This window comes from Typopeltis vanoorti, chromosome 25 (assembly GCF_054136105.1).
Source record: "Typopeltis vanoorti isolate ZY-2024b chromosome 25, IOZ_Tvanoo_1.0, whole genome shotgun sequence".
Classification (NCBI taxonomy): Eukaryota; Metazoa; Arthropoda; class Arachnida; order Uropygi; family Thelyphonidae; genus Typopeltis; species Typopeltis vanoorti.
Window position 1 is genome coordinate 76,922,932 of NC_143573.1, and position 288,358 is coordinate 77,211,289.

The following is a 288,358-nucleotide window of genomic DNA, read 5'->3' on the forward strand; positions in this document are numbered from 1 at the left end:
GTAGGTACTATTGTGTGAGGAATAGTGTATAATAAGTTATTAAGAGCATAACTCTCTAAGGTGGAATAAAGATTAATATGCCTTAAAATTACAAATTCTAGAGCTGAACTTCTAGCAGGTTTCTCTGTTGAAAGGAACTACATCCCACTAATCATGGTAGGAGCCTTGGTTTCCTGTTGGATACATTGAGAATGCAGACGATATTCTTACAAGACTTTCGAAATGGAAGAAATCAATATATGATAAGCTTTATTTCTAAGAGGGAGAGATCCATCCTGGTTCTCCAGTGACAGGACTTTCACAGTCGACCTGCATTCACCAGTGTCCACACTCTCATCACCATTTGAAGATTTAAGGTGCTAGTGAATTATCCCAGTATTTGCGCTCTAGCTTGACTGAACAGGAGCGCACTGATTACCCTGCAGCTAATTTTTTCAACTGCGTCCGTGTTCAGTACATTTCCAGCCAGTGGCCGAACTCTTGTGGAAAATGCAATAACACAGAGCCAAAAATCACCACGTCTTTGTGGCCACCAGTAGAACCGTTTAAGGTGAAGTTCTTCTTTGATCGTAAAGAGGCTTCCAGAGATTTCGCCTCAGCCAAAGTCTTTGGTAAATTGAAGCAGACATCCACATCCACCGTTTCATCTTCTACTTCAGGTGCATCACTGCCAGTTACAGATGAAACACCAATAGCTTTGGTATAACCACATCCGCCATTCCATCTGTTACTTAATAATAACACGAAAGTTCCAGGGAGAAACACCCATAATTCTAATTGCAATCGACTAATCCAAGACCTTCCATGCAGTAACCAAAGTAACCAAATGGAGAAGGTGGGAACTAAAAAAATTACCTCAACTGAAAGAACAATCGAAAGTGTCAGAATGGGTGGAACAGTCACTTCGAAGGCAGAAAGGAACCAGAAAACCAAGCCTCCCCCTTCAAAAAAAAAAAAAAAAAAAGGCGAAACAATATTTGAATCTGAAGACACTTCCTCCCACTGGGGAAGATACTACCATGAAAAAAAAAAAAAAAAAAAATCTAACTCACAATTTTCAAATTTTGAGTATAGAACGTCAGAGAATAAGATGACTAGTTTTCCTGATTAAAAATGGCAAGCACGAGCAAACCTGATTAAAAATAGCAAAGTTGTAACGAATTCGTGCTTTAAATTGGAAGTCAGACTTCATAGGACTAAATATTTCGCTTCTGCACTGAGTGGAGTCACTGATCTGCTACATAAAACAGCTGAGAATCAAAGATTTAAGGTGAACGTATCGCGTTAAACATCAGAAATGTCGCTCCCTTTAGCAGTATTACCTCTCACAAAGTGCTCCGTTCATTATTCAATCAAGAGAACATGTGAAAGTTAATTCTAACTTTATTAGGTTTCTGTTTCTGTAAGAAACATTTCTACCACTTTAGTGACTAAAAGAAACTAAGCCAAAAGCACACACATGTGATCATGCTAAAATTTTAGATACTGGGTCAGAGTTGGGGAATTGATGCTATCTCCCACAGAAATCTTCCATAACATCTAGAGCAGTGGTTTCCAATCTTTTTCCACTTGTGTACCCCTTTTAAACCCATTTCTATCAATTTTACCCCTTGTTTTTAAAATAGCTATTTTTGAATACTGACATTTATTGTTCCATAACTAACGTTTTGCATTTTGTTTACTTTACTTGTTTTTCTGCCATTACTGATTATTTTTTCGGTACGTGTCTGGCCATTCAGGGATACACGAAAAATAATCAGTAATGGCGGAAAAACAAGTAAAGTAAACAAAATGCAAAACGTTAGTTATGGAACAATAAATGCCAGTATTTTAAAAAACAAGGGCTACAATTTATAGAAATGGGTTTAAAAGGTGTACATAAGTGGAAAAAGGCTGGGAACTACTGCTCTAGAGGGATGCCGAGATGAGAATTTTAATCATAGAAATAATGTGTTATATCACTGGACTCATGAACATCTATGCCCATGGTATTTGCAATCAAAAGACCAACAATCTTCAAGATCTTCAGTTACCTCTCTGCATCCACAACCCTCATCTGATGGGAGAACCTTCTGCTTAGACAAAATAGGAGAAAACCCAACATTTGGAAACGTTTGTTGAAGACATCTGGAAACGCACATCAGGAATATGCAACTAACTGACATATGGGAAGCTCACTATCCTTATTGCCAGGGTTATATATAGTCATGCTATGAATTTGGCATAATGCTTGACAGATTCTCCTAACATCATCCCTTGGCCCTAGAGTTGAGAAAATAGTAGTTAGTGGTGGGGTTCTGCTGAAAAAAAAAATTATATATATATATACAGTATATATTATGCTAACATAACATAACATAACATCATTGGCCAGAAGGGTGAAGCAAGATGCTTTTATTCCCCGTTGTCTGATAAGGAGGATGAATTGAAGGAAAGATTTATGAGCTGAGAGCTCGCCCTGGGGGGCACGGAGATCAGTCATTGTTGCAAGTATTTAGGATGGCTTTTGGCCTCTTGTATTTGAAGAGGTCAGTCTCTTCATAGTCTGCTGCTTGTTTAACTAGATCGTTGGGGTGAGTAGAGATCTTTGAGAAAAATTTTTCTGCTGTAGTTAATAGGAAGGAGTAGATGTAAGGGATGTTCGTATCTCTATGCAGTTGCACGTTCCTTACGAACCACGGTGCGTCCAATATCATGCGTAAACACTTATTTTGCACTCTCTGCAGTCTGAGGATGTTGGAGTTGGATGTGTGGCTCCAGGCTGGAGAGGCATATGTCAACATTGGGCGGATCGTCAACAGGTAGAGGAGCACTTTGATTCTGGTATTCAGTCTACTTTTTCTATTTATTAGAGGGTAAAGTTGTGCAATAGTTTTAGATGCTTTCGTACATAAGGCTTTGGTGTGTGGGTTGAACGTTAATCTTTTGTCCAGAATTACTCCAAGATATTTTGTTTCTGTTTGCCAGGGGATTTTGGTGTTGAAAAGATAAAGGTCCCCCATGGGAGTTGCCATTCTTCTGGTGAAAAGTATTGCTACACTCTTCTGGGGATTCACTTGTAATCTCCATTTGGAGAACCAATGTTCTAGTTGTAGTAGGTTTTCTTGCAACTTTTTAGTGACAAGATGAGGTCGTAGAGATCTGGCAAGAACTGCTGTGTCGTCCGCATAAAGTGCTAAGATGGATGACATTGGGTTGTGCGGGATGTCTGCCATATATATTGAGAATAAGATCGGAGCCAATAGGGAACCTTGAGGAACTCCCGCAGAGATCCGTCGCTGACTTGAAACTGTACCATTTATTTTGACTTGTATGTGTCTGTCCTGGAGGTAAGATTTCATTAGGTGGACGATACTTGATGGTATACCTGCTGAAATGAGTTTGTGTAGCAGTCCCAAGTGCCATATCTTGTCAAAAGCTTTCGCTATGTCAAGGAAGACTGCTCCGGTGTGCTGGTGCCAATTGTATCCGGTGGTGATATACTCAATTATCCTATAAATTTGTTGAGTAGTACTGTGATGTTGTCTGAATCCAAATTGTTCCTTAGGAATGATATTTAACTCATTTACTGAGGCGTGGAGTTTAGAGAGAATGATTTTTTCAGCAATTTTGCCTAAGTTTGAGATTAGGCTGATGGGTCGATAGCTTTCAGGCAGGTGTGGATCTTTACCTGGTTTATGCACTGGGACTACATCTGCGACTTTCCAATAGCTGGGGAAATAGTTAAATCGGAACATGGCGTTGATTATGGTGGTGAGATGTACAACAGCTCTTCGGGGCAGCAGTTTTATTACTCTATTTGTTATGCCATCTGGGCCAGGGGCTTTTTTATTCTTTAGCTTCTTTAGAATTTCATAGATTTCCGCTGGTGAGGTGTTTGGAGGTATGTTGTTGCTGGTATCGGTGACTTTCAGTGCATGTCTGACATGGAGGTGGATTTTATAGACATGTTTGAAATCCAAGTTGTCATATGTAGGGCTACATTGTTTTTCTAGGTTCTTTGCTATCTCTTCAGCTTTTTCTGCGTCCGTGTGTACTAGTCCCGTGTCTGACTTGAGTGGGGGAAGAGATTTGCTTTTGTTTCTGAGACTTCTTAATATGTTCCAGATGGAGTGATCGCCAGGTGATACAGAGGCTAGTTTGGCTTCCCAAGTTTTGTTCCTATAAGCTTTAAGTGCTTCTCTAACTTCATTGTTCAGTTTGTTGAGAATCCCCTTATCCTGAGGTGCACAGGTGTTGTGGTACCTTTTCCTTGCTTTGTTTTTGTTCCTAATTAGATCCATGATGTCTTCTGGGAGTCTGTTTGGCTTAAAAGTGGTTTTGGTAGAGGTGACAACCTTTATGGCTGAGGTGATTTGCTGAGTCAGACGTTTGACAGCATTTTCAATTTCTTTTATGGAGCTGATGTGAGGGACAGGTCCAATATGTTCTGATAGTACTTCTGGAAGTTTTTTCCATAAGATAAAGGAGTGGGGAGGAGGCAGCAGTTGTTCTTGCTTACCCAGCTGGAGCAGGATTGGGTTATGATCAGATGTCAGCTCGTTTAAAGAGACTAGGCTATACTGTAGTTTAATATTTTGTAATATAGCAATATCAAGTATGTCAGCTGTACCATACGTACTGTGATGGGTTGGTTCTGCAGGGCCTGCCACCACTGCATAATTTGAACTGGAGTAGCTAAAGAGTGTGTAGCCATTTCTGTTTGTAGTTTTACTGTTCCATGATGGGTGTTTTGCGTTTAGATCACCGGCAATGATGATTTGATCATTATTGCCTAGGACGGCATCTAGATCTGAATATAATAGATTCTTTGATGGAGGATTGTAAGCTGCATAAAGTGTTAGTTTCCCAGTTGAAGTAGTGGGTACTACTATTCCTGTGAGCTCTAGATTTTTAGTTGAGGGGCTAGTTACAGAGTGGTGATCGATGTGGTTTTTTATGAAAATGGCGGTGCCTCCTCCTCTGTAGTTTATTCTATCATTTCTGTGGAGAAGGTATCCTCTAACTTTGGGGTTGTCTGCTGGTCTTAAGTGGGATTCGTTTATTAAGATGATGTCTGGGTTATATCTTTGTGCAAACTCTTGGAGTTCCAGAATCTTGTTTTTAAGTCCATTAGCATTCCAAGCAATGATCTGTAGGGAAACTGGAGTGCTTTTATTTTTATACATTTATGAGAGCTACTAGGATGGATTGGGTTTCTTGCAGAAATCTTTTTCTGGAGTCCGATGATATATTATGCTGCACGCTTAAGTAACGGTACACCCTGTGTGATAGCCGGAATAAGAATAGCTGCGCTGTAGCCCATGCATGTCGTACGAGGTAACTAAAATGGATACCCAGGGAGGGTAATGGATGGCAGTGCTGTAGCCAATGAAGTTTTAACTGAGGCTCGGCTATTGCTGTTACCCTTCTGCCATGACAGATCTTATAGCTTTATATTCCCCCCATCCATACATTTTCTTCTACAGATAACGGAGAATATGAAAAGCATTCTTACTTCACCCATCTAGCCAAAAAAAAAATAAATAAATAAATAAAATAATAATAATAAAATAAATAAAACAAGAAAATAAAAAATAAGTAAAAGTATGCTGGAAAAGTTCAGCCGTTTGTGGTATAAACCTAAAAATTAGTTTGAGTACCATTTTGATTTGTTATCTAATCTAATTCGTGGGAAGAATGAATCAGGCAATTTAAAAATATATTCCCTTTACCTCACACGTTAAAAAAAAAAAAAAGTGATTGATTATTTCAAGAACAAGTGAACTAAAACTACCTTCTTTATACCTTGTTTATATTCAAGAGCGTTGTAAGAGTTGCGCCTGCGTACCGATTTGTTGACAGTTACCGTAGTCACCTGCTTTTGTGTAACTAGTTTATAAAACGTAAGTTTTAGCATTTTATCTTTGTATTATCTAGTCGTGAGACATTTAAAAATTGCTTGATGTTTGTTTGAAATGTCCAAATTCACACCTCTACAGCTTGAAAATGCATAGCTTTGTTCATCAGGATGATTAACTAGTGTAAATCTAAATGGGGATAATAAAATATGTCACGAGGATTACATGTTGATTAAGTTGATCAGTTCTGCTGCGTGCTGAAACCTTTGGAATGAGGATTACAAATTTTCAGAGAGCGGCTTACTTGCAAGGCCGAAGTGTGTGTGTGTTGGGAGAGAGTTGGTGGTGTAGAGTTTTTAAATATCACGAATTTCAATATTCATAAATAGAAATATAGTGTGCGTTTATACGCACACATACATACATAGATCACATGCATGTGTATATATGCATTTTTTAGAAATGGATTTTAAAGATGACAGAAGATACTGCCGTATAATATAAATTACGCTTTTTTTTGTTGTTTCATCTCGGTATCCTTTATTGAAAAGAAAAATGATGCCACAATTATTAATCATTATTGATTCTTTTGATTTAAAAAATAATAATGAAAAAAAATGGAAATTTGTCGGGTAAAGTACCAAAAGAGTTACAGGGTGTTCGGGATAAATTTGACATATTTATAATTAATTATATTTTTCCGTAAGTTACATGTATTAACACACACTTCTCTTCATTTAAAAGTTTGGACCCTTCTTCATTCATATACAAGATGTCAGAAAGGATGGATAGCTGGAACCCACCTGAATCATGGAAGAGAATAACTTGTATCATGTTGATTCGTGCCCACCATCAAAATAAGGATATTACGACTGCTGCCCAATGCTCCCTGAATACAGTAAAAACAATCAGGCATGAACTAGAGACTCGCAATGGTGACTACGAGGATGTAGCAAGAAGAAAGATCCCTAGCAGACGATCTGATTGCGTTCGTACAGCAGAATTCCTTGCAAATCTGCAGGAACAGGTGTTGAAGAACCCTGGCATTGGAATTCGGGCTTTGTTCGTGGAGTTGCTAACTGTAGTCAAGCCCTGGATAACAAGGGTAGCCAATGGTAGGCCGTATGTATGGCAGCAGGATTCGGCCCCTTGCCACACCTCTGGGAAAAGTCAAAAATGGTTGTCTGAAAATTTCTACGACTTCACCAGTCCAAATGTTTGGCCTCCAAACTCCCCAGACCTTAACCCCATGGATTATTTTGTATGGGGCGCAGTTGAAAAAGACACCAATCGCACTTCCAGTAATACAAAAGCCCAGTTAATGGATAAAATTAAAACAGTTTTTGCGGCCCTTCCCAGGGAGACTGTAGCATCAGCTTGTTCGAGGTTCCGAAGCAGAATTGAAGCTGTGATCGATGCTAATGGTGGTTATTTTGAGTAAATCTTGTTGATAGTATTGTAATTAACTCTGCCTGTAATGTTTTTTTGTCAATTCATTAAATTTAATAGATACAAAGAAGATTTTCTTTTTCCTTACGAAACTGTCAAATTTATCCCGAACACCCTGTAAACTTTCCAGCTGGCCTAACTTGCAGTCTTAGCATAGGTATAGCAGGATTGTGTATGCAAAATCTGGCGATGACATTTGTTTGAATGGTATGCTGTTCATGTGATATAACTCAAAAACTACATAGTGTGTGTGGAAGATAAGTTTTTGAAAACTGTTGCCTTGAACACTTGATACTATATTCATCACATGCTAAATAAGTAAACAGAAAAGTTTTTTTGCTGGTCTAGTTGACCATGTGGATAGCATCTTCCCCATTCTTCAACCAAAAAGTTCTGAATTTGAATCCCATTGGATTCAAATTCAATGGGATTCATTGGAATTTCATTCAATGGGATTCAATGGAAGACAATTTTCATTACTCACCATGAGATTATCACCTTACTTATTTGAGGCCTAAATTATCTAGTATTAAAACTGGTAAGTTAAGTAAACAACTGAGAAAAATATATAGAGAAGTATTAAGTGAACAAGTTTCAAAATAGATATGTAAGGCAACATAAATGTAACTAAATTCGTATGGATAATGTATGTGCAAATAGACATTATTGGTAAAAAATTTTTGCTGGTTTCACAGACATCTTTAGTACAAAAAAATGAAACAGAATAACATATAATCATTAAAAAAAATGTTACTAAGTCTTTTCAAGGAAACGGTGATCATTTAATTCCTAGATTCAAAAGAATTGCCTCTTTTCATTATGAGGAATATAAAATATGCATTGTTTGATGACCTTGCCATCTCTTCTAAGCACAGGATCTTTTGGAAGGACATAGGAATAGATTTCTTATGGATTGACTTTATAAAGAAAGCTGAGAAGCATTATTAAATCCTTATGGATTTGCCAATAACCTACATCTCCCTTCCAGAAAATACTATTTCTCCAATCTTCTAATTTTTCCTAAATGTTTTTATTTTTATTTATTTATTCATTTATTATTATTATTTTTTTGATTGTAGGAATTAACTGACTGTTATCTTTTTACAGCTTTAGTGGCACATGGCTGAATTTTTTCTGTTATTTTTGAATGTGTCCACGTGATTAGCCTAGTGGCTGTGCGCTTCACAACCATATGCCTGGGGAAGGAGTGTCCTAGGTTCGATTCCCGTCGGTGACGTGAGTTGCTGAAGGATCTTCCTTAACCTTAGCCAGTATTGGGCAGGACAGTAGGGTTTTTTCCCCAGTTTATCCTGGAGTTTTTCATCCCGCAAAACAGGCAAACCAGCCTTGAGAACTCAACACTACGGACATAGGATACACGGGGGCATAGGGCTGACCACCTTATCCTGTGAATGGTTTGAGATCCGATGATTAATAAACCCTCGACACTGCAAGGTAAAAGAGGGAAAAGGAAAATGAGATGAGATGTTTGCACGTTATTCTGTTCTGTTTTTTTTTAATATTGAAGATGATTTGGAAAAATGGGTGAAAATTTTATATTAGTAAATGTTTACTTCATGAACGGTATCCATACTAATTTGGTTATAAGTAATCAAGAACATCAGACAGTTTTGTAAGCACAGCCAGCTGTCATTAAATGATCTTTCTGTATTTTTAATGTGAATCTCACTGATGAATGGGTGAAAACCTACCATACATGAGTGCATTGGCTAAGGGTTAAATAATGTTTTAATACTGCTCTAGAATACTAGACATGGAATTTTTCCAAGCTACTTCAGGTCTCCAGTAAGCTGAACGGTGGTCTCTCGCTGGCAGTGAAGTTTATCTACCACCTAAAGGCAATCTCAGGCATCTGTGCACAGAGTAGGATTTGCACTCACAGTCAGTCAGTTTTATAGTGGACATTCTATCCTCTTGACAACCAGGTTGGCACTGTGTGTAACGTAAGTGTAGTTGCCTGTGTGTGCATGTGACAACCACTAGATTGCCAGAAACAAGACCATTATATGTTTAGTTCTATTTGTTGTCTAGAGAAACTTTTCCTAAACTTTCTTCAACTGTTTTTAAAATCAGGCTATTGTTGGTGCAGTAGATTTTTTTTTTTTTCCCTTCAAAAAACCAGGGATTTTAATCTCCAAACACAGATGACTGTGGAACTCGTCCTCTTTCACCCTTTCAGACATCAACCCAGTCAGAAACATAAGATGGTGGCAGTTGTCTGCCATTCTCTCTTATACTCATAAATTGGTAGCCAATAAACTACACTACTGGTAATAAATATTAGTAGAGCGTGACTGCCAACTGATTTTCAGAAAGTTAGGGCTAAGGTGTTGCCTTTTCCCTTTGGAAATAAAAGACATTAGAGAATTTCTTTTATATATTGTTATTATTTTCCTTGGTGATCTCCATTGAGTCAGAGACTCATTGTGTGAAGCCCATACTAACTGTTATTCACACAATACTTATCATGCTTCACTTTGAACTCATGCACCAAAAGCTCACAACCACTTCTGCCAACTCATTCCACTTATTCACCACGCTCCAAGCAAAAAATCTAGTCACCTCCTTGCTAACCACACTCTTGCACAATTTCCAGAGTTAATCCTTTGTATTCTTACTTTCTGCCATGTATTGAAAACTGTCTTCTTCTTTATCAGTTCTGTAAAATCCCTTAAATAACTTATCCCTCTCTTCCACCTATCAACTAGCCTTTGTAATCCACATACTTTCAATCTGTCATAATAGAGAATGTTGAGAACAGATTCCACATGATGCATTCATATCACTTGTCTCAGGATCCTCTTCACCATCTCCTCATCCTCCAAGGAATCCAGATGACTAGATCTGTGCACAGTAATCCATATTATTATTATTATTATTATTATTAAACAAGACCTCATGGAGTCAAAGACTCATCTAGGAGGTCCTTTTATCTCACACACATCTCATCATACCGGGTCTTAAACACATTCAAACTCCTTGCAGACACCACACTCTCAGGCAAGGCATTCCAATCATTCACAACTCTGCACGAAAAAAACCTGCCTCTCACTCCCCTACTCACACCCTCTTTATACAGTTTCCAGGCATGACCTCTGGTTGTATATGTATGTGTATATACATAGATATACACATACATATGTATATGTATGTGTATATCTATGTATATAGGATGTTAGTTCAGTGTTTCAACTATAAAGCCATGCACTTGGGCCAGAATAGGTAGAACCAGGCATATGGTATTAGTGGAATTCATTATTGGAGGTATCAAGGCATCTTGATAGTGTTCATGAATAGAGAACTGAAGTTTGGGGGACACATCATAAAAGTTATAAAGATTACTCAAAAAAATTGTTGCCATAATTATAGGACACTGAAGAGTGATGTGAAGATGGTAGAAAAAAGACAGAGGATGACTAAGCAGGGTGGATTGATGAAGTAAGTTGTGTTTTAAGATATCATTAGTAATATTGGAAATGGAAAGTTTTTCACTTGGTTATACTATAAATTAACAATGTCAAGAAATTATATTCTTGGTTTAATCCTTCATCCAAGCGTAAGCAAACAATAAACAACAAACACCAAGAATATAATTTCTTGGTATCTTTAATTTATATAATTTATAGTATAACCAAGTGAAAAGCTTTCAGAGTCTATCTCTAATCCACAGTATTTTAATAAGGTGGGACACCTTTTGACTACTTGTATATGGGAAATATATAACTGCATTACTTCAACTTGGTATCTCTTTTGGGTCTTTCTATTTTGCTAATGGATCTACTTGTCTGTCCGTAGTAGGATAATTTACAGGAATATGGGACCTCGTACATGCCAGGTAGCATCAGAGGTCAGAGATGAAAGGGAAGGTAACCTAGACAAGAACAAGCCTGTAGGATTCCCATACCTTATGTCAAAGGCATCTCTGAATGTCTTTCAAAATTTATGAAGAAATATAAATTGGCTAGCTACAAACCAGTCAATCAGATCTACAATTGGTTACCTTCTCCTAAAGACAAACTCTCACCTCTGATGCTACCTGGCATGTACGAGGTCCCACGTTCCTTTAAATTGTCTTGCTATCGACAGACAGGTAGATCCATTAGCTAACACATTTTGGAACATCAAGACCATACCTGTCTTATCAAACTGCAGAAATCTGGCCTCGCACAACATGGAATTGAAAATCCAAAACTATAGGATCCATTAGAAAAAGACCAAACTTCTATATAGATCTCTATATAAACATGAACGTTTATATAAAGAAAGTGCTGGAGCTCTATGTCACAGACCCAGTTTGAACCGTAATGACATTCTTACTATCCCTAAAGTCTGGGAAATTGTCATCCTAAATTGTGTAAAATAATTTATATATGTTATCTCATTTTAATGTAATCTTTTTTTTTTCTCTCCAGATATATTTTAATTTAATTCTATAACACGCTCCTACTGCATGCATAGAGGGATTCCATTGTAAGCATGTGCCCTAACTATATGTGATTCCTAGTATTGTTTGGATTAACTGTACTGACGATGTCCTGTGATACTGAGGATGAAATATTTACCTATTAAAAAATCTTGTGTATGTTTAGTCATATTATTATTGAGGAGCTCATGTAATCAAGACTTACTTTGGGAGGCCCATTGTAAACATTACAAAGTCTGTCATACCATTCCTTAAACTCATTTGCTGTTTGTGTTCTCACTACACTATCAGGCAATGAAAAAGCTGCTGCTGCTCATCCTCTTACCATTTCCATTCATAACTTCCAGTGATTGCTCCTTGTCATTGCTCTTTCCTCATGTTCTACCTTATGAAAAAGCTACCAGTGTCAACCCTATAACTATCTTTCACCAATTTAAATGTCTCAGTCATATCACCTCTCCCTCTATCCACCAAACTCTGCAGTTTGCATACCCTCAGTCTATCCTCATAGCTAACATTGTACAGTCAGGATGTAATTTTTTGTTATCCTCCTTTGCACTCTCTTCAAGGTTAATTTATCCTTTTCATATCTCAGCCCCCAAATATGAGCACAGTACTGCAGATATAGTCTGATCAGGGCTTTATACAATGGAATCACCTCTGCTGTGTCTGGTATCCATCCTTCTCAGTATTGTAGCAGTCCTCTAGGTTATCTTCACCACCTTTGTGATATGTCCCCTAAACTTCATTTCTATCAGTCATCACCCCAAGGTGCCTAACTTCATCTAGAATAGTTTCTCTAACAGTGTATGCCCCTCTGTGTGGGGCACCTGTTCATGGTGGAGGGGACCTCCCAGTGATGGTACTGGCCCTTTTCATTCTTACTCTTTCTCTTTGCTTTTCTTCCCGTATTCTTTGCTCTACTTCTCCTGAATCTTTTCCACTATCCTTTTTCCAGACCACCATCACTGGGAACCAACGCCCTGCCACTGTGTTTGCTGTGCGGTGAGACCCGTGGACATCCAGAAAGGGGGATCCTGGTAGTCTTGCACTACTTTGGCCTCTGCTTCGCCAAGATGGGCGGTCTTGGATGGCCTAGCCAGGATCAACCGGCTAGTGCGCTTGCCTGCAAGGGTCAGCGGTGTTGCAGTAAGTCTTTCACCCCATGGTCTGGGGTCGGGATCCTAGACCCACTGCAGTGCCAGTATAGCGTCCAGGGTAGCCCTGCCGTTCCACTCCTGAGCACAGTCTTTCCTTGCCAGATAGTGGGCGTCCATGTGTAGCTCCGTGGTGGGTGGGGAGCTCTGGCTCCGAACTAAAAACTCCTTAAATATGAATCCTTCATCCTGAAACTTTTTGGGGATCCTAACAAAGTCCCAACCAAGTACTGATACTGTATCTATAGTTTGAAACAGAAGCAAGAAACAAAAGATATTGGATGCTTATTCAAATCCTCTTGCAGGGCTACCACATCTGCACTATTACTGATAATCCTTCCCAGCTTCGCATCATCTGCAAACAACTGAATATCCCCTTGCAATCCACTGGCAATGTCATTGATATAAAGGTTCAACAATATAGGTCCTAATACTGAGCCCTGTGGGACCCCACTTGTAACCTTCTGTCTCCTTGAAACTGCTCCACCATACACAACTCTCTGATACCTATCAGACAGCCAATCCTGAATCCAGTTGACCAATCTGACATCTAGACCCATGTGTTGCAACTTAAATATCAGCTTATCATGTGGCACCCTGTCAAATGCCTTTGCTAAGTCTAAGAAAATTGCAGTATATGAATCTAATGTTCTTGTAACTTTATTATAAAAGGCTAGCATATTGCTAAAACAAGAGCGCCCTTTCACAAATCCATGTTGACTCTCACAGATAACATTACCCTCATCTTCCCAGTGCTGTATATGGTCCCTCACTACTTTCTCCAAGATCTTAACAACTACTGATGACACACAGACTGGTCTATAATTAGACACTTCCAGTCTGTTACCACCCTTATGCAATGGCACTATCTTACCTCCCTTCCATTCCCTGGGCACCTTTGCCGAAGCCATACTTTCATTGAAAAGCCAGGTTAAAGGCACTGTCAGTTCCCTAGCACATTCTCTCAAAACTCGTGGTGAAATACCATCCAGTCCCAAAGCTTTATTGACATCCAGAGTTCTCAGTATCTGAAACACACTCTCCTCCTGTACCTCTAAACCTTGAACCTGACCTATCCCTCTAGCATTAAAACTGACTCCTCCAGGATGAAATACTCCAATAAAGTGGTCATTGAACAATTCCACTATATACCTCTGCATCAGTCACTCTATTCCCATTTTTATCCCACAATATCATTCTTCAACAGTCATTTCTCCTCCTACTGGCCACATAGCTAAAAAATTCCCTAGGATATTCTTTGGATCTTAGGGCCATTCTCCTCTCATATTCCAGTTTCGCTTTCCTTACCACACTAGTCACTCTTCTGGCCTGTGTCTTATATTCTTCACGCATCCTCTCTTCACCTGTCTCCTTATATCTCTTCCATAGCCTCTTTTTCACATGCAGTTCCTGTTTAATATTGTTTGTCATCCACTTTACTCCAAATTGTGTCCTCTTCTTCACTCGTGGTATACAACTTACCATTGCTACAAATTATATAACATTAAACCTGAAATTAAACACTGGCACTCTAGTCAACGTACAAAGAGAAGGGAGGAGTCTTGCCAGACTCTGCATAGGTTACAGTCACCTTACGCATTCACATTTACTGAGAGTTGATGACCCTCCCATATGTGAAAAATGCAACACACACATCTCACTATTCATCATATTCTGGTAGATTGTCAAAAATTTACACGAGAGAGAGAGGAATGAAATTTTCACCTATCTAACCAAGCCATATACACTCAGAGAAATGCTAACAGACTCAGGCAAATTGCATGATGTTTTTAATTTTTTAGAAAGAATTAATTTGTACAAACACATTTGACTATAAATTTGCTTATATGTAAATACTGTTTTGCTTAACTTAACTTTTTATACATGCACATTATTCATTAGATTAAATCTGACAATTATGTATTGCTGTAGGCTTTGATCTTGTATATTTGTACCACCCTGCTGTAATTTCGTTAATATGTAAATACCATAATGCTAATCTTAAATTTTATGCATATAAATGCTGCATAATAATTCCTTTCTGACTCTTTAAATATTAGTATAATAATGGTCGTTGTAATATGTAATATATATGTAGATACTGTAATATATGTAAATACTGCTTTCTTTGACTTGTTTTGTATATACATATGTTAACCTGTATTGATATCTATATGTTATATATATCTATATGTACTGTTATCTATATGTTATATATCTATATGTACTGTTATCTATATGTTATATATCTATATGTACTATTATATATAATTGTATCACCCTGCTGTAATTTCATTAATATGTAAATACCATAATGCTAAACTTAAATTTTATGCATATATGCTGTATAATAATTTCTTTCTGACTCTTTAAGTATTAGTACAATAATGTTTGTTGTAATCTTAGTATATGTAGATACTGCTTTCCTTGACTTGTTTTGTATATACATATGTTAACCTGTACTGTTATCTACTTATGTACTGCTGAAATCTCTGCAGAAATTTTGTTTATATGTAGATATGGCATTGCTTAACATACATTTTGTGTATGCATCTTATTTACAACTTTATTTTTCTAATAATCATATAGTGCTGCAGGACACTTGTCTATTTGTCTACCTTCTAGTAATTCTGTTTATATGTATTGCTAAATTCCGTTTATACTACATTGTTAAATTTAATTTTCATCCATGCATACTATGTAATAATCCCTTTTTGCCTATTTTTGTACTTCTATAAAAGCTTCTATTATAATTTTACATATATGTAGATACTGCACTCCTTGGCTTAGTGTTTTGTATTTTATGTATTAACTTATATTGTTAATTATTTTTGCACTACTGTAATAACCTCTGACCTTGTGTGTTGCTGTGCCCTCTGCAGCAGTTCTGTTTATCTATAGATAAACAGAACTGCTTTGTGGAACTTGATTCTTGAACAGACATATTGTTTTCAATTTTCTGTAAATGCTGATGTTGTAACCTTTGGTATGGACAGTATGACCATTGTAGTTTTTGTGCCAAATAAACTATAAAAACCAAACCAAACCAAATCCAACAGAGTATGCAGCCTCCCATTGATAGATCCTGCACTTCAAGACCGATATGCTCTCTAATTTTTGGCGGTCTGTGTATGTGCATGAAAATCATTTTGTGCACAAGTTTTTAGTTTCATACTCAGTGTGTGCTATTGCCTGTGCTCATAATAGTGAAAGTCGCAAGCCACAAACTTATAATTTGATGTGCTTAAAATTAGTGATGACATCTTTGTTGAAAGATCTTGTATGTTTCATGATAAAATATTTTTATAAGAGCAACGTAAATGCTTACTCCTTCAGCTCCTTAAATACTGCATATTATTATTATTATTATTCGTGACACCTCCAAGGAGTCTGAAGACTCATCGTGGGAGGACACCCACTCTACAACTGTCTCCACCACTACACTGAACCTCTGCTACCAATCAACGCCATCTACTGCCCACCACCACCACAACTAGTATTTTTGTCTGTAAATTGTGTGTGTTTTTAAAAAGTGTGTGTGAAGGGCTGACTTGTCTGTATGCGGGATGAAAAACCCGAGAAAAAACCCTGCTACCTCCATATGAGATCGGCTAACTCACCTTCGATTGAAAAAGTCCACATAAAGATTCCTCCCATCACGACGAGAATCAAACTTAGGCCTATTTCAGTCGTAGGGCTCAATGTACCATCGTTCTTCCAATTGTGCTATGGAGGTGCTATATGCATGCAGTTTATCCAAAATTACATAAAGTTCTAGAATAAGAATTCTGTTTTTAATTTGCTTAAATTCACATAACTACAAAAATCCATCTGTTTGCACAAGTTCGAGTGACTGTAGATATTAACCAAAAATATGCCTCTGCAACTTGCAGATGTCAGCATTAGGTTATCAACATGGTGCAGGTGAAAAGTAACTAATTAGAGTAATATTGGAGTGGAGACATTGAAAAAAATTACTAAATAATATAAGTGACAAGTATGATTTATCATATAATTCATTTCTATAGTATATTCAAAAATTGACTGTAAATGAGAAATTCTGAAAATTTTGTGCATTCAGTTTCTAAGCATGTGCACTCCCTTTTTGACCAGTTTGCATGTGTACAGCTTAGAGAGAATGTTGTTCAAGACATTACATTAATTCCAGATCCTGAATTAAATTGATATCCCCATTCATTGCTCATCTGTTCAACTTATTCAAATCCTGAAGGGCTACCACATCAGAATTATTTCTACTAATCCTTCCCAGCTTCATTTCATATGCAAACAACTGAATATCTCCCTCTCTCTCTCTACATTCCATTGACGGTGTCATGGATATAAAGGTTAAACAATACAGGTTCTAGTACTGAGTCTTGAAGAACTTTTAACCTTTTGCTTTCTTATCAGACATCCAATTCTCAGTCTAATTCACTAACCTGATATCTGTATCCATATGCTGTAACTTTGATATCAGCTTATTATGTGCTACCCTGTTAAATGGCATTTTAAAATAATAATAATAAAAAGCTGTATATTACATGATGGATAGTGGACAGATTCCTCTATTCAAATTTCACCTCCAGGGCTCTGTACTATTCCATACTCTTCCTTCAGTACATAAATGATTTTCTCTTGCAAACTTTATCTGTCTTTACTAATGACGGTATTTTATTATTGCTGATTTTCATACCATTTAGTATGAAAATCAGCAATAATGGCACTTGATTAAAAACTGGAGACTACAGATATGAGAGTTTGAGAAAGATTAGTGGAGTGAACATATGGCAACAATGGCAGAATTATGTGGAAAACGAAGATATTATGAAGGAATTTGGCATAGTTAACATTCAGCAGTATGTAAGCAGAGCTAATCTCAGGTGATATGGTCAAGAAAAATGGGAGAGGAAAGGATAGCAAAACAAATGCTTTTTTTTTTTTTTGCTAGTTTGGCAGGAAAAAGACTAGGATCTAGATGGATTGATAAATACAAGACAGTGTATTTGGAGATAATTGTCGATTGGAAGTTAGTGATGGTACAGATGTAAACTTTTCATGTAGTACTACCATAATATCCTGTTACATCCTCTGAGGACACATAACAAGAATTTGATGAGGATTATTATTATCTGACACCTCCAAGGAATTCAAGTACTCCTTATGACAGAGCACTTTACACATTCACTGTCCACACTTCTTAATCCTCTGTTTTCAACACTGCCACCATCTGCTGACCATTTTGTATCTCTAAACTTCATGTGTTCTCTTGGCTGATTTCCTTGTATTGAACTTTTGATGAAAAAGCTGGGAGGGGAGAGAGAATCCTGCTAACTCCTTGGCTAACTCACCTTCAATTGAAAAAGCCCATGTAAAGATTCCTCTTGCTATGATGAGAATCAAACTCAGGTCTTAATTGAAGGGAACAATGTCCTGCCATTTTTCCAGTTGTGCCACAGAGAAACTGTACATATATATAATTTCTCTTCTTCATTTGGTAAATCTTGTAATGCAATGATTTCAAACTTAGGATCCTTCATAGGAGACCAGGAGGTGGTGGTGAGTATTCAGAGATGAGTGACCAAGCTCATAACATGTCTGTGGAATGTTCCCTGTGAAGATAGATTTGAAGGTGTTTGGGTTGCATAGTTTAGCTGAGGAGGAGAGGGGATATAATAGAAATAACTTACTAAAGGGATTCTATAAGATTGACATAAAAGAAAATTTTCAGTACATGAGGAGTAGGGGGAAAACATGGGATCACACTTGGAAGTTGTCTGAGTGTGGTTAGTAAGGGTGTGGACTAGGTTCTATACTTGGACAAAGTGGAAAATGATTGGAATGGATTGTCAGAGGTAGTTGTGAGCACTCAAACAATGAATAAGTTTAAAAAGATGTATGATATGTATTGTGCTAATGAATAGTGTGGATCTCCCGAGATGAGTCTTTTGATTCCATGGAGTACCCGTATAAATAATAATCACCTAAGAATTATCTCCCATTTGAATGAGGGCAACCTTATGAACTTCATTGCAATGGCACAGTTGTTTCTCATTTCATTTAAAGGAAAGATTCTCTTTCGTTTAAACATAGCACAATTGGTAGAATGATGTGACATTCTGTCCTTTGATTGGACAAAGATCTAAGTTTTGTTCTCATTGTGAGGAGTAGAATCTTGAATTGGACTTTTTCAGTTGAAGGTGAGTTAACTGATCACATCTGGAGGTAACATGATTTTTTCTCCTAGAAACTTGAATTTTTCATCTTATATACAGGCAAATTGGCCAGAGAATGCATGATTACAGACAACATGACTGTTTAAACATAATAGATGGTGTAACATGTAGGTTGTAGTAATGATGTTGTGTGTGTAGATGGATGATTAAGTCATGTAAATGGTAAATTATATGGAGAAGAGTGTCCTCCTACGATAAGAGTTTCGACTCTTTCAAGGTGTCACATAATAATAATAATCTCACTTCTCCATAACTTTGATAATACGTATATCTTAACACATGATTTCTCTCTCACACACATTTCTCTTCATGGACTGACACCTCTTGGGTACAAACCTCCTCAAGCAACAGAAATTTTGATGTGTTTTTCTGTTCAAGATGCTACTCACCTCTACTGACACTGTAAATTCCAAACACTTAATTCTTTACAGAAGAGGGTAATCCAGTCAGTTGATGATCAATGTCTGTCTCTCTCTTTCTTGCTGAGATTCATTCCATTTACTTTCTCATGCATGTTGTTTCTTTATTATGCCTCTTCACAGATATTTTCATGGATACTGAAGTTGCCACCTTTCTTCTTCTTCCTAACATGAATTTTAGGCCAGGTGGCCTGTTCCAGTCTCATGCCATCTCGTTCTTGGTTTTCCAATTCTTCTTTTTCTACTTATTTTATATCTGTATAATATTTTTGGTAGTCTGCTGTTGTCCATTCGATTTAATTGTTTTATCCATTTTTGTTTATACTGTCTTATGTGGTAATTAGTTGGTTTTATATTCAGGTTTTGTAAAATTTCTTCATTTGTTTTATGGTCCCACTTGGTATATCCAGCTGTTTTTCTGAGAAATTTCAATATTTGAATTAATTTTTTATCTTTCCTTTTTTGTTCCATGTTTCACTTCCTTATAGTAAAGTTGGTTTTGAAAAGACATTGTGTAGTCTGATTCTAGTGTGTTTTTGTACTTAATAATAATGTAGAGTGGTGAGAGCAAGAAAAGCCAATGCATTTAAGGAGTGGTATGATAGACTTTGTGTTTCCTAGGAGGGACCTCCCTCGATGAGTCTTTTGACTCCATAGAGGCCTGACTAATAATAATAATACTAGGGATGGCTTGAATATATTATTTATTATGCCATTTACTTTGGACAAAGTTTGATATTTTAGTGTCTGTCTTTTCTTCTTCGTATGATAAATCACATCCCAAGTATTTGAAAGTATTTACTTGTTCTAATATTTTATTATATATCACTATTTTACTTCTTCATTGGATTTTCTCCTTTTGAATGGTTTGTTTTTTCTTTAGATATTGTCATATTATATTGTTTTAGGATATCATTTAGCCAGTGGATTGCAAGGGGATATTCAGTTGTTTGCGGATGATGCGAAGGTGGGAAGGATTATTAGTAATAGTGCAGATGTGGTAGCCCTGCAAGAGGATTTAAATAAGCTAGATAGATGGGCAAATGAATGGGGGTGTCAGTTTAATGCAGCAAAATGTAAGGTCTTGAGGTTTGGGAAACATCGATGGGATGCTGCATACTCTATGGGAGGAGTTATACTGGAGGAAGCAGGGGAGACAAGAAATCTGGGATTGATGATTGATAGAAACCTGAAGTTTAGGGGACATATTGCAAAGGTGGTGAAGGTAACACAGAGGATTGCTGCAATTATGAGAAGGACACTGACCTGCAGAGATAAAACAGTTATCATTCCGTTGTATAAGACCCTGATCCGACCATACTTGGACTATTGTTCTCAGATTTGGTCCCCAGGATTTGAAGGGGATAAATTAAATGTGGAAAGGATACAAAGACGGATGACAAAGATGGTTTCCAGACTGTACAAGGATAGTTATGAGGATCGGCTGAGGGAATGTGGACTGCAGAGTTTGGTGGATAGATGAAGGAGAGGTGATATGATTGAGACTTTTAAACTGTTGAGAGGTGGTTACAGGGTTGACACTGGGGAGTTCTTTTGCTTGGTTGAACAGCGGGAAGGAGTGATGACAAGAGGCCATCCCTAGAAGTTACGAAAGGAAACTGTGAGCAAGAGGGTAAGGAGTGGTTTCTTTGCATGGAGGATGGTTGAACCATGGAATGCATTGCCTGATGAAGTCGTGGGAGTGAGAACGGTCAATGAGTTTAAAGAGTGGTATGATAGACTTTGTGTTTCTTAGGGGGGACCTCCCCTCAACGAGTCTTGACAGACTTTATGTTCTTAGGAAGGACCTCCCACAATGATTCTTTTGACTCCATGGAGGCCTGAATAATAATAATAATAATATCATTTAATGATTTTAATGAACTTTAAATCATATTTTGATGTAGCTAATACTATTTGATCATCTACAAATAGCAGTGTATCTATCTTCATTTGTGGGGTTATTTGTGTACCAGATGGGCTATACTGTTTCCAGACTTTATAATTTTATTTATATATACACCAATTCTCCATTTACACAAGTAGATTGGTTCCAGTAAAAATCATGTAAGTGAAACCTGTGTAAAAAAAGAATACGGTGCATATGAAAAAATTGAAGAATGGTTCCAGATGTGAAAACCCGATACAAACAATAAGTTATTTTCAAACAAAATATACATATATTCATCTCTTAAAGAAAATACTGTGCCACTGATAAAACAGAAATTCGAAAAGGTCCAAATACACCTGTGCATATGGTTATTAGTTAAATTTTATTCGCCGTCATCTTCTAACAGTAGCCGCATTCTTTTGTGGGAGACTAGAATTAAATCACTTCCATCACTTGAAACAGTTTGGCCATCCTGTTCATACTGCAATGGCAAAACGTTTTCTTCAGTAAAAGGAACTAAATTAGCACCCAATTTCCAATAATTCTGAAAATTGATTTTTTTTTTTTTTTTTTTCAGAATTTTCAGAATTATTTCCAGTAATTCTGATAATTGAATAAAATTGAAATTTAATCAATTATGAAGAAAATTGTTAATTTTCTTCATCATCTGTTGAAAATAGTTCTTCAGATTCATTGTTTAAATGATCGTCATATGGATCCCAGTTCGAATCCAGTGAATTGATTTCGTTTTCATTGTCATCAGTGTCCCACAACAGATCATCTTCCGTACCATCCATAAGATTAGAGATACCACACTTTTTAAATGATTTTATTACAGTCTCTACTTTTACTTTATTCCATGCTTTGATCACAAAATTGCACAACATATCAAGTAATGCGGTGTGCATAGATCCATTGTTTGTAAATGATTTTTCACCAGTCAACATCCAATTATTCCACTCTTCTTGCATGTGATCTTTAAATGGTTTGTTCAGGCAGACGTCTAGTGTTGCAATATAGAAGCTAAACCACCTGGTATAACAGCAATTTTTGTGTTATTTTTTTCTAGAAGACTTTTAGTATTCTCAGTTAAATGACTAAGAAACATATCCCATAAACTGCGTTTCTTCATTATACCGCCTGGTCACATGTTCCACACATTATTTATCCATAATTTCGTCATCCATCCTTTTTTGTGAAAATGTACAAAAACACCTGAAGTAAATTTTATCTTAGGTTTAGTTTTACGTTTGAAGATGATCATTGGTTTTAACTTGGTTCCATCAGCCAAGCATGACAACACAACCTTGTGTTTTCATGACCTGTACTTCGAACTAGCACCCTCTTACTACCTTTAGATGTCACTGTTTTATTGCTTATCATATCAAAGCGCATAGGAGTTTCATTCATATTTCCAATATTTGACAATAGAAATTTATGTTCTTGTCTCAACTGAATAATAAATTTATGGAAACTGGTAAGTTTGTGGCCAAGATCTGCTGGTAGTTTTTGAGCAGTTTTCGTTTTTTGTTGTATTACCAGATTTTGTCTGTTCATAAAACGATTACACCATCCTGAAGTAGCTTGAAATTCTATACTTTCATCCGGATTCAATCTTGACCATTTTAGTGCATATGCTCTAATCATATTTCTTGTAACAAGATAACCATTTGCCTTTATTCGAATACCCATTCTGCAACATGATTTTCCAGTTGCGTCCATCGGGTGATCCTTGTTCTCATCGCATATTTTTTCTTTGGCAATTTTTTTTAAAATATCTTCTTTCTTCCTCCATTCTCTTACAGTCTTCTCGGTTATGTCAAACTTTCTTGCAGCAGCACAGTTATTAGTTTGCTTTGCCATTTCAATTATCTTTATTTTAAATAGAGCTTCATACTTTCTTCATTTTGTTGCTGGTTCCATGATTTTAAATGATAACAATTTTCATCATAATCATTATCAACAACCATGGGTCCAATGCCCGTAGGTGTCTGCTGCCATCTTGATATCATTCTTCCATTGCATTCTATTTCGTGCAAGATGACTCAGTTTGTGTATAGAGTTTCTGCACCATTTGATGATGTCATCGCCCATTCTCTGTTTGTCTTCCTCTTTTGTTCTTTCCTTCAATCATTCCAAACAGCAACATTTTTAATTTTCTCTCATCATTCATTCTACATATATAGCCAAATAGACGTAGTTTCCTTTTGATTATTTTCTGGATCAGGTTTTCTTTTGGTTGTATTCGTCTTTAGACATCGTTGTGTTTAGATTTCCTCATTGTTCACTTTCTGTATCCAGCTTATTCTCAAGATCTTTCTATAGCACTTCCTCTCAAATGCCAATATCCTCCTTTCAGATTCTCTCAGGAGTACCCAGGCCTTACATCCATAATGAGCATGCTGCTGAAGATACAGGTTTCCACAATGCGCAGTTTAGTGTCTATCTTTATAGCTCGGCTCTTCCATATTTTGTCCATGGCTTTTAAAATAGTTGTTGCTCTGGCTATTCTAATTTTTATCTCTTTTTTGGTGTCCAAGTTATGCGTCATGTGGCATCCAAGATATGTGAAGTGTTCCACATTTTCCAGTTGAAATCTGTCTATTGTAACTCTGTTCAGTAACTCCTGTTGTCCGAATATCATTGTTTTAGTTTTTTCAAAGTTGACATTTAGTCCATATCTGCCTTTCTTATGAAGAACAACCAAGACCGAACAACCTCCATATTTCATTACATAGCTTATGTATTTCTTTTACAACTGATTCTCCTCCATATTTTAGCATCTCGCCTATTATGTTGTCATTTCCAGGACTCTTGTTGTTCCTGAGATGTTTTATAGTCTTATTCACCTCCTCTTCCAAGGTGTCATTTTCAAAGATCTGGTGGAAGCTGGTGGAGAGAGAGTGCTTTTAGTTCTTTGATTACTTCTGTTACAGTATCATTTAGTTGATTTTTATATAATTCACTGCAATATCTTGTCCATCTGTGCATGATTTCTGTCTGTCCATCAGTACTTTACCATTTTCATCTTTGACTGCTACTGATCTTGTTTGCCACTTCCTGTTGACATTTCTTTGCCTTCATTTCTTTGCATTCAATGTCTTTGCACTGGTCCTCCAACCATTTGGCTTTATCAGATCTTGCTGCTTTCCGTACTTCATTGCATTTTTGACGGTATAACTCATCTGCTGCCTCTGAATTATCTCTTTTAAGTTTCAGTTCTATTTTCTCTTGTACCAATTTTAGGGTTTCCTGAGTTATCCATTTCTTGTTTATCTTTTTTCTTTCAGGAATTACTTCCTCTACTGCTTTTTTTAGCACTGTAGTCGGTCGTTCTGCTCTTGTATTTATATTTTGTTTTTCACTTGCGGGTCTTAAGCTTAGTTTCCAATATGTTCTGATATGCTGTTCTTAGCCTGTCTTTTAGTTTTGAGATGTCTCTAGCTTTTTGGAACTTTCCTTTGTACTTCTGTTTCAGTTTTAGTCTTATATTTGCAATCACTAAGTTGTGGTCCAAATTAATATCAGCTCATTGGAACTGATATTAATTCGGATATCTGCACTGTTGAACTGAGGTTCTTCATTTCTGGTCTATTAATATCAGGTCGTTCATATTCCTGTGTTTGTCATCGAAGGAGCGGTACATCCATTTACGACAATCTTTTTGTTGGAATTTGGTATTGCAAATCATCAGGTTGTTATCCGTGGCAAATTCCAGAAGCATCTCTCCACGTTCATTTCTTTCTTCATATCTAAATTTTCCCATAATCTTTTCTTATCCTGTGTTATTTTTGCCAATCTTTGCATTCCAGTCTCCTCCAATGATGAGTATATCCTGCTTCGGCACCTCATCAATTACTAATTGTAGATCCCTGTAAAATCTCTCAATGTTTTCGTCGGCACTCTCTGCAATGGGAGCATATATTTGAATGGTTATGATATTAAATGGTTGGGCACTGAATCTTGCAACGATTATTCTTTCACTAACTGGTTTGTATCCTATCATTGCCTGACAGGCCTTGTTATTTAGCAGGAAACCTACACCTGCTTCATGCTTACTTTCATTTCCTGACCAGAGAACTCTTGCCACCATTTGATTATCCTGACAATGTCCATCTCATTTCTGAAATACCCAATATATCACATCTGTATTTCTTCATTTCTTCTTGAAGCATTCGCATTTCCTGACCAGAGAATTCATCCACCATTTGATTCTCCTGACAATGTCCATCTCATTTCTGAAATACCCAATATATCACATCTGTATTTCTTCTTGAAGCAACTGCAATTTTCCAGTTGCCCAGAGTGTACGGACATTCCATGTGCCAATTGTTATTCTATCCTTTACAGACCTGAGTTTAATTTTTTTGTCTTTGTTTTCAGTAACTGATTTTTCGATCCACCCCTGATTACTCGATTAGGGACACAGACCTTGTTTGATTAGGCGATGTCCGAGCCGGCATGAGTCTTTTTTTTGTACTTTGGCATCAGATTTTAATCGTGTTTTCTTTTTACTGTCAGCACATCGACACTTATCTGACAAACCCTTAGTCTTCCTTGAAGAGTTTGGGAAAGAATTAGAAGGAGAAGGAATGCAGAGCAAGGATTATGAATGAAATGTGTGATGAGACAGGAGTACAGTTTGTTAATGTGTGGAATGAGTTTGAGGGACGAAGTGAGCTGTATGGGAGCAATGGACTGCATTTGAGTGGTTATGGTGTGAGTCGCTTGGAGAGACTGCTGCTGGAAGGTAGAAAATGAATCAGAGCAAGCAGGAAGTGATGTGGAAGAGCAGGAGAGATGGAAGAGGTGGTTATGAATGGGGAAATGAGTATAGAAAATGAGAGAATGGGTGTGCAAGAGGAGCAGGGAAACGGTGGACAGGGGTACACAGCGTGAGAAAGGTGGATGCTCCAAGAGGAGGCGAGAGCATGTGTAGAAAGGAATGGGATGATCTGGGATCAAGAGGAAACAGTTGGAATTGAAAAGGGTTCTAAAATGAAAGAGAAAGGGAAATGGCTCCAGCCGAGCATGGAGGGATCACATTGAGTGAGTGGTATCAGTGGAACTAACTGTAGATCCAGAAATGAGCTGTTGTGTTTGTATACAAATGCTAGAAGTATAAGAAACAAGGCAGATGAAATGGTGCACTAATTGCGCCTTTTCACCCAAAGATCGTCAGAATAAGTGAGACATGGTTGGAAGAGGATGACATCCTGACAGGAATAGAGATGGAAGGGTATGATGTGTTACATGAGGATAGAAGGGGTAAAAAGGGAGGGGGAGTACTATTGATGATAGAGAAAGAGTTACGTCCATACAAAGTAGAGATGCAAGAGGGAAATAGTGCCGGTGGTTTGAGGCAGTATGGTGTGAGATAGAGGTGAATGGAATCAATTACTTGGTGGGATGTTGTTATAGACCAGGTAATGTGGATGTTGGTGATAATGAAATGTATAATCAAATTAGCCAAGCAAATAAGAAAAGGGTGATCATTATGGGTGATTTTAATTATGGCAATATAGATTGTAATGATGAGATATCAACTGGAAGTAAAGAAAATGAGTTTCTTGAATTTTTGAGGGATAACTACCTCAGACAGTATGTAACAAAGGGAACACGAGGATTGAGGGTCTTGGATTTGGTCATCTCATCAGAGGATATAATCATAAATGAAGTGTCAAATCATCCACCAATTGGTGAGAGTGACCATGAGGTAATTACCTGGGTGGTTGCCAGCAGTGTGAGGACCTCTGTGAGAAGAGGGTATATGTGGAACTACAAGGGGGGGGGGTGATTATGAAGAGCTCAGGAGACAGCTTGTGGGTGTAGCATGGGATCAGCAGTTATCTGGAAAAGAGATCAGTGCAGCTTAGAGGATTTTCAAAAACTGTCTAGTAGATGCAATGTCTAATAATAATAATAGTAATAGATAATAATAGAATGATAATAATAATATATAATAAATATATAATATATATATATATATATATATATATATATAATATAATATATAATAATAGATAATATAATAGATAATTCCTTTTCTAATAATAGATGTAATGTATTCCAAGGGTGAGAAGGTTAAATAAGGTAGGTGTGAGATGGATGATAAAGAGATTACGCATGCGATACAGAAAAAAAGGGCATTGTGGAGGCAGCATAAGAGAAGTGGAAATAACCAATTCCATGAGGTCTACAAAGACCAAGCAAGGAGGGTGACTTGGTTGGTTAGGGTAGCTAAAGAGAGGTATGAATAGCAGTTGGCTAATGAAGCCAAAAAGAATCCTAAGGAGTTCTTTTGATATGTAGCCAGCAAAAGAAAGAATAATTATGGAAGGATGACATTGATTGGAGAAAATGGTATAAAGACAGCTGATGCAGAATGTGTGGTGGAAATATTTAATGAGCAGTTCCTAAAGGTCTTTTAATCTTGTGAATGTGACTTCATGGAGAGATTAAGAGCAGTTGATGATGGGGAAGAGAGACTGACTGTAGGTGAGCAAGAGGTGTATGTAGAGTTGAGTAAACTAGATGTTAATAAAGCTATGGGACTTGATAATATATCACCATGTATACTGAAGGAATGTGGCAGGGAGTTGACACCTGCCTTGACATATTTGTTTAATATGAGTCTTGCCGGTCAAGTTCTTAAGGAGTGGAAAGAGGGCAAGATTGTGCCACTTCATAAAGGAGGTGATAGAACTCAAGCATCAAACTATAGGCCTATCTGTGTGTCAGGTGTTGTAGTTAAGTTGTTGGAGAAGCTTGTTAGAACTAGGATACAGAGTTTTGTTGACTACAATGGTATTATCTTTGATGGGCAGCATGGATTTGCTAAAGGGAGATCATGTTTTAGTAATCTACTTATTATAATAAAGTGACTGCTTCCTTGGACAGAGGAGAAGGATACACAGTAATATACATGGATTTCGCAAAGGCTTTTGATAGAGTACCTCATGATAAGTTAACAGTCAAACTAGAGCAGATGGGGTTGGATATTAGATTAGTGCATTGGATTGGAGACTGGCTATCTGATAGGTATCAACAAGTTGTGTATGGGGGAGCAATATCAAGGAAAGGGAAAGTCACTAGTGGAGTGCCTCAGGGGTCTGTTTTAGGGCCATTACTGTTTAACTTATTGGTGAAGATTTGGATGGAGATATTCAGTTATTTGCAGATGATGCCAAGTTGGGACAAGCCATGAAGAGTAGTGAAGATGTAGTGGCCTTACAAGAAGACTTGAATAAATTGAGTGATTGGGCACAGAAATGGGGATGTGAAATGTTGCAAAATGTAAGGTTTTAAAAATTGGAAAGCAAAGATGGGATGCAGAATTTATGCTTGGTGAGGATATATTGTTGGAGGTGGAAGAAATAAGAGATCTGGGGGTGATAGTGAATAAGGATCTAAAATTTAGGGGACACATAGCCAAAATTGTGAAGACAACACAAAGGCTTCTGGGAATGATGCGGAGGACACTGACGTGTAGAAGTAGGGAGATTCTTGTTCCATTGTATAAGGCTTTGATTAGGCCACACATGGACTATTGTGCCCAGATTTGGTCACCTGGTTTTCAGAAGGATGAAGAGACATGTTGGAAAGGGTCCAAAGGAGACTGACTAAGGTAGTTTCTGACCTCTGGAATGTCAAGTATAAGGAAAGATTGAGAAGATGTAATTTGTAGAGTCTGGTGGACAGGAGGAAGAGGGGAGATATGATAGAGACCTACAAGTTGGTAAGGGGTTGTTATAGGATCAGTGTTGGAGTAGTTCTACAGAAAATAGTGGGAGAAAAGGGGAGAATCAGAGGTCATCCCTGGAAACTTTATAAAGAGGGTGTGAGTAGGGGAGTGAGAGGCAGGTTTTTTTTCGTGCAGAGTTGTAAATGATTGGAATGCTTTGCCTGAGAGTGTGGTGTCTGCAAGAAGTTTGAGTGTGTTTAAGAAACGGTATGATGAGCTGTGTGTGATAAAGGGACCTCCCAGATGAGTCTTTGACTCCATGAGATCTTGGGGTAATAATAATAATAATATAGATTTAGGTTTAAGGCTGCCTAAGCTCGCTTGACGCAGTACCATCATTGGACTTCTGTGGCATTTTATAGAATTACTGGAGTTGTCCACTAACCCACCACGTCCTGTTAGTATTGCTTCTTGTTGTCTGGGACTGCTTATTGGCTATTCGCAGTTAGCCACATCTCTGGTGGCCATTCCCCGCAACCTGGGGACTCGTCTGGTGGTATGTAGCTTTGCCTCTGGGAGAAAGACCCCAGACCCGATTAACAATTTTAATAATCTAAAAATTTTTAAAAAATTCAAAATGAATAATTAATTAAAATTGGGACTAATCACTTTTAATTAGGGTAATTCGCATAAATACTAAATCTATGCTATGCAAAAAAATAACGGCTAGACGCAGAATTAATACATTATTTGAGAATTTGTAACATTTGCAACAACAATACCTAATAAGAACGTTTCCCCAATTTCTTCTTTGTCATACAATAAAGAAGAAATTGGGGGTCTTATACAAGTCTCATACAACTGACATAAGCTAAGCTTAAAACCTAAAAATAGCCTAAAATTTAGTCCTCGTCTTATATGCCGGTTGTCCTATACGCCGACATATATGGTACATATGTACTGTACTAGGAAATGATAATTATAATGGAAATACCCTTTTTAACAGAACTGAATTCAAACAGAAATTTTAAAAATAAGTGCCATTTGAACCGTGTTAAATCAAAATATACAGTGTATAAAAAAAGTATTGCTTTTGTTTTCTAAACCATGTTATTTTGAAATCGTGTAAAAAAAAAAAGCCATGTAAAAAGTGAATTAGCTGTATATTGAAAAACAGAGGTGAGAGGGTGCATCATTGTCATACTCCTCTTGATATATCTTTCCATTTTGAGATGTCTTCTAATTTAACTGCTATTTTATTTCCTGGCCTGGCTGGCTGAGTGGTTAGCGTGCCCGCTCTCCAGCCAAAAGGCTGTGGGTTCGAATCTCGCTGTGGGCATGGATGTTTGTAATTGTGAAAATACTAGTGCTGGTAGTTGGCAGTAGATAGCATTGGTGTAGATGATGAAGGTTGTTGGTGGAGATGGAGAGTACCCTCCCTCGATGAGTCATTGAACTCCCTGGAGGTGTTATGTAATAATAATAATAATAATATATTTCTTGAATGGATTGTAAAAGTTGGTTTGGTGTATTTAAATTGGTTAATATTTGAAACAGTTTTCGTCTACTAATTTTGTCAAAGGCATTTTCATAATCAATAAAAGCCACATGTGTTTCATTTTGAAATTCTCTTCTCTTTTCTATTAATAATTTTAGAGTTAAAAATTGGATCTATGCAGGATCAGCCTTTTTGGAAACCATTTTGTTCTTCTAGTAGTTTGTCCTCTACAATACTGCTTAGAACCGAATTCAAACAGAATTCATATATATTCTAATTTTTATATTTATATTGTCTTCTCTTGGTGTTTTCTTATTTTTCATCTTTATTGTATTTTTTAGTTCTAATATTATGATATTTTCTGTTAGGTCATCTTTGTTTTATAAAATTTTATTTCATTGTTCTCATCTCTCCATAGATTTTGAAAATATGTCAACCATTTTTCTAAATCTATTGTTTGTTATTTTATTACTTTATAGGTTTTGGCTTGTGGCTTAAATATATCCTTTTCTAGTTCTGTTACAGAATTGTTCCATCTCTTTCAATGTTTTTTTCTTACTTCTCATTTTGCAGCTGCACTGTTTCTTTTATACTCTATTTCTGCTTCTATTGTTTTGGAATACTACTGAGTGTTCCTGGCAAGATCTATGCAAGTATACTTGAGAAACGGTTGAGAAGAATTGTGGAAGAAAAGCTTGGTGAAGAACAAGCTGGATTCAGGCCAAATAGAGGCTGTCAGGATCAGATCTTCACTTTATGACAAATAGTCGAGAAAGCATGGGAATATAACAAAGATCTGTATTTAAGTTTTGTCGATTTGGAAAAGGCATTTGACAAGGTGCCAAGAGAGAAGCTATTCAATACATTACAGTTATATGGTGTCAATGGGGCATTATATCAAGCAATACTTAGTCTTTATTTGAGATGTAAGTCAGCAGTTAGAATTGAAGGAAGTACAGGAAGATGGTTTAATGTTAAATCTGGTGTGAGACAAGGATGTACATTATCCCCTCTGTTATTCGTTATCTATATGGATCACATTATGAAGGAAAGTGGTATTAAACATGCTATCAAAATTGGAGATGTTAATGTCAGCTCTTTGCTTTATGCAGACGATGTTATACTTCTAAATAAATCTGCTACAAGTCTGCAAGATTCTCTGATTAAACTGAATAGCTGTTGTAATAGATATGGTATGAAGGTCAGCAATAAAAAGACAAAGACAATGAAAATAGGCAGAATCATTGAAAATGTCAACTGTGTTGTGAATGGAGAACCTGTGGAACAAGTAAAACATTTCAGCTATTTAGGCACGATTTTTACTGAAGATGGCAAATTAAATATAGAAATAGACAACAGAATCAGCAAAGCTGGTATGGTAGGAAGTCAATTGAATAAATTCATATGGAATAAGAGAGAAATTAGTCGGAACACTAAATTAGCTGTATTCAAGACGGTGTTCAAACCAGTTTTAACTTATGGATCTGAGAGCTGGGTCAGAAGTAAAACACTTGACCAAAGACTAGAGACCACAGATATGAGAGTCCTGAGAAATTATAGGCATGAACAGATGGCATCAATGACAATATCATATTAAAAACGAGGATATTAGGAAAGAACTTGACATTGTCAGCATTAAAACCTAAAATTAGCCTAAAATTTAATCCTCGTCTTATATGCCGGTTGTCCTATATGCCGACATAAATGGTACATATGTACTGTACTAGGAAATGATAATTATAATGGAAATACCCCTTTTAACAGAACTGAATTCAAACAGAAATTTTAAAAATAAATGCCATTTGAACTGTGTTAAATCAAAATATACAGTGTGTAAAAAAAGTATTGCTTTTGTTTTCTAAACCATGTTATTTTGAAATCGTGTAAAAAAAAAAAAGCCATGTAAAAAGTGAATTAGCTGTATATTAAGTGTCTAATTATAGGCCAGTTTGTGTGTCATCAGTAGTTAGTAAGATCTTAGAGAAAGTAGTGAGGGACCATATACGGCATTGGGCATTTGAGGGTAATGTTATCAGTGAGAGTCAGCATGGATTTGTGAAGGGGTGCCCTTGTTTTAGCAATATGCTAGCCTTTTATGATAAAGTTACAAGAGCATTAGATGAGGGAAAGGCATATGCTGCCATTTTCCTAGACTTATCTCAGCTACAGAGCCATACCACCTGAGATTACAGAGCTAATCTCAGGTGGTATGGTCACTTAAACAGAATGGCGAGGAAAGATTAGCAAAACAAGTGTTCTCTGCCAGGTTGGCAGCAAAACGACCCAGAGGAAGACCAAGATATAGGTGGATTGATACGGTACAAAGTGCTTTAGACGATAGAAATATAAGATCTGACAACGTTGGAGTCTTGACAAGTAACAGACTGATTTGGAGGAAAATGTAGATAGGAAATTAATAATGATGTAATTTTTTTCATGTAGTACTATCATATCCTGTACACCCCCTTGAGGGTACATGGCAGGAATTTGATGATGATGATGCTGATGATGATTGTTTTGGAATTTAGCCATTTCTGGTAACTTTCCTTTTTTGTTTTTATTATATTTTCTATTTCTTTGTTCCAGTCTCATAGCCATCCTTTTCTAATCCATTTGCATTTTATTTCTAAGCTTTCTGTTGCTGCTTTTGTGCAAATTTGTTTCAAAATTTTCCATTCCTCTTCTGTGTCACTTGATTCATGTGTAGTTTCCATTTTTGAGTTTCTGCATTTTTGATATTGTTGTCTAACATGGGGTTGCTGTAATGAAGAAATTTTGTAACTCGGTTGATAAGAATTTTAAGTTTATGTATTTTTAGTCACTTTAGGGGTATCATTTTAGGGACATATTGCAAAGGTAGTGAAGGTAACACAGAGGATTGCTGCAATAATGAGAAGGACGCTGACCTGCAGAGATAAAACAGTTATCATTCTGTTGTATAAGACCCTGATCAGACCACACTTGGACTATTGTTCTCAGATTTGGTCTCCAGGATTTGAAGTGGATAAATTAACTGTGGAAAGGATACAAAGGCGATAACAAAGATGGTTTCAGGACTGTACAATGATAGTTATGAGGATCGGCTGAGAGAACGTGGACATCAGAGTTTGGTGGATAGGAGGAGGAGAGGTGATATGATTGAGACTTTTAAACTGTTGAGAGGTGGTTACAGGGTTGACACTGGGGAGTTCTTTCTCTTGGTTGAACAGCGGGAAGGAGTGATGACAAGAAGCCATCCCTGGAAGTTACGAAAGGAAACTGTGAGCAAGAGGGTGAGGAGTGGTTTCTTTGTATGGAGTGTGGTCGAACCATGGAATGCATTTCCTGGTGGAGTGGTGAGAGTGAGAACGGTCAATGCATTTAAGGAGTGATATGATAGACTTTGTGTTTCCTAGGAGAGACCTCCCTCAATGATTATTGATAGGCTTATGTTTCTTAGAAAGGACCTCCCACGATGAGTCTTTTGACTCCATGGAGGCCTGAATAATAATAATTCTTCATTATGTGTTATTTTTTCCAATTTGGTTTACTTTCCTTTATGCCCACTTTCTTTTAAGCTTATATAAATAGAAGTATTTGCTAATCATCATCCCACATACAGCTGTATATGGAAGTTACTCAACTAAACTTTTTGTCTTCAACTTTCATTCTGTGGAACAGCCTTCCTCACACTATGTTTTCCCAATGACTATATCCTCCACATGTTCAGGAAATACTAAATAGATTCCTGTTTTCAGCTTAAACTTCTACTTGCCATACCAACCATTTCAATGGTGACCAACCATTTCAGATTTTCCAGTACTCTGCTGGATTCTAATACATTGTCCCACATTAGAAAATCTACCAGAAAGAATCTCAGATTTTGAAAATCAATCTATTTTTAAGATGCTAGTTACGTTTTTTTTTTTTTTAAATCACCCAAAATTGCAACACTGTTCATATGCCTGTTACTTACTTCACTGCAGGCACAGAAATCTGATATGGTGTTTTTCATACAAATATAATTCAACTTTTGAATTTAGTCATCATGCATTGGCTACAGCAGGGCTATCCAACCTTAGGCAATCTGATGGCCACATTAGAAAAAAAAAATTTATCCGAGGGCCACATCACAATGCATATCTAGTAATTTGGTGAGTAGCAGCAACACAACCTCGAAAGCTGAACAAACGAACAACACTAATTGCACACTCACGTTCCCTGTGAGTGCTCGGAGCATGCCCATTGGAACAAAACAGTGTAAGAACGCTTCTTTGACACATCTACTATTTGTAAAACATGTGGGTACATAGTGATGTAAAAACACCAAATAAAATTATCAACATCGAGATTATCGATTAGTGATAGAATTAAAATATCGAATACGCATTCGATTCAAATTGTTATTTTATTTTTTCACTCGTGAAAATCAAAACCCATAGGCGGGCTGCACAAAATCACACCATGGGCCGCATGCAGCCCTGGGCTACAGTATTATTTCAAAATGCTATTAGTGTTACCGACAGTCTTTCTTAACATGTTTCTTATGTTTGCATAGTTAATAGAACAGTTAATCAACCAGTCAGTAAGTAAATAACTGAATACATTTATAATGTCATTTGAAGTTGCACAGATGCGTCAAAAGAAATGCTATGCTATCCATGCCCTATAGTGTACAGAGATTTTTAAATTAAAATTGTTAATTTTCTTTAAAATAATATACGTAATATTATTAGTAATAATTACTATCTCCAGTAATTATTTTGTGACTTTCTGTGATAGAATTGTTATAAATATTATAGATTGATGCATTATCATCATCATCATCAAATTCCTGCCATGTACCCTCAAGGGGTGTACAGGATATGACAGTACTACATGAAAAAATTACATCATTACTAACTTCCTATCTACAATTTTCCTCCAAATCAGTCTGTTACTTGTCAAGACTCCAACATTATCAGACCTTATATTTCTATCGTCTAAGGCACTTTGTACCGTATCAATCCACCTATATCTTGGTCTTCCTCTGGGTCGTTTTCCTGCCAACCTGGCAGAGAACACTTGTTTTGCTAATCTTTCCTCTCCCATTCTATTTAAGTGACCATACCATCTGAGATTAGCTCTGCTAACGCATTCCTGGATGCTGACAATGTCAAGTTCTTTCCTAATATCCAAATTTTTAATATGATATTGCCATTGATGCCATCTGTTCACGCCTCGAATCTTTCTCAGGACTCTCATATCTGCGGTCTCTAGTCTTTGGTCAAGTGTTTTACTTCTGACCCAGCTCTCAGATCCATAAGTTAAAATTGGTTTGAACACAGTCTTGTATACAGCTAATTTAGTGTTCCGACTAATTTCTTTCTTATTCCATATGAATTTATTCAATTGACTTCCCACGATACCAGCTTTGCTGATTCTGTTGTCTATTTCTATATTTAGTTTACCATCTTCAGTAAAAATTGTGCCTAAGTAGCTGAAATGTTTTACTTGTTCCACAGGTTCTCCATTCACAACACAGTTGACATTTTCAATGATTCTGCCTATTTTCATTGTCTTTGTCTTTTTATTGCTGACCTTCATACCATATCTATTACAACAGCTATTCAATTTAGTCAGAGAATCTTGCAGACTTGTAGCGGATTTATTTAGAAGTATAACATCATCCGCATAAAGCAAAGAGCTGACATTAACATCTCCAATTTTGATATCAGGTTTAATACCACATTCCTTCATAATGTGATCCATATAGATAATGAATAACAGAGGGGATAATGTACATCCTTGTCTCACACCAGATTTAACATTAAACCATCTTCCTGTACTTCCTTCAATTCTAACTGCTGACTCACAACTCAAATAAAGACTAAGTATTGCTTGATATAATGCCCCATTGACACCATATAACTGCAGCGTATTGAATAGCTTCTCTCTTGGCACCTTGTCATATGCCTTTTCCAAATCGACAAAACTTAAATACAGATCTTTGTTATATTCCCATGCTTTCTCGACTATTTGTCGTAAAGTGAAGGTCTGATCCTGACAGCCTCTATTTGGCCTGAATCCAGCTTGTTCTTCACCAAGCTTTTCTTCCACAATTCTTCTCAACCGTTTCTCAAGTATACTTGCATAGATCTTGCCAGGAACACTCATTAGGGAAATACCTCTGTAATTCTCACATTCAGTTTTATTTCCCTTTTTATATATGGGTACTATGAGAGCTCTACTCCAATCATCGGGAATTCGTCCCTCTGTCCAGGCTTTCTGAACTATGCAGTGCAGCCACTGTAAGACTCTTATACCACCATACTTCAGCATTTCTGGTCGAATATCATCTACTCCTGCTGCCTTTCCACATTTCAAGCCTTTGATGGCTTTTTCTACTTCAAGTATGGATATGTATTCCTGACTGCATGCCTGGTCAGTGTTTTTTATCACTGTGCTGTCATCACTGCTTGTTTCATTTAGCAGTTTTTCAAAATAATTACTCCATACTTCAAGGATATCTTTTTCTCCTGTTTTCATTTCACCTTTATCATCTCTAATTCCTTTTACAGCACTCTTTCCTCCATTCCTAAGCTTCTTCAACAACCTCCAGAATATTTTGCCACCTTCTTGATATTTATTTTCTATATTCTTGCCAAAGTCCTCCCATGACTTTTGTTTAGCTAGTTTTACACACTGTTTAGCTTTCTTACATTTGTCTCTGTATTCTGTAAGAGTAAAAGCTGACTTATTTGCCAGGAACTTTTGATATGCTTTCTTCTTTTCCTTCACTGCCTCTTTAACTTCCTGTGTCCACCAGGGAGTTCTGATTTTTTTATCTTTGCACACAACCTCACCACATGCCTCTCTGGCAGAATCAATCCATGTTTCCTTCAGAGTTTGCCACTGAATCTCCAAGGTTTGATTCCTGTTCTCAAACTCTTTCATTTTCTTTTCAATAATATTTCTGTATTTTAGTCTACAGTTTACATCTGAGAGCTGCTCAACTTTTATTCGCTTTAAAACTTTCTTACATGTTATTCTTTTCAATATGAAATTCAATTTTATCCTGCTCAAGACTAAATAGTGATCACTTCCAATTTCAAATCCTCTGTACACTCTGGTGTCCTGCACCAGGGAGAAAACATCACTATCAACAATAACATAGTCAATGAGACTTTTCTTATTCCTAGCCTCTTCTCTCCATGTGAATTTGTGCACATTTTTATGTTGGAACATGGTGTTAGTAATAACCAGTCCATGTCCTGAGCAGAAATCCAACAGATATTTGCCATTATTATTAGCTTTGCTCTTTTCTCCAAATTTTCCCAAAATATTTTTGTATGTCTCACAATCATTTCCTACTCTACTATTTAGATCCCCAACAAGGACCAACTTTTCCTTTTTCATTGTGTCAGTTGCTTTTTCTAAAGCCTCAAAAAATTCCTCCACTTCTACCTTAGTAGAACCTTCTGTGGGACCATAGGCACAAATAAGTCTCATTGTCCAGTTCCCCATTCTCATATTTGCCCACATTACTCTACTTGAGACTGACTGCCATTCAAGAAGATTAGCCTCGTATTTTGTGTTGAATACTATGGCTACTCCTTCTTTTCCTTGATTGTTATTGCCTGAATATAACATTTTGTATTTATTGCTCAGAAAGATCTCACCAGTTTTGGTCTTTTTTGTTTCAGTCACCCCTATTATGTCGATCTGGTACTTATCTAATTCCTCAGCTAGCTCCATTTCTTTGCCATTCAGGCTTCTTACGTTAATAGTACCGATCTTTAACTCTGGTGATGTTGAGTTGGGGTTTGTTTTCAGATTTGTTCCAGTAGCTGACTTTTCGCTGTTCGCCCTGGTTCCCTGGCGAAAACAACGGGGGCCTTGTTTAACCGGGCGACGCCCCAGCCGGCATGAAATTTTGTCATGTTGTACCATCATTTTTTATTTTGGTTTAACCAATAAGAATACAATTTGGTCGGCTAAATCCCAAATTGCCAGCCCATCCTCGTTCGTTCAGTATCAAAGTAGATACCCAACAGGGTGCACCACGAGAAGGTGAGGATTGGACATTAGGTCAGAAGCCCTGGTCGGTTCTCCGCATTCCTTTAAAGGCTATGTGGAGGTCTCCTCTCAGTTATACAGCTTTGACCCTTAAGCACCCCATTTGCTGCATTGATGCATTAAGACATTAAATATACATAAATTTTTCATATTTTTATTGTCAGAAAAATTTTTATATCCCAGACTGGCATGCGTCAAAAATGATCACTGTACCCATACACAGCACTAATTTGCTGTTGGATTTGCAATCTCGTGTGTGATATATTAAATGATCTTATATATAAAATGTTAGTTTTAAATTTATAATTTTAAATTCTGAATGTAAGAAATTCTGAAATAACTTGGAACATGAAACACCAAGTATCTTACACATGAAAGGAGGGTGGAAAAGTGATGTGCAGAAGTGGGATGATGGAAATAAAATTTTGATAGGTTAAGAATGCCGAGAAATTATATTCTTGGTTTCATCCTGCAAGGCACCTTACAGACATGTATAATACTATGCATTATGGGAAGAGCCATTATCCAGACTGGTTTCAACCTTTATTGAGCTCTCTTCAGTGGGAGTCACACCTAGAAGAGAAACCAAGGTTTAAGTAATGCAGAAGCCATATATTTCCCATTTACAAGTAGTCAAAAGGAGTCGCATTGCCATCCTTGTTGGCCGAGTGGATAGCGTATCCGCTCTCCAGCCAAAAGGCTGTGGGTTCGAATCCTGCCATGGGCATGGATGTTTGTGATTGTCTGTGGAAATACCAGTGGTGGTTGGCGTTAGGTCAGTTGGTGATTGAATGGTGGAGACGGAGTTGTAGAGCAGGTGCCCTCCCTCATTGAGTCCTTGGACTCCCTGGAGGTGTCAAATAATAAAAAAATAAAATACAAAAGGAGTCACATCTAATTACTAAAATACTCAGAATTAGAGCTCATGTTGAAAGATTTTTTCACTTGGTTATGCTATAAGTTAAAGATGCCAAGAAATTATGTTCTTGATTTCATCCTTTATCCAAGTGCAAGCAAACAATGTTTGTGCATGAAGTAAATTCATGACTGGGATAATTGTATATAGAGGTTGATGACTTTGCATCAGTTAGCTTAGTATCTCATAATACAAGGTACATATCCTTACAGACGTGTATAATACTATGCATTATGGAAAGCGCCACTCTACATAGACCAATTTTGATGTTTATTGAGATCTCATCAGTTGGAGCCAGAGTTATACATGCTTTAAAGGTGTGGCTATAAGAAGCCTATGAACTGAATCTAAAGCAACAGAATGCAAAACTTTAATATTATCATTCCAGACCACCATGAAGTCATAACTCATTGAGGAGATCCATCTTGGACCACACAAAAGCCATTATATCACTTGTTACATTCACCACCCTACAGGGCAACGAATTCCATAGTCCAACCACCCTCCATGCAGAAAACCCACTTCTCATCCTCCTACTCACAACCTCCTTTTTCAACTACCACAGATGATTTTTTGTCATTGTTCCTTCCACTTGTTCTACTAGATGAAAAATCTCTTGTCAATCCCATAAATACCTCTCAACCATTTAAAAATCTCAGTCATGTTCCCTCTTCATCTTCTTTCTACCAAACTCTGCAGTGTGCATGCCCTCAGTGTTCTCCTAACCAATATTGTCAAATCCTGATATTATTTTGGCTATTTATTTAGTATAGTTAAATATAGTTTATACTTATAGTATCACACAAGTAAATTAGCTTACAGTAGAGCATATAACATAATATAGTAGAGCATTTAGTTGTAGTAGTTCCTCAACACTATTTGAATGATGGCAGCAGCCGCAGCTCCAATTACAAATGTCGTGTCACCAAGTCTTCCCCCATTTAAGGACTCTGTTTTGCATAACATACTACAGGATTTTGTGGCATGCGGTGCTTGTGGTGTGTATGCATCCTTGCAGTTGGATATGTGGCGGGTGAGAGAAGGGGAAATGCAAATATGTGCAAAATGTAGGCAGTGAGAGGAACTTAGTGAGTTAGATATTTCAATAACTGATCTCGTTGGGGCAGGAGAATCTCAACGTAGAGGGACAAGTAGTGCAATAGAGGGTAAGAATAATAAGTGGAATATGAATGAAAAAATAAGAGTTGGGAAAGTGGAAGGCTTGAATGATTGTGAAGTTTTCTGAGATTATCTTGATTGGGGGGATGAATGGTGAGCAAGAGTGGCTAACTTGCAGAGAGATGAGCTGAAAGAGGAAGTGGAATGTCTTGGGAATGAGATGAGAAGTATGAAAGATGAGATTAGGAGAATCAGAGTAGGAGTGAAAGAGAGAGAGTTAGGAATGATAGAACAGGAGAGAGTAGAAACAGTAGAAGAGAGGGAATGAGAGAGAGTTATGTGAATGATAGAAAAGGAGAGAATGGAAACAATTGGAGATAGAGGGAATGAGAAGAATGCGAGGGAGTGCTGGAACCAGGTGTAGAGTGATGCCAGGACAGCAGGTAAGTAGGGGAACACAGAGAGAAAGGGTTAGAGGGGAGAGAGAGTGAGGGATGCAGGTGAGCAATCAAGGAGCAGAGTGGTAAGAGGTATGATGTATGGCGCCTCGATGATCCATGGTGTGCAAGATAGGATGCCAGAGGAATGTTTGCATGGAGGAACGATAGAAAGTGTGGCTATGGCAATTAAGTGGGGTGAAAGGGTGGATGAGATGATTGTGATGGTGGGCACGAATGACTTGAGGCAGTGTAAATAGGTTGGTGAGAGATCTGAGATTCATTCTTGAGGTTGTATGAAAGAAAACACAGAAAGGAAAGATTGTGTGTGTGTTACCCAGGTATGATAATGACGAGCTGAGCAGAAGAGTAGTAATAATGAATATAGCCAGAAAGTGTCAGAAGAGAGGATTGGAATGTGTGGATGCTTGCAGGGCATTTGAGTACAGAAAGGAGCTGTATGCGAGAGACCGCTTGCATTTGAATGAGGAAGGAAATAGGATCTGGAGAGATTGCTGTTTTCTGAACAAGTCGGTGTGTCAATGCAGGGAAACTACAATTCGCAGGGGGTGGCCTCTTGTGGGAATGGGTGTTTGGGGGAAGGGGGACGACATCAGGTAACACTGAGTCCAGTGGAGTCTGGACAGGATAATGATAGGTATGAAAGCAGTGACACTTTTATGCTTTATACTAATGCCAGGAGCATCCGGACTAAAAGAGATGAATTGGTGGTGCTAATAGCATCAATCTGGCCAAAGATTATTGGGATCTCTGAGACCTGGTTGATGGAAGATGATATAATAACAGGAGTAGAAGTAGCAGGGTACAGTATTTTTCGGCAGGATAGGAAAGGAAAATGCGGTGGTGGTGTACTGCTTATGATAAGTGATGACTTGTGTCCTCTAAGAGTTGAGGCTTTGGAACGTAGTGACACTAATGGTTTTGAATGCATATGGTGTGAGATAGAGGTGGGAAAGACAGGATATTTAGTGGGATGTTTCTATAAGCCAAGGAGCACAGCGAGTGGGGAGCAAGAGATGTTTAGGTAGTTGAGCATGGCAAGTGCAAGAAGAATGATTGTTATGGGAAATAACTACAGCAGTATAATTTGGGAAGAGGAAAATGCATGTAGTAATAAGGGAATGGAATTTTTGAGGGACAGATGTCTTAGGCAACATGTAATAGAGGGAACAAGAGGTTCAAGAGTTTTGGATTTGGTCACAGCAATCAGAAGAGCTGATAATAACTGAGATGCCATCTCTCCCCCCTTTTGGAGAGAGTGATCATGTGGTTTTGACCTGGAAGATGAATAGACAATCAGGAGTATCAAACAAATGGGAACATATGTGGAATTATAAGGCAGGTGATTATAATAGTCTTAGATATCGACTTGGGGCAGTTCCATGGACGGGAGAATTGGAAGGCCAGGATATCATTAGTGCTTGGGAAATTGTGAAGGAATATTTATTAGCAGCAATAGTAAGCTGTGTTCCATGAGTGAAGAAGATGACACAATTTGGTGTAAAGTGGATTACAAACAATATCAAACAGGAACTGCAGTTGAAAAAGAGGTTATGGAAGAGATATAAGGAGAGGGGTGGAGAGCAGATGCATGAAGAATATAAGACTCAGGCCAGGAGAGTGACTAATATGGTAAGGAAGGCAAAACTGGAATATGAGAAGAGATTGGCCCTAAGATCCAAAGATAATCCTAGTAAATGTTTTCAGTATGTGGCCAGTAGGAGGATAAACGATTGTGGAAGAATGACATTGTGTGATAAAAATGGAAATAAAGTGACTGATGCAGAGGACATAGTGGAATTGTTCAATAAACACTTTATTGGAGTATTTCATCCTGGAGAAGTAAGTTTTAATACTAAAGGGATAGGGCAGGTTCAAGGTTTAGAGGTGCAAGAGGAGAGTGTGTTCCAAATATTGAGTACCCTGGATGCCAGTAAAACTGTGGGACTGATGGTATTTCACCACAGGTTTTGAGAGAATGTGATAAAGAACTGACAGCTCCATTGACCTGGCTTTTCAATGAAAGTTTGGATATGGGAAAGGTGTAAAAAGAATGGAATGCGGGTAAGATAATGCATTGCATAAGGGTGGTAGTAGACCGGATGTGTCTAACTATAGGCCAGTTTGTGTTTCATCAGTAGTTGTTAAGATCTTGGAGAAATTAGTGAGGTACCATATACAGCTTTGGGCAGATGAGGGTAATGTTATCTATGAGAGTCAATAAATGCTCTTGCCACTTTATTATAAAAGGCAATCATATTACTAAAGCAAGAGAATATGATTGCCTTTTATAATAAAGTGACAAGAGCAGTTGATGAGGTATATACTGCCTTTTTTTTTTTTTTTTTTTTTTGCAAAGGCATTTGACAGGGTGCCACATGATAAGCTGATATTTAAGTTGCAGCCATTGGTGCGCCAGGGAGGGGGCCAGGGGGGCCCTGGCTCCCCCCAAAAGAAAAAGGAAAAAACTAGAAAAATTTCAAAAAATCTTTTCCTAATTAAAATTCATTTTTTTTAAAAATTTATGTTGTGTCATGTCTTCTATTTCTATGCTACTTATGAATTAGCGGTCACATAAGGTGGGAATACTCTATAGCGCTCGGAAATCCTGGTCGCTGTGAACGCAAGGCAAACGAAGTAGTGCTCGGCTCAACTTTGTTTGCCCGAGCCAGGCCAGAGGAGGATCACGGGTATCATGTATTGGCAGATGCTCAATCATAGCTCGTATGCAATGTGTAGTGTGTATTCTCAAATCGTTTACTCAACTCCCCCCCCCCCCCCCCCCCCAAGATTAAATCTTGAGTGCTCGGCACCCTCCAAGATTAAATCCTGAGTGCACCACTGGTTGCAGCACATGGGTTTAGATGTCGGATTAGTCAACTGGATTCAGGATTGGCTGTCTGATAGGTATCAGAGAGTTGTGTATGGTGGGGCAGTATCAAGGAAACAGAAGGTTACAAGTGGGGTTCCACAGGGCTCAGCACTGAGACCTGTATTGTTTAACCTTTATATCAATGACATTGTCAATGGATTGCAGGAGGATATTCAGTTGTTTGCAGATGATGTGAAGCTGGGAAGGGTTATTAGTAATATTAGTAATAGTGCAGATATGGCAGTCCTGCAAGTGGATTTGAATAAACTAGACTAATGAATGGGGTGTCGGTTTAATGTAAAGTTTAATGCAGCAAAATGTAAAGTCTTGAAGTTTGGGATACTTCGATGGGAGGCTTCATACTCGATTGGAGGAGCTGTACTGGATGAAGTAGGGGAGACAAGAGATCTGGGGGTGATGATTGATAGAAAACTGAAATTCAGGGAACATATTGCAAAGGTGGCGAAAGTAACCCAGAGGATTGCTGCAATACCGAGAAGGACGCTGACCTACAGAGATAGGAGTTATCGTTCCATTGTATAAGACCCTTATCAGACCACACTTAGACTATTGTTCTCAAATTTGGTCCCCCAGGATTTGAAGGGGATAAATTAACTGTGGAAAGGGTACAGAGGCAGATAACAAAGATGGTTTCAGGACTGTAGAATGTAAGTTATGAGGATTGGATGAGGGAAGGTGGACCTCAGAATTTGGTAGATGGAAGAAGGAGAGGTGATATGATTGAGACTTAAACTGCTGAGAGGTAGTTACAAGATTGACACTGGGGAATTCTTTTGCTTGGTGGAACAGCAGGAAGGAGCGATGACAAGGGGGGGGGGTCATCCTTGGAGGTTGCAAAAGGAAGCTGTGAACAAGAGGGTGAGGAGTGGTTTCTTTGCATGGAAGGTGGTTGAACCGTGGAATGCATTGCCTGACAGTGGTGAGAGTAAGAACGGTCAATGAGTTCAAGGAGTGGTATGATAGACTTTGTGTTTCCTAGGAAGGACCTTCCACGATGAGTCTTTTGACTCCATGGAGGCCTGAATAATAATATATTTGTGTATTCTCTCCAAGATTAACTTATCCTCTTCAAATCCTGGTAACCAGATCTGACCACAGTAATCCAGATGTGGCCTTTCAGAGCTTTATACAATGGATGTAGAAAGTTTTTCTACTTGGTTATACTATAACCAAGATGCCAAGAAATTATATTCTTCATTTAATCCCTTATTCAAGTGTAAGCAAACGAAATTTGCATGTGAAGTAACTTCACGACTAGGCAACTTGTATATAGAGGCTAATGACTTCACATCACTTGCCTTAGTATCCCATAATGAAAAGCACATATCCTTGCAAACATGTATATTGCCATGCATTATGGTGATGAGACCTTTATTGAGGTTTCATCAGTGGGAGCTAGACTTCTTCTTCTGCAGCTTCTCCCACTTAAGTGGGGGTCACTGTTGATAATGCGTCTCCTCCACACCTTCCTGTCTTGGGCTGTCACCACATCCAAGTTCTTCATCCTCAAGTCCTCTTCTACCAGCTCCCTCCATCTCTTCTTTGGCCACCCACGCTTCCGCCGTCCTTGCACAGCCATCTGCATGACCCTTCTTCCCACATATTCGTCCTCCCTCTTCATCACACGACCAAACCATCTCAACCTTGTCTCCTGTATTTTCGCTCCTAAGTTCGTAACTTTCACTGTTCCCATGACATAGTCATTTCTCGGACGGTCCTTTCTGGTCACTCTGCACATCCACCTAAGCATTCTCATCTCTGCTACTTCCATCCTGCTGATGTTATTTTTCCTCAGGGCCACAGTTTCTATAGCATATGTCATAGCTGGCCTCACTACTGTCCTATAGATTTTGCCTATAGATGTTGAGTGGGAGCCAGACTCCGAAGTGGAAACTCCAAGGTTGAAGTCATATTTCTATATACAAGTAGCCAAAATGTGTCACACCTTATTACTAAAATACTCTGGATTAGAGATAGATGTTGAAAGTTTTTCCACTTGGTTATACTTTCAACAAAACTTTCAACATCTATCTCTAATCGAGTAATTTAGTAATAAAGTGTGACACGTTTTGGCTATTTGTATATGGAAATATGACTTTTGCATTACTTCAACCTTGGTATCACTTCTGGGTCTAGATCTCACTGATCTAGACCCAGAAGTGAGCCTCTATATACGAGTTGCCCAGTCGTGAAGTTAATACTTCACTCGCAAACTTTGTTTGCTTACACTTGGATAAAGGATTAAACCAAGAATATAATTTCTTGGTATCTTTAATTTATATTTGTACAGTGGAGTCATCACCCTTTTATCTGTAACTGGTCAATGTCTTAGTATTGCAGCAGTACTTTGTGTTACCTTCACTGCCTTCGAAATATGTGACTTAAACCTAAAGTTTTTATCTAGTATCACCCCTAGATTCATTGTTTCCTTCACTTCCTCTTATATAGATCCACCAATAGCTCATGTAGCTTCCCATCAGTGGATCTCAAATTTCAAGACATTACATTTAGTTGCATTAAGCTGATATGACATATTCATTCATTTTCTCATATATCAAGGTTATTTAAATAATCTTGAAGGGCTACCACACTGGCAATATTACAGATAGCTCTCAATTCTTCACATGATCTGCAAATAACTGAATATCCCCCCCCCCCCCGCTGCAAACTAGTGACAATATCATTGATATAAAGGATAAAAAGCGAAGGTCCCATTGCTGATTCATGGCAAAGTTTCGAACAGAAAACTGCATACACTGGAATGCAAATAAATAATTTACTGAATAAAATTAATTATTTACAGTCCAATTTTCCTAGTTCAGCCTAGCATTATCATAGTCACTTTAACAGTATATATTCAGTGAAGACACAAAACAAAATGACTTGGATGACAGTGACGGTCATGTGTATGGAGGGTAGCTTGCACTGTTTGTGGTGATTCCTATTATTGATGACTAGTAGATAGTGTGGTTCGCAAACTCTATTCAGGAATATTCTCTGGAATGTTCCCTCAAAACATAATGATATATCATCAAGTCCCAATTCCTTAATAACATCACGTGTACTCAATTCCCTCTTGTTCATGCACAGTTAGTCTCTCCTCCACCTTCCACTGCTCTCTCAAACTGCACATGGTGTCACCTTCATAAGGATGAAATGCTTTTATGAACTGCTCATTTATTATATATTATATCCTTCATAGTAGTTATCCTTTTACCATTTTTTTTCAATCACTGTCATCTTTCTATAATCGTTCTTTTTTTCTGCTGACTACTATCGAAAAAAATCTTGAAGTTTCTTTTAGATTCATTAGCTAACCATTGCTTATGCACCTTTACTACCCTTACCAACAAGACACCTATCTTGCCTCTTCTTTGTACTCCTCATGGAACTGATTACTACTATTTATCTTATGCTGCCACCATAATACCCTCTTCTGCTGCATTGCATTCATCCATTTCAAACTTATCTTATTTAACATTCTGACCCTTGGAATACATTTGGGCATTGCTTCTACTAGATAGTTCTTGAATAGCACCCAAACAGCAGTGATCTCCTTTCCACTCAACTCCTCATCCCATGCTATAGCTGCAAACTGTCTTCTGAACCTTCTGGCCCCCACGAGTTCCGAAGACGACACCTGTTGAAATGGCTCCTACCCCTGACTTTTCCCCATAAAACCCTCCTCTTCTCCCAAAAAATAATTTCTATCTTCAGATCCTTCTCTCACCCTCCCCTCCCAAATGCTCTCTACCCACCCTTAATAATAATAATAATATTATACATATAAAAAACCCAGGTTTTTTCAAATAATTTTCCCACATTACTTTACCTTCCCCTCCCCCATCAAAAAAAAAAAAACCCTTCCTTCAACAGCTTAACAGCAGATGAATGAATATTGCCAGGATAAGGAGACAGAAAACAACATCCAAAAAGGTATGTCCAAATTTTCCCCATATATTATTCTTCATATATTAGAATAATTATTATTATTTTAATGGCTATATTAGTCATTAAAATAATAATAATGTATTCCAAACTTTTCATAGTTTTTCAGCTTTATAGTTCCACATATATCCTTTCATCACAGAAGTCCTTACATTGCTGGCATCTACCCAGTTAATCACTTCATGGTCATTCTCTCTAACCAGAGCAAAATTTGACACCTCATTTATAACAATATCCTCTGATGGAATGTGACGACCTGATACAAGATCCTCGGTCCTTATAAGCACTCTGTCACATACTTCCTGAGGTATTTGGCCCTCAAAAACTCAAGAAATTAATTTTCTTTACTTCCAATGTAATCAAACAAAGTTTGTGCCTGACATAACTTCAAGACAGGGCAACTCATATATGGAAGCTAATGACTTCACATCACTTGCCTTAGCATTCCATAATGCAAAGCACATATCTTCACAGACATTTATAATGCTATGCATTATGGGAAGGGCCACTATCCAGACTGGTTTTGACCTTTATTGAGGTCTCATCAATGGGAGCCAGACCCAGAGGTGATACCAAGTGCAAACTTTGTTTGCTTATACTTGGATAGAGGATTAAACCAAGAATATAATTTCTTGGCATCTTTAATTTATAGTATAACTAAGTGGAAAAACTTCAAACATCTATCTCTAATGTTTTGTTTTGCTTGTAATTGTTTGTACTTTTCTTATTTATTTATACTCCTAATACTTATTTAGCTTTTATTTTTGACATTAATTAGCGACACTATTTTGAATAATTAACGATTACGCTAGTAGTCCCTCAGCAGTAACAAATGATGGCAGATTCAGCTGCAGTCACAAATGGCGTGTCGCCAAGTCCTCTGCCAGTTAAGCACTCCATTATAAGCAATATAATAAGGGAGTTTGTGGCATGCAGTACTTGCAGCATGTATGCGTCTCGGGAATTGGATATCTGGCTTCTGAGGTGGGGAGATGCGTGTGTGCGTAAAGTGCAGGCAGCGGGAGGAAATAAATGTAGCAGATATCTCAATAACCGACCTTGTTGCTCCAGGAACGGGAAATGAATACAGGAAGATGAGTAGTGTGATAGGAGAGAATGAAGAAAAAAATATGAATGAGAAAATAATAGTTGATAGTGTAGAAGGTGTGAAAGGAGAAGAAAGAAGAAAGTTTAGGAGATGGTTTTTTTTGGAGAGTGAATTTCATTTAAGAGTGACTGACCTGCAGAGGGAGATAGAGGAGCTGAAAGAGGAGGTGGAATGTCTTGGGAGAAGTATGGAAGATGAGGTGGAATGTCTTGGACGAAGTATGAAAGATGACATTAGGAGAATGGAAGAGATAAATGCAAAGCAAATCGGAGTAGGGGGGAGAGAGAGAGAGAGTTTTGGGAATGATAGGAGAGGAGAGAAATTTGGGAATGATAAAAGAGGAGAGAATGAAATTGGATGTGGAAATGGAGAGAATGGAAACAGTAGAAGAGAGGGAATGAGAGAGTGGTATGGGAGTACTAGAAGAGAAGAGAATGGAGACAGAAGGAGAGAGAGATATGGGAGTGCTAGAAGAGGAGAGGATGGAAACAGTAGAAGAGAGGGAATGAGAGAGGTATGGGAATGCTAGAAGAGGAGAGAATGGAAACAGTAGGAGAGATGGAATGAGAAAGAGGCATGGGAGTGCTAGAAGAGGAGAGATGGAATGAGAGGGAGGTATGGGAGTGCTAGAAGAGGAGAGAATGGAAACAGTAGGAGAGATGCAATGAGAGAGAGCTATGGGAGTGTTAGAAGAGGAGAAAATGGAAACAATAGGAGAGAGAGGGAATGGTAAGAGGTATAATGTATGGGCGACTCAATCATCCGTGGTGTTCAAGATAGGATGCGTGAGGAGTGTTTGCCAGGAGGAATGATAGAAAGTGTGCTCTGGCAGTTAAGAGAGGCGAAAGGGTGGATGTGATGATTGTGATGGTGGGAACAAATGACTTGAGTGGTGGTGTAAATAGGGCAGCGAGAGATATGAGATTCTTGCTTGAGGTGGTATGAAAGAAGACACAGAGAGGAAAGATGGTGTCTGTGTTGCCTAGGTGTGATAATGACAGCTGAGCAGAAGAGCAGTGATATTGAATGACATAATAGCTAGAATGTGTGACAAGAGAGGACTGGAATTATGTGGATGCTTGGAGTGCATTTGAGGACAGAAAGGAATTGTATGCGAGAGACCGCTTACATTTGAATGAGGAAGGATGCAGGCATCTGGAGAGATTGCTGTTCTGAACAAGTCAGTGTGTCCCAGGGAGGATGGTAGCAGGCAATAAGGGAATGGAATTTCTAGAATTCTTGAGGGACAGATGTCTTAGGCAACATGTAATAGAGGGAACAAGAGGTTCAAGAGTTTTGGATATGGTTATACCATCAGAAGAGTTGATAATAATAACTGAGACGACATCTCTCCCACCAGTTGGAGAGAGTGACCATATGGTTTTGACTTGGAAAATGAATAGACATGCAGGAGTATCGAAGAGACGGGAACGTATGTGGAATTATAAGACAGGTGATTATAATAGTCTAAGATGTCAACTTGGGGAAGTTTCATGGAGGGAGGAATTGGAAGGCTGGGATATCATTAGTGCATGGAAAATTATGAAAGAATATTTGTAGCAGCAATCGTATACCAAGAGTGAACAAGAGGACACAATTTGGAGTAAAGTGGATGACAAACAATATTAAACAGGAATTGCATGTGAAAAAGAGGCTATGGAAGAGATATAAGGAGACAGGTGAAGAGAAGAGAAGATGCATGAAGAGTATAAGATACAGGCCAGAACAGTGAATAGTATTGTAAGGAAGACGAAACTGGAATATGAGAGGAGATTAGCCCTAAGATCCAAAGAAAATCCTAGGGAATTTTTTAGATATGTGGCCAGTAGGAGGAGAAATGACTGTGGGATAAAAATGGGAATAGAGGACATAGTGGAATTGTTTAATGAACACTTTATTGGAGTATTTCATCCTGGAGGAGTCAATTTGAATACTAGAGGGATAGGGCAGGTTCAAGGTTTAGAGGTACAGGAGGAGAGTGTGTTTCAAATACTGAGTACTCTAGATGTCAGTAAAGCTGTGGGACTGAATGGTATTTCACCACGAGTTTTGAGAGAATGTGCTAGGGAACCGACAGTGCCTTTGACCTGGCTTTTCAATGAAAGTCTGGCTACTGGAAAGGTGCCCATGGAATGGAACGAAGGTAAGATAGTGCCATTGCATAAGGGCAGTAGCAGACTGGAAGTGTCTAATTATAGACCAGTTTGTGTGTCATCAGTAGTTAGTAAGATCTTGGAGAAAGTAGTGAAGGACCTTATACAGCATTGGGCAGATGAGGGTAATGTTATCTGTGAGAGTCAACATGGATTTGTGAAGGGATGCTCTTGTTTTAGCAATATGGTAGCCTTTTATGTTAAAGTTTCAAGAGCATTAGATGAGGGAAAGGCCTATACTGCCATTTTCTTGACTTAGTGAAGGCATTTGACAGGGTGCCACATGATAAGCTGATATTTAAGTTGCAGCACATGGGTCTGGATGTCAGATTGGTCATCTGGATTCAGGATTGGCTGTCTGATAGGTATCAGAGAGTTGTGTATGGTGGGGCAGTTTCAAGGAAGCAGAGAGTTACAAGTGAGATCTCACAGGGCTCAGTACTGGGACCTATATTGTTTAACCTTTATATCAATGACATTGTCAGTAGATTGCAAGGGGATATTCAGTTGTTTGCAGATGATGTGAAGCTGGGAAGGATTATTAGTAATAGTGCAGATGCGGCAGCCCTGCAAGAGGATTTGAATAAGCTAGATAGATGGGAAAATAAATGGGGGTGTCAGTTTAATGCAGCAAGATGTAAGGTCTTGAGGTTTGGGAAACATCGATGGGACACTGCATACTCTATGGGAGGAGTTATACTGGAGGAAGTAGAGGAGACCAGAGATCTGGGGTTGATGATTGATAGAAACCTGAAATTTAGGTGACATATTACAAGTGTGGTGAAGGTAACACAGAGGATTGCTGCAATAATGAGAAGGACTCTGACCTGCAGAGATAAAACAGTTATCATTCCGTTGTATAAGACCCTGATCAGACCACACTTGGACTATTGTTCTCAGATTTGGTCCCCCCGGATTTGAATGGGATAAATTAACTGTGGAAAGGATACAAAAGCAGATAACAAAGATGGTTTTCAGGACTGTACAATGATAGTTATGAGGATCGGCTGAGGGAATGTGGACTGCAGAGTTTGGTGGATAGGAGGAGGAGGGGTGATATGATTGAGACTTTTAAACTGTTGAGAGGTGGTTACAGGGTTGACACTGGGGAGTTCTTTTGCTTGGTTGAACAGTGGGAAGGAGTGATGACAAGAGGCCATCCCTGGAAGTTATGAAAGGAAACTGTGAGCATGAGGGTGCAGAGTGGTTTCTTTGCATGGAGGTTGGTTGAACCATGGAATGCATTGCCTGGTGGAGTGGTGAGAGTGAGAATGGTCAATGCATTTAAGGAGTGGTATGATAGACTTCGTGTTTCGTATTGGGGGGACCTCCCCTCGATGAGTCTTGATAGGCTTTTTGTTTCTTAGGAAGGACCTCCCACGATGAGTGTTTTGACTCCATGGAGGCCTGAATAATAATAATAACTATGTAAATAATATGTAAATATTATCTATGTAAATAATCTATGTAAATAATAGCTTCAACCGTGGTATCACCTGTGGGTCTGGCCTCCAATGATGAGACCTCAATAAAGGTCAAAAAAACTGGTCTGGGTAGTGGCCCCTTCCCATGATACATAGCATTATACATGTCCGTGAGGATATGTGCTTTGCATTATGGGATGCTAAGGCAAGTGATGTGAAGTCATTAGCTTCTGTATACGAATTGTCCTCTCCTGAAGTTACTTCAGGTGCAAACTTTACTTACAAAAGGATTTAACCAAGGATATAATTTCTTGGCATCTTTAAGTTATAGTATAACCAAGTGGGAAAACGTCCAACTTCCAGATGCTATCTCATCATCTGAATCTATATTGCCATAATTAAAATCACCCATAATAATCACATTTTTCCTATTTGCTGGGCTAATTTGCTTACATATTTCATGATCACTGTCCTCCACATTATCAGGTCTATAGCAACATCTGATGAACTATTTCATTCAGTTCATTTCTATCTCATCCCCATACTTCCTCAAACCCACCACCACTATTTTACTCCTTACATCTCTACCTTTCATGGGCATATCTCATTTTCTGTCATCAACTGCACATCTCCTCCTCCTTTATCTTTTCTATCTTCACAAACAATGTCATACCTTTCCATTGCTGTTCCTATCAGGATGTTATGCTCATTGAACTGTCTAACTTATTTCAACAATTTTTGCATGAATGAACTTAATTATTGCAACACTTTCATTCCCCTTGTTTCTGATATTTCTAGCATTTGTATAAAAATGTAACAATTCGTTTCTGGATCTATTACAAGTTTCACTGATAACTTATTAGATGTGACTTCTGCATTCCTTCCTTGAGCTATTTCTCTCACTTGTTACTCATTTCAGTACCCTCTTCAAACCCAACTGTTCCCCCCAGACCATTCCTTAGCTTTGTTGTTTACTCACACATTCACTTCCTCTTTGGGCATTGACCTTTCTCACACCATATTCTCCTGTCCACCCTGACTTCTACCACTTACCTATTTGTCTTGCACACTTGTTCTCTCATTCTCTATACTCATGCTAGTCACTTCTCTATTCATAACCACTACTTCAATTCCTCCTTCTTTACTCTTCTGCTCTTCTAAGGCACTGCTTACTTGCCCATATCCATTCTCTCACTTATGGTTCTTCCTTTTACCAGCAGTCTCTCCAAATGATACATGATGGAGTGATCTCCTTTGTGTATCATCTTTTCACATCCATCGCTTTTACAATCCATTTGTCCTGCAAACTCATTCCACCCATTCACAAACCAAACTAATTTCTCTTCACACATTTCTGCTAACATTCATAATCCTTGCTCACTTCCTGAGCTCATCACAGTCATTCCTGGGCAATACATTGGCTATCTTTCCTATCACACTGCTGTGTGATAGGAAAGATATTTTATTCTTCTCAGCAACCTTCTGATATCCAGTCTTACATTCTCTTTGTTTCCAATCAATTCATTAGTTCTTACCACCACTACCAACTCTTTTGCTTGCTTACTCCTCATATCCAATGGTTCAATCACTATCTTCTCATTCACCACACCTCTAATAATCAAATCCCCATACAACACTACTCTCGAGTCTTTCTTTACCTCTTTCATTCAGACATCATTCATTTTAGTCTTTGTCACTCTTCCATGCATACCTACAGTTCTCTTCTTTTCTTCATGGTTATATGGTGATCAGAATTCATCATAAAAAATATGAAAACACTACCGTTTTAGAGTAAAATTTCAATTTAATATAAACCAAAATAATTACTCAACGATGTAGTGTTAAGATCATGATCTGAGATGCCTGCTTCACCAAAATTGTTAAATTTAATGTGTCATTTGTGTTCTTTTTGACAGATAGGGATTGTATCCAGTGTCACCAATATAAGGTAAGTTACAGGTGCAATAGATATAATAAACTCTACGGTGAGCCAATGGGGGGGTGGGGGTGAGGATCCTTAGAGGAGTTGAATATGTTTTTTTTTAATTTTATAGGTTGTTTAAAAGTGGCATTAAGGTTATCATGGTGTAGAATTCTATTAATTTTTTCTGATAATCCTTTAATGTATGGGATAGCTATGGTTTTATTTCTTTGATGAAGTTTTATGTAGAACTTTATTAATAGTATTTTTGCTAGCCATTATTTATAAATCTATTGCAAATAATTTGTAATTCTTGTTTAAGAGCTTATTCATTAGAGTAAATTGTTATAGCTCTGTTTTTTGAAGGTTTTAATGACTCCAAGTTTTTGCGAAGGGTGATGATACAAGTTAGCATGTATATATTGGCCAGTATGTGTAGGCTTGCGGTAAACAAGGAAGGATAGACCCTGGGGGGAAGATGTGTGACCAGTGTATCCAGGAAAGGAAGTGAGTTCTGATTTTCAATTTCAGTAGCATTTTGTATGCACTTATGTTGTTTGTTCAGGTGGCTAAGGAAGGTGTTTAACGTTTGGTGGCCATGTAGCCACCTCTCTCTCTCTCTCTCTCGGATCTCCTCATGTCTGAGGACTCATGATCTTTCTGCTGATGCTTCAGCATTTCTTTCTCTCCTGTGCCTCTCTTATTGCTTGTTCTAGTTTAAGTTCATTGATTCTTGATATTTGGTCAATCCACCTGTTGGGGGGGTTTTCCTCTTTTTCTTTTCCCACACGGTTTACCTTGGATGATTACTTTTTCTAGGCAGTTGCCTTCCCTTCTACATATGTGTCCAAAATATTGCAGTATTCTCTTTTTGATTATGCTTATCAGTCTTGTGTGTATATTCAGTTCTTCTAGAATACTTTTGTTTGTTCTCTATTCTGAGAACAAACAAAAGTATTCTAGACATTCTTAACAATCTTCTCCATCACCAGAGCTCGAACACCCCAATTCTTCTTCTGTCATCTTTTGTCATGGTCCAAGACTCAGAAACATAGAGAAAGATTGAAAAAACTAAGGTTTCTACAAGCTTAATTTTTGTCTTTTTTGGAGATGTGCCTATCTTTCCAGATCTTGGTTAAATCAGTCATTGCTTTTTTAGCTAATGCTATTCTTCTTCTTATCTCTTTTTTATATCCATCTTTTTTTGTTATCATCACTCCAAGGTAGTTGAAATGGTGAGAGTGTGCATCCTTGTCTTGATCCTTTTTCAAATTGGAATGCAGGGGACAGTGAGTTTTCAATTCTTACTGTTGCTTGATTTCCTTGATATAAGTTCTTTATGAGGGTTATTAGATGGTTTGGTCTTACTGATTCTTGCATGATATTCCATAAGATATCCCACCTCATGTAGTCAAAGGCCTTGGAGTAATCTATAAAGCATAGATAAAGGCTTAAGTTGAATTCCCTTGCTTTTTCAATTATTTGTCTTATGTTAGATATATGATCTTTAGTCCCTCGACTTTTTCTGAATCCTGCTTGTTCTTCTGAGATCTGATGGTCTATAAAACTTTGTAATCTCTCCTTAATAATGTGTAGTAAAATCTTGCTGATATGTGAGATAAGGGCAATGGTGCAGTAGTTTTCACAGTTGTTGTGATTGCCTTTTTTGTAGATTGGGATAATGGTGGAATTGGTCCAGTCATTCGGCCATCTTCCAGATTTTGTTTCATAAATCTGTATCCAGTTGACTGCATTCTCTCCAAGGTTTTTCAACATTTCAACTGATATTGAATCAGGACATGGGGCTTTGTTTTTCCTTAATTTTTTGATTGCTTGTTCTACTTCACTTATGAGGATCTCTGGCTCTGTTTCCATGCCATCTAATGCAGCCAAACTGTAGTTGTTAAAGTAAAGGAATCTACACCACATTGCTCAAAAGCTTCCACATAAAAGTTAGTAATTGTGGTGTATGTGTGTGTGTGGGGGGGGGGATAGTGCTGAGCCCATGACCATACCTTCTTTTTTGTAGGTAAAAATTATTTGTCACACGAAGTAACCAGAACTTAGTATGTTGGCAAACAGTGCCATAATATTGGGCAGAATGTTCTGTAAGAGAAGAATTGTGTCACTGATTGGGACATTTGTGAAAAGGGCAGAAACATCAAAACTGACTAATAAATCATCTTTGCAGAGTGTTATGTTTTTAATTTTGTTTATGCAGTGTCATATGTTCTTTATATAGGAGGGAGAATGACCTACCAACACCTTGAGTGTTGATGCTAATTTCTTGATAGTTGATAATTTGGGCTGTCTATACAGTTTTCTCCATTTCACTCCACACCCACTTTATCTCCCAACTCATACTTCATCAACTCAGCTTTCTTGCACTGCCATTCTCCCTCTCTGCCTATCTTACTGTCAGTAACACATGCTTTTTAATTGTTAGCCCCACTTGTCATTTTACTGTTACTTGTACTCAATTTTTTACCATCATTCTTGCACAGTGGTTTCTTATAGTCAGGTGTACTCTTTTTTTTTTTTTTTTGCCATCAGTTTCGAACACTTTTTTAACATTCACACAATCTTCCACAACATCCATTTCACTTACAATGCTATATTTGCTACTATGATTCAAACAAGTTTCGTGGTTTGTCAGCATATCACACTTCTTACAATATTTAAGAAGTGAATCTGCATGGTGTGAATTATTTTTTATTTATTTATTTTTTGTAGTATTAGCTTTGCAATATTTCTTCGTTTCTTAATGCACTCATGTTCTCACTTATTCCATCTGATTTCCTCCTGCAAGCAGTAGGAAGATTTTTGCTGGCTGACTTGAAAGCCTCCTTTGAAATCATTACTGTTAATAGATTCATTTCATATGGAATAACTATTTTAACCATCAAATGCTCAGTAACTTTGACGACATCACTCATATGATAGTTGGAGAAAAAATCGGAACTGCTACATTGATTAGTTTGGACCATTGAGGTAAACCCTGTTGAAATTTACACCCACCTGATTATGTTTCTTTGAATTAGGTTTGATTCGATACAGATTTGATTTTTTTAAATTAATTTGCAACAGACTGCAAATAGATAAATTCTAATAGAGGTGAAAACTGTAGTTATGAATGCTTGTGTTTCAAAATTATATATGATAGTTTACTTAATGTTTGTTTGTTATTATCAGGATGCAACACTGTAGATATGGGACATTCATTTTCAGCAGATAATGTGGAAAATGGTCTTTCATCTCTTGCAAACTATGCTGTTTCACTCAAGGGTACATTAAGTCTTACATACCATGATTTCTTAAATATGCTTTATGATGCAAATCAAATGTAAGTATGTCTCGTATAAATATTTTGCTATTAATGTTTATCTGCATAATCACATGTGTAAAGTGGGCTTGAATACAAAAATATTCTGAGTTACAATTTTATTAGGTATTTCTCCCCCCCCCCCTTACCATCATTCATGAAATCTGTTTTGTTTAAGACAGTGTCACATGCCAGGTTAATCCCCATTGAATTAAGAATTAAACTATTGATTTAAAATACAGATCTTTATTTTAAATTGTTTTAACTCAGAGTCAGATGTTAGTAAAAAAAAAAGTTTCTCTTCGCTCCAGTATTGCTATAATTGCATTTAATTAAACATAAATGCCATTTAATAAAGTATGCTTATTATGAATAAACATACTTAATTATATTATATAATAAATGTTAAAGATACCAAGCTATTTTAAACCTGGTTTTACTCCATTTCCCAAGTAAGCAAACAAACAAACAAGTCAAGTTTGCACCTGCAAATGTTGCAAGTCTAGCTGACCCTGCACGTAGTGCAAGACCAAGGCAACTCATGGTAAAAGTAGATTAAGCTCTGATCACTAATCTTAATATTTACCATTAATGCAAAGCACATCTCCTGGAGGAGATGTATGATGCTTTGTATTAAAGGCAAGGGGGCCACTACTAAAATCTTGGTATTTCTAGCCTGGCTCCCACTGATGAGACCTCAATAAAGGTCGAAACCGGTCTGGATAGTGGCCCCTTGCCTTTAATACAAAGCACCATACATCTCCTCCAGGAGATGTGCTTTGCATTAATGGTAAATATTAAGATTAGTGATCAGAGCTTAATCTACTTTCACCATGAGTTGCCTTGGTCTTGCACTACGTGCAGGGTCAGCTAGACTTGCAACACTTGCAGGCGCAAACTTGATTTGTTTGTCTGTTTGCTTACTTGGGAAATGGAGTAAAACCAGGTTTAAAATATTGAAAGTTTATTTTTCACTTGGTCAGACTATAATAAATTTAGTTTAATCCTTTATCCAAATGTGTGCAAACAAAGTTTGCACCTGAACGTATCTTCAGGACTGAGGTAAGATGGTACAACACTGGGCGACTCCTTGCAAAGGTGGAGCAAGCTACCAACTCTTCTATCTCAGTATCTCCCATAATGCTTTTTTTTTTTTCAATCTTTATTTATTTCGACCTTTATTGAGGTCTCTTGAAGAGACCTCAATAAAGGTCGAAACTAGTCTGGGTAGTGGCCCTTCCCATTTAATGCATAACATTATACATATCTGCAAGGAGATGTGTTTTGCATTATGGGAGATACTGAGATAGAAGTGTTGGTAGCTTGCTCCACCTTTGCAAGGAGTTGCCTGGTATTGTACCACCTTACCTCAGTCCTGAAGATACTTTCAGGTGCAAACTTTGTTTGCAGTTTGCATACACTTGGATAAAGGATTAAACTAAATTTATTACAGGTTAAAAATAGCTTGGTATCTTTAACATTTATTATACCCAAGGTAAAATACTTTCTACATTTATATATATATTATATAATACAATATTTTATATAATGTATGTTTATCAGAAATTAATTTTTACTGGAGAATTAAGATCAATTTAAAATGAAGGCTGTATAGAGTGAATAAGCAGTGAAGTGTGTGTGTGCATGCATGTGTCTTCAAAGACTTCATTATTGTGCTGGAATGTTTCTGAATCTATCTAGAGCATATTGAGTGTGATCATTCTTCCAGAAAAAACTAAAATGTTTTCTGAAAGATGGCAGTTCTGTGACAGAGAGAGATAGTTTCTACATGTGAAAGGCCAACAAATGGTTGTCAAGAGTCACATTTTAACAGATAAACACAATCACTGAAATGGCATTGCAGTACAGCTGTATGTAAAGGAGTATATCACAATATTTTGTGTCAAATCTTGTAATGCATGCATTGTTATAAGCTATAGGTTCAAAATTGACTACTTGAGAAGTTCTGCACTTGTTTTGACTACTTGAGAACTGCAACTTCGAGTAGTCATTTTCGGATATGTCCCTAGTTCTAGTGGATGGTGTGGGACTGTTTTTGTTTGCTGTCATTATATAAGGAACATACCATTCCCATAATGCTGATAGAGTAACCTGCAGGAAACAGCCAACTTGAATATTTATGCTGATCTAGTACATTCTTTGATGTTTACAGTTTATCCTCCTCCTCACCATTAATCCTTCTAAGTATATTGTAGATGTTTATCCTCTGGTTACATTAGGTCATAGCCCTGTTGAGTTATTTTTTCACTTAGCAACAATCATACAGTCAGTTTCATCCTCTTGTCTAGTATTATAAGAGTGCCAAGCAGAATGGTCTTCATGATTCCTTTACCTAATTTCATTTTCTTCTGGTTGGATTGTAGTTTTAATTTCCCAATCCAAACAGTTGCACTGAACGAAACAATATCTTTCTCCAAGAAGAGTGCTAAAATTGTTCAAGAGCAAAATCAACTTCTATTGAGTTCCCCAGTTTCTTCTCTTCTTCTTTTTTTGCCTAAACTAAAGCTCAAAATAGTCATGTAGCAGGAACATTCAAAATTAGAAAATATTCACCAGGTTTAAATTACTTTCTGAATTATGCTTTCTGATTCCTTGCCATAGCTGGTAGTCATAACTTTTTGTCTGTCCCTGTTTTCTCTTTTGCATCAGATGATTCTGTTGTACCCTTGTTTACTGAAAAAGCCAACCACATGGCTTCTTATGATCATATAAGAACCTTCAGTTCTTTTGTTGATAAGAATATCAATTCTTATCAACAAAAGAACTGAAGGTTCTTTTGTAATTAAAATGAAAAGCCAAACGGCTAGTTTTCTGGCAACTTAATAGTTTTTAAAGGTATAAAAATCCTATGTTTTTATATAGCCAGTAAGTGAAAACTCAAGATTGAGAACTACGATCTATGAGTTTCAATGCCGAAAAACTATCGGCGAAGGCAATTCGAAGTAAAGGTGGAGCAGGCTCCCTCGCTATTCTTGATATTCTCTCATAATGTAAAACACAGCTCCTAGGAGATGTAATACTGTCATTACATTATGAGGAGAGGTCACTACCCAGACCGGTTTCAACCTTTTTTGAGGTTCTTTTGTTGATAAGCTTGTTAATATTCTCTTACCAAGATCATCATTTAAACATTCAATGCTTGCTTTGATTTTTCATCAGAAGAGAACCCAAAGAACTTATCCACTCTAGACACAAACTGTCTTCTGATGCTGATGTTATTTCATCAGTAGCCCAGAGTGGACTTCTGCTTTTTATTTCCATTTTACACATCCTATTCCACTGGTATTTTTTTTGCAACCTAGAAACTAGCCATATCTGGCCTCTTTCTGAGGACAGTTTCCTCCCTTCCAAGTAGGCTCTCCTATTGCTCTTATTTTATTTCTTTCTGAAGTAATGAAATGTGTTAACATTCAATTTTTATGCAAGATGAATTCTGCCACAATCATTCAAGAGGGAATTTTTTTCTTATATCATTGATTTTTATTTAAAAAAAAAAAAAAAAAAAAGCCATTGAGAAACTAACGTGGTTAGCCATGATATCCCTAAGATGTTTAATTAGGTTTTGAATAAAGGCCTGTTAAGTACACTCATGATTTATCTTCTGACTTTAGTAACCAGATTTCCAGTTTTCTGTCTGATCACATATTAAGTACGCATGAGACAGCATGTGGATTAATGGATCTTTTTTCCTTAAACTTTGTGACTAATTCTGATTTGCCACGGGTCTCTGTTCTTTGAACTGCTCACTTCTTTTCATATACTCTTCTTGAATTTTCTAAGGCATTTGATCAGGTATGACATAATGGCCTGCCCACTAAACTACTATTCTATGGTCTGTCTTCTGCTCTCTGCAATTGAGTACCTCTTTGTTACCATCTAATATGGTGAGTAACATGTTCATGTTATTCATCTGAGCATAACCTGAAGAGCTGAGTCTGTTCAAATGAAGAACATGAACACTTTATTACTCACCATTAGGTGGTAATAAAGTGGTACTCAAAAGAGCAGAAGATAGACCACAGAATAGTAGTTTAGTTGGTAGACCATTATGTCATACCTGATCAAATGCCTCAGAAAATGCAGGAAGAGTATATGAAAAGAAGTGAGCAGTTCAAAGAGAGAGCAGAGAAGAGTGTGTTTCTATAAGTCTGTATAGACTTGTTCAGTCCATTTCATGGTAGGATGGTTCCATGAATGATTTCACATTGCTTTTGTTAATACCCAAATTTCACCAAAATTGTGCTGCCCTATACCTACAGTCTTTCTGGTGCAAACATATCTCAGCTCATAATTTCTGGAACAGTTAAATAACTTAGTGTGTACTTTTCCTTTCAAGTCTCACTGCTTTTCCTGAACAATTGTTAACACTTATAAGTTCCAAATCTGTTCAACAATGGAATATGGAATACTGCTCACACATTTCAGATAGTGCACTCAAAGCCTTTCCAAGATTACTTTATGCTGTTTAGAAAAGGGATTCAATTATTAATTGATAATCCACTTCCTCCAGTGTCATTTCAACAAGTGAGTATGAAGCATCCCATGTGTAGATCATCCCAAATTTCGAAATGTTGCATTTAGTTACATTAAACTGATATCCCCCCCCCCCTTTAATTTGTTCACCTTTCTAGCTTATTCAAATCCTCTTGAAGAGCCAAATATCAGCACTATATTCTCTTAAAACAGCTAAATTCCAACCTAGTCCGATTGACTTATTGACAGCTGACATACTCAATATTTGGAATACATCCTCTTCATTCGCTTCAAATGCTTCACTCCTCCTCCTTATCCCTCTAGATAAAGGCTTTACCAGGATCAAACACTCTAATAAAGTGATAATTAAATAGTTCAACTATATCATTTGCCTTGGTCACCCAAGTCCTGTCTCCATCTGGCAAGGTAATCCATTCAAAATCATTTTTCCTCCTACTGGCCATGTAGTGAAAAAAACTTCTTGGTGTTCTTTTTTGTATTGCAGTGCTGGTATCCTCTCATATTCAAATTTTTCTCTCCTTACTATACTAATCACCTTCCTAACCTGATCCTTGTATTCCTCATGCAACTCTTCTCCACCTCTCTCTTTATATGCCTTGCATGATCTCTTTTTCATCCGCAATTCCTGTTTAATTTCTCTAGTTATCCATTTGGTGCCAAGTCATTTTATCTTCTTCACTATCAACAGTTTTTTCTTAATTATCTCTCATGCACTCTACCAGCCTCTCTTTCAAATTCTTTCATTCATTCATTGCACTGCTCCAAGATAGCCTCTAAAGTCTTTGATAGTTGCCTACGTTAGAATTCCACAAATTCCTTTTGTCTGGATCCTCTACATGCCTATTCATCTCCAAGTCTGAACCGCATGGTTATGCTTGCCAGCTGGGGGCTGTATGACATTTCAGTCACAATCCTTGTAAGCTATGACCAAAACTCTTAATCCTCATGTTCCCTATGCCACATGCTCCCTAACACAGTTGTCCCTTAAAGTCCAAAAATTCAGTTCCCTTAGTAGTAGTGTATGCTGCATCTTCTGCCTAATTTATATTACTATAGTTGCAGTTACCCATAATGATCATTTGCTTTGTACTGGCCAGATTAATTTACCCAACCATTTCCTGCTGATCACTATATTTCCTGGTCTGTATTATCAGCATCCCACTAAATATTTTAGTGGGATGTTGATAATACAGACATAATTTATCTGTTATTGTAACAGTCCACAACCACATTTACCTTCCCTATCCTGTAGAAATATGCTACACCCTTCGGTTTCTATCATTCTCAGAACATGTTTCTCAATTAACCAAGTTTCACTGATACGAACACTCTTTGGAGAGATTGAATCAATCACTGCCACAACTTATTCCATTATTACTAATGCTTCTGGCATTTGTATACAGAACACCAGTCATATAGCTACTATTATTCCCGTATACTCCATTTTCTCTGCAGTATAGTATACACCCTCTGATTTCCCATTCCACTGCCCTAACCCAAAAGACAATAGCCTCTCCAAATACCTTCATTCTCCTGTGTTTATTATTATTATTATTATGGATGACTCCAGGGAGTCCTCAGACTCATCGAGGGAGTCCTTAGACTATCTATCATACCTTGCCTTGAACTCACTCACCATCATAGCACCCACAACAGACTCTGGCAGCTTATTCCACTCATTTACCACTCTAAAAGTAAAGAACCCAGCTCTAACACCCTTGCTAACCACACTCTTGCCCAGCTTCCATAGGTGCCCCCTAGTTCTCCCACCACCAGTCCTGATTTCAAAAATATCCTCTGAATTAATCCTATAGAAACCCTTTAGCAATTTGAATGTCTCAATCATACTCCCCTTTTCCGCCTATCAACTAATTTCTGCAACCCACAAATCTTCAACCTGTTCTCATAAGGTTCATTCCATAGACCTGCTATCATCTTGGTCACTCGCCTCTGGATCATCTCCACCTCCTCCCCATCAAGAAGAAACTTAGGTGACTAAATCTGGGCACAGTAGTCGAGATGAGGTCTTATCAAGGCTCGGTACAGAGGTACAATCAGGGCCGGCGGAAGCGGGCATGCGAGCGCCGCTACGAAGGGGGTGCTGCCACCCGGGAACGGTTCATAAGTTCATTTTTAAGAAACAAAATTTTTATCATAAAAACAAAAAATTCTTAGAATCATCAATATTAAAATAAATAAGGCCGGATACACTGAATAAAAATTTAAAAAAATTGTATATTGCTGCCTCTTTGATCAGCCGGCTGTTTACAATTTTGCAGCAAGAGCAGGCTAAATGCTTGCCTGCAGATTGTTGTGTCTACTGCAGTCTATCTAAAGTGAAATGGCGAATGGTTTTTATGTGCAGAAACGAATTTTCGTATAAAACATTTTTTGCTAGTTAAATTTTAAAGTTAAATTTGCCAGTCATATGGTACGCATCTCAGTAGGCTACTGACAGTAGCGCAGTGTGGACTAACATTTCGTCTCTGTGTTGTGCTGTGTAATAAATTCTTGTGGGTATAAAATAGAAATGGAATCAAAAATTTAAAAAAAGTTATCTGGTGCACAAAATCGTAAGCGTCATGCTGCAAAAGAAGCAGATATTAAGAAACAAACTGGGGCTCTTAATAAATTTGTTAAAATATTAAAATATTTTGATGCAGATTATAATCAAATCGATACATCAGAAATCAGAGTTGAAGAACAGTGCATATCATCCAGTTTGCATGAAAATACTATTGCAACTATTGAACAAGATAACAAGATGCATGATTTAAGTGAAAAACAGTTAGGAGAAGATTTAGTTGTAGTTGACCATGAAACTAACACATTGTTAGTCTCTGTAAATTTAGAAGATCCAGGTGAATGGGGAATTGATGAAATTGGTGAAAAATTACGAGTTGCTTTAATTGAAATGGGACCTGTTCAAAAGAAAAATATAATATATCCCAGAGATACATATGGTCGTAAATTTGGCGACATATATTATAATAGGAAAATGGGGAGCTCGTGCCAAGAACATGACTTGTTTATTCCAAAACTTTAAATTCTGTTTTTTGCTTTTGTTGCAAACTTTTTGCACCTACTGAATAAGTAGTCTTGTAGAAGGTTATAACGATTGGAGAAATGTAAGTACAACTTTGCATAGACATGAGACTAGTTTAACTCACATGAAAAATTTCTTAAAATGGAAGGAACTTGATAAAAATTTAATATTCAAAACTACTATTGATTGCCAGACTCAAAGCATGTATGAAATGGAAAAGAAACATTGGACGAGTGTTTTAGAAAGCTTGATTGAAATTATAAAATTCCTTGGTAGCCAAAATTTAGCTTTTTGCGGATCATCTGATATTATTATACTGATATAATAATAATTATATGAAAGGAATAACGGCAATTTTTTAAAAATTAGTCGAACTGTTTGCGAAGTTTGATCCCATTATGGAAAACTCATGTTGAAAGGGCCCTTCATAGAAATAATAGAGTACACTATTTGAGTAAAGACAGACAAAATGAAATATTGCCAACTTTAAGTAATGCAATCAGGAATACAAGTTTATTATCAATTCGAAAATCTAAATATTATTCCATAATTTTAGACTGCACACCTGATGCAAGTAAAACAGAACAAATGACCATTGTTATTCGCTTTGTTTCCTGTGACAATGGAATTGTCAAGATCAGGGAAAAGGTTTTAGGTTTTGTAGATATATCAGATTCCACAGGATGTGGTTTATGTGCAATAATAATAGAACAACTGGAAAAATGGAACATTCCCATTGAAGACTTGCGAGGTCAAGGGTATGACAATGCGGCAAATATGAAAGGGAAAAAAATATGGGCTCCAACATTTCCTTTTGAACAAAAATCCTCGAGCTTTCGTGCCATGTGCTGCTCATTCTCTAAATTTAATCATTAATGATGCAGCCAAAGTGAATGCAGATACAATTAGTTTCTTTGCAATTATTCAAGAAATATACAATTTCTTTTCATTCTCTTGCAAACAGTGGACAATCCTTTTAAAGTTTGTAAAAATTTTAACATTGAAACAGCCATCAAAAACACTGTGGGAAAGTAAAATTAATGCAATCCACCCTCTACAATATCAGTTAGGAGAAATTTACGATGCACTGTTTGAAATTTTAAATAATGAAAATTTTCATAAAGAAACTCAGCATGAAGCACAAACATTATTGCTAAAATAAAGGACTACAAATTTAGTTTTCTCTCTTATAACTTGGCATGATTTACTTAACAGAATAAACCTGTGAGTAAAATGCTTCAAGACAAAAATATGAACATTACACTTGCTTTAGAATCTATCAAAAACTTAAAAATATTCTTACAAGAGTATCGATCAGATACAAATTTTAAAGAAGTTCTAAAAACGGCAAAAGAACCGAGTGAAGAGGTGAATGGAGAACAAGAATTTAAAACTGGTATGGAAGTTCGACTACGAAAGAAGATACGACAGTTTGACTACGAGCATCATGACGAAATGCCACAATCGCCAGAAGATAAATTTAGAGTGAATGTGTTTTATACACTTCTAGACGTTGCAATGTGTTCTTTAATAGAACGTTTTGAACAACTAAAAACATTATGATAATTTCAATTTCTGGTATAGATTACTACAAATTAATAATGAAGATTTATGAAAAGATTGTCTTGAAGGACGGCGACAATAAAGACGTAAATGCAATAGAACTATATGACGAGTTACGTGCTTTCCGGGATATTTTTCAGAAGGATAATTTAAATATTCAAAACCCTTTCGATATTCTTAATTTTATTGTGTCCAATAATTTATCTTTCCCTAACTTTTCAATTGCTTTAAGAATACTATTAACCTTACCTGTTAGTGTAGCGAGCGGTGAACGTTCCTTTTCTAAGTTGAAATTGATTAAAACCTACTTAAGAACAAGTATGTCACAAAAAAATACTTGTTAGTTTGGCGTTAATAGCTATTGAAAATGATATATGTGCGGAATTAGACGTTAAGACCATTATTTCTAATTTTGTGAATATTAAATCAAAAACCCTAAAATTTTAATTTAAAAAATTTCTACTTGAAATTTTTTAAATTAATTAAATTAATTATTTATGTAATTTAATTTATTTTCTGTTATTCTGTAAAGATGTTATTTTTTGAATACTTATATTAAATGTTCTAATTATTTCTGAATTCTTTTCTTATTTTCTCATCTATCTTGAGTTTCTTTTATTTTCCTAAAAGATAGTTCCACCTTATAAAAATTATTAAAAAATTTTTACAAGTTACTAAGAATTTACTAACTTGTAAAATGAAAGAATTTTTAAACTTTAGTTCAAATAAATTTTAACTTTAATTAAAATTCATTTTAATTTTGTTAGCGATTTGGGTCGGTGAGAAGGCTATAATCCCTGTATCATTATATTCAACAATAAAGTGAAGTGGCTTTGTCAAAATTTGCTTTAACTTTTAAGAATTTTTTTGAATATTTGGGTTTTTAACGATTATCCTGCATAGTCAACACCCCCGGTTCGTTACATTTAGCGAACCAACGTGTGGTTGTTCTGTCAAAATTTATTTAAGAAATTTCAAATAATTTAAATTTTTATTATCGTAAAAGAACCACACATGCCCAGATCGTTACAGGGGTGCATAGATAGAAATTGCATGCAGGCGCCAAAGACCCTAGCGCCGGTTCTGGGTACAATAACTTGCTTGTCTCTGCTCGTCAAAGTATTTTTCAACAACCAAGTGAGTTGATGAGCTGATTTAGCCACTTTTGCAACGTGCCCCCTAAACTTCATCTTCCTATCCACCAACATTCCCAAGTCCGTGGCCTCATCAATCTCCTGGAGTACAGTTTCACCAGTGTGGTATACTGCTGCTAACCTTTTCACCCCAAAATGCATAACCTTACATTTTGTCACATTAAATTGACATCCATTCTTCTTAGCCCAGAACTCCAATCTATCCAAGTTGTCCTGCAAGATTTTGACATCTTCTGCATTCACTATTGCCCTACTCAACTTTGCATCATCAGCAAACAATGAACTGTTCCTCTTAGATCCTTCCCTATATCGTTAATGAACAAATTAAACAGCAGTGGTCCAAGAACAGAACCCTGCGGCACACCACGAGTCACAGGCCGTTTTTTGGACTCTACACCTGAATAAACTACTCTCTGATATCTCTCCATCACCCACCCACCTATCCATTCCCATATGTTGTAGTTAACGGATTAGAATTCCATGTGGTATCCTGTCAAATGCCTTAGCCAGGTCCAGCAGTATCACTGTAAACCCATTACCCTGCCTCAGTAACTTGCTCAAGTTATAAAACTTGAGCAAGTTACTGAGGCATGATCTACCCTTCACAAAGCCATGCTGTCTACCATACAGTATCTCATTTTCATCAATCCATTCCTGTATTTTTCCCTTGTCTACTTTCTCCAAGACCTTGACAATGACTCCTGATATGCTGATCGGTCGGTAATTTGCAACAGTAGTCTTGAATCCTCCTTTATGCAGTGGAACTATTTTCCCCCTCTTTCCACACCTTCGGGACTAAACCAGTTTAAATGTAATTCATCTCTTGCATACAGCTTCCTTATATCCTCGAATGTACTTTACACATCTATGTATTCCAGACCTGTGTTCCTGCAAATTCTTTTTGTCATCTCATTCATTATCACTGTTTTTCTTCTCCATTCTGCATTATTATTCCCAGGCAACACTCACTGTCTTCCCTTTGATACATTTCTGCTGCACTAGCCCTCCCATCAATCTCAAATCTCTTGTTACATGATCCATGCTACTTCTCAGGGAATTTGTGCCAACCATCACTGTCATCGTTACATTTTCACCTTCTTTCATTGTCATGACCATACTCTCTGTCACTCCTTCCGACAAACACTCCTCTAATCTGCATATTCCGAATCATTGAATCTCCATACATAACACTCTTAATAGCTTTGTTAATTCTTCACTCGCTGGCATCCTTACTCTCTCTCTCTCTCTCTCTCTCTCTCCTTGCTTTTCTTTCTTATTCTCATATTCTCATCTCTCTAACCCTTGCTCCCACTCTTTCTCTTTCTCACCTCTCTCTCTCTCTCTTGTTCCCTGTCTCTAGCCGTTGTCTCACTTTGACTCTTACTTTCTTTGCACTCTCTAACCTCTCTAGTCACTTAATCTCTTTATTCACCATCCTCAACTCAGTTTTCATGCCTTCTATTTACTTTCTGATCAGCTCTATTCTTCTCTCTCTCTCTCTCTCGCTACACATCATGCTTTCACCTGACATTCAGTTGTGGACAGCAGAGAAAACATTTTCTTTTGCTAGCCACACTGTTTAAGGTGAAGTTCATAGACACATCTATCAAGTTTTCTTCACCTTCTAACATTCTCACTTCCCACTGCCTGCATGTAATCCATGCATACACATTCCCATTCTTGACTTGTCACATTTTTAACTCATGATATGAGTATATGCTACCATGTGCATTGCATGCTATGAAATTGTCATCTATGCTACGAATAATAGTCTTTAAATGGTGGCGAGTTGGTGATGGTTTATTAGATCTCATTGATGGATATGATGGATACGAGCTGAGTAAGATATAAAACAGAGACAATAAATTTGTACTAAAAAACTGCACTAATCATACCTAAAATAGTGAAATTCAATAGCACAAGAAAGATTCCACAGAAAGTCCTCTCTTAATACTAATGTCATATTTAATAACAATATTGTCTTAGGTTGTGTAGAGGTCAGTGTAGTTTTCCTTCTGTGTTTGCAGTTATGATTTGATCATCTACATATAGTAATATTTAGTCATTAATTCTTTCTACTTATATTCCTGTGTTATTTATATACTATTCTTTTAATATCTCATTTATATATATTACAAAAAAGGACTAAAGACATGCTTTATCCTTGCTTTATTCCTTCATTTACTTTTATCCATTCTGTAGATGAGTCACTGGTTTTTACTGCTGTGGTATTATTTTCATATATATTATCAGTTGCTTTTATTAATTGTGGAGATAATTTTAACTAAGATTTCAAAGAGTTTGTTTCTTTTTACTAGATCAAAGGTATTTTCATAATCTATGAATAGGATATTGATTATTTGGATTGAATTTTCTTTGTTTTTCAGTTAGTTGTTTTAAAGGTGAAGTCTGAATGAGTACATGAGCAATCCATTCGAAATCTGTTTTGTTCTTCTACTAAATGTTTTTGTATACGGTTGTTTATTTTCCTTTTTGTTATTGCTGTACAATAATACTCTGCCTTATGACTCTTCACTTTATTACGATTTGCTTGTATGGTCCCTTAAGAAGGCTCATACGATAGTATTAGCTATGACACTGCCTTGAATCAACTGCTGCACAGTATTCATGAACTCAGTTTATTTGCGACATCATTGCTTGCTTCATCTCTCTGAATTTTGCCATTTCATTGTGAATTATGAACTGTTTATAACTATTATTTTATTGTTGTTTAATAATGGCAGACAAAATTCAAAGTAAGAGTGCTGTTGCTCCAGTGAAAAGAAGACCCAAAAACCTTTCTTTTAGGCTTGCACGGTGATCCGAATGCATTTTTGGAAATTATGGAGACAACTACCGTGTTTGAATAAAAACTTTAGTTTAATATTACTAAAATTTTACAATTCGACGTTTTGACCTTTATGTCAAGGTCATCTTCTGGAGCGTACAAATATACACAGGACACAAGCTATACTACAATCATACTGGTTCGTTAAAGACACTGACTAACCGCTACCACAATTGTTGGCCTGACCTCTGGTGAAAATTTTTTCACCAGAGGTCAGGTGAAAAAATTTGTTGGCCTGACCTCTGGTGAAAATTTTTTCACCAGAGGTCAGGCCAACAATTGTGGTAGCGGTTAGTCAGTGTCTTTAACGAACCAGTATGATTGTAGTATAGCTTGTGTCCTGTGTATATTTGTATGCTCCAGAAGATGACCTTGACATAAAGGTCGAAACGTCGAATTGTAAAATTTTAGTAATATTAAACTAAAGTTTTTATTTAAACATGGTAGTTTTCTCCATAATTTCCAAAAATGCATTCGGATCACCATGCAAGCCTAAAAGAAAGGATTCAGATCATCCATGGAAATGATACCCACAAGCGCTGCAATCGCTATGGTAAGCTAAAGATTCGTATTTCTCTCCTGATCAATCGACTGGCCTTTTTAAAAAGATGCAGAGACAATAACCTCATTCCGATCTGCATCAGGCTAAAAAAGAAATTTACGTCCGCTAAGGCACTCTGTATCTATGACCGCACAGAAAAAGCAATGCTTCGAGAACAGATCCAAACAGCCTGCCGAAACCTAGCTACAACACAAAATCTAGTCTCTAAATTACAATCAGAACTATCAAACTACTATGTTAATCCAGACATTCTACAAACACTTGAAAGAATTACTGACAATTCGGCCAAGCATACCCTGGAAAAGAATAAAGAAAAACTCAAGAAAAAATTCCACAGGTTGAAACAACGGCAAAATATGGCACCCAATCAGAGGACTTCCTCCCTGAGAAACAACAAACAAGGGAGACAAGGAGCGACCAACCACCGACAAGCAAGAACCATGTGATCAACATATCAAGCCGCACTCTGAACAACGGCGAACTCACGCTGCTGAATAAAGGATTGAACTACGCAATAGCGCCAAAAAAGGTAAACAAACTGGATTTTATCTACCACATTGAAAGAGGCATCAGATCCCTACCTAACAACATAGCAGACAAAATACGACTAGAAACCAGTAATGTCCTAAATACCAAGAAAACCATATAGAACAACCTGACTAAAACAGAATTAGCAGCAATTAAATCATTAAAAGCCAAACAAAACATAATAATAACGAAAGCTGATAAAGGCAGTGCCACTGTTGTCCTTGACAGGTCAACATATATACTGCAAATGAACCAACTAGTAGCCGATAACAACACATATAAAATGGTAAATTATAACCCAACGAAAAGGATAAAGGACAAAACAGAAAAACTACTAAAGTCCGTCACTTCTTGGCCACCAGACACAGTTAAAAAACTCAAACCCCACTACGCCCCCCCCCCCCAGAATATATGGGGTTCCAAAAATACACAAACAAAATGTGCCCCTTCGACCAATAGTGGAAGGAATAGACAGTCCCAATTACCACCTAGCCAAGAAATTAGCGGCAACACTCAAGGAGTTGGTAGGTCATTCCCCCTCCTACATAAAAAACACACAACACTTTATAAACAAAATCAAAAACATAACACTCGACAAAGACGACCTATTAGTCAGTTTTGACGTTTCTGCCCTTTTCACTAATGTCCCCATCAGTGACACAATTCTCCTACTACAGAACAAATTTCCGCCCGACATTACGGCCCTCTTTGCCCACGTACTAAAGTCCGGTTACTTCGTGTGGCAAAACAAATTCTACCTACAAAAGGAAGGTACAGCCATGGGCTCACCATTATCCTCCCCAATCACGAACTTCTACATGGAAACCTTTGAGCAAAGGGCTCTTGATTCCTCCACGCTTCGACCGACAATCTGGCTCAGATACGTTGACGACGTGTTCGCGATCTGGCCGCACGGGCGACAAACGCTAAACACATTCCTCAGCCACCTAAACAAACAACACGAACGCATACAATTTACCATCGAAATCGAAAACCAAAATTCGCTCCCGTTCCTAGACACACTAGTTACACGTCTTCCTTCAGGCAGTCTATCCTTCATGGTCTACCGAAAACCAACACACACGGGCCAATACGTACATGCGAATTCATACCACCACCCAGCACAAAAATATGGAGTCATAAACACCCTTAAAAACAGAGCCACAACTATTTGCTCTAACGAGCAAGCCCTGAAACAAGAACTAAAAATCATTAGTGACACATTCATAAACAATGGCTATAACAAAAATACTGTCAATAAAATACTCTATAAAACCACAACAAAAACGAATCTAGATTACAGTAAAACCATAGCCATCCCATACATTAAAGGATTATCAGAAAAAATCAACAGAATCCTACAACATTATAACCTCAATGCCACATTTAAACCACCCACTAAACTTAAAACCATATTCAGCTCCTCTAAGGATCCTCTCCTCCCATTAGCACATCCTGGAGTCTATTGCATCCGCTGCACCTGTAACTTACCGTGCATTGGTGAAACAGGACGGACAATCCCTATACGCAAGAAAGAACACATTAGACACATTAAATATAACCATTATGGTGAAGCAGGCCTCTCAGACCATGCACTTAACACCTTACACCAAATCAACTGGAAAAGCACCTGCTCCTTACATCACACAAAAACATGGTACGAAAGAAAATTTAAAGAATCCTGCGAAATCCTGATAAACCACCCAAATATCAACAATAAAGATGGTATGAAAATTCCAAGGATCTGGATAGCACACATTCAGCCAACCTAATATGAAAGATTCAACATAAGTCAGGACCCTAGCCAATCCGCTAGTATTAGAAACCATTCCACTCCAACTGGATGGAATGATGTTAATATATGTATATAGTAGACAACACAAATAATAGGACTCTAGCGTTGATGTATAATTGTTTTTTTTTTTTTTTTTTTTTTTCACCAGAGGTCAGGCCAACAATTGTGGTAGCGGTTAGTCAGTGTCTTTAACGAACCAGTATGATTGTAGTATAGCTTGTGTCCTGTGTATATTTGTACACTCCAGAAGATGACCTTGACATAAAGGTCGAAACGTCGAATTGTAAAATTTTAGTAATATTAAACTCAAGTTTTTATTCAAACACGGTAGTTGTCTCCATAATTTCCAAAAAAAGGACCCAAAAACCCATTACATTACATGCTAAGATTCTTCTTGTTTCTTTCTTTCTTTATCAACAATTATTCCAACAGAAACTGTCAGGTCAGGCAGATCAAATCTCTCCATTTCTTTCTGTCCTCCCAAATTTTTCCTTCATGAACACTGCACCAGTTTAGTTTTTTGTTTTTTTTAAATAACTCTTCTGTTATCTGGGTCTCTCTGCCTTTCCCATGGTCTTACTCTTGGTTTCTTCCCCTCAAAGTTTGCTTCATTCTCATTAGATGTCCAAACTACTTAAAGTGAGAGTTCATAAGCATAACAATTCTATTATTTTCGACCATCAGTTGAATGCAAGAAATGAACATAAACTGGATTTTATATTGACTGAAGAATTTTAATAATAGAAATAAAGTAAAAAACACCGACAAGTTTCGCCAACTTGGCTGTTTGGCTTCGTCAGGGCGTATAAAAGTGATACAAAACAACTTAAACTGTTTGTGAAGCAATAAACTGAATACAAATGTATTTTTTTATAAATTCAGAAGAACGCATACATCAAATGCATGGAGTATGTATGATATCAACTGTTGTTATGCAGGAACGTTCTGTAATTAGCAGTGAAATTAAACTCTGGCATACTTAGTGTTCTTAGGAGGGTCTTCCAAGTATCAGCTAGAATTAATCCTTGATTTCTATTGAGGCTGTGTTTAGAACGGATGACTACTATAGCTTTTTTGATGTTTCGGGAGCAGAAGTCTTCCTCTAGATAGGGCATGGAGCTTTTGTCCCATTCGATGGTATGGTTCGTACTCGAGAAATGAAGGGTTAACCTAGAGCTGTCTTCTCTGTTGTTGTTTATATCTCTGACATGTTCTCTTTTCTTTATTTCCAAACTTCTTGAGGTCTGACCAATGTAGTTTAATTCACATGAACAGGGAATGTTATAGACACTGGCGTATTTGAAGAAGGTATTACTGTCTTTCGGAGATCTTAAAAAGTGGTGGAATGTGAACTGGAAAAATTGGAAAAAAACAAGCGCTGCACAGAAGCTTTTACAAGTGAGAGAGGTTGTTCCTGGAATCAACAAAAGCCTTGAAACATACTCCAAACCTCAACAAGTATGGCTGTATAAATCTACCAAAGATTTGGGAGACAGTCATCCTAAGACCAAATTAATACCTGCTTATTCTCTCGTTTTTTTTTTTTTTTTTTTTCAACTTAGATGGTGTCTAATTAGGACTTTAGTCTTTGTGTTGCATCCTACAATTGCTCATACTAGTCCCACTGTTGCACTAGATTGTGGTTGTTTTGCTACTGTAACAAACTTTGTTTGTGTGCTCTGAAGACGCTGGATAGAATACCAGCGAAATATTAGCAATTAAGTCAATAAATAATTATTTTCTTATCAATCTGTGTTTGCATCTGTACTGTTAAAATCCGATCAACATATTAAATAGAAGTTAATCTTTACCATTTTTTAGCAGAAAACATCAAATCAAAACTAGAGAAAGAAAAAGAGTGGCTGTTTTATCAATGAGACTGCTGCTGCATCACTGACTGATAATTTATATCAGATTTATATTTTGTAACCTTTAGAGATATGCATGCACTCTTAGTTTCATCTGTAAGGCTACTCCAATTACGAGACTTAACAAAGTTCATGACTGAGAACAATGATTCACAAGAAAATGTAGATGCAAAAATGGATAGTAATGCAGTTGCAAGGGTTTTTAAACATACAAACATTTCTAGAATAGTATTCCAAGTCTTTAGTACTTTGCTTTCTGCACTTCTGTCTGTTACTCACATCTCTAATCGCTCCTTTTCAATATTTTCCAAATCAACTTTGATTTTTCCAAATCAAGTCAACAAATATCTGCCTCCAAATTGAGCTACTTTGAAAATCAATCAACTGCGTTTCAACATCATCCATATTTATCTACGAAAACATCTGCAAGTTTAATTTCCAGTTTTACAGTGTCTGGAAACTTAATGAATTTTGACTTCAATCACACCTCTCATTCCCTGAATGATAACAAGAGCAAGCATGAATTTCAAGACCAGCATTCACCCCTGCTTATCAGAGCTCTGTCGTTTAAGTCTCAAGTCATTTAAATGTTTGTAAAAATCTGCAAAAACATCAGTTTACAAACCTACATGAAGTCATATATTTCTTTATAAGACATTTGTTGATTAGTCAAAAAGGGATTTATCTCATCCAGGCATTCAACAAATCGTTTCAGAACATGACATCGACTAAGTCAACGAATCTTGTTGTACATTATTAGTCCTTTGTACACCGAATCCAGCTCATTCAATAGATTCTGAAATTGTTGAAACATTTTCAGAATCTAAAATCTAACTGAAATTGATTCAGATGGTGCACCTAGCATGATTGCTAAGGAAGCAGGATTTGTAAATCTGTTTTGCAAATCTGTTTCCGCTCATAGGCTTTTATTGCATCACATATGATGCAAACAGTAACCAAGTTGTTATCTTGGTTACTGTTTGCATCACTTCTTGAAGTTCCTTTAGGACAGCTTTTGCACATAAAGTCTCATCATATGTGATGCAATAAAAGCCTATGAGTGGAAACAGATTTACAAATCCCGCTTCCTTACCAATCATGCTAGGTGCACCATCTGTTGTTATGGATACCACTTTTGAAATATCAGTTTGCCGAATAGATAATTCGTTGATAACTGCTTTACATATTTCAACCCCAGCTCAGGTAGTGTTACAAGGTTAATCTTCTCTTCGCATGCTTCGTCAACCCTACAAAATCGAGCAAAGATTGCTAGCCTAGCTGATGATGTAATGTCTTTGCTCTCATCAACACAAATAGAAAAGCACTTACATGAAGCCAAATCTTTTGTTAACTGTTCTGCTGTATTCCTTTCCAACTTAAATATCCTATCCTTAACTGTTTTTCTACTCACACACAAATTTTTAGTGCACTGAATAATTTTTACTTTTTCTGAAAGATTGTCAAAAAAGGAAAAGAAGCCATGCTTTTTTAATATAATCCCCATCACTGAATGGTTTTCCATGTTGGGCAATAACTTTTGAAACCTCAAAACTAGCAGCAACTAAATTGGAACTAGACCTATCTTGAAATAAATTTCATCAAAGTATCGGTTTTTTTTTTTTTTCCTCTCTTGCTCAATTCACGAGAAATTAATTCTCTTTGTTCTTGCTCACTTTTATTGCTTCAGTTCTTATGAACAGTTTCAAAATGTCTCTTTACAGAAGAAGTCCTACAAACAACTGATTTGGAACACAAAATGCATAATGCTTTATTATCTTATCTTTCTTAATCATACCAATTTTTTTAGTCCAGTATTCTTTAAATTCTAATTCTTTAATATCTTCTTCATTTGAATGTCTGTGTTTCTTTGCTGGTGGTTATGACATTCTTTACAATCTATAAAGGGTGGTAAGCAAATAAAAATATCTGATAATGGTAATTTTATATGTGAATAGAAAAAAGGAGGAAGAAAGAAAGGAAGTCAAGTCTGGGAATAAAGTGAAAGGTAAGAGGAAAAAGTAAATTACAGCTGAATGACCAAAGTTGTACAACTATAAGGTACATACTAAAAATAATTGCTTTCTTCATACAGCTTCCAACTTTAATGAAAATCAGATCATGGGGTGTAAAAATGTGGACAGACATATGGACACTGACAAAAATTATAATTTGGACTCAGAAAATCTCATCATAATCACTCTCTGTATACACCTACCAAGTTTAAGCAAACACAAAAAATTAGTACAATTATAACCAGGCCAGCCTGTTTGGCTGAGTGGTTAGTGTATCTGCTCTCAAGCTAAAAAAGGCTGTGGATTTGAATCCTGCCATAGGCTTGGATGTTTGTGATTGTCTGCAAAAATACTATTGGTGGTGGGAGGTGGATGGTGTTAGTGTATGGAGACAGAGAATTGTAGAGTAGGTGCCCTCCCTTGATGAGTCTTTAGACTCCCTGGAGGTGTCACGTAATAATAATCATAATAATAATAAGCCTACCTACACACATGCCATTAAAAGGAAAGGGTACACATGTCATCTAATCACGTGCAGATAACACTTCATAAAACTGAATATTAATAATACATTTCACATAGCTTTAACAGTAACTTATATTTATGGCAATGTAATATAGTTGGAAGGTTGTGGGTGCTTAAGTGCCTGTTAGGACCACTGATGAAGATGATGATGATATGGCAATGTAAAGAAAATTTGCATTTATATTTAATAAATTAAACATATTAATTGACAATAAGTCAATTAATATGTTTAATTGAGCACAGTTAGCCTAGTGGCTTTGCGCTTCGCAACCATATGCCTGGGGAAGGAGTGTCCTAGGTTCGATTCCCGTCGGTGACGTGAGGAGCTGAAGGATCTTCCTCTGCCATAGCCAAGTTAGCCAGTCTTGGGCATGGACAGCAGGGTTTTTTTCCCCAGTTTATTCTGGGGTTTTTCATCCCGCAAAGCAGGCAAACTGGCCTTGAGAACTTAACACTACAGGCCATAGGATATACCGGGGCATAGGGCTGACCGCCTTATCCTGTAAACGGATTGAGGTCCGATGATCAATGGACCCTCGACACCGCAAGGTAAAAGAGGGTATAAAGAGGATGAGATGAGATGAGATTGATAATAAATACTTCCAATCCATATTTTAATGACTTACAATTTACTTAAATCTAAATTCATATATATACACACTTTAGAAAACTGATAAATTCTTTATGAAACATGAAAAAATATATAAAATGATGGTAAAGGAGTCATGCCACGTCTGACTACCTGGCGAATGATGCAATAACCGAACGGAACAAAATCAGTATATCGCGGAGATAGGTGGCTTGGAAATAGGATGTTTGTTTCATTTTCTTATTACTTATTATTACTAAAACAGTTGATAGTGTCTGTTTCTTTATTACATTTTTATTTGGTATCACTCTACTTAATAAAATTGTATTGTATTAAGTTAAAATATACAACTCAGAGAAGATGTTGGGTATGTATTTATTTATTTAATTATTTTTAAGGTGAGCCCTGGGTTGCATGCCAGAAAAAAGTCATTGACGTGCCATGTGTTGGCATGCGTGCCAAGGCTTTCCCATCCCTGACCTAGGATATTTCATCTACTTGTTCTCTCTCTCTCTATAGACTGTTTATTGCTTAGAAAAAAAAAAGAAACAAAGAAAGAAGCACCCTGTATATAAAAGCATTATGGATTCTTACATACTCAATTTGTGATTAGTTTACAAGAGTTGCATTATTTCTGCACAGTGGCACTCGAAAGGTTTGGAGAACAAGCAATTCTTTTAACATTTCTTTTGCATTTGATTTAGCCTGTCACAGAAACTTTCTCAGCTAATGTTTGTTCTTTGCTCTTTTTATTGTAGTTTGTAACTAGCATTCACTTTCCTTGACTGCTTATTGATTAACATGGCAAGTGGCTTTCTTTCTTCAGACTTCCTTGCCATTGCAGGTCCAAAGGCAACTGACTAAGGTAGTTTCTGACCTCTGGAATGTTGAGTATGAGGAAAGATTGAGAAGATGTAATTTGCAGAGTTTAGTGGAGAGAAGGAAGAGGGTAGATATGATAGAGACCTACAAGTTGGTAAGTGGTTGTTATAAGATCAATGGTGGAGAAGTTCTACAGAGAATAGTGGGAGATCAGGGGAGAACCAGAGGTCATCCCTGGAAACTGTATAAAGAGGGTGTGAGTAGGGGAGTGAGAGGCAGGTTTTTTTCATCATGCGCTCTCTCTTTCTTTCACACATAAAACAGATATGTTTGAAACCTCTCAAAGATATATTTTTCATATCCCCCTCCCAAAATGCAGCCATCAGACATGCAGTGAAACATTTAAAAAACACAGTGCACAAGAAGAGTCATTGTTGTGGTTGTGTTATTTTACTTTATTATATATTTTTTAATAATCACTAATTCCCTAAGTGCAAAGTTTTGCCTGAATTTCTTGAAGATGTTGAAATGTTGGCAATGATTCAGAGACAAGTGACTAAAATGGTTACCAATCTGTGGAGTGCTCTCCTATGAGAATACTCTGTTTGAAGGTTTATTGATTACAAAGTTTACTTCATAGGCAGAAAAGAGAGAATATGATAAAAATATATAACTTCATTAAGAAGTTTAATAGAATAAATGCTTAAGAAATGTTCTAGTGCATGTCATTTACAAGAGAGAGAGAGAGAACAATGGATTATCCATGGATGTTTTGCAAGTGCACAGTTGGAGAGTCGTGAATGAGTGTATTTGTTTGCCAGAAGGTGGTCATGAGTGATTTGTCAGCAAATGGGTTTAAGAAGAGCTATTATAATTGTTAACCTTAGCCTCCTGTGATGTTTTCAAGGCAATGTGGACATTCCTGTATAATAATAATAAGTTGCTGTTGAAACCAAAAACCAGAAATGTGCTTTCATTCTCTGATGCACTTATCATTTATCGTCTAGTTATCTCTCCATCACTGTCTCCCCTTATAGGTCAGTACATATACAGATTGTTACTCTGTGTAACACAAAAAGTGCATGTCACTAGCACTGTTAAAAAAAACAAACAAACAGTAGTATGCTGTGATGAGCAAACTGCCTCTCCCCCCCCCCCCCCACACACACACTCCAATAAAATCTAAATTATAATAATAATAAAAACATTTAAGTAATTGTTGGAATTAAAAAAAAAAGTTGACAGATTTCTCATCTAGAATACAACTAAAAATTAAAACATAAATCAAAAGGTTATCTGAAGGAATGAACAGAATGCTTCACAAATATATTCTTAATACCTTTGAACATCCCCCCCCCCAATTATTGAGATCCAACTCTCTTCCAGGTTCTCAGGAGTGTGCCAAATCAAGTGCACCTATTGATATTTAACTGAAGCAGAATAATACCAATCATAGAAAGAATAACACAGCAGATTTAATATGGTAAATATGATATCAGGCATTTCTGATCATGTGCTTGAAACCTTCTGTAGTGCTTATTGGAAATGTATACAATCCATACATTGTATGGATTGTATACATAAATATGTATACAATCAATATACAATAAACTATTATATTATATTGTATACATATTTATTGTATAAATCAATATACAATAAATATGTATAAACCAATTCATGATATAAATTCAGCATTATGGAAGTTTGTGAGACCCTGATCAACATCCCTCTCCCCATCCATCCATCCATCAAAATTAATATTCTAAAAATCTCCAGATTGGGGATGACTTTGTTTGTCTCTGTAAACCTTATCCCTGAACTCTGATCATTAGTATAAAATATTCAACAGGTTTATCTCAGAGATGAAAAAAAATGGAGAAAAGGCTTCTCACTCCATTTAACTAATTGAAATTTTGGTCACAACCGCCAAATTATAAAAAGAAAAAGAAAAAAAAAAACAGTTAAGAAATTCTACTATCATCATTTGCTAGTTTAAAGTGCTCAAGTCTATGCATTTCAAAACCAGAACTGTTCATTCCTCTCATTCATGTATTGAAAAATTTCTTCTGTATCTATCCTACAAAACTTGTTTGTGTGTTTTAATATTTTAACATTTAACACTTTTTTAATCCTTTCTCAGTGCTGTTTCACTTCATTGAGCCTCTAAAACAAGTTATTTATCAATGTTTAGTATATTCTGTAACATCCAAATGATTCTATGAATGACTTTGCATACCATTTAACTGAAGCAGAATAATACCGAATAATACAAATCCCTAGCCTCATTATTTTTTCTGCAGTCCAGTTTCCTCTGTGTAAATCTGTTCATCCTAAAATACATAACTTTGTACTTTTTCCACACTAAACTTGTAACCATTATCCTGTGTTTGCACTTTCACTCTATTTAAATTATCACGTGAGAGCTCTGCATCACCTTTATTATTACTGCTACATGACAGCTCCATGGATTCTCAGGGATTCTCCATGGATACAATGTATCCACAGAGAATCCCTGAGAATTGGTTTAGTGAAGCCAACACATTGTACAATTTTATGTGATCCATCATTGTCTACACTAAACCATCCATTACACACCACACAGTATTTTTTCCCTGCTGTGTGTGCATGTGTAAAGAAGGTGCACGCACACATGTACACATTGACTAGCAGGACTGTTTGAACATCTGTGGTAACCTTTGCAGTTCAGCATCATCATCATCAACAAAGAACTGGATATTCCTTCTGAAATCATTTCCCTTATCATTAAGGTATAAAATCAATAGAAGTAGCCCAAGTATAGAGCTCTGGCATATTATTGCTTACCTGCCTTCTGCCTGATTCTTCACTATTATACACCTCCCTTTGATGTGTCTGTCCATTAGCTATCCTCTTATTCATCTTATCAACTTATATCCATCCCAGCTTGATGCAGTTTAAAGCAATAGTGTTCTGTGTGATATGCTATCAGATGCCTTTGCAAACTTTGTGAAGTCCAGTATTATGATTATGTAGCCATGTCCTTTATTCACTGAACTGCCATTTTATTGTAGGAAGTGAATAAATTACTAAGACAAGACCACAGTGTGCTGTACTGGCCTCCATAGAATATCATATTCTTATTCATCCATTCCTGAATTCTGCTCATAATCAACTTTTCCAGTACCTTAACCGGCACTCCTGAGATGCTGACTGGTCTATAATTTTCTACTTCTGTCTTGGCAGCCTGATAAGGACCATTGCTGGCTCGTACCTTCTCATAACATAACTGATATCCTGTTCAATCCTATGTCTGTACATTGAGAGGTTAAAATATTCTAGGCACTATCAGCTGCTTTTGTCACCTTCCTAGCACATGTTCATTAAAGTTATTTTTTCACAATCATCCCTCTTTTTTATTGTGTACAAATTATGGAGTTTAAAGCATATATTTAAAAGCATTAATATTACTTTACTTATAACTAAGAAAAATAACTTTTGGTGGTTTGATCTCTATATCATAGTCATTATCTAGAATATATATATATATATATGAACTAAGACATAAGCTACATCACAGTATACATAAATAAGCTATGGTATAACTGCTTAGTTAACTTTTTGCACCAGCCTGACCACTGGTGAGGGAAAGAGTAAAATGAAAAATAAATTAAAATAAAATTTAATTTTAACAAATTTAAAAGAAATTAAAGTATAATCAGAAAAAAGTATGTGACATATTATAACAGTGATAAAAAAATTAAAAGTTAAACTAGATCAACTGCTATTCTATAGTTCTGTTATCTTTTGGTTCTGTCCACTGATTAGGTTTTCTTGTTTTTATCATGTTCTGTACCTGAATGCTATATGAATTGCAAATGGATCTTCCAGACTCTTGAAATTGCTTATCCATCATTCTTGTTGAAATCAACATTTTACATGCTTCTTTGAATTTTCTTTCTAACCAAGTTTTGGTGTGATGTAGGAACTTGGTGCCTTTCCAATTAATTCTGTGATATGTTTTGGAGCACATGATTGGGAAGGCTTGTTTTACCATAATGAAGGAATTTGGTGGGTCATTTGCATACACGTTTTCTTATTGCAGTTATGCATCCTGTTTTTTTCTTCTGTAGGGTAAGTTGCAGGTGCACTGGATTTTGTAACACCCTGGGTTTGCAAGGTAAGGATAGAGATCTTTTGATGAGCTAAATATGCTTTCTAATTTTGTGGGAGGTTTGAATAGTACAGTGCAAGCATAGTGTGGAAGTAGTCTTTTAACTGTATCTGCAGACCAAGAAGACTGATTCAAGTAATTCTTCTGTTTTCTTTTTAATCTGATTATCTTAATCCTTAATCTTCCCCTCTTCTACCTTTTACAGTGTCGAGGTATGTATTCTTGCAACCGCAACTGTACTCGAGGATAAGGTCGTTAGCCCTATGCCTCCTAGTGTGTTCACAGGGCTGCTTTGCCTGTTCTGGGTGGACAAAAAATATGAGTTTCTGAGTGAAAAAAAAACCCTACCTCCGTATGAGATCAGATAAAGTAAAACCCTGGGTTTTACTTTATCTAGTTCCTCACCTCACTGACAGGAATCGAACCCAGGTTTTTCTGACCAAAGGGCTTTGTCTATACCCACTGAGCTATGTAGGCCCTATTTAATCCAGTTAGTTGGGATATATTTCAGAAGTTGATAGGTGCTGTTGTCTGAGACTAATTGATTCATTTTTCAAGGTAAATTGTTTGGTTTAAAATAACCATGACACTGCCTTTATTGGCTCTAGTAATTATGATGTCCTGACTTGCTTTTAAAAATTTCACAGCTGCTAATTCAGTTTTGGTGAAGTTGCTAGTTATTGCTTTAGTATTATTTAAAATGTTAAATTTTTTTCTAATTGTGTTTTATCAGCTATGGTAGTTGGTAGAAATCTTATGCTTCTTTCAATATGGTATATAAAATCCAATTTAACTGTCCTGGGGACCATAGCAAAGTTTAACCTTAGGTAGTGAGAGTTCATCACCATTCAGGGCATGGTTTCAAAAGTTAATCACAAGACTGTTTATTGAAGGCAGTTGGTTGCTCCTGATAACACTTATTTCTGGTTGATTGCTATTATCCTCTCTTGTTAGTAGTGGGTTGCTCTTATTGGCTTGTAGTTGGCTGTTTTCAAAGTCATTCAATGGTGAGAATTTGTCTATTGACTGTTTCAATCCAAGAAATCTAGATATAAGTTTGACTTTGTTTCCAATGTGTTTTTTTTTATATATCTGATCCACACACAATAGACCACAAGACCTATAGCGCACTAATGCCATGTATGAGCAAGAGGAATAGAAGAAAGGAGGAGTCTGTTCACATTTTGCTTGAACAGCTGAGGGTTGTAACCTTTGGGAAAGATAGAGTGGGGGGGGGGGGTTCCAAAGGAGAGAAGTAGATGGAATAAAAGAGAAGGCAGTGAAGTTGATTCGGTGAGTTTTAGTTGGATAGCAGTGGCTCTTGTTTTAATGATTTTGGAGGAGAGTGGAGGAATTTAGCAGGGTTTCCAGTAATCCTCTCAGTGACATCTCAGATATCTGGATTTAAATAACTAAAAAGTTCAAATTTTAAATATGGAACCTGATTTTGAGCAAATACAAAGTAGTTTGTATTTTTGTTTTTGCAAGTAGTTTAATGAAGCAGCACCCAGAGAGCAGATTCAAACTATCTGCTTAGCACTGTTTTCTCCATATGGTTATAAATTCTTAGTGCTTTTGACAAAGTGAACTTACTTTTTAGCTTCACTCAGTTAGAAATAAGATTGCTGTCACTACATTGGTTTAAAAATGCAGGTAAACTTTGCTTAATGCAATTAAAATAATCCATCAATTAATGTATGCTAAGCGAAATCACGTTAAGCGAATACAATAAACAATAGGAATAATTCTAATTCATCCACCAGTTAGCATAAATTTGGAAAAAAAATTACAGTCTAAGATATATTTAGAGGATAAAATCATCAAAGTTAATAAAAATCAATTGCTTAAATTTTTATTTAATGTCTAAACATTTGATTGAGCTACTTTTTTACAAAAAAATTAAGTAAAGATGTTTGAATTGTGCTCGACTTTTTCATCTTGTCATGCAATTTACGATAGCTGGTGATCGCTGTGTCAAGATTTCAGCAGATTTCGAAGCTTAATTCCATATCAGGCTCAGCATCAAACAAAATTTCCTTAGCATGCTCAATGTGATTGAAAACTAGCTCAAATTCTTTTGCAGTTAGCTTTTAGTCGTAACATTCTCTTCTTGTTTGCATTCCTTATCTTCTTCTTCATATGCACGCTGTTCTTCTGGTTGAAGGAGATCATTCTCGCTTCAATGTTCTGAATGGGAATCGAGCAAGTTTCTCACATTTTCATTATCCAGTTCATTATACCCAAGTTCTTTTCCAATTGTGCTGATTTCTTCAATAATGTTATATCTTGAATTTTGCACACAATAAACTAACATAGGCTTGAGTTTAAAGTCACTTTCTGCATTGCCTCCTAATAAAAGTGTAAGACGATCTTTAGGTACTTTGTATCCTGGTTGAGATGCTTCAGTTTTAGCTAGGAAAGCTTTTGTTGGCATATGCTTCTAAAAGAGACCAATTTCGTCCATGTTGAATATTTGCCAATCGTCATAATCACCCTTTGCAATTTTTCGGGAAACTTGGCTACAGAATCCACTAGCAGATTCCTCAGTTATTCTTACGTTATGCAGTCTGGCTTGATTTTTAAAAGGGTCAAACCATCTTAAACCTGCAGTAAAGCTTTCATATTCCTCTTGAAATTTGGTCTCTTTCAGTGAGGTAAAAATATTGAGAGTTTTTGCCTGAATATTCTCTTTACTAAGAGGTATTCTTTTTTGGTTATAATCCTCAATCCAGAATGATAGAAGACACTCCATCGTGATCATTAAATGGCTTCTATTTCTGGTGATCTGCATGCTTAAAGAAGTAGTAACTACTTTTCCTTGTTCTTTGTATTCTTTACTCTTATTTAATATAGTCTACACTGTAGGCTCGCTGTATCCCCGGTCTCACACAATCATTGTATTACTAGTGCCACATTCATGAATTTTAATGACTTCCAGCTTTTCTGCTCACTGCAGGTTGGTGACAAAACAAAATTTCACATAACTTAAAAAATTGCATTAACTGATTAATCACTCGCGTAAAGCGGAAATAGTATAATTTCACTCAATCTCGCAAACTGATCATCGCGTATGTCAAATTTGTGTTAAACAAGGTTTTCCTGTACAAGCTGATTAATCAAAAAAAGAAACGCGTATCTTTAGTTATAAGTCATAGTGATTGCCCCACTTGTACATTAAATCTCCATGGATTGTTAGAATCCTTTCCACAGTTGATCAGCATTCATTTTGAAAATTTTGGAGACTACAATCATGTTAAGAATAATTACTTTAATTATATTACTTATATAAGTGATATAATTTAAACTAGTCATGTGTGAAAGCAGTAGATTTGAGATCTGCTAAAAAACTGTTTTTAATGAATGTATAGTGTGGCTTTTTATCACAATTTGTACTGCATTCTTTTCAGTCTGGATACAAGTGTTCTTTGGTATTGTTGTTGTTTATATTGTGTTTTGCTGCTTGCTTGTTCTTACTGCTTCTGAAAATGGCATCCATAAAGAAAGCATGTCAGCAGCACAGAAAGCTTCGGTACGAAGATTGAGTTCTGCCTCAGATTTTTCGCAGTGGATGCACTGTGAAAATTGCTATATGTATGCACCGAAAAATGTGAACGATTTGTGGACTGTTTTGGTAAATGAAAGAAGGAATTGCTCTAATCTATCAAGCCACTTTTCACATATTAACATATGTGAAAAGTGGCTTGATAGATTAGAGCAATTAGAAATGGGAGCAAGAGTATAGACCATACTCTTGATATAGACCATAGTTAGGGGTTAGTGAAAATGAAAAGTGAAATGAAACATCTGGAAAAGGATATTAAACATATAAAGAAGAGATTGGCTGATGAGAAGGAGGAAGTCTGTATTACAAAGAAAAAGTTAAAGATTAGTTAGTATCATTATACAGGGACTCAATCAGAAGTGTGATGATTAATAAAGTGCACAAAACATGCTTTCCTGGTGGAACAATGAAACAAATAACTGATGCATTGAGAAAAGGAAAGAACAAGCATCAAAATTAGTGGTAGTCATGGGCCCAAATGACTTTTTATTTATTATTATTATTATTATTTGACACCTCCAGGGAGTCCAAAGACTCATCGAACGATTGGTCCCCTTCTGACTACTAACCGCACTCAAACTTACTTAACTGAGCCATTAGTAGCAGAGGCTCTACCAATCGACCAACCTAGTTGGAAAAAAAGAATGTCAATAGAGACTTGAAGTTGTTGCGGTAGGTAAAGAATAATAGTTGGAAAAGTTGTTAGCATGTTGCCCAGATATGACAATAGTGAATTGAGAGGGAGAGCAGAGGTAACGAATAATAAGACGGCTGAGTTGTGTGAGGCAAGTGGGGTGGGGGGGTTCAGTTTGTAAATCTATGGAGTGGATTTGACGGAAAGTTGGAATGGTTTAAACTTGATGGGTTGCATTTGAATGGGTTGTGTTTGGCATTTAGAAAGGCTATTGTTTTCTGAGGTGGCACAGAGTCAAGAAGTTAGTGTAGTAAATGATCAGAGTCTACTTGTGAAGCAGGATAACATAACTAAACAAATTGTACAACAGGAGGAATATGAATATAAGGTTAACGATGTGGTTGCAACAGCACAAGGTGATGGAATGCATAAAGGTGAGGATGAGATAGCTAGGAATGGAAATCGGTCAGGTTCAGAGAAATGGGAGTGATCAGACCAAAGAGAGGTGTCATATAGCAGCTAGAATAGAGAATGTTGATGCTGGTAGAATGTCTTCAAAGATACAGGGATTGCTATGTTTGTCCACAAATGTAAGGAGTATTCGGAACAAGAGAGCTTAGTTTATTGTTGATGGAGTCAGTATATCCAAAGATAACTGGAATAAGCGAAACTTGGTTGTCTAAGGAGGATGTGATGTTGGAAATAGAAATGGAAGGATATATATAATTTTCCAGATGGATAGGAATGTGAAAAGAGGAGGGGGGAATGAATGCTGTTAATGATTGCAGAGGAATTGTGTCCACAAAATATGGAAGTTGATAGTGCATGCACAGATTTTGAATCTGTATGGTATGAAGACCTGGTTATTGAAATTAACTGGCTAGTATATCTGATAGGATGCTGAAATAGGCCAGGGAATGTAGAGAATACTGATTGTGGAATGTTCAGGCAAATTGGTTGGGCATGTAAAAAGAAGGTGGTCCTGATCGGAGACTTTAATTACAGGAATATAGAATGGAAGGAGGAGATAGTGTATGGGATGAAGAAGAGTGAGTTGGTTGAATTTCTTAGAGATAAATATCTTAAGCAACATGCAACTGAAGCAACTAGAGGCTTTAATGTTGGTGATAACTTCTCAAGATGTAGTTGATAATGAGGTGTTGACACTGCTGCCAGTTGGTGAGAATGATCAGGAGATACTTGTTTGGGAAGCGGTGAAACAAGAAAAGGTTACGGCCAAAAATAGATATATGTGGAAGTATAAAGCAGATGATTATAGTCAGTTAGTATCAGTACATTGGGTAGATGAGCTGAGCAGAAAAGATATTGACAATGCATGGAAATTCACAAGGCAGTATCTGACACAACCAATGTATAATTGCATAACAAGGGTTAAGCGAGCAATAGAGTAAGGAGTGAAATGGATGAACAGTGAAGCTGTTGAAAGTGTTTCCACTTGGTTGTACTATAAATTAAAGATAAAAAGAAATTATATACTTGGTTTAAAGAAGCTAATGACTTCGCATCACTTGCCTTAGTATCCCATAATGAAAAGCACATCTCCTTGCAGACATGTATAATGCTATGTATTATGGAAAGGGTCACTACCCAGACCAGTTTCAACATTTATTAAGGTCTCATCAGTGGGAGCCAGACGGAGAGGTGATGCTAAGATTGAAGTAATGCAAAAGTCATATTTTCATATATGAGTACCCAAAAGGTGTCACACCTTATTAAAATACTCCGGATTAGAGAAAGTTGTTAGAAGTTTTTTCACCTCGTTGTACTGTAAATTAAAGATAACAAGAAATTATATACTTGATTCCATCCTTTATTCAAGTGTAAGCAAACAAGTTTGTACCTGAACTATTTTCAGGATTGGGGCAACTCGTATAAAGAAGCTAATGACTTCACATCACCTCAAGCCAGCTGTGTTGGAAAAGAAAATGCTATCGAGGAGGCACAAGACCAGGGGTGCACCAGTAGTGTCCGGCGCCTGTGTGCAAAACTTTAGTTGGCGCCCCTATACCCCTTCCCCCAATAAAAAAAATACTTTATAAAAATGTTATTTTTAATATTTGATGCCAATATAGTGAGTATTTCATTTTGAATTTTATGTCCTAAATAGGAGGGCATATTTTTAAAGTCAGGATCATTAGCTACACATGGCATGTGTTCCGATATAAAAAGATCAAACTTTTCTAACATTTCTCAATGCGTTTTAAAAAATTGCCATTGTTGCGATCGTAATGTTTATTACTCACAAAGAGCTAGATTTTGTTGCCTAAAAATTGTACTACAAAAATTATTCTTTTTATAACTTCATACCAATGTTTCCTTTCATTATCTAAAACTGTGTTGCAAATAATCAATACAAGTTTTATTTTTTAAGGATGTAATTAATTCTGTCCATTTTTTGTAATTGTTCAAATGATTTAAATTTTTCTCATGACGATTCAGGTACATTATAAGATGTTGCCTATATTCTGCTGATAACAGCAGAATATAGAATAAAGTTAAAAACTGCAGCACTTCTTATACATGTTTAGAGCAAATGCGAGTTTGAACGAGATTAAACAGATTCAAGTGCGCGTCATCCTATAAACAGTAAACTCATGCAAGTTTTTACTTGTTTACGCTAAACTACTTGTTAGCACTAGGATCAGTATAAAATAAGATCTTAAGGAATAATAACAAATAAGTGATTCTAAATAATTTGTTTAAGACATATCTATAAAATATAATTAAAATTTAAACAAAAATGTAATTTATTTTGATATAATTAAAGAATAATATTTTTTTTAAAGTATTTCCTCCTCGCCTGAAATCTTTGGTGCCTTTACTATCCTGGCACCTGTGTGCGTTGCACACATTGCACATATTGCCGGCATGCTCCTGCACAAGACAGTTGGTAGTGATCTGATCCATGAAGAACATAAAGTGCAGGCTAGGAATGTAACAAGCATAGTAAAGAAAGAAAAGGTTCAGTATTGGAGGAGATTGGCTTGTCAGGCCAAGGTTAACTCAAGGGAATTTTTCCGCTATATGACAAGTAAGAGAAGGAATAATTATGATAGGTACAGCAGAATAACAGTTGCCAAGGATATAATGGAATTATTGAATGAGCGCTTTATCAGTGTATATCATACTGGTGTAAATGATGCAGTGCAATATATAGAAGGGAGGTAAGTATTAAGAGAATTGGAAGTGAAAGAATCCAAGGTGTGTTTCAGCCGTTGATTGGGTTAGATGTTGATAAGGCTGTGGGCAGTACCACTCCACAAGTATGGTTCTAGGGCAGAAGTTTTCAATTATAGAACAGTCTGCATAACTGTGGTTGTGGTCAAGGTGTTAGAGAGATTGATTAGAAATAGAATATAGGATTAGGTTGATGGACATGGCATTCTTGATGATGGTCAGCATAGATTTGTAAAGGGTACATCCTGTTTTAGCAATGTACTTGTATTTTATGATAGGGTAATAAATTAACGATAAGGGAGAATCATATACGGTGGTATTCTTGGACTTTGCAAAAGCATTTGATAGATTACCACATAAGATGGTGTACAAGCTGTAGAGGATGGGGATAGATAGTATATTGTTTAGATGGATTGGAGATTGACTCTCTAAATGATACCATCAAGTTGTGTATGAGCAGTGTCTCAAGAAAGGAGGGTAACCAGTGGCGTGCCCAGTGTTCTGTTCTTGGGCTCCTGCTGTTTAACCTGTTTGTAAATGACATATCATGTGGACTGACTGGGGATCTTCAGTATTTGCTGATGATGCAAAGTTAGGAAGAATTATAAGTAGCACTGCTGATGTTAATTCCCTTCAGGAAGATTTGAATAGACTTTTGACTTGGGCAAAGGCATGCAGAAATATAAGGTGATGATGATGCTCTACTGCAGGAAGTGGATGAGATTCAATATTTGGGAATGATAACAGTAGACTGACATTTAGAGGACATATTGCAAATGTTGCAAAGACTACACATCATAAAGCTTCTATGATAAGAAGTACTCTAACATGTAGGGATATGGAAGTAGTTGTGCCACTGTATGAAGCACTGGTCAGACCACACTTGGACTGTTGTGCTCAATTTGGTCACCTGGTTTTCAGTGTGATGTGGAAACATTGGAGAGGGTTCAAAGACAAGTGACTAAGACAATATCAGGACTTTGGAATGCTGGCTATGGAGAGAGAGAGAGAGGGGGGGGTGAAGAAATGTGGATTGCAGAGTTTGGTGGATAGGAGCAAAAGAGGTGATATGATAGAGACATTTAAGTTAGTGAGAGGATTTTATCGGATTAATCCATATAGGATTATGAAAAGAGTAGAAGACAAAAGGGGAAAAAAACCAGAGGCCATCCTTGGAAGTTATGTAAGAGTGGGGTTGAAGAGGGGTGTGGAGTAGATTTTTTACATGGAGAATCAGTGAATGGAATGCATTACCAGAATGTGTTGTTAATACAGGGAGTGTTAAGATTTTAAGATTCGGTACGATATGTTGTCAGTCAAATGAACTTTCCATGAAAAGTCTGCTGACTCCATGGAGGGTACTTATAAAATTAAAGAACTTGTTCAACTCCTCCAAGGATCCACTTACTCCACTGACCCACCCTGGAGTATACAGTATTTAGTGCACCTGTTATTTGTCTTATATAGGTGAAATTGGATACACAGTTCCTATCCAAAAAAAAGGAACATAAGTGACATATTGAATTTAATAACTATGGTAAATCTGGCCTTTCGTTTCATTCTCTGAATACTCTGCAATGAACTGATTGAAACGGCACCTGTCCATTACATCACACAAAAATGTAGTATGAGCACAAATTTAAAGAGGCCTGTGAAATTCTAATGAACCACCCTAATCTTCAAAATAATGATGGTCTAAAAATCCTAAGAATATGGATGGCACTTATTCCACTAACATAACCTTCATCATTATTATTTAGAAAATGACCTCCAAGGAGTCAAAAGACTCATCGTGGGAGGTACTTCCTAGGAAACACAAAGTCTGTCATACCACTCCTTAAACTCATTGACCATTCTCGCTGTCACCACTCTATCAGGCAATGCATTCCACGGTTCAACCACCCTCCATGCAAAGAAACCACTCCTCACCCTTCTTGCTCACAGTTTCCTTTCGTAACTTCCAGGGATGGTCCCCCTTCTCATCACTCCTTCCCGCTCTTCAGCCAAGTGAAAGAACTCCCCAGTGTCAACTCTGTAACTGCCTCTCAACAGTTTAAAAGTCTCAATCATATCACCTCTCCTTCTTCTATCCGCCAAACTCTGCAGTCCACATTCCCTCAGCAAATCCGCATAACTAGCATTCTACAGTCCTGAAACCATCTTTGTTATCTCTGTCTTTGTACCCTTTCAACAGTTAATTTACCCCTTCCAATACTGGGTACCAAATCTGAGAACAATAGTCTAAGTGTAGTCTGATCAGAGTCTTATACAGCGGAATGATAACTCTTTTATCTCTGCAGGTCAGCGTCCTTCTCATTATAACACAATCCTCTGTGCTATCTTCACCACCTTTGCAATGTCCCCTGAATTTCAGGTTTCTATCAATCATCAACCCCAGATCTCTCATATTTCCTCCAATAGAGTATGCAGAATCACATTGATCTATCCCAAACCTCAATACTTTACACTTTACTGCATTAAACCGACATCCCCATTCATTTACCCATATGGCTAGTTTATTCAAATCTTCTTGCAGGACTACCACGTCTGTACTGTTACTAATAATCCTTCCCAGTTTCACATCATCTGCAAACAACTGAATATCCCCCTGCAATCCACTGGCTATGTCATTGATATAAAGGTTAAACAATATAGGTCCTAGTACTGAGCCCTGTGGGACCCCACTTGTAACCCTCTGCCTCCTGGAAACTGCTCCACCATACACAACTCTCTGATACCTATCAGACAGCCAATCCTGAATCCAGTTGACCAATCTGACATCCAAACCCATGTGCTGCAACTTAAATATCAGCTTATCATGTGGCACCCTGTCAAATGCCTTTGCCAAGTCTAAGAAAATTGCAGTATATGCCTTTCCCTCATCTAATGTTCTTGAAACTTTATTATAAAAGGCTAGCATATTGCTAAAACAAGAGCGTCCTTACACAAATCCATGTTGATTCTCACAGATAACATTACCCTCATCTGCCCAATACTGTATACGGTTCCCTCACTACTTTCTCCAAGATCTTAACAACTACTGATGACACACAGACTGGACTATAATTAGACACTTCCAGTCTGTTACCACCCTTATGCAATGGCACTATCTTACCTTCCTTCCATTCCCTGGGCACCTTTGCCACAGCCAGACTTTCATTGAAAAGCCAGGTCAAAGGAGCTGTCAGTTCTTTAGCACATTCTCTCAAAACTCGTGGTGAAATACCATCCAGTCCCACAGCTTTACTGATATCCAGAGTACTCAGTATTTGAAACACACTCTCCTGTACCTCTAAACCTTAAACCTGCCCTTTCCCTCTAGCATTAAAACTGACTCCTCCAGGATGAAATACTCCAATAAAGTGGTCATTGAACAATTCTACTATGTCATTTGCATCAGTCATTCTATTCCCATTTTTATCTCGCAATCATTTTTCCTCCTACCGGCCACTTAGCTAAAAAATTCCCTAGGGTTTTCTTTGGATCTTAGGGCCAATCTCTTCTCATATTCCTGTTTCACCTTCCTTACCATACTAGTCACTCTACTGGCCTGTGTCTTATATTCTTCATGCATCTGCTCTTCACCTGTCTCCTTATATCTCTTCCATAGCCTCTTTTCACATGCAGTTCCTGTTTAATATTGTTTGCCATCCACTTTACACCAAATTGTGTCCTCTTCTTCATGTGTGGAATAGCTTACTATTGCTGCTAACAAATATTGCTTCACAATTTCTCAAGCACTAATGATATCCTGGCCTTCCAATTCCTCCCTCGATGAAACTTTCCCAAGTTGATGTCTAAGACTATTATAATCCCCTGCCTTATAATTCCACATATGTTCCCGTCTCTTTGATACTCCAAGTCAAAACCACATGGTCACTCTCTCCAACTGGTGGGAGAGATGTCATCTCAGTTATTATCAACTCTTCTGATGCTGTGACTAAATCCAAAACTCTTGAACCTCTTGTTTCCTCTATTACATGTGTTGTCTAAGACATTGCTTCCCAAACTGTGGGCCACGGTCCCCTTGGTGGCCGTAGGTTTTGTTGAGGAGTGCCATGAAATAATGAAAACAAATTGAAAATGTTTTAAGACTAAGTAGATTTTTTTATCTTAAAAGAAACATATTTAATTTTTATTATTTATTATTTGTTTTTTGTTATTTTTTATATTTTAATGGAAAAAAATCACACATTGGTGCGGGTTCACAAATTTTGCTTCCTGCGTATTTCGGCGCTAATGAATATTTGGAAATATATGTTTATTCATATAAGTTTAATTTAAAAGCAGAAATCTAAGAATTGCAGTTTGAAATATTTCAGCTAATATTGGTGTAGCAGTATTGAAACACATCCATCACATTAAACTGTTATTAAACTTCTTTTATGTTTTTAATTCTTTCTTTATTACTAATCGTTTTACGTTTCATATGCTTGTACTGCACATGTACAATAACAATATAGCTATTTATATAAAAATATGAAATAATGTGCCATGTCAAATGCGTATGTAAGATGCTAAAAATATAATATTTGCATTTCATTTTTGCAATATTCGCTGTGTATGTTTTGTATTGAATATAAATACAATAAATATTATAATAATATATGTCTATATTACGATTTTTTTTTTTTTTTTTGAGGGGGGCCGTGAAATATTTTAATTTTTCCAAAGGGGGCTCTGACATCCAGATGTTTGGGAAGCACTGGTCTAAGACATTTGTTCCTCAAGAACTCTATAAATTCCATTCCCTTATTGCTACATGCATCTTCCTCTTCCCAATTTATACTGCTGTAGTTAAAATCTCCCATAACAATCATTCTTCTTGCACACTTGCCAAGCTCAACTGTCTAAACATCTCCTGGTCCCCACCCTCTGTGCTCCTTGGTTTGTATCAACACCACACTAAATATACCGTCTTTCCCACCTCTACCTCACACCATATGCTTTCAAATCCATTAGTGTCACTGCCTTCCAAAACTTCCACTCTTAGGGAACACAAGTCATCACTTATCATAAGCAGTACTCCACCACCATGCTTTCCCTTCCTATCCTGCCGAAAAATGCTATATCCTGCTACTTCTATTCCTGTTGTTATATCCTCTTCTGTCAACCACGATTCAGTGATCCTAATAATCTTTGGCCAGGCTGATGCTATCAGCACCACCAATTCCTCTCCTTTATTCCAGATACTCCTGGCATTAGTATAAAGCATAAAAATTCCACTATTTCTATACCCAGCATTATCCCCTCTAGAGTCCACTGTTCTCAGCGTTACCTGATGTCGCCCCCCCTTCTCCCAAGTACCCATTCCCACAAGAGGTCATCACTGCTACATCCACCGTGGGCATTCTAGTTGCCCTGCATTGACACGCTGACTCGTTCAGAACAGCAATCTCTCCAGATGCCTACGTCCTTCCTCATTCAAATGCAAGTGGTCCCTCGCATACAATTTCTCTCTGTACTCAAACGCCCTCCAAGCATATCCACATATTCCAGTCCTCTCTTCTGACACATTCTAGCTATTATGTTATTCAGTATTACTGCTCTTCTGCTTAGCTCTTCACTATCATACCTAGGCAACATGCACACTATCTTTCCTCTCTGTGTAATGTCTTCTTTATTATTATCTTTATATATTTATATATATTCTATATATTTATTATCTCTCACTGCCCAATTTACATTACCTCTCAAGTCATTTATTCCTACCATCATAATCATCTCATCCGCCCTTTCACCCCTCTTAATTGCCATAGCCACATTTTCTGTCGTTCCTCCAGGCAAACACTGCTCACGCATTCTATCTTGCACACCACAGATCATTGAGTCCCCATACATTACACCTCTTACCACCCTGTACCTCGATTGCTCCCATGCATCCCTCATTCTCTCTCCTCTAACCTTTTCTCTCTGTGTTCCCCTGCTTTCCTGACATCACTCTATCCCTGGTTCCAGTTTTCCCTCACATTCTTCTCATTCCCTCTCTCCTACCATTTCCATTCTCTCCTCTCCTCTTCTATCATTCCCATAACTCTCTCATTCCCTCTCTTCCACTGTTCCTTTTTTCTCCTCTTCTATCATTCCCATACCTCTCTCTCATTCCCTCTCTTCCACTTATCCTATTCTCTCCTCTTCTATTGTTCACATAACTCTCTCTCATTCCCTCTCTTCTACTGTTCCCATTCTATCATTCCCATACCACTCTCTCATTCCCTCTCTTCTGCTGTTTCTATACTCTCCTCTTCTATCATTCCCAAACCTCTCTCTCATTCCCTCTCTTCTACTGCTTCTATTCTCTCCTCTTCTTTCATTCCCAAAACTTTCTCTCACTCCTACTCTGATTCGTCTTGCATACATCTCTTCCATTCTCCTAATCTCATCTTTCATACTTCTCATCTCGTTCACAAGACATTCCACATTCCTCTTTCAGCTCATCTATCCCTCTCTGCAAGTTTGTCACTCTTACTCGCCATTCATTTACAAAATCAAAACCATCTCCGTAAACTTCACAGTCATTTAAGCCTACCACACTCCCGACTCTTCTTTTCTCATTCATACTTCGCTCGTCATTCTCTCCTATCACACTACTTGTCTCCCAACATTCATTTCTCATCCCTGAAGCAACTAGGTCAGTTATCAAAATATTTAATTCATTGATTTCCTCCCACCGCCTGCATTTTGCACTTATATGCACTCTCCCTTCTCTTACCTGCCACATATTCAACCCCCGGGAAGCATACATGCCGCAAACACTGCATGCCACAAAGTCCTTTATTATGTTATGTATAATAGAGTTCTTAAATGGCAGAAGACTTGGTGACTTGCCATTTGTGATTGCAGCTGCGTCCGCCATCATTCCTTACTGCCAAGTAACTACTAAACTAATCGCTAAAAATATATATGAACACTGTATCATAGATAGATAGATATATATAAATAAACACTGAATATAAAATATATATATATATATATATATATAAATATAATGCTATATTCAACTATACTAAATAGTGAAAACTTATCTTCTCTTCCACTGCAAATGCTGCCAACTGTGACCTTGCCTCCTCGGTAACCCAAAAATAACACAATATAAAACAGCGAAACTCCAAAAGCAGAACCACTAAAGAATACTCGTTCTAAGAATTCATTATAAATTATAATTAGAACTGTAGTAATCTATGTACATTTTTTTTTCCTTTTCCACTAGAGTCAGGTGAGTAAAATAACAGTCGATCAAATCATTGTCATCTTGGCATACTGTTGTAAATGTAGTATAGCTTGTCTTTGTATAAATGTATATACTCCAGATGATGACTTTAAAATGAAAATCCGAGCATTGGGAAATTAAAGTAATTATTCTTAACACAGTTGTAGTCTCCATAATTTATTGAAATGTATAGGTCTTAATTTAGTATGCATATTTCTTAATTTCTTGAAAGAAAGACTGGATTTCTAAAGTAATCTGTGACATAATCATTCATATATCGAGTTAGTTTTTAAATCTGATCCTAGTGCTTTTGCTATAATGATGTTTGAGAATTAAAATACTCTACTAGACTACTGAATTCAGAGTTGTTGGGTTTGGCATATTTTTATGTAAGTGAAATAATTTTAGCAAATATTGTTGCCCAGATTCATTTGTTTTGCAAATGAACATTTAAATTTCTAAGTCTTTTCAAGTAATTGGAACAACTTTTTTTTCAGAGGTCATACAACAATAGATGCGAGTGGGAAAAGAACCGTATTTGCAGTTGAGAAGGATACATGTTCAACCGTTTTATGGAAGAATAAAGTCCGCATTCGTTGTATTCGGGTTTGTATTATTCTTTCCTATAATTTTTATTTGATTTAAGATAAGCATAATTATCTGAAATCATTAGAATTATTATATTTCTTATTATATTACATTATGATTTTCATAATAATGTGCATTATGATTTCATCATAGTGCATCACAAATAAAAATGCATCACATCATAATGCATCACAAATTAAAACAAAAGATTCAGATAAGTGGATTTGTCTTTTATTGATATTGCTAATTATATAATAATAATAATACCGATACCAACTTTGCCATTTCTTTTTAATATAAGATAAATCAATAACAGAATTCCAGTTCAGCTTTTTTTTTTTAATATCATTCCCACACCAAATAGGTTGAAAAAATATATGCAGGAATTAAGAGAAAAGGTATCTGATGTTCTTTCGAAGAGCTGCAGGTTCTTGTCTTTGGGAATAATTCTTCAAGAGCAAAGCTGTTTCAGAGATCAGAAGTGAATGGAATGGAAAATGAATGGTAGAAGCAGATTCAGTCACTTAGCAGTTTTAATTATGAATGAATATTAGACAGCAGTTGCCGTGCTATCTTTCTCTATATACAAGTAACCTACTTGTGAAGATACTTCAGTTGCAAACTTTGTTTGCTTATGTTTCAATAAAGGATCAAAACAAAAATGTAATGTGTGATAATAATTGACATAATGTCTAGTATTATTGTAAGTTCAGCAAAAATTGGGAGAAAGAATAATGGATGCTAGTTCTGCTGAACAGCACTTGCTTAAGCATCTGTAGAAAACACCACCACCATCATCATCATCATCATCAAATTCCTGACATTTGCCCTCAAGGGTGTACAGGATATGAGAGTACTGTTTGAAAAATTTACATCATTACTAACTTCCTATCTACAATTTTCTTATAATCAGTCTGTTAAATGTCAAGACTCCAATATTATCAGGTCTTATATTTCTGCCTTCTAAGGCACTTTTTACTATATTAATCCATCTATATCTTGCTCTTCCTCTGGGTCTTTTTCCTGCCAATCTGGCAGAGAACACTTGTTTTGCTAATATTTCCTCTCCCATTCTGTTTAAGTGATCATACCACCTGACATTAGCTCTGCTAACACATTTCCCGATGCTAACAATGTGAAGTTCTTTCTTAATATCCTCATTTTTAATATGATATTGCCATTGATGCCATCTGTTCATGCCCCTAATCTTTCTCAGGATTCTCATATCTGCGGTCTCTAATCTTTGGTCAAGTGTTTTACTTCTAATCCAGTTCTCAGATCCATGAGTTAAAACTAGTTTGAACATTGTCTTGTATACATCTAATTTAGTGTTTTGACTAATTTCTCTCTTATTCCATATATATATATTTATTCAGTTGACTTCCTCCCATACCAGATTTCTTGATCCAGTTGTCTATTTCCATATTTAATTTATCATCTTCACTAAAAATTGTGCCCAAGTAGCTGAAATGTTTTATTTGTTTTATAGGTTCTCCATTCACAGTGCATTTGATATTTTCAATGCTTCTGCCTATGTTATTGCTGACCTTCATACCATATCTATTACGACAGTTATTCAATTTAGTCAGGGAATCTTGCAGACTCGTAGTGGATTAAATTAGAAGTATAACATTATCTGTATAAAGCAAAGAGCTGACATTAACATCTCCAATTCTGATATAAGATTTAATACCACTTTCTTCAATTATGTGATCCACATAGATAATGAATAACAGAGGAGATAATGTACATCCTTGTCTGACACCAGATTTAACATTAAACCATCGTCCTGTACTTCCTTCAATTCTAACTGCTGACTTACAACTCAAATAAAGACTAAGTATTGCGTGATATAATGCCCCACTGACACCATACAACTGTAGCATTTTGAATAGCTTTTCTCTTGGCACCTTGTTGTATGCTTTTTTCAGATTTGCAAAACTTTAATACAGACCTTTGTTTATTCCCATGATTTCTCAACTATTTGTCATAAAGTGAAAATCTGATAATGATAGCCTCTATTTGGCCTGAATCCAGCTTGTTCTTCCAAGCGTCTCTTCCACAATCCTTCTCAACCATTTCTCAAGTATATTGGCATAAATCTTACCAGGAACACTCAGTAGAGCAATACCTCTGTAATTCTCACATTCAGTTTTATTTCCCTTTTTATATATGGGTACTATAAGAGCTCTACTCTAATCATCTGGAATTCGGCCATCTGAATTATGCAGTGCAAGACTTTTATACCTGCATACTTGAGCATTTCTGGTCGAATATCATCTAGTCTAGCAGCCTTTACACATTTCAGACTTTTGATGGCTGTTTCTACTTCAAGTATGGATATGTATTCCTGATTGCGTGCCTTGTCAGTGTTTTTTATCACTGTGCTGTCATCACTGCTTGTTTCATATAGCAATTTTTCGAAGTAATTACTCCATACTTCAAGGATATCTTTTTTTCCAATTTTCATATCACCTTTATCATCTCTAATTCCTTTACAGCGCTCTTTCTTCCATTTCTAAGCTTCTTCAACAACCTCCAGAATATTTTGCCACCTTCTTGATATTTATTTTCTTTCCATCACTTCTTCATCTCCAAGAAACCTAGAAGATCATAATAATAATTTGTAGTATGACCTGTCAGGATTACCTTTCAAAAACCATCATTTTAGGGTAAGATGTTAGTCTTTGCCTAAATATGTTTTTGTGTGTAAATTGTGTGTGTGTTCTTTCCGGTTAGCTTGGTTGTGAGATGAAAAACCCAAGTTGCTATGAAGAAAATCCTGCCACCTTGGTATTGAAACTAGCTAACTCACCTCCAATTGAAAAATCCTGATATAGGTTTTTTACATCCTTGACATGATTTGAACCCAAGCATTTCCAAACATAGTGCTAATAATGCAAAAATGCAAACCATATCTGTACACATTAGTCCAGTTGTGGCCATATCAGGATAATAATCTCTTTACATGTCTGTTTGTCATTATGTTCTTGAACATCAAAGTTATCCTGAGCTATTTTACCCACTTTTGTAATTTGTTCTCTGAACTTTGACCCTATCCATATCACTTCCAAAATCCCTAGCCTGATCATTGTTCACATATATCAGAAACTAAGGTAGTTTCTGACCTTTGGATGTTGAGTATGAGGAAAGATTGAGAAGATGTAATTTGCAGAGTCTGGTTGAGAGAAGGAAGAGGGGAGAAATGATAGAGACCTACAAGTTGGTAAGGGGTTGTTATAAGATGGTGGAGAAGTTCTACAGAGAATAGTGGGAGATCAGGGGAGAACCAGAGGTCATCCCTGGAAACTGTATAAAGAGGGTGTGAGTTGGGGAGTGAGAGGCATGTTTTTTTCGTGCCGAGTTGTGAATGATTGGAATGCCTTGCCTGAGAGTGTGGTGTCTGCAAGGAGTTTGAGTGTGTTTAAGACACACTATGATGAGGTGTGTGTGATAAAAGGACCTCCCAGCTGAGTCTTTGACTCCATGAGGTCTTGGGAAATAATAATAATATATCCTTTTGGCAGTCTAGTTTTGTGGTAGTTTTATAGTATTTATTTTGTAATATTTTCATTTCAAAAGTGCAGAAATGTTTGCCACATTAAACTGGCAAACATTATCCACTGTACATAGCATCAGTCTTTTTAAATTATCCTGTATGATTTGTATCATCTTTATTAAATTATTGCCTTCCTCAGTTGTGTACCATCAGGAAACAACTGGATAATTTCCCTTAAAAATTTTTTGTATCATTAATATGCAAATTAAATAGCAGCAGCTATTTAATACAGACCCTACATCACACCTTTTGTCATCCACTTCTCTTTAATTCTCTTCTGCCACATATTGCCCTTTTCTATGCTATTTGTGTATGTTCACCTGCCACCTTTTTATCCATATCACTGGCTTTGTATTAATTCCTGTTTGTTTTAGTTTATAGTTTCACGTGGTATCCTGTCATTTTCCTTAGCAAAGTTTAGCAATATTATGACATAGCCATTTCCTTTATTTAACTCATCTCTTACTTTATTGTAAAAAAAAAAAAAAAAGGAATTAAATTATTAAGACATAACCTACTCTTCACAGAGCCATGCTGTCCCACATGAGTAGCACATTCCTGTCCGCCCATTCTTAAATTCTGCTTTTATCTAACTTCTCCAGTGCCTTAGCCACCATTTCTGAGGTGCTTATTAATCTTGGAATTGGCTTTGTGCAATAGAACTATTTTCCCCTCTTTTCACTCCTTTGGGGACGGAATACCACAGCCGAGACCAAGAATTAAACAGTCAGGGTCATAGATTCTTCAATATCCTAAGCACACACATTATTTCTTCTTGCCACATTTGGCCCTGCAGAATTTCTACCTGGATGATTCACTTGATCTCTCAGTAATTCAGTTATTCCTTTTGTTTCTGTTATCTCGTCAACACTCATTAAAGTTATCTATTCATAGTCATTCTTTCTTTTATATTCCATGATGTGAAGGAACCGTTTGGGAATTTCTTTGGTCTGCTCAGCTAATTTCCTCTCATTGTCTGATTTTTCCTTTTTAACCTCACTATCCTTACTACTCATCTTGCCTGTGCTTTCTAATGCTCATGCGCCTGCAAATTACCTTTCCCCTTATATGTACCATATATATTTTATTTTTTGGCAGCTCCTACTTAATGATGCTACTCGTCCATTTAATTTTTACTTAATTTAGCCTCCTGACCATTATATTTTCCCCTTAGATTCTTATGCTATGGCACTGCTTCCATCTTTCTCATAACCTTGTCATAATACTTGCATTGTAGTTTTACATATATAACTAAGAATTCCATGTTTGGCAGCCTCCCATGTCAAGGCTGCTTCATTGCTTCCCTGAATGTGTGGCTACTTTTGTTAAGAACCAGTCCTTGGATGTTATCACTAAATCCAGAACTCACAGACTTCAGTTTCCCTCTATTAAATGCTCTTACAGATAATTATCTCTTAGTAGCTGTATAAATTCCATTTCTATCCTGTGGTGTCTTTCTCATTTCTTTGTCCCCAAAATTGAAATCTTCCATAATAATTATTTAGTTTGCAATCATTATCTCTATCTGTCAATGTCATGTCATCTACATGTCTGCCTTTTTGCTGACTTCTACTCTTGTTGATTGCTCTTCTGCTATCCTCAACACTATTCCTGCCTCTTTATCTTGTACTCTCTGCCTTCTCTGAAAATATTATGCCTCTAACATTCTCTCTCTCTCTCTCTCTCTCTCTCTCTCTCTCTCTATATATATATATATATATATATATATATATATATATATACACACACACACATACAGAGAGAGAGAGAGAGAGAGAGAGAGAATAATTTAGAACTTTAGTAATGTATACCAAAGTTATCCTTTTTATGTATCTCTTTTTTCTTCTATGCACTACACACCTGATGAAGTCTTCTAGAAAGATGAAACTAGTTGTGCCTTTATAAAATATATAGTATTCTAATTTCACATTCAGCTGTAAGTCATATACTGTGGTTCCTCCACAGTATATGACTTTATCTGTGAACCTTCTCTGCAGGTTCACTCTCCTCAGTTTCAGTTATCTGTGGTCAACCCCGGTCCGAAGATATTAAATAGAAAATTCCAGAAATAAACAATTTATTAATTACATTGGCAAAGTGGATATTGCATCAACATTATTTCAAATCCGAATGTTTGTAGAAACTATGAAGGTTTCGTAAGTTGACCTGAGAGCTTACGAGAATACAATCCTCGGCATCCCAGAGTTGTCTTAACTATTTAAGTCAATTAAGTCAAGTAAGTAGTGCAACTCGGGGATGCCAATGATTGCATTCTTGTAAGGTCAACTTACGAGACTTTCATAGTTTCTACAAACATTCGGTTTTGAAATAATGTTGGATCTAATATCCACTTTGCCTATGTAATTTCAAATCATCAAAATGAAGCTGCATGGCTCTTTTTTTTTTTAGTAAGAAACAATTCAGCTGATCCCAGAAGTGGTTCAACACTAGGGCAACTCATTGCAAAGATGGAAAAAGCTACATGCAGCCTTTCAGAAATCAGGAATATCTGGAATTGCACACCATTCTGAGTAGTTCTCAGTTATCGGATTGACTATCACAGTATTGCAGTGCTAATGCTCAAGTAACTCTTATTTTACTTAATAATGGCTCCAAAAGTAGTGCAAGAGTAGTTATGCTGGCAATTCAGATATGTCAAAGAGAAGCGTTAATGATGACTAATAATAAAAATTTTTATTATTAATCATCATCATCATCAGCAAATTCCTAGCATGCACTCTCAAGGAGTGTACAGGATATGATAGTACTACATGAAAAATTTACATCATTACTAACTTCCTATCTACAATTTTTCTCCAAATCAATCTGTTACTTGTCAAGACTCCAACATTATCAGATCTTATATTTCTATCATCTAAGGCACTTTGTACCTCAATCCACTTATATCTTGGTTTTCCTCTGGGTCGTTTTTCTGCCAACCTGGCAGAGAACACTTGTTTTGCTCATCTTTCGTCGCCCATTCTGTTTAAGTGACTATATCACCTGAGATTAGCTCTGCTAACACATTCCTGGATGCTGACAGTGCCAAGTTCTTTCCTAATATCCTCGTTTTTAAAATGATATTGCCATTGATGCCATCTGTTCACACCTCTAATCTTTCTCAGGACTCTCATATCTACAGTCTCTAGTCTTTGGTCAAGTGTTTTACTTCTGACCCAGCTCTCAGATCCATAAAGATCCATAAGTTAAAACTGGTTTGAGCACTGTCTTGTATACAGCTAATTTAGTATGCCGACTAATTTCTCTCTTATTCCATATGAATTTATTCATTTAACTTCCATACCAGCTTTGTTGATTCTGTTGTCTATTTCCATATTTAATTTACCATCTTCACTAAAAATCATGCCTAAGTAGTTGAAATGTTTCACTTGTTCCACGGGTTCTCCGTTCACAACGCAGTTCACATTTTTAGCGATTCTGCCTATTTTCATTGTCTTTGTCTTTTTATTGCTGTCCTTCATACCATATCTATTACAACAGTTATTCAATTTAGTCAGGGAATCTTGCAGACTTGTAGCAGATTTATTTAGAAGTATAACATCATCTGCATAAAGCAAAGAGCTCACATTAACATCTCCAATTTTGATATCAGGTTTAATACCAGTTTCCTTCATAATATGATCCATATAGATAATGAATAAGAGAAGGGACAATGTACATCCTTGTCTGACACCAGATTTAGCATTAAACCATCGTCCTGTAGTACCAGATCGACATAATAGGGGTGACTGAAACAAAAAAGACCAAAACTGGTGAGATCTTTCTGAGCAATAAATACAAAATGTTATATTCAGGCAATAACAATCAAGGAAAAGAAGGAGTAGCCATAGTATTCAACACAAAATACAAGGCTAATCTTCTTGAATGGCAGTCAGTCTCAAGTAGAGTAATGTTGGCAAATATGAGAATGGGGAACTGGACAATGAGACTTATTTGTGCCTATGGTCCCACAGAAGGTTCTACTAAGGTAGAAGTGGAGGAATTTTTTGAGGCTTTAGAAAAAGCAACTGACACAATGAAAAAGGAAAAGTTGGTCCTTGTTGGGGATCTAAATAGTAGAGTAGGAAATGATTGTGAGACATACAAAAATATTTTGGGAAAATTTGGAGAAAAGAGCAAAGCTAATAATAATGGCAAATATCTGTTGGATTTCTGCTCAGGACATGGACTGGTTATTACTAACACCATGTTCCAACATAAAAATGTGCACAAATTCACATGGAGAGAAGAGGCTAGGAATAAGAAAAGTCTCATTGACTATGTTATTGTTGATAGTGATGTTTTCTCCCTGGTGCAGGACACCAGAGTGTACAGAGGATTTGAAATTGGAAGTGATCACTATTTAGTCTTGAGCAGGATAAAATTGAATTTCATATTGAAAAGAATAACATGTAAGAAAGTTTTAAAGCGAATAAAAGTTGAGCAGCTCTCAGATGTGAACTGTAGACTAAAATACAGAAATATTATTGAAAAGAAAATGAAAGAGTTTGAGAACAGGAATCAAACCTTGGAGATTCAGTGGCAAACTCTGAAAGAAACATTGATTGATTCTGCCAGAGAGGCATGTGGTGAGGTTGTGTGCAAAGATAAAAAAATCAGAACTCCCTGGTGGACACAGGAAGTTAAAGAGGCAGTGAAGGAAAAGAAGAAAGCATATCAAAAGTTCCTGGCAAATAAGTCAGCTTTTACTCTTACAGAATACAGAGACAAATGTAAGAAAGCTAAACAGTGTGTAAAACTAGCTAAACAAAAGTCATGGGAGGACTTTGGCAAGAATATAGAAAATAAATATCAAGAAGGTGGCAAAATATTCTGGAGGTTGTTGAAGAAACTTAGGAATGGAGGAAAGAGTGCTGTAAAAGGAATTAGAGATGATAAAGGTGAAATGAAAACAGGAGAAAAAGATATCCTTGAAGTATGGAGTAATTACTTTGAAAAACTGCTAAATGAAACAAGCAGTGATGACAGCACAGTGATAAAAAACACCGACCAGGCATGCAGTCAGGAATACATATCCATACTCGAAGTAGAAAAAGCCATCAAAGGCTTGAAATGTGGAAAGGCAGCAGGAGTAGATGATATTCGACCAGAAATGCTAAAGTATGGTGGTATAAGAGTCTTACAGTGGCTGCACTGCATAGTTCAGAAAGCCTGGACAGAGGGACGAATTCCCGATGATTGGAGTAGAGCTCTCATAGTACCCATATATAAAAAGGGAAATAAAACTGAATGTGAGAATTACAGAGGTATTTCCCTACTGAGTGTTCCTGGCAAGATCTATGCAAGTATACTTGAGAAACGGTTGAGAAGAATTGTGGAAGAAAAGCTTGGTGAAGAACAAGCTGGATTCAGGCCAAATAGAGGCTGTCAGGATCAGATCTTCACTTTACGACAAATAGTCGAGAAAGCATGGGAATATAACAAAGATCTGTATTTAAGTTTTGTCGATTTTGAAAAGGCATATGACAAGGTGCCAAGAGAGAAGCTATTCAATACGCTGCAGTTATATGGTGTCAATGGGGCATTATATCAAGCAATACTTAGTCTTTATTTGAGTTGTGAGTCAGCAGTTAGAATTGAAGGAAGTACAGGAAGATGGTTTAATGTTAAATCTGGTGTGAGACAAGGATGTACATTATCCCCTCAGTTATTCATTATCTATATGGATCACATTATGAAGGAATGTGCTATTAAACCTGATATCAAAATTGGAGATGTTAATGTCAGCTCTTTGCTTTATGCGGATGATGTTATACTTCTAAATAAATCCGCTACAAGTCTGCAAGATTCTCTCACTAAATTGAATAGCTGTTGTAATAGATATGGTATGAAGGTCAGCAATAAAAAGACAAAGACAATGAAAATAGGCAGAATCATTGAAAATGTCAACTGTGTTGTGAATGGAGAACCTGTGGAACAAGTAAAACATTTCAGCTACTTAGGCACAATTTTTACTGAAGATGGTAAACTAAATATAGAAATAGACAACAGAATCAGCAAAGCTGGTATCGTGGGAAGTCAATTGAATAAATTCATATGGAATAAGAAAGAAATTAGTCGGAACACTAAATTAGCTGTATACAAGACTGTGTTCAAACCAATTTTAACTTATGGATCTGAGAGCTGGGTCAGAAGTAAAACACTTGACCAAAGACTAGAGACCGCAGATATGAGAGTCCTGAGAAAGATTAGAGGGGTGAACAGATGGCATCAATGGCAATATCATATTAAAAATGAGGATATTAGGAAAGAACTTGACATTGTCAGCATCCAGGAATGCGTTAGCAGAGCTAATCTCAGATGGTATGGTCACTTAAATAGAATGGGAGAGGAAAGATTAGCAAAACAAGTGTTCTCTGCCAGGTTGGCAGGAAAACGACCCAGAGGAAGACCAAGATATAGGTGGATTGATACGGTTCAAAGTGCCTTAGACAATAGAAATATAAGATCTGATAATGTTGGAGTCTTGACAAGTAACAGACTGATTTGGAGGAAAATTGTAGATAGGAAGTTAGTAATGATGTAATTTTTTCATGTAGTACTGTCATATCCTGTACACCCCTTGAGGGTACATGGCAGGAATTTGATGATGATGATGATGATGATAAAACTTAAATACAAATCTTTGTTATATTCCCATGATTTCTGAACTATTTGTCATAAAGTAAAGATCTGATCCTGACCACCTCTATTTGGCCTGAATCTAGCTTGTTCGTCACCAAGATTTTCTTCCACAATTCTTCTCTACCGTTTCTCAAATATACTTGCATAAATCTTAACAGGGAAACTCAGTAGGGAAATACCTCTGTAATTCCTCACATTCAGTTTTATTTTCCTTTTTATATATGGGTAATATTAGAGCTCTACTCCAATCATCGGGAATTCGTCCCTCTGTCCAGGCCTTCTAAACTATGCAGTGCAGCCACTGTAAGACTTTTATACCTCCATACTTCAGTATTTCTCGTCAAACAGCTACGCCACTTGTAAAAAATATAAAATATGTGTATTCATATATCATAAAAACAGTTACGTATTCTACTTACTTTTACATTTCAAGCCTTTGATGGCTTCTTCTACTTCAAGTATGGATATGTATTCCTGGCTGTATACCTATTGAGTGTTTTTTTACCACTGTGCTATCACTGCTTGTTTCATTTAGCAATTTTTCGAAGTAATTACTCCATACTTCAAGGATTTCTTTTTCTCGTGTTTTCATGTCACCTTTATCATCTCTAACTCCTTTTACAGTACTTTTTCCTCCATTTCTAAGCTTCAACAATCTCCAGAATATTTTGCCACCCTCTTGATATTTATTTTCTGTGTTCTTGCCGAAGTCCTCACATGACTTTTGTTTAGCTAGTTTTACACAATGTTTAGCTTTCTTACATTTGTCTCTGTATTCTCTAGGATTAAGTCTTCTAGAAAGATGAAATTTTTCTATCCTTGCAGACAACCTCACTACATGCCTCTCTGACTGAATCAATCAGGGTTTTCTTCAAAGCTTGCCACTGAATCTCCAAGGTTTGGCTCCTGTTTTCAAACTCTTTCTTTTTTCTTCAATAATCTTTGTGTATTTTGGTCTACAGTTCACATCTGAGAGCTGCTCAACTTTTATTCTCATTAAAACTTTCTTACATATTCTTCTTTTCAATATGAAATTCAATTTTATCCTGCTCAAGACTAAATGGTGATCACTTCCAATTTCAAATGCTCTGTACACTCTGATGTCCTGCACAAGGGAGAAAACATCACTATCAACAATAACATAATCAATGAAACTTTTCTTATTCCTTGCTTCTTCCTCCATGTGAATTCGCACACATTTTTATGTTGGAACATGGTGTTAGTAATAACCAGTCCATGTCCTGAGCAGAAATCCAACAGGCATTTGCCATTATTAGCTTTGCTCTTTTCTCCAAATTTTCCCAAAATATTTTTGTATGTCTGACAATCATTTCCTACTCTGCTATTTAGGTCCCCAACAAGGACCAACTTTTCCTTTTCATTGTGTCAGCTGCTTTCTCTAAAGCCTCAAAAAATTCCTCCACTTCTACCTTAGTAGAACCTTTTGTGGTACCATAGGCACAAATAAGTTTCATTGTCCAGTTCCCCATTCTGATATTTGCCCACATCACTCTACTTGAGACTGCTTGTCATTCAAGAAGATTAGCCTCATATTTATTATTATTATTACTATTATTATTATTATTTGTGACTCCTCCAAGGAGTCCGAAGACTCATCGCTGGAGGACACCCGCTGTACAACTCTCCGTCTCCACTACTACACAGAATCTCTACTACCAATCAATGCCATCTACTGCCCAAAACCACCACCACCACCACCACCACAGCTAGTATTTTTTGAATGTAAATTGTGTGCGTGTTCTGAAGGGCCGATTTGTCTGTATGCGGGATGAAAAACCCGAGTTTCTGGGAGAAAAAACCCTGCTACCTCCATATGAGATCGGCTAACTCACCTTCGATTGAAAAAGTCCATATAAAGATTCCTCCCGTCAAGACTAGAATCGAACATGTCTTTTCTAATCGAAGGGCACAACGTACCGTCTTTCTTCCAATTGTGCTAAGGAGACGCTTACTATGGCTACTCCTTTTCCTTGATTGTCATTGCCTGAATATAACATTTTATTATTAGTTATTGCTGTTAATATCTTACTGTGTCTGATTTATAAATTATACTTTATCATAGGTATGTATTGAAAAAACGTAGTATGTATAGGATTCAGTATTATCCATGGGATGTCTTGGAATGTATCCCCTGTGGATAATGGGGAGATTACTGCAAATGATTTTTCTTAATACAGTGGTATCTCGCTAATCCGAACCTCTTTAGTCCGAACCCTCCAGTAATCCGAACTGCGGTTTGAAAGAAAAAAGTTTTATTTATTACGTATTATTATTTTGTGTACTATTATTTTTAATTAATAATTATTATGGTACAGTATTTTTTTCATACTGTCGATTGTACGGTTATACTGGAGGACTATTTTGATTTATTGTGTATTCACGTTTGCTTTTTTATACTGTACAGTACGTACTGTATTTTCGGCATGAATCACAAATATACACAAAAAGAGGAAATTCAAAACGTGCATAATTTGGTTAAAAATATAAATCCAGATGTTGAAATTTCACAAACAGATGTTGCAGAATGGATTACAGATAGAACCGAAAGTGAATTCGAAATCAAATCAGATGCTGAAATTATAAATATGATGCTACAGAATGAATTAGAAGACGATGATGATGATGAAAAACTCGAAGAAAAAAAAAGTAAAACATGAAGAGGCAGCTGACAGTTTTAATATGTGTATAGAATGGACTAAGCAGAATGATAAGCCATTGCACAAAATTTTGTTGCTAATGTAGCTCCGAGAAGAAGCATTCGAAAAACGTTTAGCTTCAAAGAAGCAAAAGAAAATCAGGGACTTTTTTTACAAAGAAATAAAAAAAACTTTTTTTGTGCTATTTTGTGAAACTTTTTTTGTGTTGTGTATGTACAAGAAAGTGATATTTTTTACTTAAATTAAGTTACGTACTGAACTATGCAATTTTATTAAATCAGAATCCTCAACAATACAGGTACATACAAATTAAATTTTTTACTAAAATAAACTTGTATACCGTATTATTATTATTATTATTATTTTATATTACAGTACAGTGGCTTTTTTCTATCAGTTAATTTATTTACAGAATTAAATTGATATACCATTAGAATTTGATTATTTTTGTCTTAAATGCTAGTTATTGTTGTCTCTTGGGGAGAAATTCGCTAATTCGAACTTTTCGCTAATCTGAACGAACACGGTTTTTATTAGTTCGGATTAGCAAGATACCACTGTATATATATATGTAAGTCCTCTCTCAAACGTGTACAACTTATAGCCAGATTGTGAACTTAGATTCATAAACTCCTCCCTGCTTGTTCTGGATAATTTGCCAATATTATACACAAATTGCACTATATATAAAGTGCTCTATACATACATTATTGGATTTTTTTATTTTTATTTATTTTTTTTTTTTTAATATCTGACACACAAATGTAAGGTCACAAGACAATGAGCACATCAGTGCTAAGTGTGGGTAAAGGATAAGAAAGAAGAAATTCAATAAATTTAGCTTTAATCCTTTATCCAAGTGTGTGCAAACAAAGTTTGCGCCTGAAAGTATCTTCAGGACTGGGGTAAAGTGGTACAACACCGGGCAACTCCTTGCAAAGGTGGAGCAAGCTACCAACACTCCTATCTCAGTATCTCCCATAATGCAAAACACATCTCCTTGCGGATATGTTTAATGTTATGCATTAAGGGAAGGGCCACAACCCAGACTAGTTTCGACCTTTATTGAGGTCTCTTCAGTGGTAGGCCAGAATGGGAGTTCATGTCTTTCATCATCGGCCTTTGGAGTATAAAAGATTGCTGAGGGTCAGCAGGTAGTAATAGGGGAAGTTTAAAAAAGGTAGAGTAGATAGTAGGAGGTAAAAAGAGGCCTCAGTCAACCTGTTTAGCTGTGTAACCTAGAGGTTGTGGCTAAAAGGTCTGTAAAACATAATCTCCTTACACCTGTTCTAAAAAAAAAACTTAAAATTTACACTTCACTTTATACGAAAAGGCTAACTTTAGATTACATTAATCCAGGTGTCTGGAGACGTCATCTCGTAACCCCTAAAAAAAAAGAAAAACGTTTGTTAAAATTTGGAACTTAGATTATTCTTAAACTAGCCCTTATAACTAAAAAAGGAAAAATAAAAAAAACTACGATAGCGGAATCCGTATTGAGGTGGACTTTATCAACCAGAGAACTAAGAGTTGGGGGAAGAACCCGGCCCGAGTGATGCAGCCCACAAGGAGCTGCACCGCCTCGACATAAGCCTTCGCAGCCCGGGTTCTCAGGTCTACCCCCTCCTTAGTGAACTAGAGAAACCAACAAGTTGTACAATAGAATTAAGGATTTATTTGGTCTTGAAAGGAGGACAAGTTTTTAGTTTGCCCTTAACTCTTTTTTTGTTGTATTTTTCTGTAAGATTTGAGAAGCTACTTTTTTTTCCCGGCCATTTATTATTTGGTGAAGAGCTTTATACAGACTCCTTTCCGTTTCTTCGTTTAGTTCAGGGATTCCTTTTAGCTGTGCTGGGTTTAGTTCACTTAATCTTTCTATATAGAGGTCTCCCCATTCGAAGCTTATGGTCTCAGGACCTGTGAGGAGGAGTATAGGTGCTCCTCTTTTGTCTATTGCCCTTTGGAGGATTACTGCGGAGTCTTCTGGGATTAAACGCATTAGAACCCTTTCGGCGTCCACGGCGGGGATGGATTCTTCTTCCGATTCCTCGGCTGAGGTAATATTGCCTTTTCTTGATTCCTCAGTCTCTTCTTGGTTTTCTATTCTGATCTCCCTTTCTTCCTCTTCCTCAGAGTCAGATACTTCTTCTGGGCATCTGTTATCTGGTTTTGTTCTCTTCGTTTCTCCTTCTTCAGGGCTGATTGGTCTTTTTTCTATGTTGTTGCTGGCTTCCATGTCTTCTACTTCTGTGGACTCTTCCGTCTCGATGCGAGTTTTCCTTGCATTACGTTTCTTTTTTTTCTTTATTTTCCATTTTGAGTTTTTCGTGGTGGCGGCTTGATTTCCTGTTGTTACTGTCACGATAGCTGAGGGTTGAATGACTGGAAAGTCTTCCGGCTCCGTTGTTTTAGGCTCCTCTGCTGTTTTGCCTATAATTAGAATGTCGTCCTTTTTTTCAGGTTCAGGTTTATTTACTGGAGTGGCTGCTGGGGTTGGCGATATAGCACCTCCTATTCGTTCTGCTTGTGTCCTGTTGGGACAAACGTCTACCTTGTGGGTTGTATTTCCACATTTCAAGCAAGGTGCCTCACACTGACCTAGGGCATGTCCTGCCGCCATGCAGTTCCTGCATTTGTTCTTCGGGCAGTCTGCACCTAGATGTTCGAGTGATCCGCACCGAAAACATTGTTTTCTTACACCAGGGTAGTTGACTACTACCCTGGCAGAGCCTAGAAATACAAAGTTGGGGACCTCAGCCTTCATCTCCATAAGGAAGGTCACCTCGCCAGTCTTCCAGTCGGGGTAGTCGGCATCGTTGGTGATTTTGACGTCCCGTACGTCTCCCCATTTTGAGAAAACCTTTTTGATTATCTCACTCCCTTCCTCGAGATATTCTACAGGGAACCTTTCTATTCGTAGTGTCTTCAGTAGACTTCCTACTACGAAGGGATAGATCATTTTCCCTTCACATTCTACACCTGCCATTAACTTATTCCTGGTTTCTATATCTTTCACAACTACCTGGTATCTACCTGCTCCATAAGGGGTAAAACCAAATATCTTTTGTGCCCCTACTATGTCGGCGAGAGCTCTCGCTAAAGTCCTCTTCGGTATGTTGACGCCTGCCTCTATACCGAGGGTCTTCACTCGCGGCAGGAATGAAGTCATTTGAAAGAGAGAAAAATATCTCACTATGAATTAAGTCCCGGAAAAATGGATAGACCTTTAAACCAGGGCCAAGCGTTCCCCGTTTGCAGAAATCTCCTGCTACACTACATATAGAGGCAGAAGACTACAGGCAGGCACAAGGCAAAAAGAGAGGAAAAATAACTAAAAAAAAAATAACTAAAAATAACTAAAAAAAAAAAAAAAAAAAAAAAAAAAAAAAAAAAAAATTTCTCACCAAGGCTGGAAGTTTCTGGCAGCAGGACTGGAACATGCAGCTTTCTTCTAGATTCGTTGGATCGGACACTCCTCACAAACTGGAACGCATACTGGAACAAACTGGAACTGGAATTCATCAGTGAGCAGCCAGACCTGACCTAGTTGAGTAGGCAGAGCTAGGCAGGCCAGGCCCAAGTGGAGACAAGTGGAGATACCAGGTAAAAGCATTAGCAAGGTCATCTCCTCCCATAGGAGCTACCAAACGGTGTGCCACCTTTTTTTTATTAAATTACTCTGGATTTAGAGAAAGATGTTGAAAGTTTATTTTTCACTTGGTCAGATTATAATAAATTAAGTTTTAATTTTTTATCCAAGTGTGTGCAAACAAAGTGTGTTCTGCCTGAAAGTATCTTCAGGACTGGGGTAAAGTGGTACAACACCGGGCAACTCTTTGCAAAGGTGGAGCAAGCTACCAACACTCCTATCTCAGTATCTTTCATAATGCAAAACACATCTCCTTGCGGATATGTATAATGTTATGCATAGTTTTTGAGAGAAGTGAGAACAGTTTGACGGTACTTTGCTGGCTGACTTTTGTGATCTTTCTTTGTAATGGATTGAATGTCAATTTGTTTCCATATGCCTTGTTTGTGTCCAAGTTATTCAGGATTCTTCCAGTTTCTTCCTGGCAGAAAACATGCAGTGGGGAAAAGTTGATTTAAATTTATTGATGTTTTTAGTAGTTGTTGCATGCTGCATTGTAGCTGAGTGTGCCGAAGATTTAGTCTGAAGCCATTTGTAATATGCTGAATTTTTTTCATGGATTGCCTTTGTTGGAAAAACAAAGCTTGGATACTGGTTTGGAATTTTGGGTAGAGTAAGTGATGAAGGCCTTCATTCTAGTTACAATTATTTCTGTTATTTGGTCTGATTAGGCATTTGGATAAAGAGAAATGAAGCAGTAATGAGACAATGGAAAGGATGAGTTAGAGTCATGAAACTAGTCCCATTTTGCACTTATATAATAATAGAGGACATAAGAACTAGAAAAGCTGAGAGTGAGTTGTTCTAAAGTGAAGTAAACTTGATTCAGGTTACATTCTGGAATGGAAGCTTGTTAGGAGGATGTGAAGAATGCTGGCAGGGTGGCAAGGGATGTCTAGTATTCTGCTGGCTGGGAAGATGGACTATCTCTGTTAGGTTGTCAGTAATAGCAAATATCTTGGTCCCCTTTCTGCTTGATCAGTGTTTTAGAAGGAAAGCCAATTTGAGTTGGAATTGACATCCCCAAGGAAGATGACCTCACTATTTTGACATTTTCACTGCTTTGGAATCAACTTTTGGAGATAATACTCAAAGAGGTTAGAGTAGTTATCAGAATTTTTGAAGTGATGAAGACAGCAGTTGAGTGCAACATGAGTTGTATATTGGACATTGGTTCTGATAAATGCACAAATAGCAGAAGGAATTATTCAAGGTCTAGTTTGAGCATCTGAGGTCGATAGTAGTTGTTGAGGTTACAATCTTAAGTCCATTAGAAATAATAATTCTTTGAAAGTTGATGACTGTAAGTGGTTGTGCACATCATTTATACTGCTGTTGAGGCTGTGAATTTTGATAAAATGGATATGCCTGTGAGATGGTTAATGTTTTTTTTTTTTTGTTGGATTTTTATTTTGTTTCTGTGGAAGATTTTTTGTAATCCACAATTAGTTACATTACAGTAAGTTTTCCCTTCATTGTATGTAGGAAAGAGAGAGAGAGTTAAATAATATGTAGGGGGGAAGCATGCAATGAGAGGTGACTCACTCACACAAACGGAACATGTTCTCCTTTTTACACTTGGCTTCACAAGTTCCCCCTACATATCATCATATTTGAATTTCCCTATGCCTGTGGAATGGTTAATGTTTTTTTTTTTTGGTTGGATTTTTATTTCGTTTTTGTGGAAGATTTTTTGTAACCACGATTAGTTACATTTCAGTAAGTTTTCCCTTCATTGTATGTAGGCAAGAGAGGTAAATAATATGTAGGATGAAGCATGCAATGGGAAGTGACTCGCTCACACAAACGGAACATGTTCTCCTTTTTACAACTCGGAGCAAAGGTGGAACCAAGCTATCATCACTCCTATCTCAGTATCTCCCATAATGCAAAACACAACTCCTTGCAGATATGTATAATGTTATGCATTAAGGGAATGGTCCACCTTTGCTCCGAGTTGCCTGGTGTTGCACTACCTTTCCTCAGTCCTGAAGATATTTTCAGGCGTAAACTTTGTTTGTTCACCCTTGGATTAAACTAAATTTATTAGAGTCTAACCAAGTGCAAAATAAACTTGAAACATCTTTCTCTAAATCCAGAGTAATTTAATAATAAGGTGGCACACCTTTTCGCAACTCCTATAGGTAAAGATAACCTCTCCATTGCTTCTGCCTTGGTATCTTCACCTCCGGGCCTGGCTCCCACTGACTAGACCTCAATAAAGGTCGAAACTGGTCTGGATAGTGGCCCTTCCCTTAATGCATAACATTATACATATCTGCAAGATGTGTTTTGCATTACGGGAGATAGTGAGATAGGAGTGATGATAACTGGTCCACCTTTGCTCTGAGTTGCCTGGTGTTGCACTACCTTTCCTCAGTCCTGAAGATATTTTCAGGTGCAAACTTTGTTTGCTCACCCTTGAATAAAGGATTAAACTAAATTTATTATAAGTATATATATTTTTTATGACTGTAGATCCATATGTGTTCATGAGGCCAGTTTGCCTGTCCCGAGGGATGAAAAACCTGAGTTTCTGGGTGAAAAAAACCCCCATCTCCAAATGAGACTAGCTAACTCACCTTTAGTAGAAAGAGACCAGATAAAGGTTCCTCACATCACTGATGAGAATCGAATCCAGGTCTTTCTAACCAAAGGGCTTTGTCTATATGGGGGTGCAATCCTAGCTCGTCTCCTCGTGGTGCACCCTGGATAACGCTGAAGAGCTAGTGCGACTTGGCAACCAGACTATCTTCTCGATGTCCTGGTTACAGCGCACATGAACTCAAACACACAAATTAGCTCTCTTAAGGGCAAGATGACTAGGCATATTGGAACTGTTGTCCAAATTTGCCAAATTAACATTGATGGTATATGTAGAGCAAAATGTGAATACCTCTCAAAGATTTTATATGACAACAATGTCGACGTTGTTCTTATTCAAGAGACTCACTGTAAGGATGAGGGTCAGCTCCACCGTAGTGGCCGAATTCCTGGTTACATTATTATTGGAGCCACTTACCATCATGCACATGGCCTTGCCACCTATGTACGTAGTACCCTAGAAGATTCCCACCTCATTACAACCAGCATTGTCGGCGGCGTGCATCTGATAACAACTTGAAGAACATCTCTTGAAGATATTAACACTGATCTAATGGATATGAAACCAGGCAAGGCTCCAGGTTTCGATGGAATTCATCCTGATTTCCTGTTGAAGACAGGCCAGAAAGCTTGACAGTGGTTGGCTTGCTTTTTCTCTGACATTCTCCAGACTGGTAGACTTCCAAAAGAGTTTACGAGGACAAAAATTATCCCCATCTTAACAACCAGGAAAAACCAATAACAAACCATTAAACTACCAACAAATTGTCCTGCTGAGCATCTGTTGTAAGCTCCTAGAAAGGCTCATCCTCAATAGAATTGCCCCTAAGATAATAGAACAGGTCCCAGTGTAACAGGCCGGATTCAGACATAAACGAAGCTACTGTGATCAGATTCTGTCACTCACCACACATATAGAGGCAGGCTACCAACAATGACTGAAAACAGCTGTAGCTTTTGTAGATCTTACCACAGCTTATGATGCAGTCTGGAGGCATGGCGCAGTCTGCATGTTGCTTCGGGCAGTCCCATGCAGAATAATAGCAAAACTAATCGATAACATGCTAAGCAATCACCTGTTCCAAGTGTGTATGAACGAGAACAAAAGTAAACAAAGAACACTGGATAATGGACTACCACAAGGGTCAGTTCTGACTCCCCTCCTTTTTAACTTATACATCACAGATATGCCTCATACAGCCTCCAAGAAGTTTTTCTATGCTCATGACATTGCTCTAGCCACCAGATACACCAATTCTACTTCAATGGGAGATACACTAACAAACGACCTTGCAGTCCTAGATGAATACTTCAGCAAATGGAGATTACACCCAAATCCTAGCAAAACAGAAGTTTCATGCTTCCGCCTGAACAATAACCAGGCTAACAAAGAACTCATGGTCTACTTCAACCACAAACTGCTACGCTACAACAGATTCCCGAAATATATGGGCATCACTCTGGATAGAACATTATCTTTTAATCACCTTACCGGCCATTAAAGATCAAATACACATCCTCAAAAGCTTCATATCCATCATAAATTTCAATGTAATATCAATGGTATTACAATTTTAATATGCACTTCGCATCCATGGAAATGTGGACGTATATATATGTCCTGGATGGTAGCATGGTTAAACCACATCTTATTAACACAGCATCCAAGCTGAAAACAAGAAACAATATACTGCAAAAATTATGTGGAAATACTTGGGGTACTTCAGCAACAACGCTTCGCTGCACTGCTCTTGGCCTCGTTTACTCTACAGCTGAATACTGCTTGCCCTATATGGCTGAACAGCAGCAATGTGTATTTGGTTGATGCTCAGCTTAACTCCACTATGCACCTTATTTCTGGAACTGTAAAATCAACCCCAACCTACTGGCCCCTAGCGCTAAGCAGCATTCCGCCTCCACACATTCGCAGATCCAACTTTCTTCTACATGAATACAGCAAAATCATGGAAACCCAAAATCTTCCAATCCACAAAGACATCCCACCCCTAGAAATAAACAGGCTAAAATCAACGCACCCTCCAATCTTAACAGCAAAAAATCTTGCAGAGACAAGCTTCAACATGAAGGAGAAGTGGAAAGAGTCCTGGTGTAACACTTCAGCAGGGATCTTCCATGAATTAATGGACCCAACACAGATACCTTCGGGTTTTGACCTACCTTGGAAAATTTGGTCTGCCCTTAACGGAATCCGCACCAACCATGGCAGATGTGCAGACCACCTCTACAAATGGGGAATGATTGCCTCACCCAGGTGCGATTGTGGATCACCCCACCAGACAATCATATTACAGTAGAATGTGTGCAATGTGCATACAGTGGAAACCTGTCAGACTTCATCCATGCTACACCAAGTGCAGTTGACTGGATAATCAACCTAGACATTCAGTTGTAGCCTATTCTTGAGTGTCTCTTTTATGACTATATTATGTCTTATTATTGTACATACATCTATTACAATGTCCATATATATTAAGGATTAATGTAATGTAACTTTTCATGTGTGAGCCATACGTTAAATAAATATACTGACTGAACTATGGAGGCTCTAAGGAGAGTAATGACTGCATTGAATAGAAGATTTAATGACATAAGAGACAATATGGAAGAGCAGAGAATCAAGGTGGATGAGCTTGTGAATAGAGAAGAAGTGAGTAGTCTGAATAACAGGAATGAGATGGAGGAACATATGACAGACAGAGAAATAGGGGAGTCAGGGTGGAGGGGAGGCACTGCACGAGAAATGTGTATGCTGGATTAAGAAGTGAACGTGTGAGTGGACAAGAAAAGTTTGAGAGGGTTTGGAATATGTAGAGAGTGTAGGAGCGGTGATGGTTGTAGGATTGCTAGTGATAGAGAGAAATAGCCAGAGCGAGGTATGAAGTAGTTATGTTCAAGAATTGGTGTCCGTAGGACTCACTTTAGAATCAGAAGTGTACTATTATGTTTATTAATGAATGCCAGGAGTATTCAAAATAAGAGAAATTAGGAGTAGTGATGGTTGTAGGATTGCTAGTGATAGAGAGAAATAGCCAGAGCGAGGTATGAGGGAGTTATGTTCAAGAATTGGTGTCCATAGGACTCTTTAGAACCAGAAGTGTGCTATTATGTTTATTAATGAATGCCAGGAGTATTCAAAATAAGAGAAATTAAATTATTTGAGGTGGTTTTTTTTTTATTTTAAATTCTAAACCAGTGTTTCCCAGAGCACTTGTGTTTCGCGAAATGGTTACAAGTGTTCCACTGGTGAAAGATATCACATGACACAGTTCTGAATGTAATTGGCTATTCTGAATAAAAATGTCGAGGGAATTATTTCCATTATAACAGAACAATTAACGATATTGGAAGAAAAGATTTCAAGTTACTTTCCTTTGTTAAATACACACAATTATGACTGGATACAAAATCCATTTGGCACAGTTACTACATCGAGTTATGAATTTTCGTTACAAGAAGAACAATTAGTTACCTTGTCAACGGATCGTACTCTAAAAATGAAATTCTCTGAAATAATTCTTGAGAAATTTTGGATTTTTGTCCAAGCTGAATACCCAGCTCTCTCCACAAGAGCACTGAAAATTTTGGTTTTTGATGAGCTCACAAAAATACATCATATTTGTGTGAGCTCGGTTTCTCAATATTAACTCATTAAAACTAAAAAGCATGAAAGACTTACTAATATAGACAAAGAGATGAGGGTAGCTATATCACATGTTAGACCTGATATTGTTGAAATCTGAAAAAAAAGCCGACAAACTCAAGTATCACATTAAAATAAGTTCCATTTTTACTCATATAAAAGGTAAGTCCATGCATATTTTTATTGTTAGTTTTATGACCCTAATGCTTTTGATGTTCCCCAAATTTTTCTTATAATCAAAAATGTTCCGTGACTCTGAAAAGGTTAAGAACCACTGTTCTAAACTGTTCTACTATAATGTTTAAATTATATCTTTTCTCCATTATTAATTTTAGGCAAAAAGCTGGGTCTATACATGATCGTCCTTTTCTAAACCCATTCTGTACTTCTAAAATAAAGTTTTTGGAATATTTCATTAGTTTGCTATTTAAAATTCTGCTATATATTTTGTAACAGGAATTTAGTATGCTTATACCTCTATTGTTTTTAAGGTCATCTCTATTATCTTTTTTAAAGATAGGAATCAGAATTGCTTTTTTCCATTTTATTGGGGGGGGGGGTTTACCAGTTGTATAAATTTTATTTAAAAATAATAGGAGTCTTTCTTTGAATCTTGTTCCTGCATATTTATACAGTTCTGATCCTAGCTTATCTTCTCCAGGTGATTTTCCCGTTTCTTGTTTCTTTAGTTATTTCTTTTTCATTTTCATTAAGTGTTTGCCAGTTGTCTTTTTTAAAATACTTATCTGTCCACAATTCTGTGTAGAAATTTAGAAATGCTTCTAATTTCAATTCGGTGTTTAATTTTATGTTTTCTTTAGTATCTGCATTTAGGCGTTTCAAAATCTTATATACATTGGGTCTTATTTTATATAAATCACGTTCTAAATTAGAAACGAATTTGTTCCATGATTCTCTATGTCTTTTTCTGACTTCTCTTTTAGCTATGGCTCTTATTCTTTTATATTCCAATTCATCTTCTAATCTTTTACTGCTTAACCATTTATGATAGGCTTCTTTTTTCATTTTGATTATTTCTTTGGTTGTATCATCCCATATTATCAGTTTTTTTCCTTTTATTGAATTTTTTGGTCTTTCCTAAACTTTCATTTGCTGCTGCATTTAGTATCATTTTTATATTAAGCCATTCTATTTCTATTTCTTCATTTTGTTTTATTTTATCTAGATATTGGTTAATTCTTTGTTCATATAGGCATTGTATATTTGTGTTATTTAATATCATCTAAAAAAAAAAAATCAGCTAACGCCTTTTTATTCCCATACATATAGGGAGTAGGCTAGTTTTATAAACAAATGTTTTAAATTTTCTTTCTGTTCTTGTTACTTGTAGCCATTTAGGTGGTAATCTTAATTTTATTTTAACGAAGAAGTTGTCACTGCTTATTTCATATCCTCTGTGAACTCTAACATCTAACGAAAACTTTGATGTCTTTTCGTTTAAGATAATAATCTAATATCGATTTCCATTCTCTTGCTACCAATGTATATTTATGTATGTCTTTATGTTTATAGAAAGAATTCATTATTTTTAGGTTATTATAAACTACAAAGTCAATCAATTTTTTACCATTCCTGTTTAGAGTATGTTCTCCATATATTCCAATATTATTATTAATTTTCGTGTTTCCAATTCTTTCATTTAAGTCTCCTGCTAAAATTACATAATCATTTTTATTTATTTTATTATATATATTTTATAGCTGATTATAAAATTCAATATTATCCTGTTCTCTTCCTTCTTCTGGGGCATATAAACCAATTATTGTTAAATAGCCTCTATCTATTTTTATTCTAGCTTCTATTATTCTTTCATTCCATAATTTATAATGTTTTAACTGTTTTGAAGGGAAGTTATGAATCCAAATCATGACTCTTGCTTGTGCTCTTTGGTCTCTGTCAACTCCACTGTATTATTATTATTATTATTATTATTATTATTATTATTATTTCGAGCAACCCCAAGGAGTCGACAGACTCATCGAGGGAGGCCCTACCATCATGTCAAGAACAATTATTCGATATTCACACAGTATCTATCATACCTCGCCTTGAATTCATTCAAGGTCATAGCACCCACAACAGACTCTGGCAACTTATTCCACTCATTCACCACTCTTCAAGTAAAAAAAATAGCTCTAACACACCTGCTAACCACATTCTTGCCCAGCTTCCATGTGTGGCCGCTAGTCCTCCCACCACCAGTCCTATTCTCAAAAATATCTTCTGGATTAATCCTATAGAAACCCTTCAGTAATTTGAATGTCTCAATCATATCACCCCTTTTCTGCCTATCAACCAATTTTTGCAACCCACAAATCTTCAACCTGTTCTCATAAGGTTCATTCCACAGACCTGCTATCATCTTGGTCACCGATCTCTGAATCCTCTCCACCTCCTCCCCATCAAGAAGAAATCTTGGCACCCATATCTGGGCACAGTAGTCTAGATGGGGTCTTATCAAGGCTCGATATAGTGGAACAATAACTTGTTTGTCTCTGCTTGTTAAAGTATTTTTCAGCAACCAAGTGATTTGATGAGCTGATTTAGCCACTTTTGCAATGTGCCCCCTAAACTTCAACTCCCTATCCACCAACACTCCCAAATCCCTGGCCTCATCAATCTCCTGGAGTACGGTTCCACCATTGTGATACATTGCTGCTAATCTTTTCACTCCAAAATGCATAATCTTACATTTTGCCACATTAAATTGACATCCATTTTCCCTAGCCCAGTCCTCCTCTCTATGTTCACTGAGCATCTACAGATGCCATATGGTCACTCCGATGCTCGGTGATGTTCCACACCACGCCTCGCGATGTAGTCCTGTTGTTTGCTTTTCTGGCAGCCTCAACTCTCTGAAGATCAGTCACTCCACACATGCTATCCATCCATCTCATTGATGGTCTACCCCTGCCTCTTTTTCCAGGAACTTTACCTTCTATTACTGTTCTGAGAAGTCCTCCTCCTTCCATCCTTTCTATGCATCCAAAATATTTTAACTTTCTTCTGTCAATATCCTTAAGGAGCCTTAAAGTTCTACTAATCTTTTCTAACACCCATTCATTTGTACGCCTTTCAGTATATGATATCCTCAACAGCTTTCTGTAACACCACATCTCAAAAGCAGATATCCGTTTCTTATCTGACATCTTTAGGTTCCAAGTCTCGCATCCATAAGTCGCTGTTGGAAAAACAACTGCATCTAAAATCCTCAACTTTGTTCCCATGGAGATAGATCCATCCTTCCAGATTTTAGACAGGTCTCTGACTGCTGTTTTAGCCATTCCTTACCTTTTTCTGACATCTTCTGAACAGCAATTCTTCACCTTAATAATGGATCCCAGGTACTCAAACTTGCTGACTTCCTCAATTCTTTCTCCATTAAGGTACACTTGTTTCTCAAGAGCTTCTCTGTTTGTTTTTCCTTTGAGAACCATGATCTTTGTCTTGCTAGAATTGAGTTGAAGTCCTCTGTTATTACTAATCTTGTTAACTTTGTTAAGAATTATTCCTAGTTCTTTGTCATTACAAAGGAGTACTGTATCATCAGCATACCTCAGATTACTGATCAATCTACCTCCTATCCTAATTCCTGTCCTGGGCTCATCCAATGCTTCGCACATGATGTCCTCTGCATATATACTAAACAAGTGAGAAGAAAGTAAACATCCTTGTCTAACTCCTTTTCCAACTTGAAGCCAGTCAGTCAATCCAACACCTGTTCTTACTGTGGCTTCTTGTTCATTATACAAGTTGGCTATCAACCTGATAGTGTGTTGAGGAAAACCCATTCTTTTCATTATTTCCCACAGTTTCACATGCTCAACACAGTCAAAAGCTTTAGAGTAGTCTAAGAAACACATTACCAGAGGGAGTCTGAATTCTTTATATTTTTCTATGATCTGTCTAAGGCAAAGGATCTGATCTCTGGTGCCCCTACCTTTCCTAAAACCTGCTTGTTCCTCGGGCATCTCTGCCTCAACTTTGGCCTCAATCCTATTTAGCATGATCTTTAATAAAATTTTGCTTGCATGAGATATCAAACTAATAGTTCTATAATTCTTGCATGCCTTCATATCACCTTTCTTGTGTAGTGGTATGAAAACTGACTTCTTCCAGTCTGTAGGCCATGATCCTGTCTCCCATATCCTTGTAATCAGTCCTCCAAACTATCCAAATCATCCTGCAAAATTTTGACATCCTGTGCACTCACAATTGCTCCACCCAACTTTGCATCATCAGCAAACAAGTGAACACTTCCTCTCAGATTCTTTCCTATATCGTTAATGAACATATTGAAAAGTAGTGGTCCAAGAATAGAACCCTGCGGCACACCACTAGTCACAAGCCGTCTTTTGGACTCCACTCCTGAATAAACCACTCTCTGGTATCTCTCCATCAACCACCCTCCTATCCATCTCACCAACCCTATATCCATCCCCATCTGCTCCAGTTTACTGATTAGAGTTCCATGTGGTATCCTGTCAAAGGCCTTGGCAAGGTCCAGTAGAATCACTGTAAACCCATTACCCTTATCCAGCTCAGCCGTCACTGTGTTATAAAACGTGTGTAAGTTACTGAGGCATGATCTACCCTTCACAAAACCATGTTGTCCCCCATATAGTATCCCATTTTCATCTATCCAATCCTGTATTCTTCTCTTGACTAATTTCTCCAAGACCTTAACAATGATTTCTGATATGCTAATCGGTCGGTAATTTACAACAGCAGTCTTGGAACCTCCTTTATGCAGTGGAACTATTTTCCCCTCTTTCCACCCCCTCGGGACTAACCCAGACCCAAGACTCAAATTAAACAAAATGGTCAAGGGTACTGACAATTCTTTAGCCGCTTTACGTATGACACGAGCTGGTATACCATCCAATCCCACAGATGTATTGACATTGAGGTTATGCAATAGACTACTCACCTCCACTTCATTCACCACGATTCCTGTATGAGCTATTGGTTCATATTGGACCCAAATTCGATTAATGCATTTGTAAAATTCAGTTAGTGCATCTATATACATCTTAAAAATGTTACAGATTTTAAAAATTTTTATGGCTAACTATTTTAAAAAAAATCACTCACTAGAATGAAATAATTTAGTTACCGATTTAAAACATTTTATAAAGTTATTCTTAATGGCATACTACACTACTTAGATGTACATTATGTATACTATGTTCCAAATTTTTACTCCCAAAATTTATATTGTCTGCTAGTCTGCTATAGTATGCCCACAGATTCGATACCCTTCGACACTTCTGCGCATGTCACAAAAAGGGGAATCCATTCCGATAATAGGGTAATCAATCCATCTTCTGGGATGAGTTATTTATTATTGCATGTCGGAAAATGAACTTCTCTTTTATGATCATTGTAGTTTTTAAAGTGGTAACTATTTTGCTTGTATTACAGTTGGGAAATTTTATCTATAAAGCATGTGATTTCACATGTTGGCAACCAATTTGTATGGCTTTCATTTCTTTCTCCCCTTCAATGATAATGTCTAAGAGTTAATTAAATCTCATTCTGAAGAATTAAGTGATTACGACCTTCTAAATTTAGATGCACAGCGGGAAGATCCCGAAGCATATGAAAAAAATTTAATCACTGTTAGTCAGCCAAAAGAGATTTCACAGAAACAATTTGAAAATATTTTTTGTACAATTGAAGTTTTTAAGCAGCAATGCTTAGAGGCTGACCCTGATGAAGAGAGAAGCAGTAAAATTTGCAGAAGAGTAGAAGAGACAATAGGGCCATACGTCAGTGCATGAAAAAAAGAAACAAAATGTCCACCAAACTGCGTTAGCTAAATTTTTTGTTAAGAAGTAGAATAATAAAATTTATATTCATAACAAACATGTATCTTCTTGATCACAGAACTAATGTAAATAGCTATTTGGGAACATTGATCAAGTGTAAACGGATAAGTATTATAATACCGACTAGTTTCACCAAACTTAAGCTGTTGGCATCGTCAAGGTACAAGCACTGAGGTTAAAACATATCACAAAATAGATCTTAACTATAAATTCTAAAAATTATAGTTACAAACTAAAATAGCATTGAACGTGAATAATACACGTATCGCATGTACATGATTTACTAATTGTTGCCTAAGGAACGTTCTATAGTTAGCATTAAAGTTCATTTCTTGTGTGTTCAGAGATCTAATTAGGGTTTTCCATATCTCTGGAAGTATTAAACCTTGGTTCCTGTTAAGGTTATCTGTAGTGCATGCGACTGTGGCTGCTTCTTTAAACATTCGAAAGTGGTAGTCTTCTTTTATGTAAGGGGTACAACTTTTGTCCCACTCATTGTGGTGGTTTGTTATGGAGAAATGTGATGACAAGCCTGATATGTCTTATTCTGTTGTTTTTAATATAACCAATGTGTTCCTTCTGTCTAATCTTGAAGCTTCTCGAAGTCTGGCCGATGTAACTTGAACCACACAAGCATGGGATATTGTAGACTCCAGTATACTTATAGAAAGGATGGGTATCTTTTGGAGATCATAGTAGTTTATGTAGGTTTGAATGTCACTCTTATTTTGTGTGGTTTGAGGAGATTAGCAAGCTTGTTAGAGATACTGCTCACATACGGAATGGCGATTGTTGTAATATATTGAGTGTCTTCTCGTTCTCTTTGTGGTGACTCAGAGTAAAAGGATTTTGTTGACGAGTCTTCGTGGGTTGCCATTCAAGGCGAGGTTATTAGATATTAATGTTAATTCATCTTGGAGGTCTTTTCATCTGTTGTAATATGGACAGCTCTTTTCTTTAGTATGTGTACTATGCTAAGTTTGTGAGAAATGTGGTGTGAGGAGCTGAAATGTAGATAACGTCCTGTATTCGTAGGTTTCCTGTAGACTGATAGGTTCATAAGGCCATTAACTTGCTTCTTAATTAAGATGTCTAAGAACGGTAGTTATTTGTCTTTTTCAAGTTCTAGAGTAAATTTAATAGAATAGTGAAAGGAGTTGATTTTATTGAGAAAATCAATTAGGTCATCTTTGTTGTGGTTTCATACAATGAAGATATCATCTACATATCTCCACCAAATTATTGGTTTAGGATTTATTTGAGATGGAATTTTATTTTCAATATCCTCCATAAATAGGTCAGCACAAGAAGGTGAAAAGGGGCTACCCATTGCCAGGCCAGTTAATTGTTGGTAAATAGTTTTCTTCCAAGAAAAATAAGTTTGAATTTAGGCAATGATTGTACAGTGAGGTTATATCTTGTGGGAATAAAGTGCCTAAGATGTTGATAATTTCCACCACTGGAATGTTTGTAAAAAGGGAAGTGACATCTAAGCTTGCAAGTAGATCATTTTCAGATATAGTAATGTTTTTTAATTTATCCACAAAATGTTGTGAATTTCGCACATAACTCTCTGAGTTATGGATATGTTGTTGTAAGAGTTTAGAGAGATGCTTAGACAATCAGTAGGTAGGTGAGTTAATGCCATCTACAATGGGGTGTAAAGGAATACCATCTTTGTGAACTTTTGGAACCCCATAAAGTCTTGGAGTTAGAGGGTGCATGGATTTTAATTTTTTAATTAGATCTGTTGGCCAGTCGATCATATTGTGTAGTAATTCTTTTGTGTCATTGTGGTTTTTTAATGTAGGATCTTTCGTTAAGATATGGTAAATAGACATGTCCGACAGTAGATTGTTGACTTTATCCTTGTAGTCCTTGGTGTTTAATATCACACTGTTACCCTTGTCTGCCTTAAGTATTATGATATCTTTCTTTCTCTTCAAATTATGAATGGTTCTTCTATCTAGAGAGGTGAAGTTTTGGTATGGGGTTCTAAAAGAGGACAGTATTATGCAACTTTTTAATCTGATGCCATTTCCTGTGTGTGGTGGTAATAACGAGATTGCTTTGTCCAAACTGCAGATGAAATCTACTTTTGGTATCTGTTCAGGTGTTATAGCATAGTTGAAACCTTTTTTGAGGATAGCGATTTCAGGTTTGGTTAAACCGTGATCCGATAAATTAAGAATAACTTGGTTATCTGGTAGAGAAGGTTTGGACTTAATATGGTTTGTATAAAGATGGTTAAATTTCTTTATTTGGATCTGTTTGCTTTTATTGAAAACTTTGGTGTAGCTAGTGTTGATCATTCTGTCTAAGAGTTGCCAAACTTCTTGGTCTAGAGAGCTCGAGATATCCATGAAGAAATTGTAACATTGTGAGTCTATTTGACTTAACAAAAATCTTGTGTGTTGTATCCTTTCATGAAGGAGCGAGAGAGATGTCTTGAAGTAAATATTTTTAGCCCATCTCGAATTGAAATGATGTTTAAAATACAGGAACTTAGGAATTATACAGTTATCTCGACATCTTTTTAAAAATGTCAGATGATTTAGTAACCTTGCTTTTTTTGCATTTTAAGAGTTCAAAACGGCGGACCTTTATTTTTGTATCACCATTGATTCTATTCATAATGAGCGTGTACAGAACTAATGTAAATAACTATTTGGGAGCATTGATCAAATGTAAACGGATAAGTATTATAATACCAACTAGTTTCACCAAACTTGAGCTGTTGGCATCGTCAGGGTACAAGCACTGAGGTTAAAACATATCACAAAATAGATCTTAACTGTAAATTCTAAAAATTATAGTTACAAACTAAAATAGCATTGAACGTGAATAATACACTTATCACGTGCACATAATTTACTAGTTGTTGCCTAAGGAATGTTCTATAGTTAGCATTAAAGTTCATTTCTTGTGTGTTCAAAGATCTAATTAGGGTTTTCCATATCTCTAGAAGTATTAAACCTTGGTTCCTGTTAAGGTTATCTGTAGTGCGACTGTGGCTGCTTCTTTAAACATTTGAGAGTGGTAGTCTTCTTCTATGTAAGGGGTACAACTTTTGTCCCACTCAATGATGTGGTTTGTTATGGAGAAATGTGATGACAGGCCTGATATGTCTCAACAGGAACCAAGGTTTAATACTTCCAGAGATATGGAAAACCCTAATTAGATCTCTGAACACACAAGAAATGAACAATGATAATCATTGCAGAGGATATATTTGAGATATCAAATAAGCAATTCATAAAGGTATAATAAATTTAGTTTAATCCTTTATCCAAGTGTAAGGAAACAAAGTTTGCATCTGAAGTATCTTCAGGACTGAGGCAACTCATGGTAAAGGTGGGCTAAGCTCTCATCACTTGTCTTACTGTCTCTCTTAATGCAAAACACATCTCCTTGTGGACATGTATAATGCTATGCATTAAGGGAGGGGCCACTACCCAGACTGGTTTCGACCTTTATTGAGGTCTCGTTAGTGGCAGCCAGACCCAGAGGTGGTGACACTAAGGTGGAAGTAATGGAGAAGTCATATTTACCTATACGAGTTGCTAAAAGGTGTCTCATCTTATTATTAAATTACTCTGGATTTAGAGAAAGATGTTTTTTCCCACTTGGTTAGACTATAATAAATTTAGTTTAATCCTTTATCCAAGTGTAAGCAAACAAAGTTTGTCCCTGAAGTATCTTCAGGACAGAGGCAACTCGTGGTAAAGGTGGACTAAGCTCTCATCACTTCTTAGTGTCTCCCATAATGCAAAGCACATCTCCTTTCAGACATGTATAATGCTATGCATTAAGGTAAGGGCCACTACCCAGACTGGTTTCAAGCTTTATTGAGGTCTCGTCAGTGGGAGCCAGAAAAAAAAAAAAAAAACTTTCAATTCATAAAGGTATTTCATTCTTGTGAATGTGACATCATGCAGAACTTGAGTGTATTAAGAAGGAGAGAGGTATGTGAGGAAATGAGTAATCTGGATGTGAATAAGGCTGTAGGACTTCATGATATATCACTGTATGTATTGAGGTAATGTTCCAGGGCTGTTGTTAACTCCCTGGAACATTACCTCAATAAACCTAAGCTTCAAAGGAGTGGAAAGAGGTCATAATTGTTCCACTTCATATGAAATGCTTAGGCTTTGAATTATAGGCCAATCTGCGTGTCTGGAGTTGTGATTTTGTGTTGATAACAGACATTCACTTTGATGGGCAGCATGATTTTCCTAAACGAAGATCATGCTTTAGCTATCTACTTACTTATTATAACTAGGTGACAAATGCAGTGGACAAGGGAGATCTACACAGTGATATATAGAGATTTTGTAAAGGCCTTTGATAAATTGCTGGTGATTAAATTGGAAAAGATGGGATTGAATAATGATAAGTGTACTGAATTGGAGATTGGTTGTCTGACAGGTATTAGCAGTTTTTGTAAGTGAACAATATCCCCTATATATGAGGAAATTGATAATGAACAATATCCCAGAAAAGAAACGTCACCAGTGGTGTATTCCAAGGATCTGTTTTGAGTCCATTGCTGTTTAATTTGTATGCTCATGATATTGGGAAGATTTGCAAATGATGCTAAGTTGGAAAAGCTATGAGGTGCAAAGTAGATGTATCTTTGCAAGAGGACTTGAATAAACTGGCTGAATGGACAAATGAATATGATTACGAGTTCAGCATTGCAAAGTGTAGGGTTTTAAAATTTAGGATACATAGATAGAATGTAGAGTATGCATTTAGTGGGAAGATCTTAGAGGATGTCAAGGTAATGAGGGATCTGCAGGTGATGGTGGACCAGGACCTGAAGTTTCATGGACAGGTTTCTAAAATTTGGAGGACAACACAGCAGATTATGGTGATAATGTGGAGGACATTGACATGTAGAAGTAAGGATGTTCTCATTCAGTTGTATAAGGCTTTGATTAGGCTACATATGGACTATTGTGTATAGTTTGGTCATATGCTTTTCAAAAGTCTAAAAGATATTGGAAAGGATCTCGAGACTATTGATTAAGGTGGTTACTTTTCTCTGGAATGTTTAGTATGAGGACAGACTGAGGGAATGCAATTTGCAGAGTTTGGTGGATAGGAAGAGAGAGAGAGGATATGATGATTGAGACATATAAGCTGGTAAGGAGTTATCACCAGATCAGTATGGATGAGGTTTTTCATAGAATGAGATAAGGAGAGGAGGAGATTCCATCTATGGAGCTATATAATGGGGGTATATGCTGGTTGGAGGGGGGGGTGAGTTTTTAAATGTAGAAAGAGTAGTGGGTGGTAATAATGCATTGTCTGAGAGTGTGAGTATTGAGACAGTAAATGCATTATTATTATTATTATCATCATCAGCAGACCTCCATGGAGTCAAGAGACTCATCGTGGGAGGTCCCATTCTCACATGCACAGCTCATCACACCTAGACTTAAATGCATTCACTGTCCCTACACTCACCACTCTCAGGCACTGCATTCTGATCTTACCACACCCCATGCAAAGAATCTGCTCCTCACCCACTTGCTTACAACCACCTTATACAGCTTCCAGGGATGGTCTCTTGTTCTTTCCCCCCTCTCTCTCCAGATATTCTAGGAAAAATAAAATCCAGGTTAATCTGGTAATTACCCCTTACCAAGTTATACATCTTGATCAAGTCTTCCCTCTTCCTTCTATCCACTAGGCACTGTTATTTGCATTTCCTCAATCTCTCCTCATATTCCACATTCCAGAAACCAACTTAGTCAGTCATCTCTGAATCCTTTCTAACATCGCATTTTTTTGAAAATGTGGTGACCAAATCACAGTAATCCATATGTGGCCTGATCCAAACTTTCTTACTTCTAAAAGTCAGTGTTCTCTGCATTATTGCCAGAATATGCTGTGTTGTCCTCACAATTTTAACAAAACGTCCACAAAATTTGAAGTCCCTATCTACCATAACTTTAATGGAATTTAATGGTTACAATCCTAATGAAATTCAGCAGAGAATTGACTCCTACTGTACACTACACTCACAGATGCAAGACCCTTCGACACTTGTGTGCATGTCAGAAGAAGGAGAATCCATTCCAATAATAGGGTAATCAATCAGTCTTGTGGGATGAGTTGTTTATTATTATACATCAGAAAATTAACTTTTTCTTTTATGAACATTGTAGTTTTTAAAATGGTAACTGTTTTGCTTGTATAACAGTTGGAAAATTTTATGTATAAAGCAGGTGATTTCACGTGTTGGTGACCAATTCATACATCCTTTATTTCTTTCTCTCCTTCACCATGAATTGACTCTTCTTAGCAATCTGCCAGACTGGGTTCTGTGAACTATGGGCATACAACATGTTCCAACACCTCAGGATTCTTTAACGGACTGCAGGGTTCCAATCCTTTATATTTCTGGTATCTCTGAATCTATTGTTAGAATGTTGAAGAAGTATCCTTATTCCCACATATATATTCCTATTAACAAAATTTCTTATCTGTTGCCATCCATAAAAGACAAACTGTGACCTCTATCTGGCATTTACCAGATACTTGGTGAATGTAATCTGGCATACTTTGGGAGACAGGCTGTTTTGTGGGGGAAAAAAAGAATTAATGAACATCAATATTATATTGAATATGAAATCTCAAAAGTCTGGTCTGACACAACATAGTATTGACACTAAACACAGTATCCAGTGGAATGAAGCTCGTCTTCTCCATAGAAGCAGTTTTTTATTATCACTATTATTATTACGTGACACCTCCAGGGAGTCCAAAGACTCATCAAGGGAGGGCACCTACTCTACAACTCTGTCTCCATCAACTATACCAACACCATCTACAACCCACCACCACTAGTATTTTTACAGACAATCACAAATATCCATGCCCACGGTGGGATTCAAATCTGCATCCTTTTGACCTTTTGAAGCCCTTTTATATCAGCTAAATCTGAATCAGAACAATTGTCTCTCTCTCTCCCACCCCCCAAAGTTTGGGAGATTCTCATTTTATGTTAACATCAAAAATAATTTTAAAAATAATATTAATTAATATATTAGTTTCTAGCACATAGCAACAGTTTTTAATTGGTAAGTTGTCATCGTCGTCCGGTAGCATCCTCTAGCAAGAGGGTTGCAGCAGATGAGCAGCTCTTCTCCATTTCTCTCTGTCTGTCACTTCCATCATTCTTAAACCATGATGTCATTAAACCACTCTCTAGTTGGTCTTCCACGTCTTCTCTTCCCCTCAACTTTCCCTTGTAATATAGTTCTTGTCAGGTGTCCCGAAGAACCTTTCAGAAGATGTCCTGCAAATCTAGTCTTTCTTTGCATAATATTCTTTAACAGTGTTCTTTCCATCCCAACTCGTCTTAAAACTTCTTGATTTGATATTCTTTCTGTATAGCTAATCTTTTCCATCTTTCTATAACACCACATTTCCAATGCATTAATTCTTTCCATCTCTCTCTCTTTCTTAGTGTCCATGACTCACTTCCATAACTTGCAATACTCCAAACTGTTGCTTTAACTATTCCAATTCTAACGCCTATTTTAGTGTTCTTGTTTATTAAAATTCTCTTCATTTCCATAAATGCCGATTTAGCTTTACCTATTCTATTTCTAATATCCAACTCTGAAGTTCCTTTCTCTGAGATCCAGCTACCTAAATATTGAAATCTTTCCACTTCTAAAATCTTTCCTCTACATCTTATTTTTACATTATCTCCTATTTTTCTACCCATTATCATTATCTTGGTCTTTTTTTGTGTTAATTCTTAGTCCATACTCTTTACAAGAGTTTTCAATTCTTTGAATAATTTGTTGTAACCCATTTTCACTTTCTGCCATCACTACTACATCATCTGCATATCTTAAGTTATTAATGATTCTTCCATTTATTTTTATTCCTTCTTCTACATCCTCAAGTGCCTCTCTAAACATTTGTTCACTATAAAATTTAAACAATAATGGTGATAACTTGCATCCTTGCCTGACTCCTCTCTCCACCGGGAATTCTCCTGTTTCCTCTCCATTTACACATACTGACGCTATTTGTGACCAATATAATCTTTTTAAAATTTCCAAGTCGTAAGAGTCAATATCAGTATTTTCTAGAATGTCAAAAAGCCTTTCATGTTTCACTGTATCAAATGCCTTTTCAAAATCTAGAAATCCCAAAAACAGCTTTCCACCATGGTTTAGTGTTTTCTCCCCAATAATTCTTAGACAAGTTATAGCCTCTCTAGTTCCTCTGTTGGTTCTGAATCCAAACTGTTCCTCATTCATTTCTTTTTCTATTTTATTCCTAATTCTCTCGAAAATTATTTGCACCAGAATTTTTTCTGTGTGAGTTATAAGACTTATCGTTCTAAAATTGTTACAGTCTAAAACTTCCGTCTTTTTTGGAATGGGGATAAAAATTGATTTTCTAAACTCCTCTGGTAATTCTTGTCCTTCATAAATTCCGTTAATAATTTGTCATAACACTTCCATACCTTTTTCACCTATATTCCTTATAAGTTCTATCTGTATACCATCTATTCCAGGGGATTTTCCTTCTTTCATCTTTTGAATTGCTAGATTCGATTCCTCCCTCATGGTGCACAGTCTCTGCCCACTAAGTTCTTTCCTTTGATTTTCTCCTCTTTCCCTGTCTTCATATAGTTTACTTACATATTCTTCCCATCTCTGTAATATCTTCTCTTTTTCTATCAGAATTTCACCTCTTTCATTCTTGATTGCTCCAGTCCTTATCATCTGGTAAGTTGTATGTACCTTATATTCCCATGATTATACATACTGATGATGTACTGTTATTTTCAGTACAATATATCTGTACTTTCATTTCATTAAATTAATTACTGTGATTATCATGTAATTTATTGTGTTAAGATCTCACTGTGACAGTAAGATCTTTAACAATGAGTCTCTGGACTCCATGAAGGTCTGATGATGATAATTAATGCTTAAAAAAAGACTGCTAAAAAGCATGAAAAAAAAATTGAAACAATACCTTCTAGCTTCTGACCTTTTACCATTAACCTCTAATTGTGTGCTAGTGTTTCTCTCCATGGATGTTAACAGATTTGTAATAATAGAACCTAATAAGATTTGTAAGGGTATCAACTTAATTTTTAAAAATCCAAACAGAAGTTGCAATTTTGGTTTGAGCATGTTTGAAAATCCCCCCCCCTCCTTCTTAGCCTAGTGCAGGTGTTTCCCAAACTTTCAGCACCCACATATCCACTCTCAGTCATGTAAGAGGTTACAATAATATTTCATTCAAACATGAATAATTCTAAAGTTATTTATTTTTTAACATTTGTGGTATAATAAATTAATGGCCCGTGCTCCTTACTTTCATTTGATTCAGATGCATCAATGTGTTTTTTCTCAGAGTTACTTCAATCCTTTTCATTTCCTTTATGATTTTTTTTTTTTGCTGTATATCTATCACAACTTCTAGCACAAACACGATTAAACATGTATAGATGTATGCATAGGTAGGAAAACAATCGCCTAGAACAGTGTTTCCCAACCTTTTTGATGTCGCCCCCCTGTAGTGAATGTTAATATATCGTGGACCCCCTGTAGCGAATGTTAATTCACTGCGGCCCCCATAAAATCCAAAATGGAAATTTTTTATATTTTACATACCATAAAGATGAAGTAATAAATTACAATTTTACAACACTAAATGTGTCATTTATGACAATGCAATACTGTTATAATTATAATTTTATTATAATTATAATAAAATCAGTTAGGCCAGGTGGGAACAACAGGTGTGAGCAACATGATAAGATAAAGTTTAATGTAAATAAACTATCCTGCTGACCCCCTTTGAATTACTCGCAGACCCCAGTTTGGGAAGCACTGGCCTAGAATTATTACAATTTATGATATGAATTGATTCCAAAATTAAGTGGAGAGTTATGACTGTATGGTTAGAAATTGAATTTAAACTTTTAATGCAAACTGTTCGAGCCACACATTTAGAATGCAATCATGTCATCAACCAGATGCAGCTCTAATGGAGGTCAGGTTATATGCCAAGAGATACATTTTGTTTTGACATCCTTCAGATTTATTAATTCTTCTTCTCTTCAAGAATTAGCATTTGCTGTTCTAACTTCACTGGTCTTCATCTTTCTCTCTCTCCTTCCCTCCCTCTTTGGTCTATATTTATCCACCTCTTTTGGTAGCCAATATCTTTCCTAAGCAGATGCTCTTTCCATTTCTCTCTATCATTTACATTGTAAATATCTAGCTCTCTTCTGATGTTTTCATTTTTTATATGGTCCAATTTTCTGCATCCTTAAGTTGCTCTTAAAAATCTAATTTCTTCAGCCCTTGTATTTTACTTTCATCTTTCTTTTTAATGGCCTATGTTTCTGAACCATGTAATAGAGTGGGAGTGGCCATTACTTAATAAAATTTTAGTTGAGTTTCTCATCTTGTTTTTTTATTCAGTGTCCTTTTAATTATTCCACAGATTTTCTGAAATTTCTTCATTTTTTTCATCTATATCTGAATCTTTTATATATGTTATTATGCAGCCTAAATAATTAAACTGTGTCACCTGTTATTTTATTTTCTATGACTATTTTTGATCTAACAGGATCTTGGCCTTTAAATGCTATCACTTTTGTTTTCATTTGTGAAATTTTTAAATTGTATTGCTTATTTGCTGATCATCTGCCAGCCTAGTTGGCCAAGTGGTTAGCATATCCGCTCTCCAGCCAAAAGGCTGTGGGTTCGAATCCTGCCATAGCATGGATGTTTGTGATTGTGTATGGAAGTGATGGTGGTTGGCGGTAGATGCTGTTAGTGGATTGAGTGGTGGAGACAGAGTTTTAAAGTAGATGCCCTCCCTTGATGAGTCTTTGGACTCCCTGGAGGTGCCACATAATAATAAATAATATTTTGTTTAATTCATAAACTGATTTTTGAAGGTCATCTTCATTGTCTTGTAATATAATCTGATCATCTGCAAACAGCATTGTATTGATAATACTTCTGGTTAACCAGCTACATTGTTTTGTTGCTGTTTTCCATATTTTAATAATCTGATCAACATATATATTGAATAAAGTTGGAGATAAGCTACATCCCTGTCTGACACCCTGATTTATTTCAATCTCTTCTGTTAATTTATTACCTAACCATAACCGTATTTTTGTATCTTTATATAAACTTTGTATGGCTTGTACTAAATGTAATGGATATCCTTGTTCATTGTCCCATTTCACCTTAGTCATAATACTGTGTCAGTAGTCTCACAGTCCTTAAGTTGCTTTACTCTCTACCTCTTTTTTGCTTTTACAGTTACTCCTCATGTATTATCTCATATCATACTTGTTGCATGCCAAATCATTTGTAACTGTCAAAAGAATTGTTTCTTTCACTTTATCTCTTTGCATCTGAAAAACATGATTTTTTTCATGCTCTCATCAAACTCCTTTTGGCATAGAATCATCGTGTAAAACTCCTTTTTGTCCTTTGCTGCATATTCTGCTTTTCCCTTCTCTTCATATTTACTTTTTTGTCTCTGCTGCATCACTTTCCAAATGTTTTTTACAGAGATCTAATACTAAATCTTATGTTATGTAAAAGATCATAACAGTCTTATTTATGCCCAAATCAGTCTTTAAATCAAACTAGACAGTTACTTACATCTTAAGACACCATGTCATATCAGAAACGTAATAAATCATATTATTGATAACATGTCAATAGCTCCTGGAATATCAGAAATGTAGGAGAATCTATGCTGAACAAATGCTTCCTTTTCTTTTTAATTTATGGGAGGGAGGGGAAGTATTTTTTGCTCACTAATTTTTTAAAAACTAGTTTTGCTTTGGTAATTAGTCTTGATATGATTTACTTTTGTATCACATCCATATTTTGACAAAGTGTGAATTGGTTAACTCATCCACAGAATGTTTAATAGATATTTTTTGGAATTAGCAAATGATTCTTGAAATCAAATGTTTAAGCTTTGTTGGCCTTTCAGGATACCAGGATACCAATTTCCAGGGTATTGGTATTCAAAATACCAGTATCCTAAATACATAAGAACCCTGTAGTGAGAAGCCCCTAGTTATCTCTGGTTTCTACTGATTAACTTATCATTAAGCTCTTGTCACTGGTCTTACAATACGTAGCTTTATGGACATCAACACTAATTCTTCTGGTGAATCAATAATATCAGATTTTTTTCTGCTTTTATACATTGTCATCGACTTGTTTTACAACAGCTAATATATTATTATTATTTGACCTCCATGGAGTCAGAGACTCATCACAGGAGGCACACACTATTGCACGCAATGCTCATCCAATTGTGCTTTAAACTGATTCAATGTGTCTATATCCACAATACACTCAGGCAATGCATTCCACTCACCACCCACTCTCCATGCAAAGAACCCTCATAACTCCTCTGTTCACACCCTCCTTATACAATGTCCAGCAATGGCTTCTTGTTCTACTCTCCTCTCCCGTTCTATGAAAAATCTCTTCCATGTTGACCCGATAACAACCCATAACTAGCTTATATGTCTCAATCATATCCCCCCCCTCTTCCTCCTATTCACGAGGCTCTGCAACTTTCTCTCTCAATCTGTCCTCGTACTCCACATTCCAAAGCCTACTGACTACCTTTGTGAATCTTCTCTAGACCCTTTCCAACATATTCTCGTCACCATGAAAACCTAGCGACCAAATCTGTGCACAATAATCCATGAGGCCTGATCAAGACCTTATGCAATGGAATCATAACCTCTCTATTTCTGCATCTTTGCATTATCCGATGTGATGTCTTCACAACTTGTACAATGTGGCCCCTGAATTTCAGGTCCTTGTCCACCATCACTCCTAGATCTCTCATCTCTTCTACTTCCATTCAAGTTTCCCTACTAAGTGTATACTTTGCATCCCATCATTGCTTACCAAATCTCAAAACCTTACACTCTGCAACATTGAACTGGTAGTTCCACTTACCTGCCCATTCATGCAATCTGTTCAAGTCCTCTTGTAAGGCAATAACATCCGCTTGACTTTGCATTGCTCTCTCCAGTTTTTCATCTGCAAACAGCTGGATATCACTAGGCCCCACAACTAACCCCTGCAGCACACCGCTAGTGACTCTTCTCTTTCGGGATACTGCACCCCCATATATAACTTTCTGATACCTGTCCGACAGCCAGTCACTGATCCAACTCAGAAGTCTGTTATCTGATCCCATCTGTTTCAATTTATTTAAGAGCTTGTCGTGTGGCAGTCTCTATCAAAAGCCTTGACAAAATCTAAGTGCACCACTGTATATGCATCTCCTCTGTCCAAGTATTTGTCACCTTGTTATAATTACATAAGTAAGTTAGTGAAACATGATCTTCCCTTAACAAACCCATGCTGATAACCACAGAGAATACCACTGTTATCAACCAATTTCTGTATCCTACTTCTCACCAATCTCTCCAGGACCTTCACCACAACCCCAGATATACAGACTGGCCTATAATTTGAAGCTACAACCTTATCACCACCTTGATGCAGTGGAACAATTTTACCCTCCTTCCACTCCCTTGAAACCTGTGCTGTTGTAAGACTCTTATTAAACAGGCATGCCAATGCTACTGCCAATTCCCTGGAACATCCCCTTAAGATGCATGGTGATATGTCATCAAATCCTATTGCCTTATTGATATCAAGGTTATTTATTTCCTCAAACACCTGCTCACTCACAATTAAGCCATCCCCTCCTATGTCCTCTACACTTAATTTCCTCCTGATTCCACCGCGATCAGGATGAAACACCCTTATAAATTGATTACTGAATACCTCAGCAATGTCTTCTGCAGCAGTTACCATTCTACCACTTTCATCCCTTAACTTCATCTTACCATGATCATTCTTCTTTATATTTGCCACATATCTAAAAAAAAAAAAAAAAAAAACTCTCTAGGGTTTTGCTTTGCCTGATTTGCCAATTTCTGCTCATATTCTACCCCTGTTTTCTTTACTAACTGAGTCACTCTCCTGGCTTGTTCTTTATACTCTTCATGCGACTGATTATTACCATTATTCATCTTGTACTTCCTCCAAATTACTTTCTTTTTCCATATTTCATGCTTAAACACCACATTCATCCATTTTACATCTACCTTATTCAGCCTTTTGGCCTTCGGAATACATTCACACATTGATGCTGTTATGTATTTCTTTGTCAATTCCCATTCAGCATTTATTTCCTTACCACTCAACTCCTCATTCCATGTTATAGCTTCAAGCTGTCTCCTAAGCTTGTCATAATCACTTGCCTTATAATTCCACATATATCCTTTCCTCACAAAAGTCTGCATGTGACTAGCCACAACTATGGTGGTTACTTCATGATCACTTTCACCAACTGGAGGAAAGTGTGAAACCCCCCTCTAACAATCACATCCTCTGATGAAATAATGAGATCTAGAACTCTTGATCCTCGCATGCCCTTCTTTACATGCTGCCTGAGATAGTGATCTCTCAAGAACTCGAGAAATTATTTCTTTATTCCCAAATACAATCTCTTCATTCCAATCTATACCACCATAATTAAAATCACCCATAATAATTACCCTTCCTTTGTTCACTAATCCAAGTTGTTTATACATTTCTTCATCACCACCTTCCACATTCCCAGGCCTATAGCAACATCCAACTAAATATGTCTTCCTCTCAACCTCAACATTACACTACACTGCCTCATAACCATTGCCACTATTTCCTCCTTTCATGTCTACCTTATGTGGACTTAATTCCCCTGCTGTATTCAGCTTTTATTTCAGTATAAAATTTGGTATAGTAAATTGTTTTTTACCTTGGCATTGATTATATGGGACATTCTGGAGTTCAATATAGTTAATGATTTCTTGTATAGAATTGACTATAAAGGCTCTTAAGTAAAGTAAAAGCTCCTCCTATTCAAATTATATGGAGTTGGATTGAATTAATACCTGTTTTTAGAGCTATATGCTGTATATTATCAGTATAGCAGTATTGTTGAAAATAATATATTTGTAATCTTTATTGTCAAAATACATCCTTATTATTTAATCACTTTAAAATATGCTGATTAATACCTATTATTTATTGTAGATTGATTCTGTAACCAAAAAAGTGGACTCATATAGAATACTCAACTTGCAGCAGTTTATAGAACTCCATAAGATGCTGACAGATTTTGTAACTACTAATCCTTTTTATGCAGAAGAATCTTCTTTACCTGGTCAGACTGATGGACCACAGAATCCCACATCATCTAATACAGCAGTGAAACAGTCACTGGTATCCACATCTATGTTTCTGGATAGGTAGCACATGCCTTTTTTTATCACTGGCATTCATATTAAATAAATTAAGAAAATTTTATGCATTAATTGAAGTTAATAGGTCGTTATCATTATTCAGTATAAGTTTGATATAATGCTCTGCACACACACAAAAATTATTATAACCAAGAAGAATTATTCTGAATATTAGTACAGGATTAAATTGTTTTTCTCCATGTACATATTATGGAGCTCTTTCGAGTTTAACATGTTTAAAGTGTAAATATTATTATTCAGGATCTCCATGAAGTCACAAGAGTTTTCATGGGAAGCCCATCTTGGACAGATTCTTAAACTTATTTCATCCTTAAACACATTCACCTTAAACTCATTCACTGGTTGTGCTCTCACTACCCTATCAGGCAGTGCATTCCACGGTCCACTTCACCCTCTAATGGATAGAAGACAAGCTCTTCTATCTATTCCTATCTTACAGGGTTGTTTGCTCATGTTTTGCTCCTTTCTCTTATTCTACCGTACAAAAGATCTCCCCAGTGTCAGCCCTGTAACTACTTCTCAGCAGTTTTAATGTCTCAATCATATTGCCTCTTATTCTTCTATCCACCAAACTCTGCAGTTCACATACCATCAGTCTAGCCTCATAATTAACAATGCACAGTCCTGATACCATGTTAGTTATCTGTCTCTGCACCTCCTCTCTCTCTCTTCCAGATTAATTTATCCCCTTCAAATCCCAGTGACCAGATCTGAGCACAGTAATCTAGATGTGGCCTGATCATGGCTTTATACAGTGGAATCACCATTCTTTTATCTCTAACAGTCAAAGTTCCTCTTAATACTGCAGCAGGTTCTCTTGGTTATCTTCACTGCCTTTGCAATATGTGCCTTAAACTTCAAATTTTTATTTACTATCATCCCAAGATTCCTTGCCTCCCCACTTTCTCTGGTATAGATCCACCAATGGAATATGTAGCCTCCCATCAGTGGATCCTAAATTTCAAGATGTTACATTTAGTTGCATTAAACTGATATTCCTATTCATATGGACCATCTGAATTGTAGCTTATTCAAATCTACCTGAAGGGCCACCACATTGGCATTATTACTAATAACTTTTCCCTCCAAATTCTTCACTCTCAGAGAACACAACTCATCACTTATCATAAGCAGTATTCCTCCGCCCCATTTACCTTCCTATCCTGCCAAAAATATGCGCTACCCTTCTACTTCTGTTCCTCTCAGGACATTCTTCCTCATTGCTCTCTCACTTACCTGCCTTCTCTGGTTCCCACAATCTCTCTCTCTCTCTCTTTTATCATTCTGTGGTTCTCCAATCTCTCTGGTTCTGTCATTTCCATAACACACAACTCCCTCTCTCTCTCTCTCTCTTTCACTCCTACTTTTGTGCACACTACATCATTTAGCCTTCCCATTCTCCTAATTTCTTTCTTCATGCATCTCAATCCATTTTTTTATATCTTCTATTTCTTCTCTCAGTATCTCTCTCTCTCTCTCTCTTGTAAATACCATTGATTGACAACAGCTGTTTTCTTTTGATCTCTTTTATGAATGGACCTGTGACTAGTAATAAAATATAATTATTCAATTTAGAATTGGTGCTATTGAAGAAGAAACATCAGATTTAGAAGATTGCTGTATTTGCTTAGACAGAACACCAGATGTTATGTTGCCTTGTTCTCATGCATTTTGTCTTCCCTGCATCCTTCAGTGGTAAGTATTGATATAATTTTCAAGTATGAGTTTGTTCATTTATTATTTTCAAATTCTTAATATCTGTTCAAGGGATACCTTCAACATATGAAAATTGCATGTGCTGGTTGGAAAGAGTTGAGTTCAAGTCTCATTTAGGATTCAGGGTTCATTTATAAATATTTTCAAATAAAGATAAGTTTTCTCAATAGAAGTGATAGTTTTTTTTTTTTTTGTATTTTTTTAGAAATCTGAAGAACACAAACAGTTATTTAAATAACTGTCATGGATTACACATGTAACAAAAATTATATAGAATTTTATTCAAAAATTCCAATATATTTCAGTTCCAACATCATGTTGGGACTGTCAGTGAGAAGATATTAACTACATTCAGAACATGAATCATGAGTCATAAATTATGCATATATTAGCTCATCTTTCAGTCACATCTGAAGTATATGATATTACACTATTAGAGTTCAAAGGAACAATTGTAGAAAGCTACATAGATAAAAAATAATTTTAATTATTAATTAAAAAAAAAAACTTATGAACAATTAATAGTGATAACTTTCCAAAACTTGGATATTGGCACACATTGAAGTTCAGACAATTTCATAGCGTTTCAAATGTTTTAAGGAAAATATGATAAGATTTGAACTTGCTAGAATGAAGAAGTTTTGTCTGGTTCCAAAGAAGTCTGTGCCTAATGTTCCTAGCATGAGAAGTAAGCCATACTTGTTAGATTCCAAAAATTTAATATCTTGATGTTCTTCAATTCTAATCAAGGCAGGATGGCCAGTCTATCCAAAATAGTAAAGATGACATGAGCAGGGTGTCTTACCAGGTGTCTACTTGCTAGACACCTGGTAAGGAAAGAAGTGGTAATGTATCCTATGTAGATGATAGAAAGGAAGACTGTTTCCAAGCTGGTTTGAAGGAAGCATATAGATTGAATTTATGAAGAATCCTTGCTGTGTGTTCCAAGGTTTCTTTAAGGTAAGGTATTGAAATTCTTTTCACATTGGATTGTAGTCTGGAAAAAATATGATAATTACCTTTTTTTTTTGTATTTGAATGGTAGTTTTGTCGTATTCATTACATATTAAATTGCTTTGAACTTTATTCAGTTCATCTAACAAAAGGGAATCCGAAGAAGAGATCATATGAGCGCTATGTACAAGATTCTTGATAATACTACCCATCTTTTGTGATCAATGATGGTGGGAGGATGAGTGATTGTATATACCAACAAAGATTATCGAAAATAAACTGAAAATTCCACATAATATGTGAGATTACAAATTATTAAGGTATCCAAAAAGGATAGTTGGTTATTGGATTCATGTTCAATAGTGAACTTGATATGGGAGTATGAGGAGTTTGTTTTCTCTGGGAACTGAAGTAATTCTGACTTGGAGTGGAACCAGACTGCAAATATATCATCAACAAAATGTAACCACATATGATGCCAGGGAAGTATAATGTCAGAGTTATTTTTCTAGATGCACCATAAAATAATCTAAAAACAACTTATTATAGCATGTAAAATAGCCTGCATTGATGGTGAATTTAAAGAGGTTAATCAGCTTTTAGCTGATTATTGCATGTGTTCCATTTAAAACTAATTAAAGTACAAGCAGTTATTAGGCACTTTTAATGCCCAGGGGGAAGCTGCATATTTTTCAAGTTAAGGTTTCTGTGGCTTGAAGTTTCCGTGCTTTTGGCCTGGCTAATATCACATATACAACTTTTTATTGATCAATTAAGCTATGAGAGAACCTGTATAGTGTACTGTAACAATAAGCCATTCATCTAATATCTCACTATAATTTTCATCATCTACTTCAATTTGAATAATAACAGTGGTTTATTCAGAAATCTCTGTATATTCCTTTTATCTATTTGTATTTTAATCTGAGGATGTACGTAAAAATGGTGTATGAAGCTGTTAAATAATTTCTTAAAAAAAAGTTACATATGGAATTAGCCAGACACAAAAGCATAGAAACTAGATATTTTTCATTGTCACTTGCTAACCTTGCTCTCTAATGATGTGATCTGTTTCTCTCAGAGGGACATTGACAAAATCAGTAAGTATTCCCAGTGCAAAGGAAGAGCTTCCATTAGAGGAAATGTCAGCTGACTTACCAGGTGGTAGACAAACTATATTACCTGATGAAATATCGCTACCTTGCTTATTGCAGGAATGGCTGCTATCATATTTGGGCTCCAAAGAAGGATATTGCCTTCTGTTTTACCACCCTCCCTCTCTCCTTTTACATGCAAAATGATTGCTATTCAAGAGCAAGTCGTACCATACATAACTGGAACCTTCTTCATTTCAGGCTACAGCAGTAAACTTGTTCTGCAGGCCAGGTATCTCTGAGCAGCCTAATGGTACCACATATAGTGCATAATCCTCAGCCACTTACTTTGCCATACAATGCCTGATGAGAGTTCAAGTAGTTTGAAATGCAAAGGAAACTTGGAAGCCATGTATGGCATAGAGATGAGGTGGTACTCACTCTCTATGAGTAACATGTCTAAGAGTTGTACTCCTCTTAGTGCATGAGCCTGCAATCCATTTCATTTGATGATGCAAGATTTTCAGCATAAAAACATACATCACTTTCAGACATCCAAATCAGTTTTTGATTGTACTTCACACTGCAGCTACAACAACTATTGTTTCTACATCCTAACTCTCCAAATTATAGGATTCTTTCTGCCACAAGTGTGGTATTGTACTTTTGTACAAATTGATATTGCATGCCAAATCTAGAATCTTCTCATTTTTTTGTCCTTATATTTAAGGTTTAATAATCATCTATCTCTACCTTTCCCTATTCTGAACATCGCCCTCGCTTTTAAAATATTATTCCTCTAGTTTGATTTTCTGCATTCCAGTTTATTTTCCTATGTGATTTTAATGTCTGTAGCTCCAAGTTGTACCTTTTTTTTTATTTCACATGCTGCCATCAATGATCTAATGTAAATTGTCATTTATGAATGCATAACATCATCATCAAATTCCAGATATATATACCCTCAAGGAATGTACAGGATATTCTTAGTAGTGCTATATGAAAAACTTACATACTTTCCTATGTGATTTTAATGTCTGTAGCTCCAAGTTGTACCTTTTTTTTATTTCACATGCTGCCATCAATGATCTAATGTAAATTGTCATTTATGAATGCATAACATCATCATCAAATTCCAGATATATATACCCTCAAGGAATGTACAGGATATTCTTAGTAGTGCTATATGAAAAACTTACATACTAACTTCCTATCAATAATTATCTTTCCAATGGTCCCACAGAAGGTTCTACTGAGGTAGAAGTGGAGGAATTTTTTGAGGCTTTAGAGAAAGCAACTGACACAGTGAAAAAGATAAAGTTAGTCTTTGTTGGGGATCTAAATAGCAGAGTAGGAAATGATTGTCAGACATGCAAAAATATTTTGGGAAAATTTGGAGAAAAGAGCAAAGCTAGTAATAATGGCAAATACATGTTTGATTTCTGCTCAGCACATGGTCTGGTTATTACTGACACCATGTTCGAACATAAAAATATGCACAAATTCACATGGAAAGAAGAGACAAGGAATAAGAAAAGTCTCATTGACTATTTATTGTTGATAGTGATGTTTTCTTCGTGGTGCAGGACTATGCAGGAGTTTACAGAGGATTTGAAATAGGAAGTGATCACCATTTAGTCTTGAGGACGATAAAATGAATTTCATATTGAAAAGAAGAACTGTAAGAAAGTTTTGAAGTGAATAAAAGTTGAGCAGCTCTCAGTTGTGAACTGTGGACTAAAATACACAAACATTATTGAACAAAAAATGAAAGAGTTTGAGAACAGGAACTGAACCTTGGAGATTTGGTAGCAATCCCAGAAGAAAACATTGATTATTTCAGCCAGAGAGGCATGTGGTGAGGTTGTCTGCAAGAATATAAAAATCAGAACTCCATGGTGAACACAGGAAGTTAAAGAGGCAATGAAGGAAAAGAGAGCATATCAAAAGTTCCTGGCAATAAGTCAGCTTATGCTCTTACAGAATACAGAGACAAATGTAAGAAAGCTAAACACTGTGTAAAACTAGCTAAACAAAAGTCATGGGAAGACTTTGGTAAGAACATAGAAAATTAATATCAAGAAGGTGCCAAAATATTCTGGAGGTTATTGAAGAAGTTCAGAAATAGTGCTGTAAAAGGAATTAGAGATGACAAAGGTGACGTGAAAACTGAAGAAAAAGATATCCTATCCTTGAACTGCGGAGTAATTACTTCGAAAAATTGCTAAATGAAACAATCAGTTACAGCACAGTGGTAAAAAAAAACACTGACCAGGCATGCAATCAGGAATGCATTATCCACACTTGAAGTAGAAAAATCCATCAAAAGCTGAAATATGGAAATGCACCTGGAGTAGATGATATTCGACCAGAAATGCTTAACTGTGGAGGTATAAAAGTCTTACAGTGGCTGCACTGCATAGTTCAGAAAGCCTGGACAGACGGACGAATTCCAGATGATTGGAGTACATCTGTCATAGTACCCATATATAAAAAGGGAAATAAAACTGAATGTGAAAATTACAGAGGTATTTCTCTGCTAAGTGTTCCTGGTAAGATTTATGCAAGTATACTTGAGAAATGGTTGAGAAGGATTGTAGAAGAAAAGCTTGGTGAAGAACAAGCAGGATTCAGGCCAAATAAAGGCTGTCATCATCAGATTTTCACTTTACTACAAATAGTTGAGAAAGCATGGGAATATAACAAAGATCTGTATTTAAGTTTTGTCGATCTGGGAAAGGCATATGACAAGGTGCCAAGAGAGAAGCTATTCAAAATGCTACAGTTGTATGGTGTCAGTGGGACATTATATCAAGCAATACTTGGTCTTTATTTGAGTTGTAAGTCTGCAGTTAGAATTGAAGGAAGTACAAGAAGATGGTTTAATGTTAAATCTGGTGTCAGACAAGGATGTACATTATCTCCTCTGTTATTCATTATCTATATGGATCACATTATGAAGGAAAGTGGTATTAAACCTATATCAAAATTGGAGATGTTAATGTCAGTTCTTTGCTTTATGTAGATGATGTTATACTTCTAAATAAATCCACTACAAGCCTGCAAGATTCCCTGACTAAATTGAATAGCTGTTATAATAGATATGGTATAAAGGTCAGCAATAACAAGACAAAGACAATGAAAATAGGCAGAAGCATTGAAAATATTTTTTTGCCAGCGGTCATTTCGCGTTAAATGCACCGGTTCTCTTCTGATCACCGAAGTTAAGTAGCGTTGAGCTCGGTTAGTACTTGGGAGGGTGGCCACCTAGGAATACCGAGTACCGCTGGCATGCTTCGATATTTTTTAGAAGGAAAGCTGTCTAAGAGCAAGGGGAAGAGAGGATTTTTGTTTGGAGAGTGAATTTAGATCAAGAGTGACTGACCTGCAAAGGGAGATTGATGAGTTGAAAGAGGAGGTGGAATGTCTTGTGAATGAGAGCAGAAGTATGAAAGATAAGATTAGGAGAATGGAAGAGATAAATGCAAGGCGAATCAGATTAGGAGAGAGAGAGAATTTATAATTTAGGGAGTATGAGTGAGAGGTATGGGGGTGCTAGAAGAGGAGAGAATGGAAACAGTAGAAGAGAGGGAATGAGAGAGAGGTATGGTAATTCTAGCAGACGAAAGGATGGAAACAGTAGGAGAGACGGAATGAGAGAGAGATATGGAAGTGCTAGAAGAGGAGAGAATGGAAACGGTAGGAGAGATGGAATGAGAGAGAGGTATGGGAATGCTAGAAGACGAGAGGATGGAAACAGTAGTAGGAGAGACAGAATGAGAGAGGGATATGGAAGTGCTAGAAGTGGAGAAAATAGAAACAGTAGGAGAGAGGGAATGAGAGAGATGTATGGGAGTGCTCGAAGAGGAGAGAATGGAAACAGTAGAAGAGAGAGGTATGGGAATGAAAGAAGAGGAGAGAATGGAAACAATAGGAGAGAGGGAATGGTAAGAGGTATAATGTATGGCGACTCAATGATCCGTGGTGTTTAAGATAGGATGCGTGAGGAGTGTTTGCCAGGAGGAACAATAGAAAGGGTGGCTATGGCAATTAAGAGAGGTGAAAGGGTGGATGAGATGATTGTGATGGTAGGAACGAATGACTTGGGTGGCAATGTAAGTCGGGCAGCGAGAGATATGAGATTTTTGCTCGAGACTGTACGGAAGAAGACTGAGAGAGGAAAAATAGTGTGCGTGTTGCCTAGGTATGATGATGAGCTGAGCAGAAGAGCGGTGATATTGAATGGCATAATAGCGAGAATGTGTGACAAGAGAGGACTGGTATATGTGGATGCTTGGAGTGCGTTTGAGGAAAGAGAGGAATTGTATGCGAGAGACCGTTTACATTTGAATGAGGAAGGACGTAGGCATCTGGAGAGATTGCTGTTCTGAACGAGTCAGTGTGTCCCAGGGAGGATGATAGCAGGGGTGGCCTCTTGTGGGAATGGATACTTGGGAGAAGGGAGACAATGTCAGGTAACACTGAGCCCAGTGGAGTCTAGAAGGGATAATGCTGGGTATAGAAACAATGGCATTTATATGCTGTATACTAATGCCAGGAGTATCCGGAATAAGGGAGAGGAATTGGTGGCGCAGATAGCATCAGCCTGGCCAAAAATTATTGCGATCACTGAGACGTGGTTGACAGAAGGGGATATAACAACAGGAATAGAAGTCGCTGGGTATAGCATTTTTCGTCAGGATAGGAGGGGAAAGCGTGGTGGTGGGGTACTTCTTATGATAAGTGATGACCTATGTCCTCTAAGAGTGGAGAATTTGGAAGGAAGTGAGACAAATGATTTTGAGAGCGTATGGTGTGAGGTAGAGGTAGGAAAGACAGGATATTTAGTGGGGTGTTGCTACAGACCCAGGAGCTCAGAGGATGGGGACCAGGAGATGTTTAGACAGCTAAGTTTGGCAAGTGCAAGAAGAATGATTGTTATGGGAGATTTTAACTTCAGTAGTATAAATTGGAGAGAGGAAGATGCATGTAGCAATAGGGGAATGGAATTTCTAGAATTCTTAAGGGACAAATGTCTTAGGCAACATGTAACAGAGGGAACAAGAGGTTCAAAAGTTTTGGATTTGGTTATAGCATCAGAAGAGTTGATAATAACTGAGTTGATGTCTCTCCCACCAGTTGGAGAGAGTGACCATATGGTGTTGACTTGGAAAATGAATAGACATGCAGGAGTATCAAAGAGACGGGAACTTATGTGGAATTATAAGGCAGGTGATTATAATAGTCTTAGACGTCAACTTTGGGAAGTTTCATGGAGGCAGGAATTGGAAGGCCGGGATATCACTAGTGCGTGGGAAATTGTGAAAGAATATTTGTTATCAGCAATGGTAAGTTGTATACCACGAGTGAAGAAGAGGACGCAATTTGGAGTAAAGTGGATGAAAAACAATATTAAATAGGAATTGTATGCGAAAAAGAGGCTATGGAAGAGATATAAGGAGACAGGTGAAGAGATGCATGAGGAATATAATATACAGGCCAGAAGAGTGACTAGTGTGGTAAGGAAAGCGAAACTGGAATATGAGAGGAGATTGGCCCTAAGATCCAAAGAAAATCCTAGGGAATTTTTTAGCTATGTGGCCAGTAGGAGGAGAAATGACTGTGGAAGAATGATATTGTGGGATAAAAATGGGAATAGAGCGACTGATGCAGAGGACATAGTGGAATTGTTCAATGAACACTTTATTGGAGTATTTCATCCTAGAGGAGTCAGTTTTAATGCTAGAGGGATAGGACTGGGTCGAGGTCTGGAGGTACAGGAGGAAAGTGTGTTTCAGATACTGAGTACTCTGGATGTCAGTAAAGCTGTGGGACTGGATGGTATTTCACCACGAGTTTTGAGAGAATGTGCTAGGGAATTGACAGCCTTTAACGTGGCTTTTCAATGAAAGTCTGGCTGTGGCAAAGGTGCCCAGGGAATGGAAGGAAGGTAAGATAGTGCCATTGCATAAGGGTGGTAACAGACTGGAAGTGTCTAATTATAGTCCAGTCTGTGTGTCATCAGTAGTTGTTAAGATCTTGGAGAAAGTAGTGAGGGAACCGTATACAGTATTGGGCAGATGAGGGTAATGTTATCTGTGAGAATCAACATGGATTTGTGTAAGGACGCTCTTGTTTTAGCAATATGCTAGCCTTTTATAATAAAGTTTCAAGAACATTAGATGAGGGAAAGGCATATACTGCAATTTTCTTAGACTTGGCAAAGGCATTTGACAGGGTGCCACATGATAAGCTGATATTTAAGTTGCAGCACATGGGTTTGGATGTCAGATTGGTCAACTGGATTCAGGATTGGCTGTCTGATAGGTATCAGAGAGTTGTGTATGGTGGAGCAGTTTCCAGGAGGCAGAGGGTTACAAGTGGGGTCCCACAGGGCTCAGTACTAGGACCTATATTGTTTAACCTTTATATCAATGACATAGCCAGTGGATTGCAGGGGGATATTCAGTTGTTTGCGGATGATGCGAAGCTGGGAAGGATTATTAGTAATAGTGCAGATATGGTAGCCCTGCAAGAGGATTTAAATAAGCTAGTTAGATGGGCAAATGAATGGGGGTGTCAGTTTAATGCAGCAAAATGTAAGGTCTTGAGGTTGGGAAACATCGATGGGATGCTGCATACTCTATGGGAGGAGTTATACTGGAGGAAGTAGGGGAGACAAGAGATCTGGGGTTGATGATTGATAGAAACCTGAAGTTTAGGGGACATATTGCAAAGGTGGTGAAGGTAACACAGAGGATTGCTGCTATTATGAGAAGGACACTGACCTGCAGAGATAAGAGGGTTATCATTCCGTTGTATAAGTCTCTGATCAGACCACACTTGGACTATTGTTCTCAGATTTGGTCCCCAGGATTTGAAGGCGATAAATTAACTGTGGAAAGGATACAAAGACGGATGACAAAGATGGTTTCAGGACTGTACAAGGATAGTTATGAGGATCGGCTGAGAGAATGTGGACTGCAGTGTTTGGTGGATAGAAGAAGGAGAGGTGATATGATTGAGACTTTTAAACTGTTGAGAGGTGGTTACAGGGTTGACACTGGGGAGTTCTTTTGCTTGGTTGAACAGCGGGAAGGAGTGATGACAAGAGGCCATCCCTGGAAGTTACGAAAGGAAACTGTGAGCAAGAGGGTAAGGAGTGGTTTCTTTGTGTGGAGGGTGGTTGAGCCGTGGAATGCATTGCCTGATGGAGTGGTGGGAGCGAGAACGGTCAGTGAGTTTAAAGAGTGGTATGATAGACTTTGTGTTTCTCAGGAGGGGACCTCCCCTTGATGAGTCTTGACAGACTTTATGTCTTAGGAAGGACCTCCCTCGATGAGTCTTTTGACTCCTTGGAGGCCTGAATAATAATAATAATAATAATAATAATAATAATATATATTCTCAATATAGGTTCTCCATTTGACTGCATTTTGAATTTAGAACCTAAATTTGGAAATAGGCAACTGAATCAACAAAGCTGGTATGATAGGAAGTCAACTGAATAAATTTATATGAAATAAGAGAGAAATTAGTCAGAAACACTAAATTAGCTGTATACAAAACAGTGCTCAAACCAGTTTTAACTTATGGGTCTGAGAGCTGGGTTAGAAGTAAAACACTTGACCAAAGACTAGAGACTGCAAATGTGAGAGTCCTGAAAAAGATTAGGTGCATGAACAGATGGTATCAATGGCAATATCATATTAACAAGGATATCAAGAAAGAACTTGACATTGTCAAGTTCTTTCTTCATATCCTCGTGGTATGGTCACATTGAGAGAGGAAAGATTAGCAAAACAAGTGTTCACTGCTAGGTTGGCAGGAAAAAGCACTTTTTACCATATCAATCCACCCATATCCACCGAGATATGGGTGGATTGATATGGTAAAAAGTGCCTTAGAAGACAAATATAAGACCTGATAATGTTGGAGTCTTGACTGGTAACTGATTGATTTTCAGGAAAATTGTAGATAGGAAGTTAGTAATCATGTAAATTTTTCATGTAGTACTATCATGAAACGTACACCTCTTGAGGGTACGTCAGGAATTTGATGATGATGATGAATTAATCTGTTACCTGTCAAGATTCCAATATTATCAGGTCTTATATTTCTGTCTTCTAAGGCACTTCTTATGGTATCACTCCACCTAGATTTTGGTCTTCATCTGGCTTTCTAACATCCAAGTGTTCTTTGCCATGCAAAGAACACTGGTTGTGGTTAACCTTCTTTCTCCCATTCTGTTTGCATAATTATGCTACATGAGATTAGCTGTGATGACACATTCCTGAATGCTAACAATGTCAAGTTCTTTCCTAATATCCTCATTTTTTAATATGATACTACCATTGATTACTCCCTAATCTTTCTCAGAACTCTCATATCTGTGGTCTCCGGTCATTAATCAAGAGTTTTATTTCTAACCCAGCACTCACATCCATAAGATAAAATTGGTTTGAACACTGTCTTGTTTAGTATTTTAGCTAGTTTAGTATTTTAACAAATTTCTCTCTTATTACATATAAATTTATTCAGTTGACTTCCTACCTTACCAGTTTTGCTAATTCTGTTGTCTGTTTTCATATTTAATATGTCATCTTCATTTAAAATTGTGCCTAAATAATTGAAATGTTTTAGTTGTTCTGTAGGTAGGTACTCCATTCAGATTGCAGTTAATATTTTCAGTGTTTTTTTTCTTATTTTCATTGTCTGTGTTTTTTAATGCAGATTTTCATACCAAATTTATTATAGCAGTTATTCAATTTAGTTAGGGAATCCTGCAGATTTGTACTGGATTTATTTTTAAAATATAACATATGCATAAAGTAAAGAGCTGAGGTTAACATCTCTAATTTTGATATCAGGATTAATACCATTTTCCTTCATAATGTGATCCATATAGATAATGAATAACACTGGAGATGATGTACACCCTTGTTTCACACCTGATTTAATGCCAAACCATCTTCCAATACTTACTTTAATCCTAACCTAATTTCTTTAATTCTGATTTACAATTCAAACATAGACTAAGTACTTACTTGATATAATGTTCCATTTACACCATATAACTCAAGTTTTTGAAACAGCTTTCCTCTTGGGACTTTGTCATATGCCTTTTCCAAATCTACAAAACCTAAATATAGATCCTTGTTACAGTATGAGGGACTTCCAGAAAGTAAGTTCTGTTTTTAAATATTTTCACTGCAGTGTTGCGATCGCAATGGTGCTCATGTGTGCTGAGTTTATTGATTTGTTACAAAGGCATTGGTTCTCTTTTCAGACATTCTTGCATTGTGTACACTTCTTGGTGTGTGTTTATAATGTCTAAGAAAATCGAATTGCCTGCCACATGTGAAATTAGGTCAGTTATCCATTTCTTGAATGCGAGGAACGTTAAAGCAGCTGAAATTCATCGGCAGATTATTGAGGTTTATGGAGAACAAGCAGTGAGTGATTTATTGGTACGAAGATGGGTAAGACTTTTTAATGAAGGAATGACAGGTGTGCATGATGATGAACGGAGTGGGCGACCATAGTAACTGATGATTTGGTGTGTTCAGTTGAAGAGATGATTCGTCAGAATAGTGGATTCACTATGACATCACATTTGCTGCAATTTCCTTAAGTTTCACGTTCACGTTTTCATGAAATTGTGTCGGAGAAACTGAATTATCAGAAATTATGTGCATGCTGGGTGCCGATGTTGCTTTCAGAACAACACAAAGTGATTCGGCTGGGCAGTGTGTTGGAATTCTTGACACGCTACCATGAGAATGGCGATGCTTTCTTGAGCAAACTTGTCACCTGGGACGAGACGGGTGCCGCATGCAACCCCTGAATCCAAACAACATTCCATGGAGGCACACCTCATCATCATTCAAGATGAAATTAAAGACAAAGGTTTCCACTCGAAAAATCATGTGCACTGTGTTTTGGGACAGACAAGGAATTTTGCTGGTAGACTTCTTGGGTCAAGGCTCCACAATCAACGTGAGTATGTACTGCCAAACCCTTAAGAAACTGCATTGTGCGATCCAGAATAAATGACGTGACATGCTTATCAGGGGCATTTTGATTCATGATAATACCCGCCCACACACGGGCAGCATAACACAACTACTTCTTGCCACCTTCGGTTGGGAACAATTCCATTATCCCCCATATAGTCCTGAACTTGTGCCAAGCGACTTTCATCTGTTCAAACATCTGAAATCTTTCGTTGGTGGTTTCAAGATGATGACAAGGTCAAAGAAGCAGTCAATACATGGTTTGTATCACAGGCGGCAATCTTCTATGATGAAGGTATACAACTCTTGGTGCCCCGTTATGATAAGTCCCTGATCAATGGCGGAAATTATGTGGAAAAGTAGCAAAAGATGTCTACTTCCATTTCCTTTGTTCTCCAATCTTTCCTTCCACAATTTTTTTAGCCATTTCTCAAGTATACTTGCATAAATATTACCAGGACCACTTAGGAGATAAATTCCTCTGTAATTATCACATTCAGTTTTATTTTCCTTTCTATAGGTATGTATTATGAGTTCTCTACTCCATTCATCTGGAATTCAACCTTCTGGCCATGCCTTCTGAATTATGTAGTGTGGCCACTGTAAAACTTTTATACCTCCATATTTCAGCATTTCTGGTCAAATATTGTCTAATCCAGCTGTTCTTTCACATTTCAGATTTTTGATGACTTTTCAATTTCTAGTACTGTTATGTATTCTCCATTGCATACATATAATAAATTTAGTTTAATCCTTTATCCAAGTGTAAGCAAACAAAGTTTGTGCCTGAAAATATCTTCAGGACTGAGGTAAGGTGGTACATCCCTTGGCAACTCGTAGCAAAGGTGGACCAAGCTCTCATCACTCCTTGTCTCAGTATCTCCCATAATGCAAAGCACATCTCCTTGTGGACATGTATGCATTGAGGGAAGGGCCACTACCCAGACCGGTTTCGATTGGTACATTCCCTTGGCTACGAGTTGCTAAGGGATGTACCATCTTACCTCAGTCCACAAAATATTTTCAGGTGCAAACTGCTTACACTTGGATAAAGGATTAAACTAAATTTATTATAGTCTAACCAAGTGCAAAATAAACTTCTAATGCATACATGTTGAATGTTTTCTACTACCAAACTGTCACTGTTTATTTCATTTAGCGATCTTTCAAAGTAAGTAACCCAGACATCTAGAATGGCTTATCTTCAGTTTTCACCTTTATCATCTCTAATTCATTTTACAGTACTCTTTTCCCCATTTCTGAGATTTTTAAATAGTGTCCACAATGTTTTACCATCTTCTTGATATTTATTTTCGATGTTCTTACTTTTGTTTATCTAGTTTTACACAGTGCTTCTCCTCTCTCTGACTTATTTGCCAACAACTTTCGATATGCTTTCTTTTATTTCCTTGACTATCTCTAATTTCCTGAGTCCATGTAGTTCTGATTTTTCTATCCTTGAAAATTACCTCACTACATGCCTCTCTGGCTGAATCAATCAATGCTTCAGGCAATGAATCTCTAGGTTTCATTCTTGCTCCAACTCTTTCATTTTTTCTTTAATGTTTGTTGAGTTCAGGTCACCTCGGAAGGGTGTTCAGCTCTGATTTGTTTTAAAACTTTCTTACACATCCTTCTCTTCAATTGAAATTCAGTTTTATCCTGCTCAATACTCAGTGATAATCACTTTCAGTTTCCAACTCTTTAGATCAGAGATTCCCAAAGTGTGTGTGTGTGTGTGTCCCAAAGCTGATTTTAGGTGTTTCTTTGTATATCTACAAAGGCAGATGAAGAACTAATTGATTTATCCGAAGACACTTCGTTGAAAATGAATTTTGATTGTAAAAAAGTGATACTGGTTTGGCTGTCAGTTCAAAACACATATCCGATCTACTGCAGCTTTAAGAGTGCTACTTCCTTTTACTACTTTGTAAATGTGTGAAGTTGGATTTTCCACAGTGATAGGAAATAAAAACAAATTTTGAAATAAACTTCAATTATCAAACACCTTGTGTCTGAAAATAACACATATCAATTTTCGAAGACATCATCAGCCAAAATAGAAAACAACCTTTCTTCACATACACCTCATTATGTATCTGATTAATAAACTTATGTTAATTAAGTGTATTCAATAAAAAAATTAAAAGTAGTAAAGTAATATTTTTTATTCAAACCCCTCCCCCTTTCCTTTTAAAAAAGGCATTACAAGCGAGTGGGTTGCTTTGGGGAGCCCTGCTTTAGATACTCTTGTGCCCTGAACCTGGACAAACATCACTGTCAACAATAACATTGTCAATGAGACTCTTCTTATTCCTTGCATCTTTTCTCCATGAGAATTTGTGCACATCTTTATGTTGGAACATGTTAGTAATAACTAGTCCATGTCCTGAACAGCAATCAAGCAGGTTCTTACCATTATTATTAGTTTTGGTAATTGTATAATAATACTAATAATAATTCTGGTGGTTATAAAGCTAATAATATATTCTGGTAATTACATACCAGAATATAGAAAATGCTCCCAACACCATTGATTTCCTCTTAACAAGTTCATCCAAATATTGCATAATGGTCACCTTTTCTCTGAATAACTCACTCCATGTCTTTGTGCAGTTTCTCTCTCGTGGAATGTCTCTGAGTCACTCCCAGCCTTGTTGAGAATTGAGTTGAGTCACAAGAATTATTCTTGCTGTAATAAAGATATTTTTGTCCACTCCATTCAAAATTCCCACTCACTGTCCATGTCTTAATTTTTCAACTAGGGCATCAAGGCAACTGGTTTCTAACAAAAACTTAGCTTTATATCCATATCTGACTTCCATTGCATTTTGATCTATTGCAAAGACCATTAGGTACAATTTCTGGACATTTGTGCTTCCACACACACACACACACACACACACACACACAACAGATATTGTGATAGTGCTGGAATAAAATCTGGCTTCCTGCCATCATTTAAAGTCATGCTCAAGAACTTTGTCATCTCTATATTCCAGCTAAGTATAGCCTTTTCTACTCACTTAGCACCTATCTCATAGGCATATATTTAGTTCATTCAAAAAAAAAAATAAATAAAATAATAATAATAAATAATAATAATAAAATAAAAACAGAAATAAACATCTACCATTCAGCTATACATCCCACTCCTCTTTAAAATAATGGAAATCACAGTTGCCATCCTAGAGTCCCACCTGTTCATCAGAGACCACTAGTATGGATTCCATTACTCGACTATAGCAGTTCTCTTAACATATATTCACCTGGTATATTTATTCCAAATGTATCAGTCCAAAAGAGCTTTAAGATACTCTGACATATTAGAGAAGTCACTGGAGAGGTTTTTAATCACTAGACATATGCCATGGAAAGATTTGGAGAAATTATTATTGCTCTTAATATTTTTGAGATATCTGATTGGGTGGTCTGACATGCTTTACAAGCCTTTTCAAACAAACCTACTTACGTCTGTCTTAGAGAGAAAAAGAGAATACAGGCAGTTTTTAGGAAATGCTGGCTTTGCCACCTATAAAATAAATAAACCAGATAATAAGCACACAATTAATAGACATGATATACTTGTTTCATGGCTTTGGCTGCTTTGGAGTTTATTCCAAATATACCAGTCCAAGAGATTCTGACGTATTAGAAAAGTCACTAGAGAAGTTTTTGTGCAAGACCTCATTAAATATCCTGGAAATCTCAAGAGTAGCAGCCTTAACTTATCTTTCTATGGTACTTGTCAAATGACTGAAGTTTTTAAAATGCTTATTTCATAACATGTTAGGTAACTGGAGGTATTTTCTGTTGTTATCCTTTAATCACAGACCTCATCCATAGAACTTATAGCTACTCATTTTCATAATGATGTGTTAAGGTTTTCAAAATTTTACATGTATAAATGTTATATTTCTTCACTTACATAATGTTTTTATTATTTTATATTTTTAATTTTTAAATTCTTCTGAGCATTAATTAGATATTCCTTTGCTGAGTATTTCTTTTTAAGAAAGTTTGTTTAAATAATGTTATTACATCTATAACTCTAGACATATATTATTTAGAAACCAACTGCTGTTTTGTACTATTTTTAAATGATTGACAATAAAATTTATTAAATATTTCTTTTTTTCATAGGAAAGAAACATTCAGCAATGAGTGTCCAATCTGTCGAGAATATATAGATCTTGGAGATGATTCATGGGTAGTACCACAAACACCAAATAGTACTGAGATAGAGGAAGAAATGCAACAAGCAATTGAAGGACTCTCTAGCAAAGTATCTAGATTTGGCAGTTATGCTGAAAATTCTGACAGTCAAGTGACACTTCTAGTTCCAGCGAAAAAGTACTCAGAGAAATAATGGAACATATGCTCTTAGGTGTTTAATTTGTTGATTGTTGTTTCCGAAGGTAATATATGAAACATTATATGTCATGATATCATATTAATACGAACAGAAACATATGAACTGCAACGAACATAAAACTCTTATAACACTAATACATTTATTTTTATTACAGGAAAGAAACAGTAAGCAGTATGTTCATTATGTACAGAAAATAGATCTTATTTTCTGTGGTCTATTTTGCAGTAAATGATTCTGCAACAGTAACATGTGAAAGTAATGGCACTATTCTGGTTATCTTATGTGCTATAAGATTTATAAATTTATTCATTCAATTAAATCCTAGAAATATACTGGAAAAATTCCATTAAATTAAGTCTAAGCCAATTTATGCATGTTACATTGATTCTTACTATAACAAACATTTATAGTTGCAGTTAGTTACCACTATAATAAACTACAAAAAGTCCTAACCAAACATTTATAAGTCAAATTCTTTGCTGAAAAAATACACTATAACAAACCATCCTTGATGACAAACTATTCCTGTGAATCCTACACGTTTACAAGTTTACAAGAACGAACCATGTTATCCACTTTAGATTATAAAATACACAAAGTGGATGCCATTCCTATCTAACTGAGCCATTATTTTGTATGTTTTCAGTTTTATTCTGAAATGTAGTTAAATTTCAATTAAAATACAAAATGGTATCCTATTTATCACATACTTTGACTAATTTGAAATTATATCACATTATAACAGTAAAAAATGTAGATTGTAACTACTACTATGAAATGAGTTTTTCACCTTGAATGATTCTTCTTTTTATGGCTCAAGCACTTCTAACTTCAGCATTTCTCATCCTAGTGCCAACCTATAATTTTTGACACACTTTTCTCACAATGTTAATGAAAAAATAAATAAACAAATTCACCACAGTTTGAGGAAATGCACTAAAGAACTGACAGTTTCACTGATTTGGCTCTTCACTGAGACTGCCTACAGGAAAGGTTGCCCAAGAAGTGGGAAACAGGGTAAGATGTTGCCATCGCATAAGGGCAGTAGTAGAATGGAAATGTCAAACTATAGACAGTTTGTATTTCATCAGTAGTTAGCACTAATCAGAAATTAGTGAGATCATATTGAGCATTGGACAGAATGTTGGTATTGTTATCTGTGAGAGTCAGCATGGATTTGTTAAAGGATGCTTGTATTTTAGTAACCTGATTGCCTTTTATAATAAAGTAACAAGTTAATAAGGAAAAGGCATATGCTGCCATTTTTTTTTTATTTATCAAAGCCATTTGATAGAGTGCCACATGATAAGCTGATATTTAAGTCAGCGCATGGGTTTAGATGTCAGGTTAGTAAATTGGATTGGGAATTGGCTGTCTGATAGATGCTAGATAGTTATGTATGAGGAAGCAGAAGACTACAAGTGGGATTCCGCAATTCTCAGCACTGGGACCCATATTTAGCCTTTATATTAATGACATTGTCAATGTATTCTAGGGGGATGTTCAGTCGTTTTCAGATGATATGAAACTGAGAACGAGGTATATTAGTAATAGTGCTGATGTGATAGCCCTTCAGGAGGATTTGAATAAGCTGGATAGATGGTAAATGAATGGTGGTAACAGTTTAATTCAAATAAATATAAAGTTTTGATGTTTGGGAGACATCGATGACAAGTAGCATACTTTGTTGAAGGAACTGTACTGGAGAAAATAAGGGAGGGAAGGCACCAAGGCCTTAAGTGATAGAAATTTAAAGTTCAGGAGAAATATTGGAAAAGTAGTGAAGGTGCCATGCAGTACTTAGAGGATGGTGACCAGCAGAGATAGAAGAGTTGTGATTCTGTTGTATAAAGTTCTGATCAGACCACACCTAGACTATTGTGCTCAGATTGAGTCCCCAGAATTTGAAGGGGATAAATTAACCTTTTAAAGAGTACAGAGACAGATAAAAATTATATCAAGAATGTACAATGTTAGTTAATAGGATAGACTGATGGAATGTGAACTGCAAAGTTTGGTAGATAGAAGGAGAGGTAGTTACAAGGTTGACACTGGGAGTACTTTTATGTGATAGAACAAGGGGAAGGAGCAACAACAAGAGGATGTCCTGTAGGAAATTATGAACAAGAAAGTGAGGAGTGGTTTCTTTGCATGGAGGATGGTCAAACAGTGAAATGCATTGCCTTGATAGGGTGATGAGAGCACAGACAGTGAATGATTTTAAAGAGTGCTATGATAGACTGTGTTGTCTAAGATGGGGCGGGGCTCCCACAGTGAGTCTTGCGGCCGCATGGAGGTCTTGAATTGTAATAATATTATTATTATCTTTCTGAATATTTTCTTTACTCATTCAGTGCCTTTGAAGACAGAAGAATAAATAATTCTTTTCTCCCCTCTAAGACACTGAACTTTTCAGAAATTAGTGATCTGATGTTGGATTACTTATTTTGTATTTATTATTATTCTTTTGAAATGTCACATAATTTTAGACCTTCAGACTGTTGTTATTTCTTCACTTTATTTACTACATTAATATTTGAATATCTGGTAATAAAATTATTTAAGAATTTCTGTTATACTTGCAAATAGGTCTTGCCTGTATCATAATATTTCAGTAGATAGTGTTTCTAATAAAAATTAAATTTTGTTCATAATTACTTGAATAATGTTAGCCTAATAATATGGAATCATTGGAGGAAAGTAGACCAAAAAGAACTTTGCTACAGTCTTTGAAGGAAAGGTCACAATGATGGCAAAGATTTGCACATAGGGGACTCAACCCATCAATCTGATGGATGAGAAAGAAGAAGAATTATATATTTATTTCTGACTGTAGATCACTAAAAGCTGAGATCCCTAATCTCTCACACTTCTTAACTCTATTTTTTTGTTACTGTTGTTGTTAGAAAATTTTTTTACCTTAGGTATATGTTATGTTAAAGATACCAAGCAATTTTATTAAACTAGGTTTTTAATCCTTTTTCCCAAGTAAGCAAACAGACAAGTAAGTCAAGTTTGCAGCTGCACGTAGTGCAATCGTTGTAAAGGTGGAGTAAGCTCCGATCATTATCCTTAGAATTTTCCCCTAATGCAAAGCACATTTCCTTGTGGAGATGTATGATGCTATGCATTAAAGTAATGGTCACTACCCAGACCGGTTTCGACTTTTATTGAGGTCTCGTCAGTGGGAGGTCTGTTTGCTTACTTGGGAAAAAGGATTAAAAACCTAGCTTATAAAATTGCTTGGTACTGTTGTTGTCAGCATTCCTCAGTAGGCCATTTTTATAAATTATGGGGTACTGTGTTTGTTATGCTTGTTTATTGATATTGATTGACAGTTTTTTTACTGCTCAGTATAATCTCTTCTTAAAAACATTCATCTTCATTAGAATCCTTCCTGTAATGGTATTGATTTAAGGTGGATGTCACGTTAATTCCAAATGCAGCAGATGCTCATTATAATAAAATTGAAAGCATCAAGGAAGCAAGATGTTATAATACAAAATTTGCTATAGTAAATGTGAAAGCCACATTGGAGTAAATATGAAATTTTGGCCTTTCTCATTATAGCATACCTTCTATGGACCCCCCCCCCTAAAAAAAAAGTACTGAAATACTAGGCCCATAAACTTATCCCTCCTCCCTTCTGGATTGTCAGTTCCACAGCATGGTACTTATGTAACTGTTGATATTTGTACATGCAGTATTTTAAGATTTGAATATATGGTCTATGAGGCTAACTAACTGAGTGGATAGCATCTTCACTCTCCACCTAGCCAACTCTGGATTCAAATTCCACTGTTGTATGAATGTTCTATGAATGAAATAAAGTTTTTAGCTAGTGGATGATTCATGTTATTCATTTTAAGACCACCAATCTGATTACTCAAAGCCTGAAATGGCTTCAAAAAAATGAACGATCTTTGGTATCCAAAGTAGAAGAATCTTACTTAGCCATATCCCACCAACAGTACTAAATGTATGATAGGTTTACAACCTTTTATGGATGACACATAAAAAATATATTGTATGCAGTGCCGGATTAAGGGGAAGGCTGCCTGGGCACTCGTCTGGGACACCAAAACTAAGGCTGGTACTAGGGCCTTAGAGCCTGCACTCCTTCCAAAAATAATTACCTATCCATGTAAAGTAATGTAACATAAAAATTCATAGAAAAATTTTTTAACATTGTGCAAAACATTTTTTGTACCAAAATAATTTTTATTATCCTACGATAGCCCTGAAATCCAAAAATTTCCATCAATCATGTGTATATGTCATTTAAATAAATATAACCTAACCTTCACATTATAAATATAATATTACATTATTTAATATTGACTGTTAACCATGCTACCGGCCAAGACGTCAAGGTTATCATGGATGCAAAGCGCATATTAAAATTTTAATACAATTGATATTACATTGAAAGAAATATATGATGGATACAAAGCATATGAAGATGCGTATTTTATCCATAATGGCCGTTTAGGTGGTTAAATGCATTTGTAATGGCAAAATACAAAGTTGAATAAGATGGGACACAAACTTTACCAAAGTATTGCGGTTAAATCCAAACATTCAATGTATGGATCCAAAGCTTGTGTGGATTTACATTCAATTCTTAATGATGAAAAGAGTTGTGACATTGATGGGAATGAACTCTTCGAAGAAATTAAATCTCATCTCCAATAGTTTACTTCTGGAAAACATCAGTTCACCGTTGGAAACTTTATAATTTTTAAAAGCAAGCAATTTGCAGAATACAGTTCCAAATACGTGGTCGCATTGAGAATTTTGCTGACAATTCCTATAATGGTAGCAACAGCAGAAAGAAGTTTTAGCAAATTAAAACTTATCAAAGCATATTTGCAATTGACAATGGGGAGTGAGAGACTCAGAAAATAGACATTAGTGAAAGAATAAAAGCCTTTGCAGATTTAAAATCAAGAAAAAAATATATATAAATTGATTAAATTAAAATTACAGTGTAAAAATCAATAATATTTGTTTATAATAATTTTTCTTTTTTCTTTTTTATGCAGTATATCTGAGTGAATAAAAATAATAAGTAGAAATAATGAAGTTATGAAATTATTAATAATTTGAAAAAATACTTATACTTACAATTTTACAATTAGAAAGTACTTAAGTATAAAAAAAAACTTAGAGGCATCACACGGAGTCTTCCAGAAGCACGAAATTATCTTGGTCCGGCACTGATTGTGTGCATATAAAGACTAAATTAAAATCTTTTGTCTTCTTTTCATTTAGTGCAGTGATTTTCAACCTTTTTCATAATATGGCACACCTAAACTAATTATTAAAATTCTGCGGCACACTAAAAATATATTATTTTAATTTTTTTGACGATCTGGCAAAAAATAGGCATAATTTTGATTGATTTACACACAAGATATTAATAATAGTAATTACTTATCCTTTTTGCTCCAAAAAAAATTTAAACTATGTTTTTGACATTTTGAGTAAGAAAAACAATACTCAAAATTATTTTTAAAAAATATTATTGATTTTTTCAGATGAAATAATATTCATGTTAAAGGAATACTATTGAATAAAATTAACTGAATGAAAAAAAAAACAATAAAAGAACTCCTACCAGTTACCTTAAAAATAAAAGAATTAAATGAAGTTATTTGTGAACACACTTATCAAAAGATTAAAGCTGATTAACACACAATTTTAAACCGATTCACCAACCGTAAGTTTCGTAAAATATAAATAAGGGAGCTTCAGGTGCGGATGGAAGCCCAGACACTAATAAATAAATGCACAAATTACGACATTATTTCTTTCAATTAATTTGTTTTCACAAATCTCGCAGCACACCTGAAGACCTCTTGCGGCACACCGGTTGAAAATCGCTGATTTAATGCATTGTGCTGTTTCCTTAAAGAACATATTTTTAAATGAAACAAAGTTTCATTTTAAATTTTGTTTCTGTTTGACAGCTATTGCTGATCTTAGTTTTGAGCCCTTATATCGAGGAGTTTAAACATTATTCAAATTATGAACTAAACTTATCTAAAATTCATGGTTAATATGTGATATCACTGATAGTAAATTCCTGATTATTATTATTGTATTAGATCAGAGATAGTTTACTGGTTTCTGTAATTAATTAGGGATAATCACTTTAAAATCTATCTTTAAATAAAATTTTTTAAAATTTGTCTGTTTTAATTAATTGAAACACATATTTATCTTCAAAAGAAAATGAGTTAACAGAAGTTTTGTTATGTTCTTTTTTGTTAAATTCTGTGAATGCCACTGTCAGATATATCTACCACAATCTTTTCGGAAAAAAATCACAGTTACAAATGAATGAATGTGAATATTCTTTACAGTTTAATTTGCTTGATCATATGTTTCAACAGTTTTTAAATTCAATTCCAGTTATGTTTTTTAAGTTATTCATTTTGGTATCAAATTCAATAATTGGGGAAGAGAGTGGGTAAATATTGTTCATTTACCACAGCACCATTTTAAGAAAAATGTAAAATAACCTAGTCTGCTGTATATGCCATATCATTATTGCTTATCATGGAAGAGGTAAATGATATTGATGGAGCGATATTGTAAACCCAAGGAATCTTACGTATCCCAAGGTATTTTTCCAACGAAACATAGGAAGTTCTGTAGGAATACGACTAGCTTGAAAGATGTTATAACGTTGTCTTTTTAATGTTTTTAAATAATAGTACGGTCCATCTTAAAACCCCAAATTAATATATATTTGCAAATGTTATACAGTTGACCCTTTGAGAATGCGAGTTTGAACTGCGCTGATCCACTTATACGCGTTTTTTCATTGGATTTTTTTTTTTTCCAGATTTGCGACAATTTAAAAATCTCGCAGACAAACCGCGTAGTCAGGGCTGGCCATCTCGGGGGTGCAATGCACCCGGGCCCCATGATCGAGTGGGCACAGTCGGTACACATTTGGGTAAACGTATTATATTTGAATGTTGTTGTTTTTTTTTTTCCTGTGCCAAAATCATTTGCAGGTAAGAGGTTTTACAATACGTTTATTTCTAATCCTTTAATTTTTACCTTTGAAAAATATTTTAGGGCCCCAAAAGGTCTTGCACCCGGGCCCCTTCATAGAGAAGGTCAGCCCTGCGTGTAGCCTAGCAATATCGAAAAAATTAAGAGAAAGTTAGGCATGTAATTTTATCATTTAGTACCATAAAATATGCACAAATCTATTGTAAAAAAAAAAAAAAAAGTTCAAATTTATTGGAACTTACGCACACTCACAGACCGTCCAATGGCATCACTCGCAGTCGAGATAATTGTAAACAAATGTAAAGATGCAGTATTAAATCATAACTGCATAAAAATAACCGTTGTTAATTAGTTAAATTAATTAGCATACATAAAAATTTTATAACGATTCGTTCATTCATTGGTGTATTGGCTGGGTTACCAAACTTTTGGTTGCACTAGGCTACCAAAAAGAAATCATATTGCTGCTTGTTCGTTATACCTGTAAATAAATACGAATTTCCTTTTCACATTATCTTTTCATTTTTGATGTTTAGTATTAGAAATACGTATAATATCTACAGTGTTTTGTATCATCACAATACTGATGTAGGTACTGACAGACATACGATTCATCTTGTGAACAGACCACGTAAATTTACAGTATTGATAAATATTATTATTATTATTATTCGTGACACCTCCAAGGAGTCCGAAGACTCATTGCGGGAGGACACCTACAACTGTCTCAACCACTACACTGAACCTCCACCACGAATCATCTCCATGAACGCCATCTACCGCCCACCTCCACCACTACCACAACTAGTATTTTTTGTCTGTAAATTAATAAATAAAGTACAGTACAGTACTGTAAAAGTATTTTTACTTCCTTAATTTTCTTTAATAACATTTTCTTTTCTCTAGGTTGCTTTATTGTAAGAAATACAGTAATTAATACATACATACATACTCAAGATCGGCCTTCTCTATAAAGGGGCCCGGGTGCAAGAAACCTTTTGGGGCCCTAAAATATTTTTCAAAGGTAAAAATCAAAGGATTCGAAATAAACGTATCCCCCCCCCCCCACCCCCCCCCCCCCCCACCCCCCCCCCCCCCCACCCCCCCCCCCCCCCACCCCCCCCCCCCCCCACCCCCCCCCCCCCCCACCCCCCCCCCCCCCCACCCCCCCCCCCCCCCACCCCCCCCCCCCCCCACCCCCCCCCCCCCCCACCCCCCCCCCCCCCCACCCCCCCCCCCCCCCACCCCCCCCCCCCCCCACCCCCCCCCCCCCCCACCCCCCCCCCCCCCCACCCCCCCCCCCCCCCACCCCCCCCCCCCCCCACCCCCCCCCCCCCCCACCCCCCCCCCCCCCCACCCCCCCCCCCCCCCACCCCCCCCCCCCCCCACCCCCCCCCCCCCCCACCCCCCCCCCCCCCCACCCCCCCCCCCCCCCACCCCCCCCCCCCCCCACCCCCCCCCCCCCCCACCCCCCCCCCCCCCCACCCCCCCCCCCCCCCACCCCCCCCCCCCCCCACCCCCCCCCCCCCCCACCCCCCCCCCCCCCCACCCCCCAAAAAATCAGAACTCCCTGGTGGACACAGGAAGTTAAAGAGGCAGTGAAGGAAAAGAAGAAAGCATATCAAATGTTCCTGTCAAATAAGTCAGCTTGTGCTCTTAGAGAATATAGAGACAAATGCAAGAATGCTAAACACTGTGTAACACTAGCTAAACAAAAGTCATGGGAGGACTTTGGCAAGAATATAGAAAATAAATATCAAGAAGGTGGCAAAATATTCTGGAGGTTGTTGAAGAAGCTTAGGAATGGAGGAAAGAGTGCTGTAAAAGGAGTTAGAGATGATAAAGGTGACATGAAAACGGGAGAAAAAGATATCCTTTGAAAAACTGCTAAATGAAACAAGCAGTGATGACAGCACAGTGGTAAAAAACACTTTCCAGGCATGCAGTCAGGAATACATATCCATACTTGAAGTAGAAAAAGCCATCAAGGGCTTGAAATGTGGAAAGGCAGCAGGAGTAGATGATGTTCGACCGGAAATGCAGACGTATGGTGGTATAAAAGTCTTACAGTGGCTGCACTGCATAGTTCAGAAAGCCTGGACAGAGGGATGAATTCCTGATGATTGGAGTAGAGCTCTCATAGTACCCATATATAAAAAGGGAAATAAAACAATGTGAGAATTACAGAGGTATTTCCCTACTGAGTGTTCCTAGCAAGATCTATGCAAGTATACTTGAGAAGAATTGTGGAAGAAAAGCTTGGTGAAGAACAAGCAGGATTCAGGCCAAATAGAGGCTGTCAGGATCAGATCTTCACTTTACGACATATAGTTGAGAAAGCATGGGAATATAATAAAGATCTGTATTTAAGTTTTGTTGATCTGGAAAAGGCATATGACAAGGTGCCAAGAGAGAAGCTATTCAATACGCTGCAGTTATATGGTGTGAATGGGGCATTATATCAAGCAATACTTAGTCTTTATTTGAGTTGTAAGTCAGCAGTTAGAATTGAAGGAAGTACAGGAAGATGGTTTAATGTTAAATCTGGTGTGAGACAAGGATGTACATTATCCCCTCTGTTATTCATTATCTATATGGATCACATTATGAAGGAAAGTGGTATTAAACATGATATCAAAATTGGAGATGTTAATGTCAGCTCTTTGCTTTATGCGAATGATGTTATACTTCTAAATAAATCCGCTCCAAGTCTGCAAGATTCTCTGACTAAATTGAATAGCTGTTGTAATAGATATGGTATGAAGGTCAGCAATAAAAAGACAAAGACAATGAAAATAGGCAGAATCATTGAAAATGTCAACTGTGTTGTGAATGAGAACCTGTGAAACAAGTAAAACATTTAAGCTATTTAGGCATGATTTTTACTGAAGATGGTAAATTAAATATAGAAATAGAGAACAGAATCAGCAAAGCTGGTATGGTGGGAAGTCAATTGAATAAATTCATATAGAATAAGAGAGAAATTAGTTGGAACACTAAATTAGCTGTATACAAGACAGTGTTCAAACCAGTTTTAACTTATGGATCTGAGAGCTGGGTCAGAAATAAAACACTTGACCAAAGGCTAGAGACCGCAGATATGAGAGTCCTGAGAAAGATTATAGGCGTGAACAGATGGCATCAATGGCAATATCATATTAAAAATGAGGATATTAGGAAAGAACTTGACATTGTCAGCATCCAGGAATGCATTAGCAGAGCTAATCTCAGATGGTATGGTCACTTAAACAGAATGGGTGAAGAAAGATTAGCAAAACAAGTGTTCTCTGTCAGGTTGGCAGCAAAATGACCCAGAGGAAGACCAAGATATAGGTGGATTGATACGGTACAAAGTGCCTTAGAGGATAGAAATATAAGATCTGATAATGTTGGGGTCTTGACAAGTAACAGACTGATTTGGAGGAAAATTGTAGATAGGAAGTTAGTAATGATGTAATTTTTTCATGTGGTACTATCATATCCTGTACACCCCTTGAGGGTACATGGCAGGAATTTGATGATGATTGTTTTTCTGATGTTAATTTTCATTCCATAATTGATACAGGATTCCAGTAATCTGTTCAACAGATGTTGTAGTCCTGTTTCAGTGTTTTATAGTAATGCCTTGTCACCTGCGTATCTTATTGCAAATATCTCTCTACCTCCAATCTTTATTCCTTCTTCCGAATTCTCCAGTGCTTCTGTTAGCATTGCTTAGGAATACATGTTGAGCAAAATTGGTGACAGAGAACAGCCTTGTCTTACTCCTTGTTGATACCTGGTTCTGTTGTACAATATATGTCTCTCACCATGGCAGGTTGTCTCATATATATTGAGATAATTAGCCTTCTGTCTTTCCAATCTTTACTAATCTTTTCCATTGCTTCCATCTTATCCCATTATACACAGTCAAAAGCTTTCTCAAAATCTATATAACTGATGTTAACTTCTTTATTCACTTCTAAACTTCTTTCACTTACTATTCTTAACAGTCCAATCGCATCTCTTGTTCCCCTACCCTTCCTGAAACTAAACTGATCTTCTCCAAGAAATTCTTCCACTTTAGATGCATTTCTTCATGTTAAGATTCTCATAAGTATTTTTGATGTATGGGAAATGAGGCTTATTGTTCTAAAATCCTTGCAGTTCGCTGCATTACTTTTCTTTGGTATAGGTATAAATATTAAGGTCATAAAAACTTTTGGTAGTTCTCCTTTGTTATAAATTAGATTTATTATTTTGGTTATTTCTTCAGTTCCTTTCTTCTGAAGTTGTTTCAGGAATTCTGCAGGTATTTCATCTATTCCTTCTGCCTTTCCACATTTTAGTTCTTTAATGGCCATTTCTACTTTTGTCTTCAAAATCTCTGGGCCTAGATCATCTTCATTTATCTTCTTTATATCTTCTAATGGCAATTCATTTGGTCTATTTTCCTTGTCATATAGATCTTCAATGTATTCCTTCCATCTCATTAGGATTTTATCTTCTTCAGTTATGATTTCTCCATTCGTATTTTCTATGTCTCTAGCTCAAATTCCATTTCTCTTGTGATTCATGCTTCTTGCTTTTTCATATAAAAGATCATACCTTCCCACTCTCTCACAATTTTCCATTTCATCACATTGTTTTTTAAGCCAATCTTCTCTACTTCTTTCTGCTTCCCTTCTCATTCTGTCATTCAGGGTTCTATATTGTATTTTCCCTTCTGGGGTGTCTTTATTTTTCCATTTTCTTCTTTCTTCCATTTTTTTTTATTCTTTTAGCTCTTACATATCCAATAATACAACTCTGAACTAATCCACTGGCATTAATAGATTTTGAATTGGAACATGCCATATAAAAACAGTGTGTTATTGATGTAATAGAAAATTGCAGTATTCAATTTAGCTAAATTTAGCTATACAAAAATGATACAAAAAAACTTCTGAACATTGATTCTTACCAAAAATAAAACAGTTTCCACGTCCACTTCACCAACCTCCATGGCTTACAGTAATATAAATGATTATATTACTGTAAGTCATATAATCATGTTCACCTCAACTGCCCAAACTACATATTACATAGCTCTTTCTGCTTGAAGGACAGCACTTGTGGATTCATCAGAACTGACATACCATGCCAGAGCAAAACCTCAAATCTCCCCCCCCCCTCCCATTTGATCTGCTTAGGCTCAAAATTTCTTTACCAAACCATCTTGCCCTTTTCATATTTCAGTTTCACCGAGGAAGATGGATGACCTAACACAGATCATCAATCTCCCTCCCAGAATACCCTCTGCCACTGCAATTTGTCATCACACTTGATCTCCTCCAACAAGCTTCCATTTCACCTATACTGTGGATGTCAGTTCTCCTCTTGGTATCTCACATTACAACCTCATACAAGTCGCTTTAGACACTACACGGATGCCAAATGGAATGACCTCTGTGACTTCTATTTCTCCTTCCCATGTCAGAATACTGTTTCATTTCTGCTCAGACTGAACAACAGAAATCATCCTCACAGGAATGAAAGCCTTCATCCTTTATTCCACTCCAAATTCACAGCCACCATCCAAACCTTGGTTCTCAGAAGTGTGTACCAATGCAGTAAAAGAAAACACCTCTATACCACAAATGGCTCAAGACTAAAACTCCGGCTGTTCACTCCAACTATATTGCAGCTTGCAATAACTCTGAAAGAATCATCACTAAATCCCAGTCAGACTTTGAAAGGATCAAATGCTGCAAGTACACTCCCCCTCTAGATTGCATTTGTTCCTTCTGGTCCATTGGGTGGTACTGTAGTCACCTCATCTAAAGACAAGGCTGATTTGCTTCCCTTAACTCCAGAAAGAAATCTAAAGAATTCTTAATAATCTGAACACAGCAAGATATCTGGTCCTGATGGTATCCTACCTATTGTATTAAAATCTTGTCCCCAGAACCAACACCTATCCTGTATTGCCTCATCAGTCTATCCTATTTAGCTGGCATCTATCCTACAGCATAAAAACAGGCCCACGTCTAGTTCATCCCAAAGGAAGGAGACCATCCAAACTCTTGAACCACTTAGATACCTACCAACTAATTGTACCAGCAGTACGGATTCCTCCACTCACAATCTGCAGCCGATCTAATTGTTTTCACCTCCTACCTCTGGACTCGTGAAAAAATTCTGAGAAACTCATGTAGTTCCTCTCAACATTTCAAAAGCATTTGTCAGATTTGACACAGGGGCCTACTTAGCAAACTGCCATTCTATGGTTTATCTTCCACACTGCAACTGAATTTCCAACTTTCTCACTGGTTGCCAACCACATGTCATGGATGGTTTCCTCTTCATAGATTTCCCCACCACTGCAGCAGTAGTACCCCACATTTCTGTTCTTTCACCCATGCTTTTCCTCTTATATATAAATGACCTGCTCTTGCAGACCCCCAATCCTATTTATATATGCTGATGATAGTACACTCCATTCCTCCTTTTCATTTGGCAAACCTTGTAGTGCTCAGGTATTAGAATCCTCAAGATCTACCGTGAGCAATTTTCTGAACTCTGATCTCCTAGTTGTATCTCAGTGAGGTAAGGAAAACCTTGTAGATTTTAGCACCACCAAAATTCAGTTCTGTCTAATCTCTCAGAAGAAAGAGCTTGTCCCCCCCCCCACATACTTTCAGTAATACCCAGATAACGAAACACGATCAGATTTCCCTTCTTGGACTTACCTATGCCTCCAGTCTTGCTTGGCATAAACACATTTCAACTATATCTTCTGCAGTCACCAAAAAACTTGGTATATTTTTTGGTATATTCACAGCTTTATACAGATCTGAAATTGGCCCACCCATGTTGCCCCCATATTTGGGGTGGTGTGCCAAAATCCTCTAAGATTGCTTAACCTCCCAACCGGCCGGTGTGGATGAAATATTCAACACTCCCTAGCTTTTTTCATGGATCAAAACTTCGTCGGCATTCTACCTTTTATCATGCCATTACCTTCCTCCGCCATTAATCTCGTTACGGCTATTCCATAGCCATTAGTGGATTAACTGTTGCTGAGTGACCTTTGTGTCCCCTCCCCCTGTCTTTACGTCTATTGTGTTGCTTAGAATTTCATTTACTGTCCTAAGTTATTTGACCTTTCTTGCCTCTAAAATGATTTATTGTATCTCTTCCCAAAAATTGAAACGAATTTCACATATGCGAAAAAAATCAATCCTGAAATGACCACTGATCAGCTTTTGCAATGAATCTATTTAGTGATAGTAAATTTGGTGTATTTTTTTCTACAAATCAGTGCACCGGAAGAGTTGCACTGATTATTCTTTCACTTTATGTATAATAATTGAATAATTTTTTTTCGAATTTTAGAATTTTCAAATGTTTGCTTTGAAAATATTATGTCAAATATTTATATTTTTAAATAATATTTATTGAAATAAATATGTCCTTTTTCTTTCGTTTCTAGCCAAATAGCATTATATGGATCATCGCATTTCAGATTTAGATACGATTTTTTGTTATTCATAAAGACAAAATAAAAAAAAAATGTTAAAATGCTAAATTGCATTACTCGGTTTCCGATTGTTAGTCTTTTTGGTATCAAAAATTTATATCCAGTGATATTTTAGCAGTGATTCTTCGCCTTCGTTATTTATTTATTTATTTGTATTATGCATATTACGATAATATCTAGTGCATATCCTCGTAGATATGTTGAAAATATAATGTGAAAAATATCATATACGGAATGATTACATTTTTGCTCATTTTGAAGATTTTCTAATGCTTCCCCCCCCCCTCCTCCTTATTCTCTCCTGGAACTCAATTGCATAACTACTCTAAATTTCTATACAGGTTTGAAAGCTTTTCTAGACAGCATTCAAAATCAATTACTTCATTTTACCATTTTGACAATAGATATACGGCAATCAGATTGTATCGCGAAGCTTCTAAATCCGTTCTATTTATTTGCAATCTAAAACCAGCTGTTCTACTGTCCGCTGAAATTATGTGAAATTTTAGAAATAATATGCTATATTTTCACCATGCAAAATTGTTTATATGCATACCACACAAAAGAAAGTTCAGTAGTATTATTTGTGTTTGTTTTTCTTTAAAAAAATCGAAATATTACTTCTTCTGCTGCTGGAAGCTATTTCTGAAATAATCTACGTCTTCTAAATACTTGGTAATATCCTCTTAGCTGGAGGAAAAGTTGAAGGCTTATTACTCTCAGTGCTATTGAGAAGAAAGGGGAGAACACTAAAGTGCCTCAGGCTGTAGTGCAGAATATGTCAAGAATGTCTTGTTTCCTTTTCGATTCTTGATTACCTATATCCTAACAGAAATATTGATATTTCGTTTACATGCTTATACATTATTTATGCCAAAATAATTACTTAATTTATAATGATCAGTTTCACTTTTATTATCAAAAATTAGAAATTAAATCATACAATTATCTTGAAAAAGAGGATTTAAATTATTTTCAAAGAAAAGGTGCATATGCGTTTCATAATCTTCTTTTTTTGGGGAGGGGGGGGGGGGGTATAGACCTAATCAATCTGCGGATATTTCAGATAATTTATTTCATAAATCATTCGCAAGACAGCTGTTATAAACGTAAATCACTTGGGGAACATACCCATTCATTTTAGTGTAATCTTAAGTGAATAATTTTTCTGATGATTTCTCTATTCGTTATAATGTAACCAATTTCCAGATTTTTTCCCTCCTGCAGACTTCATGTTATATGCAGTGATTTCTTCTTTGTACTACAAGAAAAAAAACTCAGATAACAGGAGAAAAATATGTAGTATTTTCTTTTCCACTGGCTGAATTTACAATGTTCTTTCTTTGTGTTTTGAAAAGAAAGTGCAAATGACTTTTTTCTTACTATTTTTGCCATTATAACATCTCATATAATTATAAGAGTGACATTTTACCATTTTTCTCCCACATGAGAAACAGAAATAAGGTAGTAATAATATTGTTGATTCTGCCAAACTTCATTGTAGCAGAAATTTTTATTACAAAACTTTGTAATGTATATATATCTCCGAAACAAGAAATTTGGAACCCATATCACATCAATGTTGAGTGTTGGCAAGTTGAAAATGTTCCCGTTATTATTTATATATTTCATTTATTAACTAGGGGGCTATGCCCAACCCCCTGTGTTCCGGTACGGTAGGCCAGTTCTCCTTCAATTGTGATAACTCGAAAGGGGGTTCCACCCCTGAATTTTGAAGACTTGACACTCAGGGTAGCCCCAGAGTTTCAAAACGTTTCGATAAACATGACATAAAAAGGCTTATCATTTTATATATATATAGGGTAGATTTTATTTCATTATTTTTTATTGTTTTGATGAAATACTTTACCTGGAATACTCTTAAAAATTAGCCTTCAAGATGAAAAAGAAACAGTGCATTCGGGTATCAATATTTGTAGTCCTGAAAAGGACTGTTTTGATGGTCTTGAAAACAAACATTTTTTATTTCATACTGTTCAGAATTTAAAATTCTTGAACAGCGTGGAACACCTTGAAGCAAGGGTAAACACACAAAGCAGTTTTACACTCAGGGCACCAGATTTTTGTTTCCTTTCTGATATTTTTTTTATTACATACATGATATTTACGTGCAGGTTTTTTTTTATTAGCCGTTGGTGGTAGATTTTCGGGATAATGGTTGGAGTTAGCAGCATTCAACCTCAGATGTCTGGCAGGATTGCCTGTTTTTCTGCTTGCTGAAGAAGGTGCATGTGCGTGCAGCAATGCTTTCGCAATTTCTATTCTGTATTCTAGATATGTTATGGTGACAAACATTTTTTCTTGTACAGGAGGAAACTGTTCCAAATAACAAAATCCAATACATGTCCAAACACTTTTTTGTAATATTTTTATGCTGTTTCCTCATTACAGAGTAGAATGATAGCCGCTGATCGCACCTGTCGACTCCACCCATAGTGTCGTTGTATGCACACACACAGCAATGGGTTTTTCTTTCTTCAAACCATGCTTCTCCACAGATTCCGTTGATGGATTGTGCAGGGAAGACAGCAGAAAAAACATCTTTTTTGTCTTTCCAACGTAGTGCAAAGACTTTCCCTCGCTGATAAGTTCGGATTTCCCCCTTCGATAGCTTTCCTGAAGCCAGATCTGGAGGCATATCTTGCCTTTTTGCATTTACAGTACCATAACTATCTGTACGATGCTGTAAAAGCAAATCAGCGAGTTCAGGACACACAGTAATTATCCATTATAATGCAGTAACCTCTCCCCGGCAAAGGGTCTAGTAACTGCATTACTGCACGCATCGACAAGGGGAGATCCAAATATTTATCATGCTCGATTACAGTTTGCTTTCCCGTATACGGTTTGAAATCCCTAAGACATTCACTTTCCAATTCGCAAAGCATAAAAAATTTTACTCCATACTTCGCTTTCTTTTTGGGAATATACTGCTTACATTTCAGTCTACCTTTGAATGGCATAAAGCTTTCATCGATACTCGAGTCTCTCTCAGGAATGTAGAGTGATCTACATTTCTGATGGATTTTCATCAGAAAATCATAAATTTTGTTGAGGACTGGGCATGGATGTGTTGCCTGATCATATTCCTCATTATTCTGAAAATGCAAATACTTCGTGATGAGACTGAATTGTTTTTCAGTCATAACATCACGAAACATTGGCGTGTTCAGAATCCAGTCTGTAGACCAATACATTTCGAGAGCGGGCTTTCGAAACTTCGGGTTTTCCACTTTCTTTATTCTGATATTGCATTTGAAGGATGACAATGATTTTAAATATTAATTTCACCTATATCCGAATATCACATAATATCCTGATTTATAATAATCAGGAAATATGTATATTGTTTGATTTATAATTTGCTAATTTATAATAATCACCACATAGTTTCAGTATCGAAAAATTAAAGTTATGTGGAACAATTACTAGAGAAAAATAACGAATTAAATAAAAACTGTACCTATGTTTCATAACAGTTTTCGGGTGTGTGATAGTAATGCAACGGGGGGGGGGGTTAAACTATCAGAGGCGAAATAAAGTTCAATTCTATTGTAAAAATGTGGAAATGAAATTTCACATTTGATATACATATTTTGAATGATAAAAATAAGCAAATGTATCGCTTACTTTAAAAATTTGAGAATAAAATATCTGAATTATGCAGAAAATATAAATTTAAATCATAACTGTTAATTTCATTTTGTAATGACCAATTATACAAGGAAACCAAGAAAGTGAAAGTACAGATTACTATACAACATGAAGAAAAAATTTAGTAATATGATTAAAGAATTTCATGTTATTCTCTATAAAGCAAAGTTGCTCAAGCATGTCCTAAAGGAAATGTGCGAAGTATTATTCGATTTCGATGGTTTTGTACAAAAATAAAAATAATATAATCTGGAACGTCGGCAGCCGGTTTTCTTTTCTTTTTTTAAAAGAATATTTCAAATAATTATCGTGAATTAATTTCTTCGAGAACAAAGAAAAATCTTTTGTCTAGTAAGCGATTAGAAAAAAATTAGCGCCAAAAAATAAAAAATTAAATCGGTTCTCCAAGGTAAGGCAATATTTAAGTGAAGAAATTATGCAAGACCTTTATTTTGTCCAGAAATTAAAATTGTATTGTACAATAAAAAGAGAAAACAAAAATATAAATAATTTCTCTATTTTTAGTCTATCATATATAACTAAAATCCAGTTAACAGCGTGGAACAAGAAAGTCAGTTTCTTGTTATAGGCAGCTACGAACGGGAGATAATCCGATTAACTGTTCTCTTCAGCGTGACGGTTTATCACACTTTCTAATGGACATGACAGTCAAATTGCACTTCTTATCCAGGTTCTTTAAACAGGTGGGCTGAAACATATCCAGATTTAGTTGGACGTCTATAGACATCCTAGCCGGTAGGGAGGTTAATTCTATCCAGATGATGGCAATCTGGTTAATTAAAAATCCATCCATTTCTCATCACAGATGTTCAGCATCTGCATTATGCCTCTTCTATAGATAATTTCATGGATAGGGCTCTGCTGAATTGACCACTGTTATTATTCCACTTTACTCCAAAATCACTAGAATGGGCAAATAACTAACCATTACCCTTTTACAGTCCATCTTGAAAGGAATTAAAATATAAAAGAAGAGGTTGAATCTTAAATTAAAATGAAATCGAAGAAGGAAATAAATATTAAATTGTACTCTGTTTAAGGTTATTGTCAAAAATAAATGAATCTTAATTTTTCAAAAACATCAATGTTAAAATATGCCATGTATAAAGTCGTGTATCATCATGCGAACGAAAGTTCAAAGGTTGCAGTTTGACCACCAAAGATGACGTAACAAGCGATAAGTAGTCATTCGTGGAAGGCACAAGAAATTTGCGTTCCTCGAAAAGAGCGATGCGCGTACTGCAAGGAGGTGAAGTCACTCTGTGACAGCAAATGGGAGAGCATTGTAGACAAGTTTGGAGTCCAGAAAGAGGGCGCTATAATGGGAATGGGGTTTAAAACAGATTCACATCGTTGAGAGGCCCCTTTTTGCTTCCTTTTATGTTTTCCTGGTTCCTGTAGTGTTCCCTGGTCGCCTGTGTCCTCCTCGTAGGTCTCCTGCTCGAAGTTCCCGAGCGGATCAGCATGCCTGATACCCGACAAGACGTGTGAAGACGGCAAAGCGACAGCATGTTTCCCTGTTGCTAAGCGACGCGAATCGAAGAAAATATAGCACGAGATGACGGCAGTGTTCGAGTTTTAGACCATCGGTGTGGATCTATCTGATGAGAAAGCAGCAAAGGATTCCTTTGAAGGTAAATCATGTTAGAAAAACGGCAATGCAAAAAGTTCGTAAGCCTAGAAGAAACAAGTGGCTAATTCGGGAGACAAGCACGTCGCGGCAATCCATCGTACAGAGGGACAATCTATAACAAAGAACAGACGGAAGGATCAAGAAAAGTTCTAACAAGGTGGTAATGTACAAATCTTTCCTTTATTTTGTGCTATCTATTTGTGACGAAGGTGTAAAATGGGCAGAGTTTAGAAAAGAAGAGAGAGAGAGATTTTTGAGACGGTTTCCTGTGTTATGTTAATTGAATTGGACTGGTAGTCTACGTTCATAAGTTGTCTAGACCAAGTTTATAGTCTAGACAACTTATGTGTATAGGTCGTTAGTAGCAGTAATCTAGTTTAATACCGACATCCATGTTTGTGATATAGATGAACATAAGATTCCCATGAGTGTGTTTTGAATAGCCTGTCTGATTATTGTTACCCTGCTTTACTTGTATTTTAGTATTAACCTTGATTTGCTTGATTATATGTGTTGTTTAAATTGTAATGTTCTTAGATAAATAATAAATATGTTTTCCCATGTATACTGAGTTTGTCTGAGTAAGAGATTGAATTTTACCACTCACGAAAATATCGAGCCTATGTCTAGAGGGAAAAGGGAGAATTTAAGATTGTCATGGCCATGGCTGTATAGTGAGAACTGAATCTACCTAACTACTTAATCTATATAAGGTATTACTTGAATTCTGGGAAAGTTTCTTCGGATAAGAATTTCTATTCTAGAGTTCTGACCAGCGCAGCATAAACAAATAAATTTCGTCAAAGCTCGAAGAGAGAAACTGCCCCAGAAAGTTAGTTTAGAATCCAGATTTCAGTACGCACAAGGAAAATGATAGAGGTAAAATATTTAAGAAAACAATGACATAACAATGGAAACCTATAGAAAACAATAGAACAGCATTCTACAGTGGAACATAATAATAGACATGAAAATGGTGTGTAGGTTTTGTAGTGCATGGTAACATCCTGCCATATGAAAAAGCTTTCATGTTAGTAGATGATCACCTCTGTTATATCTATGTTTCAGGTCTTCTGTTAGTGCATAATCAATGATTATGCACTAACAGAAGATGAGGTTGATGATGTCAAAGATACATGTTATGAAGAACCTAGAAAGAATATATGGTTCGTTATTTTGACATTGTATAAAATCTGTTATGGGTGAATTTAATGTGCTAAAATACAAAATAAAATATGATAGACCAACAATTGGCACAAATGGTCTGCATGAAATTAGTAATGACAGTGTAATTACAACTATTAACTTTGCATCCTCCAGAGAACTTACAGTTCGTAGTACATATTTCCCAGAGGAAATATCCATAAATAAATATAGCTCTCTCTCTCTCCTGATGGAACAGTTAGCTATCAAATAGAACATGTAATGATAAATGATAGGCACATGACACTACTTGGTAGATATGGATGTATAAACATCCATAATTACAGAGTAGCTGATGCAGATACTAATCATTAGCTAGTAATAGTACATTTCAAGCTGACTTTATCAAATGGAGAAATGTAAACAGACAAAATATTGAAAAGTGTGAGGATCTTAAACATGAGAACAGCATGCAGGAAAGATAAATCAGGAAATACAACATTCAGTCTCTATACCTGAAAGAAACTTTAAAAAAAAATTTACTCAAATCAAATATTACTCTTTGTACAGAAATCTTTCAGTTCAGAAGCTACAGAAAGTAAAACTGGTGGTTCAATGAGGCCTAGAGTCTATAAATAAATGTAATGAGAATAAAAATGTTGCAGGACTTATCCCCAGAAAATATCAAAGAACTATAGGATCTGCAGAAATTTAACTAGTAAAATACTGTATTGAGAGAAAAGGCTGGCAGAAAAAAAAAAGTTAATTCGAAGGAACTATGAAAATAATACAGATAACTGAGAATAATAAATTTAGTTTAATCCTTTATCCAAGTGTAGGCAAACAAAGTTTGCACCTGAAATATCTTCAGGACTGAGGCAACTCGTAGTAAAGGTGGACCAAGCTCTCATCACTCCTTGTCTCAGTATCTCCCATAATGCAAAGCACATCTCTTTGCAGACATGTATAATGCTATGCATTAAGGGCCACTACCCAGACCGCTTTTGACCTTTATTGAGGTCTCGTCAGTGGGAGCCAGACGAGACCACTTACGAGACCTCAATAGAGGTCGAAACCAGTCTAGGTAGTGGTCCTTCCCTTAATGCATAGCATTATACATGTCTGCAAGAAGATGTGCTTTGCATTATGGGAGATACTGAGACAAGGAGTGATTGAGAGCTTGGTCCACCTTTACTACGAGTTGCTTCAGTCCTGAAGATACGTCAGGTGCAAACTTGTTTGCCTACACTTGAGTAAAGGATTAAACTAAATTTATTATAGTTTAACCAAATGGAAAATAAACTTCCAGATAACTGAGAAGTTCTTCAGATGATGAGATACTAAAAAGAGGGTATAAACAATAAACTCGGATACTGACTAACAAACAAGGATATTTAATTACCCATGATAAAGAAATTGATGAGGAATTCGGAGAGCAATTTGAGAGACTGCTAAACAAATAATCTCCACCACCAAATGAAAATCTTACACCAGAGGTACAATGTTTAGAAGAAAATGTAGAACACCTCACAATTTCAGGAATCATTTCTGACTAAAGTTGAGAAAATTGTTTAAGCACTAAAAAATACCAAGGCAGCTGGTGAAAATAAAATTGCAGCAAAACTTCTAAACTTTATAGGAACATTGTTAACATCTGAGTTTATGAACTCATCGAATATGCAAAAAAAAAAAAAAAGGAAGGAATCTTAGTTGACTGGAATATACAGGGTGTTCGGGATAAATTTGACAGTTTCGTAAGGAAAAAGAAAATCTTCTTTGTATCTATTAAATTTAATGAATTGACAAAAAAACATTACAGGCAGAGTTAATTACAATACTATCAACAAGATTTACTCAAAATAACCACCATTAGCATCGATCACAGCTTCAATTCTGCTTCGGAACCTCGAACAAGCTGATGCTACAGTCTCCCTGGGAAGGGCCGCAAAAACTGTTTTAATTTTATCCATTAACTGGGCTTTTGTATTACTGGAAGTGCGATTGGTGTCTTTTTCAACTGCGCCCCATACAAAATAATCCATGGGGTTAAGGTCTGGGGAGTTTGGAGGCCAAACATTTGGACTGGTGAAGTCGTAGAAATTTTCAGACAACCATTTTTGACTTTTCCCAGAGGTGTGGCAAGGGGCCGAATCCTGCTGCCATACATACGGCCTACCATTGGCTACCCTTGTTATCCAGGGCTTGACTACAGTTAGCAACTCCACGAACAAAGCCCGAATTCCAATGCCAGGGTTCTTCAACACCTGTTCCTGCAGATTTGCGAGGAATTCTGCTGTACGAACGCAATCAGATCGTCTGCTAGGGATCTTTCTTCTTGCTACATCCTCGTAGTCACCATTGCAAGTCTCTAGTTCATGCCTGATTGTTTTTACTGTATTCAGGGAGCATTGGGCAGCAGTCGTAATATCCTTATTTTGATGGCGGGCACGAATCATCATGATACAAGTTATTCTCTTCCATGATTCAGGTGGGTTCCAGCTATCCATCCTTTCTGACATCTTGTATATGAATGAAGAAGGGTCCAAACTTTTAAATGAAGAGAAGTGTGTGTTAATACATGTAACTTACGGAAAAATATAATTAATTATAAATATGTCAAATTTATCCCGAACACCCTGTATATAGCCATCCTATGCCCTGTTTTATAAAACAGGAGATCCCATGATTACCAGTAATTATAGAGGTGTACAGCTTTGGACATTTGCTGCAAAATGCTACACTAATCTGGAAAAGCATTAATGTATATGCTTCAAACATCAGACTATCAGCATGGCTTTTGCAAGGGAAAGTCAACAACTGATCATATTTTCATTCTCCAACAGTTTTTAGAAAAATGTTATAAATTTGATACAGAATTACATCTAGTATTATTACGGGCGAGATGAGTTTAAGGACTCCAAGGAGTCCTTAAACTCATCGAGGGAGGCCCTAAACATCATGTCCACACAACTATTCGACATTCTCACAGTATCTATTACCTTGCCTTGAACTCATTCACTGTCATAGCACCTACGACAGACTCTGGCAGCTTATTCCACTCATTTACCACTCTAAAAGTAAAGAACCCAGCTCTAACACCCTTACTAACCACACTCTTGCCCAGCTTCCATGGATGTCCCCTAGTCCTCCCACCACTAGTCCTGATCTCAAAAAATATCCTCTGAATTAATCCTATAGAAATCCTTCAGCAATTTGAATATCTCAATCATATCTCCTCTTTTCTGCCTATCAACCAATTTTTGCAACCCACAAATCTTCAACCTGTTCTCATAAGGGTCATTCCATAGACCTGCTATCATCTTGGTCACTCACCTCTGGATCCTCTCAACCTCCTCACCATCAAGAAGAAACCTAGGCACAATAGTCGACCAAATCTGAGCACAGTAGTCGAGATGAGGTCTTATTAAGCTTGGTACAGAGGAACAATAACTTGCTTATCTCTGCTTGTCAAAGTATTCTTCAGCAACCAAGTGATTTGATGAGCTGATTTAGCCACTTTTGCAATTTTCCCCCTAAACTTCATCTCCCTATCCACCAACACTCCCGAGTCCCTGGCCTCATCAATCTCCTGGAGTATAGTTCCACCAATGTGGTATACTGCTGCTAATCTTTTCACCCCAAAATGCATAACCTTACATTTTGTTACATTAAATTGATATCCATTCTCCTTAGCCCAGACCTCCAATCTATCCAAATCATCCTGCAAGATTTTGACATCTTCTACATTCACTATTTCCCTACTCAACTTTGCATCATCAGTGAACAAATGAACCGTTCCTCTTAGATCCTTCCCTGTATCATTAATAAACAAATTAAACAGCAGTGGTCCAAGAACAGAATCTTGCAGCACACCACTAGTCACAGGCCATCTTTTGGACTCTACTCCTGAATAAACTACTCTCTGATATCTCTCCATCAACCACCCTCCTATCCATCTCACCAACCCTTTATCCATTCCCATATGTTGCAGTTTACGAATTAGAATCCCATGTGGTATCCTGTCAAAGGCCTTAGCCAGGTCCAGCAGTATCACTGTAAACCCATTACCCTTATCCAGTTCAGCCGTCACTGTGTTATAAAAATTGAACAAGTTACTGAGGCATGATCTGCCCTTCACAAAGCCATGCTGTCCCCCATACAGTATCTCATTTTAATCAATCCATTCCTGTATTTTTCCCTTGACTACTTTCTCCAATACCTTGACAACGACTCCTGATATGTTGATCGGTCGGTAATTTGCAACAGTAGTCTTGGATCCTCCTTTATGCAGTGGAACTATTTCCCCCTCTTTCCACACCTTCTGGACTAAACCAGACCCGAGACTCAGATTAAACAACATGGTCAAGGGCACTGATAATTCTTTAGCTGCTTCACGTATGACCTGTGCTGGTATACCATCCAATCCCACAGATGTATTCATATTAAGATTCTGTAATAGACTATTCACCTCCACTTCATTCACCACAATTCCAGTATAAACTAATGGTTCCTTCATTCTTTCAATGTCACCACCTGGATGATATACTCTTGCAAAGTGCTCACTCAGTAATTCCACTATACTGACTGATTCAGTGACCACCTTGCCATCGGCATTCCTTAAAATCATTCTGCCGTGTACAGTTTTTCTTTTACTTGCAGCATATTGAAAGAACTGTTTGGGATTCTCTTTAGTTTGCATAGCTAGTTTCCTTTCATAATCCGCTTTTGCTTTTCTTACCACACTCGTTACTCTTCTGGCCTGCGCTTTGTACCGTTCATGTGTGTGTGCAGGTCACCTTTCTCTTTAAATTCCTTCCACAGTTGTTTCTTTTTTAGCAGCTCAAGCTTAATGGTGTTATTCATCCATTTAACCCCTACTTGTTTTACTATTCAGACCCTAGGTATACAATCAGCCATAACCTCCTGCAAATGCTCCTTGACCACTTCCCATGCTCTATCGACATCCAGTCCTTGCAGTTTTATATGCCATGGCACAGAACCAAGCAATCTCCTAAGCTTGTCATACTTGTCAGCATGGTAATTCCACATATACCCTGTCTTAATTGAAAATTCTACACCTTTAGCCACCTCCCAGGTCAAGACCTTATGATCACTCTCACCAATAGGTGGCAACATGGTCATATTCATTAGTCAAATTCTCAGATCCTATTACCAGGTCAACACTTTCAAACCCCTAGTATTTTCTATTACATGCTGTCTCAGATAGTTATCCCTTAGTAACTGAATAAAATCCAGTTCCTTCCTCACAACAATAGTTGAAATCCCCCATAATAATTACCCTCCTTCCACTCATTTCATCAATTTGTTTATGCTTACTATCTCCACCATCTATTCCATCACCTGGTCTATAGCAGCGCCCAACTGTATATTTTGTTCTGCTAGTCTCAATCTCACGCTAAATAGCCTCAAATAGTCCATAGTATCTATGGACTATAAACAAACATATGACAGTATACATCAAAATGTGCTATGGGATGCAGTGAGACTTTTTTAGAATACCACAAAAGTATATAAATACGATACAACTATGTAATTGTCACATTCTCTGCAAGTTATATTTCCTATAGGAACATTTTTAGTTTGAAATAAAATCTGTACTTTGTCAAGAAGATAGAGACCTAAATGAACAAGGGAGGATAAAAAAGAAAAGGACATTCTATTCTCTTATGCTGATGACATCATTATCCTTGGAGATTATCATCAGGATGTTATATAAAACTACATATACTTTAATTAAAGCAAGTTAGCCTGGCAGGAAAAAAGACTAAATTTATGTGCATTTCAAGGACTCCAATCAGGACCAATCCAACTTAGTTATCTTGGTTGATATCTTTAAGCATGTGGGTAATTATATTTAAGAGAGAGCATTAACATCTACAATGATATGCATCAAGAGATAGAGGAGACAGTTGAAAAGATTAATTATGAGTATTTTGCAGTTTTACATTTCTAAAGTTAAATAAATGTAACAAAAATGACTGACTATATATTAATAACAGGAGATCTTAATGCTAGAGTTGGAAATAATCCAATTCCAAATGCTTTAGAAAAATATGGAGAAATTTAGGAATAAGGTTCATTCCATAGACCTGCTATCATCTTGGTCACTCGCTTCTGGATCCTCTCAACCTCCTCACCATCAAGAAGAAACCTAGATGACCAAATCTGGGCACAGTAGTCAAGATAAGGTCTTATCAAATCTCGGTACAGAGGAACAATAACTTGCTCATCTCTGCTCGTCAAAGTATTCTTCAGCAACCAGGTGATTTGATGAGCTGATTTAGCCATAATTAGACTTCTGCACTTTTAATAATTTTAAAATAACTAATATTTTTTTCAAAAATAGATTATAAATAAATATACTTAGAATGGTAGAACAAGATCTATAATGGATTACACCATTACTTATCAGAAACTAGCTCCACGTGAGAGAGATGTACATGTCTACAGAGGAAGTGAAATTTTTTCAGATCATTATTTAGTAGTCTCTAAAATAGAAATACTATCAAAATGGAGAAAGAAAGTAAATTAGAAAAAACAAGAAATAGAACAAGCATACAAAGTATATCTATTACAAGAAGAAAGCATTAGAATGCTATATCAATCCCAATTAACAGATTACCTAAAAGAAGCCCAAATCAGTGAAGATATAGAAGAAGAATGAAAAACTTCATCAAATTCCCAACATGTGCCCTCAAGGGGTGTACAGGATATGGTAGTACTACATGAAAAACTTACATCATTACTAACTTAATATCTACAAATTTCCTCCAAATCAATCTGGTACCTGTCAAGACTCCAACATTACCAGACCTTATATTTCTATCTTCTTAGGCACTTTTTACTATCAATCCACCTATATCTTGGCCTTCCTCTGGGTCATTTTCCTGCCAACCTGGCAGAGAACACTTGTTTCGCTAACCCTTCCTCTCCCATTCTGTTTAAGTGACCATACCATCTGAGATTAGCTCTGCTAGCACATTCCTGGATACTAACAATGTCAAGTTCTTTCCTAATATCTTCAATTTTAATATGATATTGCCATTGATGCTATCTGTTTACGCCCTTATCAGGACTCTCATATCTGCGGTCTGTAGTTTTTGGTCAAGTGTTTTATTTCTGACCCAGCTCTCAAATCCATAAGTTAAAACTGGAAGTTAAAACTTTTATCATCTCTAATTCATTTTACAGCACTCATTTTTGAACTTCTTCAACAACCTCCAGAATATTTTGGCACCTTCTTGATATTTATTTTCTATGTTCTTAGCAAAGTCTTCCCATGACTTTTGTTTAGCTAGTTTTACACCGTGCTTAGCTTTCTTACATTTGTCTCCGTATTCTCTATTCAGGATTTGCCAATGAACCTCCAATGTTTGGTTCCTGTTCTCAAATTCTTTCATTTTTTTTTTTTAGAACAATGTTTGTGTAGTCTATAGTTCACATCTGAGAGATGCTCAACTTTTATTCTTTTTAAAATTGACTTATATGTTCTTCTTTTGAATATGAAATTCAGTTTTATTCTGCTCAAGACTAAATGGTGATCACTTCCAATTTCAAATCCTCTGTACACTCTGGTGTCCTGCACCAGTGAGAAAACATCACTATCAACAATAACGTAGTCAATGAGAATTTTCTTATTCCTTGTCTCTTCTCTCATGTGAATTTGTGTAGATTTTTATGTTGGAACATTGTGCTAGTTACAACCAGTCCAGGTCCTGAGCATTAATCCAACAGCTATTTGCCATTATTAGCTTTGCTCTTTTCTCCAAAATATTTTTGTATATGTGACAATCATTTCCTACTCTGCTATTTAGATCCCCAGCAGTGATCAACTTTTCCTTTTTCATTGTATCAGTTGCTTTCTCTAAAGCAGGAGTGTCAAACTCAAATTGGACTGCGGGCCATTTGCTATAAAACTGTATCTCAAGTGGGCTGCAAAAAATTTTTGACTAAAAAAACCTGCACTAATTATAATCGAAGGGAAGTGAAAAAATGAATATAAATAAATTTGAATATTAATAACAAAAATTTTATTTATTCTAAGCATTACAAGACATAAAATAATAGTATAATGATTATGACAACTCAAAAAAAAATAATATAAAGAATATTTTTATTATATTAATATTTAGAATAGATAGCATTTAATCCAAATTAAAACGAAATTAAATTTTATTTAAATAAATCAAATATTTATATATTTATACATTCTAAAAAAAAGTATAAACTCTCATTACCATCACGAAAATTTACAGAGCATCCTATTAGTTTGAAATTTTTTGTGTTTGCATTGAAATAAAATACTATTTTTTTGGGGGGGAGGGGGCTGTATTTTGAATTTTTTAAATGTTACTGAAAATACTGAAAATGAAAATATCCGAATTATATTTTCGGATTAAAAAAAAAATATATATATATATATATACTTGCATAATATAATTATAATAATTTAATTTCAGTATTTTATTTTTTTCCCCAACACTTGACAACGTTTATTATTAACTAGCCTGAAAAATTTGGACTGAAAGATTGTGAGCATATGACCTTCATTATGGCAGAAAGGTTGACGTCGGTTAATCTTGATCTGTGGGCTGTTTTGTTACCTTTCATATATGAGAATAATTGTTCACATAAATAGATGCTTCCAAAATAACATAGAATATTTGCTGCAAACTTTTTTATTTCCGGATATTTTTGACCTAAATAACTGTATATGTTTGGTACACCAACTTCTTGGTATTTTGCTTCTAGAATGGAATCATTTTGGAAATCAATAAGTTCCATTTGAATAAAAATAGGAGCTTTTTTGAAATTAAAGGAAAAAGGATCCGTAAAAAGCGAAAAAACTTCTTCTTGCTCCTTGAAATTTTTAAATCGCCTATCAAATTCTTCTTTTATCTTTTCTAGTTTGGGACAATATTGAGAAAATGTAAAACTTGGATTCTTATTGTTCAACTGTTCACACATAGGAAAGTAATTTTGAATATTCTCTTTTAAATGATTTTGAAACAAAACTAACTTACATCTAAAACTTGCTAGTGCATCATACATGTGTGTTATTACCTGATTTTTCCCCTGAAGTTTGATATTTAAATCATTCAAATGTCCTGTAATATCTGCTAAGAATGCCAGATCTTGTACCCATGTCTGATCATTAAGAAATGCAACATCATGATTTTTCATTTCTAGGAACAATTTGATCTTCTAAAAGTAAAACAAAAGCTTTTTAGAACCTTATGACAAGATAACCAATGAATCTCTGTATAATAAGGTAGCCCTTCAAGTTCACTCTCTAAGTCTTTTAGAAATTGTGCAAACTGGCGGTGATTGAGGCCTCTGGATCGGATAAAGTTCACAGTATTTGTCACAGGCTTAAGTACACTGCTCATTTCCAACATTATGGAGCACAGGACCTGCTGATGAATAATGCAGTGGAAAGATTGCAGTTTTGAAATGTCTGGATACATTTCCTTTAACTTTGCAAGTCTTGACACAAAACCTTTATTTTTGTCTGTCATTGCTGGAGCACCATCGGTTGTCACTGCTGCGAGCCTGTTCAGAGGAAGTTGATATTTTTCAAAAATGCCCCACATGACGTCAAAAATGTCTTCCCCTGTAGTGGTTCCATGATTGGGAATCATTTCCAAGAAACTCTTCAGTAATATTCATATTGTCGTCACAAGCCGAATATCGAATTTTGAATATTGAAATTTTCGTCAAGTGCAATTGAAAAGCACTGTACGTTTGCGGATATTTCTTGCAACTGGTCACACAGATTATCTGCCATTTCGGTTATTCTTTCGGTCACAGTATTTTTGGATAAAGATACTGACAAAGATACGGTATTTTTGGACAAAGATAACTGGCTCTCACTGCTGATTCATTATCTTTCATAATTTTTGAAAATACTTGTTGTTGACTTTGAAGTGAATTCTTCATACTTAATTTTTCTTCTCTCAGTTTACCCTCAAAGCGTGAATATTGTTCTTTGTGAATTTTATCATAGTACTTTTTATATTATATTCTTTGGCGACACTAATTGTTTCGTTACAAATAATGCACACAATTTTGTCCTTAGTTTCAGTGCAGAAGTAATTTAATTCCCATTTTTCTTGAAATTTTCTCCTCTCATTAGCAATTTTTCTTTTTCTTGTTGGCTTCGAAAGCGACATTGCCTCGGCGAATAAATATAGTATTAATATTATTAACAATTTTTATAAAAATGTTTGAATAAAACCGCACAAAACTGTAGACCAGTGCACGATACTATTGCAAATAAAAATAAAAAAAATAGTAAAAGGGATTCTCTCACTGCTAGATTGTCGTTGAATCGTGTTTGGCGCACTGACTTCAAAGATCACTGATTGACTGTAGCAGGCAATTATAAACTCATAGCTGAATTCACACGAGTACGTATGCTGCGTGTCACGTGAACAGCTGGTAGCCAATAGAATTCAACTTTTTCAGTACGCTACCAGCAGCGTGCTGTAAATTAACAATGAAAGCATAAATATAGTTTACGACTGATTAGGATTGGATCAAACATTGAAATTGCGACATAAATTTTTATTATTGCAATTATATTATAGCAGATTGTTGCATCCATATTGTAACTATATAGTTTAAGATTGATTACAATCGGATCTAACATTGAAATTGCGATATAAATTTTTATTACTGCAATTGTATTATAGCAGGTCGTTGCATCCATATTGTAACTATAAATGTCGTATGAAAACAAATAAATCGATACCGTATTTACTCGAATATAACTCGCACTTTTTTTCCCCCAAAATTAAAGCTAAAAAATCATTGTGTGAGATATATGCGGGGATTTTTAGAAACTAAAGTTTTCAGGAAAAAAAACTGACAATGGGGATGACTTAGCAAGAATCTCCTCTTCGTTATAGCTACTTCCGGCCTCGAGAGCGTTTTTTTTGTGTCATCTTCTTTCCTATTATTCCAAGTAAAAATTACAAGTGATTTACAAGATTTTAGATACATAATGAACACCTTTCATGAATGTCCGAGAAGACATTCATGAAAGCAGAACGTGAAATAGGCAGCAATGGTAGGCCAATAGAGAACAGCTATGAAGATGTGGAATGATTGGTGCGGTATTAACAAAAGATCGCGTTACCAAAACACAAAGTCAAGCCGACATTTTTGAGCTGAAACGCTAATTCTCTTCAACCAAATTCCATAATATCGGAAACTGTCTTAACAACACTCACTCTATATGGCTTAGTTTTAACACGTTTACGAATTTTATTGCAGCTTTGTGTTTGAATTAGTGGGGCACTCACACACATCTCACTAAAAACAATAGATTTTAGTTAGATACTGTGTTTGCCGGTGAAACATATGGTTTTGCTTAAATCCAAACAGTATGGTTAATGTGGGAGGGGACATGTGATTCATTAGTTAGTGCCGTTTTTATACCAGTTGTCTCTAATTGCAGTTGGGGAAGGCATGTTGTTTACCGCGGGGAGCGAGTTATTGTTCCGACGTGAAAGTGGTTAAACTTTTATTTTCGTGTGCGATGTACAGTACATGCAAATCTTTTTAATTTTTTTTTTCATAAAGTAAAATCAGGGTGCAGGGATGTGAGTCATATGTGAGGGCGAGTTATATTGGAGTAAATACGGTATTTCTGTTTTATTATAAAAAGCAATCATCCTTTTTTTAAAATCTTTCCTTGAGGCATCAGGGGCCACACTAAATTGATTTGGGGTCCGCAAGTTTGACACCCCTGCTCTAAAGCTTCATAACATTCCTAGTAGAGAATCTTAGTAGAGCTTTCTGTGGGACCATAGGCACAAATAAGTCTCATTGTCCAGTTCCCCATTCTGATATTTGCCCGCATCACTCTACTTGATATTGCTTGAAGAAAATTAACTATACAAGAAGATTAGCCTCATATTTTGTGTTCAATACTAGCGCCTCTGAAGTATTTGGGAAGAAAAATAAAATATTAAAAAGAAAACATAGATATAATGCAATAAAAGAAAAACAAATGGCAACAAATTGCTCCTTCAAAAACATACAAAGGAAACAGAAGAAATATATCTAAAACCATACTACAGAAAGCTCACCAAGATTCTTGGGACAGATTTATTAATAAAATAGAAGACATGACAAGACATACAAATATTAAGGAAATTAAACAACAAAGAAAGATATACAGCACAAATCAACGTAATACAAGAGAAACAATGGATAGAACATTATAAGAATTTATGGTATGTCCCATAAATTCTTATTTTAACAATGAAATAATATTGAATAGCTGAAAATAATGAAAAAATCAGCACTAATATAGAACCAATAATTTTATATTGGAAAAACTAAAAGAAGCAGTAAAAGTATCAAAAAATAGAAAATCAATTGGATTAGATGGCATAAATACAAAGCTTTGGAAATATGGTAGAGAATATTTACATCACAGATTCTTAACATTAATAAATCACCGTTGGAGGAAATGGGAGGTTCCATCAGATTGGTTAAAAGCTATATCTATATAGCTTTATTATTATTTAAGATAGGAGACAGTGCATACAAGCTACAAAATTTACAGTAAAATCCTGAATAAAAGACTTAGAAATATTGCAACAAAATGTTTTGGATATGGAATATTATGTATAGACAATATTTATGTGCTAAAACAAATTACTGAACAAATTTAAAGGTGAGGATCATGTTAGATTAAAAATAGTTATAGAAAATAAAATAATAGAACAGATGACACAGTTTAATTATTTAGGCTGCATAATAGCATATCTAAAAGATAAAGATTTAGATTAAAAAATAAAGAAATATCAGAAAATCTGTGGAACACTTAAAAGGACACTGAATAAAAAAAAAAACAAGACAAGAAACTCAGCTAAAATTTTATAAAGTAATGGCTCCCATTCTATTATATTTTTCAGAAACATGGATGGTTAAAAAGAAAGATAAAAGTAAAACACAAACTAGAGATGAGATTTTTAAGAACAATTATAGGATGCACAAAATTGAACCACATAATAAATGAAGACACCAGAAAAGAACTAGATATTTATAACATAAATGAAAAGATCAATATAGAGAGAAATGGAAAGAACCTCTAGGCTAGGATGGAAAGATATTGAATACCAGAAGAGGTGGACAGATATAGAACAGTGGGAAAGAGAGAGAGAGAGACCAGTGAAGCCAAGACAGGCAAATGGCTAATCCTTGAAAAGAAGAAGAAATTTCTAAAGTCTAAAATATTAAAAAAATCATATTAAAAAAAAAAAATAAAACCTATTTAATCTCATCTACAACCTACTGGTGTGAAACATGGTCAACAAGAAAAAGAGATAATGGAAAACTTATAGTTGAAAGTACTGAAAAAAATGTTGGATCATTTTACATTCAAAATATACTGGACTGTATGAATAAAGAAATAATAAATACATACAAAACCTGTTTTAAAGATCCAGTGTTCTGTTATTTATAAGAAGTAAGATAATTGAGTGGTTTGGTCATGTTTGGAGAATGGATGCCCAGTTAATCAAAAAAGTACATACAAATAAAATTGACAAGAAAAGATCCACAGGAAAACCCCAAGCATGAAGGATGAATGTTGTAATGAAAGACCTAAGATAGCTAGATGATCTTTACACTAGATGCAGCCTATGACATAGATATGGAAATCCTGGTAATGGCATTATTAGACCTAAATGGACCATTAAACTGTTAAGGAGGAAAATGTTATTAAAGTTCTTGTGCCTACTGTTTTATAGAGCCTCTGTAGCTCAGTTGGTATAGTTGAAGTCCTTTGGTCAGAAAGACCTGGGTTCGATTCCCATCCATGAGATGAGGAACCTTTATCTGGTCTCTTTCGGCTAAAAACGAGTTAGCTGGTCCTCATAGAGGGTTTTCTTCCCGAAACTCAGGTTTTTCGTCTCTCATAACAGGCAAACCGGCTAATAGAACACATGCAATTTACAGATAAGAATACTTAGAGGCATAGGGGTGACTACCTTATCCTCGTATTACGGTTAGGAAATCCAAGGATACTTGGAAGGCTATGGGTGCTTAAGTGCCTTTTAGAGCCACTGATGGATGGATACTGTTTCACTAGTTAAAATCATTTATATTTGGATTTGCAAACAATGTCTGTGGGACCCTTGGTGATAGTAAATACATCTCATTGACAGAGGCACACGTTTTTGACTTCATCTAGAGGTTCAGAGTGTTTGAGTTGCCGTTGCAATAGATGTATAAACAGAAAGGTAGCTTCTGCCTAATATTTGCACAAGTTGGCTACTGAAAACCATGTGCTCAGAAGAGTTTGATTATGAGTAGGGCTGTGGATTCTACCACTGAAGAATAAGTTTTCCATATTTTTTACAAATTTTATTAACCATTACAAGTGTTCTGCCTTTAGTACCATTTTGGTAAAATTTATAGCAATTTCATAGGCCAGCACATTCTAATTCTTAAACTACTTTGTCATAATTATGTTTTGTGATTTTATCTTTAATTTCAAGAATTTGATTGCATGGCTATAGGAGTGACTAGCGTCATCCTTATGATAAGAGCCTGATTGATAATAAGTGCGATAAATATGTTAAATCCTAATAGAAATTATACAGTATACCAGATTATACAGAAGATTTGAAATATGAAGTAATCATGATTTGGTTTTGAACAATATCTTATATACTCTTAAATAGTCCATATGAAGAATTAATGATAGCATTTTGTCAGGAAGGTATTGTTTAAGTGTCAAAACTAATCACAGAGAGATGTCCACATAACCTGTGAAGAATGCAAAGCTTCTGACTCAATATCTAATCCTTACCTTCATGTAGTGTAGTGTAGCTCATTATTAGATATCCATCTAGGTACTGAACAGAATGAACTTTCAAATTGAAACTTAGCTCATTAAGTTGTAATCTCTGTTATGTGCTCAAACTACAAACAAAAATGATAATACATGATGAAATGGCTTGCTGGCTGGAGATTAACAATCCCACTCCCCTGCTGTTTTCATAAGTGAATTGTGAGGTTTCTCTGAAAATTCAGCTAATGGAACAAAATTAGCTTTAGCAGAATTGAAAATACAGACCATTTTCATAAAAAGAACCAATAAAAAAAAGCAGAACTTCCAGATGAAATAGAGAAATATTGTTTCAAAATAATTGGCATTACTGAGATGAAAAAAAAAAAAATAATGAGGATAAATCACTAAGTTTTCTATGTATCTCCTACCCACAAAAGGTTTATTTATAAACCTATGGTATATTCATGCTGTGAGTGGGCTAAGAATTTTTTTTATTTTTATTGTATATACATTGTATTTTTTGTATAGTCTGGAAATCCTGCTCTGGAATCCAAACATGACTTTTTCAACTCACTACAATCACAAGCATCCATGCCCACAGCAGGATTCAAATCTGCAGCTTGTTGGTTGGTGAGTCGATCCACTAACCACTCAGCTAACAAAGCCAGCATGTAAATAAAGTAATAACTACAAGATGTTATATTTGGAAGGAGGGAGTGAAGGTAACTTTTTTTGAATGGCAGGCAATTTCAAGTAGTTGTGTATATTGATTTCAAAATGGTCAGTTGGACAATGAGACTTGCTTGCAGTCTCACAGAAAGGTCTAGTGAAGAAGTGGAGGAATTTTTAGTCATCAGAGAGAGAGAGAGAGAAATTGTTCTTGTTGGAGATCTAAATAGCGGTTTAAGTAAAATTGCAGACATGCAGAAATACTATGGAAAAATTTGGGGAAAAGAGCAGCAATATTAGTGCTAAGTACATAATGGATTTTTGTTTGGGACATGGACTACTCATTATAAATGGCATGTTATATCATAAATATATGCATAAATCAGAATGCTTGTTACACTTGTTATACACACAAAATATAGTCTTATTGACTGCAATATTGTTAATAGATGTACCTTCAGACTGATTTAGAATATGAGAGTTTACAGAGTATTTGAAATAGAAGGGGTAGTTGCTATTCTGCTTTTGATTTAAGCAGAATAAATTGAATATCATTAAAAAGAAAAAAAAATTATGAAAATTTTAAAAAGAAAGTCACACACTATCAAAAATGGAATCTTCTTCCTAGCATTATGTCATGCTTGGTGCATGGTCCGCTGATTAATTATTTGGGTCTACTTCTCCCATAGTGACCCACTTCTTCATGGGAGAGTGTATATATAGTTGTATGAATGAATCTATGAAGGCGAAAGACAATCACAAATATCCATGCCCAAGGTGGGATTCAAACTCTGAGCCTTTTGGCTGGAGAGCAGATACGCTAACCACTTGGCCAACTGACCGCCCTTTGGTACTTTTGTGCCATGGGTTTTGGGATCTCTCTAAAGGGATGAGCACGCTGTCAGAGACGGAATCAGGTATACAAATATCGTTGGAGAAAAAAATGAACTTCAAATCTCTAGTTTGAAAACCAGAACCAAACTAATTGAGACTCAGTAACAAAATCTGAAGTGAATGTTGATCAATTGATTCACCCAGGAGGTATTTGTAATAAGTGGAAGAATGGAAGATCTTAAATCCATGCTGGATTTAGGAAGATAAAGGCAGTCTTGTAAATAAATCAGATTAAATGTTCCTAGTGTTAGTAGTAGGTGTCCTCAGAGGATACAGAGAAAATGTAACAAAGTTAAGATATGTATATGGGAAGTATATGTAAGAACATAGTAGATGAGTATTATGAAAATGACAATGTTATGAAAAACTATTGCAGAAATTTTGAAATGGAGGATAGAATACTGTAAAGGAATCAGGTGAAATGGCAAACTGACAATAAAGATATTCTGGATGTTTGGAGTAATTACTTTAAAAGAGTGTTGCTAAATGAGATAGTTTCAGAGCAGAATTGGAAGGTATTCAGGAGGAAGTACTGAGGCAGAAAAAAGTAATCAAACATTTGAAATGGTTAAAGCCAGCTGGAAAAGATATGTAACAAGAAATATGGAGGTATAAGTTTTCCAGTGGTTATACTGCATTATTTAAATGTCAAATTCTAGATGATTGGAGTAGATCTCTCAGTTGCCATGTTAGAATGAAAGGAAAAAAAAGTGGAATGTTAGAATTACTGATGAAAGTCCCAAATGAGCACATCCGAAAAGAGGAAATATATTGGAAAAGAGACTAAGAAAAGTTGCAGGTATGAAATTTTATTCTAGTCTTTCTCCACAAAAAAAAGTTATAATAAAGTGGGACTGTATATAAGATCAACCTGCTCATCTTATTGAAGATAATAGTGATGTAAAATGTTTTATATCTCTTCTGTATATCAGCTCTGCTTCACCAAAGTTAGCCAGAATTCTCAAAAAATATAAAACCTCCACTTTTTTCATCCCTCTAACCAAACTCCATTCCTTACTTGGTGCAGCAAAACCTTAACCTAACAGCTTAAAATATCTAGGCATTTACTTCGCTGTAACCGCAGTGTGCTGTATTTTGGTCAGACAGGAAAAATTCCTTACCTATGTATAGAGTAGCATGTTTGAGACATCACTTATGGCAGAACTAAAGCCACTGCTCTATCTAATCACGTTTTTAATTCTGCAAACCCTGATAGTGAAGGCTGTCAGTTTCACAGTGATCTGGAATACATCAGGAAATATTTTTAGATGCTATGATGAGCTTGAGAGAAGAATTATTGAATCGATAGAAATCGTTCTCAGTCTGATACACCTTATTACTAACCTAAGCTATAACCTCTCTGATTGTTAGTTTTCAGCTATCCAACTCTGGCATACATGAGATCATACCCACTTGACATGCTCAACAATAGTGTGGTATCCATAACCATGCTATTCTTTGTGTCTTTTATATATCTTCAACATTAATTAGTTCAAGTTTGTTATTTGTTCTAATTAGTGGTGTGCCATTTTCTTCTTTTATTAGTCCATATATTTTCCTTGATATATCCAATGAAATTAATAGTAGAATCATGGCTGGAAATAAGTTATTATATTTATAAAAAGTTAACGAGTAATAAGATTCTTAATCATAATTCTAAATTAAAACTTTATAAAAACAATTATAAGACCTCTAACAACAACATATGGATGTAAAACGTGTCCATTAACACAAAAAGATATAGATAGATTGAGAATCTTTGAAAAGAAAATATATGGGCCAATAAAAGAAGAAAATGGAATATGGAGAATTAGAACAAATTACAAACTTGATAGCATGGTTGGGGGCATGTAGAAAGAATGGAAAAAGATAGAGGAGTTAAAAAAAAAATATTTGAATGGAAACCATTAGGACAAAGGAAGAAAGATAGACCAAGAAAAATATGGATTGATGATGTACAAAAAGATCTTACAACTTTAAAAATTAAGAATTGGAAGAATATTGCATAGAAAAGAAAATAATGGCTGAAAATTTGTTTTGCAAGCTAAAACTCATAGAGTTGTAAAGCTAGAAGAAGAGTATCTTAAGTATGATGGTTAAAGGAATGTTACTTTTTTAAAGGAAGGTCTTATCTTAATAAATTTTTTATTAAGACAAAGGTTGCAAACCTATAATGCATTAGTACCATTGGCAGAATAAGAATTGTTTAATTTTTTTTAAATATTTTTTACCTATTTTTTTTTTACAAAATTTGGAAACCTTGCCATGGAGACCAAACATGAAACTTTTTTCCAAGCTGTTTCAGACCTCCAATAACAAATGGCAGTGGTCTCACAGCAGCATTAAAATTCATCTCCCACTTAAAGGCAATCAAACATTTCTGCCCATAGTGGATCTGAACCTGTAAGCCTGTTGGTTGGAGAATGGGTGTGCTAACCACTAGGCCAACAAGGCACTTTCTGAAATAAATGACAGTCATATCGAATGTGGAAAATGGCTCCACCATGGTATTCTTAGATTTTGCAAAGACATTTAATAGGCTGCTACACAGCATCCTATTGCATAAGTTGTAACACTTGGGATGGGTATGCAGCTAGGGACATAAGTAAGGCAGATATATATGGTGAAGTTTGATCAAAGAGAGAGAGAGCAAATGATTAGTGGTGTGCCATCAGTCTGTATTGGGAGACACTTCTCTTCTCTTTGATCAAACAAATGCATTTAGCATGTATTGTCATGCACTTTGGGACAAGAGAGTGCAAATTGTGCATATCGGTTATGTTATGGATTTCGGAGTGATGTGGACTGGGCATTGAAGTTTAGAGGATCATTGCAAAAAGTAGGCAAAACATTTCAATGGATCTCATGGATGTTAAGAAAACACATTGACAGTAGGGATAAGGATGTTATTATTCCTCTTTATAAGGTTTGATATAACCACATCTGGACTATTTTGTGCACAGATTTGATTGCCTGGGTTTCTTGGGTGATGTGGAAGTGAATAGCATTTAGAGGTAAGATCAAAATGGTATCTGGTCTGTGGAATGCTACCTATGAGAAAAAGACAAATTTGGATTACAAAGTTTGGTTATCAGATATTTTACTAAGGAGTTTTATATAGTAGATGCTAAAGAAATTTGCCTAGGACATGACAGACGATAGCATAGGAACATCCCCGGAAATTGTTAAGTGTGTAGTTAGGAAGGGCATGAGGACTAGATCTTTTTCTTGGAAAATAATGAATGAGTGAATGTTTGCCTGAAGTGGTTGTGAATGCTTTTTCAGTGAATAAGTAGAAGAGATATGATAGACATTGTGTCAATAATGATTAGTCTGGACTTCCTGTGATGTCTTAGGACTTGATCAAGATGCCTATGTCATAAGAAATATTATTTACATTATTATTGTTAGAATTCTTGAAAAAGCATGAATGTAAATTTGAGATAGTGAATAAATACAAGTTTTGTGGTCATTTAAAAGATTTGGGGACCAATTAATGTTACCTTACTATTAATTTCTTTATTTTATGTATAGCCAATATCAAGGGGAAGGCAGTCTAGGCGAAGGGTTCCTGTCAATCCTTGGATGTGGCAGTTTGCTCGTATGTTAGGTTTTGGACCAAATCCTGATACTGGTTCTGGTGGGGATTATGAGGTATTTGAACTTTTTTGTGTTTATCCCTGTTTAGATGTGCTAAATTGATCAGTTTAAGATTTGATTAGTAGTAAATGATGCTTGCGCTTACGACATGTTTAATAATTTTAAACTAGTTCAAAATCGGATGTGATAAGCTTTGTATACAAGAAATGACAAATTCCTGACATGCACACAGAAATTACTTGTAGAATTGTGGCTATTATCACCTTTGAAGTAATCCCCTTGTGCAGCAATGCACTTAGACAATGCAGCAGAAATTTTTCTCATTTCCAAATCATTTGTCAAAATCATTTTCCCTATTGCTGTCTAGATTTAATTCTTTTGTCATCAACCGTGTACTTAACTGTCTGTTTGACTGAACTGATTGCTGCACTCTTCCCAAAGTTTCACATATTCAATGAGTTTGTGGTTGCCCATTTTTTCATTGCCTCTCACGTTTTCCCATCCCTGTTTTAAACCTCTTATCCTCTTCATGTCATCATCACCATAAACTACTAACAGTCTAACACTAACTACTAACATAGATGCAAACACTATGTTTTACCATAGACCTGTCCATAAATACACCTTAACTTCACCAAACTCAAATACTAAAAATTAATCTGCAAAGCTGTAAAAATCCTGTTTTGAATGTCAAAATCCTTCTTAGTGCTTTTATCTGCAAAAATCCAATTAAAATTTCTCTCTCTCTCACACACACACACACACACACACACACAGGAAAAAAAAAAGTACTTCAAACCAAAACTGGAAAAATTCCACTTGGATACTGTTAAAACAGCATATCAAAATGAGGTCAGGCAACATATAAAGGAAAGATAACACAAGGAAGAAGTTAACATTGAAAACGAATGGAACTTATTACAGAAGCTTACTTACAAAGTCATCTAGACAGGATGTGCTAAATGCAAAAATAGATTGGCTGAATGATAAAGTAGATAAATGTACAGAAGCCTATTTATGTCATGACTCCAAATTTCTCTACTCTACAATGAGACATTACCAAAGACTACATTCCTTCACCTCCCACCATAAAATATTCTCAAGACAAGGTAAGTGGAAATAGAGAAGTATTAGGAAATATTAGGAGTAATTGTACCAAATGTGTACATTCATTTGGTACAATTACTTCTCCAATATCTTTAAAGATAAAACTTTCACCCACATACGAGGATGGGTTAAAAGTTATCGGCCTAACAATGAAAAAACGAATTTATAATTTCAAATTATTTTTATTTTTCAACATAATCTCCCTTAAGACTAATGCATTTATTTCAGCGATGCTCCAGCACCCTTATCCCATCCCTTTTCGAAAAAAAATGCTGACCAGTGAGGAAGAGATAGAAGTCAGAGGGAGCCAAATATGGGGAATAGGGTGAATGTTCCAACAATTCATAGTGTAGATCCCTTAATTTTCCCATTGCCAAACCACCTTTGTGGGCAAGTGCATTGTCCTGATGAAAGATGATTTTTTCTTCTGCAAACCTGGTCTTTTCTCACAAATGTTTTCGTCTAGTCTGGTTAAAAGATCGGAATAATATTCCCCGGTTATTGTTTTACCCTTTTCAAGATAATTAATAAACCAAATGCCTTTAGCATCCCAAAACACTGATGCCATGACCTTTCCTGTTGAACCGACTTTGGCGTGGAACAACCGGCTTCTGTCCACTGTTTTGACTGCTGTTTGGATTCTGGTGTGTAATGGTGAATCCAAGTCTCTTCCATAGTAATAAATCGACTCACAAAATCGGTTTTATTCTTGTTCAAACTTTCCAAGCATTGTTCAGAGATTTTCACGCGTTTTTGATCTGCTGTGAGCAAGCGGGACACCCATCTTGCGGAAAGCTTTTTCATTTGCAATTCTTCATGAAAAATATGTCCTACACGTTCTTTTGAAATGTCTATAGTCTCAGCAATTTCATGCACTTTGACTCGCCAGTCATCTAATACCATATCGTGCACTTGATCAATGATTTCTGGTGGTGTTACACTTTTTGGATGTCCTTCATGTGGATCATCTTCAAGGTTGGTACGGCCGAGTTTAAACTCGGCAGTCCATTTCTTAATTGTCTAAAATGAAGGAGAAGAGTGCCCATAAACTTTTATGAACTTCGAATGAATTTCTTTTTGGATTAAACCTTCTTTTACAAAGCATTTTATAACCGCACAATATTCAATTTTATCCATTTCATGGGATACAGACAACACTTTTGTTTCAGACAGCTGTATAAAGCAAACCATTTGATAGAATGACTGGCAATTTTACATGGATGTTTATGACAGATGTACCAACTTAGAAAAAAAAAAATCTTGCTGATAGTGTTGCCATCTATCGTTGAGGCCAAGAACGTTTTAGACCACCCTCATATATTTCTTGTAGAAAGGCTTATATGTTGGTAACACATGACTATTAAATTATTTAAGGAATTTACAATGTATACTGGAATATTAATTAATTGTCTTAATAAATACTTCGTATATTTCTGCAATGTCCCATTGCCGTCAACGGGAACATACAACTATGACACGTGCATGCGAGCACTACAAAAAGCAAATGAGGCAGAAGAGAGAAACTACTGTTGTTCCTAGATTCCTAATGGTGCCTCCTGGTGGGCTATATTGGGTTGTCTTGGCTGGTGGGCTGATGTTCTCGTGATGCAAGCTTCCAAAATTTGGTGCAGTCTCATGCACCAAATTTTCCAAACATCAACAAATTTCCAAAATTTGTTGATGTTTGGAAAGTTTTTTAGAGTTGAGGCTGATTCTATGAACAGTCACATATTTAAACTTGCTGCGGTGTATTAACGTGACTTTCTTCCAACGTATTCTGTGGCAGATATCCAGAGCATGGTCTGCAAGTCCAGAGTGGCTGTACTGGTGAAACCAGATGTAGTCTTTGTGTTCTGGAATCCTGACATTGCTGTCCTGCCTGTTTGGCCAAAGTAGGACAGTTTACAGCTGTGAGGGACCTGGTATACCCCAGGTAGGTCTAGGGGAAGCGGTTGGTCTTTGGTGGAGCAGATAAGGGATGCCAATTTTTTATATGGTTTGTAGCAAGAAGTTAGAGCATGTTTTTTAAGATTTTTGTTATTTTTTCCGAGTTGCCCCAGATATAGGGAATGGTGATGGATTTAGTATAATCTTTGTTATGAAAGGGGGGGGGGGGTGCTTGTGGTTATCTGGTTTTAATATTTTTTGGATTTTTGGGGGGTTGTAGCTAAGAAGTATTAAGGATGTGGTTTAGTTCAGTGGTTAGGGCATTGTCATCTGAACAGATTAATTTTGCCCTGTTATATAGTGTTTTTATAACCCCATATTATTGTGGGGGGTGGGGCAGAGATTGCTGGTGAATGTATCTGCCTGTATGAGTGAGTTTTCTGTAAACAAAGAATACCAAGGAGCCATCAGGCTGGCAAGTGATTAGAGTGTCTAGGAAAGAGAGACTGTTGTTTTCCTTTTTTTCAAGGTGAACTGGATTCTGGGGGGGGGGGGGGGTTGTTTAAGTGTTTTAAGGAGTGTATCTGAGCCATGTGGCCAAATAGCAAACACATCATCAACATAGTGAAGCCAAACAGTGGGTTTTTGTTTGGCAGAGTTTAAGGCTTTCTCTTCAAAACTCTCCATAAAGAAGTTGGCCAGGGGTGGGGAGAGTGGTGAACCCATGTTACAAATCATATAAAAAAATTGGCATCCCTTATCTGCTCCACCAAAGACCAACCACTTCCCCTAGACCTACCTGGGGTATACCAGGTCCCTTGCAGCTGTAAACTGTTCTACTTTGGTCAAACAGGTAGGACAGCAAATGTCAGGATTTCGGAACACAAAGACTACATCCGGTTTCACCAGTACAGCCACTCTGGGCTTGCAGACCATGCTCTGGATACCCACCACAGAATACATTGGAAGAAAGCCATGTTAATACACCACTCTCTCTCTCTCCCCATTCACTGGGCATCTACAGATGCCGTATGTTCACTCCGATGCTCGGTGATGTTCCACACCACGCCTCGCCATGTAGTCCTGTTGTTTTCTTTTCTGGCGGCCTCAACTCTCTGAAGATCAGTCACTCCACACACGCTGTCCATCCATCTCATTGATAGTCTACCCCTGCCTCTTTTTCCAGGAACTTTACCTTCTATTACTGTTCTGAGAAGTCCTCCTTCCATCCTTTCTATGTGTCCAAAATATTTTAACTTTCTTCTGTCAATATCCTTAAGGAACCTTAAAGTTCTACTAATCTTTTCTAACACCCATTCACTTGTATGCCTTTCAGTATATAATATCCTCAACAGCCTTCTGTAACACCACATCTCAAAAGCAGATATCCGTTTCTTATCTGACTTCTTTAGGTTCCAAGTCTCGCATCCATAAGTCGCTGTTGGAAAAACAACTGCATCTAAAATCCTCAACTTTGTTCCCATGGAGATACATCCATCCTTCCAGATTTTAGACAGGTCTCTGACTGCTGTTTTAGCCATTCCTAACTTTTTTTTGACATCTTCTGAACAGCAATTCTTCACATTAATAATGGATCCCAGGTACTCAAACTTGCTGACTTCCTCAATTCTTTCTCCATTAAGGTACACTTGTTTCTCAGGAGCTTCTCTGTTTGTTTTTCCTTTGAGAACCATGATCTTTGTCTTGCTAGAATTGAGTTGAAATCCTCTGTTATTACTGATCTTGTTAACTTTGTTAAGAATTAGTCCTAGTTCTTCCATGCCATTACAAAGGAGTACTGTATCAACAGCGTACCTCAGATTACTGATCAATCTACCTCCTATCCTAATTCCTGTCCTGAGCTCATCCAATGCTTCACGCATGATGTCCTCTGCATATATACTAAACAAGTGAGGAGAAAGTAAACATTCTTGTCTAACTCCTTTTCCAACTTGAAGCCAGTCAGTCAATCCAACACCTGTTCTTACTGTGGCTTCTTGTTCCTTATACAAGTTGGCTATCAACCTGATAGTGTGTTGAGAAAAACCCATTCTTTTCATTACTTCCCACAGTTTCACATGCTCAACACAGTCAAAAGCTTTAGAGTAGTCTAAGAAACACATTACCAGAGGGAGTCTGAATTCTTTATATTTTTCTATGATCTGTCTAAGGCAAAGGATCTGATCTCTGGTGCCCCTACCTTTCCTAAAACCTGCTTGTTCCTCGGGCATCTCTGCCTCAGCTTTGGCCTCAATCCTATTTAGCATGATCTTTAATAAAATTTTGCTTGCATGAGATATCAAACTAATAGTTCTATAATTCTTGCATGCCTTCATATCACCTTTCTTGTGTAGTGGTATGAAAACTGACTTCTTCCAGTCTCTAGGCCATGATCCTGTCTCCCATATCCTTGTAATCAATCTATGAAACACTCTTATCCCTCTATCCCATGTTGCCTTAATTAACTCTGCTGGGATTTCATCTGCACCTGGGGCCTTATTGCTGTTGAGCTGCTTAACTGCTCTTTCAACTTCATGCCTAAGTGGAGTAGGTTCCAAATCAAAATTTTCTTTATCCACTCTGCTGTACAGTTCCTCACAGTATTCTTTCCATCTGTTTTTGATTTTCAACTCTTCTGTTAGTAATGATCCATTCCTGTCTTTGATGACATTCAATTTAGGCTTAAACTTATGCTTTAAGTCATGAACTAAATAAAACATCCTTTTATAATTATGCCTTCTCATCTGGAACTCTATTTCACCACAGCAAGTTTAAATATGAAAGATTGTTCATAGAATCAGCCTCAGCTCTAAAAAATTTTCCAAACCTCAACAAATTTGGGTGCATGAGACTGCCCCAAATTTGGGAAGCGTGCATCACAAGAACATCAGCCCAACAGCCAAGACAACCCAATATAGCCCACTAGAAGGCACCATTAGGATTCTAGGAACAACAGTAGTTTCTCTCTTCTGCCTCATTTGGTTTTTGTAGTGCTTGTGTGCACATGTCATAGTATGTTCCCATTGAAGATGGCAATGTGACCGAAATATAGGAAGTATTTATTATAGTTTCTTTTAATTAGTATTCCAGTATACATTGTCAGTTCGTTTAAATAATTTAATAGTCACCCTCATATACTGATCAGCAAGAAAGATACAGTACCCATAATCCTGCAGGAAGAAGTAATGTCGTTGCACTTAATCAAATTAAATCATCAAAAGCACCTGGAAATGGTGAAATACCCACAGGACTCTATAACTGTGGTGGACCTCATCTAATTAAACAACTAACCAAACTTTTCACTAACATTCTTTTCACCAGGAAAAACTATCCCATATGATTGGAAAATAGGCAAAATCTTGCCTGTTGGTAAAAAAGGTGATGTTCAAAAATGTAAATAATTATAGACCAGTTACTCTTCTCTTCTTTGCCACTATTAGAAAAATTTGTGAAAATAATACAGAATCATCTAAATAACTTTTACAAATAGCTAACAGAAGAAGAACAAGCTGCCTTTAGAAAAAACAGATCAACAATTAACCTACTCTTCATAGTTTGGCTGAAATCACATTGGACAAGGGTAGAGGTCTTTATTGCTGTTTTGTGGATTTTAAACAAGCATTTAATTCTATCAATAGAAGAAAACTTATTTAAATATTAACAAAGAAAAACATAGAGTTTATTAAGATTTCAAACTACTACAGAATACAAGTGCAATAGTTCAATATAAAAATTTTAACTAAAAAACCTGAAAACAAATGAGGAGTTATGCAAGATTGTCCACTCTTCATCCAAGAACTGGTTAAAGATTCATTGCCCCTAACAAAAGGAGTAAAAGTCACTGGAAGGCCAATCACACATATCATATATGCAGATATAGTAATTATAACAGATAAATATTAATTCAAGTAAAACAAAGATAATGAAAACTGGAAGACAGAAGATATACAGATAACACTTAATCAGGAAACCATAGAACAAGTTAATGGTTTTAATTGCCTTGGACTTCAAATGACTTCAAATTTAAATGACAGTAGAAAACAAAACACACTCTCCACAGCATGGTCAATGCTGAATAAACTTGATAAAATTTAAAAAAAAAGCAACAAAATTCCTACAACTAAAAAGAATATATGAAAGTATAATACTACTAACAGCTCTGTACGGTACAGAAACTTGGACCTTAAAAAAAGAACAGAGAGGAAACTGTTAGCTTTTAAATTGAAATGCTTCAGGAAGATAAACAGAAGTCATTGGAGAGAACATAAGACTAATGCACATGTGTTGCAAGATTTGAATATCCCTACCTCAATAATTCTTAACACTTATAAAGCATCAACTCCATTAGTGTGGTCACATTGTGTGAATTGAATTTAACAGCTTTCATTGCCTGGTATTTGAGTGCATAAGACCCAGGGGAAGATCAAGATTAACATGGTATAAAGCCATTAGAACTGCATTGGACTTTTAAAGTTGTTGGCATATGAAAGAGCTGCTTCGGGCAGAGAACGGTGGAAGGCTCTCCACTATACTCCAATATCCATGTGGGACATAACCTGTCTTGAGGATGGAAGAGAAGAAGTACACCGAACAGCCATAGTATTATGATCACCTACCTAATATGATGCTGGTCCTCCACGTGCCGTCAAAACAGCTCTTATCTAGTGAGGCATCAATGCTACAAGATTTCTAAACATTTCTTGTGGTATTTGGTACCAACATGTAACTAGCAAATCCTAAGTAATACTTGTAAGTTACATGGTTGAGCTGCTACAGAGTGGATGTGCTGTTCCAACATAAACCACAGATGCTTGATTGGATTGATGTCTGAGGAATTTGAAAAGGCCTTTTTTCCATGCTATTAATAAGAAGAGAGAAGTTAATTTTTCTATTTCTGCAAGATTGTATCCATCATTAGTGAAACTATTGAAGATTCATTTTGGAGTATGATGTCATTGGAATACATCGCTCTAGCTCTGTGTGTTAATGTTTTCATTATATAGAAGTATGGTGGTGTAAACTAATGTTGATGTATCTGGTAGAATATGTGTGTGCTGTCATCCAAAGTAACTAGAAACAATAAATTGTTAGTTTCAGTTTCTGCATTAAAGTTGATTTTAGTGTTTTAGCTGTTTAAATTCAATGCAATAATGGCCAACAGCACAACTTAGTAAATGAGGAAAAATGCTTAATTTGTAATACACACTGTGCCTGTTAAGTAATGAGATTGATTTTTTACAGAGCAGCCCTGTGAATAAAAGTAACACACCTGTTTATAGTTTTGACTAGAGTGTATTGTAATTGCAGGTGCAACTTTCGAGTCGGGTGATGCAGCCATTGAAGTAAAATTGTGTGAGTGGAACATGTCAGAAATTGTCATGGGACAAAAATCTGTGCTAAAATTTTCTTGTAAATTAGGAAAAACTGCTACAGAAGTGTACCAAGACCTAAAAAAAAAGTTTATGGCAATGACTGTCTGAGCCATGCACAGATGTTCTGCTGGTTTTCAACATTTTAAGAGAGGAGGAAGTTCCTGGAGGATGATCATACTGTGGATATATTTTTTCAATGCTGCTGGAATTATCCACCATGAATTTGTTCCTGAGGGCACCACAGTGAACAGTCATTATTATTTAGGAGTAGGACCGCGCGGTTAGCCTAGTGGCTTTGCGCTTCGCAACCATATGACTGGGGAAGGAGTGTCCCAAGTTCGATTCCCGTTGTAGACGTGAGGAATTTGAGGATCTTCCTCAGGCATAGCCAAGTTAGCCGGTCTTGGGCGCGGTCAGTAGGGTTTTTTCCGCCAGTTTATCTGGCGTTTTTCATCCCGCAAACAGGCAAACCAGCCCTGTGAACATACACCTCTACAGTCAAAAATATATCTCCCCCAGCGGCAGACCAGGCGACGGGTCGGTTGGGAGTAGTACTAACAAGTAGTCGCATCTAAGTAACACGCGGACCCTGCATATGAAGCGGGAATAACGCGAAGAAGAAGAAGAAGTAATGCAAGGTTTATAGGTCCACTTGCAACGTGTCAGGAAAGAACTGTTCCAAAACAACAATTTCTTTCTGTTGCATGACAATGCACTTGCAGACTGTATTTGCTGCCTGTGAAGCAGTTTCTGGCTTCGAAGTTGATCTGTGTGATAGAACATCCTCCTCCCTTATTTGCCAGATTTGGCTCCTGGAGACCTTTTTCCTCTTCTCAAAGATGAAGTGTGCCTTGAAAGACGACATTGAGGACATCCAACTCGGTGTGACCTAGACACTGAAGAAGGTTCCCATTCAGGACTTCTGCCTTGCCTTTGAACACCTGTACAACAGATATTGTTCGGAGTTGGAGGGAGATTATTTTGAATCTGTGTAATTCACAATTCCAAACATAGTTCTTTGTTTTGATATAATAATTGTTGTCCCATTACTTAATGGGCACACTGTGCATGTCTCGTTCTCTATTGTAAGTGTTCATAGTTCAGGCACCCATCATATGGTTTATATGGTTGAAAAATATCAACTGTTTTATCCATTGTATCCATGTTATTTCAACAGTATCCAAATTTAATTTCAATTTCAATGCACACTTTGCATCTGTGTTCTGACTGACATGTAAACATCATTACTGTTAGAGTGGCTAAGCATGTTCATTGCATTATTTATACTTAGACAGAAAAGCTACCAGCTGTTGGGTCGAGAAACTTGTTTGTCATCTTGTGACTGCTTTTCAATGAACATTGAAATTCCAGTTTTTGTGATAGTAAGCTTATAATCTGCTGAGCTTTACTAGATTAATAAGATTCCTGAAATTGAATTCCCTGTCAATCAGTATACCCAAAATCCTTGTATTCATTAACTTCTAAGGCCTGTCCATTCAGTTTATATTCATCTAATATATTCTTAACAAATCATATGCTTGTTTGTATTGATTCACTTAAATATGAATCTGTTATTTTATCTCTTGCATATTTGCATACAAAAATTTCAATTTCACTTTAAATATAGGCTTTGCAAAATCCAGCAGTATCATCATGCAGCCATTTCCTTTAGCCAATGCAACTGTCGCTGTATTATAAAGAGTTATCAAATTACTAAGCCATGACTGACCCTTCACAAAACCATGTTGCCCTTTATAGTACATCATATTTCTCTTTTTGAACAATATTTCTAGTACTTTTACCACCACTCCTGAGATACTGATTGGTCTATAATTTTGCTGCCACAGACTTAGATCATACTTTTATGCAAAGGAATTATTTTGTCCTCCTTCTACTGCCTTGGACTTTGCCAGAGCTGAACTTTAAATTAAACAGCCTAATCAAAGCCATCGCCAGTTCCCCTGCACATTCTCTTAAAACACAAGCTGATATTCCATCCATTCCCACAGTTTGTATTTGTATTGAGATTCTGCGATATCCTAAGTACATCAGTTCATCAACCTTTGTTCTCACATCAGTCACTGTCACCTCTTCCACTGCAATATCCTCTCTTGGATGATGTGTCCTTGCACAGTGTTCACTCAGTAGCTCAACTATGTTGTCTGCCTCCATTACCTCTCTACCATCAGTGCTCATTAAAGTTATCCTTTCATAGTCATTCTTTCTCCTACTTGCCACATACCAAAAGAACCCTTTGTGATTTCCTTTAGCCTGCATGGCTGATTTCTTCTCATAATCTGATTTTTCCTTCCCTGCCATGCTGGTCACTTTTCTTGCCTATCTTTTGCACTGTTCATGAGCTTGCTGGTTACCTTTCTCCTCCTATACCCTATACAAAATTCTCTTTCCTTGCAGTTCATGCTTAATGACACTACTTATCCATCTAACTCTTACTTGATTTACCCTCCTGACCTTGAGTTATACAGTCTGATAATGCTTCTTACCTATCCCTCCCCCATCCACTACAAACATCCTTCCTTTCAGATCTTTATGCCATGGCACTGCTTTAAGCTGTGTGCTAAGCTTGTCGTAATCACCTACCTTGTAGCTCCACATAAACTGCTCTTGACTGAAATTTTCATGTTTCACTATCTTGCAAGTTGAGACCATCTGATCACTCTCACTAATTGGAGGCAATGACAAATTTCAGATGATTGGAATAGTGCTCTCCTACAAAAGGATAATAAACCTAAATGTCAGAATTACAAAGCAATCAATTTCCCAGTTGATTGTTTCAGTTAAAATTTATGTAAACATGCTTGAAAAGAGGCTAAAAAATTCCAAGAGAAACTTGGAAGAAAGGAATTGTCATGATCAGATTTTCACTTAATTTTAAAACTAAAGTACTGTCATCTCTATTCATCAGTTATATGGATCCCATTATGATTGAAAGTGGCATTAAACCTAATATCCAAATAGAGATATTAAATTCTATGTAAGACAGTGTTATGCTCCTAAATACTTTATTGCCAATATGATTTTGTCATTCTCATTCCACAGCAGAGCCAGCCTCACTCGTCTTTGAACACAAGCCATGGAAAAGTTTGGAGAAGCCCAGGTGATTGCTCTTGATATTTCCAAGGCATTTGGGTGCATCTATCATTGTGATCTTCTTGCTAAGTTATCGTCTTGTGGTATTCCTCTTCCCCTTTGTGAATGAATTGCTAGCTTCCTTACTGATCATTCATTGCAGATCATGCTGCCTGATTTCTTTTCATCAGATTTTTCAGTCAGTGCTGGTGTACCTGAGGATTCTGTGCTTTCACTTATACTCTTCCTCCTTTACATCAACAATCTCCTCTCTCTGATATCCAGTTTTATTCGCAACTTTGCTGTTTACACTACTCTCCACTACTCTTTTTCATTTTCAAAACTTTGTACTCAGGTAATTCATGCTTCAAAATCTTCAACTATTGTCCTTCAACGCTGATCTCATTGTGATTTTCAAGTGGGGTGAGGATAACCTGATTAATTTTAATGCCACCAAAATGCAATTCCATCTCATTTCCTGGAAGAAAGACCATAGGCCATACTTCACTCTCTTGCACTTTTTGACAATATCCTGCTCACCAACCAGGATCAGTTTTTTCTTCTTAGGTTGACTTTCATACCTAACCTGTCCTAGCATGAGCACATCAGGTGCATAGCCTCTTCTACTTTCGAAAAACTTGGTATTCTTTTTCATTCTAAACAGTACTTCTTGCTCAACTTCTGGAATTTAAAAATCAAGTCAACTCTACCTTAGATTATTGTTTCCACATTTGAGGTGGTGCACCTAGGACTAATCTCAGAATTGACTCAATTGACTCCTCTCTCTCATGCATCTACCCTTTCCAATTGCTTTTCCATTAACAGTCTGTTGCCACATTGCCTTTTCTATAGGTATTTCCACGGGCACTGCTCCACTGAACTACCATTCCTCCACTTTCTGCTAATCACATATGAACATGATTAGTTGTAGTTCACACTCATATACAGTTCAGCTACAAACTCATTCAGACCAACTTCTCATCATCTGCATTCATTCCCACAACTCTGCTCTTTGGAATAATCTTCCCCATACTGTTTTTCCCAATTACAACCTTCAGGTCTTCAGAAGGACACAAATTCCTTTCTTATTATAACCACTTGCCTACATGTGTCACTGTCGTGTTATAGGCAGGTCTGTGGAGTCGGTACATAAAGTCTTTGACTCTGATTCTGACTTCAACTCTTCAATTTATGGTACCTTTGACTCTGACTCCTTTATTTATATATCAATATAGGAAATAAATATACTAATTATTTATTTCCTATATCGATTGAAAGCACTCAACATACGAGGCATTTCATCACTGCTAATGTAAATCATCAGGCTACTTTTTAGAACTCTAACCTGTTATGCCATTGTGGCTTTTTTATTCTATTTATTAAAGAAATTGCAAACATTCAGTAACCTTAAATTTTAAACAAAAGATAAAACTTAAAAAAAAAATGAAAACATTGGTCAATTAAGGTTATATTTTTATCAGAAGGCTATAAATAATAAAGTAATAGGAATATAGGATATAAAACAAAGAAACTATATAAGTAAATAAGGAACATATTTCTCTACCAGTTCCCTTCCATTTTGAGATTAATTTTATATCCAAACAATACTTTAGTATTGTTTGAATATAAAATTTCAGTAAATAGACATGAAACATTACATTAAATGAAATAAAAATTATATTATAGAAGATTGAAAAATTGATCCCAACAAAATTTTTAAAGAAACTTAGCATCTTGCTGTAGAATAGGAGTTAAATTAAATATAAAATCCAAAATTCTAACATATTGTTCTTAGAAACAGAATTGCTTCTGCCAGATCCTCCCTTATGGAAACCCCTACGTATGATTTGACTATTTTCAGTGCCAAAAAACAGTCTTTCAACACTGACTTAGATGGGTTGCATTGCTGTTACAGTTCTTCCACATCACTGATAACCTCTGGATAAATAAGGATGGCTTCTTCTATAGTCAGTTTTGATGAGCTGTCATAGTTTACCATTTCTTTTAATCCTTTAAAAAACTCTTCCTGAAATTCCTTTATTTTGACATTTACCTATTTTTCCAGTAATTAGCTTAAATGCTTCTTCAGCAATACCATCTAAATTTCAGTGCTCTCTTCTGTTTGTGCTGTTGAATTACTTGCAGAAATGTCATATTTTAATATTTGTGTGTTTTCTTTGTCAAATTTATCTATTTTCTCAGTTGTGCTTAACATATTTGAAGCATCATCTGTCATTATACATAGAACCTGCTCTTTTTTAATTTCAAAATCTTCTAAAACATCTTCCACTAACTTTTGAAGATATTCACTTTTGTGATGTACCTGGGTGTCCTTTACTCCCAATGTCTGAGAGTTATCATTTTATTGTTTTCATCAACAAATCTAGCATTAATAGCAGCATAATTGACTCTGTGACATGTGCATGCATCCATTTTAATAAAGACAAAATGCCCCTTCAGTCTTTTTCTAAGTTCTTTTATCTTACATTTGGCCTCTTCAATTCTCTTTCCAGAGAAACTCCAAGTTTTCTGTCCATTTCTCCATTTAAGACTAAAATGGCTGGTTGTATAAAAAAGGATAGAGGTACACTATTCTTCACTGCCATTTCAATGATGTTATTTTTAAACTTTTCTGGCATCATTGTAACAGTAACTTTGGTAGTTGTGATTGGCCTCTAGTAAATTTCTGACCTTCTTTAGCCCTGAATCTTTTTATGCTGTCTTTCTCATTCACAACTTCTAACTCTTGAGTATGAAAACAAAAATCTCTGAATAGTGCTTGGAGCATTTTAACAAGCTGAATTTGTGCATCGATTTATTACCATGGATGAGACTTGGATTCACCATTACACACCAGAATCCAAACAGCAGTCAAAACAGTGGACAGAAGCTGGTTGTTCAGCGCCAAAGAAGACAAAGTTGGTTCCATCAATTGTCTTTTTAAATTTGATGCTCTTGTAGGTGCTTTTTTTTATCAGAACCACAAAAACTTTTGCATCACATGCTTTTTCATCTTCGTCATTATCTTCTATAACACATTGAGACACACAATATTTTCCATCTGTTGTTATTGTTAAAGTGTTCAAAAACAGTGGACTTTGTTGACACTTTTTTGCCATTGTGAAATTTTTCTTGGGATGCTGCTTTCACTAATGTAATATATAAATTATCATAAAATGCTTTATTTTGAAATTTGCAAAGAACTTGAAATTAAAATAAATCCTGAAAATATAACCTGAAAAAATAGGTCAATCAAATTATTATCTGTGAAATAGGAAATTTTAACATATTATTTCTATTACAATTTAAATTCATCAGGAGTCAGTGTCGGTACATTTTTACCGACTCTGACTCCAGTAATAGATCTTGGGACCTCTCATGTGGGACTGATATTTAAAAAAAAAAAAAAAAATAAATAAAAATAAACAAAAATGAATTGCATGTATTTGGAAAAGGTAGGTTGTTTGTTTACCTTGTTTTGTACTGCACTTTTCTTAGGAGGGTCTATAAATTAAAGAGCAAATTTGGAATGATGTTGCAGAGTAAGAGTTGCATTATTCACTCTAGTTAGCTAGCTGACTATGTAGTGTGTCTGTTTTACAGTCAATAGGCCTTGGTTTACAGGCTTATGTGGGTGCATTTTCACATAATGTGTATTAATTGTATGCAACCATTTTGTGCCATTTTATTTAGTGTTGTAGTTAACAAACAGCTTGCTAATCACAACAGCAGAAAAACTCATTCACATCATCTGCATTCAAGTTTTTGGATGTACCACAATATGATTCTTTGCACCTGTTTTTGCGTATTACGTTATTTTTATAAATAGCTTTTCTATGCAACAGATAGCATGTCTTAATCAACACTTAAAACCTATGCCTAATCATTTAAAGATTGTATTGTCTGTGCATTAAATCAAAGATATTTATATGTAAATGTAAGTAAGCTTTATTTTATTACATTTTGATTAATATGGAGAAAGAAAAGGGTTAAACTGAATTACTGTCAAATGCAGGTACTTCTTCAGTTAGCAGAAGATGTTGGAGAGGTAGTGCCAAGAGGGTTACAGAAATCTGAGATTAATAGATTACCTACTAGAAAATATTCTACTAGTCTGTCTGGCAGTAATAATGAAGATAATTCCAATGAAGAAAGACAAGGATCAAAAGAATGCCAAGTTTGTCTCAGTGATTATGAAACTGATGATTTATTAAGGATATTACCATGCTTTCATGAATTCCATTCGGCTTGCATTGATGCTTGGCTTAAGGTAATTTTTAATGTAAAATATACGTTTGTTTGATTGCATTGAGTAGTTAGTGATTTTGTTTCTTGACAACATTATTCTATGAAATGGAATATTTGTTGATTAGATTTATCCCCCTCCCCATCCAGATTTAGAGAAATGTGATTATCATTATCTATTTGAAAATAAACTTTTTTTTTTCAACTTATTCAGAGTATTTGAGAGTATCAGAGTATTCAACCTGAATCCTAACATGTTAAGTCTGTACATTTTTATACTGATTTCTTTGCATTTATCAACCATAATTTAAAAGTAGACAAATACGAGGTGGTCTGAAAAGTTCTCGGCCTCGATCATAGATGGCAGCACTATCCGCAAGAGATTTTTTTTTTTTCAAAGTTGGTACATCTGTCATAAGCATCCATGAGAAATTGCAAATCATTTTATCAAGTAGTTTGTTTTATACAACTCTGAAGCAAAAGTGTTGTCTATATCCCTTTAAATGGATAAAATTCAGTATTGTGCAGTTATAAAATTCTTTGTAAAAGAAGGTTTAATGCCAAAAGAAATTCATTTGCAGTTCATAAAAGTTTATGGGCACTCTTCTCCTTCATTTTAGACAATTAAGAAATGGGCTGCCAAGTTTAAATGTGGCCGTACCAGCCTTAAAGATGATCCATGTGAAGGATCACCTTCGTCCAAAAAAGTGTAACAACACCAGAAATCATTGATCAAGTGCACGATATGGTATTGAATGACCGGCAAGTCAAAGTGCGTGAAATGCTGAGACTATAGACATTTCAAAAGAACGTGTAGGATATGTTTTGCATGAAGAGTTGCAAATGAAAAAGCTATGCACAAGATAGGTGCCATGGTTGCTTACAGCAGATCAAAAATGCACTTGCACGAAAATCTCTGAACAGTGCTTGGAGCGTTTTAACAAGAATAAAACTGATTTTGTGCGTCGATTTATTACCATGGATGAGATTTGGATTCACCATTACACACCAGAATCCAAACAGCAGTCAAAACAATGGACAGAAGCTGGTTGTTCAGCACCAAAGAAGACAAAGTTGGTTCCATCAGCAGGAAAGGTCATGGCATCAGAGTTTTGGGATGCTGAAGGCATTTGGTTTATTAATTATCTTGAAAAGGGTAAAACAATAACTGGGGAATATTATTCTGATCTTTTAACCAGACTAGACGAAAAAATTCGCGAGAAAAGACTCGGTATGCAGAAGGAAAAAAAATCATCTTTCATCAGGACAATGCACTTGCCCACAAAGGTGTTTTGGCAATGGGAAAATTAAGGGATCTGCACTATGAATTGTTGGAACATCCACCATATTCCCCAGATTTAGCTCCCTCTGACTTCTATCTCTTCCCAAAACTAAAAGTCGTCCTAGCTGGTCAGCATTTTTCTTCGAATCAAGAGGTGATTGCAGCTGTAGAGGAATATTTTGCAGATCTTACTGAGAACCACTACATGGTGCTGGAGCATTGCTGGAATAAATGTATGAATCTTAAGGGTGATTATCTTGAAAAATAAAAATAATTTTCAAATTATAAATTCAGTTTTTCATTGTTAGGCTGAGAACTTTTCAGACCACCACCCTCGTATTTTTATCTCTATCTTGAATCATTTCCATTCTTTGTTATACTAATAAAATATGACACTTACTAAACACTAATTATAAAACAAAACTTTTAATGTACTATAAATTGCACTAAATTTGACAGTCTAAAATGTAATCAGTTCTTCTTTTCTTAAGATTAGGTCAAATCACAAAGAGTACAAGATGATCAATGGGATCATCTCAAGATTTTGATACCATAAGTGTCAAAATTTATATACATGAATGTATATTTCTCTATTTGGTTCTTCTCTTCATGATTTCATGCAGGTTTGATGAATCATAGTTCCACCGTTGATTCCCCCCCCCTTTTTTTTTTTCTTTTCTTCACAGTAGCTAAGGCATGCAAGAGGGTCATAAACACGGTTGCCAATAGCATCCCCCCCCCAATTAGTGTTGTCGAAATAGAATGAAAATCATATAGCAAGACCTTATGTCCCAAGTAATTTCCTGCCTGATAGGTTGCATGTTATTTGTGTAGTTGGTCTAGTGTTTCATTTTATTAATTGTTATTTTAAATGTCTGTAATTCTCTTAAGGCTAGGAATTGATGATTAAAATGTATTTTCTTTGATATAATTTTGAACTAAAGCAACTTATAAGGAAATCCAGGAAATTTGCATTTCATATTGAAACACATCATTCATACATACATACAAGCTACTCAAGCACCAACAATCACGAAGGTCTGACCAGATTGAATATCTTCATACTCCAGATCTGTCTGTTTCATACACTGCTGTTTCATGCCAGTTCTGTTTAGGTCTTGTTTGTTATTGTTAGATTCTGTTTAGGTCTTGTTTGTTATTGTTAGATTCTGTTTAGGTCTTGTTTGTTATTGTTAGTTCACCTCATTTGTGGCATACTTTTGTCATAACACCTGGGTCACTCAACATAACCTTGTTGACCAATGAATATCCTGATTTCTGACAATATGGCCAAACTATCATAGCACTTTCCTTATATAAGATAGTGCTAAGAGGTGGATGACCACTCCTCCAGTGTATGCCATTGTTATTCATGATAAGTTTTACTTTTAAAAGAAAAGTTTTACTAGGTCTGTTGTAGAAGAATGTTTTTTTTTTTTTTTTTCAAGGCCTGGCAAAATCATTCCCCTAATCACAGGCATGGATAAATTACCTATCATACCTATTTCTCAGCTTAAACCACATAAGCCACACATTTGCCAATGACACAAGTTGAAATCTGGTGATGCTTTGGAGTTCAATTTACTGCCGTGACCTCTGCTTCAAAATAGTCACCAGCTGATATTATGTATCCTGAATATCAGTCTACCTGAGTCAGGCAGCCCAAGTGAAGGGACGCATTGGCAGCTTCTTTTTTTCACATAAGCTTGTTGGTGAAGCAGTGTTTGTTCCACATCCAAATTCAAAACCCATAATCAAATCCAGTCAGTTTAATATTTTATAACCAAATCTGTGTAGAGTTGGGGAACAAAGTGTTTGTTTTAAGATATATTGGAAAACAATAATGAAAGAGAATGCTATATTTGGTTGGTATATTTGAATTGCTCAAAGGTGTAAATATGTGTAATTATCCATTCTTACATGGCTAATTAATGAACCATCATTAATTAGCCATGTAAGAATGGAAAATGTAGAAGAAGAATAAGTGTGAGTAGAAATACTTTCATTAATGGCAAACGAATTACAGTCATCCTTCGACTTACGTCCGGATTCCGTTCCATCAGGCACGATGTAAGTCAATACATTACATCAACAGAGTTATAGGGGTTAGGGACTTAACAGTAATAAGTATACTGTCATTTTAATTTTTAAACCTTATTATAAAACTGTATTGTGTATTACTGTCACTATAAAACAAGAGAACAATCACCCAAATCTTCCTCCACAATCACATCTTCATTTCCTCCCTGTGTGAACGATCAGGCTGTGGCTCTTCTGGTGTAACCTTTTTTTTTTTTTTTTTTTTTTTTTTTATGAAAATGTCCAATGTGCTTTGCTTATTCCTCTTCTTCTTTTCATCATAAATTTCTTCATAGCAAGCAAACGCATCATGTACTTTCGTTTCTATTAATAAGTAGCGTTCAACATTGGGATCCATCTTCAGCCATTTTGAGGACATCGCTAACTGCAGGAAACATTGCTGCAAGATCCTTCACTGCAAATTGTTTCACTACCTCTTTATGTTTCTCTTTTCCCTCTTCTGCAACAGTTGTTCCTCCAGTTCGACCAATTCTTCATTGGTTAACTCTTCAGGGGAACTTTCTATCAGTTGAATTATGTCGTCATCATTCACTTCAAGATTCAGAGTTTCCTAGGCCACTATTACAAACTTCCAAAATCCTGTGCAAACCTTTCTAATGTCTTTTTCCATATGCCACTCATACATTGATAGGTCACTTCATTCCAAGCCACAGCAATATTTTTAATAGCATGATAAATATTGAATGTTTTCCTTCAGTAGCAGAAATGGCTTGTGAAAAAGTTCTCCATAGATGATAAGCCTTAAACACTGCAAGAACTCCATGATCCATCGGTTGGATTAATGAAGTAGTATTCATCATCATCAAATTCCTGACATGTACCCTCAAGGGGTGTACAGGATATGATAGTACTACATGAAAAATTTACATCATTACTAACTTCCTATCTACAATTTTCCTCCAAATCAGTCTATTACTTGTCAAGACACCAATATTATCAGATCTTATATTTCTATTATCTAAGGCACATTGTAACGTATCAATCCACCTATATCTTGGTCTTCCTGTGGGTCGTTTTCCTGCCAACCTGGCAGAGAACACTTGTTTTGCTAATCTTTTCTTGCCCATTCCATTTAAGTGACCACACCACCTGAGATTAGCTCTACTAATGCACTCCTGGATGCTGAGAATGTCAAGTTCTTTCCTAATATCCTCGTTTTTAATATGATATTGCCATTGACGCCATCTGTTCACGACTCTAATTTTTCTCAGGACTCTCATATCTGTAGTCTCTAGTCTTTGGTCAAGTGATTTACTTCTGACCCAGCTCTCAGATCCATAAATTAAAACTGGTTCGTACACTGTCTTATATACAGCTAATTTAGTGTTCCGACTAATTTCTCTCTTATTCCATATGAATTTATTCAATTGACTTCTTACCATACCAGCTTTGTTGATTCTGTTGTCTATTTCCATATTTAATTTACCATCTAAGGGGTGCTTAAGGGTCTAAGCTGTATAACTGAGAGGAGACCTCCACATAGCCTTTAATGGAATGCAGAGACCTGACCAGGGCTTCTGACCTAATGTCCGATCCTCACCTTCTCGTGGTGTACCATGTTGGGTATCTACCTGGATACTGAACGAACAAGGATAGGCTGGCAATTTGGGATTTAGCCGACCAAATTGTATTCTTATTGGTTAAACCAAAAATAAAAAATGATGGTACAACATGACAAAATTTCATGCCGGGCTGGGACGTTCGCCCCGGTTAAAACAAGGCCCCTGTTGTTTTCGCCAGGGAGCCAGGGTGAACCAGCAAAAAGTCAGCTACTGGAACAAATATGAAAACACACCCCAACTCAACATCACCAGAGTTAAAGATCGGTACTATCAACATAAGAAGCCTGAATGGCAAAGAAATGGAGCTAGCTGAGGAATTAGATAAGTATCAGATCGACATAATAGGGGTGACTGAAACAAAAAAGACAAAAACTGGTGAAGTCTTCTTGAACAATAAATACAAAATGTTATATTCAGGCAATGACAATCAAGGAAAAGAAGGAGTAGCCATAGTATACAACACAAAATATGAGGTTAATCTTCTTGAATGGCAGGCAGTCTCAAGTAGGAAGTGACTGTGGGCAAATATGAGACATGGGGAACTGGACAAAGACTTATTTGTGCCTATGGTACCACAGAAGGTTCTACTAAGGTAGAAGTGGAGGAATTTTTTGAGGCTTTAGAAAAAGCAACTGACACAATGAAAAAGGAAAAGTAGGTCCTTGTTGGGGATCTGAATAGCAGAGTAGGAAATGATTATCAGATATACAAAAATATTTTGGGAAAATTTAGAGATAAGAGCAAAGCTAATAATAATGGCAAATACCTGTTGGATTTCTGACATGGACTGGTTATTACTAGCACCATTTCCAACATAAAAATGTGCACAAATTCACATGGAGAGAAGAGGCAAGGAATAAGAAAAGTCTCATTGACTATGTTATTGTTGATAGTGATGTTTTCTCCCTGGTGCAGGACACCAGAGTGTACAGAGGATTTGAAATTGGAAGTGATCGCTATTTAGTTTTGAGCAGGATAAAATTGAATTTCATATTGAAAAGAATGACATGTAAGACAGTTTTAAAGCGATTAAAAGTTGAGCAGCTCTCAGATGTGAACTGTAGACTAAAATACACAAAGATTATTGAAGAAAAAATGAAAGAGTTTGAGAACATGAACCAAACCTTGGAGATTCAGTGGCAAGCCTTGAAGAAAAAACCTGATTGATTCAGCTAGAGAGGCATGTGGTGAAGTTGTCTGCAAGGATAGAAAAATTAGAACTCCATGGTGGACACAGGAAGTTTAAAGAGGCAGTGAAGGAAAAGAAGAAAGCACATCAAAAGTTCCTGGCAAATAAGTCAGCTTGTGCTCTTAGAGAATACAGAGACAAATGCAAGAAAGCTAAACAGTGTGTAAAACTAGCTAAACAAAAGTCATGGGAGGACTTTGGCAAGAACATAGAAAATAAATATCAAGAAGGTGGCAAAATATTCTGGAGGTTGTTGAAGATGCTTAGGAATGGAGGAAAGAGTGCTGTAAAAGGAGTTAGAGATGATAAAGTTGACATGAAAACGGGAGAAAAGGATAATGTTGAAGTATGGAGTAATTACTTTGAAAATTTGATAAATGAAACAAGCAGTGATAGAGCACAGTGACAAAAAACACTGACCAGGCATGCAGTCAGGAATACATATCCATACTTGAAGCAGAAAAAGCCATCAAAGGCTTGAAATGTGGAAAGGCAGCATGAGTAGATGATATTCGACCGGAAATGCAGAAGTATGGTGGTATAAAAGTCTTACAGTGGCTGCACTGCATAGTTCAGAATGCCTGGACAGAGGGACGAATTCCCGATGATTGGAGTCGAGCTGTCATAGTACCCATATATAAAAAGGGAAATAAAAGTGAATGTGAGAATTACAGAGGTATTTCCCTACTGAGTGTTCCTAGCAAGATCTAGGCAAGTATACTTGAGAAATGGTTGAGAAGAATTGTGGAAGAAAAGCTTGGTGAAGAACAAGCTGGATTCAGGCCAAATAGAGGCTGTCATCATCAGATTTTCACTTTACTACAAATAGTTGAGAAAGCATGGGAATATAACAAAGATCTGTATTTAAGTTTTGTCGATATGGGAAAGGCATATGACAAGGTACCAAGAGAGAAGCTATTCAAAATGCTACAGTTGTATGGTGTCAGTGGGACATTATATCAAGCAATACTTGGTGTTTATTTGAGTTGTAAGTCAGCAGTTAGAATTGAAGGAAGTACAGGAAGATGGTTTAATGTTAAATCTGGTGTGAGACAAGGATGTACATTATCCCATCTGTTATTCATTATCTATATGGATCACATTATGAAGGAAAGTGGTATTAAATCTGATATCAGAATTGGAGATGTTAATGTCAGCTCTTTGCTTTATGCGGATGATGTTATACTTCTAAATAAATCCGCTACAAGTCTGCAAGATTCTCTGCCTAAATTGAATAACTGTTGTAATTGATGTGGTATGAAGGTCAACATTAAAAAGACAAAGACAATGAAAATAGGCAGAATCATTGAAAATGTCAACATTGTTGTGAATGGAGAACCTGTGGAATTTCAGCTACTTAGGCATGATTTTTAGTGAAGATGGTAAATTAAATATGGAAATAGACAACAGAATCGATAAAGCTGGTATGGTAGGAAGCCAATTGAATATATTCATATGGAATAAGAGAGAAATTAGTCGGAACACTAAATTAGCTGTATACAATACAGTGTTTAAACCATTTTTAACCTATCGATCTGAGATTTGGGTCAGAAGTAAAACACTTGACCAAAGACTAGAGACCACAGATATGAGAGTCCTGAGAAAGATTCGAGGCGTGAACAGATGGCATCAATGGCAATATCATATTAAAAAAGAGGGTATTAGGAAAGAACATGACATTGTCAGCATCCAGGAATGCGTTAGTGGAGCTAATCTCAGGTGGTGTGGTCACTTAAATGGAACGGGCGAGGAAAGATTAGCAAAACAAGTGTTCTTTGCCAGGTTGGCAGGAAAACGACCCAGAGGAACACCAAGATATAGGTGGATTGATACACTTATATACAAAGTGCCTTAGACGATAGAAATATAAGATCTGGTAATGTTGGAGTCTTGACAAGTAACAGATTTATTTGGAGGAAAATTGTAGATAGGAAGTTAGTAATGAAGTAAGTTTTTCATGTAGTACTATCATATCCTGCACACCCTTTGAGGGTACATGGCAGGAATTTGATGATGAATTTACCATCTTCACTAGAAATCGTGCCTAAGTAGCTGAAATATTTTACTTGTTCCACAGGTTCCCCGTTCACAACACAGTTGACATTTTCAACAATTCTTCCTATTTTCATTGTCTTTGTCTTTTTAATGCTGACCTTCATACCATATCTATTACAACAGTTATTCAATTTAGTCAGGGAATCTTGCAAACTTGTAGCGGATTTATTCAGAAGTATAATATCGTCTGCATAAAGCAAAGAGCTGACATTAACATCTCCAATTCTGATATCAGGTTTAATACCACTTTCCTTCATAATGTGATCCATATAGATAATGAATAACAGAGGGGATAATGTACATCCTTGTCTCACACCAGATTTAACATTAAACCATCTTCCTGCACATCCTTCAATTCTAACTGCTGACTTAAAACTCAAATAAAGACTAAGTATTGCTTGATATAATGCCCCATTCACACCATAGAACTGTAGCGTATTGAATAGCTCCTCTCTTGGCACCTTGTCATATGCCTTTTCCAGATCGACAAAACTTAAATACAGATCTTTGTTATATTCCCATGCTTTCTCAACTATTTGTCGTAAAGTGAAGATCTGAACCTGACAGCCTTTATTTGGCCTGAATCCAGCTTGTTCTTCACCAAGCTTTTCTTCCACAATTCTTCTCAACCGTTTCTCAAGTATACTTGCATAGATCCTGCTAGGAACACTCAGTAGGGAAATACCTCTGTAATTCTCACATTCACTTTTATTTCCCTTTTTATATATGGGCACTATTAGAGCTCTAATCCAATCATCGGGAATTCGTCCCTCTGTCCAGGCTTTCTGAACTATGCAGTGCAGCCACTGTAAGACTTTTATACCCCCATACTTCAGCATTTCTGGTCGAATATCATCTACTCCTGCTGCCTTTCCACATTTCAAGCCTTTGATGGCTTTTTCTGCTTCAAGTATGGATATGTATTCCTGACTGTATGGCTGTTGAGTGTTTTTTTTTACCACTGTGCTATCACTGCTTGTTTCATTTAGCAGTTTTTCAAAGTAATTACTTCATACTTCAAGGATATCTTTTTCTCCTGTTTTCATGTCACCTTTATCATCTCCGTTTACAGCACTCTTTCCTCCATTTCTAAGCTTCTTCAACAACCTCCAGAATATCTTCGCACCTTGCCAAATGTTTTTGCCAAAGCCCTCCTATGACTTTTGTTTAGCTAGTAGCTAGTTTTACACAATGTTTCGCTTTCTTACATTTGTCTCTGTATTATCTAAGAGCAAAAGCTGACTTATTTGCCAGGAACTTTTGATATGCATTCTTCTTTTCCTTCACTGCCTCTTTAAACTTCCTGTGTCCATCATGGAGTTCTAATTTTTCTATCCTTGCAGACAACCTCACCACATGCCTCTCTGGCTGAATCAGTCAGGGTTTTCTTCAAGACTTGCCAGTGAATATCCACGGTTTGGTTGCTGTTCTCAAACTCTTTCATTTTTTCTTCAATAATCTTTGTGTATGTTAGTTTACAGTTCCCATCTGAGAGCTGCTCAACTTTTATTCGTCTTGAAACTTTCTTACAAGTCATTCTTTTCAATATGAAATTCAATTTTATCCTGCTCAAGACTAAATAGTGATCACTTCCAATTTCAAATCCTCTGTACACTCTGGTCTTCTGCACCAGGGAGAAAACATCACTATCAACAATAACATAGTCAATGAGACTTTTCTTATTCCTTGCTTCTTCTCTCCAAGTGAATTTGTGCACATTTTTATGTTGGAACATGGTGTTAGTAATAATCAGTCCATGTCCTGAGCAGAAATCCAACAAGTTTTTGCCATTGTTATTAGCTTTGCTCTTTTCTCTAAATTTTCCCAAAATATTTTTGTATGTCTGACAATCATTTCCTACTCTGCTATTCAGATCCCCAACAAGGACCAATTTTTCCTTTTTCATTGTGTCAGTTGCTTTTTCTAAAGCATCAAAAAAATTCCTCCACTTCTACCTTAGTAGAACCTTCTGTGGTACCATAGGCACAAATAAGTATTGTTGTCCAGTTCCCCATTCTCATATTTGCCCACATCACTCTACTTAAGACTGCCTGCCATTCAAGAAGATTAGCCTCATATTTTGTGTTGGATACTATGGCTACTCCTTCTTTTCAATGATTGTCATTGCCTGAATATAACATTTTGTATTTATTGCTCAGAAAGCTTCACCAGTTTTTGTCTTTTTTGTTTCAGTCACAAAACTTATGTTGATAGTACCGATCTTTAACTCTGATGATGTTGAGTTGGGATTGGTTTTCAGATTTGTTTCAGTAACTGACTTTTCGCTGATTGCCTGGTTCCATGGCAAAAACAAGGGGGACTTGTTTAACCCGGCGACCCCGCCGGCATGATATTTTGTCATGTTATACCGTCATTTTGTATTTTGGTTTAACCAATTAGAATACAATTTGGTTGGCTAAATCCCAAATTGCTAGCCCATCCTCGTTCGTTCAGTATTCAGGTAGATACCCAACAGGGTGCACCACGAGAAGGTGAGGATTGGACATTAGGTCATAAGCCCTGGTTGGTTCTCCGCATTCCTTTAAAGGCTGTGTGGTGGTCTCCTCTCAGTTTTACAGTTTTGACCCTTAAGCACCCCCTGAAGTAGTGTTTTGGAGGAAGAAACATGACCTTGAACTTGGTGAAGATCACCGCTATAAGACGTGTAGGATGGATGACTTGGCGCATTATCTAGAATAAAATTTTAAATTCTACATTTTCTTTCACACAATAACTTTTTATTTCATTCTCATAACTGTTGATTTAGGCATCCTCAATTTTTAAGTCATCCACGACTTCTTATTGCTCCGAAAATGAATTGGGAGTATGCTTCGTAATGCTTTTGAATATTCGTGGATTCTCACTGTGCCATATTACAAATGATTTCAGTTTATGTCCAGCCGCATTACCCATAAGAGAATTGTAATATGGGCATTAAGAGCTTTGAAACTAGGTATAAATTTTAGATTTTTGTGGATGAATTTCCGCTCGGTCATTTTTTTCCGAAACAAGGACGTCTCTTCCATATTAAAAATTTGCTGGCAAATAATCCTCCTCTGTTAAAATTTTATCCAATTTTTTCACAAACTCCTTGACAGCCTTCTCAGCACTTGCAGATTCCCATATATTTCACATTGTGCAGCGCAGAAAGCTGCTTGAATCTCATGAACCAACTGGAAGAAGTGTTGAATTCGTAGTCATAATCGGGTTCTGCTTTCTCCTTCAACATGTTGAAGAGACTTTGTGCCTTAGCAGTTATGGTCACAATGCTAAGGGGGTATGCTCTTTTGGTTCAGGTCCTCTATTCATGATGCAAATAGCTTTTCCATATTACCGATAGGCCCTTGTAACTTGCAACTTCGTTTCAAAATCAATTGCTCGCCTCTTTTTCTGTGATTCTTCACTAGGTTTTTTTGATTATGCGTGTAGGGACCATATTGCACAAAACATCACGAATAAGTAACTATAAATACACAAATAATCCATTTCTCAAACACAAAATCAACATAGGAACTGTTGAAGACACGTGCCAACTGCCGAGGGAGGTTGCAGCTGAAAATGCTGTTGCCACTGTGCCTGCCCTTATGGGATCATGGATGCATCTTCGAACGGACGTAAGTCGAGGGATGACTGTATCAATAATTGACATTTGTAATATGTGTGTCCTATAAGTTGCTGGGTAGAGCGAATAGTATATAATTCTATTACGTCTAGACTTGAATACGTGAATTTATGATGGCATAATTTAAAAAAAACTTACAAGGAGAGGGAAAGAGATTTGTTTGCAACGTATAAATAACTGGGTTCGTGCAGTTAGACCAGTGGCTATGCACTTTGCAACCATATGCCTGGGAAAGGAGTGTCCTCAGTCGATTCCTGTTGAAGTGTCATTTCATTATTTGATTGTGAAATAAGGATGGATTTTTAACCCCCCCTCCTTTTTTTTTTTTATTAGTTCAGTTATTTTTCCCTGGCAAATTTAAACCTTTCTAGCTCTTTTCAATGATTAATTGTTTTATGTATTGTGATAGAAATGGCAACATGTTTGATTCTTTAGCAATCATACAGTAAATGGAATAAATTTATTTGCAGTATGTATTTATGAAATACAATTATTCAGCTTTCCTAATTGTTTATTAATATTCATTACATTTTATTTAAGATATTTGTATTGCACATGAGATATACCAGTATTAATAATTTCCACATATTGATTATGAAAATATTCCTAAATAAGCAATGATGTAACTTTGTAGCCAAATGGGCACCGTTTTAAGTGTATTTTACAAAATTTATGTCTATCAGATTCCTTTTTTTATGCATATATCTGCTGACTTTTTTCTTTTTATGCTGCTCATGCCTGGCTTTGATTTTATATATATATAATATAATATATATATATATATATATATATATATATATTTTACGATACACTACATCCTTTAGAGTCCCCATAGGTAGAAGTCCAAGGGTGTTAAATCAGCAGAACATGGGGGAAACTCAACTGCACCTTTTAGTCCTATCCATTGTCCCTGCAAACTCTCATTGGATGGTGCACCATTTTGTTGGAAGAAAAATTGATCATGAGTGGCAGGTAAAATGGATGTGCGTAGCATGTCTAGGTACACTTTGACCAGTGACAGTACCTTCAAAGAAGAATGGTCTTATTAAACCCCTAGATGACAATCCATTCTAGACATTGAGCCCCAGTAAATTGACTGTCTGGTCCACATGAACGCCCGCATTTTCTGGAGCCCATTGAACACAATCTGATTCACTGTTCCATTGAGCTTAAATTGTGCTTCATCAGACCAAACCATCTTCCTCACAAACTCCTCATCCACCATGTTTTGAAACCACTCACAATACTGCATTCTACGATCAGGATCGTCCTCATTCATTGCATGTAATAATCTTGGAATGTAAACTTTCCATTTAGCTGCTTTAAGAATGCGGCATGTGCTTGCACTGCTAACTCTTGTCTCACGTGCACATTGTGTGATGGACTTTAAACTTTCAAAACCATAGCCAAGGAAGCAGGACTTGTTGCTGTGCGAGGCCTCCCAGATCTTCCCTTGTGCACATCCCACATGGTACCATGGGTCTCAAACTTATCACGAATACATGCAGTTGTCAGGCGTGTTGGAGGTTGTGTTGCAAACTCATGCTTCCATTGTCGTTGAACTTCACCAACATTAAATTTGAAATACCACTTTAAAATGGTCTTGCCTTCCTTGAACGACAATTGTGCCTCAGCCATTTTGTTTGACTGTTCTGCTGGTCACGTATTGATGCTAGTATTCATGTAAGTAACATCTTTTGCGAGAACATCATACTACATGTTACTACCGTAATTCTATCCAACTTCAAAAAAAAGTCCACAGATGACATCTGTTAAAGTGTGTATATTTTGGATGGACTCTGTATATACGTGGGTGGTCTGAAAAGTTCTCAGTCTCAATCATAAATGGCAACACTATTGGTGAGATTTTTTTTTCTAAGTTGGTACATCTGTCATAAGCATGGAAGTGAAATTGCAAGTCATTCTATCAAGTAGTTTTTTTATACAGCTGTCGGAAGCCAGTGTTGTCTGTATCATTTGAAATGGATAAAATTGAATATCGTGTGGTTATAAAATTCATTCAAAGTTCATAAAAATTTATAGTCACTCTTCTCTTTCGTTTTCGACAATTAAGAAATTGGCTGCCTTAAACTTGGCCATACCAGCCTTGAAGATGATCCACGTGAAGGACGTCCAAAAAGTGTAACACCAGAAATCATTTATCAGTGCACAATATGGTATTGGATGACATTTCAAAAGAACATGTAGGATATATTTTGCATGAAGAATTGCAAGTGAAAAAGCTTTGCGCAAGATGGGGGCTGCACAGATCAAAAATGCACTCGCATGAAAATCTCTGAACAGTGCTTGGAGCTCTTCAACAAGAATAAAACTGATTTTGTGCGTCGATTTATTACTATTGATGAGACTTGGATTCACCCGTACACACCAGAATCCAAACAGAACCAAAGAAGACAAGGTCATGGCATCGGTGTTTTGGGATGCTAAAGGCATTTTGTTTATTAATTATCTTGAAAAGGGTAAAACAGTAACCGGGGAATATTATTCCGATCTTTTAACCAGACTAGACGAAAAAATTCGTGAAAAAAGCCCAGTTTGGAGAAGAAAAAAATCATCTTTCATCAGCACACTGCACTTACCCACAAAGGTGTTTTAGCAATGGGAAAATTAAGGGATCTGCACTATGAATTGTTGGAACATTCACCATATTTCCCAGATTTAGCTCCCTCTGACTTCTATCTCTTCCCAAAACTAAGTCTTCCTTGCTGGTCAGAGTTTTTCTTCGAATCAAGAGGTGATTGCAGCTGTAGAGGAATATTTTGCAGATCTTACTGAGAACCACTACATGGCACTGGAGCATTGCTGGAATAAATGTATGAGTCTTAAGGAAGATTATGTTGAAACATAAAAATAATTTTGAAATTATAAATTCGTTTTTTCATTGTTAGGCCAAGAACTTTTCAGACCACTGTCGTGTGCACACACACACACACACACACACACACACACACACACACACACACACACACACAGAGTCCATCAATAATTATCTTTATATATATATATATATATATATATATAAAGTGGTATTTTGGAATATTTACTAAAATTTTTAATTCTCGGTTTTACTTTTTCTAGTGCCATTTTTAATGCTAAATTAAGTTTACATTATTAATGAATTACATTATTAATGACTCCAAATTAATCTTATCTGTCAGTTTCTGTTTGAGTGTTCTAAGACACCTGTAATTGTATCAATCTGCATTGATCTTGATCTGTCTGTGGCTCTTTCATGCCATAAAACACCTATTTTGCTAACTTTTCCTCTTCCACTGTTTAAGTGACCATACCACCTTATATTAGTTCTGCTTGCATATTCCTGAATGCTATGGTGATATGGTCAAATCTGTTTTAACTTATGATCTGAAAACTGGTTAGAAATAAAACAAATCAGAGACTGTTTTGTCTAATTTCTTTATTTCATTTAAATTTATTCAGTTAGTTTCTAACCATGCTGGCTTTGCTTATTCTGTTTATTTCCATGCGATCTTCACTCAAAATTTTGCTAATTATTTTAGTTGTTCTATAGGTTCTCCATTCAGGCTGCAGTCGATATTTTTTGTGTTCCTGTCTATTTTCTTTTTATTGGTTATTTCATGCAAAATTTTTTACAACAGTTATTCACTTTAGTTAAAGAATCACGTAATTTAAGATAACATCTATAAAGAGTTAAGCTTAATAACCCTGATTTTGATATTAAGTTTAATGGCTCTCTGATAAATAAATGGGAGATGATAAATAACAATGGTGATAGCATATACTGCACTCACTGCAGACCTGATTTGACATCAAGCCATTTGCCTGTACATTCTTCAGTTCTGACACTGCTGACTTAAAATGTATACAATCTATGTAAGCATGTACAGTCAACTTTCACCATAGTAAACTCATAGGAAATATGCTATAATCGATGTTTGCTATAGTGAATTTTTTTTAGAATAGCATTGTATTTAAGGGAGGGGGGGGTGTTGTTTGAGACTTACCAGTTATCTAATATATTCAGGATACAATGACAGTACTATACAATTAAGTTTTTTGGACCACTTATGTGATGTTACTAATTTTCCAAATTAGTCTATCAATTGTCAGCTCTCCAATATTGTCATCTCTTATATTTTTCTTTTTAGGATTTTTCCTAGAAGTTAAAAATTAAAACCTATCTCTTATCCCTTTCTTCACTGTGAACAAATTCCCATGGATGCCCCTGTGTTCTCTCCCCACCTTCCATATATAAAAAATAAATTCATCAGATGATATCATATAACACCCATTCAAAAGTTTATATATCTCTTTCATATTATCCCTCTTTCTCCTGTTAACCAGTCTCCTTTCCAAGGAGATGAGATTTGATCTCCTTGGGAACCCAGGAGATCAAATCTGCTCCCAATAATCTAGGTGTGGTCATATCAAGGCCCCAATAAAGAGTCAAAATGACTTCTTTAGATGTCAAGTTTTGTTTCAACATTGCAATTATCCTCCGAGTTATACTTGAAACTTTTGCTATGTGACCTTTGAACTTCAAATTCTTATCCACCATTACAGCAACATTCCTCGCATCATCAGGTTCTTGTGGCATAACCCGACTAATATAATATTAGTGGGATTATGTAAATCTGATCATGCCAAAGTTCATAGCTTTACACTTACTGTTAAACTGATAACAATTTTCTTTTGCCCAAATTTCCAGCCTATTCAAATAATTTTGTAAGTATTGGATATCAGTAGCATCCCTGATTGCCCTGCCTATCTTCGCATCATCGGCAAACAATTGCACACCTCCTGTTAGACCTTTCCCAATGTCATTAATGTATAGATTGAATAACAGTGGTCCAAGGACAGAACTCTGAGGTACACATTATCATAGTGTATTCATTCCCTTTAGGATTTGTCGGTTTTTAAAAACCATCTTTTTTTTGGATAAATTTGTAAAATTTGCTAGAATTAATATGTAAAAATTAATTAAAAATGTTAACATTTTGACTTGAAATCGCTCTCGAAACAACTTTCGAGTAATGGATCTGGTCACCTTAAATCTGGCAGATTCACACCCACCATATACCACTTTTTGATACTCTCTCTCTTTTTGATAGATTCTCCAGTTTAGGCAACAGCCTTTCATGTGGTATCCTATCAAATGCCTCAACAAAATCCAACATTATCATAGTGTATTCATTCCCTTTAGGGTTTGTCGATTTTTAAAAACCATTTTCTTTTTGGATAAATTTGTAAAATTTGCTAGAATTAATATGTAAAAATTAATTAAAAATGTTAACATTTTGACTTGAAATCGCTCTCAAAACAACTTTCGAGTAATGGATCTCATTCATACATTTTATGACAATGCCAAATGTGAAACTATAAACGAATTGGATTTTATTAAGAAGAATGGGAAAAATTTTTTTATAACTTTAGGCAAGTGGACTAGCAAAAGAAATCGTAGATATTTGAATATCGACGTACATCATTTTGCAGAAGATTTTAATTTGAGGTTAGTTCCAGTAGCTAGTTCCTACAATGCTAAGAAAACATTAGAATTAGTTTCTGAAGGCTGAATTTTCAGTATTTGAGGCAACCAATAAAAGAACAAAGAATTTAGATTTATTATTTGATGTCCTGAAAACGGTAAAACCCAAGTTCAATGGCCAGTGAGAGAGTATTTTCTATTTCAGGCAATTTTGTATCTAGAATAAGAACAAGATTAAGTAATCGTTCAGTGGACATTTTATGTTTTTTGAAATCATATTTCCTGAAGAAAAATACTAAATAAAATAAAAAATTTATATTTTGTATGGATTTTCGTTATTTTAGTTTTTTTTTTTTTAATTTGGTTTTGTATGGAGTATATTTTATTTTCTTTATTTTTTTAGTTCCATAAATATTAAATAAACTGAAAATTTTTTAAATAAGTATAATTTTTTTTACTGTTTTAATTATATAAATTAAAACAGTAAAAATTTTTATTAAAAAAAATTTTTTTTGTAAAAATTCGAAACCTGGTTTTACCTGGTTTTATGGGAATACCGGAATTTGAAAACTATTTTTTTCAAAAGTCGGTTTTTGTATAAACCCTAATTCCCTTTATCCAACTTGGCCATAACATTGTTATAAAATATGAGCAGATTGCTAAAACATGACCTTCCTTTAGTAAACCCATGCTGCTCCTTGCGGAGTATAGCTTGTTTGTCTACCGATTTCTGTATGTGAGTTCTTACCAATTTCTCTAAAATGATCACTACCACATCAGAGATACTGATAGGTTGGTAGTTAGACACATTAGTTTTTGCACCACCTTTGTACAGTATCATACATTCCTTCCATTCCTGTGGTTTCATTTGTGATCTGAGACACAAGTTATACAAACATGTGAAAGGTCTATCCAATTCAGCTGAACATTCCTTTAGTAGATTCTGATATTGACATACTAGAATACCATCTGCATTCAATAAAGTTATCAACATTCATTCTTTCTTTTGCTTGCAGCATAATAATAAAATTTTTGTGGATTGCCTTTAGCATACATAGCCAATTTCTTTTCATATTCTGATTTAGCTTTCTGCACAATAGTTGTTACTTTTCTGGCCTGAGCATTATATTTTTCATAACTCCTCTCACTCTAATTTTCATGATATTCTTTCCACATCATCTTCTTCTTATAGATCTCGTGCTTAATAAGGTTGCACATCCATTTCACTCCCAACCTATTTATTCTTCGAACACTAAATATACATTCAGATATCGCCTCATTTAAGCACTTTTTCAAAGATTCCCATGTATTGCTAACACTTTTCCATTCAGTAACTGATAACATGGGACCAATGATAGTATTCTCCTAAGTTGATCATAATTTCCCACTTTGTAGTTCACATATAACCCAGTGGTCGCCAAAGTGGTCAATATCAACCCCCAGGGGGTCGATAGAAAAATATAAGACATCATTGTACGGGTAATATTTAATTCGGTTAACTTGGATTACCTCCATCCTGAATGGCAACGCAATTAAGATTGAATCGTTGGAACAGTGATATCAATAGGACCTGTAAGATGGAGCAAGATCATGAAAATAGTTACGGAGGCCAATCAATTAGGCCAAAATGGCATATTTACCAATAAACGGATGTTGGCGGTTCCTGTGCGGCAGGAGCAACACTGCAACTCGTGTGCGGTTCCTTATTTACTCATACTTACATGTATTTGAACCTAGTCTCATTTTTGTACATCGACATATAAGTGAGCAGCATTAACATTTTAAAATTCATCAACATACATATTATAATTCAATCGTTATTCATTCACGAACTAAACTTCTCTATGTTGAAGAGTTGAGCAGGGCTGGTAGTTTTGTACATCCTATAGAAATACGTGAATAGGTATATTATTTAGACTTATTACTTTTGCTTACTGAGTTCAATTTTAATTATTTTGTTGCAACTCCAGTAACCAAATGGCAGCTTCAGTAAAAAGAAATGCAGACAATATGTCTGTGTTCACTGGGCATCTACAGATGCCATATGGTCACTCTGATGCTCGATGATGTTCCATACTAGGCCCCGCCATGTAGTCCTGTTGTTTCCCCTTCTGGCAGCCTTAACTCTCTGAAGATCAGTCACTCCACACACGCCATCCATCCATCTCATTGATGGTCTACCCCTGCCTCTTTTTCCAGGAACTTTACCTTCTATTACTGTTCTGAGAAGTCCTCCTTCCATCCTTTCTATGTGTCCAAAATATTTTAACTTTCTTCTGTCAATATCCTTAAGGAGCCTTAAAGTTCTACTAATCTTTTCTAACACCCATTCATTTATACGCCTTTCAGTGTATGATATCCTCAACAGCCTTCTGTAACACCACATCTCAAAAGCAGATATCTGTTTCTTATCTGACTTCTTTAGGTTCCAAGTCTCGCATCCATAAGTTGCTGTTGGAAAAACAACTGCAACTAAAATCCTCAACTTTGTTCCCATGGAGATAGATCCATCCTTCCAGATTTTAGACAGGTCTCTGACTGTTGTTTTAGCCATTCCTAACCTTTTTTTGACATCTTCTGAACAGCAATTTTTCACATTAATAATGGATCCTAGGTACTCAAACTTGCTGACTTCCTCAATTCTTTCTCCATTAAGATACATTTGTTTCTCAAGAGCTTCTCTGTTTGTTTTTCCTTTGAGAACCATAATCTTTGTCTTGCTAGAATTGAGTTGAAGTCCTCTGTTATTACTGATCTTGTTAACTTTGTCAAGAATTAGTCCTAGTTCTTCCATGTCATTACAAAGGAGTACTGTATCAACAGCATACCTCAGATTACTGATCAATCTACCTCCTATCGTAATTCCTGTCCTGAGCTCATCCAATGCTTCACGCATGATATCCTCTGCATATATACTAAACTAGTGAGGAGAAAGTAAAACATCCTTTTCTAACTCCTTTTCCAACTTGAAGCCAGTCAGTCAATCCAACACCTGTTCTTACTGTGGCTTCTTGCTCCTTATACAAGTTGGCTATCAACCTGATAGTGTGTTGAGGAAAACCCATTCTTTTCATTACTTCCCACAGTTTCACATGCTCAACACAGTCAAAAGCTTTAGAGTAGTCTAAGAAACACATTACCAGAGGGAGTCTGAATTCTTTATATTTTTCTATGATCTGTCTAAGGCAAAGGATCTGATCTCTGGTGCCTCTTACCTTTCCTAAATCCTGCCTGTTTCTCAGGCATCTCTGTCTCAACTTTGGTCTCAATCCTATTTAGCATGATCTTTAATAAAATTTTGCTTGCATGCCTTCATATCACCTTTCTTGTGTAGTGGTATGAAAACTGACTTCTTCCAGTCTCTAGGCTATGATCCTGCAGACAACATTCGTTAGAATATTTGAAACTTGGGTTTATTGCTTCATTAAGAAACTAAACGAGGCCTATGTGTCTTCTTTGTGAAAAAACGTTTAATAACGATGCAATGAAACCAGCAGAAATGAAAGCTCATCTTCAAAGACTCCATCCTGATAAGAAAGATAAAGATCTTGACTTTTTTAAAGAACTGAAAGAGAAATACACACATCGACCAACTATAAAATCATTTATGAAAGCACCTGCTGAAGTTGACAATAAACAAGAATTAACAGCCTCCTACAATATTTCTTTTAATATAGCAAAAAAAGGAAAACTATATGCAACTGCAGAGGACATGGTTATACCCGCAGTCAAAGAAATAATTGAAACCATAATGAAAAAAGATTCTGGCCCTGTTTCAAAATGCTTACCATTGAGTGTGAATACCGTGAAAAGACGTATTGGTGAAATGGCTGAAGATGTAGAAAAAACTGTAGTATCAGAACTCAAAAATAGTAAGTTCTCCATCCAGCTTGATAAATCTACATTTGATAGTTCTATTCTTATGGCTTATGTGAGATATTATAGTAAAACCAAACATCAAATTATTGACGAATTTTTTTTGCAAAATATCTTGAAAGTGATGGGACAGGGTCAACAGTTTTTCAGCGATTGGAGGAATGTTTAAATAAGTATGATATTCCATTTACTAATATAATAGTAGTAGCCACAGATGGCGCACCTGCAATGGTGGGCCATTATCAAGCTTTCGCTGCCTTTCTGAAAGAAAAAGTTCAAAGTTTATATACTATTCACTGTGTGTTGCACCAAAACCATTTGGTGGCAAAAACTCTCCATGAGGAAACTGCATGATACTCAAAGAGTGTGTATTAAATCTATTAATCAAATTGGAGCTCATCCTCTTAAATCACGATTGTTTGCCAAACTTTGTGAAAAAAATGAAGTATCAAACCAATTACTCTTGCATACTGAAGTAAGATGGTTGTCTAGAGGTGCAAGTCTACAAAGATTTGTTGCGTTGTTCGACTCGACCCTAGAGTTTATTTGTTAATTTGTTTTTGAGTGATGAACTGAAGAGAAATAAGAATCATATTTTCTACTTGGACTTATTTTCAAAATTTAATGATGTACAGACCCGTCTACAAGGTAAAGATGTCACGATTAATCGATCTCGGATGATTCTTTTAGGTTTCCAAGCTAAATTAGCCTTAATTAAATCATCATTGTTACGAAAAGATTTTCAGTACTTTTCGAATCTACGGCAATTGGAAGTAAAAGATGAAGACTTAGAAATATACACAAAACATCTTCAAAATTTGAGCAATGATTTTAAATTGTACTTTGCAGATTTTGAAAACATGCACATTCCAGATTCGTTTATCACGCCATTTTCTGTAGATATTGAAAATATCAAATGTAACTTACAAGATGAACTTACTGAATTTTCAGTTGATCTTGAAGCTAAGACGCTTATTAAAAATAGGACTTTAAGTTACTTTTGGACGAATATAAATGTTGTAGAAAAATATCCAAAACTTTCTGAAGTAGTACTCCCCTTTTTGCTTGCATTTCCAAGCTTGTACATAGTTGAAGCTGGTTTCAGCCATGTTAATTCCATTTTAACAAAACAAAGAAATAAGCTAGATATAGAATTCTGTGGCGATTTAAGGCTGAAACTTGCTAGTTTTGAACCCAACATTGCTAATCTTGTCAAGAGTCACGAAGCACACCTTTCACATTGACAACGTTAGTAAATTGTATACTAAGTTAATAAAAGTCTCATTTTCATATACAGATAGTCGCCAACTTACGACCGTGTTAGGTTCCGACCAACCGGTCATAAAGCGATCTGGACGTAAGTTGGACGAGTTTAGGTAAATCAGACACTGTGTACAACACAATTGGTTTACTATTTACAAAAATAAAAAATATTATGAAAAAGATATCAAATACTGTATAAAATCTAAAAAAAATATTTTATCTTAAAGAACTAAACAAAACATATGTAGAAAATAGATAAGAAATATTTTACTGACCACTCGTGCTTGGCTGCAGGTCATCATGCCGCCCACTTGATATAGTCTATCTCAATGGCTTTAACAGGCCTTTAAGGCCCACAACCCTCCAAGCATGCTTGGATTTCGTAACCGAAATACGAGGATAGAATGGTCACCCCTATGCCTCGAAGTATTCCTGGCTGTATCCCTGTGTATTCACGGGGCCTGCTTGCAGGATGAAAAATGCCAGATAAACTGGTGGAAAAAACCCTGCTGTCCACGCCCAAGACCGGCTAACTTGGCTATGGCTGAGAAAGATCCTTCAGCTCCTCACATCGTCGATGGGAATCAAACCTAGGACACTCCTTCACCAGTCATATGGAAAAGGAGTGTCCTTGGTGAAGTGCAAAGCCACTAGGCTAACCGCGCGGACTCCACTTGATGTAGTGGGAGTTGTTTTTTCTCATAAACATGTTGATTTTTGTCTGAATTGTTGGTTTCCTTTTCTGCTCGTAAATTTCATGGTATGGCCAAAAAGCATCTTGTACCATTCATTCAATCCCTGCAGATTGTTCAATGTTTGGGTTCATTTCCTCAAAATGTGTAAGAAATTTATTTTCTTTATCAGCCATTCTTTCTTCTTCCAAAGCGATAAGTTCTTCATTCGTAAGTTCTCCAGATTCTTGCTCTAGCAGCTCCTCAACATCTTCCACTTCAATGTCTAAAGAAAGTCTATTTGCCAGTGTTACAATATTTTCCATAGCCATTTCAAGTTCATGTTCACTATCAAATTCATCATTAACAAAATGCTGGACACAGTTTTTTCCAGATTCCATTCATGTATATTTCTTTGTCACAGCCTCCCACGTGGCCGCAATATTTTTGATGCATTTATAAATATCGTACTGTTTCCAAAACTCTCACAAAAATAGTTCTGGGTCGGCATCTGTTTTGGGCGAAAGTGGTTAGAAGATAGTGCACCTGAAATGTGGCAATTGCCCCTTGGTCCATAGGCTGAATGAGTGGAGTTGTATTTGGCAGAAAATAAAAAACTTTTACATCTGGACGGAAGTGGTCTAGGTGAGGTGGGATGGCCAGGTGCATTATCTAAGATTAATACAATTTTGAAAGGAATTTCTTTCTTGAAGCAATATTCACGAACTTCAGGTACAAAACAATTTAGAAACCAGTCTTCAATCCGTGTTTGAGTCATCCAGGCTTTTCGGTTTGAACAGAAGTATACAAGCAGAGTGTGCTTGTTTACATTCTTGAGCGCACGGGATTTTCAGAATGATAAATTAAAAAATGCTTCAGTTTAAAACCTGCGATGTTCCCACCAAGGAGCAAAGTCAGCCTATCTTTAAGTGCCTTAAAACCAGGCATGCTTTAGGCTTCTTGGCGAATGTAAGTTCTAGCATCCTTTTCCACAAAATCCATTCTCATCCACGTTGAAAAGCTGCTCTGGTTGATACCCTCCTTCCGTAATTATTTCATCCAGTCTTTTAAACAAACTCTTGAGCTCCTTCCATATCCGCACTTGCTGATTCTCCAGTGCGAACCCTATGAAGGTTGAATCTTTTGAACCATCCTGTACTTGCTATAAATGTCTGAGTATAATCTTTTCCTGCGTGTTCCTTCAGCGTCTGAAAAAGACTTCTAGCCTTAGACTGCACTGTAAGAAGGCTTAAGGGTGTTCGCTTCTGTATCTGATCTTTCATCCAAAGAAACAATTTTTCCATTTCATGGATGGGCCCTGTACGTTGTTTCATTATCACTGTTGCTTGCATGGGTGCTGAACCTTTAACAACTTCACGAATCCTTTCTTTGTCTTTCAAGATCATCGACACTGTAGAATGAGTTAACTTAAAATCGCGTGCGATCGTGTTCACCTTCTTTCCTTCTTCATGCTCCTTGATCACTTTCAATTTTGTGTCTAAATCAATCGCCTTTCTTGCTTTCTTGACAGGTCTAGGAGTAGACAAAGGCACTTTCCTCTTGGTTGACATGTTTAGGGGTTTTAAGAAAATGCTAATTGTAACACAAATTATAACTGAACCAAAAATAGTGAATGTAATATGTATACAAACAGAAATCGAGATGCATGAATCAGGCCAAACACGCTACTGGGCAGTGGGCTGACGCTACACGCATAACCATTCCCATTAGGCTTCGGGGCTACGGGGACCACATGGATAGGGCATGTGAATGTAGTAGAAAAATCGGTTACAGGAGTTCATACTGAAATGCAGTGCAAGATGCAGTCGTAAAGCGCATAGGTCGTAAGTCGACAACTACCTGTATATAAGGAAGAATGTATTATTGTTCTTTTGTTATCTAAATTAAATTTTATATTTTATATATTATTTATCCCTCCTATCAAATATGTAATGTTAAGGAGGACGTCAAAAACGTATCCCTTCGACGTTAAGCCAATATAATAATATATGCTATATTATACATACAGTAAACGCTGTAACTATAAATTAAACAATCTAAAAACTCACATAAGCTATTATAATTGCGTAATAGTAAAATAGAGGGTGATCGATAAAAAGTCAAGAAACTCTTGAAGGGGTCGACGTTCAAAGAAGTTTGGCAACCCCCGCTGTAACCTGTTCTAATGGGAACATCAATATAATTAGCTACTTCCAAAGAAAGCACAGTATGATCACTGTCAGTAACGGGTGGTGAAGTAGTCATGACCTTAACAGAGACCCCCCCCCCCTTCTGATGCTACGAACAAATCCAATACTCTTTGACCTCATGGTCAAAAAGTGTTGGATTTCTCAAAAGTTTTCTCGCAACAATTCAATAAAGTCTTCTTCATTCTTATCATGTGATTTCTCTTCTGTCCAATTAATGTTTAGATAATTAAAGTTATCTATAATGATCACTCGTTTAATACCCATAAGGCTAAATTGATGATGCCTTCCCTGCAACTGAGCTGCCAGGACTGTAGCAAAACCACACCATATATTTCATTCTGTTAGCATCCAGTTCACACCAGATAACCTCAAACTCACTGCTACATGGGGCATTGTTATTATCATTGTTTTCTTTTGTTTCTATCCTAACTGGACTCAATCATCTGATATCGTTAGTAGTACTCCCCCTCTCTTCTCTTCTGTCATTCCTAAAAATATTATACCCATTACACTCGGTCCCAGTTACTATATCTGATTCTGATAGCCAGGTTTCACTAATGCCAATAATTTTAGGCCACATTGTATTCAATAAAGCAACAAACTCAACCCCTTTGTTTCTGATGCTCTTGGTATTTGTGTACAGACATAACAAATTAGCACCTAGTCTGTTCTTATAAATAGATATGCAATCTATTTGGTCTTGTAGAACTTTTGCTTTTCCCTTCCCAGACATACTCAAAAGGTTCGAACCCAAAGCATATTTTTTTCATTCCTTCACTAGATACATAACCATGTTTGAATCTATTCATATCTTTCTCACATCTGCATACTATAGCTGAACTATCACACACATTTTTCCCATTCCTCCCTTGATGATCTAGTTTCCCCTGACTCTCTGCATTAAGTCTCATACCAATAAGTAATTTTTCAACTGTTGTTCAATTTAGTTAAATAATATTGGAGACATGTCAAGACCTGTTTAGTTAAAGATATCAGAGAGTTTGATATTTCCAGTTCTGATATTTGGTTCAATGCTATGTTTTTTCATAATGTGATCTGTATAGAAGATGAATAACATTAGACATAGAGTATATCCTTGTCTCATACCTGATTTTACATCAAACCATCTTCCTGTACTTCATTTCCAACTGCTGAGTTTAAATATGTATTGCTCTATTTATTGTCTGTTTAACCCCATTATAATTGTTGTGTTCTGAACAACTTTTCTCTTGTGATATGCTTCTCCAGATTCATGAAACTTAAAAAATATGCATCCTTGTTATATTTCATTATTTCTCAACTATTTCTCGTAAAATGAAAATCTGATCATGGTAACCTGTCTTCTGCTTGCACTCAGCTTGTTGTTCTCAGTTTGTCTTCCACAATTTTTCTTAGCATCTTCTCAAGTATGTTTGTATAATTCTTACCCAAGAATACTCAGTATAGAAGTTCTCACATTCAGTTTAAAAACTGAATGTGAGAATTCCTTCTGAATTATGCCATGTAGTTATTGCAAACATATTTGAGCATATCTGGTCAAATACCATCTACTACAACTACCTTTTCCCATTTCAGGCTTCTGATAGTTTTTTTTTCCCTTCCTGATAAGTACTCCTGATTACATTTATTTTGAATCTTTACTACTGTTCAGTTACTGCATGTTACCTTTAGCAGCTTTGTAATTGCTCTAGATATTCACAGTATCTGTAGTTTCAGTTTTTGTGTCTTCTTTATCATCTACGATTCCTTTTTATGTACTTTTTCTTCCATTTCTAAGCTTTTACAGTAGTTTCCAGAATATTTTGTCACCTACCTAATATTTAACTTCTCTATTCTTATAACTTTTCCTATAACTATAAATTTTCCTATAACTTGAGCTACTTTTATACATGGCTTAACTCTCTTACATTTTGCTCTGTATTCTCTTAGGCCATCTGCTTGCCAGAAACTTTTGATTTGCTTTCTTCTTTTCCAAGACTGCCTCTTTAATTTCTTGCGTCCATCACGAAGTTCAGATTTTTCTATCCTTGCAGAGATCTTCACCACATGCCTGCATAGCTGAATCAGTCAGAGTTATCTTCAAAGTGTGCAGTTTAGACTCTAAGGTGTGGTCATTGTTTTTGAATTCTTTCATCCCCCCCCCCCTTTTTTTTTTTTCTTGGATATTTGTATAGTTGAGTTTGCAGTTCACCTTTAAAAGTTGCACAATTTTAATTCGTTTACTAACTTTCTTATGCATTTTTATTTTCACTATAACATTCATTTTTTATTCTACTTCTACTTAAAACTAAGCGATGATCACTTTCCGTTTTAAATCCCCAGTATTCCTGAGTATACTCAACCATTATGAAGGTAATACTGTCAACAAAATTACAATTAATGAGGTTTCTCTCCGTGTGAATTGGTGCACATCTTTATTTTGAAACATGGTTTTGATGATGAATAGCTGATGTCCTGAACAGAAATTCAGGAGGAATTAACTGTTATTATTAGCTTTCTCTTTCTTTCAAAATTTCCCAACCATCTTCATATGCTTGGAATTCATTTCCTGCCTTGCTGCTTTTTAGCTCTACACATGAAAGGCCACAAGACCTATAGCACATTAGTGATGTGTGTAAGCAAGAGGAATAGAAGAAAAGAAGAATCTGTTCACATTTTGCTTGAACAGCTGCAGAGTGTAATCTTTGGGGGAGACTGTTCTAAAGGACAGAAGTAGATGGAATGAAAGAGGAGGCAGTGAAGTTGGTTTGCTGAGTCTCAAGATGAATTGTAAAAGAATGTTGGTTAGTAGTGACTCTTGTTTTAATGATTTTGGAAGAAAATGGAGGAATACTAGTGGTCAATTCAGTAGAGCCCTGTCCATGAAAGTATCTGTAGAAGAGGCACCTGAACATCTGTGATGAGAGAGGGATGGATTATTAATTAACAAGATTGCCATAATCTGGACAGAGTCAAGCATTCTTCGAGAGGATTTTGGTGCAAGTGCAATAATTTATGGGTCGTCAACTGCACCATCGTAAAATTTCTTTGGTTCGTCTGTGCCTTCGTTATATTTTTAATTTTGATATTGTCTTGTATCTTAAATTTAATTGTGCTTTGGTTATAACTTGAGTTATAACCTTATAACTTAAGTAATGACATAAGGTGCTGAGAGGGCAGCTCCCAGCACTTTGTCATAACTAACTGCCTTACTCTTAATTTAATTTTAATCTGCTTAACATATATCTCACTGTTAATCCTACCTAATCTTATTCCCTGTTCCCGCTGCTAGTATACACACTTTAAGTTATCAGCCTATCTACGATATACAATGGTCTTACCAAATGACTGCACCATTCTAATTGAATTTTATCTGGTTTGAGAATTAATGTAAAGAACACAGGCAAGATCACAGTTAATACACATAATTTCCCATAGCAAGTTGTGGCGATTCTCAATCTATAGTGCATGCAGGTTTGCTAGTTTTTTAGAGATAGTGCATTGGCTATTGATCAGGCAAGGTAGTTAAACAAACAAAACATTTTAGAAACTAAAAGTTTCGTATGAAATTTGACCAGAGAGCTTATGGGAATGCACTCAACCGATATTTATGAATTGCCCTAGCCAGACCTTATAGGAGAGATGATCACTCCCCTTGGCAGTGATTATCTCTCCTATAAGATCCGGCTAATTTTTATATATATTTTTATATAATCTTTATAAATTTGCATTGCTGAAGTGAAGCCTTTTGGCTCTTTATTTTAGTAAAAAAGATTTTATTTTAAGCTAACAATACACCTAAACCTCTTTTTATGCAAATTCGGAGTTAGGCGAATTGGGATATCAAAATTTTTTTTTTTTTTACGAGATTTTTATTCACTTTTATGTGACCAACCTAAAGTTAGGAAAAAATCCGTAATTCAAGAAAATTCTGAGAATTTTGTAGAATTGCATTCACATTTCAATTAAGAAAATTCTAAATGCTTACGAATTTCATTTATTGGGAATTCCCCGAATTACATAACTGACTGAGCATAAATAAGCAGTTCTTAGCAGTTTAAATTTGGTGTTTGAGTAGACAACACAGTTACTGCATTTTTTGTATTTGCATTTTTTAAGTGAAATCAAAATAAAAATCGCATTATAAAATAAATAATTTTGCCAAGAAATAATAAATAGTAAGCTATATGTAATTTTCAGACTTTCATTTCATTATGTTGAAAGTTTATTTTTCACTTGGTTAGACTATAATAAATTTAGTTTAATCCTTTATCCAAGTGTGAGCAAACAAAGTTTGCGCCTGAAAGTATCTTCAGGACTGAGGTAAGGTAGTACATCACCAGGCAACTCGTTGCAAAGGTGGAGCAAGCTAACATCACTCCTATTTCAGTATCTCCCATAATGCAAAACACATCTCCTTGCGGATATGTATAATGTTTTGCATCAAAGGACGGGACACTACCCAGACTAGTTTTGACCTTTATTGAGGTCTCTTCAGTGGGAGCCAGGCCCTGAAGAGACCTCAATAAAGGTCTTTGCTTTATGCGGATGATGTTATACTTCTAAATAAATCTACTACAAGTCTGCAAGATTCCTTAACTAAATTGAATAGCTGTTGTAATAGATATGGTATGAAGGTCAGCAATAACCAGACAAAGAAAATAGGCAGAAGCATTGAAAATATCAACTACATTGTGAACTCTATCATGGGTGCATCCAGGAATGTGTTAGCCGACTAATCTCAGATGGTATGGTCACTTAAACAGAATGGGAGAGGAAAGATTAGCAAAAAGTGTTCTCTGCCAGGTCGGCAGGAAAAAGACCCAGAGGAAGACCAAGATATTCTTGGATTGATACAGTAAAAAGTGCGTTAGCAGATAGAAATATAAGATCTGACAATTTAGGAGCCTTGGCAGGTAATAGATTGATTTGGAGGAAAATTGTAGATAGGAAGTTAGTAATGATGTAAACTCAACTGCAGCTCTATCATGGATGAATATTTTTATGTTCGCAAGACTTTGCAAACGTTTGTTTTTACTTAGTCATCGTTCTAATCTCTGTTAATCCCCTCATCCATTTTGCATACAACTTATTGGAGATTATTTTATGCATTTTACAGAAAAATTATTACATTTTTTCAATTAATACATAATTTCTATTTTATATATGTTTGGAAACCTCTGTAAAATCGAACTCAATGAGTTAATTAATTTAACGAATCGCAAGAGATTTTACAAGCATAGGAGAACCTTCTGTGGAATCATAGGCACAAATTAGTTTCATTGTTCAATTCCACTTTTTGAAATTTGCCCACATCACTACTTTAATAAATTTAGTTTAATCCTTTATCCAAGTGTGAGCAAACAAAGTTTGCACCTGAAAGTATCTTCAGGACTGGGGTAAGGTCGTACAACACCAGGGCACTCCTTGCAAAGGTGGAGCAAGCTACCAACACTCCTATCTCAGTATCTCCCATAATGCAAAACACGTCTCCTTGTGGATATGTCTAATGTTATGCATTAAATGGGAAGGGCTACTACCCAGACTAGTTTCGACCTTTATTGAGGTCTCTTCAGGGAGCCATGCCCAAGTGGAGATACCAGGCAGAAGCATTAGCAGGTCATCTCTACCTATAAGAGTTGCCAAATGGTGTGCCACCTTTTTTTAATAAATTACTCTGGATTTAGAGAAAGATGTTGAAAGTTTATTTTTCTCTTGGTTAGAGTATAATAAATTTAGTTTAATCCTTTATCCAAGTGTGAGCAAACAAAGTTTGCGCCTTAAAGTATCTTCAGGACTGGGGTAAGGTGGTACAACACCAGGGCACTCCTTGCAAAGGTGGAGCAAGCTACCAACACTACTATCTCAGTATCTCCTATAATGCAAAACACATCTCCTTGCAGATATGTCTAATGTTATGCATTAAGGGAAGGGCCACAACCCAGACTGGTTTCGACCTTTATTGAGGTCTCTTCAGTGGGAGCCAGGCCCAAGTGGAGATCCATTTCCCCATTTTGAAGTTTGCACACATAACTCTAATTGAAACTACCTTCCAATTGAGAACATTATCTTTATGTTTCTATGAATGCTAAGCATAAAGAAGTCCTCCTAATGCTTCTGCCTGGTATCTCTACTTAGGTCTGGCTACCACTGAAGAGACCTCAATAAAGGTCGAAACTAGTTTTAGTTGTGGCCCTTCCCTTAATGCATAACATTAGACATATCTGCAAGGAGATGTGTTTTGCATTATGGGAGTGTTGGCACCTTTGCAAGGAGTGCCCTGGTGTTGTACCACCTTACCCCAGTCCTGAAGATACTTTCAGGCGCAAACTTTGTTTGCTTACACTTGGATAAAGGATTAAACTAAATTTATTATACTCTAACCAAGTGAAAAATAAACTTTCAATCACTACTTTAAATTGCCTGCTTTATTTGATATTAAATGTATCACTGCTCCTTCTGTTCCTTGATCACCGTTGCTCCAAATATAACATTCTGTATTTATTATTTAGCACGATGTCACTATTTTAGTCTTCATCTCAGAGACATCAGTTAAATCCATATCGCACTTATTTGGTTTTTCTTCCAATTCAACTTCTGTTGAATTGTGACTATTCAGATTCTAACAGGTCCAGCTTGTTTTGAACTATCTTGTTTTTCTCCCAAGTCTCTTCCATGATTAATTTGTTTTAGGTCCTTCCCAAGTATTGCATAAGCATACTAGCAAAACTCAGAAGAGGATATTCCCATATGTTTATGTTTATATAATGCCTATGCATTTCATTACCTGCATCTAATATTCAATTTTATTTCCCTTTTATTGATGGACACTATAAAAGCTTTACTCGAGTAATTTAGAATTCAACTCCTGACTCAGGCAAATGAAATGTGCAGCGTAGCTTCTATAAAAATTTCTACGTTATATTTAAGCATTTTTGGTAAATATATCATATCATATCATATATAAAGCTTATCAAAAGTTCCTGGCAAATAAACCAGCTTGTGCTCTTAGAGAATGCAGAGACAAATGTAAGAAAGCTTAAACACTGTGTAAAACTAGCTAAACAAAAGTCATGGGAAGACTTTGGTAAGAACATTGAAAATAAATGCCAAGAAGGTGGCAAGATATTCTGAAGGTTGTTGAAGAAGCTCAGAAATCGAGAAAGAGTGCTGTAAAAAGAATTAGAGATGATAAAGGTGATATGAAAACTGGAGAAAAAGATATCCTTGGAGTATGGAATAATTAATTTGAAAAATTGCTAAATGAAACTAGCAGTGATAACAGCACAGTGATAAAAAAAACACTGACCACGCATGCAATCAGGAATACATATCCACACTTGAAGTAGAAAAAGCCATCAAACATCTGAAATGTGGAAAGGCAGCCAGAGTAGATGATATTCGACCAAAAATGCTCAAGTATGGAGGTATAAAAGTCTTACAGTGGCTGCACTGCATAGTTCAGAAGACCTCGACAGAGGGACGAATTCCCGATGATTGGAGTAGAGCTCTCATAGTACCTATATATAAAAAGGGAAATAAAAGTGAATGTGAGAATTACAGAGGTATTTCCCTACTGAGTGTTCCGGGCAAGATTTATGCCAGTATACTTGATAAACGATTGAGAAGGATTGTGGAAGAGAAGCTTGGTGAAGAACAAGCTGGATTTAGGCCAAATAGAGGCTGTCAGGATCAGATTTTCACTTTACGACATATAGTTGAGAAAGCATGGGAATATAATAAAGATCTGTATTTAAGTTTTGTTGATCTGGAAAAGGCATATGACAAGGTGCCAAGAGAGAAGCTATTCAATACGCTACAGTTATATGGTGTCAATGGGGCATTATATCAAGCAATACTTAGTCTTTATTTGAGTTGTAAGTCAGCAGTTAGAATTGAAGGAAGTACAGGAAGATGGTTTAATGTTAAATCTGGTGTGAGACAAGGATGTATATTATCCCCTCTGTTATTCATTATCTATATGGATCACATTATGAAGGAAAGTGGTATTAAACATGATATCAAAATTGGAGATATTAATGTCAGCTCTTTGCTTTATGCAGATGATGTTATACTTCTAAATAAATTCACTACAAGTCTGCAAGATTACCTGACTAAATTGTATAGCTGTTGTAATAGATATGGTATGAAGGTCAGCAATAACAAGACAAAGACAATGAAAATAGGCAGAAGCATTGAAAATATCAACTGCATTGTGAATGGAGAACCTATAGAACAAGTAAAACATTTCAACTACTTAGGCATGATTTTTAGCGAAGATGGTAAATTAAATATGGAAATAGACAACAGGATCAACAAAGCTGGTATGATAGGAAGTCAACTGAATAAATTTATATGGAATAAGAGAGAAATTAGTCAAAACACTAAATTAGCTGTATACAAGACGGTGTTCAAACCAGTTTTAGCTTATGGATATGAGAGCTGGGTTAGAAGTAAAACACTTGACCAAAGACTAGAGACTGCAGATATGAGAGTCCTGAGTAAGATTAGAGGGGTGAACGGATGGCATCAGTGGCAATGTCGTTTTAAAAATGAGGGTATTAGGAAAAAACTTAATATTTTTAGCATCCAGGCATGTGTTAGCCGAGCTAATCTCATGTGGTATGGTCACTTAAACAGAATGGGAGAGGAAAAATTAGCAAAAAGTGTTCTCTACCAGGTTGGCAGAAAAAAGACCCAGAGGAGGATCAAGATATAGGTGGATTGATAAAGTAAAAAGTGCGTTAAGAGATAGAAATATAAGATCTGACAATTTTGGTGCTTGGCAGGTAATAGATTGATATGGAGGAAAATTGTAGATAGGAAGTTAGTATTGATGTAAATTTTTCATGTAGTACTATCATATCCTGTACACTCCTTTAGGGTAACTGTCAGGAATTTGATGATGATGATGGTCAAATATAAGGTATGGAAGTTTTTTTGGTTATTTCTTAAGGGCACTTATAGACTTGCACATTTTGGTATAATTTCTTCTTTTCCAGGACTGCTTCTTTTAACTTCTTCAGTTCAGTTCACCGTGAAATAGCTTTTGATTTTTCAATTTCATCACATATTGGGCTAAAGGCTTTCTTTTATATATTTTTTCATGTTTTTATTTTATTTTTTCATAATTTGTAACCCTGCTTGAGAGATCAAACATAGAACTTTCAAGCATCCAATCAGTGTGACAGTTGTGTCATACTGGATGATTAAATTTATCTACAACCTAAAGGCATCCACGGATATCCATGCCCATGATGAGATATGAACCTTCAGCTATTTGTTAGAGAGTGGGTATGCTGTCAAGTACCCAGCTAATCATGTTTGCAGTGGGTTAGGCTCTTGTTAATTGTTAACATGTTTTGAAATCTATTAGGCATCTATTATTTCAAGTAGTCCTCAGCTTATGGCGAGGTTCCGTTCCAACATCTCCGCTGTAAGTCGAGGAGTTAATTCTTGATTTGTTTGATTTCTGTTATAATATTTTCATGAATTAGGTTTCTGTTTAACTTAAAACGGTTAAACTTACATAAACACTTATAAATTATTTATTAGCACATGTATATGTGCTAATAAATAATTTATAAATAAAAAATTATATACCATAAATTAAATACCATAAATAAAAAATTAAGAAAGAAAAATTTAAGAAAAAAATACCTAAACACATCAACAATGGTGCACTTTAATTTGAAATTCCTTTAAATATTGATTAACATAAACAAAAACTTATTAACGGTGTCTTTAATTAAACAGGTGAGTAACTTTCATTTATTTGGCTGATATGGTTATTTCGCACGATTGGGAGTAGCTTTTTTAATCAGAAAATTTGTTAATGTTGTCTGTTGGGGTTTTTTCTTTATATATTTCGTGATAACATCTGACTGCTTCTTTTTGATTTCGGCAGAGCAATCAGTGTCTTGATTCGTATTTTAGAGTAGCTGAAGTGCTTGATTTAGTTTAGAAAATACTATAGCTAATCCTTTTACAGTAAATTTTTTTAACGATTTCTCTTCTTCATCTTCCTCATTATTCCTTTCTTCTTCTACAACTCTTTTTCGTTTTGGAAAATCAAGTCTTGATCAGTCAGTTCACCTTCTTTATGATCTGATAATTCTTCTATATTGATTTCTAGATCCAGTTTTCTTGCAATTTCAACTATTTCTCCACCAATTTGTTCTAACATACTATGCTCATTGTACTCTTCGAGTGTCTCCTGTGGTAGTAACTTCTTCCAGATTCTTCACATACGTTGTTCTGATACTTCCTTCCATGAAGTTCCAATGTTCTAGATACATTGGTTAATATCGTAATTTTTCCAAAAATCGCATAATGTTATAGCATCGTTGTCCATTGCTGTTATTGCTTGAGAAAATATAGTTTTCAGATATGTCTTGAATGTAGCAATCAAACCTTGATCCATAGGTTGAATCAGCTGTTGTATTGGGCGGTAGATACATCACATTTATATTTTAATTCAAATCGCCAGTGTGAAGAGGATGTCCTGGAGCATTGTCAAGTAGCAATAGAATTTTAAAAGGAATGTATTTCTGTAATAAAACAATTTAAGAACCAGTCTTCGAATAAAACGTCATCCATGCCTTAGGATTACTCCTGTAGTAAACTGGCAACTTATTCTTGTCAATGTTTTTCAAAACTCTGGGGTTTTGTGAACAGTAAACAAGAAATGGTTTTAATTTAAAACCAGCAGCATTTCCTCCAAGAAGAAGCATAATCCTATCTTTAAATGCCTTAAAACCAGTTGACGATGTAGCTTCTGTGAATGTAAGTTCGTTCTGGCATTCTTTTCCAGAACAGTCTGGTTTCATCTATGTTAAAAATCTGCTCTAGCAAATAGTCTTCATCTTTTATCATCTCTTTCAGATTTTTCTTGAAAATTTCGGCAGTTTCAGAATCGGAACTAGCAATTTCTCCCATTATTCGTATGCTATGTAAGTTAAATCAGCTTTTGAATCAATAAAACCAACCTTTACTAACGTTAGATGTATGCTTGCCGTATTTATCTTCTTGTTGTTTCCTTAAATTGTCATATAGGCTGCATGCTTTTGTTTGAATTGTAAACAAACTGAGAGGAATATTCTTGTTGATTTCATCATCTATCCATATCATTAAAAGCTTCTCCATTTCATGAATTGGCCCTGCTCTTTTTTTCGTTAAAATTGTACATTTCATATTAACTGCCCCTTTAGCTGCCTCCATTATTCTTGACTTATCTTTTATAATTGTTGAAACAGTTGAATGCGATAGTTTTTCTTCTCGTGCTATTTCACCGATTTTTTTTTCTTTGGCATATGCTTTAATGACCTTCATTTTAACATGTAAACTTAAAGCTTTCCTCATCTCCTTTTTTATGTTGGAATTTTCATCAGTAGTATTACTTCTCTTACTGGACATGATAGGGTTACGACGAGATGCAAAAATTGCAACGAGAGAAATGAACACTTCAACTGCTGATCACAGCCTTTGGCACTAACGTGGATAAGTTAGAAGTGGGTGAATCATAGCAGCAGCTATTGCGTATTAGTGATAGGCTTTTCTTGTCGACTAATGGCAACGCTGCGATGTGTCTACAAAAGCAATGTGATATATGTATGTATATGCTGGCAGTAAAGTTAAATTAGAGAATTTTTAATAATAATTTTTGGCCGTCGTAAGTCGAGGACTACCTGTATTAGTTGTTGCTGTTTTCTTGAAATTTTCCCAAATATATTTGTATGTCTGGGTTTCATTTAATAGTGTTCTGTTTATAGGGCCATCGCCAGATTAAATTGCACCCCGAATCAAACAATTAAGTATCGTCCCTGATGGATTATAAGACAAAAATATAAGAAAATCTCCAAATGCTATTTTGTTTTTTTGCAAGAGAAAGATTAATGCAAAACGATTACATAATAATATTAATTAAATGTTTGCTCTAGGGTGATATCGCACAATAAATTTCCTGCTGTATGGGGCTCCATTTTACAATAGTACAGCAAAGTTTACATAAAGACATCTGTCCCTTAAGTTTGGTTCCAGCACAGATGTCTCAATCATGAAATTGTTCTTAAATGTCCAAATGCTGCATCAGCGCATTTCATATTACTGAATTTCCTTGCTTTGGAGACCTCTGTGAATGGAGTGTACATTGAACGTTTATGTTTGGTATCTAAACCACATAGAGATTGTTTGTTAGACAATTTAAATTTTAAACTTGACCAGTTTTGCATATATTATAGTCCACTACTTCAGAGGGTGAAACAACAATAGCAAAAAAAAAAAAAAAAAAAAAAAAAAAAAAAAAAAAAAAAGTGATATTGATAGACAAGCTAACGTTAACAGTAATACTATTTGAAGCAGTTTAAATAAACAGCTAGTCTGTTTATTTAAACAGACTCGCTGTTTAAATAAACAGTCTCCATACAGTTTAGATACAGGGACAAATGTTCATCTGAATTTCTGTCAGTGTTGGCATTTGCTGGTAGTGGCTGCTAGGATAGGAAAAATGATTGACATTTTCTATGCTTCACCAAACTACTCCAGAGATTCAATGAAATTATCAGGTACTTAATCTCTGAAGCAGGTTGGCAAAACACTTGCATTGTTTAATGTTTCCACTTAATCTAGTTTTTGTAGGCTTCTTTGAAAATAATGATTAGAAGTTCAGTTTTGGAATGAAATAAACATTGTCATCTGTATAGTGGAGTTTTACAAAGTTAAGTTTCCTCTCCCTTCCTTTTTCAACTCCTGGGCAAAGTTTTTTTTCACAAGTGAGATGCATTGTTATATTTAAGATGGTAAAAGCACATGGTACTAAGATCCAGCTTGCTTCACACCCATTTTCATTGTGAATAGATTTTCCAAATGAGTGTTGTTGATCTTATTTTTACTGCAGTGTTGCAATATAGCAGTCTCAAATAAATTTTAGTGGGCAGTTAGCTAGTCTTTGGTAGAATACTAAGGTACCAAGAAAATCAAGGACTTCATTTAGGGTAAAGGCTATGAAAAGTGGACACTTTCTGCTGCATTTCTGTGCAGTGAAGATTGTCAATTTGACCTCTGCCCTGCTTATTGGAAAGAGTTCCAAGTTTGGTCTCTAAGACAGGTTTTCCAGATTGTATTAAAAATAATAATTAGTAATAAAATATTTAAAAAAATAAAATTAATAAAAATAGGGGGAAAAAAAATCATTATTCCACCCACAGTACAAACATGTACTACTATTGTACCATATGTTTAAAACCTTTCATGGTTAAGAGTCGCATTAAATTTTTTTCACTCAGTACAGAATCAATTTAACTGATACAAGTATGAAAACTGGGAACCTTGAAATAGAAAAGTTGAAACAGTTTAAATGTTTAGGAGTGATGAACACTAGCCAACCAGATGTGAAAGTGTAGAATTGAATAAGAGAGGCAATCAGGTTTTCTGTTCTCTCTCACATGTACTCAACTCAAACGATAATATTCATTGGAAGACTAAAGTAAAAATATGTAAATTGATAATTCATCCAGTTACTACCTGGACGAATGTAAAAATGTGAAATTTGGATATTTACGGCAAGAGTAGAGAATTTGATTTCATCTTTTGAAAGGAAAATCCTTAGAAAAATAATTTTGGACAATAATGGTCTCTGGAGAATCAGATGCAACCATTTTGTAAAGAACACAAGTTCAAGTTCAAAATGTTGCAGTGGAAATGATATATTTTTCATATGGAAAATGATAATATTCTTATGAAGACAATCAGTAGTAAAATTATTGGTAAAAGACCAAAAGGAAAACCTACACCCTCTGTCCAAAAAGAAACCGAACTTTTCGATAATAGAAGAAGAAACTAGTGGCACCACCTGTTGTATCTTTTTGTTGTTGAAAGTGGTAACCTTCATTAGTGTTGTCGACTTTATGACATTTGTTTCATTAGAAGCAGAGTTATAGTGCCAAGAGTGACAGTGTGTTTTGACGAATGGTCGGAAAATTAGTTTCAAACAGAGAGCTGCGATTGACTTTTTTTTTTGTTAAACTTGGTAAACGTTTTACCGAAACACATCAAATGCTTCAAAAAGCATACAGTGATGAATGCTTATCCCGTACTCAAGTTAACGAGTGGTTTAAGCAATTTCAAAGTGGTCATGAGACACTTGAGGATGACGAAAAGCCGGGCTGTCCAAAAACTGGATTTGAGTGAAGTTAACATTCAAAAAGTGATTTCATCAAAGAAAACCCGAAATCGTCCATGAAATTGATTGAAGATGAATTGGGGATTCCAAAATCAACTGTGCACAACATTTTGACCGAGAGTTTGGGTCTTCGTAAATTGAATTTGCGATTCGTTCCCCACAAGTTGACCGACAACCAAAAAATGTATCGAATTGAACACTGCAATTACCCCATTAAAACTGCTCATAAGGACTCGTACTTCCTTGAAACGATCGTCACTGGTGACGAAACGTGGTGATTATGGTTTTGATTATGAGCCAGAAACAAAGCACCAGAGTGCTGAGTGGAGACCACCAGAAGAGGGGCATCTGAAAAAAAGTCATTTGGAGAAGTCAAAAGTAAAGACAATGCTGATTTCTTTCTACAATTCCAAGGGCATCATCCACAAAGAATTTGTTCCAAATAGTCAGTGGTAAGTTTTATCTCAAAGTTTTGAAGTGATTGATAGCGAGAATTCGTCACGTATGGCATGAATATCGTGACAACCGACCGTTCGTCAAAACACTGTCACACTTGGCACTATAACTCGGCTTCTAATGAAACAAATGTCATAAACAGTTGACGCAACACTAATGAAGGTTGCTGCTTTTGACAACAAAAAGATACAACAGATGGTGCCACTAGTTTCTTCTATTTTTGAAGTTCGGTTTCTTTTTGGACAGAGGGTGTAGTACAAGATGGATGGATCCATTAGTCAAGATAACAACATCATATTACAGTGTCCAAACTGGAGAAGTTAATTTTGGACAGACAGGGTTCGGAGGCAACAAATCCATGAGGCCAAGACTCGATCTCAACTGTAGAGCAGAAAGTAGTAGTCTAATGCCACATGGATTCTGAATGTTTTTGGTAGGAGGGAATGGTCTGTTAGCAAGGACAACAGCAAAGATCTTTAAAGTAATCAATAGGAGAAAGATGTGCTAATTTTTTTATCTATTTGTGTGGGGTTTCCCCCTTTCCTCAACTATCCTTTAGGACTAGTTAAGCTCTCCTAATGAGGTATTAAGTATGTATTTTATGACTGTAGATCCATGTGTGAGTTCATGGGTCAATTTGCCTGTTCTGAGGGACAAAAAACCTGAGTTTCTGGGTGAAAAAATCCTCTACCTCTATGAGACCTGCTAACTCATCTTTAGTTGAAAGAGACCAGATAAAGGTTCTTCACGTCATGAGGGAATTGAACCCAGGTCTCTCCGACCAAAGGGCTTGTCTATACTGACTGAGCTACGGAGGTTCAAGATGTCATAATAATTGCTAGAGACTCTTCAATTTGTTTTTGAAGATTTCAATTAGATCACCTTTGAGGTCAGCAGGTATATTTTCTGTTTTTCCAAGTCTGAACAGTGGGCATATTACACAACCTGATAAACAAGTCAAACTTATTGTTGCCATGGAAATATCAAAGCATAATGTTACATCTGTCTTAAATAAAACTTATTATATAGTGGAATTAATTGCTACTTAGAAGTTTCACAAGAGCCCTATTTTCTAATTTAGCAATGACACTGCCTTTTTGTTTTGGGTTTAAATCCTATCTAGGATGTATAGAACCTGCATAAGGGCTCCTACTGTAGGTAAGTACAAGGGAGTGGGGTCTGGAAAGTTCTGATGAGCACCTAGAACAAAAATATTAATTTCTTCTTTTTAAGAACACACAAAATTAATTTTTGTTCTAGGTGTTTATCAGAACTTTCCAGGCTCCCCCTCGTAAACATATCTCACTTGGAGATAACAGATGTTTCTATTGAGGAAGACAGACATAAGACATGATTGACTTTTCTCTCAAAGCAACATTTAGTTTTATATACATGACAAGTTACTTGGCTGTTGCACTCTTTTAATGTAACACATAAAGGGAAAGTCGACAATGATCCTTTTTGATTTGCATAATCATGAAAAATTGTCATGCTGCTAAACTCTTTAACAATGAAACCAAGGGCATCTTTTGCAACATAACATTAATAGGAAACTAACACCAAACTTATAATTTATTACAGTTCTCCAGTACTGATGAAATATATGCAGTTATTGTATTCAAAACAGCTATTTAAAATTCTATGCTCAAAATTTTGAGGGTAGCATTTTAATTCTGTTTGCAAGAAAAATATCACTCAATGATTTCTTTCCTAATTGTACTTTAGTAAAGAAATAGCATTTAGTAATAGCCCTTTTCTCTTTTCAGATAAATCGAACATGTCCTATATGCAGAGTTGAAGTAAATTTTACACAACTTTGACAACTGGTGCAAATTAAGTGGGTTTGTTGAGCATATCAAGAATGAGAAACTATAGGGAGTGAAGACTACACAAACCATTTTCCATTTATATGTTATGAAGTCTAAAACTTCAGAGAGGAGTTTGTATGTTTACTGGGAGGGAATGCCAAAATAAAGATGTACAGTTCCCTTTGAATAGTATTATCTGGGATAGATTTGTAAACTTCAAGATGCATTTTTAAAGCATGATTACAGTTTGATTTGTTCAGCTTTAATCCCCTCTCCCCTCTGAATCATCAGTCTTGTGTCTGCTGTAAAAATTATAACATCTGAAAGTGTATTAGTTTTATTAAAATAAATATTTTAACTCTAAGATGAAATGCTTGACATTAGAAAATGAATTTGCTTAATATGCACTGACTTCTTTATCTGCCATTAAGGTATAGACACATATATAAACAACATGCATACACATGTCAAAATAAATTTTGCTTTACATTACCTAAGGATCTTGAACACACCGAATTTACTGAAAAAACTGTTTTAAGAATATAAATCTTTCTCTTTTGTAAATGCCTGAAAGATAGTATTTGCAAGATACATTTACAGATTATTGATATTTCAGTGCATTTTCTCTGAGTTTTATATGCTCGTTGCATGGGTGATATAGAAGTTTCTTGATGTACATTGTGTATATATTTATATACAAATATGATTTTGTTTTTTCAATAAAATTGCAAATCAAGCCATAGTGTTTATATAATTTATAGATTAAACACTTGTGGATATTTTTTTTTCTCTTATTAGATGAATTTTCAGTATTGAGATTAGATAAGTTAATTTCATTCAGATTGTTCAGCTCAAATTATTTTGATTGACTGTTTGTCTTTTATTTCGTGTTTATTTTCTGGAATGTTTTATATAATTGTATAATTAGCCTACACTTTGGATTATTCTCGCTCTTTCTCTCCACATCCTTAGTTTAAAAAAAATGCATTTGTATTTTATCATTTGAACATGTCCTAATTTTATTGTGGTTTAATTTTAAATTTTAATGTACTGTAATGATATTTAAAAAAAAAAAAAAAAAGAAGCCATTTGTAAATATTGCAATTATAGCACTATTTATGAACACTAGAATCCCTTTTCAGTATGGTCTTGCAGTTGAGATCAGTGCCCAAGATGAATTTACAAATAAAATATTTGAATATTTTATTTGTAATATTTTATATTTGAAGTGGCATATTACAGGGATTGAGCAAAATAATGAAAACACTTGTTATATATATATACATATATTCTTTATTAATATGGTGTTGGACTACATTGTGCCTTCAGTACAGCCGGAATTTTTTACCATTCTTCTTGAAGAACATTCTCAAGTTGTTTTAAACACATTGGAGTGGAAATCTGTTTCTTATTCTAGTCTCCAAAACTGACCAGAGTGGTTCAGTGATGTTCAAATTCAGTGATTATGTTGGCAAGGGAAGATTTTGAAATTCACCTTCATGCTCTTCTTCAAACCACAACTATGCAGTCCAAGCTGCATGATTGGGGGTATTGTTGTCTTGGAATGTTGCATTGTTCGTGAAGAAATGTTATTTCCAAAGAAATAACATTTGGATCGTGGGATGCACTTGATTACCCAAAATGTCCAAATAATCACTTGCAGTAATTCCTTGGGTGTTCACCAAACATAAACTTGTCTTGATGTAGCAGACAGTGTGAAGGTCAGCTCATATGACTATATTACACTTTTCTGGTTTTCTAATGTTCAGATTTGACAGTCATCACGCCATTGTATATGCATTATTTTCTGTAATCAGAGGTTTAGCAATTGCAGTTCTACCGTGAATATTGGATTTATAAAGTTCACGTCCGATAGTTTTTGTGGAAACGGGTTCTGAAATATGAATATTCTTTTCTGCTGTTGCCTGTGCTGCAATAGTTCTGTGACTTTTTGAAACAATCTTTCTCACTATCTAATGATCATTTCTTTCTGTCATATTTGATTTTCACTCACTGTTTCTCTTCAATGATGTTGTCATGATCTGCATATGCCAACATAACCTTAGAAATTGTCTATCTCGATACACCTAATCATATGGCAGTTTTTTCAAAGTTTGACAAGTCTCCCATTTTCCAATTTTTTAACATGAATTATCACTGTGTGATACTCATGTACTTGCATGAGACCTACACAGTGTAAAAAAAAAAAAAAAACATTGCATACTGCCACCACAAGTTTTTTCAATGTAGCCTACACAACCAAATTCTATTCCTAAATATCTTAGTGTTTCCATTATTTTGTCCAGTCCCTGTAATTTTCATAAAAATAAATAGCTTCAATTTAAAAAGTAAGCTTGACATGTAAAACTGAATTGGTTAAATAACTGAGCTACTTTTTGACTTGTAGCAGTATAATTTAATAACTTCTGTTCATGGATGATTTAATGCTCAAGATGCTGCAGATTTAATATGCTCACCATAGATTTTGTTCATTGGCCAAATGCAGTTTCTCAAACTTCAGATATCCGCAGACCCCTTCTTAAATTTTAATTATTACCAAGTACCCCCTAATTTATTTAAAAAATTAATTAAAATGATTAATTAAAATTATTAAAAAATTAAATATTTATTTTATTTGAATTTATATGTTCATGTAAACAAAAAATATGATTTATTTTTAATAGAACAAACTTTATAAAGATACTATAAAGTTTTGCTTACTTGAAATAATTTATTATCAATGAGAGGAGTGAAATTGTTTATGGTGAGATAAAATTTCAGCAAAATTTGGCTCTATAGTTAATTTCAATCTCAGATGCGGTTCAACATCTATAATGCGATTCCTCTTCTTTGTCTTAATATATCTACAAGGGCCGAAAATCCAACTTCGCACAGATATGAACTTGGAAATAGAAAAATGAACCCTAGAGCTTTATCTGTTAATTCAGGAAATTCATTCTGTATTTGTAGCCAAAATGATGATAATGTCATCTTGCTGTATTTATTTTTTAGGAAACCATCAGAAGCTAGTTCTAAAAGTTGTTGTTCTTCTTCTTCTATTGGCGATAGACCCTTTGGCGTAAATTTGTTTTTATTGAAAGGGTATCTTATCCACTCAATATTAATGTCCAATTCAGGGAAATACTTTTCTAGATTCATTTGTAAGCTTTTTAAATGCTGCATGATAGCAATTTTCACATCATCATCAATTTGTTCATTTGAACTTGCGAGCAATTCATGAAGCGATGGAAATGCGTCAAATTCTTCATTACCAACCCGCTTTTGCCATAACTTCATTTTTGCCAACGTGGCGTTCACTTTATCTTGGACATAAAATATAGAAATTTCCTTGCTTTGTAAAGATAAATAAGACTATTTAATACAGTAAATATATCTGCCAGGTATGCTAATTGACTGAGCCATTTCCAATTATGTAAATACTTTTTCAATTCAAACTTTTCATCAAGAAAAACTTGTAGTTCGTTCCGAAGTTCAAATAAACGAGTAAGGACTTTTCCACGAGAAAGCCAACGAACATCGGTATGGAAAAGAAGTGTATAGTTGCTTCCCATTTCTTTGCAAAGTTGAGAGAAAAGTCTGGCGTTTAGAGGACGGCCTTTAATATAATTTTTACAGCTTCAAGAACTTTTCTTAGGTCTATAGACATATGTGTAGCCGAAGCCTCCCTGTGTATGCAGCAGTGTGTCGACTTTGCATTTGGTGCAACAGCTTCAATCCTTGAAACAAGTCCTTTTTTAGATCCGGCCATGGATTTCGCTCCGTCCGTGCTTATTCCAACGCAACTTTTCGAATCAAGCTTGTTTTGATGCATAAAGGTATTTATACTGTTGAATATTTCTTCTCCTGTTGTATGTTCTGGCAAGGGTTGGCAATATAAAAGGTCGTCATGAATTTTTTTTTTTTTTTTCGTACCTAACAAACACTAGAAGATTTGCAAAATTTGTAATGTCGGTGGATTCATCTACCTACAACGCATAATAACGACTCTTACGTATATCGGATAACAATGTTTGTTTTATATTTTCAGCCATTTCAGTGATTCTTCGATGAACGATACTATTTGAAAGGCAAATCCGATCAAAAGATCTTTTTGCATTATCTCTGATCATAATTTCCGCTATTATTTTTGCTGCAGGCTTGACCAAAGTTTCACCAATTGTTTCCGCTGCACCACTTTTTGCTATTAATAGCGACACACGATATGAAGCTTCTAAACCCTTCATGTTTTCACTCCTGACACGATCGACATCACTTTTTGAGATTCTTTTAAATTTTTTAGTTTATTTTGAAAAAATAAACTAAAAAATTTAAAAGGTTTGTCCTTGCATTCATTATGTTTCGATTCAAAATGGCGATTTAAATTACATGGTTTCATGCTTTCATTTTTTAAAGTTTCACCGCAAATTACACATAATGGAATAGGTTCCTCTTCATTTCCCGTCCATGAAAATTCACATTTCAAGTAATTTATATCGTACTTACGAAGTTTTCTCATTTTCTTCCTAGTTAGTTCTTTAGAGATGTCAGACGACACAAACTTATCAATTTCAGTTGATCCAGATGCATTATCAAGATTTTCTTGTTGCTGACAGCTACTTGTATCTACTATGTTCCTCTCTTTTGCGCATTTTAAAAATCCAGTCTTTAACCAGTGATCCATACTTAAGAATTTGAAAGCTAAACAAAATTACCGTATTTAAAAAACAGTCCTTCAACAAATGGCTAGTGAAAGCAGAACTTGAAACTGACAGCAAGGGTAGGCCATTAGATATAAAGCAGCTATGAAGACGTTCATATGATTGTTGCGGTATTAACAAAAGATCGCGCTACTAATTGACAAAAGTAAGCCAACAGTTCAGTTGAAATGCTAATTCTCTTCAACCGAATTCCTTATATATCTGAAACACATTCACTATATATTTCTTAGTTTTAACGCGTTCACTCAAACAAAACCATATGTTGCCGGTACACCATATGGTTTTGATTGTCTACTATACAGCATTTTATGTGGGAGGGGTCATGCGATTCATTAGTTAGCGCCGTTTTTATCCCAGTTGTCTCTAATTGCACTGTTTGTTGAGAAACATATTACACAGCCTGCAGATGTCTCTGTACCTTATTCAGTGATACAATAGGAACATTTTACGATCTCAAACTTAAATTTTATTCCATGCGTTAATGATGCATAGCCGAAAATTGCCACGGACCCCCTGAAGACCTTTCGCGGACCTCCGGGAGTCCGCGTACCACACTTTAAGAAACACTGGCCTAGTGAAGTGCTTGAACTTTTCTGAATGTGGGCAAACCGATGCTTCCAACACTGAATTGCCTCCCTTTCTTTGTGTGTGTGTGTGAGAGAGAGAGAAATGAATGATGGCCTTGCAGTGATTTATAATATCACTAATATCTAAATTAGAATGGCATATAAAGGTCAGAGAAAATTTGTTCTATTCTAGATTATGATGATTTATCAGAAAAGGGGAGGATTCAATCACTCCGTAATATTTGTGACTGAAGAGGAAAAGTTGGAAGAGATGAAGGTGATAAGTAGCTGAAGTTTTAATACTTTACAACTTTTGATGTAAAATGAAAACTCCTCAGTGCAGTGAATCTCAGTGGCAGAGAACTTTTTGCACTTTTTTTTTCTAATAAAAACTCAACATAGTGTCTCTAGGAGGACACTTTTCACAGCATCATCTTGTGTAAAGTCTTCTGTATGTTAAAAAGACTAGTTGGCAGCCTGGTTGATTGAGTGGTTAATTACCCCACTTTCAAACCAACAGGCTGCTGCAGATTCATATCCTGCCACTGTCATGGATGTTTGTGATTGTCTTTAGGTGGGAGATGAATTTCATCGAGTGCGAGACCACCACCACATTTATTGGAGGCTAGAAGTGGGTTGAAACAGTTCCGTGTTTAGTTTCCAGAGTTGAATTTTTCAGATTATGCATAAAATAAAGAAATGAAATTTAAAAAATAATAGAATCCTTAACCCACTCATCCATGCTATTAAAGGTTTACATCTGTAACTATCGTTCCATTTTGGATCCTGCAATTTTTCCATGGAGTGTCTTAAAAGCAGCTGGCTAATGTAACTTAAAACGATTTCAAGGAAGTTGCGATTAACTGAAAAATTAAAAATCATTCCCAAAAATAAGGCATCGGGCACCTGAAGATATAACCGACATATATCTCCAGAGGAATCTAAAATTATATAAATATGCTGAATGTCAGTGATATCTTAGATATCTTTCCCGAGAAGGAGGAGATGATACAAGCTGTCCATTCTAATAAGTGCTTAAGTCTTCTGAAGCCTGACAGATTCGAGTTAATGGCTAAATTCTTTCATTGGAACTGTCATGCTGCTCTGTGAAATCATGGTTCACCTGAGGTATAAATCAGTTTGCTTTTGTCTATGGCAGAAATAATTGGAATCGATTATAAAGGATAGTATTTTTTAGAAAAGACACAAGATAGGAGTGGGTGGGGCAAGTTTCGGATGATATTGAATGATTTGAGTCAGTCCAGTTAGGGGTGGAAAACTATGGTTGCAGCATTAGTAACAATTTTTCAGGTAGCAGTGAGTTTGAAGATATCTGGTTTGAGGTAGAGTCTATCGAGATCATTTCATGGTGGAATGTTGTAACAATTTAATCTTTAATGGCACTTGTGACAACAGAAAACAACTGCTGAAACACATTAACATAAGAAGTAATAAAACTAATGATTGAGATATTTCAATCTGAATCAAATGATGCATGCAATGCACTAGTACAATACATTAGATGGTAGCGAGATGTGATTTAAAAACATGGGAATAACTGAATGGACAAAATTTACACCATATAAAATATGCAGATGATATAGGATTATTTACAACTAATAAGCTAATGGCTTTTTATTCCCTTATATAGGGAGTAGGTGAGGCCTTTAATCCTATCTAGCTTTTGGAGACTGAGTGGACAGTTCAATTTCTGCCAATCAGAGATAGCTGGCCCATGACTATCATTAATTTTAAGCTGTCATTGATGAAGAGAGTGGCAAGCAAGTGGTGCCATCTTTCGGTACCTAACCCTAACAGAATATGTTACTCTCTGAATTAATGTGGGTTCTGTGGTTGATTTTCTTGAGTTTATAGGATGAAAAACCCAAAATTCCAAGAGAAAAAACCCACTTGCTCGCAAGCCAGAGATCGACTAACTCGGGAAACAGTCGAAGATAGGCTTAGAAAAAGTTCCTCCATTTGGCAACTTGACTTGAACCAAAGTCTATCTTCAGGCAGCCTAGCGCAGAAGATAGAAAATGGCGCTTGCAACACCTTCTAGGTCTTGCAAGTGCCATTTCCACTGAGCTACACAGGTCTTTTATTTACAGATAAGTATGTAATGGAAAAACAAAGAACTTAAAATCAAAGTACGTAGGTACTCCTCACAGTTCTTTATGGTGCAGAGGCTTGGGTTATCAAACAGAAGGAAGAATAAAGACTTGACAGGCTTTAAAAACAAGTGTTTGAGGAAAATGAATAAAACATGGACTGAAATGAAAACCATTCAGGAGGTTAGAGACGAATTACACCTATTTCAATAATAGCAAGAATCAGATAAAAAAAGTTAGTGTATGGACACATTTACTTGGATGCCTGCTAAAAGGTTTCCTCAAAGTTTCCAAAAAAATTAGAAGGAAAAATACTGGGAAGACCTAGCAGGAAATGGATATTTCCTTCTAGGTCTTGCATCAAATGTCAGATTTTAGGGAAAGACGATGTTACTAGAATATTAATTCAAAAACTTTAATTAATGCTTCCTATATTTTGGTAATGTTACATTACCAAAATATAGGAAGCATTAATTAAAGGGATCACAAAATACGTCTGTGCAGTTAGCCTAGCAGCTTTGCGCTTCGATTCCTGTCGCCGACAAGAGAAGCTTAAGGATCTTCCTCAGCCATAGCCAAGTTAGCTGGTCTTGGGCGTGGACAACAGGTTTTTCTTCCCAGTTTAGCTGGGGTTTTTCATCCCGCAAACAGGCCCCTTGAACACAAATGGATACTGTCAGGAATACCTAAGACGATCCCTCCAGCCATAGTTCTGTATTGTCAGCTAGGCTGGTCCCAAGCCCGGATAAAAATATGGGGGATTGAGGTGGTGCCGTACCTCCCCGTAATAGGGGCTCACAGGCATTGAATCACCATACGAAATAAAATTTTAAAAAATATGTGCACACAAGCACTAACACTAAGCAAATATGGTTCAAGAAAACAACTGAAGCCGGTCCTCTAAAGGTGCCCCCTAGTGAGCTAAATTGGGTTGTATTGGCTGTTGGGCTGATGTTCTTAGAATGCAAGCTTCCCATATTTGAGGCAGTCTCATGCATCCAAATTTGTTGAGGTTTAGGGAGTTTTTTAGACCTGAGGCTGATTCCTAGACCTACCTGAAGTATACCGGGTCCCTTGTAGTTGCAAACTGTCCTACTACAGCCAAACAGGCAGGACAGCTAGTATCAGGATATCAGAACATAGGACTATATTCGGTTCCACCAGTACAGCCACTCAGGACTTGTTGACCATGCTTTGGACACCCATCACAAAATATGATGGAAGAAAGCCACTTTACTACACCCCAGCAAGTATAAATATGAGATATTATTACCTGGAATCAGCCTCACTCTAAAAAACTCCCCAGACCTCTTAGCTTGCATTCTAAGAACATCAGCCCAACAGCCAATACAACCCAATTTAGCCTAGGGGACACCTTTAGGACTCTAGGACTGGCTTCATTTGTTTTCTTCAGCCATATTTGCTTAGTGTTAGTGCCTGCATGTGCATGTCATTATTTTGTGATCCCTGAAGATGATAATGTAACATTACGGAAATATAGGAAATAAAGTTTTTTAATTAATATTCTAGTATGTGTTGTCTTTCCCTAAGATGTGACAGTTACGTATTTCCAACATATAAGTTTATCTGCAAGAATTAGGTCTTGTATCAGAAATTTAAATAACTTGATTGCTGATAGATGGATTAGAAAGTTATTATTCATGGTAGCTTCAACCTGTCTTAGGTAGATGATAATGATATAAAACCTGCTGCTTATAATTAATCAGACTTTTCCAAATTGAGGTAACGTCAGTCATAATGATTCAAGATTGCACGATGTAGTACTTTGGCTCTCTCTCTCTCTGAACAAATGCTCAAATTTGAAGTAGTAGTGGTAAAGTGGTGTCTTTTAGACCAGAAGATTATTATTATCAGTGGTGGCTCCATGCTGAGCTGAACCAGAATTCTCAAGCTTTTTATAGGTGATATATAACATTGGTTAGTTCCTGTGGTTTCAGCACAATGTCGTGTTCCTCCGAAATAAAAGAGAGATGGCAAACACAAGGATTTTGATAAATGTCTGGGAGTGATAGATAAAACCATTTTTCCTTTGTTTGTTGAAAGGAAAGAATGTAGGTACTAGATTATATTTCTCGAGAATCTTTGAAATTGGTTCAGAGATTTCAGCAGCATAAGGAATTGGACCTCACTGTACAGGTTCAGAGTTCTTAGGAGTAGGCTTGTGGGAGTCAAAAATGAGCTGAATCTTCCATGGGGAGAAGCCATTCTATGATACATTGATTTGATAAAATGTCATTCTTGCTGAAACTTTTCAGTTATCTTTCTTCCAGACATAGTCAAATTATGACTCTGTCATCCACTCAGACTTGTCTGCAAAAGTAAACTATACAAGCAAATAGATGGAATGTCCATGGGGGAAACCTTTTTCCTGTGTTAGTCAATTTCTATCTCGAGCATCTATAAAATATTTTATTTTCCTCCATACATCTGAACTATCATCTTGGGTACACTATGTGGATGATGTTCTCATCATTTGGTCTCACCTTAAAGATCTTTCATAATTAAAATTAACAACATAAATTTCTCGTCCCCATACATCTTACTCTCTGCACTTGACTATCTCTTTTATTACAAATCTTTCTTCTTTTTTTTTTTTTTGTTATATACATCACATATATCAAAAAATGGGTATTATGAAAACTTTGCTGAAATTACAGCTCATGTTGCCCCTGCTCCAATCCCAGTGACCTCAAACTAGAACAAGACAACAAACCATGTATTATGCAACAGCATGGCTTCTCCCCATGGAAGATTCAATGTATTTTTGACTCCTACAATCCTACCCTTAAGAACCTTGTATCTGTATTGTAGGTTCAAATTCTTTGTTGCTATAATCTCTGAACCAACTTTGAAGATCCTCAAGAAATATAATCTAGCATGCATGTTCTTTCCTGTCAGCAAACTCTTATCGTCCACTAAGGATGAGTGGGTTCTCTGTCCCTCCCTGGCATTTACCAAGTTCCTTGTTGCCATTTCTTTTACTTTGGATGAGCATCTCTCAAGACCACAGGACCACCAATGTTATATCATCTGTAATAAACCTGAGAAGTCTAATCTAGCACAATATGGAGTTGACATTGACTACAGAATCTTCTGGTCTAAAAGCATCTACTTCATCGCTGCTTCAAATTTTAGCATTCGTTCAAAGAGAGAGTGTGCTGTAGTGCTACAACATCATGCTATCTTGAACCATATTTGACTGGCTTTCTTTATCTGAAATTTGGGAGAGTTATTAGTTAGCAGTTTTTATATCACATGTCACTATCTCATGTATTGTACTGTATTATGCTAGTGCACAGCTTGAATTGAAGATGATCTGTTAGATTGAGATCAGAATATCTGATTTAATAGTTTTACCAACTTCTTGAATTATCGTGTTATGGTTTTATTATTATTTTGTGTGTGTGTGTGTGTGTGTGTGTGTGTGTGTGTGTGTGTGTGTGTGTGTGTGTGTGTGTGTGTGTGTGTGTGTGTGTGTGTGTGTGTGTGTGTGTGTGTTGTTACAGACCTAATAGATCATTTGCTGGTGATGATGACATGCTTGCCAAATCAACCTGAAGGGCACTAAATGAGTAATCATTATAAATGACAAGTTATCCAAATATTGATTGGGTTGCAGTGAAACCCCATGGTAAATGATGCAATATCAGAATGTGTTCCTAGATTTCTAAGAATAACCAAGTAGAAGTGAAAGAAATGCATAGAAGGATTACATCAGTTACGAAAATTATAAGGCACTTTAGAATCAATTTTGCGGTTGGCTACTACAAAACTCGAACCAAATATCAAAACAATTGTCAAATCAATGCAGTGTCAAGCATCAAATTAAATTCACTTACTTTTTATTACCTTTTTTGTAATAACAATTATGATAGGTATAAATAAAATAAATAATATATGGTAGATAACCTTCAATTTTTTTTTTTTTTTTGGCGGCTCTCCCATAAGTAACAGTGGAATTATGCGGCCCTCGGCCTTAACAAGTTTGTGCATCCCTGCTCTAAACCAATGTTTTCCAAACTTTCAGTACCTGCATATACCCTTCTCAGTGAGGTTGCCTCCATCTCAAGCAAAGACATTTTGGGAGATGTTATATTTCATTTAAACATGAATAATTATAATGGTATTTATTTTCTAACATTTGTTATATTAACGTGAACAATTTTTTAAAAATTAATAAATACATTTTTACTGATCCAATATTTATAGAATAGAAACAATTTAGAAATTTAAATTTGCAATAATAAAAAAAAAGTTTAATGAGAAAAAAATAGCATGGAGTTTCAATTGCATGGTTGGGCCATTTGAATTTAAACTTTTAATTCAAACCATAAATGTGGATTCTATGGTCGATTTTCTTCAGTTTAGGACTAATAAACAAGTTTCGGGAGGAAAAAACCAAAAAATTGTTTTTTTTCTCCATAGAACCCACTTTTCAGACAATAAAATATCCTTAGGGTTAAGTACCAAGAAATAGTAGCACTTGTTTGCCCGTTTCTTCATCGGTTGCCGCTTATTATGAGAGACAGTCTTGTGGCAGCTATTTCTGATTGGCTATCAGTGAAGATTGAACTGCTCACTCAGTCTCCAAAAGTTAAATAGGGTTAAAAGGTCTTGCCTATTCCCTATAAGAGAATAAAAAGCGTTAGTTGATATTTCATTTATTTATTATTCACTTGGAATGCAATCATATTGTGACTATATGCAACCGACTGTATATTTTGTTCTGCCAGTCTCAATCTCACACCAAATAGCCTCAAATGAGCTCTTTTCGCTATCCTGCAATACAACTTCAATTCTCCTTGGCTGCAGTTCATCAGCTATCATCAATAACACCCCTCCCCCCATTTTATTCTCTCTGTCCCTCCTAAACACACTATACCCTACACATTCTATCCCACTAACTATATCATCTTCCGTCAGCCATGTTTCACTAATGCCAATAATCTGTGGCCAGGAAGAGCCAACCAAGGCCAAAAATTCTTCCTTCTTGTTGCTAATACTGCTGGCATTAGTATACATGAAATGCAGAGGTTCGGTCCCTTTGTCCCACTCCTATCTTGATGCGTTATTCTAACTATCCCATTCCGATTTCTTGTCTTTAGTACTGGCTCGGGTACATTATATACATTCTTACACTCAACTGTCTCACTGATATCCGCATATCCACTCCCCCCCCCCCCTCCTCACGACCTGACACATATTTCAATTCCTCACTTTGCTTACACCTTCTGCACATTCTCCCACCACTATCACTTTCCATCTAAACTCCAGCCTCCTTCGGGAATGGATACATCCCACACACACATCACATTGGACAAACTCCCTCACATTACAGTTTTTGAACAAAGGCGTCGTATTTTAAAAAAAATAAAAACACATACGAGAAAGATAAATCATATTTGTTATTCGAAATACGATCCATTGGCACCTATATTGACTTTAGCGCAGTCGTATAGTTTTCGGATGGCTGGAACATCCGAAAAATTGGTATCCTTTCAGCTTGATTTTCAACTTGGGGAACACAAAATGGCCTGGAAAGGGATAAATCTGGTGAGTAAAGGAGATGATAAAGGATGGCCATACTATTGTGTGCTCATTTGCAGCTTTGTGAACGAGCGCGTTAAACAGGAAAAAAATCTCGCGACCGGAATGCGGCGGAAAAACTCGTTAAATGCAATCTAGAAGATCTGTATCTGCTTTATAAAATTCTGCATTCACTGTACTCCCCATCCGGTACGAATTCTTTGTGCACCATGTCTTGAGAGAGAGAGAGAGAGAGAGAGAGAGAGAGAGAGAGAGAGAGAGAGAGAGAGAGAGAGAAATGACTTCGTTTTGATGCGTTATTTGTGGAATCTCAATTTCTTCGGTCTGGGATATGTCTCACTGACCCATTCAGAGCGCTTTCACTTTGTTTCGGCATCATAGGCAAAACACCAACTCTCATCTCCGGTAACGATTTTGTCAAAGAAATTTTCATCTGCATCCTCCATCGCAATAATGTTCTGACAAGACGTGATTGGATCTTCTCTTTGTTCAGCTGTTAAGGCATGTGGGACAAAATGCGCACACAACTTCCTCTTCCCCAAATCTTTACTCAGAATGCGAAGAACGATCATCGATGATGTGATTCGACGATTGTTCTTCACCAGCGGCAATATTTTCCTGAGTTCGAGTCCACTTCTCTTGTAGTCTTTTACAGACTCTCCCTCCCTTCACGAAATCGTATCACCTGAAGATGTTAGATCGGTTCAGAGCTATGTTTCCATACCCTTGCGTACTGTTTCCAGGGTTTCTGTTGCAGAATGACCCTCTTTAAAACAAAATTTAATTGCAATTCTTTGTTTTCACTTTTCGTATCAATGAGGTACAAAGAAAAAGCACTTTGCTCTATTACTCGCAAGCTATTGAATGCAAACTAACCTCACTCTCTCTGTGTAGACATATTAGTTAGTGGGCGGGGGAAGGGACTCATTCCGTTATAGGATAGGATGGACGAGTAGATATGATGATGATTACGTTTGCTGATAGATTGTTTCAGTACTGTACGCGCAACAAATTACTAATACTAATACCTAACGTTTTACAAATCATTTTTATAAAAATTTGGCAGTATTAACTCCATATTGTTCCACGCTAAAATCATTAGTAAGTTCCCTGAAGAGAAAGTCATGACCATACATCGATTTTGCGTTCTATTTCATCCTATAGACGTACTTTCGAGTTCCCTGCAGGTTTGCATGTATTGTGGGATGAAAAACTCGAGTTTCCGGTAGGAGAGAAAACTTTGCTCTTTCCATATACCATTGCCATTTCTGTAAGATCAGCCCACTGACATTCATTTGAAATGCACTTTTTGGGTTTGGATCGGGACTTTGTGATTGTTTCGGTTTACGATGTTCTTTTCAAACCTCGTATTTACAATCATTGCATTCTGAGAAGTTGTGTGTTTTGTATACAACGAAGAATATGCATTTTTAGAAGTATTGGTAGGGTGGTGATGATGAAAGGCAGAATATTTTACATGAAATTATCTCATCTCATCATCGTTCCTGTCCCCCCCCCCCCCTCCCATTTATGAACTCTTATGATTTGTTGGGATTACGACTGAAGCAACTAAGGCAATATTATGACTGTTAACTGCGTGTGTTCCCCAGTGAACGACTCGAGTTTCTAGGATGGGGAAACATTACCATTTTCATAGAAGGCCAGCGAATTCATTTGAAAAGCACTTGTAAAGGGTTTTCATATCTTAGACAGGATTCTAGCACCGGACGTTTCAAGTCTGGACTTTTAAATTCTCGACTATTAACTTTTATATGGAATTTTTTTTCGAAATCCAGGCAGTACACTGTACTTTGCCTTTTGATCACGTGACCTCTTTGCTGTCCAGCTATTTTTACAGACATCTGACAATTTATATCCAATAGTAAACTTCACAAGAGAAGAATAAAAGAAACTCAATTTTTTAGACATAACACTAAAATATGACGGTATCACTCACACACACTGTTACCTTCAACTTTGTATTTTGTAACGATTCAGCTGAGATATATTTAAGAGGTCTAATGTTCGGGAAGCCTAGTTTTGCATAATGAATAAAATGACCTGCTAAATACATCTGAGCTGAATCATTACAAAATACTAATTGTTTACAAAGAAATCAATAATCTCCATAAACACTAAGAAAATCGCTCACTACTTTGCATAAATGACGCAACTTACAAAATAGTACGGTTACTATTACTACTACTACTACTGCTAATAATAATAATTATTATTATTATTATCATCACATGCTACCTCCATGAATTCCAAAGATTTATTGAGGAAGCCACGTTTTGTTACAGTGACGCTGCACAGTTAACGTGATCCTGCCTATGCTACACCATCTGCTAACACCAACACTACACACGGGTTTGTCTGTGAATGCATGTTTCTCTGGCCGATTTCCATTTTTGTAAGGAAGAACCAGAATTCAAGGAGGAAAACCTACTACTTCCTTACGAGCTCGAATAACTCGCCTCTATTTCATAAAAATTCCGTATATTATGACAAAAATCTAATCTCTTTTTCAGCCAAGGGTTGGAAAAATATGTCCCGTTCTTCCGATTGCGCTACGGAGGCGTTTGAATTTAAATCAATAAATAAAACTGCCACCTTAGGTTAAAGATTGAATGGAGTTTTCTATCTTTGATTTTTCTTCTTTGAAAGGAAATAGAATTATTATTATTATTTATTTTTTTTTAAGGAACACTGACTTATAAGAAAGAAGGAAAGAAAGCTGAAGTTATATTAGTGACGAACAGTTTTTTCAATATGAAAAAATTGGGCTCATTCAGCAATGAGATGAGATGAGTTATCCCGAGAAAAATACACCCTACCACCTAGGAAAAAAACTAACTTTCACTTTCAGTGGGGAAGCTCTTAAGATTCCTCTCAACCTTGAAGCGGTGCAGAACCCAGGTCTTACCAACCAAAGACCCATATCATTGTTCTTCTCGAGGCGCTGATTGAGTATGATATGGAATTGGATAATTTTATTAAATGAAAAATCAACACTAGTGTTAATATGGACATGGATCCAGATTTTAATTTCCAAGAGTTTTTTTTTTTTTTTTTTGAGCAAATTGTTCTCATATAGAGGTGACAGTATTTTTCACTCTGCACAAAGGAAAATCGGCCAGAAGATCACACGCTGTATCTTTAGCCGTACTTCAAAACAAACCCCATAAAATTTGCAACTCAGCTATTTTATTGAAGATGAAGTTTTATTCAGAAATAAGAATGTGACTCTTCATTCGAGATGTTCTTTATTAATTATTAAATTAATTATAGAGAGCCTGTAGCTCAGTGTGGCGTTTCACACCATAGCGCTTAACTGCACGAAAGAAGACTTTGTTTCGAATCTAGTCGGCGACTAGAAGAAATTTTTCTAAGCCTTTTTTCGACCGGTTCCCGAGTTAGTCGATCTCTGACTGGCAAGCGGGTTTTTTCTCTCGGAAATTGGGGTTTTTCGTCCCGTAAACTCAAGAAAATCGACCTTAGAACCCACATTATTTCAGACATTAAATACGAGTGTTAGGGTTAGGGACCACGAGATGGCGGCACTTGTTGAGCCATCTCTCTTCACTGTGTGCCTGTTAATTAGTGATAGCCTTGGGCAAGCTATCTCTGATTGGGTACCGGTGGAGATTGAACTGCTCACCCAGTCTCCAAAAGTTAGTTAGAGCTAAACAGCCTCGCCTACTCCCTATACGGGAATAAAAATGCGTTAGCTGGTTTTTTGTTATATATATAAATTAATTATATTGTACTTTGTATGTACAGTTTCCATAAATTTAAGTTTTAAAGTTTTAAAAGCTTTAAAAAAAGTCTTCATAGAGATACGAAACTTTACACCAAAACATGAAATCCATCATGTGGAGAAGGATATTTAAAGGTGCATTGATTCGCAAGTTATTTTTGTCCCGAAGAAAAAAAAAAGCAAAAAAATAAAAACATACTAGTACAGCGATCGGTAATTGCGATCAATTTTATTATCAGGTATTTTTAGGCGCTTCGGTGCAGTAATCTCAACCAAACGTAGTACATTAAATCATATATTCAACTTTATGTTTTGATTCAGAGTTTCACAGGTTAGACAGCTGTTTCAACCTGTTGATCAGCTTTCATCGGAGGCCAAGCAGTGCTCATATATCACAGTAACTCAAAGCACGAAGTCGCGATCGTATAAATTACTTGTAAAGAACGTCTTAAAGAATGTTATGCTTGCAAAATCTTAAATATCAATATAGCATTTGCTTTGTAATGAAATAATTATCTAATTAATTAAGCATTGTGCAAACATTTAGCTGCACGATAAGAAAGTAATGGATAAATCTTGTCATTCCCTTTATAAGATTCCCTGCAAATCTGAAGTATTTGGGGCCGTTTTTTTTTTTTTTTTTTTCATTGTTTTCGTTCTTCAGGTTTAATAATAAAAATAATAAGCTAACGCCTTTTATTCCCTTATAGGAAGTAGGCGAGGCCTTTAAACTTTATATAGCTTTTAGAGACTGAGTGGGCAGTTCACTGTATTGTCCACCTATATTGCCAATCAGAGACAGCTGGCTTACAACTTGAAATTAAATAAAGATAATGCATGGAGAACGTCTTCAAGAATATTATGCTTGCAAAATCTTAAATATCAAAATTGCATTTGCCTTGTTGGTGGGGGACGGGGGGAGTAAAGGGTAGGAAATTAAGTTCTCTGAGTTTCATTAATCAGAAGAATAACGGATCTTTTGTTCGCACATATTAATAGTACAGCATTCTTTAAAAGTATTCCGTCTAGATGAATACGTTCATCCCTACATAGGGGCAAATTAGATTAAAACTTGAACAGAATTGCTGATATATTTGCTGTTTATTTAATATTTTTTCAGTATTAGTTCATTAACGAACCTTTAAACCTGTTAGCTATGAATAAAATATAACAGATTTATGTTGTTATACTTTGTTTTTGCGGGCTTGTTGGTTTTATGAGTGTTATAATTTTTTAAGTAATTAAAAATGGTATGCACACACACACACTGTCGAACATAATGCTAAATATATTATTATACGGGCACCTCCATGGAGTCCAAAGACTCATCGCAAGAGACCCAATCTATCATACCTCTTCTTAAACCCATTAATAGATAAAGCACTCACAACTAACTCTGGCAACCCATTCCACTCATTCACGACTCCCCAAGCAAAAAATCTAGTCTTTAAAGCCCTACTAACCACATCTTTATTCAACTTCCAGGAATGACCCCTCGTTCTGATCCCTTTAGCCAAGTGCTGAAACATTTCCCCTGCATCTATCCATAAATTCTATAAAAAAACTTAAACGTCTCTATCATATCTTCTCTTTTTCTCCTATCAACCAACTTCTGCAATCTATATACCCTCATATCTTCATAGGGAACATTCCGCAGGCCACTCACCTTTGAATCCTCTCCACTGCTTCCTTATCACCAAGATACCCAGTGGACCAGACTTGAGCACAGTAGTCCAGATAAGGGCGCATCAACGCCTTATAAAGAGGAATAACAACTTCCTTATCTCTACTTATTAATGTGTTCTTCAATAGCCAAGTAATCTTATGTGCTACCTATGCAACATGTCCTCTAAACTTTAACTCTCTCTGTCTACCACCATCCCTAAATCTCTAGCTTCATCTATTTCCTGAAGTACAATGCCATCAATGTGATACACGGCTTGTAATCAATTCATCCCAAGATGCATAACTTTACCTTTCTCGACATTAAACTATACCCATTATCTTTTGCCCATATTGACAGCTTATTTAAATAGTCCTGCAAGCTCTCCACATCGCCTTGATTAATATTACTCTTCCTGATTTCGCATCATCAGCAAACAACTGAATATTTTCTTTCTGGTTATTTCCTATATAATTTATGTATAAATTAAACAGCAATGGTCCCAGCACAGAATCTTGGGCACTGCACTGGTCACATGTTTTAGCTTCGATTCTGCCCCTCCATATATAACTTATTGATATCTGTCCAGCATCTACCCCTCTTATCAACTTAACTAGTGTCATATCCATCTCGTTTTGTTCTAATTTGCGTAACAGAGTTCCATGTGGTATTCTGTCAAATGCCTGTGCAAAATACAGCAAAGTCATCGTGTAGCCATTTCCTTTATCCAACTCAGCTGTCTATTATAAAAACTTACTGTATTATAAAAAGTTAGTAAATTATTAAGGCATAACCGACCCTTCACAAAGCCATGTTGATCCTCATATAGAATCCTATTTTTGTCTACCTATTCTTGAATTTTCTTTTTTACCAATTCTTCTAATACTTTTACCACCACGCCTGTGATCCTGATTGGTCTATAATCTGCTACTGCAGTCTTAGACTTCCCTTATGCAATGGGATTATTTTGCCTCCTTTCCACTCCCTTGGAACTCTGCTAGAGCGGAGACTTAAAGTGCCTAGTCAAAGGTATGCCAGTTCCCTTGCAAACCCTGGTTGATATCTAATCTAATCTAATCCCACAGCTGTATTTACATTGAGATTATGCAATATCATTGTAATTCTTCCAATTCATCCACCTCTGTTCCCATATTAGTGTCTGTCATATATGTTAAAGCAGTAACCTCACTAGTATACCCTTGTAAAGTGGTTAATCATTAACTACTATTTTATCCGCTTCTGTCTCTTCATGACCATCATCTCATTAAGGTTAATCTTCCATAGGTCTGCTTGGCTAGATTCTTCTAATAATCTGATTTTACCTTTCTTGCCTGAGCTTTGTACTGTTCATTAGTTTGCTGGTCACTTTTCTCTTTATATACTCTCTACAGCATCTTCTTCTTATTATTCTTCTTCTGAAGCCCGTGCATCCATCTAACTCCTACCTGATCAACCCCCCCCCTCCTTACCCTAAGTAAACAATTTGATACTGCTTCCTCTAGATCAGGGGTCTCCAAACTACGGCCCGCGGGTCAGATGCGGCCCTTCGATATGATTTTATCTGGCCCGCCAATTGAACTAATTTTTCAATAAGATTCCGCAAAAAAAAAAAAAAAAAAAAAAAAAAACACGGGTTGTTGATAGATTTCAAATGCATTAATTAAAATTGTGTTCAAAATATATTCCCGAGTAGCAAAAAGTAACCGTAATTCAAGTTACGGTCTTTCTGACTGTAAAAGTTCGGTTAAAATGGACTAACGAAGAAAAAAATTTAAAAGAATTCAAAGCGAAATAAAAAAGTTACATCCGAATAAACTTTTTATCAACAAAAAAAATTTTGTCGCACGAAATAAGAACACTTAAAAAAGTCGGTAAAAACACGGTTAAAATGAACTAACGAGCAAAAAACGAAATAAAAACAAATTTCCCGATCTGTATTCATTGACAAAAAAACTCGAAGTTATACGAAATTAAAAAAAAGTTACGTGTAAATTGTCGGTGTATATTCGGTTGAAAAACTAACGACTAGCAAAAATTTAAAAAAATTGTTTCCCGAACGGAAAAAAAACGAATTCGGCTATTTCAAAAAAAAAAAGTATCAGTTCGCGTGTAGAAATTGTCGTGATAAGATTTTTTTGGGTTATTTTTACAAAAAATTTTTTTGAAATAAATAAAATAAAAAAATTTTTAATTAAAAATCAAAAAAAAAATTTTTTTTCTTCTTTTTTGGATATTCCAGGTAAGTTATTAATTATTATATTGCACCACTTGCAGTGGTGCAATATAATAATTCAATAAAACTCTTATATCTAGTTCTAGAGTTTTTTATTACTACGGCCCGCTGAACAGTGCTGAAGTACCCAATGTAGCCCTCACGGCGAAAAGTTTGGAGACCACTGCTCTAGATGACCCTGAACTGTATCCCATGCACTATTAACATCCTTACCCTGCAGTGTTTTATGCCATGGCACAGATTTAAGCTTCTTTCTTCCGAAGCTTCTCATAATTACCTGCCTTTAGTTCCTCATAATACCCATTCTTGATAGAAAATCCCTCATGTTTACAATCTCCCAAGTCAAGACCGCATGGTCACTTTCACCAATCGGAGGCAATGTGGTCAACTAGGTTATGGATAGCTGTTCTGATCCTATGACCAGGTCTAATATTCCCTCAACCTTAGTCCCCTTCATCACATTCTGCTTTACGTTATCTCTTAGTAGGTGTATAAATTCTATTTCCTTCATTCCAGTCTATATCTCCATAGTTGAAGTCCCTCATAATTAATCACTCGACTTGTACTCATTGTACTAATTTGGCGATGCATGTCTTCCGGATCATCTGTGGAACTCCCTGGCCTATCGCAACAACCAACTGGATATTTTGTCTTACTGGTCTTAATCTCACACCAGATTGCCTCAAATGAACAGCCACCCTCCCGCCTGTCTCCTCTTCTTTTTGGTTGCAATTCATCTGCTATCATCAGCAGTACTCCTCCTCCCAACCTATCATCTCTGTCTTCCTTGAAGATACTAAACCCTTCACATTCAATCCCTGTAATTACACCATCTGCTGTTAGCCAAATCTCACTAATGCCTATAACTTTTGGCGAGTTTGCTCTAACCAGTGCCAAAAACTACTCCCTTTTGTTCCTGATACTTCTGGCATTAGTATACAGCAACTGCAGCATCCCTTTAGGCCCCAACTCACTTTTCCTTCTTTAATTGACTACTCTATTCAATATTTTTGCTTGAGAGACTAGATTCCTCAGTTGGTCATTCTCGCACTCACTCGCTTCATGGGTGCCTTCACACAAACTCACTTCCATCCTAATTGCTTAAGTTTTCCTGAATTTGCCCTTCATCATGCTCGGTGAACAAAGCTCTCTCCAGACACATAATGTCAAAGCCATTTAGAGGCAGTCCATCTGCATAGTACAAATCCTTTCCGTCAAATACTTACCAGAGATCAACAAATCCTTCATCATTCCTTCTGCATTCATTCCTACCTAGACTCATTGGCTACCAGCGCCCTCCTCCTCAGTTCGCCTCTGTCATAGCGTGGTAGGAAATTTATAATCTTCACCTTGTTGCTCTTCAGTTTTGCCTCTTCTAACAACTCCTTTACATCCTCCCTCATAGAATACTTCTCGCCTCTCAAATCATTTGTACCAACCAAGACAATCATTTCCTTTGACTTACTTTTTTGCATCCGGATGGCGTAGCTAGTAGGTGAATTCATGGCTAATATTCCGGCATCTACCTTGGGTAAGAAAAGTAAATTACGACAGTGTTTATTTGTTTTTCTCTTTGGTTATGAAAATCTCTCATTATTATAATAAAGTATTTTAAACGAATTAATTCATGTTACATATTTTCGTTGGCACTAGATGGAGCCACAGTGTGAAATAAGCAAGTATTCAGGAAAGTTAAATAATTCAGATGAATAGTCAGCACTTTACCTGAATTTTTGGTTTGTTTTTAAACTTCTTAAATTTCTAACTGTGTGTGTGATGCAAGTATGTCGTTCGCCATTAAAATATAGCTGGAATAATCAGAAAAATTCTACATAGTATTTCCGAGCTAACTCAAGTTAGCTCGGAAATACTATGTAAAAGAGTTAACTCAAGCTAGCTCATGCGTTACATGCGATATTTGAATGTTAGTAATTATTAACTTATATAAAGGTAATGCATGTTCATGACATTAATGTGGAAATTATGAGAAATTTTATAAAGCGGTCATTATTTTATAGTCAATTAACTGAGTTTGAAATTTAAAAAAAAAGTATCAAAATTGACCCAAGCTTAAAAGAAAACAACTGGAGTTAGCTCCGAGCTGAATTGAAATAGGCACTATTTAAAAGATACAATCTTTTCCCAGAACCACATATGCTCAGCTTTTATTGGTGCTTCTTAAGTTTTCGTTCTAATAAGATCAGACAGAAACTTTAAGAAGGTATAAACCATCTTTTCAATATCGTAGAACATTATGTCAGAAAGTTGCATGTTTCATAAGCGCACTCTCGGTCGGTGCATAAATTATGATAGTAATTAAAAACAAATCAGCTAACGCCTATTTGTTGCCGTATAGGGAGTAGGCGGGACCGTTTTACCCTATCTAACTTTTGAAGACTGAGTGGGCAGTTCAATCTCCACTGGTAGCCAATCAGAGAGAGAGAGAGCTGGCCCAAGGCTATCACTAATTCATCGGTACGCAGTGAAGAAGGCGGCAAGCTAGTGTCGCCATCTCGTGGTCCCTAACACAATATTTTTAATGTTTGAAAATAGTGTGGGTTCGACGGTCGATTTTCTTGAGTTTACGGGACGAAAAACCCGAGTTTCCGGGAGAAAAAACCCGAGTTTCCGGGAGAAAAAACCCGCTAGCCCGTGCCAGAGATCGACTAACTCGGGAACCGGTCGAAAAAAGGCTTAGAAAAATTTCCTCTAGTCGGCAACTAGATTTGAACCACCAAATCCTTTCTTCGTGCGGTCAAGCGCCGTAGAGTGCAAACGTCACTTCTACTGAGCTACATATATTTTATTAACAACAAAGCATCTATGTACAATCTGAATAGAAATTGTACAGATATATATACATCTGTTTACAATTATATACATTTTGTACATAGTATGCTCATTTTAATTGGCATTTTTTTCTTTGACATTTCTTTATAGTTTCTTTTTCACATTGTGTCTATTATCTGTGTTCATACAATCTTTTTTTTACATGATAATCTGCTCAGTGCCTTGCGTTTCCTAAAGTCCTTATACTTCATCCGAGCATTTTTTTTCTTCAATGTGTCATGCATTGATATCATTCTATCTTAATCACTTATATTAACATTTAAATTACTATTTCATACATCCTATTTTTCATCTATTTACAATTATATACATGCTGTACATAGTATTCTCATTCTAATTGGCATTTTTCTTTGACATTTCTTTATGGTTTCACATTCTGCATATTATCTGTGTTTATACAGTCTTTTTTTTTGCATGATAATCTGCTCAGTGCTTTCTGTTTCCTATAGTCCTTATGCTTCATCTGAGCTTTTGACTTTTTTTTTTTTTTTAATTTAGTGTGTCATGCATTCTATCATTCTATCTGAATTATTGTTGTCATTTTATCTTAAGCACTCATATTAACATTTTGATTACTATTTCATAAATCCTATTTGTTTCTATATGTAGTTACATTTAACTGTTTGCTGATAGTATATTACATCTTCCTTCTTGGGTTTGTGCTATATTTTTTTTTTTTTTTTTTTTTTTGTCGTGTTAGGAAACACTTCTTAAATAATTTCTTCTCTAATAAACCTGTGTAATGTTTGTTTTTAAAATATAAAGGTTTGGTTCATACATTATGAACTTATCGTAGAACTTTAAGTGCTATTTACATATATCATATTTAAACAAATACATATAATTACTTTACATATCATACATCATTAAAATGTGGTCAAGCTCTTCCATTATTGTTGTTGACATTTTTGAAACATAAAACTAAACTACAATCTCCATAATTGACCATTATTATACAAAAGGCTACAACCAACTTCTACTGAGCTACACAGGCTTGATAGTAATTTATAATAATTAAAAAAAATAGTTGATCGGGCCTAGAAGGCTTCAATTTGGATTTGTCAAGTTATAGAGGATATTATATAATCCGTCATTATATCGTAGTTGAATTTGAAATCTGAATTTGAAATTTACACCCTAAAGGCGAACATACGAGATCCTCGTATGTTCGCATGTCTTAAAAGAGTTCATTAAACATTATATTTTCTTAAACAGAGTTCATGTCTTTTAAGTAGCATAATATCAGGCAATTATGAAACTTAAAGTTTCAATTCCATTATTTGGCTATGAAATGATGATGGATTTATAATATACTCTATTTCTATAGCTTCACAACGCAAAACTGAAGCCTTCTAGGATTTTTTTCTTCGACTATTTATCTCTTTTTATGCTTGTACAGTTATCTGTTACGAGTATGAAAATATAATTTTTCAGTCTTTTCTTCAACAGACAAAATGGTAAAATCTTCCGCAATGTTTTAAAATTATCTTTCATTTTAGCAATCATATCTCAGCATTATATATAATTTCAGAAATATCAAAATAATTATAATTTACTTAAGAGTAATGACCAATGAAATACTACTACTTATCGTCTGTCCCCACCAAACTTGATGGCCATTATTACTGGAAATAATGCTTCAAAGTTACGCTTCAAAATTGGACGTATTAATGAAGTAGTAAGTGTGAAACTGTTCGAGAAAGACTTCTTTCTTTCTGTTAAATTCTTAAAATATAAAAATAATAACAGTATAAGTTAATCCTATTTCTGGTATTACTTTCCCGCAAGACGCCTCATGGCCTCAGCACTAATTTTAGTGCTAATCTAGAATACTTGACAAAAATGGATGGAAACCGCACTACTTATAGATTTAGCACTTAAATGCTTCGCGCACTGCTTGTTTTTGCTGTAGTTTGCTTTACTTAACTCGATCATCCGTTCACTGAGAAGAAAGGTAATAACAATTTTGTATGATGATGCTATTTATTATTACGTTGTTTGCACGCTATCAATTACAGTTATCTCCGAACATTTTTGGAGGTCGCTACAATGCTGTAGCACATTGGCGCACCCAGAGAGGAGGCCAAGGGCCCCCCCCCCCAAAAAAAAAGAAAAAGAAAAAAAACACTAGGAAAATTGGAAATTCATTTTTTTTTTTTTAAATTTATGTTGTGTCGTGTCTTCTATTTCTATGCTACTTATGAATTAGCGGTGACATAAGGTGGGAATACCCTATAGCAATCGGGAATCCTGGCCGCAGTGAACGCAAGGCGAATGAAGTAGTGCTCGGGCGCTACTTCGTTTGCCCGAGCCAGAGGAGATCACGGATATCATGTATTGGCGATCACTGCAGATGCTCAGTCATAGCTCGTATGCAATGCGTAGTGTGTATTTTCAAATCGTCTACTCAGTTCCCCCCCCCCCCTCCAAGATGAAATCCTGAGTGCGCCACTGCTATAGCATGTAATCATTTCACAGGTATTTCTCGTCCCATTAATAGAGTTAGTAGCTACACATATTTACCAAGGATGAGAAGAAAAAAAAACTTATGTTTTTTGTTTGCTTTTTTGCAAAACTGGTATATTTTATTAATTTATGGAGGAAAATTATACACCATTTAATTTAGGCTGGCAAAATCACAACAGTTTCAACAATGCTTTTGGTTACAGTTCGTATATTTGAAGATCTGTATTATGTTGAAGTCAATGTATTCTTAATTAATTCTTAAATTAATTAAGAATACTGTAATCAGATAAAAAAAGACCTGATTTCCTAATTATTATACAACAAATCAATTTTAATCGAGCTAATTAATTAGGACTAAAATCGCGTGATTAGATGAATCAACTTTACTTAAGATCTGGGAGTGAAATTAAAACCTGATGAAATAAAACCAGGTCTACAAAATGAAAGATAAAAAATAAACATTGATCAAGCGAAGATTCGGTTATGATTATAACCGAAACAGCGAATTTGTCGTTACATTTTAATTCTCAAAGTTATGCCTCCTCCTACATTTATTGCAATTTAATTCAGCATTCGTATATGATAATATTCCTCATTTGAACCCCGAAACATTTTGACTGATACGAGCTCGATATACCACATGTTGTTTAATCACTGGATCGAGATCTCTTTCGTATAAGTTCGCGTTACTGAAGCAGGGAACTAACAGATGGCAAGTCTGTAATGATGTGCAGTCTTTTTGCTTTATGATAGTAAGAAAGAAAGGTAAAATAATTTACTATGTGCGAAAATAATATACAGAACGACCATCGTTCAGCTGTATAATTTTGAATCATTTCGAAAAGGTGGGTCTACTTTTGACTAAAAAAAATCCGGTTTGAGCTAAAGTGGAAAGGATCAGGCAACTTTTAGCGTATTATATCTCAAACTTTTATTAAAGTATATCCGTTCAGAAGTAGATTATTATATTCATGCAGTCTGACGGAGGGACATTCAGCGGTTTGTAATAAATAAGTCATGTCCCTAAAGGCAGTTTCTGAATATGAAACAATGAATTTGGGGAAGGGGAATGATGGAATATCACTACATGGTATGTACCTGCTGCTTTTAATTTAGCGGCCAACTTGTATAGTATTATTAAACATGTTAGGCATTTTCCTATAGTAGTTAAGCTACCAAAAAGCTTTATTTTTTGTTTATTTCTTTTTATTTAGACAGACTGCCGCGTTCTTAGAATGGAGGTCGGAAGTGTGTTCACTTACGCCTTGCCGCAAACAGGAAGTGACTTGCGCCAAGTAAGACTTATCAATATCTTGGTACCCCTGGATTAGCTCGACAAAAGCTGCTAATAGCAGCATCTACGTATTGTCGAGTTTTATTTGGTGCCCAATTACGCAACAGCACGTGAGCTGCCTAATAGAAACAGGTCAAGTAGACTTGTTTTTAGTTAGTGTTGAATGAGAGTGCAAAATAGTTTGCATAGGTGTTAATCTTTTATTGTTCAAAGGATGATAGGAGTAGGCGTGTGTAAAGCGAGACTTTTTTAGCTAAAACATTTTGAATGTCGCTATTTAGTCCTGACAAGGTGAGTTATTTCGTTTTGTTGTTGCGAAGTGTAAATATAGTAAGGATGATAGACGTATGTGTGCATGCGAAAATAATGAAATATATTAATTTGGAAATAAGTTTCCGAATTAATACTGATTAGACTTGTAATATCGGTTACACAGCTCTGTTCTTAGTTAATCTGTATTTAGAATCCAAAATCGATATATTTTATGACCAATTATAAACCCTACTGTGTGATAGACCCTTGAAGTCATGCAAATTCATTATTAACTTTGGTTAAGGGTTCTTTGGCAGAGATTCGCAACTTGATATATCAACTTGTGAACCTCTGCAAAAATTATTAATGTGCAGGTTTCGAAGTCCGCGCGGTTAGCCTAGTGGCTATGCGCTTCGCAACCATATACCAGGGGAAGGAGTGTCCTAGGTTCGATTCTCGTCGGTGACGTGAGGAGCTGAAGGATCTTCCTCAGGCCATAGGATACTCCGGGGCATAAGGCTGACCACCTTATCCTGTAAACGGAGTGAGGTCCGATGATCAATGGACCCTCGACACCGCAAGGTAAAAGAGGGTACAAGGAAGATGAGATGAGATGAGGTTTCGAAGTTCAAGATCTGCTGGGTATTTCCCTGGATTGAATTGTGTGTGTGAATTCCACGAAAGGCTATAAACGTATAGCACACCGGAAGAACTAAGGGTTCGATAATCCGTGATCCCTGCTCTAGTGACCAAATATGGTAATTTTCAAGACATTTCATGCCTCCAATAAGCAGGACGCTGATCTGATATTAGGCAGCATAAATCCTCTAACTCCTAATGGATCGGATCTAAGCAAATGTTATTATCAGTTTGCAGCGAACGAGCTTTCTTTGCAATGATGAACAGACAGAACACGTGGCAATACGAAGCTTGCCGTACTAGTAAAATTCGCTATACTTGATTTCACTAATCTTCCATTTCTGCAGATGCGCCTGCGTTCATGGTTTCTTCTCACTTTCCTACGAATGTAAGAAATAATTCATACAATATTGTTTGTTTAGTACTAATGAAAAATAAAAAAGGATGAAATCAGTTCTACATTTAAAACGATGGAATAGGAAAGGACGCCATCCACCTATCCACCATCCACCATTTCTTCTGTTCAAAAATACAACTTGG

General features: G+C 36.2%; 2 protein-coding genes and 1 pseudogene across 2 annotated transcripts; all 3 read left to right on the plus strand.

Moving 5' to 3' along the window:
* Positions 1 to 5,815: 5,815 nt before the first annotated feature.
* Positions 5,816 to 167,454, plus strand: LOC150092863 (RING finger protein 141-like). The gene is made up of 6 exons (XM_090414583.1): positions 5,816 to 5,885; positions 57,785 to 57,935; positions 98,996 to 99,104; positions 142,878 to 143,092; positions 144,683 to 144,802; positions 161,031 to 167,454. Exons 2-6 carry the CDS (start codon positions 57,802 to 57,804, stop codon positions 161,254 to 161,256), a joined length of 804 nt encoding a protein of 267 aa, XP_090270709.1. The 5' UTR covers positions 5,816 to 5,885; positions 57,785 to 57,801; the 3' UTR covers positions 161,257 to 167,454.
* LOC150092864 (5S ribosomal RNA) lies at positions 150,045 to 150,163 on the plus strand (annotated as a pseudogene).
* Positions 167,455 to 201,106: 33,652 nt separating the features above from the next.
* Positions 201,107 to 260,434, plus strand: LOC150092865 (RING finger protein 44-like). The gene is made up of 3 exons (XM_090414683.1): positions 201,107 to 202,314; positions 217,732 to 217,986; positions 259,657 to 260,434. The coding sequence occupies exons 1-3, from the start codon at positions 202,246 to 202,248 to the stop codon at positions 259,708 to 259,710; spliced, it is 378 nt and encodes a 125-aa protein (XP_090270809.1). The 5' UTR covers positions 201,107 to 202,245; the 3' UTR covers positions 259,711 to 260,434.
* Positions 260,435 to 288,358: the final 27,924 nt, after the last annotated feature.

What these genes read in the sequence shown, in the direction of transcription:
- LOC150092865 (XM_090414683.1), top strand. Translation starts at nt 202,246, where the DNA reads ATGTGGCAGTTTGCTCGTATGTTAGGTTTTGGACCAAATCCTGATACT. An exon ending in GTTCTGGTGGGGATTATGAG is followed by an intron (nt 202,315 to 217,731) that starts GTATTTGAACTT and finishes TGTCAAATGCAG; the next exon opens with GTACTTCTTCAGTTAGCAGA. An exon ending in GCATTGATGCTTGGCTTAAG is followed by an intron (nt 217,987 to 259,656) that starts GTAATTTTTAAT and finishes TTCTCTTTTCAG; the next exon opens with ATAAATCGAACATGTCCTAT.
- LOC150092863 (XM_090414583.1), top strand. Translation starts at nt 57,802, where the DNA reads ATGGGACATTCATTTTCAGCAGATAATGTGGAAAATGGTCTTTCATCT. An exon ending in CTTTATGATGCAAATCAAAT is followed by an intron (nt 57,936 to 98,995) that starts GTAAGTATGTCT and finishes CTTTTTTTTCAG; the next exon opens with AGGTCATACAACAATAGATG. An exon ending in ACATCTATGTTTCTGGATAG is followed by an intron (nt 143,093 to 144,682) that starts GTAGCACATGCC and finishes TATTCAATTTAG; the next exon opens with AATTGGTGCTATTGAAGAAG.